At 39.0% G+C, this 280,474-nt stretch overlaps 1 protein-coding gene across 2 annotated transcripts; it reads left to right on the forward strand.

Annotated features, from left to right (window-relative positions):
• Window positions 1–10,722: 10,722 nt before the first annotated feature.
• On the forward strand, window positions 10,723–230,304 carry SLC24A2 (solute carrier family 24 member 2). Of its 2 annotated transcripts, XM_058672557.1 has the most exons (10): window positions 10,723–11,790; window positions 135,195–135,233; window positions 138,568–138,676; window positions 172,043–172,093; window positions 190,884–190,982; window positions 194,835–194,953; window positions 209,019–209,150; window positions 218,445–218,534; window positions 225,347–225,513; window positions 229,882–230,304. In XM_058672557.1, exons 1-10 carry the CDS (start codon window positions 10,861–10,863, stop codon window positions 230,129–230,131), a joined length of 1,986 nt encoding a protein of 661 aa, XP_058528540.1. In that variant the 5' UTR covers window positions 10,723–10,860; the 3' UTR covers window positions 230,132–230,304. The 2 variants fall into 2 exon arrangements, with proteins under 2 accessions (XP_058528540.1, XP_058528541.1); XM_058672558.1 differs by lacking the exon at window positions 172,043–172,093.
• Window positions 230,305–280,474: the final 50,170 nt, after the last annotated feature.

Consider the following 280,474-nt stretch of genomic DNA (forward strand, 5'->3'; position numbering starts at 1 on the left):
CCACAAATATTGGGAAATACATGCAGTCATTGCCAGAGGTGGACCAATCCACGGAGTTTATCAGAAAAGAAGATTTTCCTCCCCATACATACCTATGGATTCTCAGACCAAGGGTCAGTAACAGGAAACATTCTGAAGCAAACAAAATGTCTTTCAATTTGAGTTCCATGTGTAATGCTGTCCTGTGCAGTATAATACATCCCTGGAAAGCAACATCAGGGTAACAGAGGAAATGTTACATGTATTACAGCTCACTCATCACACAGAATATTATGCATCCTTTTAGAACATAATATTTCAGTAAAGATACAAATGTGTGCTTCCTTCACCACTTCAGCAAAATACCTCCAAATCAACAATAAAACAAAGTACATAGTAGGTAATTCCAGTTCTACAGCAACAACGGAACACATCGAGGAAAGAAGTAGTTTGAAACATTTCAAGGGAATATGACATTTAACTTAGAAAATTGCACAGGACCATAATTTAAAAGGAATACAGGTACAAGATAAAGGCATAAAAGATGCACAATATTTTTTAAAATCTCCTCTTATTTCCCCTTCCGAGGAAGATATTTGAGGCTATGCTTCATGCAGCTATCATAAACAAGAGGATTCAGGACACAGAGCTTTTAGCACAAATAAGAGACATAGGATTGCCTAGTGTGAGGACCAAGAAAGCTGTCAGGAGTGATACCTCCTTAGAAGGCAAACAAGAGACAGGGAAATCAACTGATGAATTGGAAAACACTGAGGTGAGATGGACCATTCCGTGAGAGTTTGGGATGAATCAGTCTAACGCTTGGCTGATAATGAGATTCGCATGATCAAACAACATAAACAGTATGCATCAATTTATTCAAAAAGTAATAAAACACTGAATATAGGAAGGGAAGAGGGAAGTGATATGCTGAGATGAAGCTTCAGGCATCATGGAGAGGATTTTGTAAACGTACAGACTCCTCCTCTTGCATAAATAGGAATTTGTAATAGCTAGAATCCAGATTTAAAAAAAAAATCAAGAAGTGACACAACAACCATGTGATTTGGAAATATGGTGATAAGTAACAGACAAAAACTTTAAAATGAAGGAGCTAAAACCTTTGAGTATGTTATTTTAGAAATCAGGAAGTAAGAGTTGTGGGGAGAAAGAACTGTAGTTTTTTTTTTTCAGTGTAAACATTGTAGTAATCATAAGGGCATCATTTGGAGCAGTTAAGGGGTTGATACATGTCAACCTCTCTTCTTATCTTGGTTCTAAAAAATCGAGAAGTAAAAAAGAGTGGCAGGAAAAAGAGAACCTATTGTTTTTATTACCAATTAAGAGAGGAGTTAGCCTGAACATCAGAATCTCATTGTGGGGTCAGGGGAGATCCCTGCACATGGTGCTGGGAGGTTGGGAAAAGCCCAACCACACCCAGCATGTGTACGCCTACAGCGGAAGATGAGGCAGAAAGTTGCCTCACCTCTCCCAGCTGGAGAAATGAGTAGAGACACGTCCATTTCAAGTTTATGTGTTGAACAAAACAAGTATTTTGCTTCAGCCAACGAAGACCAGAGGCATTGCAGCACATTCCTGCCCTACCTTTGAGGCTCCAGGCTCATCTTTTCCAGTGCTTTACCCCTCATTTGATGTTGAAATTCTCAACGAGTGTTAGATAAAGAATGTAGCTTTTAAAAGAAGGCAATATAAGCACAATTTTTGAGTTATTCAAAAAAGTCCTTGCCTGCTTTCCAAACGGGCTGTTTGCACAATACTTTCTTCTGTAACTTGCTCCATTTTTCCAGTGTTATTTATCCTATGCCCTTGCTGAGGTGGCTCTACCAGACAAGAGGGCACCCTGGAGGTCACTCAGGAAGTCTCCGCTGGAACCAGGAACACAGCCAAGGTTTTAGACTCCAAGTCCCTTGATGAAATCAATAGGCCACAATCTGTCCTGCTCTCAGCCTTCACTGGGGCCCTGTGTCTTCCTCTAGCGCTCAGAAGTCAGCAAGATAAACTGGGTGTTGCAAAGAGAAGCTGCATTTTTATGCTTCCTGGGCATTTAAGCACAAAAAATTTCCAGTTCTTAATGTAAAAATAATGGGCATTCATCATTTCTCCCCCCTCCTAAATAGAGAAGAAAGACAAATACTTTGCATGGATGGCTTTAAGGAGCCATGGCAGAGGCCACTATCAAAGCGAAGAACTCTGTGCTTGCATCCTTCTGCCTCACAAGTATTTTTTTTTTTCTGCATTTATGGTTCTTATTAAACTGGAAATGAAAAGCCACTGGCTGAAAATCAACTTCATGCAAAGGACAAAAAAGCCAACTTGGATTTGGAGGCATGTGGAGAACATTTTTAGAGAACATGAGGAATTTATGCTGACATTTACACCTATGGCTTTTAAAAATGCAAAACAGACTGCCTTAGAAAATAACAGTATCAGGAGTGGAGAAACTCTTTCCACCAAGGATCCTTTGGGTAATGTATAACATCATGGGTGAGGCATACAAAATCAATAACTTAAAAATTAGCCTGCTATACATATGTTGAATTTTAAGTAGTGCCTGCAGTTGCCTTGGCAGAACTAAACCAAATTATTTCACAAGATCTTATGTGACCTGTAGGTCAGACATCCCATTTTCTGTTGGATGGATCAGTGGTAGAACAAATGATGTGAACCAGCAAAGTATGAAATCTCAGCAAGAAAATTATAATTTGTAGTGAGGAAGTATCATATATATACTATGAGGAATAACAGAAAAAACTTGATCTTGACAGCTAATATTGGTTTTCAAATGAGAGCGTTTTGATATTAGAAAAGTATTTAACCTCAGGAAGACTCAGTTTCTTCACCTATAAAATGGGAATCACAATAACAGTGATAAAACTCAGGAGATCAAAGATGGTTCATACTAGATGCATGACACATTCCTCCGCTTTTCCTTCTGTGAACTTTTGTTACCCATCGTGGCAGTCATTAGTGATAGCCACAAAATCGGCTCATCCTTCTGCCAAACACATACAGCAACTCCAGGCTCCTGATTCCCTTGAAAATAGATACAGCCATGTGATTTGCTTCAGCCAATGAGATCGGAGCAGTCATGATAGATCATTTCTAGGCTGCAGCTTTAAAAGCAAGGACAAGGGCCCGGCGGCGTGGCCTAGGCGAAAGTCCTCGCCTTGAAAGCCCCGGGATCCCATATGGGCGCCGGTTCTAATCCCGGCAGCTCCACTTCCCATCCAGCTCCCTGCTTGTGGCCTGGGAAAGCAGTCGAGGATGGACCCTGCACCTGTGTGGGAGACCCGGAAGAGGTTCCAGGTTCCTGGCATCGGATCAGCGCGCATCGGCCCATTGCGGCTCACTTGGGGAGTGAATCATCGGACGGAAGATCTTCCTCTCTGTCTCTCCTCCTCTCTGTATATCTGGCTGTAATAAAATGAATAAATCTTTAAAAAAAAAGCAAGGACAAGATATGCCATGCATCTTTCTTCTCTGTGGCAGCAATTGGTGGTGTTCTAAATAGTGACCAGCTTGGGACCAGGAGTAAGACTGATACAGCAAAATTCACAAAGAACAAGGGAGCGAGAGTCAGAAATAAAAAACTTCGTTGCTATAAGCCACTGTGATTCTTAAATTTTTTGGTACTCCAGCATAACATGCACACTCCTGATTAGTTCATTCTCCTTCAAGTCATTGTAACTGACAATAAATTATTAATTCATCCCCTGATGAGCACTGAACAAGTGCCAGTCACTACGCTGAATGCTGAAAAATATGTATACTGATTCTTGCCATAGGAAGCTCATAGTAAGGGAAGGAAAGTAGGGTTGTTCATAGGACTTTTGAAGATAGCTCCAGTTGATTCTCAGGCTTAGCTAGTCAAAGCTGGGAGCCATGGTTTTCATGCACACCAAACCCTTCCTATGCATCCTGATTGACTGGAGGTTTTGGTAACCGAGAATCTAGACGTTATAATAAAAGGCAAAAGGAAAGGTGGTGTCTGTGGGGAGAATGAAGAAAGAGATGGTTACATTGACAAAATATGAACACTTTACCTCGTCCCTAAGTTACCCACAATTTCCTGACTCAACTGTCCTTCTCTTGTATTTATTGGATCTTCTTTTTAGACTGAATATCAAGACCAAAACAATATAACATTGTAGAAACTATAGAGCTAGTTACTTTTGCAGATTTCCTGAACCTTAGAATAAAAAAACAAAAGCAATGGATTTTTAATGATGAAATCATAGGTATAGTGTCAACTGGGTATGTTGTTTTAGATGAGGGTAATAGTATATTCCAGTACAATTTTAAATCATACTATCCTAGATTTCTCTGTAAAAATGATTATGGGTGCTTAGAAAAAAATATTGGCTAATACCCCCTTGGTAGTTTTATATAAAAATCTTATGTTTAAATATGATCCCAGATTTTAATAAAAATGATTATTTTTGAAAGGATCTTCTACAGGATTAGAAAGGAGACTACCATTCTTGGAGCCCATGTTGTGGCATAGTAATACTTCCACCTGTGGCAGGGATCCCAAATGGATGTGGGTTCGTGTCCTGGTTGCTCCACTTCGAACTAAGCACTTTGCTAATGGCCTGGAAGTCAGTGGAACACAGCCCAAGTGCTTGGGCACCTGCTATGCATGTGGAAGACCTAGATATATCTCCTGAATCCTGGCTACAGTCTGCCTAGCCCTGGCCTTTGTGGCTTCTCGAGAAGTGATCAGTAAATACCGAATCTTTCAATCTCTCTCTCTCTCTCTCTCTCTCTCTCTCTCTCTCTCTCTCTCTCTTTCTCTTTCCTCTCTCCATCTCCTCTATCTCTCTCTTTCCCTCTTTTTGTAATTCCACCTTTCAAATAAATAGATAAAGCTCTTTTTTATTTTTTTAGGAAGAAGCCTACCATTCTTCAGTAGTAATTACCAAGGACTTCCACAAACACAAATCTAAAGCAAATAGAAGGATAAATAAATAAATGAATAGATAAATAAATAAATAAAGCAACTGATGTTTCTAGTCAGACGACTAAAAAATAAAGTGATTCTATAACAAATACCTTGAGATTCAGTCATTGGTCATATAAATCTGTTATCAAAGGAATCGATCAATGCCTCTTTTCAATAACTCAACATTTGGTGGAAATGAGCTCCCTTTTCTTCATGAATGGTTAAAAACAAAGTGTAGGCAATATTATGCTGTTCTTCTGCTGCTTTCACATTGTATCACTTTGGCAATGACAGACCATACCTTTCTCGGATACTATTATGATTGTAGTTTCAGCCTTTCCAACTGTGTTGGAAGTAGCTTGCTATGTTTTGATCAACTGACAAATTTTCAGTTCAATGTGGATTTCATTGAGATCCTTTGAAGCTGTGTGTCAAACACTGTTGGTTTATATCCCTCCTCTCCTGCTTATAAAGAAAATTATGATTGTCTAAAAGATGACTGAATTCAGTTAACATACTCTTTAAGGATAGACATTGTGGCATAGTGAGTAAGGGTACTACTGCCTGCAACACCTAGTATCCCATATAGCCGCCAGGAGAAATCCCAGCTGCTCCACTTCCCATCCAGCTCCTTACTAATGGCCTGACCAAAGTGTTTGGGCCCCTGACACCTCATGCAAGACTGAGATGGAGTGCCTGAGTCATGGCTTTGGCCTAGTCCAGAGTTAGCTGTCACGGTCATTTTGTGAGTGAATCTCCTGTAACTCTTGCCTTCAAACAAATAACCAAATCTAAAGGAAAAAAGTGATATTTAATGTTAAACATACACTCTTCATACTGCCTTGCAGCAGGTTATGACCATGTGAACAAGTTGTTGCCAATGAAATATATGGGGGATTTTGAGAATGTCCCTTCCTAAACAAAAAGATAAAATTTAGTAAGGGGCTCTTCTGCCGTTCAACATTTAATCCCTTCCATCACCCTTCCTGAAACATTAAAGTGATACTGAAGTTAGCAATCATTTGTAGCCATGAGGATAAAAACTTTGCCTTAGGGGCTACAGTGGTGACATAGCAAGCTAATCTTCTGTCTGTGGTGTCAGCACACAGGTCCTTGTGGGAGACCTGGAAGAAGCTCCTGGCTCCTGACTTTGGATGGGCTCTGCTCTGATAACCACAGGTATTTGGGGTGTGAACCATCTGTTGAAAGATCTCTCTCTCTCTCTCTCTCTCTCTCTCTCTCTCTCCATCTTTCACTCTGTCCTTTCTGTAAGTCTGCTTTACAAATAAAAACAAATACATTTTTTAAAAAACAAAAGCAGTTAAAACCTTGCCTTACAAAAGACAGAAAGAACAAAGGTCTGGGTTCCTCATAGCATCACTATTGCACAAAACCCAGGCAGGTTGCCTTTCAACACATTCACAGGAGAAAAGAAAAATCACAGAGGATGAATTTCTATTAAGTGACCCAAATGCTTATCTGCGACAGAGCTAAACTGCAGACTCAAGAGAACGTCATTCTCTTTTCCACCACATGGAGACTTGATGTCATCTCTAAGCTGTAGAAATGAGCAGAATAACATTTATAAAATCTTGGTAACAGTGGTAGGAGGCGGTTATGAAAATATGTCTACAGTTCTTTTTTTCCAGGCAGATCTTTGCCACCCTTGCCCCCTCCCACATGAGCTCCCTCACCCACACATCCTACCACCACGTGGCCAGAGACACCCACTGCCTCAGTGAAGATTAGGATTCCTAAATGAGGAAGGCAAAGACAAGGGAGCCATAAGAATGAAGCCTAATTAGCCCGAAGTCCAAATTGTCTATGCTGTTTTCTTTTTTTCTAAAAAGAGTTTTCAAAACTAATGGTTTGCTTCCTTCTCAACCACTCACAAAAACAAATCTGATAGGTTGCTTTTAGTGCCTTTTTTCTGGTTATGCTATCATTATGAATTTATAGCAATATTGGTTTGTTAATGCAATTTGTTATCTTCTTTGGCGATCAGATTGGCCTATTTCAATTGTTCTATGTTTATTTTGACGTGACCCTAGTAGTAAATGGCACCTTCCTTGCTTCCTACCAGTATGTATAGAAAAAACGATGGCATGAGGGAAAGAAGGAAGTACGAGCGATGACTGATCCCGAGTTCAGGATAACTCAAGCCAGTGCCACTCCATGTGGCTTTATGCTATACTCTTATATTTGTATATGTTTGAAGTTTTCCAAAATAAAAGGTAAAGGTTTTTTAAAATTAACCTTTTTATTTTATTATTTTATGAGACAGTTCTATAGGCTCTGGGATTTCCCTTGCCCTCTCCTCAAATCCTCACTCCCACTGATTTTCCCCATATTATTACTCCATTACAGCCAGTAAAGAGAATGAAATTCTACCATTTAAAACCAAATGATCCCAACTAGAGACCATCATTATGCTTAGTGAAATAAGTCAATCCCAAAAGGACAAATATCGTATGTTCTGATATAAGGCATTCTTCACTCAAAAATAAGATCAATACTACTTTTGCCACATCTTCTGGGTTTTTATATTTTTGCTTTATTTTCTTTTCTTCAGCCCATGGCTTTTAAAATACGATTGTGAAGTAACTATCAAGACAACAGTCTTGAAGTCATTGTTGGCAGAGAAGAAGAGATTTTCTTTCTACCTTTCTTTTCTTTGTTTCTTTCTGAGAGATTTCTATGTCCCCAAGTCCACCCTTGATTCAAGAGTGAGCCAAGAGGTCTGAATGATGTAGAGCCAGATTCTGAGCCTCAGGGAGTGAGTTTGGGGGACATTCCAGATGTTATTCCATTTGAGGGGGATGAGGGAATTCTCAGCGTTGGGATGCAACAGAAGAGAAGGGGAGAGAAGGAAACTTGTGCCCAATGGCCTTAACCAAGAGGGCCAGCAGATAGCGTCGGAGATGACCACAGAAGGTTCCACGGCACCCAGTTTGTCTTGTCCTCCCATTCCTTGGTCCAGTTCTTGTCTTTAGTCTAACGTGCCTCACTCCGTTTCCGGTGACCAATAGGCTTTTTCTTTCACTGTAGGAAGGACCACTATGTGGGGAATCCTGAAGCCAGAAACCTGTCAGCGGCTGGAAATGACACTTCCCAGAACCATGAAATCAAACAGTAATCTGCAAGACTAAAGACCCTTTGGTAAACGCCCATTCACACTGAAGAGTCCGGGCACCCTTCACCTGCTTGCTCGCCCTGCAGTCCTCCCGGCCCTTTCATTCACGTCTTTCTCCCCATTACACAAGACATCTCCTGCCAAAGAAGCACCGGTTCCTATCACTTCCAGCAGACTACGGGAGAAGAGGAGGTGCGCAGCATAGGTGACCCCAAAGTTGACAGCACTTTCAGGCTTTAGAAATCTGGCGCATCACGCACCTGTACAATTTTTCCTGTCTGACCTTGCTCGCCTGCAAATCCTGACCCCCATCCCCACTGCGGAGAAATCTCCTAAGAGACCGCTCGCTGCCTGCGTTGCCTCTGCGCCCAAGAGGCGTGGAGCCCAGGACTGGGGAGCGGAGCGCGCTGCGGCCCCGCTCCCCGCGCACAGCCGAGAGGGAGGGGCCGGAGGGGCCGGGCCGCGCCAGACGCGGAGCGCAGGGCTCACAGTCGCTCAGTCTCCTCCAGAGCCCAGCCCCGGCCGGCGAGAGCCGTGACCAGCGCCAGCCCGAGCCCCGGGGCCTCGGAGCTGGGAGGCTGAGGGCCAGAGAGGGCGTCGGGCCGAGGTTCCCAGTCTTGTGCGCGACCTCCTAGCGGATCCCGGTAAGTGCGGGAGGCTGTGCCCTGCCAAGCCTCCAGTGCATGGCCATGATGCTCCTTGTCCCCGGCTCCGGGTGGCGAGCATCCCACTGCTGCACCGTCAGACTCACAGGTGGATCTGCGGTGGATGTAGGTGCCCCAGGCCCCGCCAGGAGTTAACCAACTCTGCTCCGGGGCGAGATTTCCGTCCCCTTGCCTCTCCCACCCTTGCTTGCAGCTAGGGATATGAGATGTGTAGCAGGGCCTGCTGTCCGGGGAGACCCGCGGAGGGGCTCTCCCCTTCCCCAACCTCCCACAAAGGATCCAGCGGCGTAAGGGCCAAGCGCCTCTCCAAAAGCATCCCAGCTGCCAGCTCTCAGGTGCGGCATCTGCCTTCTAGTTTATATTCCTATTAGCCCACCAGGGAAAGTTTGGGACTAAGAAAGGCAAAGTTGGGGTGCTGCTGGGGGCACACTTTGCCTGCAGAGAGAGAGGCGGTTCTCGCGGAGCGGAGCAATGGGCTTGCCAGGAGAGCTGGAGCTGATCTTCCGCCCCGGGGAGTTCGGTCTGTCCCTGCCAGCAGCCGGGCCAGGCATTGTGAGAACCCTGGAGTGCTCAGTCGCTTAATCTTTCTGGTAAGCGCTGACAACTGCAGTGAGCCAGAATGTGTGTTGGGTTTGGGTTATCTCAGGAGGAGCTGCGACTCAACCTGGTTTGACCTGGACCAGCTTGGCGCTGCGCACCACAGCTTGAGCTAATCCTGCTGTTTAGGTAGCGTGGGTTTAATTAGCTTATTTTACACCTGAGATGATCTCAGCGAATGCCTTTGAAACGAATTTGTTGTTGTAGAAGAGGAAAGCAGTGCTTTGAAAGAAAATTTCACAAAGGAACCTATCAGCTGTCCTGGCTCAATTGAAATATTCCCCCCTTCCGTGGGATAGAGAAGGAAAACAGGCAGTGTAAGGGCTTTGGGAAGTAGCTGTAGATGAAGGTACTGCTGCTGCTGACATGTTGTTTATGAAATATGCACTTGGTCGCTAGAAATAGCCTACTTGCTATTTCACTGCATTGGGATTTTGATTTACTAAGCTATTTTAAATATGGACTAAAGGTTTCTTCTCCCAAAAAACCTTTAGCTCAAAACAAGGTGTACTAAACAGATAACTTATTCATGTCACCAGAGAGTCCTTTGGTGAACTTATATTTTCTAAAGACTACTTTTCTGCAACTGATTTAAGAATGCTCTTTCTAGGCAAAGAGGAAAAAGAGATACTAAAGTCTTTATGTGTACAGAAAATAGATATATTTATTTTATGTTTATTTTCAAAATATTCGACCCCTTCCAAATAATAGATTAAATCAGGAAAATGTTCCTACCACTAGGAATTACATAACTGAAGTAAAGGAAAGCACCATGAATAATTAAATAATTGTCATCAATTATCTGGATAGTTCTGGAAGAAGAGGGACTTTTTAAAAACATGTTAAAGGGTTACATATTTTGTTACATAAGATGTGATAAATTCATAAGCTTTCACTTATAAAATGTTCATACTTAGGCACATCTGTTTGATTTACTCCTAATGTTGCACCTTTCAAAATGTTTATTTGGCTTTATGCAGCCATGGTTGTAAGTGCCTACTATAGGGCATGTTTTTTTTTTTTAAAGATTTATTTTATTTTTATTACAAAGTCAGATATACTGAGAGGAGGAGAGATAGAGAGGAAGTGGAGCTGCCGGGATTAGAACCAGCGGCCACATGGGATCAAGGTGAGGACCTTAGCCACTAGGCCACGCTGCTGAACCCTATGGGGTATGTTTTAACTCATCTTAAAGCAATCCCAGGTGGTAGATGCAATAATTGTTCTGATTTTTTTAAATGGGGAAACTGAGCGAGAGAGGTAACTTACCAATACAGCGGCAGGTTAGGGCTTGATCTTACCTGCAAAACTCCTTGTGTAAAAATAGTAGGAATTTATAATTAAATATTCTTGTTTTTCATTTTTATTTAGGCATAAATGATAAAAATTTCCCACGAAGACTAAGAAGTCCTGATTGCAAAGTGGCCCACAAGCACCATTAACTGTAAAGTAAGGAGAAGTATGAAAGGACCATCTATCTGAATCTCAAGTCTGAGAACTGCCACACCACCAGAAGATCCAGGATGGATTTCCACCGAAGCCCCACCATCACGGCCCTTGAGAAATGGGTTTCCGATGAATCACCATCTGACTGCAGGAGACGTTATAATGTCAGGAAAAAACTGAAGTGGATTCGAATCTTAGGCCTCTTTCTGGGCCTGGTAGCCATTAGCACTGTCCCATTTTCAATCAGTGCCTTTTCTGAGACAGACACACAGAGTATAGGAGAAGCAAATATTATCAATGGCCCCAGGGTAGCACATGGTTACCATCACAGAACTCTCCTAGATCTAAATGACAAGATTCGGGATTACACTCCACAGCCAGCTCTTTCTCAGGAAGGCAAATCTGAGAACAGCACAGATCATGCCCAAGGAGACTACCCAAAAGACATCTTTTCCCTTGAGGACCGGAGGAAAGGCGCCATCATTCTTCATGTCTTGGGGATGATTTACATGTTTGTAGCCTTAGCCATTGTCTGCGATGAATTCTTTGTTCCTTCTTTGACTGTCATCACTGAAAAACTGGGCATCTCTGATGATGTGGCAGGCGCCACCTTTATGGCTGCAGGGGGGTCGGCCCCAGAACTCTTCACATCTCTCATTGGGGTGTTTATTGCTCACAGCAACGTTGGCATAGGCACAATTGTAGGTTCAGCAGTGTTCAATATCCTCTTTGTTATTGGCATGTGTGCTCTGTTTTCTAGAGAAATCTTGAACCTGACGTGGTGGCCACTCTTTCGCGATGTGTCCTTCTACATTGTTGACTTGATCATGCTGATTATATTCTTCCTGGATAACGTTATCATGTGGTGGGAAAGCTTGCTTCTCTTAACTGCTTACGTTGGCTATGTGATTTTCATGAAATTCAACGTCCAAGTAGAAAGATGGGTGAAACAGATGCTAAATCGCAATAAAGTCGTCAAGGTGGCAGCACCAGAGGCCCAAGCAAAGGTTGGTGATGGAAGTTTTTCTATTGAATACTTCTACTGATTATAGTACTGAATGTTTATGTTTTTAAGAACAGCCTTTTTTTTTAATGTGGTGGTGTTTGGAGCTGGACTGGATAGCATATTGAATTCTGCAGTTCTGTGAGAGCTAGACCAACATGACAGTGGGCACAAAGATTCTTGTAGGAAATTCTTGTAGGAAATTCTTGTAAATGTCTACTTAGTTCCCAAGCTATTTGATTCAGAGTAAACCATTGGTAAATATAGGTTACATAAGCATCCCAAAACATATTTGGCAGCTGCCTTTTGTTTTCCAAAACCAGGCACAATGAGTTTGTGAAAAATGCTGTCTTGATGGGAAAGAGTATATACGTGGCTCTTAAACTGCAGCACTTTTTCTTTTGCTATAAACCCATGATAGTAAGCACCATCTTCTAAGGATGTTTATGGAAGAAAAGTTTGCTTGCGTCACCCAAACTGCACCTTCAGGTCTGCAGCCGAATCCCAGCAGGTCTGGTCATTAGAGTGGGCATAGTCATTTTCCTTGATTCACATATCAGGTTTAATATCACCTAAGAGGCAATGTAAAGAGCCTTTGGCCAACCCTACCATTGGCATTTGTGTTGTAATGGTCCACTCACTTTGCATACCTTGATAAACATGACCCAAAACATATTGTGATGGAACTTGAGGGAGGCATTTTTAAAAACAACAATGGCCCTTAAGATGAGAAGCAGATTGATGAAGAGCTTAAAGAAGAAATTGATCTGTAAAAATGTCAAGTATATTTTAAATAATGAATAAGCAATGCCAATAAAAATTTTATCGTGCCATAATGCAGTTCTCATTCATAGCTTGCAGTGGAATATCACCTTTGAATATGATTTTAAACAGAAAACCAAAATGCACAAACTTTTCATCTAGCAAAATTCTCATGTGAGCAAGAAACAGATACTTGAGTAGGGGGTGCGATTTTTAAACAGAAAATAGGGGAAAATAACATTTACTTAGCCATATTTACAAATACCTTTTGTAGTCGAGTTATGACCATTATCTTTGTAGTTGCCATGAAATGGAAACAAATTGTAGGGGGGAAAAAAGCCCATTGGTTACATTTCTGTGTATTGCATGCAAATGTTCTGTGTCACAGTTTTTCTAACATTTATCTCAGTGTATGGCTGGTTGTTAAAAAGTATGATTTAAAAATTCACTTAGCAAAATATATAGCAAAGCAATGCGATATAACAACTGAGTGTTTGTCCTTCGGGGATTATGAGGCCTCTCTCTGCTCTTGGAAGCCAAAAAGTTGATACCTCAGAGCCTCCTGTCAAGCCTGGGTGGTTTGCATTATAATCTGTGTGATTGTTCCAATTAGTATCTGGAATGATTTTTCAAGGAAAGGTATATATGATTTCTCATAAACATCTTGGGCACATCAATGGTAAAAAATGGTTTTGAAGGTGAGTATCTTTGGCTTTGGAACACTGCAGGGACAATTCATTAACCTGGAGATTTGGCTGATAAATACATTGGCAACACAGTAATCCAGTGGTGTATGTGAGATTGCAGCAAGATTTTGCATTCTAATTTTAGTGGAGAAAGAATTGGTTTCCTGCATTGGGAAATAACTTTAAATGTGGATTATTAAAGTTGTATTTAGTCATTTTTCCATAATTTATACCAGTAGTTCAACCTGAATGCCTCGATATTTGTTATTCAGGGTCAAAACACTGTGCTATACTTAATATTGTGTGGTTTTTAATTTGGAAATTCTGGGTTAAACCTAACTAAAATAGAAGAAAGTTTATAAACATAACTGTTTTTTCTGTTTCTGATTCCCCCACACAAATGTGTTGATTATATTAATTTCCTTTCAATACCAAAGAGCTCTAATTCAATGTGTTTAGTAATTATTATTTTGTTTTTGATACCCAATGGGAGTAAAGGGTTTTTTTAAACTTGTTTGGCAACCACAATATTAAAATACAGTCATGTTAGATGAAACAGGATGATCATAACATGTTTTCCTCCAGGAGGCTTCACCTTACCAATTTCACTTTTGAATTGTTGCTGGAAGATATTTTTCCAGCGGTTACAGCCTGTGTGCTATGCCCAATTCAAGAATCCTATGGTGGTTTGCTCTCCAAGTTCTGAACAGTTAGGTGTTTCAAACAAGGATGCATCCTGAATGTGACCATCAACTCTCTGGACAGAGAGTTGATTTCTAGCTTTGGAGCCCACATTTTCTACGGAAATCAGTGCCCCTGATATAATCAAAGCATGTACAAAAACAGACCCTTGGCTGATTGTGACCCTCAATTGGATCTTCATAGAGAGGAACGTGCTGCAAGCATGTTTTTAGATACAGTCACCTTGGAGTCTTACTTGCATTCACTTTTTTTGGCATGAGAGTTTGAAAAAAATTGAAAAATACATTTTAGATATTCTTTTACATTCATCAGATGGTCCTTGTTACAAAAGCATCAGTTCTGCCAGACTGAAGGCAATGAAATATCTTTGAAATTACTTGTTTCATAACAAGTTGAAAATTGTAATTTGGTTCAATTATTGATGCTGCATGTCGTGGGGTAGATGTGAAACATGGGGAAATTTAAACTGGTATTTTCCTTCCTCATTAAAATAGCATTGTTGTATCATTTTTATTTTATTGTTATTACTACTATTTCTTTTAGTGATACTATAACATTTTTTTAATGGTTGTGACAGGGGAGACACTGGTGCTTTGATTTGAGAAAAAGGGGCATGAAGCTGTGTAATAAGCCCAGAAATCTCAGATAATTTATTTAAACTCTCTTGAGTCTCAGTTTCCTAATTTGGAAAATTAGAATAATACCTACTTTATAGGGTTGGGAAAATATTGAGGGAAGACATTTATGTTAAACATGAGCAATCTTCTTGGTAAATGTAGACTATGCCATAAATGTTAACTTCTTTCCTTTTATTCTGTTCTTAAATGAAAAGTGAATCATTACAAATTATTTTAGATGTAAGAATTACAAAACATTTTTCACAATTGAATTTATTCCAATGGATCATTGATTTTAGCAGGCATTGTGTCTTTCAGAGGCATATAGTATCTGTCATATTATAAATATAAATCTTAGTTCATATATAGTGGTTATATGGAGTTCAAATAGACTCCAAAGAAACTTCCAAATGACTTCTTGAATTTTTTGGTGTAGAATATTACTGAAAATAAATAGGCCATTTGCTGGGGTTTAGAAGTGACTATGCTAAGCAGAGCCTTTTTTTTTTTTTTAGAATGTTTTTATTTATTAATGACTGGGACTCTCTCTGAAAACTTCATCCATAACTGGTTGGGAATAAATCTGAATCCTGTGGGAGTTGGATTTCAGGACACTGAATTCATCTTACTGTGTACCTAGCTGGACTCCTGGGATCTGCTGATCTGCTGTGCTAAGGCTGCCATTGGCCTAGAAAGCAGCTGTCCATGGTATTTAACTTCTTAGTCTTGACACTATAATCTGACAGCAAGTCGACCTGGTTCTAATAAAGGCAATGATCTAAATAAAGATTGGTAAAGCTGGGTAGTTGTAAAACTAAACTCCTTAATAAGTTAGGTGTGTCTTCCTTTATTCAATTTGTATATTCCTGAAAAGTTGTAAACAGACTTTTGCAGTTCAAATTGTTATTAATATTCTTGGAAAAGTCCAAATTAGAATAATATTATAAGTATTTTTATACAATAAAGTATTTCTTGTAAGATGTTAAGCCATAAATAATTTTATAAGTACACATGTATATCCCTAAGCCTGCATAAGATACAGAATCTTCTTTTCAAAGATTTATTTGTTTTTATTTGAAAGGCACATTTACTGGTTCACTCTCCAAATGGCTACAAGGCTGGATCTGGATTAGTATGAAGCCAGAATCCTGGAAATTCTTTTCAATCTCCCATGTAAATGCAGGGGCCCAAGAATTTGGGCCATCTATCACTGCTTTCTCTGGCACATTAACAGACAGCATATCAGAAATGGAGTAGCTGGAATTTGAACTAACATCCATTTGAGATGCCAACCCTGCAGGTGGAAGCTTAATCCGCTTTGGCACAGTGCCAACCCCAATACAGAATCTTATAAAACCCAAGCTTCAAGCCTTTGCATGTCTGGTAAATAAATTAGTAAAATTGCTGTCCAATGTTTATGGAAGATAATATTACCATGCAATACACAAAAAGATGTAGTTTTTTGAAAGATGTGAAAACTGTAATTATTCTCAGAGAAACAAGTTTAGGTGTTAAAAATTTTTACCTAATGAGATGCTTACAATGTTCTGTGCTTATTTGGTGACACCAAATGATGCAATTTTCCTTGTTTTGTTTCCCTCTACTAACTTACTACACAAGATTAAGAGAGAGAACAAGGCATTGTAGAGAGGCTGGTGGAGTTTAATATACACAGTGAAAATCATCCTTGAGGTCTTCTCCTGGGTACTCTGAGTTTCCTGGCAGGAGACCTACACATCGCAACTCTTTCTGATAACCCAGAGAACCATACCTTCCCCCATTCACTACCATCCCCCTTCGGTTTTCCTCTCCCCTCTCTACCTGTTCTCTCACTTCCTTTAATATTTTGTGGAGGGTGGAACCTACTTATTTGTATTTTTTAGCAAAGAATGAGATTATTGTGTTAAGCTGCTCTCTGGCCATTGAGAACACACTACCTACAGTGTAGATTTAACAGGTTTAGTTATTATTTTCACAGTTTTGATATTTATTTCCAATCTTCCTTTGTTTTATATTAGTTTCTAATAAATGGAATATAACAGCATTTTTAAAATTCAATTTGAAAATCATTATCCTTTACAGGAAAGTTCAGTTTGTATTGATTATGGTTATATTTGGATTCTTTTTTATTTGTTCTGGTCTGTTTCCTTTATACTTTTTCCTGAGTTTTTTTATTAAATTGTTTCCTCAATCTGTTTTCCCCTTAGATGCTTTGGAATTTACACACTTCTTAGTGTTTGCCTTAACATTTTAACATGTATTTGTATTTTAACTCACCATAGTACAAAGTAAATTAACACCTTTACATTTAGCTGAATAACATAAAACAAATCTTGGAATGCTTTAATTCAGTTACCTCTTCCCCACTGAATTATCTTCGAAGGTTGAACCTTTATGCTTTGTAACAGCTTTATTGAGCTTTCATATTTTGAACAATACAAAGCAGACAATTCCATCCTTCCACCAATCTTTACCTTTTTACTTACATTTTTGCCAGTTTCTTCTGCTTATTTCTTTTTGTATGTCAGATCTTCTTTCTGTGATTGTTTTCTCCACCCCTGTTGTTCATCTGTCAGTTTCCGTAACAATAATATGTTACGAGGAAATACTCCCAGTTTTTATTTGCTTACTTCTGTTTTGCTGTGTTCCTGCAAGATTGTTTCAGTGGGTAAAAGATTATTTTCTCATTGTTAAAACCCTAGCAATAGTAGTCTGCTGTCTCTGAATTCCATTTTTACTGCTGTGAAGACTGCTGTCAGGGTTAATTCTATTTCTTTGAAAGAAATCTGTCTTGTGTATATGTCTGCCTTCATGGTTCTCTTTGGGTTTGGTGTTCAGCAGTTTCTGTGAGGTATGTCACTGTGATTATATCATTTGTGGAACCTTGTTTGTAATTCATTAGGTTTTCTGTATTTGAAGATCAGTGCGTTCTATTTTGTGTCTATTTTATGCTTCTTGTGGAATTCCAATAAGATAGATCTATAGAATCTCACCCTATCTTCCCTGTATTTTAACTTCTCAACTTTTCTGAGATCGTCACCCTGATCATTTCTTTGCTCCTACTTTTTAGTTTCCCTTTTCTCTTTAATTGTGTCTATTCTTCTCTATTGTTCATTCACTGAGTCTCAGTTCTAATGACTATCTTTTTCATTTCTACAAGTTATAGGTTGCCTTTGCCAAAGCTATCCAGTTGATATTCATTGTTTCTTGTTCCTTCATAACACTCTTAGTGCATTATTTAGTTCTTTTAAACATGTTAAATTAATTTGTTTTATATAACACTCTGACCATTTTAATGTCAGTATCCTTCAGGATATAGTTCATTGTTCTATTGATTCTTGACATTGTGAGATTATTCCCTTGTGTATAGTAGATTATTTTTAAGGATTTTGAAAATATGTTTCTTGGAACTTTACATATGGGGAGTCATTGAGGTTTGAAACTTTCCAGAGAAGTTTTCTGTTATTGCATGACAGAAGATCACTACCACCCTGGAATCATATCTGACATAAAAGTTTGAACTTTCCTTACTCAGGTGCTGTGAGTTCAGACTCCAAACCCACACAGAGGAGTCTGTAGTCAGAAACTCTGAAGGAAGATTCTTCTTTTGTCTCTCCTTCTTTCTTCTTATCCCTCCATAGTCCTAAAATCAATACCAAATAGGCCTAGTTTACCTTCTTCCTTCTCTACATAGTTTTTTCCTCTGTTCACTCTAGGCTCCAACCCTGCCTCCCCCTATCAGAACTCACATCTGTAGCTTCTACAAAGCTAGTCCCTTTATTACCGGGAAAGGCAAATATCATAAACAATACAGACACCTCTGGATCTATGCTTACTTGATGTTCTATGTTCAAATAAGTCTTTTATTTCTCACTAACATAATTGGATGTTTAAAAAATATATCTAAAACCACAATATTCCATATTTTGGGAAGTAATGTATTGAAAGGTTTTTCTCTGAATGTTTGACCCATCATATTGCCAGAAACATATATTTTAGCCTGTGTACTTGTCAAAAGATTTTGCATATAGTAAATGACACTGAAACGGAATTTTAGTGACATACTCTCTGAACGCTTAATAGAGCATGACAGTTGTAGTAATACTCCTCATCAGTAAGTAACCTATCAAGAGTAAAATTTTCAGTCAAAACAAATCCAAGAGGTGATTCTAAGAAGTTACATGGGGCCTCTTTAAATTTTAGATTTTTCTTTTGAGTAATATTTTTAATAGACACTGGAATAATATATTCATTTTATCAGGTTGTAAAAATACATAAATATAAAATTTTATATAGCTTACAATCTTTCCATTATACCATCTAAAGATAATTATGTAGATTTTTTCATACATTCTTCCAAACTCCCTCTACACACACACATACACATTTATATATCTGTATATCTAAATAAATTAGATATGCACATCTTAAATTTAAATTTATCATGTTAGATTATACAATTTTAACTCATCCTAATTAATCTTGGCCTGTTATGAGCATTTCCTCATGTCATTAGTTGTTCTAACATGTCATCCACTGTTCAGTATTGTCAAAATATAAAAAAGCACTTTCATTGTAAAATTTATTGCAATATTTTTCTAGTATTCTAAAAAAATGCTACACCAGACAGCCTCACACATGAATCTCTTATTTTGTAGAAGTAGAAATTCAATATCAAAGTAATGAGCTTCTTTGTTTCTGCCACATTGCCACATACTTGGTAATGTTATATGTCATAATTTTTAATGCTTTCAATTTCATACATAACCTATACCATTTAATTTACATGTCTTTGACTAGGAAGTGGCACTTTGAAACATATGTTTATGAAGGATTAAATTTTTCTTTGGTAAACTTCCTACTTCCTATGTGTCCTTTATGTCAATTTCAAAACTCACTAAGATGACTCATTCAAAATCTACAAATATAGTCCAGATTCACTAACAGGAGCTCTCATCCATCTCCCCAATTTCCCATCTAAATAAAGCCAGAAAGTGTTTAAATTTTTGCTTTGTGCTTTAGTGGTTGAATTTTTTGAGGAGGAAGCCTCATGACCAAGGAATTTGAAGATGAAATTCCCAGAGACAAGAATATATCCCCTGAACATATGACCTTGAGGGATTATGCACTTCCCCAAATTCCTATCTCTTCATCTGGGAACTAGGAGATGTGACCAGAATTACTGAGCAGATGGATTTGAACTTGTCACTGCTGCCCTCGGGAGTTCTACTATTTACTGTGTGAAGTATTCTAACCAGGCAAAGTGGCAATCCACTGCATGTACATAAACAGAGGACCAGAGCCTAACATACCCAGCTCACCTAACTGTTTTCTTGAACTTGTTTACCTGTAGTACTTTCGTGAAAATCATTTAATTGACTTGACCCAGCAATGATTTTAGTTTAAGCACAACATGAGATACGGCCCTTGTAGACAGATGGCAAAGTACTGCGTGGGAGAAAGTCATTTAAAGTTTATTGCAGGATGCTAGAGCTCCTCAGCATTTGAAGCTGTGGCAGTGAAAACTCCTTGGCAGGTGTAGCCCTGCACTGCTAGTCTATCCAAAGCAAAACAAGAGAGGGATCTGACAAGTACATTGTGTTTAATACTAGGCCCTCACTATAGCAACTTTCTCAGATATCGTCTCCATCCACAGATCTGTAATGTGAGGATCAGGAAACACAAATGATTGCCTAAGGTCAAACTTTAAAGGTATTAAAACTGCATTTGAATGTGCATCTGTCAGATTTCAAAGTGCATGTGAGCTTGATTTCACCTGTGAAACATGGGGAAAATTTGAACTGTTTTTTCCTTCCTCATTAAAATAGTGTTTTCAGTGTTTCTCATTCAAAATTTAGTAATAAACACAAGGTAGGCCTCCAGGACTTTTTGCACTATTCTCTTTACATTGGTGACTTTTACACATTTTTTAAACTATGACTCACACTAAAAATTATGGTTTTTATCTCCACCAAATACATCTGTGTACATACTCATATAAGTAAATATGTAAAACATATAAATGTTGACATGTACATATAAAAATAAAATCTAGGTATGAGACTCTTATATATTTCTCCTATTTTTTATTCAATTAAGGAATGTGGATTTCAGCCTTCTAAAATAATTTCATGGTCCTCCTCCTCAGAAGGTTGTGACCTGAATTTTTAAAAATACCATGCCAATAAATCTTGTTTGTTTTTTTTTTTCATTCTTCCTCTGAGCAGGGCTGCCCTGCAAATAGTGTTGGCTATGTATTGTACAAGGGCATCTGTCCCATCAAGAGGATGGATAAGAGCAAAAATCCAGACATCACTCTACTGAACAAGCTATTTCCTAGTGTTGAGACCATGGCTCCCCAAAGGAAGTAGTGTCCTTTCTGAATTCAAAAAAGCATGCCCTTTTGGCTGGAGTTAACTTTGCTTCTTTTCTTTCAAATTCATTTTTTATTTATTTGGAAGGCAGAGTTACAGAATGAGAGAGAGAAACCTTACATTTGCTGGTTCACTCCCCAGATGGCTGCAACAGCTAGGGCTGGGTTAGACTGAAGCCAAGAGCCAGGAGCTACATCAGGGTTTCCCACAAGGGCTTGGGCCGTCTTTTCCACTGACCTCCCAGTGGATCAGAAACAGAGCAGCAGGATCTCAAACATGTGCCCACATGGAATGTGGATGTTGCAGGCAACAGCTTCAATAGCTACACCATAAACCAGTGCCTTATCTTTGCTTCTTACTCTCAATTTCTTGTTTTACATATATTTATATACATATAATTTCAGAACCATGTATACAAAGGGACCAATGAATTCATGTAAACCTGTGCTGATTTTCATGGTTGAACTCTATTATTTAGAGCTGAATCTAAATATCTTTGCAGTTTTTCTTCCCCAAGCAAACACATTAGCGATGTCCAACTGGGTAGAAGTGGCTCTCCAGCCAATGCAGATTCCTGAGGAGGCCAGCACCCATCAAACCATGTGTTGCTCTCAGATTCTGACATAGATCGACTGCAGGATGAGGAATGCATAGATCACAGCATGAGCTTGCTGAGCCTCAGTTCATCGTTGGTTCCAGTGTACTTTTCATCAGGTAAAAAAGAAACATGGGTGAAGTAGAGAGATTATGAAATCAAAGAGAAGCAGAAGCTTGACAAGAAGGTTAAAGCTGCATTTCAATTAGGTTGGTTTTCTTTTTATGAAGTGCTGGAACAGTAAACTGAAAGATACAGCCATGGTTCTTATACTGGTACAAATGTGTAGATTTGGGAGGGTCTGGGCACCAGGCCATATTAAATGCAGAATACACAATTTTAAGGAATGCACCCTGAATTGTGCATTGGCAGGTACCAAGCTGGAGAGATGAAGTTTTTTCATCCACACACACAGGCTACATTACCCTGGAAGAGGCAGCTCCTCTGTGAAAATAAAGGAGGTGGTTTGTATCCAAGATCTCCACCCCCCACCCTTGCTCTGATAGCTGTTTCTGTGTAAATGAGAGAGAAATGACCATACCTGTAATTATGGATTTACCAGTAGAAGAGACAGTCAGATAATGAAGCCCCAAACTTTTCTTTTTGGTGGTTTTCCAATTAAGATATCCAATTAAAGTTGATTAGTTCTTTTGGTAGGAAATAAAGACTTCTTTAACCAACCATTGGTCCTTTCTAGAAAGAGTCAAATGAATTTTTGGTGCTGCGTAACTTTCTGTTTGACTGAATGATGGTCATTGAGTTGAGCAGGCAGGACGCAAGAAGGAATACAAGTTTGATCTTCAGCTGTCCTGTCTTTGTTGCACTACACTAGGCATAACCAGGTTTTGTTTATTGTTTGTTTGTTTGTTTGTTTGTTTTTGCCCCTACTCGCTGCTAACAATCGAATTTATGTTGAACTTCTCTTATTTTAGGTCTGTGGTGGGCACAGCTTATAGGAGTAGTCCTTGAACCTGTTCTTTTGTTTTCTAAGGGAGAATATGATATCAGTAGCAACAGTGGAATTGTTTGTTTCCTCCAGATTTGGGAGGTGGTATGCTTTGCTAGTTGTGTAATCTTGAACTGTACTTGACCTCTCTGGGTTTATGTCATTTACCCATAAACTGAAACTTCCCTTATGGGAAGTGATACATTTTAAGTGATACTGAACAGTAGACATACTCAGCCGAGTTTCATCTATGCACTGAATTCCTTTCCTGCTCTCCTGGCCCTCAGATCTACCTCTCTATAATGTTTTCCTCCTGGATTATCTGGGCCTTGCCTCAAGTCCTACATGCCCGCCCTATGCCTTCTTCATCACCATATGAATGTACAGTTCCTGATGAATTCCTAACTGATAGTCAATTCCTCAGTGTCTGAACTTGAACCCATTTTTGCTTAAGTGGGTTCAAGAAATTAATAAAGGATGATTTTCCTCCTTCATTATATACATTATCATTATTTAATATTGACATTAATTTTTCACTTCTATACCTCAACCTAGCTATACATTATGTGGATTTGGCAGCATCAGTGTTTTCTATCCTGGACTGAGTCATTCTCCTTGATTCAGTAAACCAGTCAGTCCCATCTGCAGTCACTGGCATCTTGTTTGGTGTCATGGGATAGAAGGGCAAAGGGCACTTAATGCTTCAAGAAATCAATAGTGTTGACAATAAGTCAACATAATAGCAAAAAGTCTGGGCCTGAATCAGTCACACAATCTAATGGCTTCTATGTTAAAGTCAAGCAGAAACTGACAAATATCCTACTTAAGAAGCAGGAGTCATTAGAAATCCTCCAGTCTTTCAAACTCACAAATGTCAAATGTCAGGGTAGATAAGCACCCTCAGTTGTAAAAGCCAGATTGTTGCAGCTGTGAACATAGAATGTCCTCCTTGTCTTCTGGCATCAAAATTTCTGTGTTTAACTTATCACAAACTTTTTAAAGATACAATTTATTTACTATGGAATTCACCTTAAGGATTTAACTCAGTGGTTTTTAATATGGTCAGGGATGAATAACATATGCACTATTGAATTTTAGAACATTTTAATCATATCAGAAAGAAACCTGTACTCAGTAGTAGTACCTCTCCATTCCTCCCTGCTCCTAGCCAACAGTTTACTTAGTCACCATAGATGTCCCCATCTTTTTACATCTGCCTCTTCTTATTTAGTGTATTTTCAAGATTCAACCATGTTGTTCCCTTTTGTTGTTGTTGTTGTTCCCTTTTTATGAGCAAATAGTATCCCAGTATACAGAATGTTATTTTGTGTATCTATTCATCAGTTGATGTACAGTTAGGCTGTTTAAACTTTGGGCAGATATGGATAGTACTGGAATCAATATTTGCTTATAAGAGGATTTAAGTTCTCTTGGCAGTAGAATTGCTGGGTCACATGATAATTCAATGTTTAAGATTTTGATGAACTGTCATACTGCTTTCCAAAATCTCTGTACCATTTTGCATTTCTGCCAACAGTATATTAAGGCTCTAGTTTCTCCTCAACTTTGCCAACTTTTACTGCTCACATTTTGACATAATGTCAAAATTTTTGTCAGACATCTTTTCGTGATTTCATTGGCCATTTGTATCTTCTTTAACGAAGCTTCTCTTTAAAAAGTCTGTCTTGAAGCTAGGCTATTTGTCTTATTGTTGATGCTAAGCGTTCTTTATGTATTCTGGTTACCAGTCCCCAGTCAGTTGTATGACTTGATTTTCTCACACTTCCTGAGATTTTGGAGATAGTGTTCCCTAAGTAGGGAAACTCCTAGAATATGGTACCCAAGGGTTCCATAGTATTTTGTAGGCATTTTATATCTTAAGTGAATTAGGAATCCTGGGTCCACCCTAAATCCTTTTTTCTCCCCTTGAGTTGGTTTTAAAGAAAAGACTGATTGAAGCTATGAATTGTAGTAAGATTCAAGATTGTTAGAGTCCAGGACTTCCTAATTATGCAGAACATAGGAATGTGAATCCACTTGAACGTTAGACAAAGGATGTTGGTATTTGATTGCTGCTTCACCCTTTGTCAACCTATGGTTCTTCCCTATCTTAGCTAAGAATGTTTCTTGTCATCACATTCACTTATTTCTTTCCCAGGAGCTCAATCACAAAAGAAGTTGGGTCACAATTCCCTAATATGAATTTTTCTTAATTTCGTATCTGTACTTTGGTATGTCAGTTTATATATCTTGGTTGTGGAGTAGTCCTGCCCACATCACATGCAATATATACAAGGCCTCAAGATCATTTGCATGCAGCTTGAGCAAAGCCTTGTGTCTACAGTTACATATCATAAATAATAACAATAACAACAATGACTTTACTCCATCATTGTTTAAAGGAAACTATAATTATACATGCCTGGTTAATGTACAAGTTCTATGGGTAAAGAGAGTTTAGCCATATAATCATATTTTATACAAAAATTCAAAATTGATTGAAAGCTCTAGTAATTTCCAAGGAGCACAGGAAACACCCTCTCTCTCCGCTTCCATAGTGATGCACTGGTGGCATGGTAGATGGAGTTCATGCTCCTGAATAAGAGGCTGATTTATTTTCATGGCATTCAGGAGTGCCGGGCTGCTTTGGGCACTTAACTATGGAACGCCATTATAAATCTACTATTTTTGCTGCCTTTTATTTTAAGTAAAATTAAGTAGATAGCCACAAATAGCTGTGACCTTGAAAGTCTTTGTGAAGGTGAGATGTGAGAACAGACTTAAGAAACATGTTTTGGCTGTTAATGCTCTGCAAATCACACACTTAATGAAAAGAAATAGAACAAGACAAAATAGTGCTGTGCTTTAGGAGGAAAAATGTTAATGCCGGGGAAATTACACCACATGTTTCACTGGTGGATAATCATAAACTGGGCTAACAATGAATCCAACTGCATCCCTATTCATAGGGTAGCTCTGGAAGAAAGAGGCTTCCAGTAGGCGCCTGTGACGTTCATTTCACAATTACTTTGGACTGGCACCTCTGCCACCTGCCACTATTAGCCATCTTCTCTCCTCTCAGTAACCCCAATATATGTATTTTGTTGCCTATTTTTAGTAAAACAGTGCTTAGAGGAACCTGCTATCATTTCAGGTCAGTTTCTTGACAATGTGGATTGCAAGACAAACCTTCAGGAGTTGATAAGTTGTTTAAAACATACTGTCAGCATGGTACTTTTTATTAAATTCTTACAAAGTTACCCATTTAAAAAATACAATATTAAGTAATTTTGGTATGCTGTGAGCTGCACTTCTCTCTTTTAACCTGATCAGTCCTTGGAAATAAATGCTTGCCCAAGACATTTGTTGTGGACAGTGTTAAGTTTTAATTTTTATAAATCTATTTAAAAATACTTTTATGTTTCTATTGTCTCATTAATTGTTACAGCATTGCATGAGCTGCATACACATTTATATGTTCTAAGTTTTCTACATCCTGTAATGGAAGGAGGTGGCCTTTTCCAGACTACGCAGGAAAGCATGGTAATTAGTGAGGTAATGGGATCATTCACTTTCTGAGCCCATGTTAGAACAAAAGTGCAGACACAAGGAGGCAGTGAAAAATGCTGAGTGAGGATATCGGTAAATGGGAGGATGGTTTCAGGCACCTTATTTGTGCAGAGTTAGGCAATAAAAAGAATTGCTTTAATGCAAATATCCTGAAAAGGCATCATGTAGTAGTAGTCTTGAGATTAAAATCTTTCAGTATTGTTTAAAACCCATTAAGTTCCATTGACACAGAATACCTTATCCAAAGGTCCAGAAAAGCAGAGACTAAAGCCAAGAAGAAACTCAGTTGGCAAATAGAAGTCAGAAAAATCAATGCCCTGAGTATCAGTCACTTAACCACCAAATACCTTCCTAAAATTATCAGTTTGTTTATTTTTATGATATACAAAATTCAAATAAGCTGGGCTTCCTGGATTCTCAGCCCATAAAGAAATTAGAAGCAACAAATGTGGTTTTTGTTTGTTTGTTTGCTTGCTTGTTTTGTGGTGATGAGTAAGTTATTGAGTTAAAGTGGATTCCTTAGGGCACAGGGACAGCTAGTCCTGTTACTGGTCAATTCAGTGTATTTAAGCAGATTTTATAAGACTCCCTCCTCTAAAAGATCAACTATAACATTTTCTCTCTCTCTCTCTCTCTCTCTCTCTCTCTTTACCAGCTCCACAGATGTAGATCATACAGAACTGAGGCTACCCTGGTAGGCAGGTACAGTACAGAGGCAGGACCCACAGACTAGAGCATGGAACACAGGCTGTGCTCCATCCTTAGCCATGAGCCTCTTGGCAAGTGCACAAATGCACAGTATATGCTATGGCCCTTTTGATTACATCAACAAAATGGATAAATACAAGACTCAGAAGAACTCTAAGTACAATACTCAAAAAAATACAAGTGTGTTTTCCATCAAAAAGTGAAGGGTTAAATAATATCTCATCTTCTCATAGCACCTGTGGTCATGAAAGGAATAAGTAATCAATGTTGTTAGTACCCACAGAAACACTGAGAAAGTCTCTATTGTCATCATGACTTGCGATAAAAGCAATAGAATGGTTGAGATAAGCTATAGCATAAAGCAGGGGAGTATTATGATCCAGGTGGAGATTGGTGGACTACCTGGGACAGTAGCAGTGGCATCAGAGAGGTGATCAAATTATGGACATGTCTTCAAAGTAGAGTTACTAACACTTGCTACTAGATAAATGCAGCATATGATAAGAAGATAATAATCAAAGGCGATACCTAGATTTTTGGCCTGTTTCCCTGGAAGAATGGAATTATCATTAATGGAAATGGGGAAGACTTCATACGGAGTATCTTGCCAGTAGAGGAGTAGGCAGAGGAGTTTGAGCTTGTATTTAACTTAGATGTCTCACAGGTCAAGTTGAACTTTTAAGTGAGGATGTTGAGTAAATACTTGGATACGAATCTAGAATTCCAAATAGAAATAACAGTTCATTAGAAAAATGGCTGCTCAAGTTCTTCATATAAAAAAAATTCTCAGGCTCCATTGCTATCAGAGAAATAAAATTTAAAAAAAAATTTTGAGGTTCCACCAAACGGCAGTGACAATGCCCTGCATGCTAAAATAAACTAACAACAACTACTGGCAAAGATGTGAAAAAAAAGGTACTCTGATCCACTCAACGTTGGTGGGAGTGTAGACTAGTGTAGCCACTATAGAGGTCAGACAACTAAAAATTAATCTATCATTTGTCCCAGCTACCCAATTCCTGAGAATATATTCAAGGGAAGTGAAATTTGTATATGAGAAAGTGACCTGCAACACTATTCAAAATAGCAGACATGGAAACAACCCAGATACCTATCAAAAGAGAAACAGATAAAGAAAATGGTAGAGCTACTCTATGGAACACTACAAAGCCATTTTAAAAAATGAAATCTAACATTTGCAATCAAATGGTCCCAACTGGAGACCATTATGTTCAATGAAATAAGCCCTCCCAAAAATAACAAATATTAAATGTTCTGTCTGATATAATACAATATTTATGCAAAGTACAAAATAAATATAGATAACCAAGTATATACATGTATTCTCATAAATGAACTGTATAATGGAGACTGGCATACCTGGAAGTAAAGATATGTTACAGTACATGTCTCTACTCATGAATAAAAGTAGCATGCCCAATTAAACATGTATATATACTTTTACATTATGATACTAGATTCTATACCTTTGCCTATAACTACCAGGCCATGATATTCTGAAATAGCAGTAAATTAAACTTGTAATATTACCAAAGGACTATACTACTGTGATAATATGGGAGAAAATGGAGGGAGGGGAAACAGGGAGTTTAAATAGGGAGTTGGAGGGAAGAATTCCTGTATCTACAAAACTATACCATGGAAACCAACTTAAACGTTTTTTATATTAAAAAGAAACAAAAATATCAATTCAATAATCATGAGACACTATGCAAATATAGAAACTAACAATAGTCTTGAAGCCATAGGACTGAATAAAATTGTGGGGTGTAAGTGTAGATAGAGAAGAAGTCAAAGGTTTGAATCTTGGGCTTCATAGGATTGATACTTGGGAAAAATGAGGAGACACCAACATAGGAGACTTGGGAAGCAGCACTTTCTGAAAAAGAAAGGAAAATGAGGACTGTGGACGGATTGTGTCAACTAATGGCCAAGTAGGATGAGAACAGACACATGGATACTACATTTAGCAATGAGTTGGAACTGGTGGTTTGGCAAGAGAAATGTTTTGCAGAGTAATTTGGTGAAACCTGGCTAAGTGACCTCAAGAAACGGAATAGAAATTAGAGATTTTCATAAAGGAGAACACACAAGTGGGTAGACACCAGAAGATAATGTTCAGTTGAGATTTTTTTTGAACTAGGCAAATAATAGCACTTTTGGCAATAAAAAAATACACAGCATAAAAAAGATTTGAAGGTACAAGAGAATTATTAGAGCTATGCCCAAGAGTGAGTATGGATGGGCAGGAGATCTTACCTGCAAATGGTTAGGTGGAGCTTGGTGTGCACCTGCCTAGCAAGGGAGAGGCTTGCTAGCTGCAGAGCTATAGCAATGGATGAATGTGCTTGTGCAACTTGTGGGAAATTTCTTTTTGTTTCTGCCTTTTCAATGAAATAGAAGGCAGCATTTTCCCAAATTTGATTGAAAATGCTTTGATGAATAATAAAAGTCTTCTGTCAATCACGTCAAATTGAATTACAAAAACCTGTACCACTTGAAAAGTCAACAAACACAGCAATAAATATTAACTTGCCTTGTTTTAAAAGACCTTATTACTATTATTAACAACAAGACATTTTTATGCAGCTTGGTGGGTCTAGAAGGTAACTTTCTCACTACCTTGGGAATCCCAGTTATGGCAATACAAAGTTTCCGGGAGGGTCAGAGAAAAGAAGTGAATATTTTAAGTTTCATTAGGCAAAGATTTTTTCACACGTGAGTCTCTAATGACAAATATAGTGCCTGTCAAATGCTATGTGCTAAGTAAATAATTTTTTAAAATCCTCTTTCTTATGTTTTATTTAAAATGCAAAGAGACAGAAAAGGAAATAGAGACATACAGAAGGGAATCTCCCATGTGCTGATTCACTTCCCAGATTCTCACACTAGTCAACACTGGACAAGAATGAAGCCAGAAGCCCAGAATCACTCAGTCACCCTCACGATTCAAAGGGACCCAAATACTTGAGCCATCAGCTGCTGCTTCCATGGTGTTCATTAAATAGCTAAAATTGGAGGCAGGACCAACACTTGAATCTAGACACTCCAATATGGGATGTGGGTGCCCCAAGTTGTACCTTAGCCATGATGCCAAATACCCACTTCACAGTAAATAATTACTGAATGAATAATTGATGTCAAAATCAAGGGCAATCAGAATGTTCTTCACTTAAAAGGCTACAGCAGTTATTTTAAGTAATCTGTTTCTACAATTTCTGCTTTTCATTATTCATGTGAAAGCATTCGTATGGCAACAGTACTGCCATTTTCCTCCAAACACTTAGTTCTTATGAACTGATTAAAGTATGTTGCTTATAGCTCTGCTTTTTTGGGATTATTTCAGGGGCTTCAATGAATAAACTCACTTTATGGTTGAAAAGCTGGAATCTCTGTATAAAATGTTAATCTGTTCCCTGGTCTTATCTGGTCCAATCTCTTTATTAAATGGTTATGGAGATCATAATGTTTAATGGGTAAGATGCCGGACACCATCTGTTGGTGAATTGGACACCAACACTAAAAAATCAGATATGGTTGTGGAAATTCAAAACAGGGTCCTCTTGTATTTAAGTTATGCCAACTTGGTGCCATATGGCAGGCATAGTAAAAATCAAAAGCTAAACAGAAGCATTATGTTTTGTGTTACACGTCTAGGGACCTGTCTGAAGTTGTCTTTTGTTTGATCATTTTTGTGAACAATAGGATCACACTAATTTTGATTTTTCCCCTTTGCTTGGCAAGATGAGTTTATTCATGTGAATCAATAGACTGCTTACTGATTGCTGTGCCATCTCAACACAGCAGAGCTTTGTGAGCACTTTGCAGTATATTCTAGGAGCCTCAGAGAAAAGGCACGTTGCAGTATGATGTAAGGTCTCGAGTCAAAGAGACAAATAATACTTTGGCATTGTAGAACAAGAGAATATATTTTAACCCCAGTTCACCTGTATAGCAGTTATTGTTGACTGCACCAGTGTTAAGTGGGGGAGTAAAATAACTTTCTTATTTCAGGTATTGGATTTAGTACTGATGAAAGGAATCACCTTTCTTATTGAAAGCAAACCATACCTGACAAGTTTCTCCCTTCCTCTGCATCCCCCTCACTCATATAATCCAAAACTACTGAATGACTTTAAGCTGTACACTGCTTTCATGGGCTTCATGATTGCATAGGCCACCAGAAAAAAAAAAAAATGTTCCCTTTTGCCTTTTGAGAAAGATGAATTCATTTTCTAATCAACGTCGTAGCATCTTCCATATTAAAAAAAAAGGAAGAAAAAAGAACTCATTAGAACAGATACAGAAATGTCAGAATTCTGTATGGAATAGTTCCGTTACAAAGTGTGTACGGCTTTCTGTCTCTACAAATAAAATTTATGTTTGTTCCCCTCCCTGGGAGCATAGGAGGGCTGAGGAGCTGTTCATGTGAGCAAACACAAAGTGGTAAGATGGGGAAATGAAACTGAAGGTCTTTCCTTTGTTTATCTTCTTCACTGGATTCACCAGGTGAAAGGACACACTTAACATTTACTTGAAACTCTAGGATGATCTTGAGTGTCCCACAAAGGTAGATCAGTTGTCCTACCATAAAACGTGATCATCTAAGCTGAGAGTTTCACTGTTACTATGCTGTGTCTAAATGTATGTTCTACAAAAACTGAAACATGAATGGATATGACTGTAGGCTTCAAAGTTAATGCATACTAGTCATAGCAGCTAATGCCTCCATGATAAGAATATCACATAAAAATTGGTCTGAAAGTGTTGGATTATCAATAGCTAAGTGTTGACTGTTTTTAACAAATCACCATACAATGTTTATGTGTCATGATTCTCCTTTGCTTGCAGTTTGTTGGGAATTGCTTTCTTTATCTTTTGACTTCTACAGTTTTTAAAAACTTCTCTGTAGAAGAACACTTTTACTTGTTTATGAATTCATTCACCAAACATTTAATATTTATCACATATGCATATGCCTAGCACTCAGTTGGGCATTTGAAGGTAAAAGCTGATGCATGATCACTCTCCATCAGGAACTCACAGATATGGAAGCAGATCACTGTACATTGTTGGAAGTTTATAACTTATCACAGAGGATTCTTAAAGCAGGTAGTGAGTAACTTTGCTAATTTCCCATGATTAAAGTCTGGCTGTCAGTGCAGGGAAATCATAGGCCTTATTGTTAGTGTTTATTCCAAAGAGATTGTCTCTCAGAGGTAGCTTTGTACTAAGCAGGTTTATTATGGCTGATATGCATTAATATAAATCTAATTCGAGCCCATTAAAATATAATACAAGCTATATCTCTAAAACCAAATGGGAAATACAAATAAGTGTCTTATTCACTTTTAGGCAAGTACATGAAAAGCAAAATTATTATAATCAGCATGACCATCTATTAATTTAAAATAAAGAATTGAACTGTCAATTTGACTGGTCTCATAGGCAAATTCGCTCTGTATAGATAACAAAAGGGGGAGTCAGATTATGGCATAATGATGGATTTGAAAAAGCGTTGCTTTGCTAAAATAACTTAACTGACTTTCACGCAGCAGGAACCACTTTCCTGGGAGAAAGAGCCCTCGTTCAGTCAACATTTCCACTTCTTTTGAGCAATGCTAGACGGGCTTATACAACTCTCTTTGCTATACTTCTACATCCCATCACCTGTTTCCCACAAAGTTCTGTGGAAGGGTAGGCTCTGGCCTAGCAGTCAAGATGTTGCTTAAGACAGCTACATCACAAATTGCAGTATCTGGATTTGATTTCTGGCTCTGACACCTGACTCCAGCTGCTTCCATTAATGGGAGGCAGTGGTTGGTTTCCTGGCACCCACACAGGAGATCTGCATTGCATTTTTGGCACCTGGTTTCAGTCGTGGCCACAGTGGGCAGTAAGAGGGGGAAACAGCAAATGGATCTCTTTCTTCTTCTCCCATCTTACCACTTCTTGTTTGTTCAAGGGAGGAATCCATCCCTTCCTCCCTCTCAAATAAACAAATATATTGAATTGAAAGATAAGTTTATCTCAGTGCAAAAATTTTGACATACACACATTCTTTTCCATAACTCACATTTTTCCACAAGTTTTTGAAGTCCTCTCATATTTTTATGAGAGTAAAATAGAGGCATTTAGGCTTTACTTCATAAATTAATAACCATTTTTAGTTCTTTAAGATTACTTCTGATTCACTCTGGTTGAAATTTTGGATAGTCTTACCTTTTTTACTTGCACAATACAGGCAAGTCTTATGAGAGCTTTTCTCACAGAGGACTAATCAACACACATGGTAACTGCTGTAACAGAAATATATAGATAAATTGCTGGGATTCGGGGTGAGAAGAAACCAGCAGCTAGCAAATTCCCACCTGGTACCAAGTACTGATGATGAAGATTCTGTATGCATTATGTCATGTAATCCTATAATAACTACATCACACAAGTACTGGAGATTAGGAAAGTTGTCCAGGATTACACACACACACACAGAGGAAAAAGATAGAACCAGGATTTAAGCCCCAGTCCCCTGAGACCAGAACTTATGCTCTTAGCTGCTAGGCCTTGCTGCCACTCCTAAATATTTTAATCCTTAAACCTACTCAGAAGGATGGGAGAGTGTATCATTCATGGCTCAATTGCAGAAAATAGAAACTAACCTGTTCTTTTAAAGAAAGAGGTTTAATGCAGGAACTTAGTGCTTACCAAGTCCTTGGGAAGGATGGAAAGGCAGGCCTCCAGAAGTGATTCTCAGACCTCACCCAAGAGCTCCCGCTTTTGCTTCTGCTTAGTCAGGCAGGTGGGAAATCAGCAAACTGCCTCTGAGACTGTTGCATCCTGGAAAGTCCATTAAGACTTCCCAGGCTTTAGCCTCCTTACTAAACATCTCAAGCTAACAATTTAAACTTTTTTCTTCTCAATGATTGACAGAGGAAAGAGCAGAAGTACAAGCCCCACTTTGACTTTTATCTTCTAAATCAAGCTTCAGAGTATTTGATTGGTAAATCTAGCTTAGGAGTATTTGATTGGATAAACCTAAATTATGCCTTGTACCATACCTGCAAGGAAGTCTGCATAGTTATTGTTAGATATCCCAAACTCTGCAGTTTCAGAAGACATATTAGAAGAAAAATTGAACCGACAATAGATGCTATTGAGGAGTTCCCAGCTCACACATTGATAGGACTAGCCCAGCCATCATCAAATTTGTCACACTCCAAGCTTCCTATTTCTCAAAGTCCTCTCCATTGCTTAAGTCAGCATCAAATGCAAATCTGGTTTACTAAAAGGATGGCTTCATAAAGAAAGTGACTCTAAAGCGATGAACTGTAGTCCTCGAAGACAGACAGTGAATCAAGTAGAGCCTGTGGCTGCAGGTGGATCCTCTTACTCTCCTACTCTATGTGGTTCCTTTTTCAGAACCTCTTGGGGAATCAATTCACTCTGACCTAGATGAGAACTAAGTAGTGAGTTTTTTGACTCCCATATTACAATGTAAGCTGTTACTGTTGTATAAAGGGTTGAGATCTCAAGCTTTTTCCTCATTTCATTTTTCCAAGTGTGTCATTCTTGCATGTACATTGAAATAGTATGTGGTTTAATTTGCTGCTTTCTTTCTTATGCTGCTAGGAATACTTGGTTCTTTCAGAGAAACTCTGGGGTTGCAAAAAGTAAAAGCAAATACTAGCAGATGCTGACTATTGGAGCCAGAAGGTGCACAGGGGTACCACCTCCTGCCACTTCATATGATAGAGAAACATCTGCAGAAACTGATTTACTCACCTCATCTGATACTCATCCAGATGACAAAGGGACATTCTCTGATCCTTGGTTTGGTTTTTCTCCCTAGTGGACCTTTGGTAGAACAGTAGTTTAAAGGAAACAACTTCTTCAAAAGAAGTGGCTGAGCAAGCACACTGCACTTGGTAGGAAAAAAATGAGAAAATGCAAAGGCAAGAAAGTACTAAATGAGCTGTGAAACTTCGGTTAGTGTTCACAGCAATGTAATTTAATTCATTCTTTAAAAAGCTAGAGGTAGACACAATATAAAAAGATGAAGTTGGCTCAGAAGTTATGATTGGTTTGTGCCAGTCTAAATGATCAACACCCAACTGTATGGAAACGGACAAACCATTTGAAGATGTTAATAGGTGGGGCCATTATTATTTTTTCTGCATTGTTGACTCTGCTCACCAGCATTTAGAACTCTTCAGAAAAGAGCTGTATTTATTCTAGGAAGCTTCATTGATTGCCAATATAGATAAAATTCTGAGTTTTAAAAATGTTAGGACTTGGGAATCTGAGATATCAGAAGAGCTGCCCTTGTGGAAACAGTTCAGTTGAGAGATACAGTTAGACGAAAAGTGAGTCAATGGCAGGCTGCTGCCCTCATTGCTTGCTGCATCATGGGAGCCACTAGTGGATGTGATGACTTCAAGAAGGGCCTTTTCTGCCCTCCTACAGGCTCTTCTCCATCCTGCCAGGATATGCAAAGCTAAAAAGTGAGTAACATCCTAGTTCTACTCTTGGCAGCTGAAGGATCGAGGACCTGCTTTGAAAACTCAAAAATTCCGACATTCCCTCTCCTTTTTTTGTCTGCTAATCCATGTAGAAAATTTTGAGAATAATATGAGGGTATTTCAAAAAGTTCATGGAAAAATTATTTTATTTAACTTTTTATTAATATGACAAGAACAGATTTTGTCGATTCCATAGGTACAGTTTCAACAAGACAGACACCTTTCCCTCACATTCTGGTCCCCGTTCCTCCTTCTCTTCTTCCATTCCTCCCCTCTCTTTATCAGTTTCTACAAAGACATAATTCTAATCCGCTCTATATTCACAGATTTAATGTGCTACTAGTTTCCATATTCAACAAGTAAAAAGTAGGAAGACCATAGTTCCACTGGATTATAAATATGAACTAAAATGACACTCATATCCCAAAGTTTTCATTTCATTCCTACCCACTTTTGTAGTCTATATTAACTACTTCATATCAGGTAAAGCATATGATATTTGTCTTTTAGAAACTGGCTTATTTCACCAAGCATGATTTTTTTAGTCACATCCATCTTGTTGCAAAAGATAGGATTTCATTCTTTTTTATGGATAAATAGTATTTCATATATTTCATGTTATATATAGATATATATTCCATATTTTCTTTATCAAGTCATCATTTGATGGCCATCTTGGTTGATTCCTTATCTTATCTATTGTGAACTAAGCTCCAATAAACATGGGGTACGAATAAGTCTCATGTGCCAATTTCATTTCCTTTGAATAAATTCTGATGAGTGGGATGGGATCATATGGCAGATCTATTTTCAAACATCTGAGGACTATCTATATTCTCTTCCATGAATATTGTACTAGTTTACATCCCTACCAACAGTAAATCAGCTCACCAACACTTAAAACTCTCCAGGACCCGGCACAGTGGCCTAGTGGGTAGGTCCTTGCCTTGACCGAGCCAGGATTCCATATGGGTGCCGGTTCTAATCCTGGCTGCCACATTTCCCTCCAACTCCCTGCTTGTGGCCTGAGAAGGCAGTTGAAGATGGCCCAAGGACTTCGGACCCTGCACCCCTGTGGGAGACCCAGAGGAAGTTTCTGGCTCCTGGCTTAGGATTGGCTCAGCTCCAGCCATTATGGTCACTTGGGGAGTGAATCATCAGATGGAACATCTTCCTCTCTGTCTCTCCTCTTTGTATATCTGACTTCGCAACAAAAATAAGTAAAAACTCTCTAGAATAAAAGCCATCTCTATTCCTGAGAGCGTTATTGATTGCCAATATAGATAGTACACCTTTCACCCACATTATAACTAGCATTTTTGGTTTTCTAGTGCATTCAAAGAATTCATGAAAAATGCATATTATCAAAAATTCCTGCATTTCCATTTTTTTACATCAAAATAGACTTAACTTCTAATTTTATTTTTCCAGGAATTTTCTGATTATTACTTAGCATAGTTAGGAGCCTAGACTCTAATTCCAGATTACCTTGGGTAAAAATATGTCATTCCCACTAATATCTGTATTACCATAGGGCAGTTCCTAACTTTTATGTTCTCTCATGTTCTCAAATATAAAATGGATGTGGCAGAATGAGCATTCGGCTTAATAGTTAAATGTTGCCATCACATATTGGAGGCTCTGGGTTTTATATCCACCTCTACTTCTGACTCTAGATTCCTGCTAATGTTGCACACCCTCTTAAGCTTCAGTGATGGCTCAAGTAACTGAGTTCCTGCCACACAAGTGGAAAATCTGGATTAAGTTCTTGGTTTCCAGCTCCAGTCCAGCTAGTGTGGACATTTGAGAAATGAACAGAGATGGTAGTTCTTTGTTCCTCTGTTTCCCCTAATTAAGGTACTCACTGCTAAGGGGGAATAAAACAGGCTCAGTAATAGAATCTACTACCCTGGGTCATGTGAAAATTAACTGATCATTCACACACATGTCCCAAGTGTTTCTTCCTGTGCTATTGATGTGAACTATTCATTTCTTCTTCCCCACAACTGCATGATGAAGTTATTTATTTTCTTCATTTATACATGAAGAAAATTGAGATTCAGTGAGTTTGAGAAGTTTTCCCTAAGTTCTAAAGTTTGTAAGGGGCTAAGCATGGTCCAGTTTCCTAGGATTGCATGACTGCACAGCCCTACTAAAGGGTATTTTCATTCACCAGGATGATCCTTTGACATATCTAACCCTCCTCACCCCCACCACCAATCACTGCCCCACACTTGACACCTGCTAATACTTACCCAATACTTCATCTTTCCTACGCCATTTATATCCACCAAGGAAAATCACCTTCATTTCCCCCAAGTCCTGGATCAAGAGTTCATGTTTCTGCTGCACTTGTTGCTCTAGTATCTGTTGGTTCTTACTTCTTCCCTGGAAGACACCTAGCACAGATGCCTCATAACCAAATATCTGTCAGGCACTCATCAAATGAACATTTTTAAGGTCAAATAGCTCCAATTGACTGCACTGTACATTCTAATTTGGGGAAAGAAGTGATTTCTTTGCAGAGAGGCAGCTGGTGCACAGAGGAGCAGGACCAGTTCCGTTGTTGAAGACTGTGTGGAACTAGAGTGCTTTCTCCTCTGCCTCCTGGTAAAGGACTTTTTGAACCACCCCCAATCTCCTTTCCACTTCTGACCCTCAAGGCACGCATGTGCTAGAGAAATAACCATGATCCTATCTGCAATGTACAGGAAGGAGCAGAGTGACAGGTCGGAAAGAAAAGAGATGGAGAGAGAGATCTTCCATCTGCTGGTTCACTCCCCAAATGGCATCAATGGCTGAAGCTAAGCCAATCCAAAGCCAGGATCCTGGAGCCTATTCTGGGTCTCCTACATGAGTGTAGAGGCCCGAAGATGTGGGCCATCCTCCATTGCTTTCGCAGATCACAAGGAGGGAGCTAGATGGGAAGTGGAATAGCCAGGACTAGAACCAGACCCTCTATGGGATGCTGCCTCCTGCTGATGGAGGATTAGCTAGACATGGTGCTAGCCCCAAAGACACTTACATTTTTAGGAAATGGAGAAACATCCTCAAAATTGTGGTTTAGAAAGACATCTATACAGCAAGGAAAAGGGTAGGTTAAAGGAAATGATTAGATAAAAAGACTTCTGGTCAAACCATCTGGCTGCTTTTGACCTCAGAGAGGATAATACTTTGAGCTAAGAAATAAAAAAAACTTGGAAGAAATTGACATTTGCTGATAGTCATGCACTATCATGGTAGTGGGGCTGACCAGGTAGCTCCCAGCCTGGAACTGTTAGAGTTTTGCTTTGTTTGTAATCAAGACAGAAATCACAGAAGCACAGTAGGCTTAGAGAAAAAAATGCTTGAATTAAGTGTCAGACATGCTGAATTTGAAGGTTTTGGGGTTGTGCAAATGAAGGACGCTCAGAAAAAGTGGTTTCTTGGATGGCAAGGACACAGTGAGATTGCCATGCACCTGTCTTTCTGGTCTTCCCAGTAAATCTTCTGTATTCTGAATTTGATATAAACAGTATCTTTCAACCAACTTTCACAAGCTGGAAGTCAAAGGTAAAAGAAATAAAAAGAATAGTATTTGAGATAGAGAAATCATTTCCACTACTGGTTTATTCCCCAGATGCTGATAACAGCTGGGAATAGTAAGAGGTTAGTCAGGAAATAAGGATTTAGTCTAGATTTCTTATTTGAGTAGAAAAAAATTTACTTGAACCATCACCATTTCCTCCCAAGCCTGCAGTAGGATGAACCTGGCGTCAGGAACAGCCATGGCATCGAACTCAAGCTCTCCAACTAGGAACACAAGTGTCTTATCACCATGCTAACTAAACACTTGCCCCCATGATAGCCTTTAAAGCTTCCCTTTCCTCAAACTCTCTTCCAGCTGCAGTCTCTATAGCAGCATCCAAGAACTGATTATTCTGATCTAATGGACATGGACAACTTGGATTCTTGGATTCTTCTTAACTCTACTTGAGTTATTGGTAGGTTCACAGTCACAAGAGTTGTTCCCTGGCTTGGTATATACCACTGGATTTTATTACAAAAGGTGACCCAGGTGGGAAAACTTACTCCTTTGCACAGAATGCAATGTACCTTACTCTGTTATTAAAATATGTACCTTACTCTGTTATTTAAAAAATGCCACCAAGTTCCATTCAGGGGCCTATGGACTAGCCGCTGTTGCATGACAATGAATCTCACAGAGCTTCACCCAAGTAGGATTGCTAGATGCCTAGAAAAGTCTGAACTTTTGATAAACACTGAGTCATTTTTAGCATAAGTATGTCTCAAATATTGCACACAACAAACTTATACTGAAAACATGAATCACTGTTTATCTACAATGCAGATTTCACTGAGCATCATGAAGTTTTATTTGCTAAATCTGGCTATTTTCAACCTAATCTTCCTCAGACATTTCTTGTAATGCCTGGAATCTTCTCTATTTAGAAATAAATGGCACCTTTTTCTCTGAGCACAGAGAGACCAGCTGAATTCATTTCGTGGGTGACATGACTCTAGTTCTTCATTATTACAAAAGCAATAAACTCTGCTTTGTTGACTGTGTGTGTGTGTGTGTGTGTGTGTGTGTTGATTTTTTTCAATCACTAGTGTTATTTGTTTTGTTCTTTGAAGATACACAGTTTTCAAAAGGAAGATATGAAAATACAGCTGAAAAAGATTCTGATTAATTTTGTAGAATTCAGAAGAAAGGATTGAGCAATTAAACACGGGTATATAATTTTTCTTTACCTATTTTGAAAAGAACTAGTGAGAGGCAAATGTTTGGCCTTTAAAAGTTAAGCCAATGGTTAGTACGCCATGTCTCGGATCAAAGGGCCTGGTTTTGCTGCCTGGTTTGGTTCTTAAATCCAATCTTCTTCTACTGTGGACCGCATAGGGCAGTGATGATGACTGAAGTTGTTGGGTCCTTACCACTCACGGAGGAAACTTTGAGTGGGTTTCCAGCTAGCTCCCAGCTCCAGTCTAGCCCAGTCTCAGTCACTGCGGGCTTTGGGGGCAGGTAAACCAGTAGATGTGAGTAGCCTTGCTCTCATTCTCATTGTTCAAAAAAAAAAAAAGTTACTTTAAAAAAAAGAGACAGTGAATAGCTGTGTTCTGGCAAGGATTCAGACGCTCTGAATTGTGTTTATTTTAATCTTTGCCATCTAATAAACTTTTGCAAAGATCAAAGAAGAGAGGTGGTTGGTGTCAGAACCTGGAATGTACACATCAATCTTGCTGACGCGTGGGAATCTCAGGGCTTATCCATGGCACTTGGAAATAATTCCAGAAGTCAGTTGTGCTGAACAAATGTGTCTCCTGTTGCACGCCCAGGTCTGTAGAGTGAGGAAGATTACACAATCTGGCAAAGCAACCTGTTCCAGAGAAGAGAAGGTTCTTGTTTTTGATTTAACACAAATGTATTTCTTCCTGTGTCTCTAAATTTGAAATGAGGAGCTTACTTATCTTGCTTCCAATCTGTGGGTGAACTGGACCTTTTGAGTTGCTCTTCTAGCTCTATTTCAAAGTATTTTATCCCTTCAGGATGGCAGGCCAGCGCTATCCAGAAGCCAGGAGAATGTCTCAAACTGTTTTGTAAGATTAAAAAAAGAAAAACAAAAAGCATATAATAAGCATATAAAATGATCTATAATACCTAAATAAAGGGTTGATCCATATTATAGAATATTATGATCAGGCTAAATTAAATGACAAGATCATATTTTCAACACATTTGGCATGTAAAATCTTTGGTTCTCAGTAGTAAATACACAGAATTTTTATTAAATATGCTCACGAAAGCACCTCCACAGCTTGCTTGCATCACTCCATCAATGGAAAGTTAGCATTAATGTTTTTGTGTCATCCCTTGGTTCAGTTTTAAAGGGAAAGAATTTGTACTTTGTTATTTTTGAGTGTAAAGAACCCAGACCTGTGTGGAGAAGGGAATGTGACCACTTGCTCAGAAGTGCTGGTGGGACTTGGGCAGCTGTGCTCAGAGATCTGCTCTCCTGCTCCGCACCTTTCCAGCAGCTTCTGCTGAGCTGAGTGCAAGCCACAGAGCAATGTAAAAGCCCTTGGGGTTCTTAATTATTTTTTTAAGATTTATTTATTTTACTTGAAAGAATTAAACAGAGAGATAGAGCTAGAGAAAGATCTCCTACGTGCTAGTTCACTTCCCAAATGGCTGCAGCCAGCAGAAGCCAGCAGCCAGGTGCTTTCTCCAGTTGTTCCAAGTGAATGCAAAGGTCCAAGGATTTGGGCCATCCTTCGCTGCCTTCCTAGGCCATTAACATGGGACCAGATTGGCAGTGGAGCAGCCAGGACTCCAACAGACATCCATATAGGATGCAGGCATCACACGCAGAGGATTAGTCCTTTATGCAACCACACCAGCCAGGGTAGGCTGCTTTATTTTTAGTGAATTGCTTTTTCTAGGAACACACATGATACTTACTGGTTTTTTTTATCTCTTCTGTGAATTTGCAATTCTTGCAAAACCTGAAGGTGGAGAAATCTGTACAGGTAAAGGATCGAGTAGCACTCAAATGTCATGAGATCAGGAGAAGACAGCTTGCTTGCAGCAATCCTGCTGTATCAACTCAGGAAGTGTGTGAGACTAGAGAATTTATTAATCTTTCTGTGCCTCAGTCTCCTCCTCTGTAAACTGCTTGTAATTAAAATGTCTACTTCACTGAGCTGTATAAGTGAAATGGGTTAATACCAGGTGGCTTCTATCTGTCCTTAGTACCTGATTAGCTTTTGGGCGTACGCCGTGTGCCTGTGTGTCTGTGCCATCACATGTACGTCCTGGCAGTATCTAGTGCGACACTCCATTTCATCTGTGCTGGTGGCATATGGATCGGGTCAAAATACCCGGTTTCATGGAACAGTCATAGTTCGTGAAAGTTCATTTCAACATTAGATAAATTTCTGTGGCTAGTCTCCCAAAATCAGGATGCTGTGTAATACAATAAACATCTCTGAGATACCTATTAACATGTTCGACACTGTGTCAGGGGTTTTGTTAGTATTATTTATTCCTCTTTTAGGTAAGATTATTATCCCTGTTTGACTTACGAGTAAATTGAAGCATAAAGAAATTAAGTCAAAAAGTCCTTCAAGAAAATGGAATTAAGTTTATTTGGTGAAAAAAAATTAAGTTTTTTTTAAATTAGAAATTCAGATACAAAAAGAGAGGGAGAGACAGAGAGGAAGACCTTCTGTCCAATGATTTAGTCCCCAAGCAGCTGCAACAACTGGAGCAGCACCTATCTGAAGCCAGGAGCCCAGAATCTCCTCTGGGTCTCCCACATAGGTGCAGGGTCCCAAGTCTTTGGGCCATCCTCAACTGCTTTCCCAGGCCACAAGCAGGGAGCTGTATGTGGAGTGGGAATGCCAGGATTAGAATCGGTACCCGTACAGGATCCCAGTGTGTGCAAGACGAAGACTTTAGAAACTAGGCTACTGCTCTGGGTCCTGGTGAAAAATTTTTGAAATCCACGCATAACTTTCTCATAATACACATTTTCTTGAACTTGTGTATGTTATCATATATAATGGAGCACAGGTTTAAAAAAAGCCTGAGTGTGTATAGTATGACACCATTTACACAGGTGCTTTAGATGTGTGTATGTACACGTCTTGATATGAACATAATGGGAGAGACAGAAAGCCATAGTATAAAAAGTACATCAGAATGATCAATATCAGGATTCAGGTGAAGAGGGAAACAGGCTGGAGAGGGACTGCAGAGGCTTTTGCCTTTATTTGTAATATTTCATTTCGTTCAAATAGATGTGAATATGAATAATATTAACTCTCTTGAATGTCAGACAATGGATTTTCAAATGTTCATTATATAATGCTTTCAATCTTTTTGAATGTTTAAAATATTTGATAATTTTGGGAAAATGCTATAGCCCCGTGATTTGGAGCATACAGTTCCAGCCCACGATGGACATTTAACTCAGGAGATGATTCTCATTAGTAGACTTTCTTCCTCTCAACACTGAAGTGAAGGCCAGCAGGTCGGGATATCTTACAAGAAACCCCCAAAGGAATTAAATTTTTTTTTTTCATTTAAAAATATTTTATTTTGGGCCCAGCGGCGTGGCCTAGCGGCTAAAGTCCTCGCCTCGAACGCCCCGGGATCCCATGTGAGCGCCGGTTCTAATCCCGGCAGCTCCACTTCCCATCCAGCTCCCTGCTTGTGGCCTGGGAAAAGCAGTCGAGGACGGCCCAATGCATTGGGACACTGCACCCGCGTTGGAGACCTGGAAGAGGTTCCTGGTTCCTGGCATCGGATTGGCGCGCATCGGCCCGTTGCGGCTCACTTGGGGAGTGAATCATTGGACGGAAGATCTTCCTCTCTGTCTCTCCTCCTCTCTCTGTATATCTGACTTTGTAATAAAAATAAAAAATCTTTAAAAATATATATATTTTTTATTTTGTTTTATGATATAGTTCCATAAGCTTTGAGGTTGCCTGTGCCCTTCCCCAAGGCTCCCCCATGATTGATTTCCCTTCTAGTTTTACAAAAATATTATTCTGTGTTCCTTGCTAGTGATCTCAACAAGTGGTTATAAATAAATATCTGTAAATAAATATAATTTGTTGAAACAGCACTTAGTCTTCCCATGAATTTGTAATTTGGACTTAGCTCTTTATTTTTTTACTTACACTTCATTTTTACGCTAATGTAACATTAATGCAAAAGCAACAGATTCAATGTATTTCATAGATATAATTCTAAATATATAATAATATTGCTTTCTTTCCTCCCACCTTCCCTTCTTCCTCTTTTTCCCTCTGTCTCCCACTCTTACTTGCTCACTTTGCTTCTTTCCTTCCTTTCATCCTTCTTTCTTGAGAGTTAAACAAGTGAGGAAGAAAATACTAAATTTTAGAGTAATGCCAGAATCAGGAAAAAATAATTCTCTGGGTCAATAAATAAAAATTAAAAGGTTCCTACTGCATGCCTGTGGGTATATTTTGTTATTTTTGTTTTTTCAGAAGCAATAACAGTTTTGTTGACACACTAGACTCTTAGAGTAATAGAGATTCTATTATTATTAATGAATTTCATTACAGTTAATCACAATGAGTTTATATACACTACCTGCAGTTGGAATTGTCTAACAGCACAGAGATATTGAACATTTTCATAACAGGATTAGCAATTCCGCTGGATGTTGTGATTACTAGAAAAATCACCATTACTTCATTTCATTTAGACTTTGCATCTGCTTCTGGAGTTACTTACTGTTTTGATTAACAGAAGTAAAATAAAATAATTGTTACATTTCTCATCTATTTATTCCAAGGGAAAGTTTTCTTAGGCTCTGAGAACAAAGGCATATTTATCTCCTGACAAAGCTACAGACCATAATTGAGGAGAGAATTGCACCTGCACACACTTGTACATTAAGAAGGATTTAAAGGAATTATAAGTGAGTTTTTACTTTCTTCCGCAACCTGATCTGTATTTTTCAGATCTGTTACAACCCATGCATTTGACACTTAGTATAGAAAAGAAAAGAATTCTATTTCTAAAAAAAAAAAGAAAATCAGAAAGGAAAAGAAAAGCTATTTTGTCAAGAAACTACATTGATATTAACTCTGATGCTTTACTAACTACAATCTTAAGAAATCATTTGAACTCTGATTGCTAGACTTCTCACTCGCAATGTAGACAAACGGGGATATTAAACTTGTTTGGCTTGCTTTGATGAGCATATAGATTCCTTGCATGCAGATATTATGTGATAAAATCTGAAAACCCTGTCATAAAAAGCACTGTATCAGTGCAGAACCTTTACCTAGGATACTGAAAAGAGGGACTAAGTTGTGCGGCTAGGTCCTGAGGACTTACTCTTTTCCCCAACCAGCACACTCACAAATAGACTCTTGGGCAACTGTTCTAAAAAATATAGCCATTTTAATTGCCTGAAAAGCCTGTTTACATGTATATTGCTATATCCACCCCCACAGTTTCTGATGTAAAAGGTCTTTGGAGGGGCATGAGACTCTACACATCTAGCATGTTCCTACATGATGCTGCCATCATTGAGTCTGGAATAGTTTTTTGAGAACCATTGTGCACTCTTTAAAAATCTTTTTTAAGGACATTGATTTATTTGGCAGATGGAGTTACAGAGAGAGAGAGAGGAGAAGCAGAGGGAGAGACCTCCCATCCACTGGTTCACTTTCCAGATGTCCTCAATGACTGGAGTTGGGCTAGACCAAAGCCAGGAGCTTCATCCAGTCTCCCACGTGGGTGGCAGGGACCTAAACACTTAGACCATGTTCCATTGCCAAGTCATTAGCAGAGAGCTTGACTGGAATTTGAAGAAACTGAAACATGAACCAACACTCATTTGGGATACTGTATTGTAGGTGTCCGTATTGCCCACTATGCTGCAATGCCAATCCCAAGAATGATAGGTTCCCTTCTCGTTCTGGATTCTTTGAAAAACCTGTAATTCTTTTTTTATACAATCTGGAATCACATTTAAGCTAATATAGGATTTGAAATGAAACTACCAAAAGTATGTTAATTAATAATTTTTCTAAGCCCCAATATCATTTTTTAAATAGAAATCTAGATAGCATGAAATGTAGGGTGACAGGGGCCCAACTGATTAGGCCATCTTCTGCTGCTTTCCTGGGCACAGTAACAGGGAGCTGGATCTGAAGTGGAGCAGTTGGGACTCCATCTGGCAGCAATGATGGATGCCAACACAGCAGGTGGCTGCTTTTCCCACTATATTACAGTGTCAGCCTCAAGAGTAGGTGTTTTAAGGATGTATGAATTTTTTTTACATGCACAGGATTATGTAAGGATATTCAATAAAGATTTTCCAGGTAATTTCAAGAATATATTTTCAAAAGAAAATAAAATCTCTTTAGATTGGCTAAAATGTGGAAAATAAGTTAATAGAGTCCAGTGCTTGGGAAGTTTAAGAATGAAATTACATGGCATATATTTGAATAGGAAGCACAGTCAAATGAATATTTAGACAAGAAATGAATCTTATGGTTGGGATCCAGGAAACATCTATCTCTCCAAGACACGGTGTTATTTTACTTTTTAAGGTTGTGACCGACATCTGAAACTTAACAGATTTGTTATGGAAATCCAAATTTCTGTCTACTTTTGAAAACACAATTGTGGCTTGAGGTCGACCTTCCCCTGTGACAACTGAATGGAGCCAAATAGCAGCTGCTTCCCTTACCTGGGCCTGATACTTTTGGGTTAGTCCCTGTCTAGATCTTCTCACCTTTACATGACTTGGAAAACCTCTGTGAGCATGTGAATTTGCAACTGGAAAACCCAATAAGATGGAAGTAAACATTTCTTATCTGGAGACAGAGAACTGAAAGTGCTGGAGAATGGCAATCACCGATAAGCAAGCATCAATAGGAGGAAGGAGAGGAACTTAAGGACACTGTGTGAGGATTGGATTGTAGAGGAGTGAGAACCTCTGTAGCTCAGTGTGTAAGCAAGAAAAAAGATTGAAGAAAAGAAAAAGTGCTGGTTTGAATTAAAGACGGATTTGTTTTAAAGGATGATTTCATCCTTTCTGTAAGTAACAAAGATCAAAGTCTTTTCACCCTGAGGGTTTAAGACCTGAGGCAAACAAGAGAAAGTCTGGCCTGACTGTTGCAAAATGTGCTGAGGAACTGACGCATCAGATGGAAGCATCGTAAAGCTGTGCTGCGAGCCTATTACGAATGATGTTCCTGAGGTTCCCCCTCCAGCAGCAGTGAACAGCATAGGACTGAGGGTTTCTTCCTTAAGAAGTAAGAACCAGTTTTCACCTAAACCACTAAATAATCAAATAGAAACACAACCCTACATTTTAGATACATGTTAGTAAAATGAGAAAATACCTTCCTTATCTGAAATGTCACCAAAACAAAGTACCTGTTCTTCATGCTCTTCATCCAGCCACCTGAAGAATTTCAATAGCACCAAGAACTCTATCTGAATGCACTCCTTTTGTAAATATAAGACCAGGATAAACATAATCCAAAGGGCCGAGTTTAGTTTTACTGGTAAATATTCTAAAGGAGGGCAGCAGTTAAAGAAATTACCTACCAAATAATTCAGAACATTTTTATATTATGCAAATAAGAACATATTATGGAGCACAGAATTTCTTTGTGTTTGTTAAATAGATTTACAGTATCAATTTCAAAGAAATTGTGCTTCAGAGCAACTTCCTTGTGTTATACATCTCTGCCCATACCACAGGGTCTAGCCCCATCTTTTTCTCTATCCTAGAACAATACAAAGTTTGATAAATGTCACTTCATATTTCAAAGTCAAATTGTTAGACAATAAATGATTGTTACCTTAAAAGTGCAAAAATAAATCAATAACATTGTGTTTCAGTTTCCCTAAAAAAACCTATTAAAATTCTGTATAATTTGTAAGATGAATTACAAATCAGTGTATGATCAAGTTTGCTACAATGAGAAGTGATAAACTGATTGACCCTATAATATAACCTCAGCAGTGATTGTTGCAACTCAATTGTAATCACTTAGTTGGCCTAATCTTTAATGCTGAGGCAGAGAAATTGGAGCTAATTTTGACTTTTTCCATGCTGTCATTTTTAAGAGTTGTTAAGCACAGACCAGGTTTTGGATTCTTTCATGTATTTCCAGATTTAGAAGTGGGGAAAAAATCAAAGATGGTAATATTTTTTAAAGTGTTTCATTGAAAAGGTAATGTAAGAGTTCTATGATTTCAATTCACAATTCCCATTTCTCTTTGGAATTTCTGTCTGTTGATAAGTAATATCTTGCTTTCCCTTCAACCACAGGAGGATTCCATGAAGCTTTCAGTCATTCTAAGGATCACACAGCTTTGTCTCCATTAGAAACCAGTAGATTCAGTTGGGTGTGTGTGTGTGTGTGTGTGTGTGTGTGTGTGTAGTTCATTGATGTCCTTCACAGGTCACATTTCAGTTAACCTTGGTTCTGAAATAGACACGTTCTAGTGCTAGCCAAAGAGGAAGTAAGGCTGTGAATCAGAAAACCAAGAACCAGTCCTTGTTTTGCCTTCTATTACACATTTGAACTGAAAGAAATTTCCACTATTTGTGAACTTAAAAAAAAAAAAAATGGGAAGTAGAAAAAAAAATGGAGAAGGACAACAGTAAAATAAATTCTGCTCTACGACAATAAATGAGAATTCAGCAAGGTCACATCAGTGAAAATGTTCCTCGGGGAGAGATATTAGAGTATGAAAATATTATCTGTCATTAGACTACAAAATATGGCTATGTTTAGAATTCTATTCAGAAGGAATTGCTTTGTCTAAAAACATTGATTGGTTACAACTAATCCATGATCTAATGGGGGTAAAAATCTTTTTCCCCCTTTAACGCATTAGAAAACTTTAAGGTACCGCAATGTAAAATTGCAGAAAGCTGCTGTCATTCCTAGGGCTGAGGAAACAACAAGAACATATTGCAGTTGTTACAGACTTAGAATGGAGTTGCTCAGCTGGTGTTTGACGCAGAAAGTGACAAGTCTTGCTGTGGAAGAAGCTATGCATGAGGTTCAACTTCCATGGAAAAAGAAGGAACTGACCCTTAAGGACGTGAAACTCAAAGACTCAGAAAACAGGACATTGACAGGAAGTGAAAAGAAAGACAAATTCCTTTTGTCACCCCTCTGTACACTTCCCACCTCCCTCCAGCTCCCTGTTAGGCAGAACTAGATGGCCAGCTGCCAAATCATAAACGGGTTTGAAGAGCTTCCACTGAAGTTTTACGAAGCCAGGGTATAGAAGGGCAAGTCTGGAGCTCAGAAGCAATGGTTTAATGACAGGTTAGTTCTCAGTCAGGGTTAGCTGAGGCAACAAGAGAAAACAACCTGTGAGCACCATGAAGGGTGAGACAGCATTCTAGGTGCCAGGAAAGGTGCACTGACAGCCTCATTCTTATCCTCAAATGACATTCAATATTTATAGTGTTTATTTGCCTTCAAGTAAAGCCAATAAAACTGTGATTCAGTGAGGTACAGAGCAATAAAAACTGTCAAAGCTATGCTAGATTTCTATAAATTATTTTTTTTGTTCCTCTTTATAAATGGAAATGTTCAAATTTTTTTAAAAAAGGAAAGAATAGTTCAGTAAAGATCCATGTACATGTAAGCCAGTTACACTAGTCATAAGCATTTGTTTCCTCCTGTTTCATTTTTCCTACACCCCTCCCGAGCACTCAAACTTCTCATTGAGCTATACAATCTCTTTCATTAAAAACTCGATATGTTTAATTACAGCCCCATAAATTATGTGAGTAGGTCCCACATAAGCTCTGCTTATACTAAAACATAGATTACGTCAAATAGTCAGAGTCCTTGTATGTGTGTAGTGCTTTCTTCAGTTCTTTCCTTACTTTTTGCCTAAGGAGTGCTCACTCTCACTTATTTTCAACATTGTAAACACATTGTAAATGGAATGTGTGTGTGTGTTTACTGTATCATCATTTGCTCAACACTAATGATGAGATATATCCATGTTGCTGCACGTAACCACAGCTCATTTGTTTTCATTGTTGTAGAGTTCCTCATTGTATGAAAATACTACAATTCACTTAATTTATTCTACAAGTGATATATACTCCAGCTCTCCCTGCTTGGGATTATTACAAATAATCCTACATGGGTTTTTGGTACAGAATTATATGAAACTCTGTTGTATATATATGAAGAAAGGAATTATTGAGTCTTATAATACATGTATGTTAAATTTTATAAAAAGATTAATTTATTCATTTGAAAGACAGAGTAACAAAGAGGGGGAGACACAGACAGATAGGCAAGGATGGAGAGGGAGGGAGAATAAGGGAGAGAGTTTTCTATCAGTTTATTCACTCCCCAAATGGCTGCAGTGACTGCAGCTTGGCTGTTCTGAAGCCTGAAGCCAGGAGCTTCACCCAGGTCTTCCATGTGGCTGCAAGGGCTCAAGAACTTGGGGCATCTTCTGCTTTCCCAGACACATTAGTAGGGAGCTGGTTTGGAAATGTAGCAGCCAGTACTCAAACTACTGCTCATATGGGATGTCAGTGCTAGGTATAGCTTTACCCATATGCCACAGCACTGTCGCCTATGTTAAATTTTAATATACAATAGTTTCCCAAGTGATTATACTAGCTTACTTTCCACCCATTTCAGCTGGTCCATCTCCTTGCAAACACTTGACATTGTCTGTATTTCTTCATTTTCATCACTCTGACAGATGTGTTACTTTATTTTGTATTTCCTTGTTGAGTGCACTTTCTGATACTTAACTCATTATTTGGATATATTTTATACAGTGCCTAATCAAACTTTAGCATATTTTTGTGTTGTCTCTTTATTACTGATTTGCAAGAGTTCTTCATATATTCCAAATATGAATTCTTGTTGGACACAAATATTGTAGATATCTTCTCTCATTCTAATTTGCCTTTCATTCCTTAATAATGATTTAAATAGTTTTTAAAAAGTTCTTTATTTAATGTGGTCCAGGATAGTTTTATAAGTATAGGGATTCCTCTCTTTCTCTCCTCTTTCTTCCTTATCATTTTCCCCTCCCACCATTTTCCTGCATGCTATTACACTAGTACAGTCCTTCAGTAACAGTTACAAGGTAAACATTCTGTTATTTAAGTGCATCACAGCATTGTAGGTAGGTGGAAAATCTAGTATCATATTGCCAAGGTACATTTAACTGTTTCCCTGGGATTCCTCCTTGTATTCAGGAGTAAAGATGCATACTGCAATGTATCTGCAATTGCTGATAAGCTAATTTTCATGAAACAGTTAATCTATGAGCATATATGCATATGCTTGTTCATCTATGTATCTATTTGTTTTATATTTTGCAAGAATGTTGCCTTACAACAGAGAAAACATATGATATCTGTCCTTTTGAGATTCTTATTTCACTAAGCATAATGGTCTTAAGTTCAGATCATTTGGTTGCAGATGATAGAATTTCATTTTTTTTATAGCTGAGTAGTATTCCATGGAGTAGATATATCATGGTTTTTGTTTATCAGTTCCTCTTTTGACTGGCATCTAAGTTGTTTCGATATCTTTTCTATTATGGATTGTGCTGCTATAAATAGAGGGTTGCAGGTCACTTCCTCATGCAGATTTCACTTCCTTTGGATATATTCCCAGGAATTTGATAACTTAGTCAAACAGTAGATCCATTTTCAGCTGTCTAAGCACTCTCCACACTGACTTCCATAGTAGCTACACTCCCATGAAAGGAGGAGCAGGGTACTCTTTTCCCCACATTCACACCAGCAGGTGTTGTTAGTAGATTTTTTAATATAAGCCAATTTCCCTGGAGTTGGGTGGGACGTCAATGTGGTTGCATTTGTATTTGTCTAATAGCTAGGGAGTTTGAACATTTTTCATGTGTCTGCTAGCCAATTGAATTTATTCATGAAAAATGCCTGCTCATTTTCTTCAACCATTTCTTCATTGGATTATTTATTTTGCTGTCACTGAATTTCTGAAGCTCTTTGTAAATCCTGGATATGCGTATCCTGTGTGTAGCTGGCAAAGATTTTCTCCCATTCTTTTGGTTGCTTCTTCACTTTGGTGACTGCTTTGTTGCACAGAAGCTTCTTGGTTTGATATAGTCTCATTTGTTTATTTTGGCTTTGATTGCCTGTGTTTTTAATAACTTTTCTAAAAGGAGTCTTTACTAATGCCTATATCTTATAGAATGTTTCCTTACATTTTCTACTGACAGTTTGAAGGTTTCTGGGTACAGATTTAGTTCCTTGATCCATTTCGAGCTGATTTTTTAAATAAGGTGAAAGTTAAGGGGTTTTTGTTGTTGTTGTTTGTTTTGTTTGTTTTTGTTTTCTTTATTTCTGCAAGCTTATATCCAATTGTCCCAACAGCATTTATTGAAGAGATCAAGCTTTTCCCTGGGCTATTTGAAGTTCTCTTGTCAAAGATTAGTTGGCTGTGTATGTGTGAGCTCACTTCTGGGGTTTCTATTCTGTTCCTTTGAACTTCTGTGTTTGTGCACTAGTTCCAGACTGCTTTGGTTATCACTGCCCTGTAATATGTCTTGAGATCTGGAATTGTGATTCCTCCAGATGTACCTTTATTCTTCAAGATAGTTTTGACTGTTTTCGGACTCTAGTGTTTCAAGATGAATTTTTGCATATCTTTTCTAACTCTGAGAAGAATGTTATTGGATTTTGGTTGGGATTGCATTGAATCTGTATGTTACTTTAGGTAGTATGGGTTTTTCAATGGTGTTATTGATTCTTGTTTAAAAATCTTTTGCCTATTCTATTGTCATAAAAGTATTCCAAGTTCTAAAAGTTTGTTTTTCTTACATTTTTAATCTTTCACATCTGCAATACAGCTTTGCTTATAGTGTCAAACAAGGGTTAACAATCTTTTTCTTCCTCTAAGACTATCCAACTGGCATTCTACTCTTTACTGAAAAGACTATTATTTTCTTACTGCACTGCATATTAACCTTCAGCATAAATCAAGTGAAGATCTGTTGTTGGTTTCTGTATTTGTAGATCCTTATACAAATGTCATATTAATGAGATCTAATGTGCATTCTTGAATGTTGTTTTTCTTTCAGAATTTTTTTCTTCTCTTGATCTATTTTATTTTTCTTGGGAATTTTAAACTAATACATCAATATTAGAATTACCATATATTTAATTTAATCTGTTATTAAATGTATTTCTCTTCCATATGGAATTTTATTGACAATATATGTTTTGTATCTTTTCGTTGGCTTAGATGTCTTTACTGTCCTTGAATAATGCAGTTATTAATTCTTGGGTGTAGCAAATTATTAATAAATTAGCAATATTTTCAGTGGTTGTTCATACCAGTTGCGGACTATTACACAATAAAACAATTTATATTACTCTTAAATTGGCTTGTTTTGGGGTCAGGTCATAATATACGTGATTCTTTATTCTCTTTTTGATTGGTGCTTAGAAACATTACTTGCTAGAAGTTTTAAATTTTCATTTTTATAAATATATTTTAAGAACATTGGTTGCATTTCCAAGAATAAAAGCAAAAGTATGAAGTTTACCTAGACAATTCTGATTAAAACATTTGACATTCATTAATTTATTTGTACATTCATTTTAATTTCAATATGTGCCTTTGAATATTTTAGAAGTAATATTTTAAACCAAAAAATTATTTGAAATGTTATGTTTTCTTAATTTTTCACAAAAATATCTCCAAAAGCATATCTCTGGAATTAAATTGCACTTTATTTTTTAATCCTTTAATTCATTATCAATTATATAAATTTTTACTAAAATAAATGACAAATTTATTTTAATAATTGGTAGATTATTCAGAATTTCATTATGAATTTCAAGGCATAGTTAACCCAACAACAAAATGCCCAAATATGGGTCCGGCGGCGTGGCCTAGCAGCTAAAGTCCTCGCCTTGAATGCCCCAGGATCCCATATGGTCGCCGGTTCTAATCCTGGCAGCTCCACTTCCCATCCAGCTCCCTGCTTGTGTGGCCTGGGAAAGCAGTCGAGGACGGTCCAAGGCTTTGGGACCCTGCACCCGCGTGAGAGAACCAGAAGAGGCTCTTGGTTCCAGGTTCCCGGCTTCAGATCAGCGCAGCACCACCCGTTGCGGCTCACTTGGGTAGTGAATCATTGGACGGAAGATCTTCCTCTCTGTCTTTCCTCTTCTCTGTACATCTGACTTTGTAATAAAAATAAATAAATCTTTTAAAAATGCCCAAATATGTACCATAATACTTTATATAATTGTCATTGATACTTTGCCAATTTTCAGTCATATACAAATAATTTTATACTTCTTTATTTAGCCATAATGAAGTCTATTTTTCAAGGTAGACACCTAGAACATATTTTGACAGTTTCTCAGCTTGATTTATTATGTTAACATATTTAGATATGTAGGATGTTGGCCTCCATTTGTCTTTCCCCGTCCCTACAAATGAACCTGGGTGAGCCTGACAAAGACATTGGCATAATATTACAGGGAGAAAAAGATATCACACAGCCTTATTCATCATATTGTTCAAATCTCAATTGTTTCAAAGCTGATTTTTTTTAATCTGTTCTTTGTACTAATTTCTGGTAGAAGCATATTAAAATCTCAACATATTTGCAAATTTGAATATTTCTCCATTTAATTCTGTCAGTTTTTGCTTTGTGTATTTTAAGATATGTTACTCAACATATTCAAACCAAAAGTTGTCACTTAGTGGGGTAACCTTTGCAACATGAGTCATTTATTTCTTTTATTAAGATAGTTTTAATGCCTGTTCTGTCTAATTTCAACATTGCTATTCAGTCATCTTTTCATTAGTGTTTGGAGTTTTCTCATCCTTTTACTTCAACCAGTCCCTGCCCTTATATTCAACCTCTCTCATAAGCTTATGTGTAATCTTTACATGCAGTATCTTGTTTATAATTGTATTCTTGAATATTTATTCAATTTATATTTGATGTAACTATGGCTGTATTTGTGTTGAAAGTCCATAATTTTACTTCTTTTCTGTATCTCTTACTGAGTTTATGCTTCTCTCTTTTTTGAAGGGCTACTTTTTGTATAATCAGCTATTACTATTACATTTTATTACCCTTCTCTATTTTATTCTTCTACAAGAGCACTACAAAAGTTCATGAAGAAAGTGAGTTAAAATACAAGTTTATTTTAGTGTAAAAATTTTTGAAATACATATACAATTTTTTCATTTTATTATTTTTTCTTAAATTCTATGAAGAAACCTCAGACTATTGAGAATATGTAATTCATGCTTGCATTAGCATAGTCCCATCAAAATTAGTGCATTCGATGACAAGTACTAAGAACCTAAAAATATATGAATTCCATTTACTCCATTTCCATTAGTGTGTGTATTACTGCTAGTGTGTTGCTTTTTCACATGTGTTTTTTATGTTTGTTTTTCAATTTCAGAGAGCTTCCATTTGCTGGTTCATTTCCCAAAGGTCCATAGTAGCCAGGGCTAGGACAAGTTGAATATGAGAGTTAAAATTTCAAGCTAGGTCTTCAACTGGATGGCAGAGGCCCAGCTACTTAAGTCTTACCTGGCATTCCTCAGGTGCACTTTAGCAAGAAGGTGGAAATGGGAGTGGACCAACACAGGTACTCCAATATTAGATTTAGGAATCTCAATGGGCGGCTTACATTCACCACCACCATCCACCTAGAATTCTTCTGTGTTTTGCATCTAATTACATTTTTGTGTGGCTCAAATGTTTCATTCCCCGTCTTCTCCAATGGTACTACTTTCCTCAGAGCATCTTGACTGAATTAATTAAAATAACCTCACCTCATCCCTTTCCATTCCCTTACTCAGCTTTTTTCTTCATGGACTTACCATCTTAAATAAGAGTATTTATTTGCTCTTCCTTCCCCCTCCCTCTCTCACATTAGGATAAAGCTTACCTACTCTGTTCTCAGAAGAACAGCCCTAAGTAGGTGCTTAGTAAATACATGCTGAATCACACATACAGGTCAGAGGTAGCCCAATGAGGCACATAACTGCTAGTTCTCAAAATGAGGAAATCGGACCCATGTGGCTTTGGAGAAACTACAAGTGAGATGGTCTTCAGATCAACAAAGTTGAAATGGGTACTAGGATCTCTCCCGAAATAGCTCACTGGGCTTATTGCCCCTTCCTTCATTCAACACTTCCCAAATACCTGTGCAGATCTGAGTGCTGGGTGCTGTGCTGGACTTCATGCTGTGTGCACAAAGCAACATTTTGTATAAGGTTCCTCGTTAGGAACCTGCAAATATTATTAAGTCAAGGGTGGGAGGGAGCAATGGACTAGATGACCCAAGAGAAATGCTGCAACAAGAAACAAATGGAAAGCAACCTGCTGGCAACAAGTTGTAGGACTGAAGGAAATCACAAGCTTTATCCCAGTGTCCTTAGGTTAATAATGTTGAGACAATGTTGAAATGATTGGAAAGAGGGCTTACAGGTAAAGATAATAAGAAATAATGCAAGAAAATTCCATATTCAGAGCCCTAGATTTACTGGGCTCTGTTTTCTCCATTGCAGAAGCTCAAGAACCACCTGGTACAGTCCAGAGAGCAGGTCAGGTGTTCAGTGTTCCCTCTGATCCATGTTACCCTTTAAAAACATGGACCAATCACACCTAAAGACGTCCAGCCTTATGGAGATTCCTACTCACTAGTTTCTTCCCTTGTTACCAATGGGCCTCAGATGGTGTGACACATGGTTCCCTCTGGCTTTTGCCCCTTTCTGAAATAAGAAAATAAAAAGGCCATAGGTTAATTCTTAGGTTCTACTCCCAAAACTGCAACTGAAAATTTGAGATTTTTTGTTCACATTGGGGCTGAATTATTTTCACATTTTCTACAATCAGCCCTTGCTGCAGCCTGACAGCCAGATGGGAGGGCAGCTGGCCCTCAATAAAAGGTGACCCTGCAGCCAGTGCCATTGTTTCATGGTCTGCCGTGAGAGAGCCGGACCTGGCTTCTGCATCTGAAATGTGACTGGCAGAGCAACTGCAGAGGAAGGACCAGCAGCACTATGAGCAGAGCCAGCTCCCAGGATGTCATTGCTGTTTAGATCCTAACATACATCTGACGCCATAGACCCTCATTAAGAGACTGCCTGGCCTGATGGAGCCGCAGGGATGGATGCACATAGGCTGTCAAAGAGCCAGTATTTCTGGAGTTTCTGCAGAATGGTCACAAAGTGCTATGCTGGTTTCCAGTGAAAGCTAATTGGTCTGTGTGAGTGTTAATCCCACCACCTCTGCCTCTTCAATGACAGCCAGTCAGGCTGAGCCACATGAAATGTTTGGGCAACAGACTTAACTGGGTGTCCAAAAAGGATCAGATATGGGGCACCACAAACCTAAACAAGTACCTGCACCAGCCCTTTTCCAGATAGATCCAAATTTCCACTAGGATGAGGTTTTGTTAACTCAACAATCTCCTCTTCAAAGTTTGAAATTAAACACACATAGAAATGCAGCAATAGGCATCATTCTTGAGTACCTACAATGTACCAACACTCTCTCAATGCTTTCATCCTCCAATTTCTTGAATTCTCACAACTCTAGTAGCTATTGTTCTAACCCGTTTCACAGATCAGAAATATGATTCCTACTCAAGTAGTTGAATAGCTGACTTGCAATGTGATTTTTTTTTATTTCTTTCTTTTTTAAAAACTAGTATCAAGATCCAGCTTATTAAGGTACCTATAAAATCTCTGTGAGTCAGTGGACAATTTACATCAGAATTTATTGCCCTTACTAATATATTTTTTAACTTCACTTTCTCTGTGTAAGAAATTTCACAGTTTCCAACTCTCTAACCAGCTTAGGATGTAAGTTGACCAAAATTATCACACCCAAGTCAGAACTTTCTTAGCTGTCTTCATAAACTATCATTCATGCAATGTCGAACTGAAAATCGGCTTTTGTTCAGTAATACCTCCTTCCTCATCCAGGCAAAACATCAAAATGCCAAGGCAATCATTTCAACTAAAAGGTGAATTCAGTCCTTTATTGCCTCACGGTGAATACTCACTTGAGCCAGAGATTCGGGTGTCCAGTTATATCAACAATCATGCCTCTCTTTGATGAGTTATTCATATCATTATTGGTGTTTTTTATACCATTTTTATTGTTACTAATAAGTTGACTACATTTATTTAAATATATTTTGAATTCACTAATAAACATAACTATAATTCATTAATATAAGTATTAATTCTAAGGACATAGGCACTGATAATTTTGCATATTTCTGAAGTATCTGCTAAACAAATAGAAGATGCTGTTTCTTCAGGTTACTGGTCACAGGGTGGGCTCCCTACAGTTCTCTTTTATTTAGTGTCAGCTATTGATTTGATATGTGTTTTTGATACTCATGGGTTTGATATTGATTTGATTTGCCTGGATATTTCATTCATGCAATGTGTATAGGTCATCTTGTGCTGCCATAACAAAACACCACAGACTGAGTGACTTAAAGAATGATTGATTTTTTATAGATCTGAAGGCTAAAAGTAGCTGTTTCTTCCTGAGTTTAAAATGACTTTCTTCTTATGGCTTCATATGTCAGAGAGAGGTGGAAACAGAGACAGACACACACACACACACACACACACATCTGGTGTCTGTTTTCACCCTTCTGTGGATGAGGATGCCAATCCTACTGGATTAGTGACTCACCCTTATGACTTCATTTAGCCTTCATTACTTTCTAATGGTTCCTGACTAAACACAGTCACGCTGAGGAGTGGAACTTCAGCCTTTGAATGGGAGAGGAGACTCAGACATTTAGCACATAATATGTTATACAGTCCTCAAAAGAAACATTTCACAGCTGGAGAAGCTGAAGCTCAGGAAGGCTGAATCATACTGGTGGCTCGTAACAGAGAGAGATTTTAAACCGAGACCTGATTTCAAACTTCATGCATTTTCCAGAAGATAGAATGCTCCTAAAATTTATTCAGTGACTTGATACAAAGACAATATGTAAATGAGAATAGTTCAACTCGGTTTATCACTTGCCTTATGTGCTGTGCTGCCCTGTTTTGAAGCTGTTTGCTAAATAAATCACTATCACTTAGCATTTGAACAAATATTCTGTAAGCAAAAATGAGCTAAAAAGCTTGTATTGTAAGATGGTCAAGTGCTTGAAAGATTAACATTTTGTTTCTATTGTCAGAAATTTTCATTACCAAAGGTAAAAAATAACCTAGGAACTGCAAGACTTAACTATAGAAAGAAGTAGGAAGGGAGGTTTAAAATAAGACAAAATGTAAATTTAAATACAGTTATGCATCAAATAATATTGTAAGTGTATTTAAAACTTCTCATGTAGAGGGAAAACTTGTATATTTGTATTTTAGGCAATTCAAGCAATGGAAAAATGACGAAACCAGTATCAATATGTATGTTTTAAATAAAATAATTTGGATTAGACATCAAATACCTAAGCTTGCTTTTTTCATTTAAGATATAATTTGAATGTATTTCTTGATGCCTAATATTCCAAAGTAAGGCTGGTACTTGATTTTCTTGACTGCAGGCCTATTGGCGGACATGGAGTTCCTTTGCATAGTCACAAGTGTGTGATGTTTAAATTCTTGTATGTCCATCCTCATACGTGTTGACAAAGTATATTCCATAGAAGATATTTAATTGCAACATTTATCTGTATAATCAATATAATTGCTGCATCAAAAGTATGCAATGTTGATTGATTGGTGTTGCTAAGTTGCCATCAGCATACACTTTCCCATTTAATATTTTCTGAACACGTCATCTATGTAAAATGTGGGGGAACATTATCATCATGCTCACTGAATTCGATACTTTTTCTCTTGTGTCTCTTGATCAGAGGCCTAAAGAAAGTGAAGGAGGCAACCATACTGCTATGGAATATGTTAGCAAAAATAGCAGATTGATTGGTTTAATAGAAATGCTATTCTATTTCTCACTTGCTATTCCAGTCAGCAAATGCTTACTGGGTCTTTAATGCGTGGAAGGTGCAGTGATGGACATTTAAGTTTGTCTCGATGAGTAAGTCATATGTGGCCAACCAGACTCACTGCCCTGCCTTTCTTTTTTTTAGGGAGGCAATTAGTTTATTTTTAATTTACGCACATTGTGATTCAGTCTTTATGGCACACTGCTTTGCTTTTTAGTGCAAGCCTCAAATCAAACTCATGCAACTGAATAAAATCAGCTGTCGCAGTGAGCATAAGGTCTATGACTATACAAAGACTAAGGAGTCTTTCAATACCTGGACTATAGCAAATCAACCATCTATACAAATTAAATCTATTTTTAAATGGTAGAAACAGTTGATAACAGCTGCTTCCAATTTTTTAAAGCAAAAAGTATATGATCTTTAAAAATTACACATGCCTGTTTTACTCTTTCTCCTCTCAGAGCAACAAACCTTCTGTATCATTACAGTCGTGACAACTTAAGACTTTTTTATTATAGCAAAGCATAAAGAATAAAAGGGTTTAATGAAAGGTATAATCTCCTTAGCTGAAAACGCATTACTTACCTGTAAGCCCTGGAAAATGCTAATGTTCAGTATATGGAAAGGATAAACAGCCTAGACCCCATAATGCCCATTTGCCTGAATTTATGAGACATCATTCTTTTCAGGTTAGCATTTTTTAAATCATCCAGCTGGGTATGAGTCAAATGTTTTTTCTGTCAGTAATTCATTTAAAATGCCAGTCATACAAAGCAACTCAAGTGAGACCATCTGCTTTTCTAAAAGCCTTAAATGCCCAAAAAGCAAGAGTGACTATGCTGTTGGGATCCAGGATAGAACGATGTGTTTAGAAAGGGTATGCCCTCCAAGGTCTGATACACCTAGCACTGTTTCCTTCTTCCCACTTTATTCTCTGGCAAGCAGTTGCACTGCCTGAACCTCAGCTATTTCGCTTGAAAGGGCTGGTAATACCAGCCTCCCAGGGTTAGGCCAGGGCTAGCCTATTTGTTTCCCTTTCATGAACCCTTGGAAGTGTGCCAGGAAGAATAGAGTAGCCCCATTACCTACCGATAAAGACGTAGAGAAGTCCTGTTTTATGATTTCTGATTGTTGATAGTAAACGACTAAGCTTTTAAAACAAATACAGAATGGATCGGAGCTTTGCTTAGAAGAAGGTAAGCTACATTCTTATAGGTTATTTTTTTTCAGATTGAGGCTTCTTTAAATGCTTAAAATAAACGAATTTGGGGGGCCAATATCATGGGTGCAACAGACTAAGCTACCACATGTGATGCTGACATTCTGCACTGGGGCACAGGTCTAAGTCCCAGCTGCTCCTTTTCTGATCCAATTTCCTGCTAAAGCACCTTGGAAAGCAGTGGACAATGGTCCAAGTATTTGGGCCCCTGCTACCCATGTGGGATATTAGGAAGGAGTTCCTGTTCCAAACTTCAGCCTAGTCTAGCTTGGCTGTTGCAGTCATCTGGGGAATGAACCATAAAATGAAAGATCTATCTCCTTATCACTGTCTCTGTTTTTCAAATGAATAATTTTTAATAAATTAAAAAATATTTTATGGAAAATGATTTACCAAAGAATTGTTTGGACACCAAAAAAATTAGATGAACAGAGTAAAAGATACATAATCCATTCATCCAGCAAATGCATGTTAAATATCTGCTATGTTAATCATTGCTCTAAGTGCTTCAGTTAGTGCAGGACCAAAGGAGGCCCAAACGCCTGCTCTGTTGGAGCATCCCTTCTTGTAAAAGAGGTGGAAAGTGTAAAATGAGTGAGTAAGTGTTATGGTGTGGGAGAAGAAGCAAAATGCTGTAGAGAATAAAAGCAGAGAAAGAGGGTGGGGCATTAAAAAGTCTAAATCAAAACAAACACATGCACAGTGTGATGTGAGTTATACAAAGCTGTTTTCAAAATTTGTGTTGGGGGTCCAGTGCAATAGCCTAGTGGCTAAAGTCCTTGCCTTGCATGTGCCAGGATCCCCTATGGAGACCTGTTTGTGTCCCAGTTGCCCCACTTTCCATCCCCTCCCTGTTTGTGGCCTGGGAAAGCAGTCAAGGATGCCCCAAAGCCTTGGGACCCAGCACCCGTGTGGGAGCCCTGGAATTAGCTCCTGGCTCCTGGCTCCTGGCTTCAGTTTGTCTCAGCTCTGGCTGTAGTGGCCACTTGAGGAGTGACCCAGTGGATGGAAGATCTTCCTCTCTGTCTCTCCTTCTCTCTGTATATCTGCCTTTCCGATAGAACTAAACATTTTTTTAAAAAATTGGATAAAAATTGATTGGATCTAAAGTGTTCACTTTTTTCCTGGGGATGATAAAAAATGTCACTGATGGAAAATCCCCTTCTTTGACTCTAGCCACACACAGAAAAAAAAGTCTAATATTTATGTCAACTTAAGCTGAGACTGTAACACTACATTTCAGCAGATTCACTTGATAAGAATTCAGGAGAAGTAAAACCTAAGACACAGAATTGCTATTTTACTTTCCTTATAAATTAGGTGACACAGTCTTTGCTTCTTAGGGGTGACAAATTTTCATCCCAAATTACTTAAGCACCTGAGCAAGATGGGGACAAAAATAAATCTAGAATTGATCTACCAGGTACTATCAAGCCTTGGATAAAATGCCACCTCTCAGATACTAAGGAAACACATAATGCACCCAGGAACATTTATTATAACTTTAAAGCTGGTCTGAAAGTCTTTGTTAGGTTCAGCAAAAAGAAAGACTACATATCACAATGAATTTGCCTTGGGGTAAACAGATCAATTCTATAGGGTGCAAAAATGTTCCATGGAACAGTTGGTAAACTGTAAGCGAACTTAGCTATGCTAACCATATGTGAATAACATCATCCTTTCATGATGTTAAATGAGTCATTTGCATGACAAGTAAATGACATTTAGTGCCAAATGATTCTATTAGCCAACAGGATTTCGGTAATCATTATGAAAAGGCCAAAATCACATTCCCAGACTGTTCAGTTTGGAAAAGGCCTTGAGGTTTCTAAGCAGGCATCACCACCTTCTCTTCTGTCTCCTCCTGTTTCAGGGACAGGGCTGTGTCTTCTGATTGTAAAATAAACCAAGATGAACACATACAAGCTACACAAGGGAGAACAAAATTATACCAGTAAAAAGGAAGAACATACTGTTGTTTGTGGAACCTGATTCTGTCTTCTCATTTTTCCTGCTGGGTTAGACACGGGATTTTTCTGAAGCTGTATTCTCTTCAAGGCAATTGGAATATTTCACTGCAACAAGGAGCTTGCCTGTGAAAGGTCTCGCTAAGTAGTGGGTGACTGCTGGGAGATGAATTTCGAAGGTGCTGTGAAACTGGAAGCAAGCATCTCCCCAAGGGCCTTAACTCTTGCTCCTGCTTGAGGATGTGGCCTCTCCAGAGCTGAATTTGCTTCAAGAAACAGGAATATTTGTACACCTTAAAGCATTGTGTGATACATGATGAATGCATTTATTGTCTGTCCATTTTAAAGAAATCAGTCAATCAAGAGGAGTAAATAGGAGATCACAATGTTTTTAAGTTGTTCTCATTAAAAAGCATGTGCACTGTGGGAAGCATGCAGGTTTTTCTACCCAATGCCATGTAATTGTGAACGCAATAAGAAGGCTACTGCACAAAAAGGATTGGACTTTGTCAGGTCTGACATAATCACTACTACAGATGAAAAGGTGTATCCCAAAAGTAAAGAAAAACTGCCTTAAAGGCATCCTACAACAAATGCTGATCTGTGGGTCCACACTACTGTCATTGCATTATACACTTGGAACATGGAGAAGGAGTCCATGTAATCTATTCCCCTCAGACTGTCATCCTTGAAATCTGTAGTCACAGAGATCTTCGTGTGTGATTTTAATGCTCTAATTTTTATTGTTACATCATTTCATCTTATCATTGTGTACATGTTCTTTAAAAGAGCAAGAATAAATGTGCACTTAAAATGTTGCAAAAGAAAGTAAAATAAAATGATCCAGAATATATAAATGAAGTCTCAGGAAGAGAGCTTATTTTACGGACAATTTACCTCCAAATCTGAGAGTTTTTATCATAACATTCAACAGACTTTGTACGAATTCCATGCTAAGTCAAAGCAGAGCAAAAATAAAATGCAGAGCCAAATTTGATTACCTAAACTATTTACTCCTGAAGAAGGCACATTTGGATTGGCATTAATTCTTGTAGTTACTAAAGGGGAAAAAAAAGATTGAGCTGTTCTTGGTTGCAGTGTGCAATATGAAATCAGACCCTTAGCAGATGTACAGCATGCTGATGTGCATCAGGACTCCTCAGCCCAAGCACCACTTCTCTTTGATGTGGGCTACTAACTTGAACATGCCAGTATACAGCTGCATCCCTGGCCTTTACCCACCAAATGCCTAAAGCACATCTATCTTCAATTGAGGCAATCAATAATATCTCCAGGCATTTAAAAAATAATTCCTGAAGAGGCACAGGCCCATGCCTACTCCATAAACATAGCTATAGTGTGAAAAAGAGGTTTTGCATGGTGAAGAACAGATCTGCAAGATTTGTGAGGAGCATCTGTTTATGATAAAAGAATGTTGCATGGAATACAAGGAAATAATGAAATGTAGCTAGTTTTAGGTGATTGTGTAGGATTTTGGATTAGATTATGGTTTGCTTACTGGTTTCCCCTTACATTGCCTAATGCAGTTGTTCGTGTTTGAAACAAATCCAGTTGATTTTAAAGTAGTTTAAAATTTTAAGTATTCCAACATTATAATTTGTGCATGAATCAGAAATTCAGAAAATTTAAATGATTTTTATTTCCCCCCTTTTAAGCTAGGACTACATTTTTTCTGAACTTAATGTAGGTCTTTTGGAATCAAAAGCATGTGGATATAATTGGATTCACATAAGCTTGTTGTTCTCCACTTATAAATGCCAGAGACATTTGGTATATTTTAATCAGACATTGTTTTCATAATGTTAACGCTTTGGCAGGGCCTCTTACTGACCTCTACGTCTCCCCAAAACATAAAATACATATCTCATTGTTTATCCGTCTTGTTCTGTCCTCCTCTCATCTTTTATGGATCAAAAATTGCACAGTTGACTTTCAAAGACGCGTAGAATGTTCTATTTATTCTTACCTTTGAAGAGAACTCCCTTCTAAAGAAAATGACTTGTTCAAACAGTGTCAGGTTTAGAAAACAGATGTTGTCACATGCTGCTGTGTAGGAATGTCATTTCTTTCTCTTTCCATCCCTCATTAATTCTAGTGAAACAACTATTAGCTATGTAGATAGTGAAGTACATGAGATTAATCATAATTTCGTGTGCATTCAAGTTCTGACTCACTACCATTAAAAAATTCCTAGGATGAATTACTCTTAAATTCTTCTTCATATAAACTATTGATTCGCTCCCAAGTGCAATTTTTCAGTACCAAAATCATTATGTAGCAAATCAAATTTTAAGACTGTGGCAAAAGTTGTTTTGGGATATTAACCTTACTATAGATGTATTATAAATTGAATTATATAAGTGCTTCAAAAAGTTTATAGAAAATTAAAATTAAAGTAGGTTTATTTCAGTTCAAAACAATTTTGAAATCCATGCAGCAGTTTTTTGAAATGTGCATTTTTCCATAGATATTTTGAAGATCTCAGGCTACCTCATAAATTAGACATCTAAATAATTAAGTGCATTCAACTAAGTGTAAATTTGTGAATCAGAAATAATTACCATAGGGGGTTGGCATTTTGCCTAGCAATGAAGAGATGAGTTAGCATTTCCATGTCCAACAGTCGTGCTTGGGTTCAATTCCCAACTTTGATTCCTGATTTCAGCTTCCTGCTAATGCAGACCCTGGGAGGCAGCTGTGATTGAATTTCTGCCTCTCCTGAAGAAGGCTTGAACTGGGCTGGCAACTTCTGACTCTGGCCCCCCATTGTTTCAAGCATGTGGAGAATAGTGAATGAGAGACCAAGTGCACTCTCTCTCAGTATCCCAGCTCCCTCCCCAAACACTCTTTTTCTTTGCATCTCAAACAGATACTTTTTTTAAATACTTAATATCAAAATGTTAACATCATCAGAGACATACATTGTACAGGATCCACTATCTTATTTGTTGAATCAATCCAGCATTCAATAATTGCTGAATGAAGTTCTTTATTATAATTTCTGTTGTGGGTTTTTTTTTTAATTATGAACTCTGCTATAATAGTTTGTTATCTCTCTCATTATAGCCCGGGACTTTTATTTTTTAATTATTAACAGAAGTTTTCTTGAAGTTTGGTTTCAAGGAGAATTTCACTGGTAGAAGAAATGCTTGGTCACTGACTAGTTACACTAGGAAACAAATTAATAATATTAATAATTTCTTGGGGTCCCTTTAGTGTTAAAATTGATCCTAATGTCATATGCTAAAAATTGCTTATTTCAGAGGGTATATGCTAAATTTACTATGTGATGAAGGCAGATGGTTTTAAAGAGTTCAAAAAGCAGGGAGACTTTTACTACAAGTTAAAAAGAAAGTGATAGAATTTTGGAGTGGAAATACCTGTATTAAATAATTTTTTTTAGGTGAGAGAAACACCAGGTCTTCTGTGGGCTCGTTCTTTTTGGTGTATCTCATTTTTCTTTGTTGTTAAGGGAAATGTGTAACAAATTGAAATAAATTAAACCTCTCTCACATCTATGCAACAGAAATAGATAAGAGAACAAATGACTTGCGTGCTAGATAAAGCACTACCTAAAATAATTGCCTTAAGTTATTTGAGGATTTATTGTGAATTAGATTGCAGGAATGTACGTGGTAAAAATGTCATCTGTCATTTAAAAACAGTACAATTTATTTTAAAAGCAGATCCATGCTCACTGCTTAGATTGACAGGTCCTTAAATTTTGATGATAATTTTACCAATTCCACCCTCAAACCCCAGTATTTTATGCTCTGTTTGCTTTGGGATTTTTCTTGAATTAAAAATTGAACAATCTTATTGCAGAGCAGAAAGGATTTCATTACTTTCAGAGGTGACCTTCCAATTCTATTAGGACAAAAAATAGCCTTTAACGATGTCACTCAAAATCTATCTTCCCATCCTGGCTTCACCTGATTCTAGCACCTCCAAATACTCCACAGATGTTTGACATTTCTCCTTCCTCTGCCCTTCCCAGCCAGCCAGTTACAGATGCATGTTAAGCTTGTTTATTTTGCCTGTTTGCATGTGCGTGATGGTGATGTGTTTTTATTAATGAGGCTCTTCAACTTGAGAATTAATGTCTTGAAGATAGGAACCTAATGCATATCTCTGTACCTAATGGGCATCTGGTAATATTATCAGCTAGTTCTTTCTTAACAAAATACTTCATGATTCCCTTAAAATTTATCATGACTTAGCATACAGCTTTTAAGTAATCAGATTAAAAACCAAAGATTAATAAATATTAGTTAATAAATTACTGGAATCTTTCTTGGCAGTGATGAGATAGTGCCAAAGGAGGAAGTACTTTTGTTTATGTTGTCATATGCTGTTCTAATGTAGTTCTTTACATTTTAAAGTGATACCAAAATATGTGTCAAGCTCAGCGTTATCAGGCCAATCAACTCCTGTAACAGTTTTTTTTTTTATTAATACTGCTTCAGTAGAATTTCTCATCTCATGAACTCCCAAAGGAACATTTTTGAAGATGGGGTCTGATTCCCTCTGCTCCAGGACTCTTTAACCCATTGATATTTTCACCTAAAGGAATCCATTTGCACTTACCGCCTTATACACCTAAAACTATTTAAATTATGTTTTCTGAATTTCCACTTAAGTGAGATTATGAAAACAATATATATGAAAATATAATAGCAGCTGACAGGCAGTTTCTGAACTGTTTTTTTCCTTTTAGAAGGGATTGCATAACCAATGGGTTATGAGAAATCTGAAACAGTATCATGGAAAATAACCTATAAGAAAATGGAGAGTAAAAGGCTTACAAAGTGATACTGAAGAAAGAGTATCTATTTATCTGAAAAAGACAACAAGCTTCAATAATTCAGTAACCGTTTTCAATATTATGTATCATGGCTAGTGTTTTCTCTCTAAGTATGCAAAGGAGACTCAGAAAAAAAGTAAATAGCTTTAGATAAAGAGTAAGTTTCGATAGGATGAAAATGTTCTCAAAAGGATATCTGTTATCTGTCTGAATGATTAATTCAGCACTGTAGTTATTTCATTAGAAAAAAGTAGGAATAAGGAAAATCTGTAACTTCATGTGATGGTGGGAATTAAGTGACATTTTTAAGAAATTTCTGTTTCAATAGTTTGTAAGATTTCTTTCCATTTACTTAGTTTCTTTATTAACTTCATTGACTTTGTCATATTTATCCTGTTCCATGGTTAAAGCTTTTTAAACTTAATTATAATAAAAGGAGGAAGATGTTCATGTTTGGCTATTTGACTTAGAGACATGTTTTGTCCCTTTTTTCACGTTTTCTTCTTACTTACTGGTGCTCTTATCAAATTACAATACCAGTTCCAAAATAAAAAGATAATTTCAGAGGCACACAAAAATGTCTCTGTTTATATCAACAAGATTTAAGAACATCTATAATTGAAAGGGAGACTGTTCATTAAAATCCAAATGAGATAATTTTACTATTGTGTCTTCCTGTACATATAGAAGCAATGTTTTATTACAAAATAAACCAGGTGAACTACTTTTTAAGTGGGTTTTTTAGAGCAGAATATTTTTAGAATTAAATACTCTTATTCAACCTGCTTTTTAATTTGCTTTTTTTTCTTCAACTTGTTGTCAGACATTTGAAATTTCTATCACTTTGGGATGGCTGTGATTTCTCTTAAATTTATACAAGGGAATTATTTCCATGGCATGCAATTTACAGAAATCGATATCTCTAGAGGAACTCTGACCAGAATTGTTGGCACCTAGACAGTCACTTGTGTTGAATACTGTTCTTTGGAAATGCAGACAAATCATGAACATGTTAGTATCAAAAATGTGGGTCCAACAGAAGCTTTCAGACCTAAAACACACACACACACACACACACACACACACACACACCACTGTAAGTATTTCAACACACACATTATTCTAGAACCACAGAAAAGACATCAAGAACGAGAGTTTTTATATATTTAAGTGTTTTGCTACTGAGTTGAATTATAAATTCATCAGATCCTGTTGAGTCACATCCAACGTGATCTGTTGGATTCTTTGTTGGATTTTAAAAGCTCTGTTGTTTTTGATGCACAATGTGTTCATTGTAAAATCTCACAAACTCATCTCACAAACTCAGAAGAGGCTCTAGCTTTAAGGAAAATTCTCAAGCACTGTGAATAGCGGCAGATTTCTTACTGCAGATCTGAAATTTAATGCTCAGGGGTCAGTTAAGGATGTGTTCAGGGTTCCTAATTTGTGCCTCCACTGTGGCATTCAACCTTGGATTTTCAGACAAGGCTGTCTCAAGGCAACACTTCTGGTTTCATCTCTTTGTCAGACCACTTGTGCACCATGTGGATACTTAGGCAGCACCTGGAATAAGTCACATTGTAGTCCCAAAGCCCCAGATCAGCCTGGCTGGGCTTTGTTTGACATGTCCAGAGATTTTTAAGGTGCAATGCAGCAAAGCAAGAATTGCTTGTGTTTCTTGATCACAGTACCAGCAGCATAGCACCTGCAGGTTTATCTTCAGTTTTCATCCATGTGTGCTACCCCCCCTAGTCTCTACAGGAGGTTTTGGAAGAACTCCAGATTTGTCTAAGATGAAAACTGAGACCCCAAGAGCTGATGAGATTTTCTTGAAGTCATATAACTTACAAGCATATTTCATGCATTTATGACTAAACACAGTTTCAAAGTATGCTCAACTCTATTAATGCACTAATAGGAACACCAAGACAGCATAATCCAGGAAGATAAATAAGATGAGATAAAATCTTCGGAGTCATTGAGGCAATTATATGTCTGGGTTTGAAATACATTTTTACTGAATCAGTAAACTTGTGACTGTTCCTGTACATAATTAAGATGAGAATTTCCACAAATCCCCAAATTCAACACAGGCTGGCCCCTTCTTTCTCTGCTCCAATTTTCATTCTCTGGACCCTGTCTCTGCTGCCACTGGTGAGGGTTTGAAATGCAAACCCTCAGCTTCAGCTCACATTCTGCACAGCAGTGTGGTAAAAAAAAAAAAAAAAAAAAAAAAAAAAGGAAGAAATCTTCTCATCTGACAGAGTTGTAAAGAGCTCAGCTAAAACAAAATATGATTGAGAACGGTGTAAGTCAGACACGAACCAGACACTAATAAAGAAATTAGTTCTAGATAGCAAACTGGAAATGTTAACTGTGCTTCTTCATCCACAAATATGGTGACACCAGAGTTGTGCTAAGTTCTTAGAAGACTATCGAGATTCTCCTTTCTAATGCTAGAAACCATGAATATGTATGAGCACCAGGATCGCAAACTATGCCTTAGAATGCTCATTGGAACACTGACATCTCGGCAGTTCATGGCAGGAGGAGAGTTCATTAGGAACCTTGGCATTTGGGTACTAGATGAACTGGAGGTGGAAGAGAGCTGGGGGAGACTCACTGCATGGATAACTTGACTGCTTTTTGCCACTATTCAGGTTGACAGCTTTGTGTAGATGGATTCCTCTTTCTCATATAGCTTGAAATATGCCAAGGAAAATGTGTCCCACTTTCTCACACTAACTCTAAATTCAAAAAGGACAGAATCCAGCATAAATTCAGGGTGTCACGAGGTAAATAATTTGACATCACACAAAAGTTGAAGAGGAGTAAAAATGGGCCATCTTTTAATGAACCTAGTAGAAGGGCATTCCCATGGTAGGAACTATTGATTCCAGAAACTGAACTTGCATTAAATTCATCTCCATGTCTTGTTATTCAGTGACACAACTACATAATCCTGCCTGGCTGCAGGGCTACAGGTGTCAGTTCAAGTAAAACAGCAATGATGTAACAATGTGAAGTCATCCAGCTGTCATAATTGTCTTCATCCCAGTCTGAGTAATTGTTAACCAAAGCATGTATTTTCTAGAATTTTCACTTAGATGAGTTGTTGAAAAGCTAATTCTTTTATGACCCTTTTACGGAAAAGCTTACTGCAATTAATTAAAAGTGATTTAATTATACAAAAATGGGAAGCTATGCAGAATGATCAAGAAAATAACTTAAAGGTCAGATGTTAAAAATCTCAAATTTTGAGCAATATTCGTAGCCTAGATAAGGTGAATTCTATAGTAGATAAATGTATCATTGCACAGTTCAACATTCAGATGTAAATGGATTTGTACAGACTTCAATTTTTATAGAATCCTTACCCAAAATGATTAAATTGTTGCAACATTCTTGAGAAATTTTGAGGCAGACATATGGCACCAACATTTTTGTTGATGTATGCATTTTATACTGGTTATTTAAACACTAGAAATTTATATATACTACATATGATAATTCTTGATGTTAGGAATAAGTAAGTTTACCTAATCATTTCATTCTACCACCATTTCAAAATAAACTAGAGGCTTTTGGATACTAGTGAGGAATCCTTCTCCCTTGGTATCTTAACATTTGTTGTGACCCAATATTCTCATCTTCTTTTCTGAAAACTTGAGGACCAGTGTATCAGCAGTATTCGTTCTTTGCTGAGAAATATACTGCAGTGTTTGGAGCCTTTGGCCTGTTTTCCAGGGTGCTGGTCATTAGCTCACGCCTTTTAATTCTCCTTCTACATTTTATCAAATGATCTGAATGCACCAGATTTCTCAGACAAAACTCTCGTTGTCTTTGGCAACATGAGCTGCAGTGGTTCATCCATTACCCAGAACTCAGATGACAGATTACAAGCAACTTTAAGTGCCTGGAACAGCATCAAACCAGGCTTGATGGGGGATAAGGGAGCAAGGGAGAACTGATGCATGTATGTCTTAATTATTTGCCAAATCTTTGAGCAGGCATAAGTAACAATAATTAGCAAGAGCTGGAAATTTGGAGATTATTGTAGCACCACACACTGACCACATTGGAAGCCCGAAAACAAAAGCATGAAAGCACTACCAAGGCTAAAGAATGAAGATAATGGAAGGAAAGAGTATGTGGCAAACAACAGAGGGCTAGGACAAGAAAGTAGGCTGTGTGGATGAGATGATAATGGCCCTAAGCTATAAACACTGAAAGCCTGCAGGAATGAAAATCCAACAGAAGTGGTAGGCAGCAGAGCTTGTGCAGAAGCTCCTCCAAACCCAAGCAGTCTCTCATGATGTGATCAAGCTACCAGAGGTGGGGAGCTTTATTTTCTTTCAAGAGTCAATTGAATATTTATAACATAATCCATGTCCTATTTGGGGAAAATAATTCAAGAACAGTGAAGTCTAGCATCAAGCATCTGGAAGTGATCATTTGTTGATGATGATGGTAGGGATGGAGCTGGTGGTGGTGCTGGTAAAGAGGATAGAGTGAGAGGAGACTGAGGAAGCTTAAAAGTAGATGTTCCCGACATTTTCTCAGAGAAATTCTTGAACTATCTTGTATTCTTTCATCTACATCTCCCCATTCCACCCTCCATCCTCCCCTTTTTACTGATCCTAACCACAACCAAGCCCTACCCTCGTCCTTGGTTAGCCTTATGCACAGCTTCCCAAAAGAATGACTCTGTGTTATTAACACACTTACTGTACATATGCATACAGACACACACACATAAACATACACACACATACACACTGAGTTTCAGATAGTCTAGTATTAGGAAAGAAATGAGGGAAAGGCATTGTGTTAGTGTAGAAAGACTTTCATCAGTGAAAACATGGAAAATGTGAAAGTGAAATACTTCATTTTTTTAAGTTTTTTTTTAATCCTGTTCAGAGGTTTTTATCCCCTGGAAATCCTCAGGAACTGAAATACTATGAGTTTACTTTAATAGATAGCTGAAGCCAGGTTTTATGGGAGTGCTGATCAGTCACCAGACTCATTCTTACCTTTTTCTCTAAATGTTATTAACAAGGCCCTTGTAATTTCTCTTGAATAGTTGGCAACAACTTCCTAAAGAAAGCATCTTAAAATTTTATGCATGCCTAGTACTGTCTTCAGAAATTCATAAAGAAATTAACAGATATTTATGGGAAAAATTAAATAAGAACTTCAGTACAGAGTAAATGTACTGGAACTGGAGTCAGAGTAATATTCCCAGAATTGATAGACCTATACAGAAAGACCAACACAAAACTCTCAACACCATATTTTCATCTTGTAACTATGAAGAGAAAATATAGCCCTTTAATTAAGCTCTCTTCTCATTCTCAAATTTTATAAAAATTTTATTTATTAAATTTTTTGGTCAGTGGCAGGCAGAACTCAATGGTAATATTGGGTGAGAACATAATTTCTTGATGTTGCAATGACTGCAATTTTTGGCCTCCGAAGTACATGCTACTCATAAAAACAATTGAAATATATATATATAATTACAACTTATTTCTTCATTCACAACATCATGCCAGAGATCGTCACCAACAGTATGCCCAGTATTAGAATATTCCATACAACTTTGTAATTGCTAAATTTAACAGTCAATATGGATTTTAGCAGCCAAATGGAGCTGAAGCCTCCTATTGGCATGTCTCCATTCTCCCAAAATAAGAGCTTCTGTTTTTTGGCGTTTTGCCTTTTATCCGTTTTTTTTTACCTTTTTCACCTTTACAGTTTTACCTTTTATCCGTTTACCTTTTCCTTCCTCCCTTCTTACCTTCTTCCTTTCCCCATCCTTTTCTTCTTTACTTCTTTCAAAAAGTATTTAGAAAGCAATTATTTAGGTGCTAAACACTAGGATTACAACAAGGAAGAAAACAGTTGAGGATACTGTAAGCATAGTTAGTGATTAATACCATAAAAAATAATAAAACAGGGAAAGGGGACACAGAGATACAAGACTTGTGTTTTTTACTGTCTTTAAAAAAACTTCCCTTAGGGGTGACATTGGAGTCCAGACTTCAATTAAGTGAGAGCGTGGATCTTGTAGATATCTAGGGCAGTGATTCTCAACTCGGAGTGGCTTTGCCTCTCGAGGGATGTTTGACATCTGGAGACATTTTTCATCATCAACACTGAGGGTGAGAGGTGCTGCTGACTCTGGTAGGAGAGATGCTATGAAACACCCTACAATGTACAAGACAGGATCCTGCAGCAGGAAACAATGCAACACAAAATGTCAATGGCACTGAAGTTATGAACCCAGGCCCAGGGCAAAAGCATCTCAGACTAGGAAGACTATAAATACAAGACAACTCTTGAGATAGAAACTTATTTGGCATATTTCATGGAGAGCTGGGACGCTTGTGTAGCTGAGGCAGTCACAAAGGCTGTATATCAGGAAAAGAACGTGCGAGACAGCTCAGGGCCAATTCACAGCAGGTAGCGACTCTCCATTTTCCTAAACTCCTATCCCATAACTCTCCCTGGAGAACTAGCTGAATTGACTAGCACAAGTCCTAGTAAGCTAACTCTGGTTATTTGCAAGAGATAGAGCTAACTCTGGTTGTTTACAAGAATGGGTTTGCATCACTTTGCCCAGCCATGGGGAATCTGAAATTTGGCACTTGAAAGATTAGGAATACCATTTTATTGAAGTTCTAAAATAGAGCTCACTAGTACAGCAGTTTCCAGTCTCAAGGCTATTAGAATTTGGTACTGAAAATAAAATAATATCAAATAAAATAAAATGCAGTCCTCAAATGGACTAGCCACTTTTCTTTCCTAAACCCTGTGGAGTCATAGTTTTCATCTTGAATCTGCAATACCCTTAGTGTCCTGGATGGTTCTCTTCAGGTACTGGATGGCCAACTGTTGGGCTTGTGTTGATCAATTGCCCATTGTCCTTGGGCTTGTGTGTTGGTTTGGACTGAGTGTGGGGTTTGTTTGTGTGTGTTTTGCCCCTGTTTGTTGTTTCATTTGTTTGTTTTTCTGAAGAATTGTTCGTGGATAATCCTGGAGTCCTATGACGTTGGAACTTGATATTGGAACTCCTAGTTCTGAGTGGAGTTTGCATCATTTCTCCTTGCTGTTATTTTCCACTAGCCTACATTGCAGCTTCTATTTTGTTCTCCTGCCCACACAACACAGATCTTATCCTAAGCTATGAGTATTACTCAGGGGCTCTGTTTTCTAACTATAAAAATGCGTTTAAAGAACAAAGTAGATACAGTATCACAGATTTCATATTTCTACTTAGTATATGGTATGGTGGGTGCTCAGAGTTCTAGAAATGAAAAAATAGACATTATGCTTTTTTTTGTACATGCAGCAGCTCTGATTTAAAAGGATAAACTTAAGATAAGAATTAGACTCTGGGGACCAGTACAATGCCATAGCAGGCTAATCTTCTGCCTGTGACACCAGCATTCCATGTGAGTGCTGGTTTTCCTAACTACTCCACTTCTGGTACAGTTTTGTGCTACTGGCCTGGGGACATAATGGATCAATGCCTTGGGCCCCTGCACCCACATGAAAAATCTGGAAGAAGCTTCTGCTTCCCAGCTTTGGACCAACCCAGATTTAGCTGTTCATGGAGAATGAACTAGCAGATTCTCTCTCTCTTTCTTTCTCTTGCTCTTCCTCTGTGCGTGTAGAGGGGGGTGGTATGGGTGTGTGGGTATGACAACAGCTTTCAAATAGATAATAAATTTTTTTCATAACAAAAACAAAAAGACAAGTGAGGTCCTATTATTATGAATTTTTTTTGCTATTTTATTTGAGGGGCACAATTACAGAGAGTGGGAGGGAAGATGAAGAGAGAGAGAGAGCTCTTCCATCCATTGCTTGATGCCCCCAAATGGCCACAAGGACCCAGGCTTGGCCAGTTCACAGTCAGGAGCTAGAAGTCACATCCATCTCTCTCACATGTGTGCAGCAGCACAAGCACCTGGACCATTTTCTGCAATCTGGCTTGACAGGATTTGCCCCGAGTCCCAGCACTTGCCAGCTGATGCTACCGCCAAGCCCAAGCAGCCTGCACTTAACTCTAGCTCATGCATGCACCGGTGGATACAGATGGTTAGTCCAGCCTGGCTCGCCCCCTAACCCAGTTCACATGCAGGTCAACAGGTGTTGTAGCCCTCCCTAGCCTGGTCTGCCTCCACCCCATCAACTTCCCACGTCGAGTTAATCACCAATTACCCTCCATTTCCAGTTGTTCATTTCCATAGAGCTAAGAACAGGATCATTGTTCACCTGCATCCTCTTCTCTTGCTCGCAGTGCCTTCTCCACCATGTTGCCAAAGCAACATTCCTTAACTCCCAAGTCAACCATATTTGACCCTGAGCCTTGTCATTGCCGTTTGGGTGAAGTTAAACATGCTCTGTGTAACTTAAAATCACGACTGTGCTTAACTGATGCCTTAATTTTGTTTTCCATTATTTTATTGGCACAACCCCAAACTTCTGTCCTTCAATTCATCTAATTTTACTCATCCTTCAACACACTAACTTTAGTCTCATGTCCCCCAGAACTCTTCAATAGTCCAATGTACAGTGAGTTCATCTGCTAAATATTTTCTGTAAATACACTTATCTACATCTCTTGGTTGCATTTGAATGTATTCCTAACTATCCAGCCACTATTTGGTTGATAAATGCCTGAAGGAGTGGGTCTTCAGAGCATATCATCTAGGGCCTTTGGAAGCCTTTCACTGTGAGGAACTTTGAGCAGCCAGAGAACACTAGACTGCCTTTGAGGTTCGCTGTGGCATGGACTCTGATCCCAAGGCAAGTTACCTACACTCTCTGAGCCCATTTGGTCTTTTGGTACAAAGGAAACAGTATTTGTACTGCTTGCTTAACAAATCATTTTAAAAGGTTGTTGTGCAAAGATTAAAATCTATTCTGTCATCTCCAAAACTCTAAATAATTCACCAAAAAGTTTTGGTTTGTAACTTCTCTCTAAATTCTATCTAATATATGCAAGTTCTTATTTCTCACACAGAAACAAAAAAGGTCGTATTTCAGGTTCAGAAACCTTTGCCTGATGGCAATAATTGACAGGATTTAAATAAAATTGTTTTGTTTTTGCTGTGTTTGTTTTATTACATAGACTCTTTTTTAAAGTATTATTTATTTTTAATTAACAAAATGTGCACAAACATGATGTTTTGAAATGTGTATATTGCATGAAATGGCTAAATCAATGTATTCATTTACTTTCTATTTGTAGCAAGCAATATTGGTTTTCTAGTTGTAGAAGTGATATAAAGATCATTTTTACATAAATTATTTGGATTTTTTAAAGTAAGCTAATTTAATGTAGAAGATTTGGTAATAGTAGAACAGAAACTGTGAAAATATGGTTAAATATCATACTGATGTTATAAAAATGACTGAAACTAGAGTAGCATCCAACTAGAAAGTTACCTGTGATCTATGGGCAATATACATAAGTCAGTTGTTATTTCAGGTCCTATTATGTAAGCAACTGAAATACCAGTTCTGTTGGTTGTTCTCCAACAGATCTTTGGCATAACAGATTCTCAATGAAAGCTACCTAAATGTAATTAAAAATAGACTAAAACCTCAAGTATTCTTTTATTTAACACATCATTATTTATTGCTGCATCTTCCATAAATATCCGAAATGCACAGAGAAGACAGTTTGCTTGACCTAACAAAGTCAGATATAAAGAGGGAGGGATTATTTAAGTGACTGGGTCGTTCAACATATACTAGTTCAAATACAGGAAAATGGTGAATAAATGTATTTGGCAGCAGGGATTCTCTTCATTACCAAAACAACAAATAGTTGAGTAGTACCAATTGTACAATGAATACTTTGCTAGGAAAACAATTTGACCAAAATCTTCATTCATGCGTACAACAAAAGATTTACTGTTCTCTGAGTCGATTGCTGCTATTGTATTAGAACTCAAACCAAGTTCACGTAGAGTTTTCCATTTCACCCTATGAAAACTCTCAAAAAGGAGTCTGGTTTGATTAATTCTACCTCCATATGAAGTAACAAAATCCAAGAGAATTTAAGTCATCAGTCTGAAATAATGAGATTATTATTTAGCCAGATTGAGAGAACCAGAGATTATGGCTGTGCACCTTGTAATCTAATCACTGATTTTCATTCAGAGTGGGCTTCTGAGACTTCAAATCTTCCTACATGGCTGCCAGTACTAGATGACTTGAATCAAGAGTTTCAGATTTACATTGTTGAAAAGCAGGATAAATATAGATGGATTAGATTAAATAGTGAGATTAGATTAGATTAAGTGGGACGGTTTAGGATCTATCCTGATGTGATTGTTTTGAGCACAGTACAGAATGACCCTTCACTTTCAAGGATGCTGATCTTGCTTCTGTGACAAGTATCTTAAGTTATAGAACTGTTTCTTTTCATGAGCACTAAAGGAGACTTCTTGAATTCCTCTTTATAATCCAAACCAAAACAGGAGAATGTGGTGGTTGAAATCTTATATTTAGGATTTGGCTTGAATTGTTTCCATATCCTGTTTCTACCACTGAGTATAAGATCTTGTACAAGTTACTTAACCTCTCTAATCATTCATTATGTTACAACTTGGGAAAATAATATTACTTACTGTATCTACTTGTAATAAGGATTTCATGTGGTATATATTACCTGTCATGTTACAGAAAAGTGCTGACTGGGAAAATGAAAACGATTTCCAAGAGAGAAAGTATGAGTAAATATTTTAGATATTTCAGGCTCTGTTGGAGCTTACAGTTCTAGCTGTGGGGTGTATAATACTCTCCTTACCTCAGGTGATGGCAATGTACTTTATATCACTTGTTTGATTAATTATCAAATTGCTGTCGTCTAATGAAAAAAAAAGAGTTCAATATACAACTTTCCATCACGTCTTAAAGCTCTCCATTCTACCCCTTTAACCAGCATTTCTAATCTGTTTTCCTAATAGTATCTCAGCTAAGATAGACTCAATCTTACGCCTTCCAATTTCCCAAGTTTCTATTCTCCCATAGGGACCCAGATCTCTTTTCCTGATTCCTTTATCTACCACTGTTCTGTTGCTCACAATGCTTATCTTAGTTTGGAGTTTCCCAGTAGACACTTTTAGTGCAAGTAGTTCACTTGAGTCCAGAAAACACCAATAGGAGAGCAATGAAGTTAAAAATGGAAGAGAAATGGCCCACTGAAGTAATTTAGTGGCTAAAGTCCTGGTCTTGCATACCCTGGGATCCCAGTTCACATCCCAGTGGCCCTGCTTCCCATCCAGATCCCTGCTTGTGGCCTGGGAAAGCAGTCGAGGATGGCCCAAAGCCTTGGGAGTCCACACCCATGTGGGAGACCCAGAAGAAAGTCCTGGTGTCTGGTTTCAGATCGACTCAGCAACAGCCATTGCAATCACTTGGGGAATGAATCATCAAATGGAATATCTTCCTCTCTGTCTCTCTTCCTCTCTGTGTATCTGACTTTTCAACAAAAATTAAATAAATCTTTTTTTAAAAAAATGGAAATGAAAGCTAGGAGATAAAAATGGGTATTATAAAGCTTCCACCACTGATTAGATCATATTTCTTGGGAGGAAACTGGGAAATAACATCTAATACCCATGAGGTAGTGTGGCAATGAATACCTCCCAAAATGATTGCATCTCCATCCACAGAACCTGTACCTATGTTACCTTATGTGACAAAAGACAGCTTTCAGATGTAGTTAGATTAAGGAACTTAAATTGGGCAGATTTTCTGTTTCATCTGTGTAGATTCAAAGCATTCTCAAGGATTTTATTAGGAAAGAAGCAAATCTGAATCACAGAGATTCCAAGGTACTGTGCTGCTGCCTTTGAAGATACAGGAAGAGTCCAACAGCGAAAGATTATGGCTGGAATTTGGAAGGGCAGAGAAATAAGAGTCTCTTCCTACATTCTCTGAAAACAGTGTAGTTCTACCAGCATCTTGATTTCAGCCCATTGAGGCTTATTTCAAGCTTAAAACTACAGAGATGTTAGATATGTGGTTTTTGATCTCTAAATTTTTGGTAAATTTTTATAGCCACAGTAAGAATCCAAAGTAATGGACCTCAGTATATTATCACTGAAATGGCAATGGAGGAGAGTATTTATGTTGCAAACCCTGTGAGTCAGTTGTTGAAGTCGGCTGTGCATGGTGTATTCATTCCATAGCAGTCAACCAAAGAGAGGTAGAAACTGGCAGAAGGCAGTGAGCCAGGATACCCTCAGGGTACAGGACTCAGAGAGAATGAGTTGGGCTTCACCAAGTCAGCTCCAAGGAAAAATACATCCTTTACCTGCCTCTTCCTTTTTAACGTAATGCAAGTCATCCCTTCCAATGCACTCACCAGCATCTGTCAAGTTCATCTCACCAGAATATGGAAGACCTTACATAGGCTGCTCCCTTTCTCACAACTATCCAATCCTTACAAAAGAACGCCTGCATTTCTCGCAAGAAAAAGTAAGCTGAATTGTCTGATACTTTATCTTTGTCCTTGAATTTTAAGTCTACAGAAGGGAAAGCAGATATGTTTGGTTATGTATATAGGTACAAATTTCCAGGCTTGGTTTACAAGGCTTTGGAGTCTTGAAATGTTGATCCCTTAGGTCTGCATTCCTTAGAATAGCAGTAACACCAGGAGGAAGTGAGAAAATTGATTTGAAAATGAAGAAGGTTAATTAAAGGAAACATCCAAGATGTGTGATTGTCAATTGACACTGGAAAATGGAGCCTGAGAAATTCTGAGTTCTGCACATTTACAGAATGTCACACATATATTTACATAAACCTAGAGTCTAAGGAGACCTAATAGCTGAAATAATGCCAGTTCATCAAAGCAAGGACATTCAGTCTGCCTATTGTGCCTGCCCTAATGAGAGTGCTTGGTTTCAAAGCCTTTCAGTGAAAGACTTCAGGCTCCAATCACCCCTCCAAATTTGTTCAGGTTTTGCATTGATTTTTCCCAAGCTGTGCCGATTTTGTGCTTGCTATTGGTCCCAACCATGAAAGGGCAAAGAAATATAAAGAAATCTGTACATTTTTTATAATGTCAACAAATCAAAATAAATGTGCTTTAGATTACAATGCTGATGACAAGTCTCTTTAAAAAACAAATCCATGCTTTTGAGTCTGGTAGGGTGTTGAAAGGTGGAGTTTAAGAAAGGAGGAAAACTGGCGATGACTCTACAGTTAGTCCTCTGTGTCTGCCCCTGGCAAGTGATAGGACTACGTTCAAACAGGTTATGTAATGTCCCGATGTCATAAATCTAAGAAGTTTGTCATTTGAAATTTGAGCCTAAAATCTGTTTCAAGAGTTTGTATTCTGTTCTCTTTCTCTCGTTTACGCACTCTCTCTGTTTTTCATAATTTGCACTTTTAGGGCTTTTCAACTCATTTTTCAGAAATTGTTTAAACTTCATCCATAGGGAAATATCAACTGCCACTTTTTAAAAATACTTGTATTTCATTTATTTGAAAGACAGTTACAGAGAATCAGAAGGAGAGACAGAAAGGGTATCTTCTGTCTACTGCTCCACTCCCACCCCTCAAGACCACAGTGGCCGGAGGTGGGCCGGCCCAAAGCCAGGAGCCAGGACCTTGTTCTTCCCAATGTCCCACAAGCGTGCCAAGGCCCAGGCACTTGGGTCATTTTCTGCTGCTTCCCCAGACGTGTTAGCTGAGAGCTGGATGAGAAGCAGACCAGCCAGGACTTGGATTGGCACCCATACAGAATGTCTTCTCTGTATGCAGCCGTTTTACCTGCTTTGCCACAGTGTCGGCCTCTTTTCTGCTGCATTTCGTGGATACAATTACAAAAGCTCAGGACTGTTCTGCCTAAAAGACTCTGCCAGTGAGTCCCAGAGGGTCTAAGCCATGAGACAAGCCTGAGTACTGAGCTCAGCGCCAATAGCCTTTCCTGTCCTTCCCAGTATTCCAACTCAAAGTGGCTAAGTTTTTGGCAACCTGAAATCAATTGTTAGAAAGAAATTCATTGAAGAGAATCAATTTAGAGAAAAAAAGTTAACTGAAATTGAATGGGTTCCCCAACGTCCCATATCTCCTTACTCTCCTCACTCCCACCTGCCACCTATTATCAAGTTAACAGAGCCCTAGTAGACAGTGTGGGAAAAAATGCAAAGAGAAAAATAATAGTCACCTATAATATCACCTCTTAGAAATAATTACAAGTGTGATTTGATAAACTTCTTTCCAGTGCTTATGAAGCAACTATATATGTAAATTGTATTGTTAGAAAAATTAAAATTTTTATATATAGTTTAATATGCTGGTTTTCTAATAACATTGGGGGGGGGGCATTTTACCAGATCATTAAATAATCTTAACAAACTACCTAATATACCATAATATTGCATAAACATAGCCTTAAAGTTATTGAAACACCCACTTACTATTGAATATAATCACTCCTAGTTGTAAGCTATTACACGTGATGCTGTCATTTTGGTAGTTAAACATAAAATTTGTATTTCCAACAGCAACAGATGAGCAAGCCAATTTCTCCCCTTTGAATGTTGTTATTTTAAAACCTTTGCAGAATTGATAGGTGAAAACAAATTTTTCTGTGAATTTGCATTTTACAGATTACAGCTGAACTGAATTTGCTTTCCTATGTTTAGTTTACCAGGTGTTGCAGTCCCCACACAGTCTCAGTCTTGTTTGTGCTGTGCTGCAGTCCTCAGGGACCAGCAGTAGGCATCAGATGATCACATGTCAGAATAATTCCCCCAACACCCAAGTTAAGCCACTGCCAACACCAGAGCTTAAGCACCTCTGGGCAAGAATGGGGTCTTATTCATTGCTTTGTCTCCATTTCTGGCTCTGAGCCAGACACCTGGCAATCTCACAATACATTTGTTGAAAATATTATAATAGATCATAAGTTCTGATTCTGTTGTAACTTGCTCTGTGACTTGCAGCAAGTTAGATCATTTCTTTGTGCCTCCATGTCCTCAACTATAAATCAAAGATGATGTGACATACTTCGCTCACAAATGCTAGAGATGTGGCACAACTCCCAAATGAAGTCTTCATGTGTGGGTTCGTCACCAGGCAGAATTCCTTTCCTTCTACAAACTAGGGTGCAATATTCTGTGTGCTTTATTGATTCAGGGCTGTCTGTCCTTCTGACCTCTCATACAGACTCTGGCTGCAGCACATTTCCTTTTGTTTCCTTTTCTGTCCTCAGAATCTAGCATGAACAGTGGCACATACCAATCTATAAAGAATGAATGAGTGATTGACATCATTAATCATTAAACATGGAGAAGTGAACTTTAAGAGCTAAAGGAGATCTTAAGAACTCATTTTAAGAATCATCTTCTTGGTAGGCATTTTATTTTTGTAACCTAAGCTAATTTTAGCATCTTTACTGTGTATGCCATGTTTATTTTAACCTGCTAAATATGTACATTTTAAAAGATTTCACTACTTGCAATAATAACACAAAACTTCCAAAGTGACAATTTTAGCTAAGCAAGTGTAAGGAAATTAAAATATTTGTTTAAATAGTTTATAACTTTTCTTATATCATTTTTGGGCCATTAAAAATGAGGTGGTTTTTTTGTTTGTTTTTTGCTCTCCTCTTAACATACAGACAAACACATTGTTTTAAAGTTTCTCACAGTGGTATTCTAGGCCGTAATACCAAAATGCCTCAAAAATGATATTTCTCCTTTTTTAGCGATTAATAATTTACCCCCAGCACTTAGCTGGAATTTTAAAAAAGTAGCTGAGTATGGTATATAACCTGTTGGAAACCATCCACAAAGCTTTCCAAATAGGTGTTTGACCCAATTATTAGGTACATACTCAGTAACAAGAAAAGAAAAATTCTATGGCTGTCTGTGTCCCAGGCACTCTGCTTCTGATCTGGCTTCTGGCAAATGCACCTGGAAAAGCAGCAAGAGGGTGATGGTCCAAATACTTGGGTCCTGCTACTCATTTTCATTTTTTTTTATTTTATTACAAAGTCAGATATACATAGAGGAGGAGAGACAGAGAGGAAGATCTTCCATCCAATGATTCACTCCCCAAGTGAGCCGCAACGGCCAGTACGCGCCGATCCGAAGCCAGGAACTTGGAACCTCTTCCAGGTCTCCGACACGGGTGCAGTGTCCCAAAGCTTTGGGCCGTCCTCAACTGCTTTCCCAGGCCACAAGCAGGGAGCTGGATGGGAAGTGGAGCTTCCGGGATTAGAACCAGCGACCATATGGGATCCCGGGGCGTTCAAGGCGAGGACTTTAGCCGCTAGACCACGCCGCCGGGCCCGTTCGGTTGTTTTTGTAATTATATTAATGTTTTTGATGTCTGATTTTTATCGTGAGGACTTAAAATACTGGTAAAAAGCAGGAAGGGAGGGACAAAGGTATGATTATCTTCTTAGAATTTAATCTATGAATACATGAAACTTTATATGGATAAAAAATTAATTTAAAATATTGGTGAAAGCCAGCAGTTTGTATTTAAGGCAGAAGGCACAGACAGCCCTTTGAGTCCTATATGCAAAATGAGGACATACTCTATTATCTGTAGACTCTGTTCCCCTTCACTCTAACACTGGTGCTGTTGGCCTTTGGGACTGGATTATTAGTTATTCGGTGTATGGTAGATGTTTAGTAGCTTCCTTGGCTTTAACCACATGGTTCTTTGGAAAAGGTATTACAGTGGAGAGGGAACTCTCCAGTGATAGAGTAAACACTCATACCAATGTCATCTGTAAAACTCTTGTCATATATCTTATCTCATGTAATAGATATCTTACTGAGATGCTTACTCTGAGTGAAAGTACCTGAGTCAATTGCTACAGTAGTAGTCCATAGAACACCTTTAACCTATGCACTGGGATTTCATCCATAACTGTTTTCTTATGCAAAAATACCATTATTTTCATAATGTTTCTTTATTTTTACACTGTACCCATTGGCTTAATGCTCCACTAAATAGAGTTCAACAAATTTAGAATATACACTGAAGTGATTCAGATCCTTTTTTTAATTTTTATTTTGAATTTTTGAATTTTATGGTACCATTTCAAAGAGACTGGGATTTTCCCCCCCCAAATTCCCACTCTCGACTGATTTTCCCCACATTGCTACAATAATACAGTCCTTCATAAGGAGTCATGATTTCATCAGTCTATTATTTAAGTGTGCCCTGACATTGCTGATACAGACAATGTCTGACAATTCAGCAGCCCATTGTCTAGATATGTCCAACAGTTTCACTGGGAGTCCATCTTTGATTTGAAAGCAGGGATGCATATTGCATTATATCTTCACATCTGGATAAGGTAGTCTCTACTACTAACCATTACTATACATTCCCTTAAATGAGAAGCCATGAAACAAAGTCAACAACAAGTATGAAGTGAAAAACAAAAACAAACCAAAAAAAAATATATATATATATATGTAGCATCATGGAGTCTAAAAACTGTGCCACTGAATAGCTAACACATGGGCAGCAAAAAGAAAACACGAAAGCCTCATGGGTAAAATGATGCCACCATGCGATCCATGAGCTAGCAAAGACATGTAAACAATCCAGATCCCCATACAAAGAGAAGTAGTTAAAGAAACTGTAGTACGGCTACTCCATGGAACATTACTCAGCCATTAAAAAGAATGAAATTGTACCATTTGCAACTAGATGATCCCAGTTAGAAACCATTATGCTCAGTGAAATAAGTTAATCCCAAAAGGACAAATATCGTATGTTCTCTCTAATACAAGGAAACTATCATGCAAATTTTAAGTTCAATAACCCATTCCATACTGTTTTTTCTGGCTGCATCCCATGTGTTTTGATGTTTATTATTTCATTTTCATTTCTTCCAAATGTCTTCTTCTCTCTTGTTGAATTCATCACAGATTCCTTTTTTAAAGAAAAGAACCTTGGGTAACTATTTTTTAACAGGCCATTTTGCTCATGCTTCTGTGATTTGCTTTGCCTTAGTAATGGGATTTTAAAATTCTAAATTAAAAATAATTTAGCATATCCCCATCTTCTAATAAAGCTTATATTGACTACTTTTAATCCCCTAATGTATTTTAAGACAACTATTTATTTATTTGAAAGGTAAATGACAGAGAGAGAGATATTTTCCATTCACTGCCCACAATAGCCAAAGCTCAGTCATTTTGGAACCAGGATTTGGGAGCTTTCTCCGAGAATCTGATCAGGCCCAAAATTTGGGTTGTCCTCCCGGGCAATTTACAGGGAGCTGGATCAGAAGTGGAACAACTGGCACTGAAACTGGTGACCATATGGAATGCCAACATTTTAAGTGGTAATATCACCCACTACACTTCAGTGCCAGTCCCCAAAACTTCCTGCTAGTTCATGAACAAAAGAGAGAGGAGAAGGGGAAAGGGAAAATCCCAGTGCTTGTAGAATTGTATCATAAAAGTAAAAATAAAATCAGGGGAAAAAACACATTTACAAAATTAGAAACAAGTCATCAACCAATGAACTATCAATATTAAAGGTGATATCATACTGGCTAGGGTCCTCGTCTTTCATGTGCTAGGATCCCATATCGGCTCTGGTTTGTATTCTAGTCTGCTCTGCTTCCCATCCAGCTCCCTGCATGTGGCCTAGGAAAGCAGTAGAGGACAGCCCAAAACCTTGGGACCCTGTACCCGCAAGGGAAACCCAAAGGAGGCTCGAGATTCCTGGCTCCTGGCTTCTGATCGGCTTAACTCTGGCAGTTGCAGTCACTTGGGGAGTGAGTCAGTGGACAGAAGATGTTTTTCTCTATATCTTCTTCTCTCTGTGTGTCTGCCTTTCCAATAAAAATAAACAAATCTTTTAAAAAGACTATGAAATGATTGGTACTATTCATTTCAGAACAGAGTTAATTCTACCTCCAAGAAACTATAACCAAGAAAGAACTTTTCCACAAGGATACAAACATACACACACACACACAATTTCTGTAAAGCATGCTGTTTTGTATTACATATAATATGTTGTATGTACAATAATGTACATGTAATACACATATAAGTTCATTTTAAGATTAAATAATAACCTCTATTTTGTTGATGACATAGAAGAACAGATTTAGGATTTCTAACCTGGTGATTGTTATCTGTTTATGCTTCAACATGATTTGAATGTTTAAAAACCATGTAAACACATTACTAGTTGCTGCAATATGGTCACTATACTGCAAAATACACTGATGAGTTTTGGCATGGAAGAACTGCATAGATGAGATAAATGTTCCTTCACCCTACAATTCTCTTCTCACTTTCAATTTAGACTGTATACAACCTTAATGAAAATCTTCAGATTTGAAAAAAAAAATGTTCTAACTTAGAGCAAATAGGCTGATCAAGTGTACATTTTTTGCTTATAATCTTGATTAAGCCTGAAATAATAAAACATGTTAAAAACCCATCTCTCTCCCCCCTCTCTCTATCTTTTTAGCTTAAAGCTAAAAAGATAGAGAGAGGGGGGAGAGAGATGTGGGATGGAGACATCAAAAAGTGGGCCTCAACACTTTTATAAATATCAAATTCCTTCTTTCTTTTACACTGTTTTCTGACATTCAACACATATCAAAAATAAAAGTGACCTTTTACAGAAAAGATGCTTAGCACTTATCCATCTTCTCAATGTCCTATTCTTATTTTTGTCCTCTACATGTACTTCACTGAGAACATTTGTCCACTGACGAGCATGAGAACTAGGACCAAGGGCAAACCAGGCTAGGGAGGACTACAACACCTGTTGACCTGCATGTGAACTGGGTTAGGGGGCGAGCCAGGCTGGACTAACCATCTGTATCCACCGGTGCATGCATGAGCTAGAGTTAAGTGCAGGCTGCTTGGTTTTGGCCACAGCATCAGCTGGCAAGTGCTGGGACTGGGGACAAATCCTGTCAAGCTAGACTGCAGAACCACCTGGAGAATGCGAGCTCCGGGACTGGGAGTGGTAACAGTAAGGAATTGATGGGCACCTCTCCTTTGGGTTGCAGCTCTCATTTGGTAAGCATGAGAATCAGGACTGGGCTGAGGACAGGCTGGAAAGGCGGTGGCATCTGCCAGCATGAGTGTGGGATGAATAGTGGGGTCGGTTGGGTTGAGCTGACTTCCACAGCCACTGATGTGTATGTGAGCTGAATGGGATATGGGACAGGCTGTGCCAGTCTTGTGTACATACTGGCAAGCACATGAGCCGCAGCTGGTGGTGGGCCTAGTTGGGGTTATTGGGGGTGGCTCTGGCTAGGCTGCAGTTTCCACTGGTACACATGAGGGCCAAGTGTGTGGTGGGCAGAGTTGGGCTGGGCAGCAGCATTCATTGGTTACATAAGAGACAGAGCTGGAGACAGAACCAACCCAGAAATTGCAACTACCAGTGTGTGTGTATGCTAAAGTGAATGATGGACAGAATCATACTCTATATTGACAAGCAAATACAAGAGTCAGGTCTGGGATCACCTCAGACAAGGTTTCTTTTGTGATCACCTTGTCCCACACGACAGCTGAACCACTGGACTCAGAGCTCAACCATAGGGGGAATCACAGGAGCTGTGTGTGCTGCATTGTACATGTGTCAGAATTGGGTCTCCTCAATGGCTTAGATGGAGCAATGGATGGCATGCGCAGATGCACATGGAGGATGTGGCAGTCCATTGGGGTCTGCAGAGGACATCTGGTACCATAGCACAGGATGGAGAGCAGAGCAGATTATCAACAACCCCAGCCACGTGTTAACAGTAAATATCTAGGCAAAGGGATCCTTTATGATGTACTATGTTAGCCAGTATACCTTGGAAGAATTTCCCTAGACAGGAAGAAGAAAAGAAAATTTGGAAATAATGGTCTCACCCAGTTTCCCCTAATCCTTGATCCTTCTCACCCTAATCAACTACGTAAACATCATCAAAAACAAAATTTTTAAGTGTATTGGAAAGATAGGGTTTCAGTGAAAGGCCAAATGAGACAGACACAGAAAGACAGAGGCTTAGAGATCTTCCATCTGCCAGTTCACTCCCCAATGGCTAAAGGAGCCGGGGCTAGGCTAAGTTGAATTAGGAGGCAGGAGCTTGCTTCAGGTCTCTCATGTGTTTACAGGGGCCCAAGTACTTGGGCCATCTTCCTCTGATTTCCTAGGCTTATAAGCAGGAAAGTAGATCAGAAATGAAGCAGATGGAACACAAGCCGGTGTCCTTACCTGCCTAACCTGATACAACGCAATGAGAGCCCCAAAGCACTTTTTTTGAATCTCTTCATGTATTACATCCCTACAGCATAAGGATGTGTGTGTGTGTGCGCATTAAGGCTTTCATTCATACATAATAGAAAGATAAAAGGACATCTAGTTGCTGAAGGAGAGTGTCCATACGTTAATGAATTTTACATCATTTTTTTAATTTTGAATTTTCTGGTACAATTCCATAGGGCCTGGGATTATCCACCCTCCCCCCAAATTCCCACTCTCGACTGATTTTCCCCACATTGCTACAATAATACAGTCCTTCATAAGGAGTCATGATTTCATCAGTCTATTATTTAAGTGTGCCCTGACATTGCTGATACAGACAATGTCTGACAATTCAGCAGCCCATTGTCTAGATATGTCCAACAGTTTCACTGGGAGTCCATCTTTGATTTGAAAGCAGGGATGCATATTGCATTATATCTTCACATCTGGATAAGGTAGTCTCTACTACTAACCATTACTATACATTCCCTTAAATGAGAAGCCATGAAACAAAGTCAACAACAAGTATGAAGTGAAAAACAAAAACAAACCAAAAAAAAATTACAGCACCATGGAGTCTAAAAACTGCCTCTGAATAGCTAATACATGGGCAGCAAAAAGGAAACACGAAAGCCTCGTGGGTAAAATGATGCCACCATGCGATCCATGAGCCAGCAAAGACATGTAAACAATCCAGATCCCCATACAAGAGAAAAAAACATTTGGAAGAAAAGAAAATGAAATTAAAAAACATGAAAACACATGGGATGCAGCAAATACAGTATGGAATGGGTTACTGAACTTACAATTTGTTTGATGGTTTCCTTATATTAGAGAGAACATATGATATTTGTCCTTTTGGGATTGACTTTTTTCACCAAACATAATGGTCTCTAGTTGGGACCATCTAGTTGCAAATGACATAACAAATCCCTTACAAGTTAATGAGGTCCACACTTTCTAGACAGAAGTACCAACTGTTAGAGGTAGTTCCTACTCTAACAGTTCACTTTCCAAAGGTCCTAAGTGCATGTTTTTCAGATCTGATAACTGGGTGGGGGTAGTACTAATTGTAAGTGGTCATTAATCAACATTCATTCAGCCAACAAATTTTTATTGAACACCTTTTATATATGTAGGGCGTTTTGCTAAGTGCCAGGAACTATGGCTTACCTTCTAGTGAAGGAAAAAAAAAAACACAGCAAATGATACAGTGATACAGAATGACAGTGCTAGGAGGAAAATCAAGCAAGTTGAGTAGATAAAGAATGATTATACAGAGTGTAAAAAGCCATTATTTCCTCTGAAGTCATAAAACTCTAGAAATTACCTTTTCTTTCAAAAGAAAAACCATGTTTCATGCTTCACTGCTGGCATATTTTATCCACAGAGAAGCTAAAGCATGTAACACAAAGAATAAAAAGGAAAATCTTCAATAACATAGCTTCAGTTTTGTCTTGTAGTTACTCAAGTCCATCATCAAACAACGTCTAAATTATAGTCCAATTCTTATGAGCATGACTCAGAAGAAAAATCTAGTGAGGCCATCATTAGTGGCTATAAAATCCAGATGGAAAAGAACATGTTGAAATTTGTCTTTGAAAGTCTATTGCAAGAAATCGAATGACAACTCTCTTTGTGACTTTGTGATAAATTTCATGTTTTTAAGGATAAATGGCTTGTTTATGTTTAATACAGCTTCCTATTTTGCCTTGAAATTTTTAAAATTACACTTTAATAACATGAGCATAATCGCCATTCACTTATGACAGATGGTGAAAACTAGTGTTGACTGCTATGAAAGATGGAAAAATCAGAGCTCCTTGGTCACCACCACTTTCTGTGGACAAAAAATAAGAATAATGTTCTTCCCTTCTGCACATGGTCCCACACTCAACTGGTTTATTCATAATTTTCATGCTGTAATGTGCCTGTAGATTCATCTTCCCTTGTAGTGGAAAACCCAATAAGAGGGGAAGGAATAAGGCTTTCATGAAAACAGGCTGAGACTCAAAGACTCCCTGGACCATATTCAGCACCTCAACGGAAGAGCTCTTGTCCTCACACTTGCTATTTCTGATTGGAAACCTAGGACTTCTACATACTAGACTTTTCCAATGAATGGATAATTATTGTTATAATACTTTAAAAGATTGTTTTGAAGATTTTTTTTATTTTCATTGGAAAGTCAGATATAAAGAGAGGAGGAGAGACAGAGAGGAAGTTTGCCCTACTCTAAACCCAGGGCTCTTTCCATATATTGTTAGTAGCATCCATCAACATCTAAATGCAGGGGTTTTTTTTTACACATTTAATATCACCTTTTTTACACCAAGATTTCTACAAGCTGAACACATTGCTTTGAAAGTTATTTTTAGAAATTATTTCACTTGTCACTAAAAGAAGCCTTCAAAGAGCTTTTCAAAAGCATATAAAAATATTGTCTAACAATTTAATAAAATAAAAAGCAGAGACGCAGAAATCATTGGAAACCACAGAGTGTTTATGCAGAGAGATGACTGAATTGTCTTGGCTGAATTAACGTCTAAGTGACACCAGCTTTCTTAGCCATTGCCTGAGTCCTCCCAAGGGATCAGAATACTTGACTAGCATACTTGAAATTACCACTCAACTTAACAAGTCAAATCAATCCTGTAACTTGCAGTGCTAATCAGGAAAGTTGAAAATACTGATAGGCGCTTGAATAACACTTAAGATGGTGGAGAAGATGGAACTGAAGTGCAAATGAGGGGTTCACATCCTACCACCAACAGTTTTTTTAAACATATTTTATTTTGTTTCATGATATACTTCCATAGGTTCTGGAGTTGCCCGTGCCCTTCCCCAAGGTCCCTCCCCTGCCTTCACTGATTTCCCCTTTAGTTTTACAATGAACAGGCTCCATCAACAGTCACAAGTCCGTCATTGTTGTTGAAGCGTTTCCCAAAAATGTAGGCATGGACATCATCAGAGAGTCCATCATCTTACTGTTAACGATAGTTTTAATTCTTTCACTAGGAGTCCATTTCTGGTCTGTATGCATAGAGATATAAAGCACTTTGTCTTTATATCTGAACATATCAGCTCCATTACAGTTCCATTATAGTTCCCCTAACTTACAGAATCAGCGAGCACAGTCCACATGGGGTGAAAATGATAAGTTTTCATCAATGTGAAGTTAACAACCATGCTACTAATATAAAAATGCATCACTAGAGTGGTGAAAACAGGAATCAAAAACCTTAAAAGCGACCAGTAGGAATAGATGCTTTTCTTTTTGCACTTCCTATTTATCTGTAATTTTCCCAATAAGTTCCTGTGATTCATTAATTGATCGCCCATAAGAGATGGATTGCTTATAAATACTTGAGATTTTAAATGTCCATTTCAACACAGTCTTGCTATATATCATGAATGATAAAGATCCAGTTATTAGTTGCAATTCCTCCGGCACCACAAGAGCCACACACTGGTATCTATTCCTATCACCAACAGCTTTTTAAACTGTTGCCACCACTATCACCACCGCACCAAAGTGATTTTTAGTGTTTTAATTTCAGTATAGGAAAGCTGTCCTGGTTGTATAAAAATATTTCGTTCACCTGAACTTCCGTCACCTAGTACGGCAGTCCTTGCATTCAGAAACTCTGGTGGATGCCCTCCAATGGAAATAAGTGGGAAAGTTAGTTCAGCATTGTTAAACTAAACCAGTGGTGTGTATTTAGTCACATTTTTTCATGAAAAGTGAAATTATGTTTCCTGGGCAATAAAAAAATGAATACAGCTCAAGTAAAACTTTGCCTGTTGCATGTACCATACAGATCATTTTGTCAGAATGACCACACAAGGCCAGACCAAAATGTCCAATTCGCCCGGACCCTTTCACTTCCAGAAGAAGGAAGACCCTTGCATCCTGGAGATACACTTAACACCCATTCCATCTCCATGGCATTCTATGAGTGATGATCGGCTTTTGCTACTCAAATTTGGAATTGTTGATTTTCTTCACCTCACCTACTAACCTGTAATCTCCCTGCCTTGGGGAGAGCTTAGCTTTTGGTGCCTTTCCACAGCACTTCTAGTAGAATCTGGCAATTCAGTAAACACTCAGTAGTTGGTGTACTATCCTTTGTAAGGACTTCATAGTAAAGTCTCCCTTTGGAAAATGCCCTGCACTAGAATTTTATATATCAACATTATGCTAGTAATGAGACCTGTGAAACTGAATTTCATGATGAACTTGTTTTAGTTCGATTTGTGCTCCTATTGTGGAATATCACACATTGAGTAATTATAAGAAAAATGAACTTGTTCCTATGGTTCAGGAGGCTCAGAAGTCCAATATCCAATTGCGGACACCTGGTGAGGGTCTCCCTGCCACATCACCCCACCACAGAGATCTAAAGGGCAGGACAGCCAGGCGACTTTCTTGCTTTTCTAAGTAGCCTATTCTCACAGTAACTAAAATTCTCCTGAGCTAACGCCAGTACTGAGTTCCTGCAGACAGCCCCCATAACCTGACCACCCCTCATTAGACCCCATTTCTTAACACTGCTACTACCTTGGAGACTGGACTTAGGGGAACACACTCAAACCACAATATAAGTCCTAGTTGTACTACAATCTTTTTTTAAAGATTTATTTATTTTTATTGCAGTCAGATACATAAAGAGAGGAGGAGAGACAGAGAGAAATATCTTCTGTCCGATGATTCACTCCCCAAGTGACCACAACTGCCGGCGCTGCACTGATCTGAAGCCAGGAGCTTCTTCCAGGTCTCTCACAGGGGATCAGGGTCCCATGGCTTTGGGCCATACTAGACTGTTTTCCCAGGCTACAAGCAGGAAGCTGGATGGGAAGTGGGGCTGCCGGACTCAAGCCGGCACCCATGTGGGATCTTGGCACGTTCAAAGTGAGGACTTTAGCCGCTAAGCCACAGTACTGGGCCCCTAGTTTCACTATAATCTTAATGTATTTTTTCTACCATAAGCCTTTTCTGGGAAAAGAAATAAAGCTGCCTTCCATTTTTTCTTAATCATCTTACTCAAAGACATGACAGCCAATCAATAACATAAAATGAAAAAAAGGAGAAAAGGATAAAGTGGATGGAAGCCATGACTGGGGTTTCCCTTTGGTCCTACCTTCTGAAATCTTCCACATCTTCCCTTGGTTGCTCAGAAGATTTACACATCAATCGCAACTATCACATGTGTAAGATTAGCTATAAAAATACAGCCATCTGATCCCACATTTAAGACGCTGTGATAGTTCTTCAGGGCATTTGTGGGTTTGAAGGCCACTCCAATTTTAGCATGTTTCTACAGCTCTGTGTGTTGTTGCTGTGTCACACCATCCACCACGCTGGCTTTCACTTTGCCATGGAAACAACCTTTCCTTCTGGGATTTCTTTACACCACAGTCGCAGGATGGAGGGTGTCCACTCCTGCAGTTTAGTATTCAACTATTTTCCCCTTTGTCTGTTTTCACTCGAACTTATAGGAGGAAAAAAGGATCTAAAAGAGAAAATTACTCTTACAGGAAGCTGACATCTTTATTCTTGCAGATATTCATTAGCAATTTAATGCAAGATAAGGTTTCTCCCAATTGGGTTATGCACTTAGTTATCTCATTCCACATGCAACTCTCAACTATCAGCACCAAAAGGAACATTAAATTTAATTTCATGTGTGCTGCTGCCTTGGACATTGAGGGTCTTCATCTTGGCTCAGTGAACATTTCTGGACATTCATCCCTGCAGGTCAGCACTGTTATAATTGGAATTTCACCTCTGGTAAATGTTCACACAAAGCATGTGCATGACACAGGATAATGAGTTTCAAAGGCTCCTACCTAGGTCCCAGTTCCAATTAACCTGTGACAGAAGAAACTGCACAAGAAATGTCAACTGTAAAATCAAGCTGGTGGATTTGGGTGGAGGAAATGATGATAAATCACCCTAGCGAAACCCATCAATCAGTGCCTATTTCTGTCCCATCAAGAAGTTATTTTGCAAACTAGTGTTTGTCAGCCCTCACAAATACCCTGCAAGCGTAAGTTATTGAGTCTCTAGAGAATAAAAGTAAATGATCTACCCACTCATTAATTTACAAATCCTCAATATGTGGTTGAGATGTTCACTCCAAAGAAAAACAAAGGTATGAGCAACATGTGCTATTGCCGGGTGAGTGGGCTCCGTCATCACCCATTAATCTATTTTTTATGCTTGACCTACATAGAGAGTATACTGCCTTCAAGATTATTTTCATTGAGTAATCTGAAGGTACCGCAAAGGGTTTGTGGAGGTTCTAACTTTTGACAAAGCAGTAAAGACACCTGAAATGTGGAAATTACATTCCATATTAGAATATCTGAGTTTGAATTCCAGTTCTGCTTCTAATCTGGCTTCCTGCTAGTTCAGAACCTGGGATGCAGAAAGGGATGTCTCAAATACTTGGTTTCCTTTCTGTTTAGTTCTGGATCCCAGGCTTCAGCCTGGCTCAGCTCCAGATATTGATCACATTTGGGTAGTGAACCAGAGGATTGAAAGACACTCTTCTCTGTTTCTAACTTATTGCCTTTCAAATAAATGAGAACAAATAATATTTTGCAAATTGTGGGAAAATGGAATCAAAAGATATATTTATTTGTTGCAAAATATTTTGAAACCTATGTGTTTTCATAATAAGCATTTTTCAAGAATTCTTGGGGGGTCCCTTCATATGAATCAGCAGAAAAGAGAAATGGAAACACCAAAACTGCAGTAAGACCCAGTTGCTCTTCAGTAAGGCAATACAAAAAGTAAAGCAGGTAATTAATAGGATGTTGGAAGGTGAGAAGTGCTATAAGGAAGTATAAAGCAGAGGAAGAGCAAGGGGGCATTAAAAAAAAGATGGGACAGGAAAATGAAATATGTTGGAAGGATGTAAAATGGTAAGACAGTATTTTGAAAAGGAATAATGGTAGCCTGTTGGCAATGAACTGAGGTCACAATTCACTATAATAGTTCATGGGTATCCAATATGTCCATAAATAATGTTAGGACCTGGGGAAACAAAGATGAATTAGAAACAGTCTCTACATCCAAGTAACATCCAGTGTGACAGAGGAGATAAACATAGAAGTTAAAATGTTGAAAATAAAGTTGAAATATATATGAATAGAAATAAGCTCAGGATGTAAAGAGGGTAGCATGGAAGTAGAAGTTAAGAAGGAAAGGTTACAAAAGGCTTCCTAGAAGAAGTAGTGTCAGAAAAAATGGGAAGTTTAGATATCATTTTCTAGGGGTACAAATTAAAGACACTATAGGCAGAGGTAACCCCTTGATAAAATGTAGGCAGCATAGAACGCTGGATTACCAAGTCCAGGTTGGTACATTGGAGCAAATATGGGGCTACACACCAAGAAAAGATCATGTCATAGATCCCTCATGGCCTTCCAAAAAGGAAAGGTACAGGACGTGGGTCCAGGGATTAACTCAGGGAAAAGATGGCAATCTAGAAAGCTCCTCTGAGGGCCCAGCACAGTGATTCAGTGTCTAAATCTTTGCCTGGCATGTGCCAGGATCCCATGTGGGCACTGGTTCTGGTCCCAGCTGCTCCATGTCCCATCCAGCTCCCAGCTTGTAGCCTGGGAGATCAGTGCAGTATGGCCCAGAGCCTCAGGACCCTGCAGCAGTGTGGGAAACCTGGAAGAAGCACCTGGCTCCTGGCTTCAGATTGGCTAAACCCTGGCCATTGTGGCCACTTGGGGAGTGAACCAACAGACAGAATATCTTTCTCTGTATCTCCTTCTCTTTGTAAATCTCTTTCCAGTAGAAACAAATTAATCTTTTAAAAAACGAAAAGAAAAAGAAAGCTTTGTTGGGCTACAGAGGAAAAATGAATAAATTATTTTTTAAAAAGGCCTCTAAGTGACTATGATTGAAGTTCATGGACACTTGGGTTAGGGAGTAAACATGAGGCTGGAGAGCAGGAAGAAGGTGAGCAATGATAGGGAACAGTGACCCGTCAGACTGGGGAGTGCAAAACTGTTCATCACATCAGCAAATCTCTTGTTCAATAATGAAATCAGTAACGCTGATAGGAAATGGGCAAAGAAGACCAGAGATAGATGGGAAGGTAAAAAGGATAAATTCCAGTGTGTTCACATTTGAATATTTTTATTTTGAGATATCTGAGGAAGATATCAGAGGGAAAATAGCAGATTGAAGAAAGAATAGCTTTGGTAGGATCTCTATCCTTAATACTTCAGCAACTTCTTCCTTTCATTATGATTCTTCAACTCAAGATTTGATTGTCCTTTTTTTTTACAATAAATCATTTAGGTTATCTTGTTAAATGGCAAACAAATAAAATGCCTCTCATGACTAGTAGCATCTAAAATTATTAGCATTTTGTAAGAAAGAGCAGATCCCAATTATACAACTATAAAAGTATGTGCTGTTTATTAATTTGTACAGGGTGTTTTATTTTAAATGCTTCAAGAAAAGAGTGAGAATTATTGTTTGTGTAGCTCTGAGAATGTGCACATAAATAGTACCTGCCATCATGGACATGCTGTGCTTTAGAAAAGATAAAATATCCTGGACAAAGGACAGAGTCCCACTTAGAGAGCAGTTTACTGTCTAAAACCATAAAAGGTACCAAGCATTATAACCTCAGGCAAAAGGACAAGATGTCCTGCATTCAACAAAACCTAATGGTTTTAGTAGGCCTGAAGAGGCAAAAAAAAAAAAAAAAAAAAAAAAAATCTGTTGGGTAAGAGAAAGTGCTATTTTATGTTTGGTACATGCTGTTCTCATGAACTGTTGGAAATAAAAAGAATGTATGCATTCCACACAGCTAGGTGATACTCCATTTACACTCCCTTTTCAATTAAAAAAAAATTAAAATTCTGCACAAAAAAGTGCTGGGCACTTTATAGATGCAAAGAGCTAGAAAATAATTCTTATTTTCTTTAGATGTGAGACATAACTTGGACTGCTTATGAGCCACTGTGTACCACACTGTTTTCTCACGCATCTCACATGTAATTGAGGAATTATAAATAAGGTTTTCTCTCCTTATTTGTAAATGGTGATAAATAACGTGATGTAATTTGAACATTTCTAGGTAGAAAGAATTAGGTTAGTTGTGAAGCATTTTGTTAAAGCTAATAACTGATTACTTGGTGATTATGAGTTCTTTACATATAATAACTTATATCATCATCTTCACTTTTTGCAGATAAGTGAACAAAAGCCCTGTGAGAAGTCACACAGCTATAATGTGTTGCAATACCAGGGTTAATACCTACTTTGAATGAGAGGCCCTTTCCTTAAATGAAAAAATAACAAATACTGGCAAGGATGTGAGAGAAAGGGGAACCCAATACACTGCTGGCGTTGATGTAAACTACTACGACCATTAAGGAAGGTTATGGAGACTCCTCAGAAACATAAAAATAGATATACAATATGACCCAGCTAGCCACTCGTGGAAATTTATCCAAGGAAAGTGAAATGTGTGTATTAAATATTTATTTGTGCCCCCATGTTTATAATACTTTCTTCTCATTAAATTCTTCATTGACTCATAGACCATGCAGTAGCATCATTTCTTCAAGAAGGTTCTTGATTTTCTTTTTCATTTCTTCAGCGACACATTAGTCATTCAGTAGCATGTTATTTAACTACATGGTGTTGTAAATTTCTTCTTTTTCTTCCTGTTGTGAATATTGTTTTGTGGGTTGTCATTTAATGCTATGTATAGTAACAGTGTAATTGGAGACTATAATATCTAGCAGCATCTTATTTAACTTCAGGGCATTGTAAATTTCTACTTTTCTTCCTGTTGTTGATTTCGTATGGTAGCTTTTCATTTAAGGTAATATATAGTAACTGTGTAATGGAGACGATCATATCCAGATGTGAGGACACAATGCAGTATGCATCTCTACTTCCAGACAAAGATGGACTCCCAATGAAACTGTTTACTATGTCTTGACAATAGAAATCTTAATTAAATATATTCAGAAAAAAAGACCTTAAGTTACATTGGGAAAATGCAAAGATAGCATGCGTTTGGAGAACAGTGTTGTGTTGAGAAGTGGAACATTCCAGGAGGAGAAAATAACACATATCAAGACAAGAATGTCAGGAATAGAATTCCAGGTTTAGGGATTATAAATATCTAAGCATTCCTTACTGTCTGCCCAACATTTGTAATGAGTTGAGGAGAATGCCTTGGAAGATGACTATCAGAGAGCATTATGATCACTGATTAAGTGGAAAAGAGATCATTGCAATGCAAAGAAAGAGAACCTTAAGCAACAAATGTAGACATATTGCTTAGCTTCAGATTATAATTATATAGAAATGTCCAGCAGCAACGGTGGAAAATTACAAAAAGAAGCTCCATACTGTTTTCATTTCTGACGATTCTGTACTCAAGATTGCCTTGGAGATCATCAACATGCTATCTGAAGATTAAACTTTTTGAAAAGTTTTGAAAACTTTTGAAAAGTTTTGAAAACTTTTGAAAAGTTTTGAAACAATGAAAGAATCAGTAGCACTTGTCACACCCTTCATTTGGACTTCGTTAACCCAGTGACTTTTTGGAACTATGAATACACAGGTATTCAAGCAGATGTGGATGGAGGCATAGGTGACAGAAACATAAATGGGTCTCTGATCATGAAAATTAAGAAATTCTCTCTTTCACAGTGCCTTCCTGTGAGATAAGTACTAGATATGCTACAGGTTGGCCCTCTACAACAAGAACTGCTGAGCTGGACTGATTTGATATAGTATTTTTAATTTTCATTTAATTAGGAAAGAGAAATTTGTGAACAGCATGATTTCACAGCAAATTTTTGACATTTCTGGAGCCATCCAAAAGGTAAAAGAAGGTCATGCCAGATATTTTTCTCAAATAGTTTATATGGAAGTAACAATGATATAACTGCTTATGCATTTATACCTTACAAAAGACAATAGCAAAAACTGATCATTAGGGAGAATATCCATTGAACAAAAAACACACAAAAATATATTGATATCAAAACAGATAAGTCATAGGTACATTAACTTGTTGCATTGCCCTGGGGAGAAATCACAAGAAAGGATATTTAAAAACTGGTGATTGTAAGGTTTTTGCCATAGTTCTCTTTCCTAGAAAATCAACAGATCACAAAGACAGCTTTCCACAACAGAGACAATAAATCACACATGGAAAGGTCTGCAAAATGTTTACAAACTAGGGCTTGCAGCAGTATCTCTAGCTGGTAGGCATTGGTGTACCACTCACACCTCTCTAGGAGCAGAATTACTGCATGCTTGTGTTCAGGCAGACCTGAAGTCCAAACCTGGCTTTGCCATTTATTTGTATGTCACACTGAGAAAAGTAAAAAAAACCCTCTGATCCTCTACTTTGTGAAGTATAAGATAAGGTAATAGCACTAACTGTGTCATAGAGTGTCATAAGGGTGATACTGGGCAATCTAGAAAGCACTATGTCTGGTGCTAACCATGGCTTAGAAGCTTTGTTAGGGTTAGTAATGCATGAATCCTAACAGAAGCTTTCCTTTGTCGAGAAAGTGAAAGTAGGCTCAGAATCCAGAAGTGGCCTCTTCAGAATCAAATGTTTTCACCCCAGGGCTTCTAAATCCTCCAAATCTGGTCAGTGGTTCCACTGTTCCTCCACAGCAAGGCATGAAGGCGAGAGAGATAGAAGAGTCTCTTCAAACTTTTTTCCCAGTTCTTGGCTGCTCCCTCACCTGTCCCCCTTCTCACAGTGCTGCAGAGCCACTATCCTTCCTCATTTCTCCTTTTCTGCCCTCACTCCCACCTCTATTTTGGAATTTTCTGATTTCTCAGATACTGGGGTGGAGAAGATTCTACAGTTTTAAGAGGGCACTGAAGTGCTTTCATGAGAGCCCTGAATCAAAAGAATCCTGTGCTGATCATTACAAAATTGCCCAGGAATGAGGACAACACAAAGGCAGGGAGACAGGGGTGAATTGCCACTCAGCTTCCCCACCCCTGGCCGTAGTGTCTACTTACATGAATGAGTCACTTCTACTAAATGTTGGCATTGTCAAGAAATGGTAGGACAGTAATTAGCAGTTTCCCCGACCTGCTTTCTAGAGTAGGATCTGTGACCTATCCAGAGGAACAGAGATGGTCCTGAAGATGGATGGGACAGTCGAAAGATCCTTGATGGCTCAGGAGACTGTTCCAATCTATACGTCCCATCTGAAAGAAGTGCAGCTGGCTAATGTGCCAGCTTATTTGGTCCCCTCACAATTCCCTGCCTGTTCACCTTAAAAATTTAGATTCTGACAGTCTTTGTTGGTAATAAAGGCTGGGACCTGAGCTGCTGATAGGCTATTCCTGATGGTTTTTGGGAGAAGCTCATAAGTGTCATTGAAAGTCCTAACCCCCAGGACTCTGGCTTCCACTTGTACCATTCTGAGTGTATTAGTGCCTCTTAAGGAAATTACTCTTCTGAAGTGTTTACTATCAGTCACAGCTCTAACAGCATAAAAACTAGGCATGCCATAAATACTGAAAATACACCTACAACTCTAGTATCCAGGCCCGATGACAATAAGGTAGCTTATTTAAGTTCTATAGAGGTTTTACCTGTAACTGTTACTAGTGTTTTTATTAAAAGCAAACCCTTGGCTTTTATCATCACAGCTCTGGATTCAATTCCTGGCCTTTCCATCCCAGGCAAGTTGGGAACCCAGCAAAAAACATGTATGATAACCAAAAAGAAGTAATCTAAAAGGATTTTATCAAGGTGATAATGCCAAAGATATAGGTAGGAGCATTAACTTTCTGGCTCTACAATAACAGAGTATCTCAAACTGAATGGCTTAAGACGGCAGTTCTAGAAACAAGTCTGAGATCTGATGGAAGAGGGACTAGGCTCTGCAGGAGAATCCCTCACCTTTTAGTTTCCAGGCATAGCTACCAATCTTTGGATTTCTTGGCCTGTAGCTGCATAACTCAAACCTCTGCCTTCATTCTCCTTGTGTGCCTCTGCATCTTTAAATAGCCATATATATTTAATTTTTATTTTTATTGACATTTAGTAGTTGTATATGTTTACATGATATATTGTACACAATGTAAAGTGATAAAATCAAAGCAATTAGCATATCCTCACAAATGTACAGTTTCCTAGTGGTGAGAACATTCCAAACCCTCTCTTCCAGTTATTTTGACATACATAATTTGTTGTTAACTGTAGTCACCTTATTATTCAGTAGAACACCAGAGAGTATTCCTCTTATATAACTGCATCATGTACCTGTGGCCAAACTCTCCCCTTCCACACTTCCCCCTACACATGGCCATCTTCCTATACATTGGTTATTTTGGATTAGGACCAACTACTCCATATCATAACTAATTATGCCTGCAATAATCCTACTTCTAGAAAAGGTCATATTCTGAGATGTTGGGGTTAGGACTTCTACATACTTTTTGGAAGGGACACAATTCAATCCATAACACTCAGGTTCAGGAAAGTCCTCAAGGATCAGTGAAGCACTTTAGTACCTCCATTGCCTGAAAGTGAAGGAGTTCAGTGGTTTGGAATCTTCTGATAGTTGTGCCTATAGAGAAGGGCTCCCAGATAGGAACTATGGCCTTGAGGAGATAAATGCATTCCTTGGCAACTCATAGCCAGACAGAGAAGAATCTAGGAAATTCAGCGCTCTAACCTTTCCTTTTTTCGAATCTCCAATATCCTATATTGCCTATGATCCCACTAAGTCTAACAGGAATCCCGAGGGTGGGATTCCATTGGTGGTGCATGTGAAGGTTATTCTCCTGGAGCATAAAGCAGGATCAAGAGGGTGACGACTAGATGTGGAGAGGTACATCGAGGACATTTAGCATATCAGCGAGTCTTCCTGATGTCTGGGAGCCCAAAGAACAAAAAGCCCCCCAAATCTTGTGTGAGAGAGCACTTGGAGAAGATGGGAGAAGGATGGCAGACACCAAGGAAAAGACTCAGTTCTACTGGTGAATAAGAAATCACAGAAATCAGTTCTGTGTGGATGTGAACACACAGAAGCTGGGGATAGACAGCAAATACCAAAAGAAGAGAAAATAAATGGGTGTTTCAATACTAACAATTGAAAAGAAAATGGGGAGAAGAGGGTAGCAGGGACAGGAAAACAATAGGAACACATTAAAGTCCAAAAGAGGCAAACAAACAAAAAAAAAAAAACAGGAAAGAAAATGCAGATAGATAAGGAAAAGGGACACATGGGTGGTATGAGTCTGGTCTGTGGGCTCTAATAGTGAAGAATTTTTTGAAAAATGAGAATTCCCATATGGGAAAGTAGAACTCTGGAAAAGAACATAAGGAAAGTCAATTCATGTAAAGGAGTGATAGGAAAATGATTTCTGAGAAGAAATTTGCAATCAAATCGTAATATGAGAGTTGAATAAAAACACAAGAGAGAAATTTGAGATGCAAAGTGAAACATTAGAACAATTTTTAATTGCCCAAATATGGAAAAAGATAACTTTAGAGTTCTGAAGGTTAAAATAAATTACAGGTTGCAGAAGCTGCAAAGAAGTGATAAAATGACACTGGTATTACTTAAACAGAATTAACCACACATAGCAATCCAGACTTCCCAGGTATAAGTTTCCAGTATTTCTTTTTTCTCCTTTTTATATCCATTGCAGTCCTGGCAACCATGAAGACTTTGTATTCTGTTCATTGTGGTGTCTTACATAGCAATTTGCCTTAAATGAAAGCTCTCTCTATGGAAATGATCTATCCTCTGGTTTCAGAGAGAAACACAATTTGGTTCACAGAATTGAAGCTGACAGTCTGAGGTCTTGCACAAACAATTTTGAAAGGGCCCACTTGTCATAATTGCAGGCAAGCTTCAGCAACCCCACCAGGAGAAAGCGATTTGGGCTCCACATGGTGCAGTTAGAACTTGTGGCCACCTGTTATTCTTTTTCACAATCGTTGGCACTTTCGGATTGGGATATTAAACCTGTCGTTTTCAAGCCATTGTGCCCTCCTCCCAGGCCGATGGAAGACATCACTCATCAATCTCAGTAGCCTCTCCCTCTGAGCCCAGCCAGTGGGAACTCAAAATTGTTCTCAGCACAGCACTTCAGGCAACCTCCACCCACTTACTGTAATTGGCAGGGGAGTTGAAATCCATTTGCCACCAACCTTTCATATCCTATCTTAGAGGAAATTTATGGACTGGAATTCATACCACTAGAAAACTATAAATCTGTAGTGAAGAAAATTCTTTACTCATTAATGCACAAATATTTTACTTATCCAGCTTCATTATACAAGAAGTCTAAATCAGTGCATTTTCCAGATAATTAAAATATGTTCATGCTAAGTGCCATTTCTCATGGAAGTCTTCTTAAGAAGTATTCACTGCACACATCCCTGCCTGGAAAACAAAGTATATTAGGCATAATTTAAATGTTTCACTTTCCATATACTATTAAAACAGTACATAGATGGGCTTAGTAAAGAATATCTTCCCCCTGCACTGACAGATACTCCCTTTACATACTTCAATTTGAAACCATGTTATAGATGTGTAAGTCTTTGGAATTATAGTTTTAAGATTGATGGATTATATGTCCATTATCTAAAAATTTTATTCTTTCATCTATTGTTGCATCTAAAGCAAACTAATATGGATCACAGGTTTTAACTAGGTTATAGACTGTAAGGAATGAGTATCCATAAGAGTGGGTTTTCCAAATTTGGGCCTGGAATGTTGAGAAAATGGCTCATCTCTCCTCTGCATGGTGTAGAGATGAGCTGTGAGAGTCTGTCGTCCCTATGAGAATGGAGAGTCTGTGCTCATCATTAAGAATGTCAGTGAAAACAAGTCTGAATTGAGCAAGGCAGTCAGACATCAGTGAAATCGTACAAGTAGGATGACACACTGGGTGAGGCCAGCTGGCCAAGATGGAAACGGCATTCATAGGCAAATGAGAATGGACGTCTGTCCTGAAGAAGCTCAGAAAGAATTACCAGCTGCCATGCAGACATTGTAGGCACACTTTATTTCATATTTTTGCCATGTCTTTCCTTGGCTCCTGCACTGAAACCTGCGGATAATGTGCCTAAGGGAGAGGGAAGATGGAAGACAGCCTCCAAGTTCCCCACTGGGCAGCTAAGAAGGCAGAGCAGTGATATCATCAGTCATGCAAGAAGAAAGGCCTATCGTCGAGGCAGTCAGAAGTCATGTCTCACACAGGAAGGAGGGCAATAATCTAGGGACCATCACCTTTGTGGGAACACACAGGGACTAAAGGACAAGGCAACTAGGTCAACTAGGTCAACTAGGACAGGAACACACCAAAGCCAAAGGCCAAGAAAAGACAGAGGATACAAGAGAATAAATTCATACATCTAGAAACAGGGAAAGGATACAACTCAGATAGGGAAAGAGCCTGCTAGAAAAGATTATTCTGTGTTATTTCACTGATAATGGGGACCCCTTGGATGAACAAGTGAGGGGGAGAAATAATGCTTGGAAGGAGAAAAATGTTCAGTTTCTTGAGTATGGTGGTAGTTGCAAGACTTTGCCATTTGCCAAAAATCATCAAATTATACACATGGATGATTCTATATAAATTATGCTTCAGTAAATCTATTTTTAAAAATCAGCCCTATAGTCTGGCAGGCCTGGAATCACTCACAAAACACCTTGACTGTGAAGTTATAATGCCAACAGCAGGTGAGACTGTATACAGGACGTTAGAAAGATCCCAGCACAGATGTAATGTGGGTAGAGCACTGTTAGATTGGCATATTTATTCCACACACTATAGACATATGCAACATATCTGCTCCATGTCAGGCATCATGCTATGCCCCAGACATATAAATCATGATAGAGGAATAAAAAGCCAGGACTTGGGATTAGTACTGTAAACTCAACCCTAAACTAGAGAAGACTCTACTTTTACTTTCTATCGGGTTATCAGCATGCCCATGTGGGTAACCTTAGAGCATTAGCTGGGAAGGAAGCTTTCAGAATGAAAATTACTGTTATTCAAGGTTGGTGAGTGATGAGGACACACTGCAGGGATATTTATCCAGAGACTGCTGCTTTGTAGTCTTCATTCAGCACACCTTGTGATCGCCTTATAAATTAGGTGAAGAGAGGAGACAATATTCCTACTCTAATCATAATGAAAGATGACACATGATTGAGTGTCTCAAGAGATGCCAGTGGCTACAGTGCTCAAAAGAGTGTGAGCTCACTTCTTGTCAGGCTCTTGAAGGAGATTTCAATGATAAGCCGTATTTATTCTGGGCCCTTTGCTATCTGAGGCTGGGTCCCAAAAATCAAAAGACTCTTCCTTCAAGGGAAACAGGTTCATGAAAACAGCTTCATGTGTCCAAGACTTAGGAGTGGGCAGTGAGGCAGGCTGAGAGAGTTTATGATTATTAGGACCAAGCTCTGGAATCACAACTGTCAAGATGAACAAATGCCACTAGAGAGCACATGAGATGAGTTGCCTTTTACCTGGAAGATGGTGGGAAAGTGCAAAAAAGGTGGGAAGAATGGCTTGAACACGAGCAGGAAACGGCCACTTGCTCTGGCCAGGAGAGCCAATAACATGGACATGGAGAGGGTCTGGGGATGAAGAAGCACCGACAGGAGACCAGTGATGGTGGAAGTCTCTAAAAAGTTTCACTTTATTGCTCCTTCACCTCTCCTTATATACTCTTCCCCCCACATCCTCATTTAGCAGGATATTGGAATATTGGACAGATGAGTCCAATTAGTCTAGGTGTTTTTAGCCACAAGCCCAGTTCCTGTTCCTGTTCCTGTTCCTGTTCCTGCCCAGCTCAATGAGAGCTAATCAACTCCTTAGCCCATAACAGCCACTCACATCATTATCCCTACAGAATCACAATGCCTGGTGCATGCATAGTAGGGGCTTAATTAATAATATTTAAATGGATGAAGTGGATGGATGATCAATGAATCTGGTGAAATAAATTACGAAGAGGAATAACTGAAATCAAGGACATTAGTTTTGAGCAGACATGAACGTCCAAGCAAGGTTAACTTTACTGGATTCCTATTGCTACTGAAACAAATTATCACACGTTCTATGACTTTAACAGCATATGTTTGTATCTTAAAGTTCTAGTGGTTGTGAATCTAAAATGGTGACGCATCTTTAAGGAACACTATTCAGCCCATCACAATAATAACAAGTTATAAACCTTTTCCTTCACCAACTAAAATAATTAAAAACAGTAACTAGAGGGAATATTCTATATCCTGAGGGCTCTGTGTTTTTGTTTCTGTTTTGTTTTGCTTAATAGTGATCAAAAAGTAACACTTTGGAAGAAAAAGAGGGAAATGGGACAGAGGAGCCTAAAGATGGTGGTGGGGGCTGGTTTTCCAGCAGCAAACTGCATGTTCCTTAGTGCCTTATGTCAGTTGGAGCCCTCATTGTCTGTGAATGGCTAATGAATGAGACTCTCTGTGCCTAAATCCTCACTCTACTTCCCATATGACCTTGAACAAGTTGTCTAATTTATCACTGCATTGTGTTTTTGTCTATAAAACTGGAATAATAAAGTCACCATATTTGTGAGGTGCTAAGTACCATTCTATGTGTTTGTATCATTATAACTAGGTGTTGTTTTGTTGAATTGGCTCCCATTTTGGGTGCTGTAACTTTATAAGAGGGCTTGTTTCATTTCCTATCATAAAACCAAATGGGGTAGTCAGGGCTTCAGACTGTGCTCACACTATCAGGGTCACACCAAGCTTGTTTTCGACAAGGTACTAATTTTTCAGTTTTCAACATTTCTAAAGTCATGCATCATGTATGTGTAAGGGATATACCTGTCTACCAATGCCAACTTGAACACTCAGCAAGATTTCTTTGCATTTTAGCTGTAGCAAGTCACTCACTTTAGAAGCACTTCAACTCTACCAATAGAATTGACTTCATAAAAAGCCATTTTTAGAAGCTGATTTGTAAAGCTAACTATGAATTAATTTTTATTTAGTTGAAAATTTTGGTTGTTTTTGCATTGATATTTGTGTTTGTATGTATGTGTGTGTACAATGCTTTGCTTTCTCTACAGATGGCTTGGCTGTCTGAAAAACTGACCTAGTGAAGGACATTTCTAACTGCTTTTAATGAAGCCAAGGTCATAGCTTCGGTTTCCATTTGGTCAGTTAGCTTTGCTTTCTGCTCCCTTCCATAGCCACAGGCTGCTCTCTAATCATCACATCCATGCTGTCTCCATGGAATGGGAGGATAGCAGGGAAGGCACATCACTGGGGTTGATCACATTTGCAGGTCAAGTATATGATAAGCCAGAGCTTTGGATAAACAGTGGTATGCCTACTGTCTTTTTTCTTTTTTTAAAGGTTTATTTATTTTCCACCTGCTGGTTCACTCCTCAGGTGGCCTCAACAGCTAAGGCTGGTCTAGGCCAAAGCCAGGAACACATCATTCAGGTCTCCCACATGATTAGCAAAAGTTCAAAACACTTGGACCATCATCTGCTGCTTTTCTCAAGCACCTTAGCAGGAAGCTGGATCAAAAGTGGATGAGATAGAAAGAGATCTAACACTCACATGGGATACTGCTGTCACAGGGTGTGCCTTTACCCATTACACCACAATACCAGTCCCAAGACTATCTTTTTTCATTTTCATGTGATTATTACTTCTTACATTTCCTTGTACTGAGTCCCAGCAGAAATACATGGGACTGGATCCGTTAGACCAGATCATTTCAGTATCCATTCTCTTTACTGCCAGGACAAACTTGTAATGCTCACTTAGTATCTTTTTTTATTATTTTTTTATCTTTTGAAGAAATTACATCTTCGGAATATTATGCTTTCAATTCTTGAAACTATTGCCAAAGAATATGTTAATGAGTTATCATTTATTGAGCACTTACCAATGTCAAGGCCTTCTATACCAAATATGTTCTTTAATCTTCAAAACAGCCTCTGAAGCAGAACCCAATATTCCTTTTTATCCTATGAGAATGGAGGCTTACAGCAGTTATCTTTCTATTCATACCCAGAGTTGGGACTCTATCCTGAAATCGGCTTCCAGATCCAGTGCCCTTTAGCCATTGTGTTGTGAGACTTGCCTGTAGAACAACTGGCCAGAATAGCTAGCTAATGGATCATTATCACACATTCACACTGCTTAGAATTTGTACCTAATTTGAAGGAATGCTCTTATATTGTTCAACTCTCACAACAACATCCTGGCAAACCTTAATAAGTTGACAAGCTCTTTCAATACTGGGAGTTAGATCTTATTCCTTGACACTGCCCATAATTCCTTGTTAAATCACATGCTGCTGGGAACAAGTGAACTACTGTCTGCACTGAAGAAATATTTGGATGTACAGAAAAGTTTGAACACACCAGTACTGGTGACCAAATGAAATGTGTTTGAAGAAGCTTTTGATACAGTTTGTACTCTGTCTAATTGTCTTTGTGTACTAGGCCATAATTTTTGGAACTGATTTTCAAAAGCTGGAAGAAAACCCTGAAGTTTCAAACAGTGTTCCCTCACCACTTGCCTGTGGTTTAAAAGCAGTAATGTTATAACAGCAGTGCTTTATTCTAAAAGTAAACTAGTATTTTTGTATCTTCTGATCAATTTTTAAATATTCAGCACCTATTTGTACACAACTCATGCAGCAGATAAACATATATTGTTTAGAAAAGGAACACTTACATACCTCAATGTTTAACAACAAAGTAAATACAATCAATGAATTATCTCATCTCGGTTAACAAAGTTTTCTATGCCTGCATTATGAAAGCTATTTAGCTATAACTAAATTTAGCTATAGTGACAAAGGTCTAAATCCTTGTGATACTGGTAAGTTGAGCCCTGAGACTTTAAAATGATTGTGGAAAATGCAATTAAAAAATAAATTTGATTTTGATTTTGATTTTGAAATCCATGCAGATAGGAATCTTGCAAAAGTTCATGAAACATGTACAAATGAGAAAACTAGGCACAGATTACAAATATATTTGGCACCTCTCAAAGTTAACACTGACTCCTAATAGATTTTTACTTGATTTTTGAATTGCATATAATAATGGCACATATATACGGGGCATAATGTGATGTTTTGACACAAGTATTTATTCTGTAACAATCAAATCTGGGTATTTTGTGTGTCCTCACCTCATATGTGAATTTTTTTCTTTGTGTTTGGAATACTTACAATACTCTCTTCTAGCATTTATTATAGGCTCTGTCTTTGTGAAACCAAGTATTCCCCAATCTAATGAGAGCTAATAATTCTTACCATGGAGAGAACATACATGCATTTAAAGAACTGATTAATCATTCTTTCCTGCTAGGCATAATGAGATCATGGGATATCTAACTTGAATTGATCACTATCTGTTTTAGATATATTCAAATAAGTTCTATAACATTGAGTTTGAGCCTCTTTTATCCTAATTGTTGTAGTGACAGTGTGTGTGTGTGTGTGTGTGTGTGTGTGTGTGTGTGTGTGTGAGATCATGAATAGAGAAGTCTTCCAGTAAAAAGGAAAGGAAAATTAGAAATTAATCTTATCTGAGCAAATCATATAAGGCTCCATGGAAGAGGCAAGAGTTAAAAGATGGATAAAAATTTAACAGATTTCTATGGGGGAATTGGTCAAGGATAGTATTCCAGGCAATGGATTGACTATAGAGTTAACAACTCCCTTCCTTGCATGTGTGTGTGTGTGTGTGTGTGTGTGTGTAGAGATATATGTGTTTAAGGATAAGAGAAGGAATTTTATTGGAAATGCATGCCTAGGAAAATAGGTTGTATTCATACTTTAATGCTATAAAAAAATCACAAAGACTTTTTACCCTAAATGTGTCAAAGAAACAATATTGTGGAAAGAGGGAGAATGGGTTTGGGAAATTGTGTGTTTATGTCTTGCTCCTGTCTGATTAAGCACAGCCTTGAAAGAGGGAGGCTTGTAATTATCTACCAACATCTTTCTGGTGAAACAGCATGTGTGTCAATCATATTCCACTGATTTGAGGCCCAAGCACAAATCTGTCCCTCAAAGCAATGACCTTTCTTTAAAAGGTAAACCTGGCCTGACATCACTGACGTTTTGAATTTAACATTCGGAGCTTTAGAGGAATTTCTTTCTGAAGGTAGAAAAGTTGTGTCAGCCATAAAATGACAGCTCCTTGCTTGCTGCTGAGAAAGGTACAGGGTTTTGTGATCATCTGTGACAAGGACAATTGCATAGAACAGAAATGATCTGTTGGGTGAAAGCATAATTTCTCATTAGATCTTCTTTAAGGGAAGTCTAAGAACAAGCAAGAAACTAAAATGGTTTCTATTTCGCTTTGTGACAAAAAGAAATCTGCCAGATAGTATAAAGGTGCCAGAACACACCTGTTTAACTATTATGCAAAATTACCAGGATCCCTTGCATTCTGGTTAGCACTCAGATCCTGCTCAACTGTAAGTTACTTGATAGCAGTGGTTGTACTTCTCAAATGACTTGCTATCCACCACTCCCTGTAACCTCCCCGATACCTGCAGGAAGGACTATCATAATGTCACTTGGTGAAGTTGTGGGCAGCAGCTGTCGGGTTTCCCAAGGTCACGCAGCAGTGGACACCGGCACCAGGCTCCAGTGGGACCGTCTGACCCAGGTCCAGTGCCCTTTGCATTTCACACTCACTTCTCAGGGACCATTTTCTTCCTCCTTGAAAAGAGCAGACTGGACAAGGATAATTCCCTCAGAGGTTCCTGACAGAGCAAAAAGGTTTATAATTCACAGTGAACAAAAAATAGTTTGAAGTCTTCTTTCTTGTAGAATCCTAAGACAGAGGTGCAGGGCATGTCCAGAATCCTGGGATATAATGGCCACTGGAGATGCCCCCACTGTCACCTATCCCCTTGTTGCTCTCTGGTTGATCTCAGAATCTTTGTCATGAGACCGGAGACAATGTCCATTGTTTCCACTTTTTTCCAGAGCCTCCACCTCTTCCCAAAAACATTTTGAAACTACCTTTGTTTTCTGAAACTAGATTTAAATGCCACATCATATTTATTTTATTATAAACTGAAAATTTACTCTGCATTATAAAATATATCTGTATTTTCTCTTACTTAAGCTCACAAACTTGAATCACAGTCATGAAAAATCAATTGTAACTCTGAAGCATACTACTATAAGCAAAGAAATTTTTAATTTAAAAAAGTAATAATATCACAAGCAACCATTAGTGAAGATATTCCTTTCTTTATAGATGTGTATGAATAGAAATTATATTAATATTGTAGCTAAGGTAATCTGTAAATGTTGGATGTATAAAATGTGCACATACTTTTATGTTCTTGGTAAATTGTCCGTTCTGACTGTATCTTTCCAATATGTAGCTTGAATATCCAAATTATTCTTTTCATCACTAGGAGTGAGGAACATGTAAAGAAACCATATCAAACAGAATGTCTTAAAAGAGTATATTTCCCACCCAACTATTTTCCATTTCTTATTCTTGTGGTTTAGTTTCATGTCTGTTTAAAATTTGTCCAGAAAATTCTAACCCATGGTTGGCACATAAGAAGACACTATTTAGGTAAATGTACCTTTATACTAAATATATCAGAGAATTGGAGAACACTAATGTAGCCATTCACCCAGATCATGACAAATCTTACATATAAAGAATCCTATTTTTAGGTATTACAAGTGATCATTAGGCAAAATATTAATATGTCATGGCTTTTATAAAGGCACAAGCATGAACTTTTTATGCTTTGAGTATATTACTTGCATAAAAATATACAGAAAATGCATGCAAACTAAAATCAAGTGACTAAAAACAACCAATACTGTCATCTAAAATTAAACATTCTAGAATTGAAAACAGAAATAGACTTTGACTTTCAAAATAGACTTTGAATCTTGATTGTCTGGGTTCAAATATGTTTCACTATGTATTGAGCAGGTGAGATCATCTTTTTCCCCACAATTTCTTCAGTTTCCCCAGCTATAATATGGGAATAGAAACATAAGTTAACTCACGGGCATATCAAAGACTCAGTAGTAGACCTATTCACTACATAAACTCTTCTTGACACTAGTCAAGTAAGCCAGCAAAATGCTGCTTTAATAATTATAAATATACCACGTTAGGTCACATGTCCTTATCCCTCATGCCTATATATCTACTGCACTCATTTAAATCTGGCTATTGTAATTACCTCTCCTGATCTATAGGAGAAAGCAGAAATTAAAAAAAAAAATCTAAGCAGTAACTCTTCACCACCACCTCACAAGTAATCAGCATTCCAGGCACTATATCATCCTTACTTAACTTAGATATGCCATCTTTAGTTGAGAGACGTCATTACTCATAAGCTCCAAGCTCACAACTGCAATATTGAGAGGAACTAGTGGGAAGTTGGAAGATTTGTCATGTCAGATCGTTGTTATTCACAATGACTCAAGTGCCCAATTCCATCAATTTAGTTTGACCAGTTAGAGTCATTTCAAGGCTATTTCAATAAATTCAGCCCTACTCATTTCAGTTCTAACAAACTTTCTCAAATAGGCAGGAAGCAAGTATGTAAAGTTCTGACAAATCATGCACTCTGAAGATTAAGCACACCACTGAGTACATTAACATACAAGTGAAATACAGGTCTAGGATATCCTTAAGTGTTGCAGAAAAAATATTGAAGTTGAGAACTTCTGGCCTTAGCAACATGTTGACGGGAATGTACAGCCAATGATTTGCAATCTAGAAAGGTGTACACAGATGTTCATAGTTATTTCTGACAAACATGTTACATAAAAGAGACTCAAATATATCAAATGTGCACTTCAAAAGGATAGAGTACAACCTGGGCCCCAGTAGTTATGGCAATGAGCCCCTCTTTCATACCCTCTGAAGCATATCTGCATAAGACTCACACTCTGTGAAATCTGCATAAGAGAAATATACCTCCAAGATTCAATGTTCAATTTGTTTGCATTTCAGGGACATTTCCTCTAATGATTCAAAATTAATGGTGGTGACAACATCTGAAATACAGACTTGTCAAAAAATAAACTAGAAAACGGCATTGTGGAGTAGTAAATCCACCAACTGGCATGTCCATATTCCATGTCACAATGCCTGGGATAAAGTCCTGCCTCCTATTTGATCCAGTTTCCTGTTAAAGCAGCTGGGAGGCAGCGAATGATGGCCCAAGTACTTTGGTTCTGCCACCAATGTGGGAGATTCAGGTGGAGTTCTTAGGCCCCTGTCTTCAACCTGGTCTAGAGCCCTATCTCTTGAAAGAATGGGTGAAAAATAAAAAAGAAGAAAGAAAAATGGGTGGAGGTGGGAGTGGAAGGATAAACCAACAGATGAGGGATCTCTCTATGTATCTTTCTTTCTCATTTTCCACCCTTCCTCTCACCCTCGAACATTCTGTACTTCCCAAAAAATGAGAATTTTTAAAACTAAGTTAGATTCTTCATACAAGCAAGAGTCATGAAGAACATGACAACATTTGATCCAATAATGTGTTCTTTGATCTCTGCAGTCAATGGGAGAGATTCAAGGTAACATTTTTATTGCAGATAGAGCTCACTGATTTGAGTTAAATGCAGACACAAGGAAAGCAAGTATTCATAATTTTTAAATCACAAATTTTAGATGAAAAATTATTCATCTTAATAGGGTCATGACGGCTTATATTTGGTATGCAAAGAACATTCAAAATCAGTAGCTTCTAAATCAAATTTACTGATTTTATAAATAGGCAGATGACTGATGGTTTCACAGATACCTTTAAAAAAATAAAATGAATACCATCCCTGTAAGAAGCATCTGGAAATTCCAAAGCATGAAAAGTCATAAAATCACAACCCTGTTGAAGCTTCTTCAAAGCTAAAACAATCGATCCAACAAACTCCATTTGGTCTACATAAGCAGGATGTACAGGAGTAACTGCTAACTGGCCTCTGCATTTGTGAAGTTGACTCTTAGAGGAGTGTTCTGTTAGCCTGGAAAATTGGCCTTGTGGTTTTAATACAGATCATGGCTGTGTCAGCCCTGCCAAGCCACAGATAAAGAGCTGTGTGTGATGGGCAACAGCTGCTCTTTTTGTCATCAAGCCCTCTTCGCTCAGACTTCTGCCAGAAAGACGAGGGACACATCCTTACTGAGCTCACCCTTCCCTCCAAGGTCATTTCCCTGAAACTATCAAGGTCTGCTTGGGTATTCCTACCTCTGGTGCTAGGTCTGAATATGTGGATTCAGCTGTCAGGATGTGAGTGATAATGTGGTATGACTAATGCTTAGACATACATGACCTGTCCTCCTGAGGAAACCGCAGCACATAAATCAATTCTCTCTGCTACACAGTTCTTATCACCCGAAAGTCAATCCAGTCCCGTATAACTGTGTAGCAAATTTAACATTCCAATTTACACAATCTACACCCTCCCTGGATCCCTGAGTCTTGACTCTGGGACTAACTATATGGAAGCTAGGCCCTTTCTTGGTCTCCTGAGGTTGATGCTGTTTTTTTAAATAAGATTTATTTTATTTATCTGAAAGACCAGTTTACTCCCAAAAGGCTCAGCCTGTCTGCAGAAATAAAAATTCCTAATGAACATGCGATGTTTTATAATCTAAGCACAGATTTGTATATATTTTGTCTAAAATTGCTAGACAATCTAAAATACATCAAAGAAATATGAAAATATTTTATAACATCAATATTTGTGATTGAACTAATTACAGCAATACAAAGACATTTACCTCTAAAAAGATATGAAAGTAAACTTTTTGTTAATTGTGTTATGTCCACTAACAGTTATACAGAGATGACACATTGCAGTTGGAAGTGGTAGAGTCAGGATTAAAGATGCCTGTTGGTTGTATGTAAGGCCAAGAAATTGTTTAAGAACAGGCAAAAACTGATTTTGCCAAATGACAATAACTCAATAGAGAGACGCCATGTGTAAATTATAGAAACAAGACAAATGATGAGATATCACATGAGATATGAATATAGGGAAGTGGCTACCATCTTCACATCAAAACTGTCTTTGATAATTTGAACCACAGCAGAATCATTAGCTTTGTTCCTTAGGCTCTTACCCACACACACAGTTCCTTCATTTGACCATCCTTCAGTCTCTACAGCAACTAAAGCCATCTTTGTAAAATATACATCAGCCACTTGCACTCACTGGCTTACCATTTGAACTTAGAATAAAATATAAGCTACCAAAGCTGGAGCAAAGGTGAGGTGAGTAAAGCATTTAAGCAGATCATTTATGAGGCCACCCCAAGCCTCAGTAATGAAGATAAGTAACATTTTAATGTAATGTTTTTTAAAAAATCAAATTAGCAAACTACAATCCATGAAGCAATTTGTTTATTTTAGTAATTTAAAAAATGCGCGGCAATGACCATGATGGGAGAGAGGGAGTTAGGAAACACAGAGTGCAAATCTGTAATAAAAATCTTCCAATTTTGCTCATAGTGGATGTTTTACATTAATTTTGAATTTTTAGATAGTATGCTATACCATTGATCTGCATTACAAAATTTTTGGTGTCCCCTTAAATTTTATGCAGAAGAAAAATGAGGCTTTTCACCACATTCTTGAGTTGGCCTTCCCACCCCCATAGAAAGGCCTATGCTTTTTAGTGAACATGTGTTAATTAGTGTCAAAAAAACATAAATATTGCTTTTAAGTTTTCAAAAGTGTTTAAGCAACCTAAAATAATCCAAAAATATATGAGGATGATTTGCCCAGAGAAAAAGGCATCCAACTTTAACATCTAAAAATGTGAGGATTCAACTTCTTATTTTCCAAATGGAGCCAATCTTACTTAGAAAGTAAGTATAATGAGGTACGGGGATTAATAACAGCAGGCAAGCCATTTTTAGATGAAACTGATGATGATTCCGTGAAAAGTTTCCAAGCATATCACAGTTGTATAAAACACAACGCTTTTTGGCTGCATAAACATGATAAAATCATAATTTTATTTTATGGGTTCTTCAACAGAGAGAAAAGGCTTATCTGATTTATTAGTTTATCAGCTGAAAGAAATAAGCAAGTTTAATTTCTTCATTTGTCTAATAAACACAAGTGACTCTGCAGAACATAGCATGAAAGTCCTTGGAAATTCTTTAACACATTTTTGAGGAGGCATATGGTTTGGGGTTTGGTTAATAGCATAAATATTTATAGGATTTCCAAGTTAACAAGAACTGTTTTCTTTCTCTTAGTCTTTCTTCTTTCTCCTCAACACTATGCCTTACATTTAAAAGGTTGACATTCTTCCTTTGTAAATAACTTGGTATAGATGTCAACTCAATAAAGACTATGCACTACTGATTCTCATTTTAGTTGAGTTATCCTATTAGATGCATGTCTGTCTCATTTTCTCTATTTGAGATTTGAGAATTGCTCATGCAATATGTTCTTAATGTCACAAATTGAAATGGTTTTCCAGATATTGCCAATATGACCCAAATGCCCATACAAAAGCTTGGTAAGAAAAATACCTGGGTATTTCCACGCACATGCCCACAGTATTTGCCTTATGCTGTTCCATTGTATTGCTCTCATGACAGTTGACATGACCAGGGACAGCTAGAAAGGTAGTCTGTGCTGGTTCCCATGGCAACTGGGCAGCGTTCTAAGGGACCATGTGAATGCATGAAAGGCCCTTGAATCATAGGTCGGAACAGGCATATGGCTCTTCCACTGCATTCTATTGGCCAAAGCAAAGCCGCAAGATGACCCTCCATGAACAAGGAAAGCAAACTTCACCTGCTGATGGGGAGACCTGCAAAGTTACTGTTGTAGAGGGACCATTTTACCAGCAAACTACCACAACTAAATAAGTTTGAAAACATACACAATTACCCATGATACAGTAGTATGTTTTAACTACATTAGTGTTGGAGAGGGGAGAAGCTGAAAAACTCAGGAAGATAACATTTATTGGTAAAAATCTCTTACAAATTGCAAATTGGTGATCTTTTGAAGAGTAAATGGAGAAACTGAAACATATTACATTCCCATCTGTCTGTGGTGATAATGACTGACACTTGCCCTATCCTCTGTGGTTATATGAGACAAATTCTTGGCCAAAGCTTCCAAGAAATTCAGGATATATTCAGATGTAGAAATTCCAACTTGGTTATCTGCCAGCTCTGATTTTACATAGCTGATCGCTCCAGTTGTAGACTCTTGTCACTTAATATATATGTATTAAGTGACTGCAGAAATCCAGGAATTTCACATGTCATTTTTATTTAATTGGATGATTAAACAAGCCTCAGAAATGGCTGTCAATCCATATTTCATGTATGTAGGTTCTGAGGCTCAGAACCCTCCAAGAACCTAGCTAGGGGCCATGGAACTAGTCAGTGACAGACATAGGATTCTTTTTCTTTTATTAAGATCTTTTTTAAAATATTTGAAAGTCAGAGTTACAAAACTGAGAAAAGACAAAAATAGAGGGAATCTTTCATCTGCTGATTCACTTCCCAAATGGCTGCAATGGCCAGGGCTGAGCCACAACAAAGCAAGGGAACCAAGATCCTTCCAGGTCTCCAGCATGGGTACAGGGGCCCCAAGCACTTGGGATATCTTCCACTGCTTTCCTAAGCACATTTAGCAGGAAGCTGGATCAGAAGTGGAGCAGCCAGGATGCAAACAGACACTCAAATGAGATGCTGGCATTGCAGGCAGCTGCTTACCCTTTTATTCCACGACACCTGTCCAAAAGTAGAATTCTTTAAAATACTCTTTCAAATTATACTATGTTTTTGTAATGTTGAATGTTAAATGTCAAACTTAGCAGAAAATAATTATTGTATTACCAGAAAGCAAGCAAAATAGACATTGTTAGATCCTCCATTGTGTTTACAGGAATAGATGAGGATATGTGTCCAATTCAGTAGATAAAGAAGGTTAAAAACTAGTATGATAATCATCTGCCAAATGAGTACCCACTGGCAATAAAGAGAAATTCAATTTATTGAAATTTGACTTCCCATGTAACTTTTCAAGAATGTATGTACTGGATAAAGGATGGACTCAGAGAAAACAACCCTTTCTCCTACAACTAAGTGCTCTCCAATAGTCTGAGAACCTGTGCCCTCCCACCTGGTCTCACATATGCAGGAATTGAGGAACCAGCATCCCAGGCAGACAGTACTGTATGAAAACTGACTTTACCAGATATCATAATCAGTAACCTTGATCTATTCACTCAGCTTGCTGAACCTCTCTTTCTCTAACAGTAAAATGGGATTGATAGTACTATGGAGCTATAAATATTAAATGAGACAATGCAGAGAAAGCCAGTCACTCAAATACTAAGTATTATTGATTGGACTCACACTGGACATTTATATCGGAAGCTTGGACCAAATAAAGCATAACAAGCGAAGCCCACAGTACAAACATTCTGCACTGGTTTATTGTGTTCTTTGTGTTTGTGTATTCTATGCCTATCCTATGTTGCTGATTTATAAAACAGCAAAATGCAGTGGGAAACAGCATACAGATACAGATTCTAATCTCACCCCCTGTCCCTAAGTAATTGACTGCCCTTATTCTATGTGGTTGCTTCCTCCCTCAATGCTTCACTTCTTCCCAGCTATGAAACAATGATGCTAAGGCTATGAGACAGTCACTTGAGAACACAGAACCCAATGCCTGGTATTTGTGTGTCCTTGTTTCCTTTCCTTTCACATTTACAAGGAGTATAGCCATACCCAGGGTGACCAGGAAGGTAAGGGGAGCTGTTTTCCTTTTGCTCACCTGTTTATCTTTTTTTCTGCTTCCACCTGGGCATTTTGTCTAGGTGAATGTGGTCACAGATATAAACCACCCTCAAAACTACCTTCTATAGAGAAGGCAACATGGAGAACAAACATAATCCAATGAGAGGGGCACCTGATGCCCAGAGCAGAATTTTGGCACCCTGCCCAGTCTCTGCCCATTGAATAGAGTTGAGCCATCTGCAGTGACACTTAGAGCTTTTTCCTGAAGAGTTTAAACTGAGAACTTGTCAGTGTGTATAAATTGCCCTATGCTGCCTTCTGCTCTCATTTGCCTCTGCCAAAGCCCATTTCAATGGCACCAGGATGTCCTTCAGATGGACATGATGGACCCTTTTGGAATTACCCCTTTCTGTCAATTAGCAGGTGATAACATGTGTCCTTTGGAATAATAACTTCCACCTTCCAAAGAGTAGGTATTTCTAATTAGCTCAGTGATTTTCAACCCTCTCACGGTCATGGACACTTTTAACACTTCATGGAAGCTGTAGACACTCTTCCTGTAGTCTCCCTGAAAATCCATACACATGCAAAACTTGATACATTGCTCCAAAAATTCCATAACCCCTCTCCCCAACATACATACACATATACACATACATACACACACACACACACACACATCCAGACTACAGACACTAAATTCAGGCCCTATTATTAAACAGCATTTGTGTTTATAAATTTCTGTGTGATTAGTTCTGTCCATCATTAACCTAAAACCAAACAGCAGGCAGAAAATGAGTATATCTGTGTAGAGGAACTTTCTTTTTAAAATGAATTAAATGGTTTTTGTTGATCTCTTATGGATTGCTGGCAAAGAATGGGAGGAAATCTGAGTGAGATAGATAATTAGTTTCATATAAAACACACATATCTAATAACTAACCTAGGGGACAAAGTATAAATGCAAACAAAATTTATGATAATGTCAAAAAGTCAACACTATTGTGAGATGATAGCCTAATAAGGCAACGTATTACCTACTGCACACACAATGCACACATATGGCAGCTTTCATTATTTTATAGCAGAATCCCTGTTGCCTTAGAACAAAACTATGTGAAAACTTCAGAGTAAAGATGCTTTACATGCCAAATACCATAAATTTATTCAGAAAACAACATGCATTCATGTTGATAAAGAAAATAATATCAATAATTGAATCTACAAGGTAGAAATGTTGCTACTCTGAATTTTTCCAAAGTTTGAAATACTTCATTATAAAAATTTGGGAAATAAATGCACTCATGATTTTGAGAGAAGTATGACTGGATTTTCTTGAAGCGATTGGCAAGCATCATTTTCCATAAGTCCAATTTCTTTTACTGTAACTTGAAATTCTGTCCAAAGATGTCCAGTGTTATTACAATTTAAGAAATCATGAATTTTCAGGGATGAAAATGTATGCACAATATAATGACTATTATCAGTAGTTAAAATGTTCTCTAAACAATAAGCTTGTACTCTGGGACCTGCTGGAAAATGAGGTGTCCAGAAATATCCCTAGACAGTTACAATGAATGAAGTCAAGGTTTCAGAGCCAGCAGCAATTAGAAACAAAGCTTTGTGCGCAGAATATTTCTTGTGTCATTTTCCCCTAATTCTGAAACATATTTTTAATTCTGACAATGAAAATAATGTGGAATATTTAGTCAGAAAGATGGTACCGATGATAATATTGGTACCTCCTGTCTCCGTTTGACAGTAATGTAGTTAGGATTTCCAGAGCACATCTTTTCCATTTCTGCTTACTGTGAGGCTACATCTGTTTTCAATAGCACACAATTTCCGTTGTGTTATTGACAGATAACAGATAAGATATAATCTAGGAGACCACAGCTACTGCCTAGAAGGAGAATTTTTATTTTAAGGCTGAACTTTCAACATTATCAGTCAATTGCTATTCATCAGTAGAAATGAAACGCCATCCTTATGTCGTATCTCTATTTTTCTGCTTTACACACTTATTTTAGAGATTATTAAGATTAGCTAATTCTCATCTTTCTGACTAACTAGAAGGATGTATGCACTGAGAATCACTGAAAATAATAATTTATTTTTTAAATAATACAGTTTTGTCCAAAACAAAACTGATGATTATAGAGTACCTTACATTATTCTCTGGATGGCTCCCATATTCTGAATTACTTCCATTCTGTCCTGTAGAGAAAGCAAATTCAGTGGGTTTTTTATGCTTAGTTTGTTTCGGCCTGCTGGGTCAGTAATGTGGACACGAAGAAGGATCTGGGGATGAGGCACCGACACGGAGACCTGGGATGGTGGAACTGTCTCTCCCCGGCCTCTCTCGAGGCCTGCTTTTATTGCCTCCACTCTTGACCTCTCACCTAGTTCTTTTTAACGCTTTAGCCCACACTCTCATTACCAGAATATTGGATACAGCTGAGTTCCATTAGACCAGGTGCTTTCAGCCCCAAGCCCATTGCCTGTAGTGCTCAGTTTAGCCAGTGCTAACCAACTCCTTAGCCCACAACATTAGTTGAGGAATGCAAAGACAGTAATACCTTGAATTAGGCAAGTGTGATGATTAAAAGTTTATTATTTTAAATTATACTGCCTGCATTTCAATGTCAGCCCTCCCATGCTCTCAGTATGACTTTGGGCAAGTTAGTTAAACTTACTCAGTCTTCCACCCTTTATCTTTTTTTTTTATTATTCATTGATTACATTGTATTGTGTGATACAAAATGGATACAATAGCAATTGAACATCCATAGGCCAAAAATGAACCACCATCAATAGATGCATTGCTTATATAAAAATATACTCAGGCACGAACATTTAGCCCAGTGTTTAAAATACCTTGATTCCATGTAGAAGTGTTCCATCAGGTCCAATTCCTGATTCTAGCTCCTGCCTTTACCGAGCAATGTAGACCCTAGAAAGCAGTGGTGATAAACCAAGTGGCTGAGTTACTGCCACCCACAGGGGAAACATGAACGGAATTCCCAACTCCTAATTCCAATTTCACCCTACACTCAATTTTATAGACAAAGGGGAACTCTCTTTCTCTCCCTTTGCCTTTTAAATAAAAACAAACAAAATGCTTTTAAAATAAACTAAAAATGACTCATAGGTTTTTGAAAGATGTTTATTAAATATTATTTAAAAGGTAGATTTACAGAAAGGAGAGACACATAGAGAGGGTTCTTCCATCCACTGGTTCATTCCTGAAATGGCTACAATGGCAAGAGCTGGGCCTGTTCAAATCCAGGATCCTGAAGCCTCCTCTGGGTATCCCACATAGGTATAAGAGCCCAGGGATTTGGGTCATCCTCTGCAGTTTTCCCAGGTACATTAGCAGGGAGTTGGATTGGAAGCAGAGCAGACGAACTGTTGCCCACATGAGCTGCCTATGCCTGCAGGCAGATGTTTAACTCACTATACCAAGTGCAACCCTGACTCATAGTTTTAGATGAGATAAACGTATGTAAGTTTAAGAAAAGGAGGGAGAAAAAACTTTAAGACCCATAATTATATGAAATATTCTTTGGCTTACTCTCAATTGCTGACACAAAGACACAAAATGCAGATTAGACCTCATCAAAATTCAGAACTTTTATAATGAGAAAAGCCATGATTAGAGAATGAAAGGACAAATTACAGATGGAGATAAAATATATGCACACCACAAAGGAATGAAGCTATGCAAGGAATTTCCAAAACCCAACATTAGAAAGAAGGCAATACAATTAATTAGCAAATGAGTCAAAGACATCCACAAACATCACAGTGAAGAGGATGTACTAGCAACCTGTAGGCTTTTGGCAGGATGTTCACCATCCTAAACTATGAGAGAAATGTAGATGAACACCACAGTGAGAAGTCACCACACTTATTAGGATCATGAAAAAATAATGCTAATACTAAATACTGCAAAGAGTGCAGTAAAACTTGATCATTGCAAATTTGCTGGTTGGAACGGCAATAAAAATAGTACAGAAACTCTGGAAAAATCATTTGGACACTTTGAAACTAAAAATGGTCTCATTTAATGCAGCAACTGTACTCTTTTTTTATATATTTTTTTAATTCATTGATTACATTGTATTATGTGATACAGTTTCGTTGGAACTGGGAATCACCCCGCCCTCCCCCCATGTGGAATATTCCACCTTGTTGCATATAGCAACTGTACTCTTGATCTTATATCTCAAAAAAACTAAAATATGTTTAGGCAGAAACACATACACAACTGTTAACAGCAGCTTCATCAACAATAGCCCCAAACTGGAAACTATCCAGTGGCCTCCTATGGGTTGATGACTAAACAAACTAGCATGCAGCCATACCATGTAATACTACTAAACAATAAAAAATAGCAAACTGTTTATGTACATAAAATGAATAAATATTAAGAAAAAGAAGTATACTAAGTGAAAAGCACAAACCTCAGAAATAGTAATACTATATAACACATTAAGTCTATTACGTAACACTCATCAACTCAATTATAGAAGTATGTTACAGATTAGTGGTTACAGGGATTATGGATAAGGGAAGGAGATGGGTGTAGACATGAAATGGTAACACCAGAGTTTTATGGTGATGATTCAGTTTAATAGCATGATAGAAGTGGTTACATGAAGCTACATTCAGGGCTACATTGCATAGAATTATACACATGCCACACAAACACGAAGAGTCCAGATGATTAGTAAAATCTGCATTACTTCCATAGATTGTACCAATGTCAAGTCAAATGCCTCATTTCAATATTGTACTATTACCACTGTGTTACCATTGTAGGAGACTGAACAAACAGTGCATAGGACTTCCTTGTACATTTTTTGACAACTACCTTTGACTCAATAATTATTTCAAAATGTGAAGTCTTCCTTAGTATTTCCTAATTATACCTACCACCTAGGATATTGAGTCAACATGTGTCACATTATCTCAATTGTAGCTAGAGCACAGGACAGGTCAGCAGGATTTTCTATATAGACTGCTATGGTCACTATAGAATTGAAAATATATGTCTGTGGAAGAGAGATTTAAACTAGAATACTAATTCCACGAGAGCAAGTTTCTGAGATGTTTAGTTCACTGTTGTATTCTCATACTTCGAACAATACCACACATATCAGTTATTCATTAAATATATGAAGAATGCACCAGCATACTAGTGTGTCAGACTTATTCTCTGCCTGTGGTGCCAACATCCTATTTAGGTTCCAGTTTGAGTCCCGGCTGCTCAACTTCCAATTCAGCTCCCTGCTAATAACCTGGGAAAGCAGCAGAGGGTAATCCAAGGCCTTGGGCCCTTATACCCATGTAAGAGACCTTGAAGAAGCTCCTGTTTCCAGGATTTGGATCAGCCTAAATTCTGGCAATCATGATTGTTTGAGGTGGAAAATTTCTACTTGTCTCTCCCCTCCTGCTCGCTCTCTCTCTCTCTCTCTCTCTCTCTGCATAACTCTTAGAAGTAAAACAAATAACTCTTTCTAAAAATATATGAAGAATGAATGATATTGAAGATGTCATTTTTAAAAAGGGATATTTGGCGAATGTAGCAATAGAGAATGTAGTGGTATCAACCAGGGTAGAATACAGATAGACTAGAATGACAATTTGCCTGGGCTGCTTATGTGAAAGTCAGTAGTAGAGGCAGGGGAAGTGAACTCTCAAGTTGTTAAAGACAAGTTTGAACCTTAATTTGACGGCATGTCCTAAATCGCATCAGTCTTAGGATACTTGGCAATGTAACTGTCTTCATGTCATGCCCCATTGGTGGGCTTTCTAATTCTCACCATGCATTCTACCTTTCAAGGGTGGCCAGATGGGTCATGGTCAACATCTAGTATCACCATTCCTTAACGACATTTCTTTCCTTCTCTACATGGTGACCCTACTCCATTCAATCCTTCCACCTGCCAAGAGACAATCAGCACTGCCCTTGCTCCTGCTATTTATATTGCACATCCAGTTGCGCCTCTAAAAGGAAGACTTGTTCCCACATGTAAAAGGAACTGTGCAATAGTGACTAGGCACAGGGTCCCAGGGGTTAAGCTAGGTAATTTTTATGTAAGTACTTCCACTGATCATGACCTAGTCTCCAATGTGCCTCAATGTTGTTGTTGTTTTAATGCCAGTGCCTCAACATTTTTTATATCTCATGATGACTTTCCTGCTTTCAGCAGCCTCTCTCCCTTGTCCTGTCACTTGGAACTAGTGATAAAAAGAAGTCAATTCTTGCTGCATTTCTGTGAGATACTAACACACTGGTAGGCAAAATATGAAATATAAAGATGAAAGATATATTGGACAGTCTTACTTAAGCTCAGAATTCTAACAAGGAAAGCAAAATAGAAAATATGAAAAGTCAGGAATATTGCAAAATGCTAATTCTAACTAAAATAATGTTCAAAGAATGGGAGTTTGAAAGTTTACATTTTCATAAGCATGCAAAAAATACTGACCCAGTGGGAATGCACTTCCCAGATTCCTGGAGCAGAAGGGTTCAAGAAGCAGAGCATCAGCTGCCAAGAAGAAAATGACGTAGTTCCATGTTGGACTAAAAGAAGCCATTTGCCTCTAGCCTCACTGGATGAGCATATGGACTCATTAAAAAATAATAAGATCTGAGTTTACTTATTTTTATCATGCATTCAGTGAGCTTCTAGCACCATTATGCTGCTAACTGTGGAATATTATAGAAGACAATTGCCATTGTTCCATCAGAAGGGTTACTCCAAATGGAAAAGAAAGAAATGGGACAAATATACAGGTGAACTGTGGAGGAAATGAAAGAATACACAGCCTGATTGTGATCTGGATGTAGCCAAGTAGTCTTCCAAATTAGTGTGGCTGGGATCCACTGTCATAGATCATCTCTGTGACAGGAATGATTTTAGTTTCTTCTTGGTCTCTTGGGAAGAGAAAAACAGAGAGTGAAAAGTGGAACTGTTTTTCTCCATACTTTTCATTCTTTTTAAATTTATAGTGAGGTCTCTTAATATTTACTCACTTTCTAATTTGAAAGAGTTACAGAACAAGAGTGAGAGCAAGAGAGAAAGGAGGAAGAGAAAAAGACAGAGATACAGAAAGATCATCTGTGATTCACTCCCCTCGATTCCCCTGAAACAGCCGGTGGTCAACTAGAAGCCAGGATCTCCATTCAGGTTTCCCACCTGGATGGCATAGATTTAACTACTTGAACCATCACATAATCAGGAAGACAGATCAGAAGCAGAGGTAGGACTTGATCCAACATGCGCCAGTATAGGATCCAAGTATCCCAAGTGGCTTAACAGGTGGCATAACAGTTATCAGGACATTTTTGATAGAAAATCTTATTTATAAGATAACTATGGGCGTATTATTTTACCCAAGTACACTTCACATTTGAATTTATATTATTAAATATTAAGTTTATATGATGCTCATTAGCTGGGAGTTTCAAAATTGCATTCAGCTAGCCTGATATCCATATTTTTCTGCATGTAGGATAGCAAATTGTCTCAAGTTCCTGTGGGAATCAGGTAGTGAGTGATATGTTGTCAATGAAGTTCCTAGGATCAGAAATTAAAATATGGTTAAGAGTCAGTTTGTTATTTTAATGAGGTTATACTATTTTGTGTGTAGTAGAGCATAGGTATGAAGTTATCAGAATCACTATGCTACTTACGTTTGTATTATGGTACCTAGTTATCCTTAAAGTTTAGAGATTCTTATTTTAAAAGAAGTATTAAGCCTATAATGATTCACTTAGAAAAATGGTAGAGTATGAGTATTTGGCCTAACGGTTGAGAAGCCCAGGTTTCCCATTAGAGCGTGTGGAATCAAGTCCTGGGTTCAGCTTCTTATTCCAGCTTCCTACTAATGCGAACCCTGAGAGGCAGCAAACAATGGCACCAATAGTTGGAGTCTAACCAACCACATGAGAGACCTGGAGCCCCAGCTTTGGAGTGTTCATGCCATGTCCATTGTAGACATTTGGGGAGTCAGCTGCTGTGAACTCTGTGTTTGCATGTGTCTGCACCTTAAATCAAAACAAATTAAATTAAAACCATTAGCTGCACCTAGGAAGGTAGTGGAAATGGCTCAAGTATTTAGGTACCCAACACCCAATTTAATTTAAAATGCTTTTATTTCTTCATAACTTGCTATTCAGAATCTCTCATGCTTTAGACATTGAGGGATTATTTTTCATCATTGCATCTTATTCTTTCCTTGAAATAAAGAGCACTTGTCCTTCAAGTGTCAGAAATAAATTACAGACTGGACACCCCAGTGCTTCTAAATAAACAAAATATAGCCTTGAATCTTAGAGTCTCAATGATAAACAGATCCACCAAAGGGTCCCTATCATACCCAGCCCACCCCCACTGCTGAATTATCAGCTCTTTAATGCTAGAGCAAGTCAACTTGATATATTGAGAAGCTAATTTATGCTGCTACTTGCACTTAAGCCATTGTGAAGGTCAGAAAAAGTACCTCCACAACCTTCAAGAGACAGAAATAATAATGAAAAATCACTGTTGTGGGTGAATCTACATAATGAGGGCAGAAGAGACAAAAAAAACTAGAAAATAACCCCTATCATTTCTCTCCTTGTGGTACTAGCTTTTTGTAAGAGAAAAGCACAAATAAAGCCTGTCATTCTAAATTCGTAACAATCACTAAGCAATTTTCTGGCCTCTATTTGAAATCAGAACTCATAAGTAGTTCTTAATGTATATAAATTATCTTTACTAAGTTTGGAGTTTATGGCCTGCAACGTTTCCCCCTACATAACATTGCATAGGGAATTGTACTTTCTTGTCTCAGGGAGTCTTTCAAGCCCAGTTTTCTGAGTTAAAGTCCCATCTCTGCCTCTTACTCTTCACATACAATTTATCCAAACTCCATCAACCTCAGGGCTGACCTAATATATAAGTGTACCTCAAAAAATTCATGGAAAGTAGAAATTAAAAATAATTTTATTTTGATGCAAGAAGTTTTGAAATCCATGCAAATAAGGAATCTCCCAATTTAATAAAAATGCATACTATAAAAAATTTAAAATTATCTTATCCCAAAATAAACATGCCTTAATTCCATAATTTTATGGCCTTTTTGAAATCCTTCATACTTGAAACACCTAGCACATATTCTTTCAATCAATATTATCCTTTATTACTGGAATCAACTGCATCACTTCAACTTTAAAAAAGGAAGTTTTTATACGATTTATGTTATTTTTATTGAAAATGCAGATATACAGAGAGAAGGAGATACAGGGAGACAAAGATCTTCCATCTACTGATTCACTCCTAAAGTGACACAGCGGCAGAGCTGAGCTGATCTGAAGCCAGGAACAAGAAGTCAGGAGCGTCTTCTGGGTCTCCCAAGCAGATGCAGGGTCCGAAGGTCTTGGGCCATCCTCTACTGCTCTCCAAGGCCAAAAGCAGTGAGCTGGATGGGAAGTGAATCAGCCAAAACATCAACCAGCACCCATATGGATCCTAGCAAATGCAAGGCAAGGATTTAGCCACTAGGCTACCACACTGGACACTAACACATCCTTTTATATACGTTTTTCTTTTTTTTTTTCTTTTTTCTTTTAGTAAATGTCGCATTCATTTATTCACTCATTATACATTTATTTTTATTGTTTTTTGTTTTTATTTATTTATTTTTAAGTAATTTATTTATTTTTACAATCTTGACATAATTAGGGTAAAAAGGTTCAAGCACTACAGGAAGATGGGCAAAACAATTAGTTCTGTATTGTTCCCTTAATATATCTGATGTAAAAGGGGATTTTGAGGGTCTCCCACCCACCCCAGGTCCCTGATGTGGGGAATGCTCCGAGTGTCTTGCTCAAGTGGTTTTGATAGTTCAACAGTTATGAATCGCTGCCACTCTCACCACTCCAAGCACGATGAGGTCGTTGGAGAATCCACTGATTGACATAGTCCATCATAGAGTCTCCGTTTGCCCAGTATTTTTATTGCCAACATATAGCTGAGGTGGTTGATTGACTTGTTCTGTCTTCTGTCTTTTCTTGGTTAGGGTTCTGAGTCCGGAAGCTCTATTGGGGAGACCCCCAAAGAAACTTTGTCTGAGGTGTTCCCAGATCAGATTCTCGTATGTACTAGCAAGTACAGGGCCAGGACAGTCCATTGCCCCGATCAGCTGGTGGTTGCAATTGCTGGGTTGGTTCTGTTTTCAGCCCCGACTTCCCAAAGGGAGCAGCCCCCGGAGCCCAGGCAGGCCTAGGGATAGCTCACCATGTGCACGCGGTGGCTCGACACACATACTCTTGTCCTGGCTTGTCTCATGCACATATACCTCTGGGTTGCATTTTAAGTAAACACAATTAGGGACCCTGGGAGGTAAAGAAAGCGAATCCTATCCTTAAGGAATTTAAAACTTCCAGTCTTAGGTAAATTGCCTGGAGAGTTGGGTGCAGGCTACACACAATGCAGATTACAAATTCTGTGGCAGGCATGTTAAGACATCCTTTTAAAGGAATATGCTTATACTCCAGTGGGATGCACCAAATAATTATTTGGAGTGCAAGGAAAATATATTAGGACCTTTATTTTTTATCTTTCAAAAAAAAGAGAAATTAGTTCATGTTTACATAGTGATCAACAGCAGCATATAAATTAGAAAATTAGAAATAGCTAACTATTCACTTTATGTGTTACTTAATATGTAATGATGGTTTATGATCAATAAAAGGTGTAAAAACTGATGATACACAATCGAGAGGAGTTAACCCGTTCATCACAGTTCCAGGCTGAATCCTAAAGATACCTTTGCCTGTTTCCCTGAGTATTCCCAAATCGTATTTCCTGACAGTCTTGAAGTGGATCAAAGCAGATGTTCCCTGTCATCTGCTGTAAGCATCTGCCCTCTCCTGGGGCATATGTTTGTCCAAACTGTAAGGGGATCTTATTTCCCTGTTTATCCAAATCATGACCTTCAACAGATACCCATGATCCCAGGTGCAAACACTGAGCATGTTCACAAATCACCTCTGACCAGCGTCCCTTCTTGGATGCCGGGAGCACCTGGCCCATAATGTCATCCAGGTAGAGAGAACGATGCAGCAGACTGAGCTCTTGGCTACACCTGTGATCATTCTGACCCAGATGGTCTCTTCTTTCACTCACAAGTCTTCTTACCAAGACCAAGAAACAGTGTTGGCTAGAGACACCTTCACCCACCATGAGAGTTTCAGAAGTGGGAGAAAGGCACCCATGTGGCCCAGGCCTGGATTCTACTTCCTTTGAATTTTCTGTCTTCCAGAGAATCTCCTGAGCATGCCAGGCCCACTAGGGTACATGAGATATGAATGTTGACCCAGCCTCCCCAGCTCTGGGCCCCTCAGTTGGTACTGATTGTTGGAAAACAGACACAGTTAGATGCCAGATCCAGGAACTACACACTGCCCTGTCATCTCCTCCTCCCCTAGCTATCAACCTGGGGCTTGTTTGAGTTATCAGCCTCTGGGTTTCTACACAAATCCCCTCACATTCTTGTCAGGAGAGTCATACCATCTCCCACAGAAGCTATCATGTTCCTAAATTCAGTTCCTAACTCTGAACTTACTTTTCTCTTATAACCTATGGTTATTCTCCCTTGTGACTCTAACATTAACCATCTTTATAATACAGCTAACACACAGGATTTAGTATATGCTACAAGCTGGTCTGAGCACATAAAGATTAAGTAACTTGCTCAAAGTCACACAGCCAAGTTAAAGAAAACAGAAAAATGAACTTGAGCTTTCTACACCTAAGTTCCATATGCATAAATCACTGTGTGGTATCATTTCTCATATTATATTTGCCTCTTCCCTTGCCCAGTTATTTAAAAGGGCAAAACATTGTTCTGAATTATCCCTACATAATTTCCCTTCAGCTACTCTCATTTGAGGGGATATCTATTTTTCTCAACTATTCTACTATTCCAAGTTTTTCGTGATCATAGGATTTATTTAAATTATCAGAATACCTAAGCATCATCAGGATGTACTTTATGAAGTTGTTTTAAATAACCAGCAAAAATTGCCTTGCATACTATAAACTGACTTAACAGCTCTTTCCTTGTATTTTAAAAAAAGCTCAGCGCATAATAAGAAGGTCAATATTAATCCTTAAAATCATGCCATTCTTCTTGGAAGAGGTTGTCTTCTGCCACATTTGATAGATTGAAATAAAACTGTCAAATGTTCAGTGGTCCAGAAAATGGATTCATAACACCAAGGCCAACCCAAAGCCCATTGACTGTACACATTAGGACCATTTCTTCATCACCTTTGCTAGTTACTTCCAGTATAATTAAAGCTCCTTTTCAAAAAAAAATTGAATTTCTAACAAAATCAGCAGCACAGTGCCAGGATTCTAAACCTGCTTCAGGATGCAATTAGAGCAAGCCAAAGTCAGGACACATTAGGAATTATCAATAGACGTATGTGAGCCCCTGAAAATAAGCAATTACCACCATATGTCACATTCCTCATCTGTTTTGCATTGGGGCTACAGAAAAAGGAAATGAAGGAGCATGTTAATGGCCTCAGCTGCCATTTGCGTTTATACCTAAATTTACTTGTTGTAAGCTGATGTATATTCATGTCTGCAAATCACACCAGAAAGAAAACGAATGATGTCAACGTCTGCTCACATTAAACAGTAGGAAATTCTGTAAGGGGTTTCAGACTTTGTACTCAGTTTTTTCTTTATGAAATCTAAGTACAATGCATTTTTTCCTTCCACTTATTGTGCTTATGATCCTGCTTACTTGTCAGAGAAAAGGGAAGTTATTGAGGTGGATGCTTTTTCTACACAGATCAAAATACAAGTTTAGGGGTTTTTAATTCCTTCATCAAATTATTTAAATATATTTTAAAATTCAAAGTTGCAGCTGGTGATATTTTTGTTCATCGGAAGCCCACCCTCTTCCTTCTTCAGTTTCATACTGTTCTTTCATGTTCTATGACATAAGTGCCATATCAGTGCTGGCTCATAATTATTTGTCTCCCATTTAGTGACAAGGTGTAAATTTGCTGACTCAAGAGGCATACTCTGAAGTTACTCTCAATGTATGTGCAAAGGCTGGGCTTGTTGCACCGGAAAAAGTCCCTGAAGGATTATTTTGTAGAGTGTGGAGTCATTTGCTGAGCTGTCTGATACAAATAGGGAAAATATGAAAGGACCTGCCAGGGAAAAACAGCAGCGTGCAGGTCCCTTCTGAGCAAAAGAGGAAATCAAAGGACAGTTTCAGGTCCATTCCAGTTTCGAAGCATGTTCTTGAGAATGAGGCATCTGAGGTATTTTCTTATTTGTGTTTTTATAGAAATTGCAGAGCTAGAGCTCCACGAAAGAGGGCGAAGGCAAATTCAGTGATGTCCTCAGGCTGTGCTTGGAAATTACCACCAACACAGAACTCTTTCTGTGCTTGTCTGAGGCAAACAAGTTCTTCAAGGGTCTGTGAAAATGTTTGGAACCAGAGGGGAGAAATAAATATCGTGGTAGTGACTCCAAAATCCAAAAACATATCTCCCATAAAAAGATCAAGATTATAAAATGTTTACTTTACTATCCAGATCTTTAATATCAACCTGATCAAGTATACGAATACTTTTTTAAAAACTGAATTTTTAAAAAGCAAATTATGGATTTTATTTTATCACATTTCAAGATTTTGAGCATGCTAAACATAAATGAGGTGTACATAGTTGGTATTTAAATTTCTAAGGTATAAGAATTGTAAATTATAAGAATCTCGTTCAGTTTTTACCCCAAAAAAGTATATTTTCTGTGATATGTGGAAGCATCTTAACATTTTTTGCATGACATATGAGACAGGACCTAAAAAGGAGAGTCTAGAATCTGCCTTTTTTAACATATCGGTTACTCAATTCCATAATGTTGTTAATTGTTGTTGATGTTATTTTGGGGTTTTTAATTGGTCAGGATGATATTCTGCCAGCTCTGCCTTCAGACCAGAGATGGTCTCCCCAAGAAACCATTGAATTTATCTGGACAATAAGATGCTGGACTCTATGCTTGGTATATGCCTGCAATGAAAGAATCTTGACTGGATTTGAACTATAATACTGCAACAAGTTGGAGGAATCCACCATGGCGGGGGGCGGGTTTGGGGAGAGTTGGGGGAATCCAGAGCCTATGAAACTGTCACAATATGAAATGTAATTAATTTTTTAAAAAAAGAGCTCTGCCATTGTACCATCGTCTCCAGGTGTGTGACTATTCCTAAAGTTGCAAGTCAGCTAGGAATCTAATGGAGAATGCCAAAAGGCAAGATAGGAGAAAGATGAAGGTGCCTTGCTGCTGAATGCATCTGTATGTGAAGCAGTGTGACAAAGGCAGTGTTCTGTACACAAGGGAATTTTAACGGTACCTGCACATCTTTGGAAGGATCGCAGAGGGATATCCCGCCTATGTAACAGAAAGAGTTCATTCTGAGTTGAGGAAACAAAGCCATCCAGTTACATTTTGATGGAATTCCAACTACCTCCTTCTCTGAGTTGTATTTTCTCCCAGCAGATGACCAGACCCTTACACATGCATGTGTTCCAATCAACCTTGCCCAACTGGGGAGAGGTTTCCATTTTCAGAATGCAAAATTTAAAGTGGTACGGGCAGGAGAAAAAGTGGATTGTCTTAACGCCATGTATAATGATTCTGGTCTTTAATTCAGTAACCTGTTTTAGGTTTTATTTGATTCACAAATACATAGGGTAATGAATGCTGACTCCCTCCAAAGCATATGGGAAATAATACTTCCTTGTAATACTACCACCACCATCACCACTAATAACACTAATTACATATGCCTAAATACTATTGTCTTCTCTTATTACAGAATAAAATACATAAAATTTTACAAATTTTTTTCACTTAACAATGAATCTTGGATATTTTCCATGTCAGGAAATGTTCATTTGTCTTATTCACTTTAATTATCTCATGATATCAACTGTATAGCTAGATCATAATTGATTTCATTTCCTTCTATTCCTGGGCATTTCAGCAGGCCATTCAACTTTGACCTTTCATGAAAATGAATCAATGGCTTCAATAAGCCATTGAATGCTGGTTAGAAATATGTACTCTGAGCATTCTGCTTTAGTATAACTCATCCTTACAGGCAGCAAAAATGAAATCTTTAGATTTATGCATGATAGTAAATGGAAATCTTAACTGTAATTTGTCAGTTATTTATTTCCTTGTCTTCTGTGTTTTTTTGCCTTTTCTTCTTATGCAGTCATCTACAGCCAGGGACAAGGATGAACCAACTCTACCGGTAGGAAGCAATGGCCCTGTCTGCACCTGTTCATGTGTGGAGTCAGGGTTGGGAGGAAGAGGGGCATGTGTGCTCGATAAATCATCCTCTCCCTTGGAATATTTAAGTGATTTAATCCACTAATGTGTTTGTATACTTTATCCTATGATTAGTGACAATGAACACTGACATGTGCTGAAAAATTATTTCTGGCTCTAGATTTCTAACGTTCGAATTCTGTTTTTCATTTGGTGAATTGTGATAGTCCTTAAAAGGGTGAAATATTTCTAAGTTATATTCCAAGGGATTTTAGCTGATATTTGAGGATAGTATTGGATCTAATACTTGATATCTGTTTTCTTTGTGTATTCGCATGCATATATTTTTATAAGAAATTTCTTTTGGCCCCATCAAAAGAAATTCTGCATGAGACCAATATTGTTAATATAAATATAATGCTCAAAAAAGTGCTATAAGTTCTTCTGTAGGTATAATTTTATTCTAATAAATATATCCACAACAGTGTTTTCCAGTTTCTCAGAATAAGGACCACAGTAACAGTGGTTAACACATTTTTCAGTTCCTGTCCAATTAACACAACACATTTCATATTGCACAGCATGGCAAAGAAATGACCTTAAGAGTTTTGCATTCAGCCAACAAATAGTGATTGCATTTCAACTTTAAACAAATCTCCTAACCTTGCCTCTAAAATATTTTGAACCATAAACATTTGAACCCTCTATTAATTAATACAATGCATTTTCAAATGTAGCAGACCTCTAAAGCTGAGCTGATGATACAAATTACCTCATCCTCCCTTCTGTAATGCTCACAGCAAAGATATAACATTAATTGAGAATCTGTAGGCTATGCCAATTGCTGTACCGGGCTAAGAATACAAACACAGTCTTTCTTGGAGGAGCTCATGATCTTCTATACCATCAAAGCATGAGTTAATCCCCTCTTGATCGTTTCCAAACCCTGATAAATGGGGAATACTATTTTTAATATATACTAGAATAAATCACTAATTATAATAAAATTATACTAAGAAATTCTGGTTCATCTGTGTCTCCCACAGTGACTTTGTACACATATTTCAAGTACACTATAGTTTTTATGTTTAGCACCAAATGTGTGGACCATGATTATTAAATGTTTTACAGAATAAGAGACCTATGGGAAACTAATTGGAAACCTGTCCAGGATTTCTTTTTAGTGTTAGATTCAAGTCTTATGTGTATCCTGAAGCTCTAAAAATGAGTAGGTCTAGGGTGTAACATTTTCTAAAAGTATCTTACTGTGTCATCTCATGTGCTTTTCTTAGGAAATCCCCTTGCATATCTAAAATATTTTGGAAAATTCTATGATATAAGATTGGAAGACTTAACAAAAAAAATTATATTATTTATATCTACCTTAAAATTTCTTCTAATCATTTTCTTCTTCCTGTATCTGGGGGAAGAGGAATGATAGAAGGAGAAGCCGCACGAAAAAGGAACTTTTGAAATAATGGTCTCACCAACTTTCCCCTAATCCTCGACCCTTCCCACCTTAATCAACTATGTAAACATCATCAAAAATAAAATTTATCTATATAGACAGAAATACTCCATTAAAGGAGGAAATGCTTCATGAAAAAAAATTCTAATCAAGCTTTTGGACCGAAAGTGCAATAAAAAAATAATTTTCCTGTATTACAATAACTTCCTCTCCCTTAAGCCTGTCTATCTATTAAGTTTGGTTGCTTCTGAACATCTTCTGCTGAAATAATCAGCACAGAATTAATGAGGGGGAGAAATCAGTTTCTGTTCAGATTTTTTTTTAAAACTGTCATAATACAGAGGGTTTGGGTTTTATTTTAAGATTGCTTTTAAAAATAAAAGAAAGTGTGCTGGTAACCTCATCTCTAGGAGCTCATTGTTCTTCTCTCACCTACAAAACATCACAGCTAGCAGGAGTTGTACAAAAGAGCTCACCCCTCCACGTACACATGCGTGTGTGTGCGCGCACACACACACACACACACACACAAATCAGGACGGTTCATGATAGGAGCTTCATCTCTTCCAATGTCTGCTGACATAGACCACACTACTTTCTGAATTAGAACCGCAGTTCCCATGGTAGAGCTAAGACACTCCAAAAGAAGTACAAGATGAGCCTTTGGGGAACAAGGAGAAGACATTAGTACCTCTATCACTTATTTTGTATGTCACTTTATTATATCATTTTGTATAACACTTAAATTGTATAAACAATTTCTTGTTTTTTCAAAATGTTCTTACATGCTCAATTTTTAGTATGTCTATTTACACAGACATGGACATAGATAGGTATAGAAATAAGTATGAGAATACTGCAAAAAGTTTGTGCCTATGAAATTAAAAGATTAAGTATGATACAAAACATGTTCAAGTCATAGATAAATTTTTAAAGATTTATTTCATCTTCATTTGAAAGGCAGAGTTGTAGAAAGAAGGAGAGAAGGAGAGAGAAAGAGATCTTTCATCTGCTGATTCGCTCTCCAAATGGCCCACAGCTCTCACAGCTGGGCCCATCTGAAACCAGGCACTTAGTGTTTGTTCTGGCTCTCTCACATGGGTGCTGGGGCCCAAGGACTTGAGCTATCTTCTGCTGCTTTCCCAAATCACAAGCAGGGAGTTGGATCCAAAATTGCGCTTCTGGGACTCGAACCAGCACCAATGTGGGATGTCGGCACCAGAGGCATAAGCTAAGCCTGCTATACCATGGTGCCAGCCCTACACTTTTTAAAATTTGAAGCTTCTATGACCTTTTGAAAGATTCCACCAAGTACCTGGATTTCAAAATTTTTATTAAAAAAATCTAAACTCTATATTCCCAACAAATGTTTTGAAATCCTTTCATAAAAAGACACTGAAAATTTTGTCCAAAAGAATCTACAATCCAAAGGTTTTAGGGATCATATAGCAGACCTGGGGTCTATTTTATCCTCAATATTTCTGTCCGTGTGACTTGGACACCATATTTAGCTTCTCTGAGATTAAATGTTCTTGTTAACCTAAAGGGGGTAACGGCAGTGTCTGTTTTGTGGGGTTCATGTTGAGATAAATAAATGGATGTGAAGCATAAATCATGTTGCCTGGCACTTTCTAGTGTCTGCAACAATGGAAACAATTCATTTAGTAGAAAAGGATGTGAGAAAGTCAAGCCCCCAGGGAAGGTTGCAAAGTATTTTAACATCTTCAATTCAATAATGTGTGGTCTTGTGACAAAAACAAATGACCACCAGACAAGGTAAGAATCTTATCTACAACACACTTGCTTTTTTCTTCTGAGAACTAACAGCCTCTTTGGTTTCTCTGCTCAGGCTAAGCCACGACTGCAGCGAGGTGGAAGTTCTGCCTCCCTCCACAACAGCCTCATGAGGAATAGCATCTTTCAGCTGATGATACACACACTTGACCCACTCGCCGAAGGTAAACACACTGGGCTTTGGTTTGGGAGTTTTGGGGAAACAGACAATGTTAAGACACTTTTCACCATAATATATTTGTGTTGTTACCACACAAGCCTGCTAACATCCTCTTGTTTAGCATCTGCCAGAGGAAGCCTTGATCCTTGAACGTGCTTTATCTACAACAGCTCAGTTCATAATTGGTGGTTTGTATACCAGGAATAGAAATGTGAGGTCCGTGTGCTGATTCTGTCTTTTTATGTCTCTGGAATAAATGCAGTTGTTGTTATAAGGAAGAGAGAATAAAAAGGTTTCCCTCCCTTTCAGCTACAGTAATAAGCCTCTTTACCATCCTTTCTAAGTTTCAAAACAAAGTCGTATGTGAAGATAAATTATACAACTTAAAATGGGAGAGCGCGAAAAGAATTCCGTGACTTGAGAAGGTGGTGAGTAGTTTGGATAATGATGCTCACAGTAGTACAATAAAATTGTATTGAGTCTTGGGTAATGGGGAGGGAGGTAATGTACACCCCAGCAGCCAAATAGCCCACTCTAAGAGAACTGTTGAGCACTCTTTACTGGAGACCCAGAGAACTGGGTCACCTCACACAGGGTGAGCCCATGAACCATCCTAGAGCATCTATCACTGTGTTCCTGTTTCACACATAATATTCATTGTGTACATCTCCTAAAGAGTTAATTTTTCTGGTAAATAGACATCTGCTATGTCAAATAAATGTCAGAGTTTTGCCTATAGCAATGAACTCAGATATGACCAAATCTGTTCCCTCTCTACTCTTGGGCCTGATTGTCCAAGGAATCATAAGAGTACAGCCTGGGAAATAGGAATATGCCACTGATTGAACACACAGAATCTGATTGTCAATCATACAGGAAAATGAGAGCTCTCGCTTAATATCAGCATTTCTAAGACATTTCAAGATACCAGCAATCAAGATATTCAGACAATGTAGAGATAACAATGGCTCCACAGCTCTGATCTTCCCTCCCTGGATAAACACTTCCACCCTGAATGAGAGAGCAGGATAACAGGGTCAAACCTTAGAGCCAAGCAAGGAGCATTTAAATTATGACATGTCTGTCTCCCTTATGTCCCAGAGAGTTGTCTCTTGGATATTTTCTAAGGATCTTTGCTTTATAGATCCTGGGCTACATTTACAAAAGGTGATCTTTAGCCAGGGCCATCCTAAATATCATTACTCCATTTACCCAGAGGTCCATTTGATTAGAGGATTAGACTATCACCAGGCATACCTTTCCCCTGGAATTCACCTCCAGAAAAGGAGTGAAAGGATCACCAATCAGTTACTTTATTTCCTTCCTTGCCACTAAACAGTTGTGTGACCTTGGGCAAGTTAAAATCTCTGCAATACTGGATTTTGTCATCTGTGATAATACTTACCTTTGTTTGGAAGTTTACAGTTGACAAAGCATTTTAACACCCATAAATTAGTCTTACACTAACACTTCATAGCTAATAAGATTCTCCTCTGACAAAATATTGTACCACCAATGTAGATCTCAAATTTATCTACTGCTTTCCTTCTGCCAGTACTTTATTTCAAGTTATTTTTGTTGCTTGCCTAGATTTCCACAGTAGCTTCCTAGCTGTCCTTTCATTTCTCCATTGCCTCTATCTATACAGTAGGCCAAGAATTCTCACAAACAGCAAATCAGGTCACATCACTCCTATTAAAATTTTCGGTGGTTTCTAAGTCTCTTCAGAAAACCATTACTATGGTCTACATGATCTTTCTCCTGCTCCAAAAATTTGGCTTACCTTGTTTTAGGCCCTCAGGCCTATATGTTCTCAGAAATTTCTTTTCCACCCCAGAATCTTTGCGTTACTGTTTCATCTACAAAAACACTTCCTCTTCCCTTTACCCTATTCTGTATTTATCTGCTTGATTCCTGGCCATTTTATCACTCTGTCCAAATGTTTATCCTGACAATCCAGTATAAACAAGGTCCCAAATCCTCTTCTCTCAATTTATCCTTTATTTTTTCTTAACTGTTCACATCATATTTGTGTATTTTATTACCTGTCTCCACCAGAACATAGGCTTCTTAACAGCATTAACTCTGTTTTATCACTTGTCCCTAAAGCTTACTAGAGTATTTAGCAAATATCTTCCTGCTAAGGCTGAAAAAGATTAATCAATTTGACCAGAGTTATAATATTAACATAACCTTCACAATTTCAAAACCCTCTAAAGTGACACAAGTTCAAGTTTAAAGGTGGAATCCTTTTGTTTGTTTTTATCCACCATCTTCTCTACCTTATTACCCTAGAGGATCATGAGAGAAGGAAAATTTTATCTGTTCCAGTTCCAGCAAGTGCTGCATATGTTTATTTTCGGCAAGGCAGTTCCATGTAGCAATGGAAAAGATTCTAGACCCCAACTTTCAAGGTCCAAATTCCAGTTCTGCATGTATCAGTTCTGTGACCTTCAACAAGTCACTTAACCTCTTTATTTCTGTTTCCTCATGTTTAAAATCAAGAGGGTATTTAACAATGTCTGTCTCATATTGTCATGACAATAATTAAAGGAATAAATACACATAAAGCATTTAACACACTGCCTAGCAAATCAATAGTGTTACATGTAAATCTTGAATTATTCTGTTTTATTATTTTGAAAAATAAAACATGCAATTTTTATAAATTCAAAATATTCATAGGGTTATGGTCAAAAATGTCTTTCTCATTCAGCAACTGACAGTTTTCTCCAGTTTCCCACTTATTCCCATAAAGAAGTAATTCTTATTGATTTCTTGGGATTCCTTCAAGGGATGTTTAATGTTCAATAGCTGTGTGTGTGTGTGTACATGTGTTTACATGGTCTTACCCATAGGCCTCTAACATCTAACTTTCTGCACATTTGGTTTGAAAGAATTCAGGTTTTTTTGTAAGATACACTTTTGTTTTCCTTTTTGAAGGGGAGATTGTATTTTATTTCTGTGTGATTACAACAAGTGAACCTGGCTGTCATGGAGTTGGGTCACCAGTGATTTTCCAAAACACCCAGCCCTTGTGGAATGGTGCTGCAATTAAATTGTTTGTTCCCACTGTAGCAAGATGTGCCTTCTAAATCCGGGCACCTGCTTTCAAGGTGAAACCTCTCCCTGAAAGACATGGAAGGCTCCTGTGGTATGAATCTAAGAGATGCTGAGCAGCATAATCAGTTCTGGACTTGAGTGATTAGAAAATATGGAAAGCACTTCAATGCTTTAAAATTGCTGCATAACACACAGCCAAGAAAACAGATTGCTCTGGTATTTTTCCCCCAAAAAATTCACAATCATTTTCCATTCCAAGAACAGCCCAAAAAATAAAATTAAATTAACCCATGGTTCTCAGAAATAGTCCTCTCACTTTTGGTTTGCATCTAATCACTTTAATTCACATGCCCTCACGCCAAATTGCCACCTTTTAACAATGCAGAGTATGCAGTTACATCACCAAGTTGATGGCACAAACATTGCAGTAGTTTCGCTTTTGCCCTAAAGAACATTGTTGATGTATCTGGCCCTAGTCTTGCTGAATAGTACATTTGCACCATTGATATACGGTCAATGTTCATTGAAGGAAATTTTCAGCTTCACCCAAAAGCATCACTTAGAGCAGATGGTCTGTGGAACTACACTTCCTTTTGCCTAATCTTGGCCACTCAAGTGCTTTTGTCTTCCAAAATTTAGTAAGAGAGCCCTTGTCCAAATTCCTCATTAGTGTTTGGCTTAGCCTCTGAGCCTGAATCTGAGGATACAGCACTGCCTATGCTTCAGTTATTTATTGATACACAACAAAGCACCCCAAGCTTTAGTGGCTCCATCACCACATTTTTGTTAGATATGATTTGATGGATCTGGAACGGGACAGGGACCAGTTGGATTATTCCTCTGTCCCATGTGGTACCAAGGAAAGTCATTTGGTGTTATTCAGCTGGTGAAAGGAGTAGGGGAGAAGATCTTAAACGGCCTCATCACATGCCTGGCACCTTTGAATGCACAGTTAGAAGGCCATGCTCCACCAGATTGCTCCAACTCTGTATGTTGTCACAGGTCTTTCTCCTGTGGTCAAATCCTCTATCTGCTGGCCAAGACTGCCAAGGGCAAACCTCCCAGGAGGCCCAGTAAGAAACTATAAGACATCAAGACCTATCCTGGGAAGACCCCGGTGTTACTTCTACATGCTATCTGTCAAGCAGTCACTAAGACCAACCCAGACCCAAGGTGGGGATAATGAGACTCTGCTTTTCCAGGGGAAGTATGACAAAGATCTAAGCTACCTTTAATCTAACCCTGGCATTTCAGGGACAAAGATCCCTGAGTGCTTCATCTGTTTATTGTTCATTGGCATGTTCTGGGCAGAGTACACTGTTGCAATGCACAAAACCCAGTGAGCCTAATTAAGTAGATGTTCAGTTTAAACAAAGCTGAGCAGGGCCCTTCCAAGAAAAGAAAGAATCTGTCTAAGATCTGATCAATGGTTGGAATAAAAAAATTTTGTATCATTTATAAATTATGATTTTTATAAAAATAGTACCTTATATTCATTTAAACATTTTCTATAAACAAGTTATTATATTTCCACAAGTGTACACCAACCTAAAACAAGAGCATTAGATGTAGCACTTTCAGAATGAGAAGCAGCTTCTGCCCATTTGTCTGATAATGATATCCAAGTTAATATCTACATGATGTCTACTGTCAGGCCAGGCGCTATGGTAAGGATGCCACATAAACTATCACACATCATCTTTATGTGAGCTATGCCTCATTATTCAGAGGATGGCATTAACATATAAAGAGTTCATGTCTGGTCTCACTGAGATACACAGGATATGAAATGAGCCTCCTTTCCATTTGACTCAAAATTCATAGTTCTCCTACTATATGTGCTACTCTATCTCCTTGTGTACCAACCTGGCATCCCATGTTCTACCATAAACACCAACATGTATTGCAAGAGTTCAGACCTATGCCTGGACACATTCAGTTCATTATGTGCGGATTTCCCATGCATAAGCCTTCGCAGTCAGGCCTCCTTCTCTACCAGGTTCCTCCATCACAGCCCTGACTCCTTGAGTTGTAGCCATCCTGGACAGTGCCAGGTATTCAGTTTTGCTGAAGCTTTTAATTTTTTTTTTCTTCTCTTTGGCCTAAAAATCTTACTGATTTATCTGTTCAGAGGACATTTCCTTCACAGGAAAAGGAATCCCATTGACAGTTCTTCAAAACTGGTTAATGTTTAGGTAATGATAATAAAAAGAATGATTGGGGAAGACAGAGTGATATTACAATTTGACCATACTGTATACCTGATCAGCATGGGGTTCAACAGTCTTGTGGATTCAAACACTACCTCAGCCTCTTGCTGTGAGAAGCTGAGCAAGCTACTTAACTTTGTCCACTGGCAGAATAAGATAATGATATTATGACCAGCATAAATATAAGATTACTATTATCCAACCATTGGGGTCTTAGTTTCTTAAACTATAAAACAAGGTAATGATAATTTTATTATCAGAAATGTATGTGAATATTCAATGCAATAACACCAAAAAAGCATATAAGGAGAACTTGGGGACTATTATCAATTTTATTTATTTATTTATTTATTTACTTATGAGACAGAAAGATCAGCAGAAAGATTTCCCAACTTCTGATATACTTCCCAAAGGTTGAGAGCAACAAAGATGAACCAGGTCAAAGTTGGGAGCCCAATCAGCATCCCCACATGTGTGTCAGGGACCCAAACCCTTGAGCCACCCACTACCTCCAAGTGTGTATATTAGCTGGAAACTAAAATCATAAACAGAACTGGAGCTTGAACCCAGGCATTCCATTATGCACTATAGGCATCTCTCTTTTTTGTTTTTATTTAACATATTTTATTGTTATACCTCAAATACCAAAAATGATAGAAGCAACATACAAAGTAAAATTATAAAGCAGCTTAACACATAAATAAAGATAGAAAGATTCTTGACAAAATATTGTTAAGTCTTGCCTGGCAAAACTTAAAATGATAATACATCAAGACAATATATTTTATATCCCTTAAATGGAAGGTTAGTTCATCTTCTAATACCTATCTAATCAACAAAAATATTATCATAACAAATTGGCAAATAAAAACTATGACCATCATCATCAAAGAAAGGGCATTTCATACAATTTGAACTATAGGCATCTCTATTGGCAGCCGAATTGCTAGGCCGAATGCCAGCCTCAACATTTATATTTCAGTTATTATTGTACTCAGTGTCATGAAATACAATCCAACTGTTTCAACTAATGGTTAATTTTTAGAATTACATTCTTATGTACCAAAAAAGTCCAATAGCAGCAGCAAAAGTTTCTAACATTAAGGCTGCACTTTTTAATTTCTCCATCCACAACACGTGTCCCTCATCTTCATCCTTTTCCAAGCCCCCTCACATCTGTTTTCTACACAGAAAGAAGTGGGGTGGAGGACAAAGCAGAGTTATCTTTTTAAAATAATTATAATAATTATAATAATAATAATATAATAATATAGAGGGCTGTGCAAATCTTCCAAAGGAACTCATATCAGGCTCTCTATCTTCCTAATATCAGGGTATTCTTGGTAAATAAGGAGCAGTAACAGGAAATTAGCAAATAATATCTATAACATTATTATTCTTACATCTGCTGGATCATTGCTGCTATTATTAGGCAGATATGAAGTGACTCCTTTGCCAAGAGGAATTTTCTGTAATGCTCTTAATGAGCGAGAAAATGCAGTGCTAGGGATAAAGAATAAAAATGACATCTTCCCTCTCCCCCATCCTTCAGTCTCTGCTGGTCTTGTACTCCTTTCTCTGTAGTTTAAGCAAGTAAGACTGGCACAATGTTTGGTCTTGAACTATTTCCACAAGCTCGTGCAATGTAGGTTTGCAACTCCAGAAAGGAAAAGGAAGCTCAGACAAGGAAAGGGGCACCACAACCTTTCTGGTGACCAATCCCGGTCACCACAAGGCAAATGACAATTAAAATATAAATTGCCACTTTGACCAAAGAAGTAGTAAAATATTTTTTAAAAAAAGAGGTAATCTACTATGTCATAGTATTTTTATTGAACAAAATATCTTTATTATTAATGGTAGAATTTTCAACTTATTGAACACTTGTCTGTGATCTCCGATAGACATCGTGTCTAATTCAGAGATGAATATCAAGGCCCAGAGAAGTCTGGTGGCCGACCCAGGTGGATGTCATTTCTACACACATGCTGAGCTATCCCAAAGTCATTCTCCTAGAAGCTTATCCATCTAGGAGACAGGAATTGTTTCCTACTGGTGATACAGAAGTGTGAACACTGAGTCATTAGAAATGAATGCTAGCACAGTATGGGATAACAGTGTGGATTACCTGTGGAATCTATCCCAGGATTTACAATCCCAGCTCCATCCTTGACCAGCTGTGTAACTTTGAATGATTTATGTACCCTCTCTGTGTCTCATAATTCCCTGAGAGGGTTGTTTTAAGAATCTATGAGCCAAAAATTTTAAAAAGAAGTTTATGAGCTACTGTATGAGAAGCATTAAGACCAAGCCTGACAGAGAATAAAGACTGGTGAAAAGGTAACTGTTGTTATTAAGACAGGATGTGTCACATAATGCAATGTAATTAATACAAAAATAAATTTAAAAAGATAGGATGGGAAATAACCTCAAGATAGAAGCTTTTTCACTCCACATGGTATTGATACGTGAAAATAGCTTTTTAGATTATTATATTGGGACACTTATCAAGTACTGTGCTGTACATACAAACATTATCTCACTCCAATCTCTAAAAAAGCTGGTGAGAGAAGATCTGTTGTCCCCATTTTACAGATAAGGAAATAGCAGCCCCAAAGGGAATTTCTAACTTGCTGCAGGTCATAGTTCTAAGATGATGGTGATAGGTATCTAACCCAGATTGCTTTAGCCAGCCCCATAACTTGGCCTACTCTGTCTATGCCTCTCATGTGTGGTTCTTTGCCAACACCTTGCTTCTCAAATAAAACAAATATGGGCGAGATACTTTCCCACAACCATACGGTGTAACTCTGGCAGATCCCAGTGAAGGTCAGTTCACCTTCTTCCTTTCATGATGTCTTCTCAAGTCCCACTAAGGCCCCTTCTGACTCACCTGTTTGCCCCAACCTGTTCTTCTTTTAGACTACAGACAATTCCTTTCTCCCCTCTTTCCTCTCTGCTAGTCTCTCTCCTGCTGCTCATGTGCCATTCCCTTGCTTCTACTTCTCTGGATGCCTAGAAGTTTCCTCTCACAAACTGGACACACACACCTACCTCAAGGATTCCGTGCATGGTCCCTCTTACTCCAGAGAGCCACATGGTTCCAGATCTCCTTTATTTCAATCAACCTTCAGATGTCACCACATCAGAAAGACTTTATTCAGTCAACCTTGGAAGAACATCAGAATCAAAATGACGAGAATGAATCAGCACACTCAGTCTGCCCTGCTCTACTTTCCCGTAACATTTCCCACCCTGTGATCTCCGATAGACATCATGTCTGCTTCAGAGATGAATATTAAGGTCCAGAGAAATCTGGTGGCCGACCCAGGTGGATGTCATTTCTACACACATGCTGAGCTGTCCCAAAGTCATTCTCCTAGAAGTTTATCCATCTGCTGAGTAGTCATTTTCTGCCTGTCTCAATGCTTTTATCCCCAACAGGGAAGGACCTGGGGTAGGCTCTGCTCTATCCCTTGTGCCTGCAGCATTTCATGATATATGCTCATACTTACTGAGTGAATTGAGTGGGTCCTTACCTTTCTAATATTTCTGCCAGAGGACTGTATGTCTTTAGCCATGTGGTATTCTTAATCTGTGTCCTGACAAAGAACTCCTTATTTGTGACCGAAAATATCCCAAATAATTGGTTATCTTGCAGTGGTGAATGGCAGTCACATCTAGTCTGGTCACCACTGTATCATCAGCTTCCTGCACAGTGCTGACATTAAATAGGTACTTGATCTATATTTGTTGGATGAATAAATAAATCTCCCTTGAGTGAAGGAGTCACTGCTGCAATGGGAAATGTTTGCTGTCTGCCTCTCTTCCTTATTAATGATTTTCTTGTTCCTTTATTTCTCTTTTGCTTCCAAACATTTTCTTTTTCTTTCATTTCCTTTCCTTCTGTGTATTGTTGGCTTTCATCTATTGCATTCCCTAGATGTAATTTCACATATTCAAAGAATTATCATCATGAGAGGAGTCTGCTTATTGTTTTAACTAATTGTTTGTTGTACAAATTCAAACACTTACAAACAGCATCTAGCACATAATTTGGTGTTAAAATCAGTTTGAGAAAGAAACAGAAGCAGCTATTCCTCATTTAACCTCTATAAACCTGGATACTCTCTCTTGAGAAGAATCAAATTTTAGCTTATTTTTTTATTCTTTTTATTTTTCATCTTGTAATTTTTTTCACATCTATCGGTATTTATTAAGTGCATTATACACCTTAAGAAACACAGAAGTAAGAGTACTAAGACTACTATTTTGCCTGCTGGGCCTATTATTAAACTAACAAATAATTTACCTACACTGCTGAGGCAGGTTAGGGCAACAGTGTGTCCCCCTGCCTGATGCGCAATTCTCTTGAGTTGGTTTTTCATGACAAAACCTGCAGACTGCTGGAATGAGGTGTCTGAAAATGACACCATACTCATAATATAGCATCTACCCTATTTGCCGTAAGAAAGACAGGCACATTTTTCCCATCATAAGCTTACTTCGCACCATCAGAGCTGGTCTCCGTGGTGGTTATTTTCCAGAGAACTCATTTATGTTATCTTTGCTCAGATTGGCTGAGAGAATCTCCTGGACAGCTCTCCTGTCTCTCTGCAAGACAGTTAGCTCCCTAGTTTCCTTCTGTGACAGTAATTGCAACAACCTGATGCCCTCTCTACCCATGTCTTGTCAGCTTGGCTCAGGCAACAGAAAGCTAACGTCTGCCTTTGCTGACCTGAATTCCAAAACATCTTGATTGTAAAAGCCTCACAAATGAGCAGCAACTCTCTCTCTCTCTCTCTCTCTCTCAACGTCTTCCCTACACCTGAAATTGTGGGCTTTAAAACTGTTTTCTATAGCAGAGGTCTTTATTCAAAGGAGTTCCCACAAAGAGAAGAGTAAATAAATTTTCAAATCATGAGAATTGCTAAGAATTCATTCATGTCAGGTCCTTGTCAATGTACCTAGAGCAAGCTGCTTCTCGTAAATCAGCAATAACATTTTAAAGAAACAAAGACCCATTCACAAATGCAGCAAAACTGCAAAATACCAAGGACTTATCCAAAAGAAATATTAAGAGCTTTATGGAAATAATATAATAATGGTTATAATCATTTCTAAAGAACATTTTTAAATCAAAATAAATATCAATATATTATGAAGAGATCCATTCTCCCACATTAAATTAAGTTCTAACTGAAATCTGAAAGAGATGTGTCACGGTACTTCGAGCTTGATTTGCACATTTACGTAGATTAAACAAGAAGAATGAAGACCCTTCTGACAAATAAGAGTCAAAAAAGAAGCATCAGCTTTTAGATGTTCTGGATACAGTAGTAGGAGTGAGAAAAGACTGGATCGAAGGACTTTGGGGGCCCCTTGAGGGGATCCCTGCAATAGGATGTGAGAACCACTGCTGCATGGAATCCTTTAATTGCTCTTATGAATAACTCTGAGGGATATAATAGGGACTTCCAGAGAATAAGAATCACCTGTTTAAAGAAACAAGGCCCTTCTTGCTAATGTTACAAAAGCACACATGCAACATCACATCCTAAGCTCCCTGGTGTGAGTACAGCCTAAGTACACAGGTGGCATACCATGGGCACCCAGTGCTGGGTAAGTTCAATTTACCAGATCTTGAGGAAATCCATATCCTTGTGTGAATCCCGTACAAGAGGTGTCAGGGAAATTATCTTTTTAAAAAATTGAGTTTTGAGAGAAGGTTCTCAAGGGAGGTGAGGAACCTGGACAAGCAGAAGAATTGACTGTCTCAAGAGAACCCAAAATTAGCTACTGTTGGTGAGCTGAAATGCGGACTCCTTTGAGGTGCGCAGGCATGTAGCAAAAGCAGCTAGGGATATACAAGAAGATGAAGGAAAGCAAGAACGTGGGATTCTTTTTTTCTTTCTTCCTTTTAAAAATTTTATTTAGAATGTCTACTAGAGTTAGCATAATTTGACAGATCATTAGAAAAAGTTTGGGGGCTTTTTCTCTCTACATTTTTAACAGGATAAGAATAATAGGTAAGAAACACAGTACATTACAAAAGAGTTGTCTATGACTACATATACATTTATTATGCATCTTAAGGAAAAAGCATTAGACAGATGACAGACTTTTATTAATGATACAAAACTGGTCAGTGGTAGTGCTTGAATTTTTAAAGGGCTATTAAACAAAATTTAAACTTAGATCCATCTTTATCATGCTAAAAGAAAAAAAATAACCGAAGTTCTGTGGCTCATCAGTTTATGTTTTGTTTATCTTCAATTTATTTGCTTAGATTTATTTTGTTTTGTTTTGTTTTCATAGCCTTCATCATTATTATTATCAGTATTATCATTTTATGATACAGTTCCATAGGCCTTGGGATTTCCCACGCTCCCTCCCCAATTCCCTCCCCCCTACTGAGTTCCCCTATATTATTACTATAGTATAGTTCTTTATAAACAGTCATATGTCCATCATTGCGGGCATGGACAATGGCAGAGTCCAGCATCCTACTGTCAAGTTTCATTGAGAGTTCATTTTTTTATCTGAAAGTAGAGATGCATACTGCATTGTATCCTCACATCTGGATATGACAATTTCCATTACACAGTTACTATACATCTCCTTAAATGAAAAATCACAATACAAAATCAGCAACAGGAAGAAAAATAGAAATTTACAATGCCATGAAATTAAATAACATGCTCCTGAATGATTAATGTGTCACTGAAGAAATGAAAAAGAAAATCAAGAACCTTCTTGAAGAAAATGATGCTACTGTATGATCTATTTGAAGAGATTAAACTTAAAAAAAAATCAAAATCCATGAGATACCGTTTCCGCTAATCTTTGTTGGTGAGATATGTCTCCTGTAGGCAATAAATAGATGGATTTTGGTTTTTTTTTTTTTAAATCCAGTTCACATTGTGGGTCGCTCCAACTAGGCTGCAACTCCCACTGGTTTATGTGAGGGCCAAGTGTGCGATGGGCAAAATCAGGCTGGACTGCAACACCCATTAGTGGAAGACAGGGCTGGAAACAGAACCAACCCAGCAATTGCAAGCACCAGCTGATTGGGGTGATGGACTGTACCAGGCCCCATACTTGCAAGTACACACAAGAACCTGGACTGGGTTCGCCTCAATCAAACTGCCAGACTCAGATCCCTAACCATGAAAAGACAGAGGACAAAACAAATCAATCAACTACCCCAGCCATATGTTGGCAGTGAAAAACAGGGCAAACAGAGACTCCAAGATGGACTATGTCAACCAGTGGATTCTGCAGCAATTTCTTTGTGCTTGGAATGGCGAGATTGGCAGCGATTCATAACTGTTGAACCATCAAAACCGCTTGAGCAAGTCCCTTGGAGCATGCCCCACATTGGGGACCTGGGATGGGTGGAAGACTGGGTGGGGCTTCTCTCTTTACCTCCTCCTTTACACCAGATACAGGAAAAAATATATGGGAATGACAGTCTTACCCACTTTCCTGTAGCCCCTGAACCCCTGTGCCCTAATTAACTGTGTAAAGATTGTCAACCCACCTTGCTGCTGGTGCAGTTCCAGCTGCCAGTGGAGTTTAGATCAAGTTTAGATCATGGCTTGCTGAATGCCGCTGGGGTATCAGTCACTGCAACACCACACGGTTGTGTCTGCTGCTTTCCTGTGTCTTTCAGTTAATGAATGTGTTCAAAGATATAGGATCATAAGGACATGGTTATGGTCATCCTAGGATGCTGCTCAAAGTTAGCCAGGAGCTTTCATGAGCCAAAAACACCAGATGCAAGGAGGTATCTTAGGAGGTTTTTTCCCAATGGCACAGGTACGGGATGGAGGTGGTGGGAGATCAGTGGGTAAAAAAGGGAAGGTTGAGATAGCGGGGAATTCGGAAGAAGAGAGAGAGAGATCAGTTTATGTTTCATGACATTTTCCTTTAAATGAAAAATTTTAACATAATGTGGAACAATCTTCGCATGATAAATGCATAAAGAGTGTTTTCGAAACAGTTTAAAAATGTATTCACATTTATTTTGTCATAGGTATCTTGTGGCTCTTCTAAGTATATTCATCGCACTAATAAAATATTGCTCTTACACAATTTAACAGTCTAGCTTCAATTAAAAACTAACCAAGCCAGACAGCAGTTAAGGTATACAAAAAGTAAATTAGATATACATAATCCATGTATCTGATAGCCAGGGGACGCAATTCACTCAGCATTGCTTATGGGGATTCTTTTTTGTTTTTTGTTTTATGACACAGTTTCATAGGCTCTGGGATTCCCCCAAATCCTCCCCCCATGTTGGATTTCTCCACATTGTTGCAGTGGAACAGTTCATATCCAGTCATGATTCCTTCATTGCTAGCATGTACCATGCATAGAGTCCAGCATCCTATTGCCCACATAAATTCAACAGTTTCATTGGGAGACCATCCCCAATCTGAAAGTATAGCTGGCAGAATATCATCCCCTCTAATGTAAAGGCACAACACAACATCAGTGACAATTTATAACATCATGAAGTTAACTGACATGGTATTGAGTGACCAACATGTTAGAAAATGCAAGTTCTTAACCACATCCTGTGATTACTTCATTGACATTTCAATTTTAGTTTATACACAATCGGTGCTATACACCTTAAAATGGTTATAGAGTACTATTCAGATGTCTTGTGTCTATTTTCGTTTTTATATTTAGCAGCTTATAGTACTGAAGCGTGATTTTCACTGAACTTGGCGAATTTTAGAATCATCTTCGACGTACCTTACCCCTGAGGAAGTAAGTTTAGAGACGCGGCATGAGTAGTAACTCATAACCATGCAGCCCTGGAGCCTGACTTACTGAAATACTTTGTACCTGCACATGACTCGCACGGACAGCCACATATGCCCATCTCTGTTCACAGAGCCAAATGTCTCTCTTTTCCCTAGTCATTCCAAATCTGTAACATGCAGAAAGTGAGCTTGGAGCTGACAATAAGATTCAACTTTCACTTGCTTTCTTGGTAGGCTTCTTTTTTTTTTTTTCTCACCAAACACTAGAGCTTGTTATTTTTCTCCCAACTTCTATTTAAATTTTTTAAAAAGGCTTCAAAATGAGCTTTCATAAATTTTTCATTTGATCCCAAAATAAAGTCATTTTCTCTCTTTTTCACTCAAAATGTGAAGAGTCTCCCTCAAAAGCAGTATTATAACCTTCCTGTCTATCCCAAGTTGTACATCAGTTGAAATTGGCAAGGAAGATGTTTGCATGCAAACTTGGCCTGATAAGTGAATAGGCAACAAGAGTGAAAATCTTCACAGGAGAAAAATAAAATCCAATCTGCTGGCCACAGTTTAATAAGATGATGGTAGTATAAATCCCTGGATAGAGAGAGTGCAAGCCATTAACACCTCACATGGCACAAACACAGAGCAGGTGACATAGTTCGTCTCTAGGGAAGCGTAAAACATTATTTCCATATCTGAGCATCAAAGATAATTTAAGCTGAATCTCTCTTTGTGCTGTCCAATAAATATCATTGGGGACATAAGGACATGTGGATGATCCTACTGAAACAAATGCTTTTGAGTATTGGAATGATTTCCTCTCTGCTCTCCTTTCCTCTCTCATTCCTCCTTGCTCTCCAGAAGATTAGCTTTGAAGTAAAAATCATAAAAGTATCCAAATTGATTTTGATGACATTGGAGTTTAAATTTAGTATAAAGATGGAAAAAAGACAAAAAAGCATCCAAAAAAGTTACAGGTTTATTTTTGTTCTCTGAAACTTAGGCTCTAAAGAAAGTTTCTTCAGAAGGGAGGACTCAAAGGTCCCAGAGATAAAAAGCAGTTGTCCTAGATATGATTACATGGGGGACTAGAGAACGAGGGCAGCCACGGAAGGTGAAAAAGCACTTTCATCCTATCAGAGACGGTCCATGCAAAACATATATTGCTATATAAATATCATCCATAATATGCAAACATTCAAAGGGACTTTCTCCCCAACAAAAGGCATTTAAGCCATAGATGTTCTGCTTAAAAGCAGGGTCTCCCATACTGGAGTGTGTGCCAAATGACTTGCATTCAATAATGAGACTATTTGCTCTGATAATGTCTTATATCACACAAAAATAAATTTCACATGAACAGGACAGTGAGCAAAGCAAGATTTATTTGAGTCAGAGCCTGCTACTGCATCAGCCAAGAGGAGGCTCCAAGACAAGGAGATCTGGGAAACTAGTATTGTGACCACTTCTCAGGGTGGCAGTTTATAATCCCAAATAATCAATTGTAAATGCAGCTTTCTTAGCTCATGGGCCTTTAGCTCTCATTGATGGAATTTAAAATTATCACTGACAGTATAGGTCCATGATGAATTGTCTCATTTTAGAAAACTACTTAGAGTGAATAGTTTTCCCTACCATTTCTGTAACAACTTGTATCCAGTTATTTTTGTGTATTTCCTTAAGTAGTACAATAGTTCGAGAGGTTTATATCCAGAAAAAGTTGCATTTTTTTTCCTAGACCTTGAGATTACATCCCAGTTGCTCAAAGCCAGTGAAACTTAAAACATGAAAAGATGATCCTTGCATCTCTTGGGGAACAATTAGCTAACAGTGGTCCAATTACATAAACCCTCTTTCTCACTCTTGTTTTGTGTAATTATGGTGGCCTCTTTCTGTTCTATTCTTGGAGAAATGGAGATGGGAAGTTGACTGATTCCTCGTTGAGTAAGCATACTACAAAACGAGTCACCTTGGTTTAGCTCTTCCATGTATTAGGTATGTGACCTTGGACAAGTTAATTCTAAGCAATTCCCCTTCCCTTAAAATAATGAAGATAGTAGTCTCTACTACCTAGGGCAGCTGCAGGTATCAATGGAACTCAATAGAGTACCTAAAACATTTAAGTTATATTTTATATTTATATTTGCTGTTATTCTCTCGTAGCCATCAAATTTTACATAGCTTTCCGTGGCTCACTGAATTACCTTTTCCAAATTTTCTCTTAAAAAGAAGTTTGTTTATCATATGTCAATTGTTGGGGGGTGCTGGTGTACATATCTATTAAGTAACATGGAAACTAATTTTCTACCAGATTCTAGTTGAGCAAAAATTATCTTGGAGCACTATAGTTGTTATTCACGTCTTTATGAGGTTGCCCCATCCTTTGGACAATAGGAAAGGAATCACATAACATCCTACTTTCCTCATTTCCCTCCAAAGGATCAGACTTCCCGTGGGATCTGTAGCTTTAAAATGTTCAACAAATGAAAAGAATTTCACTTCTACCAACATATAACTAGAAATCTTTATAGATTTCTTAGCAATTTTCTAAGCAATTAAAGTGTCCTTTTTACAATCCTGCTGAAATATCCTTAGGCCACAATTTGAATACTTGGGGGTTAGAAAGTAATGGTCTGTCCTACCTCCCTGCATCATCAGCATTCACTGTTCACTGGCCTTTAAGGTGGATTTTTTATTTAACTGAAGGTATATAACTGACTATTTGTGAAACATACTCTAAATTTCAATATTTTCATTAAATATTTTCATGGATTTTAAACTCATGTAGTCCTGCTTACAGAGTATAGTAAGTCTAATAGAAGTATTAGTAAAAGGATTTACACATAAAACACATGAAATTTAGAGGATTACAGGAACACTTTACTTTAAATTCAATCCTAACTCTTCATCATTTGGGGGTGATTATTTCCATTTTGGTAAGTATTAAAATTATTATCAAAATTGTATCCTGGCCAATTCTAGCATATAAAATATATAATAACAACTGTACATTTTTAAACTCCAATTATTCTCACCTAAGTGGCATTAATTTTCTTTCTGTCTTTCAGTCTTTTTCCATTAATTTTACTATATTTTCAAGTTCTCTTTTCTTCTTCATCTTGTTTTGCTCTTTTACTTTCATATTTCCCTTGGATAGTTGGAGTTTTACTTTTTTCTTTCATGTTATAGTTTCTCCTCACCTCCCCTAGGACATTTTCCTTGCATCTCTTTCTAATACTGTTTGCTACCTCATGCACCTGAGTGTAAAAACGTGGCTGTGCTGATTCATGGGCTGGATACAATTTAGTATCTGCCTGGCAGAAGCCATTGAATCCAGCCAAGCCACTAGATGGGTTCCAGAAGTACTCCAAGTTGTTCTCTAGCCAGCATTCAGCATCTGTTCTTTGTGCAAATCTCCATTCCAAGATAGGACAGCCCTTTTCCTCTTTGAATGCTGAGAACTCTTCCTGGTGGCTCCTTCGCGTGATGCAAATCCTCCTACTTTACAGAAGCAAAGAAGAAAATTTGGCAGGGGAGATCACTTCAATGTCCATCATAGGCTTTCTCCCTACAGAAATACTGAAAACAAAGTAGTTGAACCTGTGGAGTAAGAAAACTAAAATGGTTAGTCAGAGATGATAGTACCCAAGGCAGCAAAGTGGAAAAATATGAACAGGACACTCCAGAGGTTTAATTCAACTCAGCAGTTTTTGTTGAATACCTACAGAGTGCTGAAATAGACAAAATGAGTGCTATGATTCCTTGCCCTAAAAGTTAGGGAACAAATAGATTATGGCACGTTTCTGAGTCCCGCAGTAGAAATGGATGCTTGGAACACACATAGAGGAGGGGTGTGACTTACGCTAAGCATGGAGATACTCAGGAACATTCCTTAAAGATGGAAACTAAAACTGGATTCTGGTGAAGTGAAATATTAAACATATAAAATCCCAATACTGAAAGACTGCTCATGCAGGATGTAGAAGTATTACATTTTCATTTTAAGTTTTGAAAAGATGAGCCTGATAACAATGTGCAAGATGAACAAAAGGTGATAGAAACAGATTTGAAGAAAAATTTAAAATCAGAGTTCAAATAAATTTGTTGCAGTAAGATAAGCAAGCCATTGGGCTAAGGGGAGGAATGGAGCAAAGCACACAGAATTGAGACCATTTAGAGTTCGAATTAAGAAGTCTTTGTGACTGGTAGAGTTTTGGATGTGGCTTATGGTGTTAACCTTAGCATTATCTTAACCTACCTCCCCCAACCCACAACTCAGGTAACTGTTAATCTTTCTACAATGAGTGATTTTTAGCTTGTTTGTCCAAATTTAGTTGGTTGTGGTTGTGTGGGTTAATTTCTGGGATCTCTAATCTGTACCATTGGTCCAATGACTATCCTTGTGTTAGTGTTAAGCTGTTTTGACATTGCGAAGCCTCCAGATTTATTTTTATTGTTTAGGATTACCTTAGCTATTTGGGGTCTTTTGTGATTCCATATGAATTTTAGGGTCACTTTTTCTAGATCTGAGAAGAATTTATTTGATATTTTGATTGAGATCACATTGAATGAGTAAATTGCTTTGCATAAAATGAACAATTTCATAAAATTAATTCTGGCAGTAAATAAATGTGCAAGTTTTTCCTTTTTTGTATTATGTGTATGTCTTTCTTGATGTTTTATAATTTTAATTGTAGAGATCGTTCATATCCTTGATTAAATGTATCTCGAGGTATTCAGGTTTTTGTGGCTATTTTTAATGGAATTTTTCTTACAAAGTTCTTTCTCTGCTATGGTATTTTTATGTATGCAAATTCTGTTGATTTTTGTGTGTTGATTTTATATCTTGCAACTTTGCCAGACCCTCTTATGAGTTGCAATATAATCTCTTATTGGAGTCTTTTGATTTTCCTACGCATAGAATCATGTCATCTGCAAACAGGGATAGTTTTATAAGAGATTGGCTATTAGAGAAGCTCTTTAGAAACACTTCTAATCCTGAATGGTCCCTTAATTGTAATTTATTACATTTGTAACTACTAACTGGGTTTTGATTCAGTCAGTACTAGATAAGCCACTACTAACTGGGTTTTGATTCAGTCATAGAATAATGGATCCCACATACATGGGTACTTCCAAAGCTTCAGGCAACAAAGGCCCTTCCAACAACATAATAAAAAAGGTGCTAAAGTTAGTATCATTTTACAGAAAAGAAAATGAAGGCTTGAACAGCTGGGTGTTACACTGAAAACAAGACATAAAGTAGATCAGAATCCACACTTATGGACTTCAAAACTTAGGCTGTGTTACAAGGATCCCTTGTTCTGACTCATAATGATAAGTTTTCTTGATGCCAAGTTCACTGACTGAATGTAGATCAGAATAATGTTATCTACAGGAACTTCTGATTAATTTGAGAAAAACCAATTAATACTTGAAAGTGATATTACTGCCATATATTTGGTAACATTAGACATCAGTTTTGTGTTAAATACTTACAATTCTCATCCAAAATCCTTTAAAACAACTATTACTGTTCCAAAAAACTTAAGTGTGGGGACTAAATATCAAAGAGATTAGATAACTTGATCAAGATCTCATGGCTAGTAAGTGACAAAACCCACAGCCAAGTTAAGATCTGCAGGGCACCAAATCATACATATAACCATCATGCTAATTCATCACTTGTTTTTCTTCTTAACTTGGTGGTGGTAGTGGAGGAAACCAAGTATCACTGTTTAAGATTGCTGTCTCTTAAAAGAAAAGATTGTATTTGTTTGAAGGGTAGAGTCACAGAAGGTGAAAAGAGAGATAGACATCTTCCTTCTATTGCAATACCAGGGATGCTCAGCCTGAAGCTGAGACAGGAGCTTCTTCCAGGTCTCCCAGGTCCAATATGGGCCATCTTCCACTGCTTTCCCAGGTGCATTTCCATTAGCTGAATCAGAAGTATAGTAGCTGGGACTGGAACTGGTGCCTATATGGGATGACAGCATTTCAGGAGGCCAGCCTTACCCACTGTGCCACAGTGCTGGACCCAAGGTTTCTATTTACACAATTCAAGGTTCCTTTTAAAAACTAGAAAATTTTTGACACATAGTTATTATACATATTTATGGGATACAGTGTGGCATATATATGTATTAATTTCATGACTTCTCATTTAATGGAATGTATAGTGATGGAGTACTAGAGACTATCATATCCAGATGTAAAGATACAACACAATATGCAGCCAAATCAAAGATGGACTCCCAATGAAATTATTGGACATATCTAGACAATGGAATGTTGGACTGTCTGACATTGTCTGTACCAGCAATGTCAGTGCACACTTAAATAACATACTGATAGAATTATAACTCCTTATGAAGGACTATACTATTGTAACAATATGGGGAAAATCAGTCGGGAGTGGGAATTTGCGGGAGAACCCCAGACTCTACAGAATTGTACCATAAAAATCAAAATTCAAAATAAAAATTCAAATAAATAAATAAGATGCAAAATTTAAAAATATGTAATGAACACATAACTGATATATGTATCACTTCAGACATATCACTTCTTTGTATTGGGAATATTCAAAATCCAATATGCTGCTTGGAAACATCAATTAATAGTCATGCTATTATATCATAAAACATTAGAAACTATTTATTCCTTCAGCAGTATTCCTATATCCATTAACCATCCACTTTTCATCTCTCCCTTCACCCTCCCAGACCCTTCACCCTCCCAGACTCTGCTAATCACTGTTGTACTCCTTTGAGAACAATTTTTGGCCTTCCATATGTGAGAACTTGAAACATTTGTATTTTCTGTAACAACAGAAATTTTACAACCAAGCAGTTTTGAGTTGGTTCTATTCTCTTCCTTGGTTTCTCACTGCCTTTTTTTTTTTAATCCTGTCCAGAATTCTGCTTTTCCATCCCTTACTCTTTTCCCTCACCAAACAAACTCTAAAGAAAAGCAGCAGAATAGCACATTGAGGTCCCATTTTTTCAGGTTGATCATTCAGGTAATGTAAAATAAGGTGAAATATGGCCTGAATCATCTCCCCACAGGATAGAAATCAGTAACCACTGATATTGCTAAGCAACACCACAGAGGAGCGAGGCTGCAAATTAGGTGACAAATTTGTAAGTCATAGTATCTGGGGACTCGCTTGGACATTTTATTATGAGCCATCTGGATAATCCACAATAATGACCACACATTATTGTTCACTGTTCAAGGATGATAATTCCTACATAATTATATTGGCAGTTCCTTCTGTGATCCTAATTTTACTTTCAGAACCTGGTTTTTTTTTCCTTCCACTGTGTTTTACATAACTCAGATATTTTTGTTTAATTGGAAAGTTACACCTAATGGAAAACTTCCATTCCTCTTCTAAATAAAATTGAAAACAACTCCCTCCCCCAGAGAAAAATCAGTCTCTTGGCTTGTGTCTTGGCAAATAGGCTGGGCAGGAGTTTACACAAAAGCAGTTATTCATGGTACCATCATCATTTATTCAGCTTGCTATTACCTACATCATGCCTCACAAGAACCCCTTTTCAGTAGTAGCAGCTTGGCCGGTCCCATTCATTCATTAGACTAATATTTGTAAAACAAATTGAACTAAGCAATCTGACTTTAAATCAAAGGTTCCAAGTTTATAAGCCAAATATAGTCCATTGTTATCACTGATTTAATTTGGAATATGTTGGCAGCATTTAAGAATCAAATTTCAAATACAAATCTAGATAAACAACCAGAAAAATTTTTAGCATCATCCTTTCCTGCATTCCCCCCTTAAGGTAATAGCCGAAACTAACTGGCTGTTACCCCCTTTATGGCATGCACTAATTCTCCATGATCCTCATAACCTATTATATTTCGCAGCTCACCTGTCACTTCCAGGTCTGATTTCCTAAGTTCATTGTACTTTGTTAGAATACGTGCCAAGGTCCAAACACTGCTGGAAATCTGGATGACTTGACTTGGCCAAAAATGTGCCATCAGTATTTCTCAGCTATGGCAACCTCAGAACAGTATCGGCAGCCATACACAAACATCAAGATAACAATACTGTTTGGGTTTATAGTAAACTTAAAAATGGAGAATGAGAACTTCAAAAAGGGAATGAATTCAGAGACTATGAAAGTCAGGTTTGGGGTGGGGATGGGGTGAAATCCCGTACTCTACAAAATTGTACCATAAAATTCAAAATTTTAAATTAAAAATTTTTTTAAAAACTCAGGTAGTAAATTTTTAAAGAAAGTGTGTGTGTGTGCATTTATGCATCTATGTGTTCATAAATCCTACTTGAAATTCAATAGCTAATGGAGGATTAATCATCTTAGTTCATCTTGTGATGCTACAATAGAATACTAACACTGGTAACTTATAAAGCACAGTAATTTATTTCTCACAGCTCTAGAGCCTGGGGAGTCCAAGATTAAGGGACCAGCAGGTTTGGGTATTTGCAATGAACCTGGTTTCCACTTGGCATCTTGAATGCTGCACTCACAAGGCAGAGGAGGATAAGAGAGTTCTCCCCCACAAGCTCCTTTCATAATGGCAAAGATCCGTACATGAAGGCTGAGCCTTCATGACACAAGAGCCTCCCCAAAAAGCTCATCTCCCAACACCCTTCCACTGGGAATTAAGTTGCCAACACAGGAATTTGGAAATCACTCAATTCACAGCAGTTACCTACATATTCAGCTTGTTATTTTCATTTGTGAAGTTCTTGCCTTACTTTCAAAAGCCCAAGAGATTGAAATTACGTCGATGAGAAAAAGAAGTACTCATTAGCATAGCCTAAGAAGATTTGGATTCAAAAGAATCCTTAGGGAAAAATCATCTCTGTTAACATTTCGTGTATGACATATATGCGTACCACATGTTGAGTACAGCAGTCCCCAAGTAGACATGTACACATTTAAGATCCTCTTAGGAAAGTTTAACATGCAAGTATCAATCCCTCGCAGAATGCTAAGCAGAGTTTCTGCAATGAGTCAGTACACTGAAGCTTTTCTGAGTGAAATTTAGAATTTGAAGGTTAAAATATTCCTTTCTTTATGACTTGACTAAGGAGTGAGAATTCATGGTTGTTTCCTCATTTAACCTCTATCTGTTTTTATTGTAAGTTATAAAAATCTACTTGCATTGGCATGAACATTTTAAATGCAAGAATACTGACCAAAGAAAACCTTTTACTAGAAAGTTCTTAATTTTGGTAAAAAGTACAGCCTTTTCTTAAATGAAATCTAATGGAAAACTTAAAATTGGACTGCATTTGGAGACATCTTTTAGCTCAGAATTCATGTCTATTTTGAGGAATATTTTTTTATACAAGGAAGCAAGAAAAAAGATAGTGATACCATTTTAATCCAGATACCCTGCAAGAAACAACAAACATGTATACAACTACAAATTAAGTGTAGTGTTAAGGGAATGGGGTGGAAAATTACAAACTCTCAACCCTCATACTATCCATTTATAAATTTCAAAATAAAAACTTTCTCCAATAATAATAATCACAGATTACTTAAGTAACACCTTCATCTTCAGGCTAAAAGGGGAACACTGCAAAATATGATCAAGACAGCCTCCATCAAACTGGAAGTTTTTCTGCAGATAGTCTTTTTTGTTTGGGGAAAGTTGTGTAGGGGGTTTTGTTGACTTGTCCATGTCAAGCATAGATTGATATGCACCTACCAAGATAGGATTTAAATAGGGTCTAACTGTCTTATGCTATGCTGTTAAATGTTTATGATAACACTTTGGCAGACACTGAAGAGGGGTACCACTTCATAATGATGTTTGTACCAACTTAAAGAAAAGTGCTTCACAGACACACTCATTGGCTAGTCTCTCTAGAGAACATTTCTATTGCTCTTGTCTTCATCTTATAGGAGAGACTAAGACTCAAACGAAGTCACAAGCTCATAACATAGTCAAGCTCAGCTTTCTTTTTTACTGTCTCAGATTTCTGACACAGAAGCACTCTTTTTTAAAGATTTATTTTTTTGTGTTGGAAAGACAGATATACAGAGTGGAGAAGAGACGGAGAGGAAGATCTTCTCTCTCTGTAGATTCACTCCCCCAGTGACAGCAATGGGCAGAGCTGTGCCAAACTGAAGCTAAGAGCAAGGAGCTTCTTCCAGGTCTCCCACACTGGTGCAGGGTCCCAAGGCTTTGGGCCATCCTCGACTGCTTTCCTGGGCCACAAGCAGGGAGCTGGATGGGAAACAGGGCCACGGGGATTAGAAACGGTACCCATATGGGATCCTGGTGTGTGCAAAGCAAGGACTTTAACCACTAGGCTACCACACCAGGCCCACAGGAGCACTCTTAATCTGGCTAGCAACATTATGGTACTAACACCTGGGAAGCTCTGATGTTGGTGCCAGCTTTCTCACTTCAGAAATCCCAGAGTGCAACAAACCAAAGCATCCTGAACTCAATGTCATTTTAAAGCTGTGTATTTGGATACTTAAGAAATGTGGAAAGCCTGATATTAGAAGAATACAATTCTGGGTTCTGCTGAGAGAAATCTAAAGAGGAGTAGTATCTCCACTCCATACAGATAGGCAGCCTAGTCAGACAGACTGAAAATATTACAAGGGACGGTGTTCTAGGTTCCATGCAAGAATGAAAGGTCCATTTTTCACATCCTCCTCTCATGGTTTTTCAATGTTATCATTGCCTATAGAGCTAAGAGTAAAGCAACAGGATTGCTGTGGAGATCTTTTTAAAATACTGACCTCAGAATATAAGGCAGAATGGTGGAATCAAGATAGTGGAATCGGGTCAGAACACATTTAAACAGACAAACAAACATTAGCCTGAATGAAGCAGAGAGGGCACATTCAGGAAACAGGAGACCAATTAATGACAGCAGAGGACACCTAGAGACTGACAGACACAGGATAGCATCAGACGCTATAGTGTGGTGTTGCAGTGACCAGTACTGGAATGCCACCAACAACAAGGTGAGAACAGATGTTCACCAGGAGCTCAGAGGTGAACCCAGACAAAGAACTGCCCTTCCTGCTGGTCTGTTTGATTTGAACAGAAGCAGAGACAGAACAGCAGGTCCCAGATGGGTGGTGCAAGTACAGGGTGGGTTTCATAGCCCAGTCCACCCTCTAAAGTCAAATCAGGTGCCTTTTACTATCGGGAGGCAAAGGCTATGCACTCATTTCTGGCTCAGTGAACTGTAACAACATGGCAACCTACAGGTTCCACCCAAGATAGGTCCAGGTAGCCCTCAAACCTGATAGCCAGCAGATCAAGAACTCTAGTAGTGGCACATCAGGTGCCATGTGGTACAGTGTGGAAAACTTTAAGACTCCAGAAACAAGAGTGAGCTGAGAGTGTGCTGAGCAAGGAGCAAACTCACTGAGCTCAGTGCATTGCAATGGTCCCACAGGGAAAATAATACCAACTTTGGCATCACACAGGTCAAAATAGGTCCATGTGGCTCTCCGACCTAACAGATAACAGGTACTGGCAAGATCAGCGCCACCAACAATCTAGTTATATGTCACCTGGTGTCTCCCTAATTCTGGAACCTGCTCCAACCGTAAGTAGGAGAAAGGTTGTACAGACCATGGTGCAGCTTCAGCACGATATCACAGGAGGTGGAGTGTAGTAAGCTAGGAGCGGGGGCTACGAGGCCATGGTGAAAGTCTAACATAACAACGCAGACCTAGAACTTGCTGGAAGGAGTGGCACAAATGACTGCAAACAAAGAGCCATGTATGAACCACAATAAGTAAAATTCAATTGTAGACTTATGGGTGAAAGAGCTTAGAAACCTGCCTCAAGGAGCAGAATCTGATAACCAGAAGTACAATGGCCAAGAGCAAAAGAAGAGACAAAGGCACAATGAATATTACTGAAGACTCCCCTGCAAAAATGCGAAAGCCTTTGCCAAGCTCAGAGTTCACTGAGGAAGACATCAAGAAAACAGGGGATACAGAACTCAAAACACTTGTTATAAAGCTTCTTATCAACAACAAGAAGCATGTAATTAATGAGTTCAAGGAATTTAAGGAACATATCCCACAGGAAATGACTCAAGAAATTAAGAATACAGTGGAGCAAATTGAAAGTACAGTGGAAAGTCTTCAAAATAGAATGAAGGAGGCAGAAGAAAGAATCTCAAAATTAGAAGATATTTCCTGTCACCAGGGGGAAGCAAACAAAAAGATGGAAGCAGAGCTGGGTCAAGCTAAAAAAATTATTCAAGAACTGAAAGACACTATTAAAAGGCCAAATATAAGAGTTATGGGAGTCCCAGAAGGTGCAGAAAGAGAAGCTGGGTTTTAAAATGTATTTAATGAAATAAAAGGTATTTAATGAAATAATAAGGGAAAATTCTGCTAATCTAGAGAAAGAATTGGGAAACAAAATCCAAGAAGGGCACAGAACTCCCAACAGAGTTTCAAAAGCGATCTTCACCACAACACATGGTAATCAAGCTTTCTTCAATCAAACATAAGGAAAAGATTCTTGCATGTGTACGGTAAAAAAAAAAATCAACTGATATATAAAGCAATGCCAATTAAACTCACAGGAGACCTCTCATAGGAAACTCTACAGGCCAGAAGAGAATGGAGCAGCATATTCCAGAATCTAAAAGAAAAAAAAAAAAAACTGTCAGCCCAGGATAACATACCCAGCAAAGTTTTCTTTTGTCTTTGAAAATGAAACAAAATTCTTCCACAGTAAAGCACAGTTAAAAGAATATCCCAGTACCTATGAAACTGTGTCACATAATACAATGTAATTAATGAATAAAAAAAAAGAATATGCCTCTTCCAAATCTGCCCTACAAGAGATATTTAAAAATGTTCTCTTGACAGAAAAGAGGAATGGCACCCACCAAAACCAAAGGCAAATGTGAAGAACATCCCAGTAAAATAACAGTAGAAGACTAAATCAATGAACAACCCATTGCTAAAATGACAGGACCAAATTACCACCCATTCATATTAACCCTGAATGTAAATGGCTAAAACTCATCAATCAAATACCACAGATTAGTAGACTGGATTTAAAAAAACACATCTATTTATTGCCTTCATAAGACATATCTCACCAACAAAGATCAGCAGAAACTATTTCTCATGGATTTTGGCAAGTTTTTTTTTTTTAGTTTAGTTTCATCTCTTCAAAACACTTTCTTCTGATTAAATTATTCAATGACTGCTAGATCATACAGTAGCATCATTTTCTTCAAGAAGGTTCTTGATTTACTTTTTCATTTCTTCAGTGACACATTAGTCATTCAGGAGCATGTTATTTAACTTCATGGCATTGTTAATTCCTTTTTTCCAACTGTTGTTGATTTTGTTTTGTGGCTTTTTATTTAAGGGGATGTAGAGTAACTGTGTAATGAAGACTATCATATCCAGTAGCATGTTATTTAACTTCATGGCATTGTAAATTTCTGTTTTTGTTCCTGTTGTTGATTTTATATTGTGGCTTTTCATTTAAGGGGATGTATAGTAACTGTGTAATGGAGACTATCAAATCCAGATGTGAGGACACAATGCAGTATGCATCTCTACTTCCAGATCAAAGATGGACTCCCAATGAAACTGTTAACTATATTCTTGACAATAGGATTCTAGACTCTTTGCCATTCTCCAGACCTGCCATGATGGACATATGAATGCTTATGAGGAACTATATTACAGTTACAATGTAGGGTAACTCAGGGGAGAGGAATTTAGGGGAGGGGTAAGGGAAATCCAAAGGCCTATGGAAGTGGATCATAAAATGATAATAACTTAAAAAGTAAAGAAAAAAAACAGAATAAGGCAGAATGTTTCCTGGTGTTTGACAATAGATACTTACTTAAAATCTCTATGAGGAATGTTCAATGTAATGAGCATATCTATTTTTTAATTTTTTAAATTGATTACATTGCATTATGTGACACAGTTTTATAGGCACTGGGATTCCCCGCACCCCTCCCCAAACTAACCCCCCATGGTGGATTCCTCCACCTTGTTGCATTACCACAGTTCAAATTCAGTTGAGATTCTTTCATTGTGAGCATCTACCAAACATAAAGTCCAGCATCTTATTGTCCAGATAAATTGAGCGATTTCTTGGGGAAACCATCTCTGGTCTGAAGGTAGAGCCAGCAGAGTATCATCCTGATCAATTAATAAGCCCCGACATTACATCAGTAACAATTTATAACGTTATGGAATTAATTCACATGGTATTGAGTAACCAATATGTTAAAAGAGAAAGAAAAAAAGAAAGCAAGTTCTGAACCACATCCTGTGACTGACTTCTACATTGACATTTCAATTATTAGTTTATATACAACCGGGTTCTATACACCTTAAAATGGCTATAGATTATTATTCAACTGTCTTGTGTCTATTTTAATTTTAGTATTTAGCAGTTTCTGGCGTTGAAGCATGATTTTGCTGAACCTGGCTGTTTTTCGGGTAGTCTAACTCTATAACTCTAACAAGACATATGTCAACAGTTTAAGTGAACAGTTTTAGGAGGGGTGTGCAGAGAAATCTTCAATACCCCAGTGAGGAGTAACTAATCTTTGTGTCCCACCCAGTGAGTTATAAGTGCATCCCCGCTGACCATTTCCTGTCTGTTTCTAAGCTTTCCTTGTTGTTCTCTATCTATTCTAGTTTTTTTGTTTGTGTGTTTGTTTGTTTTGAGGGGTTCTGGAGCGATCCTAATGGTCATTACGAGAGAGGGTGGGGACCCAAAGTCGGAACCAGGCAAGGACCAGAGAAAACTCCTCTCCCTAGTCCCAAAGGAAGTTTATTGTTCTTCTGTTTCTGCGGACCACTCAGTGCTCCTGGTTGTCGTTCCAATGACCTTGGATCCTGCAAGGCAGGATTTGGGCTTCTTCCATCCCATGTGGTAGATCCAAATGGGGGTGGGTGACCTCAGAGTTCTCGGCCTCCGAAGGCACTCCTCCAATTCCCCGTGGTCTCCTGGGCAGTTGGGATGTAGTCCTCGGTGCTCGTACTGGTAGTCCTTGGTGAGGATCTGGGAGTCTTTAGGGTTGGGATACAAGCCTCCTTCTGTCTGCCTGCTCCACTCTGAGGTCCCCGCCTGCGTAATGAGCATATATCAATTTAAAGTTCTCTACATACTCTGCTCCACACCTTGTGGGTTCCCCTTCAAACTTGTTTGTGATGTTTGCAATAATGATAATTTCTTATTGTTGATTCCTTAAGAGGCATCATTATCTCACCTAACCTTCATTAATAGCTTATGGGTAGACACGATTAACCTGCCCTCTCAAAAAGGAGAATACCTGGCTCACAGACGTGAAGCAACTTGCTCAAAGTCACACAGTTAGTAAGTGGCAAATATTAGACTCAAATCTATGCCCCTGACTTCAAAGCCAATATCCTTAACTCTCATGCACTCTTGGAAATAACCTTTCTGTAGATAGAGTGCAATCAAATATTTACACACACACCACCTTTATAAGTACTAAACAACTTTACCAAGAAATAACTTTCTGTATTGAGAAAATCTTAATTTTTAGGCATTCTTACAATTTAAAACAATACCAAAAATAAAACTGGCTCTTTGAAAAAATAGCCAGTATTTTCCCCAATTAAATAACAAATGCTTGTTTTCACTGATCTCTGTTTCCATTCCTTCATTTCATTCATAAAATGAAATCAGCATAGATGCTTCTAATAACTTTCTGATTTACACATCAAAAGTTGGAGGCTTCACCTCTGAAGTCATTTTTGTGCTGTTCATGTCTCAGGGATTTGTGGGCAAAGGGTTGAGAATGTCAATGACTTGAAAAATAAAGCTGAGAAAAGCAATCTTGGAAATAGAACTCTTAGTATAGGGGAGAATTAGGAGCTCAAACACTAATTGTTATTCACAGATTCTCTGAGATGGAAGAGAAGACCCTTGCCTTACTTTTTCCAATTCTGAAGTATGGATAAGAACACAGAGGTATCCTAAAACTGGATAGTAAGATTACTGCAAGGACGAGAACAGAGAAATAATGAAAGACGCAATCCCCCTAGAAAACTAAAGGCTTGGGTGCTGCGGTCACCATGTTGGGAGATGCTCATGACTAGATTACAGGTTCATCTCTAAGGCCAGCATTAGGTTCTTGAATTTGTTTTTGGTCTAAATGGATTTGTTGCAGAGATGTGATACATACAGAAGAGACACCACGTGGCACCCAGAGTGTTATTTTTTCCATGTGATGCATCGGTTTTCCAACTCTGGCTGCCTCTTTGCACAGGTGACAGAGTGAACACTGCTGGATGATATTTAACACCACCTATAGAATTTCTTTCTATCCCAAAGAAATATAGCTTAGATTAGGCCCAGTGTGAATCTTAACCCAGTTATGTTAAAGGTGCCTTGGTTATTCACAATGGGGGAATGTGCTGGTTGGAAGCCATGTTCCCTGCAGGTGAGTTTTTATTTAAACCTCCAAGGCCTTTTCAGCCAATCTGGGCTTTGTCACAAGCTATCAACATTCAGTGGCAGAGATCATCTTCCATTAGGCGACCATGGGATGCATACACCAGCTAGGTGTGCAATGAGCTCTGGCTTATGCATGCAATGTTGTGTTTGCCCTAGTCGCATGTCACATTTCTCTTCCTAACACCCTAGTTTAGGGAAGAGCACTGCCTGGCTCTTCGGAGATGCTGCTACACTTCCCTTGGGATGCTACTGTTGAGCTCACCATCTCAGCATGCCACTGCATCCATTGTAAACATCATGTTCTAAAAGGCTGCGTTCCTTCTCCATTCTTTTCTGACTTCTTTAGTAAGCTGCAAATATGGTTCCCTTTGCTTGGGAAGACATTGTTTCCTTCTGCTGCCTCCTCACTGTTTTTTCAAGTTGCCACAATACCTATTGTCATTCAGTTCTAATTCAATCATTGTTAACCTCATTTCTGGGTGTGTCCTGTCCAGCTCCTTCCATCTGTCTCATTTATTGCACAAGGAAGCAACCTAGACACTACCACAATGGAATGAATGTGTGAACTTTGTGGAATATGAATTGAAATTTAAACCATACGATTGTATTTATTTATACCTGCATTTTCAAGAGATGAGGTTAAAAATAATATTGTCTTCCCTAAACAGATGATTGATAGCTTGGGATTTATACATGAAACTAGTGTTTACATATGAAAAAGTTTGCATCTAAAAATACAAGTCCATAAAAATGCAATTAAGTATCTTCACAATGTGAAATGTGGCTTATACCCAACTTTGTAAACACAGAGCCATTCATATTTTGTTTTCTGAATAAATACTAGAGACTGCCAGATGTTTATTCCACTGACTTACCTTAGGAAAGGAAAAAAGCTAAGAAAAATCTTTGCTGGCTGATGCAATTCATTTACATGCTGCAAAATTATACACGTACATACACACAAGCAAGTGCTAACATATATTACGTGTGAAGTCATAATGAACATGCTTAATGTCTATGAAGGTGTTTCGATCATTTAAAATTTCAAAGTTGTACATTATCTTATATATAATACACTTCAACTCCTAAAATAGCAGAAAAATACATCACACTGAAAGAAATCCCAAGAAGTCATGAAAAAATTTCCTATTACTTACACAAAATTCAATTTGTTATTGAAGCACATTTTTTGTAATATGTCTAACAAAAGCCTTGATAGGTTTTCACAGAAACATAATTAGATAATTTTTCTCCACAAGGCATAATTTTGTATTGATGTATTAATGTATCTTTAGAAAAAAATTTAGACATGCAAAAAGAATATATAAGGATTGTGTAATATAAATATAAAATACAAGAATATTTAATATTGGGCCCGGCGGCGTGGCCTAGCGGCTAAAGTCCTTGCCTTGAAAGCCCCGGGATCCCATATGGGCGCCGGTTCTAATCCCGGCAGCTCCACTTCCCATCCAGCTCCCTGCTTGTGGCCTGGGAAAGCAGTTGAGGACGGCCCAAAGCTTTGGAACCCTGCACCCGCGTGGGAGACCTGGAGGAGGTTCCTGGTTCCCGGCTTTGGATCGGCACAGCACCGGCCCGTTGCAGCTCACTTGGGGAGTGAAACATCGGATGGAAGATCTTCCTCTCTGTCTCTCCTCCTCTCTGTATATCAGGCTTTCCAATAATAATAAAATCTTTAAACAAAAAAAAAGAATATTTAATATTGTATCTAAGCTAAATTCCTCAACTGTACACAAGCTCATCAACTATAAGCTGATTCATTCATGGGTTCCCAGAAGCTGCCCAAGTTAATGGGCCAAGGAAACATTCTACAGAAACACAGGAATATCCCTTGAGTCTAATTAATTTCTTGAAATTTATTGGGAGAGTGTTGTTTTGATCAAGAAAAATATTTTTAACTTGCTCACAATTTTGATTAAAACAATCTTGAATTTTCAGATGAACAAGAATAAAAGTTTCTATTTAAAAAAATGAAGAAAACGGGTACATCCCCCACCTTCTCCCTCCCCCAATCCCAGCTGCCACTCCATCGACTGACTCAGAAGAGCTCACTTTGTGCCAGCACTTTTCGGTTTCTCTTACCACAAAGTCCCTGGTGATCTGCTCTCAGAGGAAGGGCTGTCCATCATCCCTGTATCCCTGCCGTGTTCACAGCAGCAGCCAATGCCTTGACTGGGAAACCAAGGCTGTTTTGTCACCTTTCTGAACGTGGTGGTCTTTCCTGAGAAGATGCCTCCATCTTGATCCCAGCACATGCTCCATCATTAGCAGCTCTCCTTAGGATGCTGAACACATGGTATTCAGTGGTTTCTCTCTAAAATGTAAGATGAGTGAAAGGGAAGTTTCAAACCTGGTTTTTCATTCTGAATTTTCTGAAGTAGCCTTCTTTACTCTCTAAAAAGTAGTTCTATCGGAAAAAAGCTGTGAAGTGAACTTACAGGACTGCTCTTCCATGGCAAAGATCCCATGTTTGCAAGGCAAGAGCATTGTCCTTGCTCAGACCTGCTCTCTTGGAATGACATCTCTACAAAAGTGATATAGCTGGGCTGGACCTGGGGTGAATTTCACAAACCAAATACTCTATCTCATCAGATGTTAAGATAACTGTCCTATTCTGCAGTGCAGGGCACATCCTACCCCCAGCAGAATAATATATTTTAAGTGATTTCTGAAAATGGGCTGTGAAAGCTGTCTGCCACATGGCCCATGTTTGCACATCTCCATATAGTTAGGAATGCAAAATTTGACAGTATAACTCTGAATCTGATTAATTAAGAATGTGTAAAAACAAAGTTCTTGCATTATAGCTCGTTCCTTATCTTTGTGTCTTTTACTGTGATGTTGTAGAACTTGGATCATATGGAAAACTAAAATATTATGACACAATGACTGAAGAAGGTAAGAATGATTTTAGAATTGTATGCATTGGCTTTTTTTTTTCATTTCTGGTGTCTATTGCTTGCCCATTTTTTTAATCTTTTTTTCTCATTGCATGACTTCAGTGACATCGTGTGATTTGTTTCTTTTTTCTGCATTTTCATCTAGTTTTTGCCACTATGTTTATTTGGAATTGGAGAAGTGCAATACCATGGGTAATCATGTGATTCCATGCAAACAATCCAAGCCATCTCAATTGTGCAATGCTCTCAGAGAAATGGTGTCGACAATATAAACATAAATGATCCACTGTATCAGCAATATTTTCCTCCACATGTTCTCAACATATAGAAATACATCCACCCAACTATTTTCTATCAGGCCCTTTTTTCAGAGTGATGTATACATTCTGATTTTTTTATTTTTGCAAATAAATGAGAGATGGAAAGTAAACCCTGCACCTAAAAGGAGGCTGATTTTGCTGCAAGAGGGCTTATAGGTTCATGTTCTCAGGTCCCCATAATCCTGGTAGATACATATCTAACATTATTCTGACAGCTGGATCCACAATTTCTGCAAATAGTTGCCTGTTTTGAGATTCCCACTCAGAACTGATTGGCGTTTACTAACTACAGATTTGATTTTTAAATGGATTAGTGAATCCCAAGCACTATTCCAGAGCACAGCCCTGAAACAGGCAGAATCATTCTTCTGAATTATGTTCACCTTGGAACAGCAATTTAAAAACATTTGAATCATTTTAAAGTAGTCATCTTATTGCCCTAGCTTCTATCTTACTATACACATGGCTCCACCTCTTGAAAGACAAGTAATATTTGAAAATCTTGAAAACATTTCAGGGTTTTTAAATGATTTTTACAATGACAAGAAATCAAAAGGTATCCTAGTGGAGGAATTAATTTATTTTGTCCATCAGCATGAATGAGAAAGTCCCAAATGTGTTGCATATCTTGCTTTCAGCTTTCATTATTCCTAAATTGCCTTAGCTTGACAACAGTCTCCTAGTTGCTTTGCTTGCAGGAAGTAGATCCCCTGAAGACCCTAAGTAAGAGAAAGCCCCTTCTCTGCCCCTCCCTACTTCAGCTCCCATAAAGCCCCTATGCCCTCTGCTACGGCTATCCCCGTGCTTCAATTTAACCTTTGCAATGTTTTCTAGAGCATCAAGCCATTGATAAGATCTCAACCTGGGCCTTAACAGCAACAAAAGGGAAAGTTACCCTTGGGCATCAAGAGAACCAGGAGCAAAATGCTACCCTGAGAAACAGGTGTCCCAAATAGGCAGTGGATAGAAAGCCTGACCCGTAGTTAAAGGAGGGCTCCTCTTCCAGCTGGGTTGGGAAGGTGGCCTTTAAAGCTTCTGCCTAACCTGTCACAATCCTTCACTTTCTTTGCTCACATTATCCTGTCCTTTGCCTTCCAAACTTCACTTCTCATTAACCTTTTTGTCTGTCATCTCAGTTGTCTCCCTTTCTCCCATTGCTTCCTCTTTCAGTGCCCATCTGAGAGAAGTTTCTGTCCATGTGCTCTCTCTCTCCTCTCTCTTTTTTTACCTCTCCACACCAGACAATTTAAGGTCATACAAAGAAGCAAAACTGTTACTCTTCATGTGAAATATCCCTTGATAACCACTAGACTTTCAAAGTAAGAGAGCAAAGTCAAAATGATGCCTGGTGTGAGAAGCACAGACGACCCTTTATCAACAATGTCAAGTGGCATTTGGGTCGCCTTTAACATTCTTTATCCATGTCTTGATTATTCTGCCTCCTCATGCATAGACCTTTTTTTTTATCCTATTCTTAGATGATAATTCATCCCCTTTATTATGACAGCTAATAGCAGCTCAGGCAGAATTTTAAGTGTTCTGTGAAACACTAGTTTCTTATCTTGTCACTAGACATTTTCCAACAACCAGAAAAGGATAGAAGGGAAAGAAAGAAGGAAGGAAAGCAAAAAGGAAAAAAGATGGAATCCATAGTTAAACAAAAGGAAAAAATTCTGTTAAACAGCTTTATCACATGACATCTAGAACCTTCAAATATGCTCTGCATCAAATAATAAATCATAAAGAGGAGATGAGGATGACATCTCTTCTAGATACATGACAATATCTCTTGGTTATAGTTTAGAAGACAGTTTTCCTCACTTAGCTGCTTCAAGTCACATACTTTGGCAGCTACCTCTATAACAAGCAAGATCCTACCTAAACCTAATTCTGAGATTCTATCAGAATGACTTAAAGCCATCTCAGTAGCCTCAGAATCAGCAACAATCATACATGACTTCTTCCTGATTCTCAAGGGCCTCTCTTCTCCCACTAAAAAATAATAGTAACTGATCTCTGCCACTCTATGCTGTACAGTTCTAGGAAGCAAAGTAATATGAAGACACGTTGGCAATAACCAAGAACAGCTGGCCTTTGCAAAATACCCTCTTTGATTTAAAAATTCTTCACAATTTTTGAATTGTATGACTAGCCCCTGAGCAAGAATTTACTGTGGCTACCCATATGACTCATTATTTATAACTTTCCAGAAAACTTTCAGATATCATGTGAGATCACCTGCCAACAATGAAGCCTTTTGTCTCCCAATTCCTATAAGTGGACTACTTGGAAATATGCATCACTTATGTCACCCCACATGCAAAAAGGAATTCAGTAATGATTCCTAAATATAGAAAATTGTCCTGCGCACATTCAGTATAGTTATTTTTATGCACCTATTTCGTGTGAGTTATTCCGATAGGTGCTTTGAGGAAACAAAGTGAAAAGGTGAGCAATTTGCTTCCATAGAACTTACAAAACAGAGAGCTCAATAACACGTATCAATCACTGAAGCATCAGAAAGAAAGTGGTAAGTCCCACAGGTATTAAGAAGAAGATGAGAAATCACAGAGCGGGAGGGATTTCTTTCCATAAAGGAAAGTTTGTAGAGAAAGTGATGTTTGGACTGAGCCCTAAAAAATCAATAAATACAGATAAATCAGGGAAGAAACATAGCAAAGACTGACCTGTCAGGCTGGAAGAAAGATGAAAGGGTGGGGGCACATCCACATTTTCTGGGTGCCCTGATGTACCAGGTGTAGGGTCATAGGCTTTAGTCTAATCTATGAGTATATTGTCATGATCACGCAAGGTAGATTTTACTGAAGATAAAAAAGCCCAAGGCTTAATGAAGTAATTTTGTTCGATGAGGAAACTAAGACTCAGAAACACAAAAAGATTTACTCTGGGACTCTAAGGTAGCAGGGAACGATGCAGGATCTGAACCCAGCCCTTTATCTCATCACCCTGCCTCTCTGAACTCACTGCAGCTCTCTCCAAGGTAAGCATGAGGAACAAAGCAGTTAAAAACATACTTAGTGTAGCAGGCAGGAATACTTCAGCCCTATCTGAGCACTTCAGTCATAGAAAAAAATCTTTTAATAAAACAAGGTGCTTACTTTCAAATATTGGACAAAATCGTCAAACTTGCCAAGTCTCTCCTTGTCTCAAAAGCCCTGTCCCTGCCCCCTCAGCATTTTGGCACCCTAGAGTCTGAGCTGAAGCAACTCTGGGTAACATTCAATCTCCTCTCCCACCTTACACCAATGAGACATGTATCCCCTTATCCATTTATTCATTGTTCTATTATGTGTATTCTTCAATATCCAGTGTTCACCAAGCACTGAGGGCAGAACCCATACAAAGTAAGGACAATCCTCCTAGGAAATTCTTAACCCTTTGAGAGACGCAGGCAGAGAGATGAGGGGTATAATAGGTAAACCCTGGGTGCTGAGGGAGCCCAGAGGAAGTCACTTCCCCCAGTCCTGGAAAACAGCAGCAGGCAAAATCTATAAATCTCATAGCATGGCACTCAGCAGGTGATGGCTCCACTGCCTTAGTCCTGCATTCCAAGATGACAAACTGCCTTACCAACCTCCGGGCTAGTGTGTTCACTGAAAACCTGCTCTGTACAAGACATTTTTCTTGACATTAAAGATTAGTGAGCTTCACTCCTCCAGGGGAATCCATTTGCTTCTGTAACAAGATGTCCTGGGGACCAAAACGAATGACTCATAGTGGTCTGTTCATACCCTTAGTTCCCCATACATGGCTGAGTGACAATGTGCATTCTTGGTTGGAACAGCAATCTCAAATAATACACAGCTCATATTCTCATCTAAAGATACCCAAATTTCATATCATTCTCATATTGGGAAATTCTCAATAAATTTAACTTGGCTTCCTTTCCTAAAATTACTTTAAAAGAAAATACAGAAAGCTCAAAATCAAACAAGTTTATGTGATGAGAAATGAGTTAAAGAAGAAGCTCTTCTGTTCTTCAGAGACTTGTAGGTGGGTAGGGAGGCAGGCAGACAGATACCTTGAATATTCTGCAAAAAATAGTGATGCTTGGGGGAAAGCTGACCCACTGGACTGTCTTAAGTTCACTTATACTTAACAGAATTCACTTCCAAAAAATTATTTTGGCCCTTTTAAAAATCAATATTTATTCAACTGTATAAAGAAAAAAAAGAAAGTTTTTATGTCAAAGGTAAAAATTATAATGAACTTTTCCTTAATGAAATTAAGCACACTGTTTCATGGCAGCCAATAGCCCTTTTATTGAGCTGGAAGACTAATAATACCATTTATGAATCATGGGGTCCCAAATTAAGCATTTTGCTGAGTTTTAAAAACCCTCATTATTTCAAAGAAACAAAAGTACCTTAACGTCATATAGTCTAGCCAGATATTGCATGTACTTTTCCTTTTCAAAGAGAAATTGAATTTGGGGTACCACTGAGCACCATTTTCTGTTGTCCAAATATGTCCTCTAAAAATGTTCTAAGATGTTATCTGTGACATTCACATTACACTTTACTCTGCTTAAACAGATGAGATTATGTTATAAGCACTGTATTATACATTTATAGATTCTCTGATTTATAGATTCAATTATCTATAGCAGAAAGTTGAGATTAATGGTGGTCTAAATGAGATGGACATTAATATTCTCTCAAGGAGAAGAAACCCAAAGGCAGGTAGGATATCTAGAAGTTCAGCAACTAGGTCTTTCCATTTTCCTACTCTCTGACAATGTTAGATGATTTTCAACTTCAGATACCTCATAGTCCAAGATGGCTGCTGTTGGAGCTCCATTCATCACATTTGTATTACAGGAAGAGAGAAGTCTCAAAATTATTTTCTCCAGACATTTGATCCTCTGTTCTTGGATTCCTCCCTAGAGACCTTCTTAGTAAAATTTGTCCAAAATTCAGTCATTTAACTATTCATAGTATCAGGGCAGCTTAGAAGCATAGCTTCTTTTTTAACATTTATTTTAATTGGGAAGGCAGATTTACAGAGAGAGGCAGAGGTAGAGAGAAAAGCTTCCCATCCACCGGTTGACTCCCCAAGTGGCTGCAATGGCTGAAGTTGAGCCAATCCAAAGCCAGGAGCTAGGAGCTTCTTCCAGGTCTCCCATATGGATGTAGTGTCCCAAGGCTTTGGGCCATCCTCCACTGCTTTCCCAGGCCATAAACAGATAGCTGGGTAAGAAGTGAAGCATCTGTGATATAAGCTGGTGCCCACATAGAACAGTAGCACCTGCGAAGGGAGGATCAGCCAATATTGTGCTGAACCTGAAATATAGCTTCTTAAGCTGAGTACAGCACTATGCCAAATAATTTTGGTAACATGTCATTAGGAAATGAAAAGAAAAATCAATATTGCCATAACTTGCAGTTAACCCAAAGTATGGAAATGAAAATTTAGTGTAACTCCATGTTGATGGAGAAAAAACAAAAATTGAGTAAGCTACTTCAGAGAGACTGAGATTTCAGGCAGAGATGTCTAAAACAAAGGTGTCAAGGAACTGGTATAACTAGATGGGAGTCTAGAACTTTAGTGATGGTTAAAAACAGCTATCAATGTAAGTTTGGGAGTCAAAAAATAAAGGAGTCCCTCAAAACTGTACAACTAGAGGACAACATCTTGCTAATCAGTAGAGAAAGAAAGAGCAAGAATTGAGCCCTAGGAACTCCAAAGTATAGAGTCTAGGAAGAATATGAAGGCTCAGCACAGGCAACTTGCTAGATAATTCTGTCCCAGAAGCCAAGAGAAGATGTATTCCTAAGGAGGACAGAGAAGAGGTGAGAGCTTCAGTGAATTAGCCAAGGAGATCAAAGAACTGGAACAGTAGAAGAATTTTTTTTTTGAAGAGTGAGTAACAGAAATTAAAATGCTTCAAACCAGAATCTTGGAAATGGTACAGTTACTGCTAACGACAAAGTCTACAGACCAACCACAGGCGTGGAAGTTAAGGTGAGCAGCAGGAAAGAGTAGCAAGTGAGTGGCGCAAGGCTGTAAGGAGCCAAATGTAGGGTTCACCTGTGCAAAGTTGCCATGGATAATAATTATAGTAATATTACAGAGATAAAACAGTGAGCTTGGTTCAAAACACTTCAGCAATGAAATGAGAGGGGGAAAAAATCAATTGAGGAAAAGGTGGCAGAGAAGTGGTCTAGAAAGAGTGAAGACGGAAAGTGGAATATGAGGCATTTGGAAGGACAAACAGGTGGCCACTTTCAACGGCTACAGAAGAAAATAGGTTTTCAGAAAACAGCCAAGTTTCAGTTGGAAAAAGAGGACAAGAGAATATTCAGATTAAGGAAATATGAGATTTAAGGAAGGCAAAGGTGGAAGATTGAGCTGGGTCAGGATTGTTCAGAGCCATCTGCAGCTGAGGGTCTAGATAGTGATAGATGACCTGACGCTTCTGTCAAAGTGGACGAGGAAGCAAAGACATAGTATGTAACTCAAGAAAAATTGAACAATGTCTTAGATGTTCCTCTGATGGCCTCTCTGACGGAATTGGTCCTGGGGACAGTTTGCAGCAGCAAAATAGGGTGTGACTTCACCGGGAGATGAAAGCTTTGCAGACACTCATAAGTTCAGTTGGGAATGGTGTTGTATTTAGAGAAAGCCAACAAACATGATGAATTCAAGGACAGGGAGTTCAGGCCAGCATAGGATGATCTTTCCTACAGAAAAATCCAAAGAAAGAAATGACCTGCCCTGAAGGGACTGAGTACCTCTTATCTGGAGAAGCCAGGGAAGCCTACGCCAGAAGTATTCAGCTAGTGGATACTGTGATGTCCCTCCCAGCCTTATGTCCAAGATTCTAGCTTAATTTCTCTTTTAATATGTAATGACAGATAGCAGTTTGCCATTCACTCATATATTCTGAAAACCTGAATTTTCATTTTGCTTAAGCTCCTGGGCATAGCATTTTAAATAAAAAGTTTATGTGTTATTAGATCCAATTCATACTAAAATTGTTTGTTATAGTGGTTAAATAGAGAAAGGGGAACATTAGATAGTTCTTTTGAAATAAACCTTTCAAATGGTGAAATAATATATGCCCCTTTAGTTACAGACCTGAAGTTTTATCCAAGTAGGAATTTTAAATTATAGAGTAACTTTAGCTTTTTTTTATAACAAAAACGTTGCAGATACAGAATGTAAACAATAGAAGTAGAATGTAAACAATACCTTAAGAAAAATAGTCCTCAGAGGAATAAAGCCATTTCTTCCCATATCATCTTCTTCCTATACTGCTCTAACTTGGCTTTTTTCTTAATTATATCTTAGCGATTTTTTTCAAATCAGTGCTTTTAGCTTGCCCTCATTCTTTTTAACAACTGCATAGTATGCCACCCATGACTGTTCTGGGGTGGAACCATCATTGCCCTATTAAACATTTAGTATGTTTCCATTTTTGCCTTGTTAGCTGATTATCACAACAATGCTATGTGAAATTCCCCTTTCCCACACAATGACTATCCTCAGTAGAAAATCTGTACATATAAAACGAGATACCCAATCAGAGTACACATTTCAGACTGTGAAAAATGTGGCCAAAATGCATTCCAAAAAGGATTGCACCAATTTACACTGCTGCCAAAGGTGACTGAGTTTGAAACAGCAAATCTAAACCCTCTGAAGGGAACTTACAAGGCAGATAAGCTTTTGCAATGCGACTGCCTTCAGACTGATTTGCTTTTTAGAAGGCTGAGTTTTCACCAAAGTTAAGGCTGGAGTACAGTTATGATGGAAGTATTTTTCCTCTCTAAATTAAATGTAAAGGATGTTTCTCCTACATAGAATATCCAATTTCCACCACAGCATGTGCCCTTTCTACCTCAAGACCATTGATAACCCTGCAGAAAATCTGAGAAGCGTACTGTAAGTTAACTTTCTACTTCCCAATTACCAATGCAGGAAGCCCCTATTGTGCACAGACACCATTTCTAAAATCATATTATGTTTCATTCATTCCAAGTTTATGGTTTAACTCATTTAGTCCAGCCTTCCACAAACAGAGAATTTTTCTGGGCTCTCAAACAGATTCTCTCTGTTAGGCTGGCCTTTATCAAAAGAATAATAGCATTATACCCACCAGTTATGAATCGCATTACTTCTTCAGAGATGTATTCTTGCAAGCATCTCCCTGGGGCTGGATCTTAGGAAGACAACAGACTAGTTGGTATGCATAACCACACTAATCAGCTACTAACTGGCATTAGGTCTGTTAGACCAAACCAGCTGTGTGGGTAAATCCACAGTCTTCCTGAAAGCCGGGACTAAGGAATTGTTCCAATGAGAATACATCCAGCTTTTCGAACGTCATTGCATCTTATTTTCATATCAAACTGCCAGCAGTAAAAGCCGAAAGATTGGACTTGGCAAGTACAAGCAGATTATGCCATGTTGCATATGCAGAAGATGTTAAATGGCAGCAGGAGGCAAATTGTGGGTGCTTCTTTTTGTCTGTTCCTGACATCTTAGAGCTGAAAATCTTGAGTTGCCTTCATCAGTCAAATTTGAACTCTATTATTACAAATTAATAATACAATTCTCACACACACACACGAAGCTTTCTCTTACTATGCTATGAGATCAGCATGTTCAATTAATCATGTTAAGTTGTTTTTTATTAAACTGAAACAAATCAAATCATCTTATTTTAATCACAGGCCTCTCAGCACATGATAGCCCTTATATGGTAAATCCATGTTTACATGAGATTTAGATTACAAGGTAAAGTTGAGGATTAAAATAGGAATTAGCAGCTGAAGATAAGTGCCATTTTGAAAATAAAAAACATCTAGGTGGCGGGAGAGAATCTATCTATACAAACAAGTGACTGCTACTGAATAACTGAAACTAAAATCTTTCACTTTTCCTCAAAATAATTGGGCAATATGTAGACTGTTCATAAAAATGAGCTGTTTTGTTAGGCTCTGATTTATACATACATATATAGGTCACAGTAATCAATCCATGCATATTTATGGAGCACCCTCCACTTTCTACATGCTGTGACCAAATTAAAGCTGTCTCCCGAAGAGCAGAATAATGTTACAACCCACTTTCACAAAGATATTCCCAAAGTACAGTCTTTGGCAAACTTGAGTCTGAAGAGATTTTCTCTGTGTGTGTGTGTGTGTGTGTGTGTGTGTGTGTGTGTGTGTGTATTAGGAGAGTGGACGTAATGTTAGCAAGATTTTGGATATAAAGTCTGCCTTGGTGATAAAATTATTTTTTAGCCATTTATGTTTTAAATAGCTACAAGTTTCAAAGGAAATGAACAAAAAGAAGATATTTAAAACTTTTTCTGTGATAGACTCTCAAACATCTCTGAAAATTTCCTTTATCAGTGAATATGAGACAAAAATGTTTAGAAAATTAGGCCTCTAAAATAATAAAACAGGTGGCCTAAAATGATTTTTAAAAAATCAGCTCTCAAACAGTGTCAACCTTGGCCAAAGGCAATAGTTTGACCCATTTCCTTTGAATTCTGCAATCTAATACCTACTATTAGTTTCTTGGTTTACAAAATTCTGCTTGGCCTAAGCTTGACTGAATTGACTTTGCAAAGGTGGGTGGGCAAATTTCAAAATAGATAAGCATTAACTATAAATGATATTAGATTTTGGAAACCACATTAACTAAACAGAGAATCTGACATATTTCCCATAACATGCTTCTGGGCTTTGCCCCTTTATCTATACCCAAAATTCTCAGGATAAGGGTGTCCTACAATAAATAATCCAAACACCCCCTACACACACATATACACACACACATTAACATCTCTTTCTCGTTGTTTGCATTAATGTTGCTGTGTTTACAAACATTTAATGATGACCAGAAGACACAGGGGAACAGATGAAAAGACAGCAGCCTTGTCTGGGAGGACCTGACAGACTTGTTGTGGATGAGATCAGTACAACAGATCTGCAGCTCTTCATAACTGCTCTTATAGGAAAGTTATCTGGGTGTCTTGAAAGAGGCACATGAAATTGAGGAAAATATTCTTGAAGGATTAGATGTCTAAGGAAGTCTTATAAAGGAATCAGACAAGCAAGTGAGAAGTGTGGAGCTTTCCAAGCCATGGGAAGAAAAAACCGGGGGATGTAGGAAATGCCATTCAAAACTGGAAAAGTCAACTAAGGTACCATAGCCTATGTCCATGCTGGAGATGCTGAAGCATAGAGAATGCAAACATGGAGTCAAAATGAGTTGGCAACTAACTGGATACTGGGGAGAATGAGACTTCTAGAATGCTTGAGGAAAACTGGGAATGTGGAAACTACCAACAGAAAATTAAAATAGAAGAGCAGATTCCTGGAAAGGAAGATCATGTGTGAAATTTGGAGCATGCTGAGTATCTATCAGAACGACTTCTAAAAAAGATGATGAGAAATCTATTGAATCCTCTGATATGGTTATAGAAATCATTCACGTCTAGACAGTGGTGAACTGTATTATTTGATGAGAATGTAAACCTTGGGGAAGAGACAGCCAAGAGGAAAGCCTGAAGAATATTGACAACGAAAGGGAGATTTTAGGAGTCGTTAAAATAAAACAGGATTTTAGGAGGGTGTAAGGAATGCCAGGTGCTGGGTGCAGAATTAAGATGTCAGTAAAAGAGCTCTAAGGACAGACAGGCAACAACAAGGAAAGGTCTTTTGAAAGGTTGATTGGTGGTGATGGCAAGATGAGAGGTTACAGACACCTGAAGTCACAAGAAAGTTTTTTTTTTAAATTGGGGGAGACTTGAATAATGCTCCTATTCTGAAGGGAAACAGAAAAACTTAAAATGAAAAAAAGATGATTAATTAGGCAAAGAGTATGGGAACACAAGAAATTCAAAACATAAAAACAAAATACATTTCTCTAATGTCAACTTCTGAAAATATTTGAATATGTTCGCAAAATACTAACAAAAACATGCTAATATTTCCAATTGTAAGATGACCTACAAGTATAGTCATTCTTTACAAGTAGCCCAAGGCTTATTCTTACAGAACTTATTAACAAAAGCCTTAATAAGATCCTTCCGCCTCATCTCATTGTATGATGGCTTGGCCACCACTTGAGATTCAATTACATATACAGTTTCATTCATATCAGAAACTTGTCCTGTGATTACATCTACAAATACAATGTAATGACAATTAAATAACTTTAATCATCTCTATTCTGTGGTTCATTCACAAATACTTACCAATGACTCTTTACAAAATACTTTATTTCAACAGCAATTTCATTTCTATTACTGTCATTCTAGAATAATAAATAATTTATGGATGACTCACAGAAGTTAGAAAAATAATAGAGTGAATTTTAAGAACATATTTAGAGATAAATAAAATTCTATGTTACTAATTTTTTAACATAAAATTGCTGCTTTCAGTATTTTGTTTTGCTAATAAAAATCAAGCCAGCTCTTATAAGACAAATAAACTGCTCAACAAAGAATTTATAGAATGGAAGATGACCCATTCATTCTGGATGCTAGTAACATCCTGTGCTGAGGAACTTTCACCTACTGTCTGAGCTTCTAGGATTGCCTGAGAAGTCCTCCATTAGAGAATAAATGAGTAATCCTTGTTATTACTCTTTTTCTTCTCTATAAGGAAACCAGCTGAATACCTTATTCACCAAACCCTGTCCAGGCCACAGGTTTGGTTAATATTTGCAGAATGAAAGATTGACTTATACTGGCTTGAAAGTATTTAGACTTCCTGGGGTAACTAATGATAGCAAGAGCTTTCACAGAATTCCACTGAATGTGTATGATATGCTTCTACTAAAAGATACTACCATGGCACAGAAAAGACCTCTTCCCCAAAAAAAGTCTTCCTTCTTGTGAAAAAAGTAGACTTGTGGGCAGCAAGCTTAAATAAGAGCTATAATTGGGGTTTGACCAAAGTGTCACAAAGTCTGTATTCCTACTTGAGAAAAAGTGTGTGGCTATCAGTATGGAAACCATCAGGTCAGGTACTGACAAATGAGAAGCAGCCTACTAAGGAGGAGGCAAGATCCAGATTTTACTGCCTGTACCTTGTGATGCTCAGTGGACCTCTTCTATTTATTACAGACTTTTTCCAACACTTACCCATTAGGCCCAGTTATGTGCCAAAGGGAGACAACTGATCTTCCCTCTGGCATACACCTGGAGAGTGTAAATAACTAGTGCACTGGTTTTAACCTGTTTATCTCTAGAAAGTTCCTTCCCTGTTAGTCTCACTGGAACTGTGGACTTGGCAAGTCATGAAAGGATTTACTGTGGGTCACTGGCCAACAGAAAACATATTAAATAAAAAGTTACAACATGATTTAGTTGCCTAGAAATCATAAACACAAGAATCATAAACATAAACTAATTCTCCACTAGGTGCTAAAGCTGGAGTAAACAAAACTGGTTGAAGTCATCATCCTCAGGAAGCTAATCTGTTGGTGGAAAACAACAGATAATCCTAATAATCATATGATATTAGACAGTGATAACTTTTTTCGAGAAAGTAAGGTAGGGGACAGGAATTTCTGGAGAGAGAAGCTACAATGTTTTTAAAAGATTTATTTATTTTTATTGGAAAAGCGTATTTACAGAGAGGAGAGACAAAGATCTTCATCCACTGGTTCACTCCCCACCCAAGTAACTGCAACAGCTAGACCTGAGCCAATCCAAAGCCAGGAGCCAGGAACATCTTCTGGGGCTCCTATGCAGATGCAGGGTCTCAAGGCTTTGGGCCATCCTCTACTGCAGTCCCAGGCCACATACAGGAAGCTGGAAGGGAAATGGAGCAGCCAGAATACGAACAAGCATCCATATGGGATCTCGGCACACACAAGGCAAGGAACTTAACTTCTAGGCTACCATGCTGGGCCGAAGAAGCTACATGTTTAAATTGGTTGCTTGGAGAAAACGTTTGAAGCAGTAGTTGAAGGATATTACAGAATGAACTCCGTACATCTCTGGGGAATAATAATCCACCTGCAAAAACAAGCTAGCGCCATGGCCCAGGGGTCAGATGGTGCTTTCCAGAAATTCAGGGGACCCAGCATGGCTGGAGTAGCAGAGTGAGAAGCAAGGAATGAAAAACAAGGTCAAGGTAGTCAGGGTTAGCCTCAACTGACAGAATCTTAGGGGGTGTTGTAAACAATTTGGCTTTTCCTTTGATGTGGGGAGCCATAGCAGGAATTTGTAGCAGAATAAGTGCTCATTAAGAACACTTGGGGTAAGACTAGCCTAGGTGATGAAGAGGTAAGGGCAGAAGTAAGGAGATTTAGACCAGAATTGCTCCTGTGAGACTTGACACTGACTGAGGGTAGGAGAAATCAAAGGAAAGGGTTGTGGAAGGACAGATGGTGGGATTCTTAAGCAGTTTTAAAATGGATATACCAGGTTTGCTGGTGGAAAGTGAAGAAAACAAGAACTCCCGGAATGACCCACAATGTCATCCTTCTAAGAGTTGATGATGGCTTGTCTGCTTGAGCTTTCGCTTCCAAGACTGAAAAAAAGCAATAAATAAAAGGGAAAAAAATTCAGGTGCACTTTTTTTACAGCTACCTGCCAAGTCATCCACTTAAAAAAAAAGGAACTGAAAACACAAAAATAGATTTTCAAAGGGTTATTTTCAAGTTTTCCCTTCTGCTTCTTTTTTCTCTCTTTTCTTCTCACATCACAGTGTGTGCCTCCTCCCTGTCATCTACCTCTTTGGGCTGTGTTTGCTGTGTGACCTATGTCCTGGGCTTCCTGTGGCAGCCACAAGGGCTGAGCACTAGCCAAAAGGGTTCCCTTTACAACCCTGACTATTACAGACTTAGTGGGAAAGATAAGGAATTTCCAAGGGACAATTTTAATTAATTAGCAGCAGAATGGGGGTGAAATTCATTTCCTTCTAATGAGCAGACTCTCCAAAGTCATTTTGCAGTACAGTGTAGTGTGGGGGCTCTGTTTTATGTCAGGATGATATGATCAAGAATTTCCATTGCAGATTGATTTTTCAAAGTTCATTTTTATTCACATTAAGCCTTTATATTTTGATCTTTCCTTTCACACTTTCATACCACCCCCTGAACACATACTTCTCTAAGAACACTTAGCTTGCACTCTTGCAAATTTCAGTCCAAACCAAACTATATTAAAATTGTGTACTAGGTTTTGATGTAGGTGCCTCACGATTTGAGCAGAGTTTGCTATTTCTGAGATTTCTAAGTATACAAATATCTGTAGCTACCTAAAAGCTTAACACCTTAAGGATTTATAACAAACCAGTATACTTTTTTAAAATTGCCTTAAAATATGTGAAAGATCACTCCTTTGCTCACCTTGAAAAGTATTCAAAGATATCTTGGTTCTTTATCCCCAACAACAGAGACATATGATTTTTCTTAGATCAGTACCACCCCCTGTGACAACGTGAAATCTGCCTGAAACATAAGCAATCCCTTTACCACTGAAGTCTGCATATGCAGCTGCTAAGCATCAGTTCTAACCTAAATATCAGCCTTATTTTCAGCAGCTTACATCATTTGCTTCCATAATAACAATCCTTTCTTATAGGTGAGCAATTACTTACAAAGTACTTCAAAGAGTTCATGGCAAAGTGGAATCAGAAGTTGGGTTTGCTTTGGTGCAAAAAAAATAATTTGGAAATGCATGCATAATTTTTCTATAATATGAGTTTTATGAAGTTTCTGAAGACCTCTTCTGTATCAGAAGGCATCAAGACACTTCCAGTGACTGTGTGAACTGAGTGTTCTTATCCCCATCTTATTAAGATAAATGCTGAACCTGAACACTCAGAGGTAAAGAGCAATGAGTACCCAAAGCACATTACAGTCAATCCAAATCCATTATACAGAAGCAGTAGCTCTTGGTTTCCTTTGTGTCTGTATATGTGGTGGAAGAAAGCAGATCACCATCTTTAAGAATGTAAAGTGTTGATGTTTAAAACAAGAGGCCAGCTCCATCACCTTGACCTTCTCAACTGCAGAAAGATATAAAGTGATATTCTCTTAATTGGTTTTGAGGTGAGTTTTGGAGAATTCCCAGAAACCTGAGCATCAATCCAACAAGGTCCTAGATGCCCAAACTACTGGGGCTGAGGGCAGCAGGTGGATTCTCCACTCCTACATCTGTGGATAAAGAGAAAATGACAACTATCTTCCTAAAGCAACTAAGGGCATTGTCACCCCTGCCCCCTGCACTTTAGTTGGCTTATTTCTCTTTTTCCCCTTATTTATAGCATTCTTCCAATGCCATGCACTGTGAAAAGCCCTTTACACAGATTTCTTAATTTAAGTCTAACATTTACTTCACAATCCCTATTTAACAAGGAAAAACTAAAGAACACCTTACCAAACATCACCATTGAAGTAGCTAGAGCTTGAACTCACATTGGCCTGCCTCTAAATCACACCCATCTAAGTATAGTACTATACTGCCCCAAAACACACAGTCTGCTCCATTCTCCCCCAGTGTATGGCTCGAGGAGGAATATGTCCTAAAGGTGCTAAACCTTCTTACCCTGTCCTACCCCAAGGCACAGAAGTTCAATTTAAGAATCAGATTCTGTGCAGACTTCCACACCAGGGACCTTCTTGATCATGGTATCTCCCTTGCCAGGTAAGTATCCCAGCGACCTTCTAATCACTCTTATCCTGAGTCTCAATCTTCACAGCATTTCTCAATGTCATGGCTCCAGGGCTGCCCAGTGTATTGGAATGAGCATGCTTTGTTTTGTCAGACTCTGCAACTCATCTGGAAACTAATGTCTAAGGACAAATCATTTTATGCTATGGATTAGCCATGGTCAACACTTACAACCAAATAGTGGCTCGCTCCCAATGATAATTAGGATAAGTATGGTGAGGGAAAAAGGCAAAACCAGAAAAAATTGAAAAGGTTCATAGAAAAGATAGCTCTCCAACTTGCCTAAATTACTTTGCCTGTTTTTCCTAGAAAAAAAATAAATAGAGCTAATTCCGTCTACTTTTCAGTGGTGTAGAACGTGTGAAGAGCTGCTACAATATTTTTATTATTAACATATAATAATACATGGTCTAGAAAACTCTCACTGGCATGTAAAATATTTGAGAACCTACAAAATCTTGATTCAACAATCATCTGCTACTCTTTCTCCCTGCCCTCCCAGGAGGATTTGGGGAAAAATAGTCCTTGAGTAATGTGGCCAACACTATTCTGAAAATCACTTCCTAACAGAGGGAGGGGTTGTGCACTGACATGCTTTTGGGTCCCTCTTAATATTGTTTCTTTATGGTATAAGTCTAAGTTCTGAAAGTATTCTTGAACTACAAACAAAATACAATTAGTTTCTATCAAGTATTTTCTCTGCCATCATTCATGATTTTAGGGCACTATCTGCCAGGTTTTATTTCCATAGGTTTATTTATTCTCTCTTCAGAATAATTTCCTGCTTAATTAATTTTTATGCAATTGAAAAATGGGAAATATTGATCATCTTATTTCAAAGAACTATAGAATGCTCTATGTTCAAAGAATGACTCTAAGACTACAGTAAAATCATTTTGTTGATAGAAGGATTATCTCCAATATTGTCAAGACCTCCTTTTTCCCTCTTCTGGGCTAAAAATCACATGATTTGAGGATTTCTGAGCATTGTCTTCCACAAGAAGTAAACCTCTATTCAGGCTTAAGTTTGAAGAAGGTCATTCATTATTTGTTCATCTAGTCCTCACAAGATACAAATTTGGCAGCCAGATAAGCTACTTGCATCTACACCGCCATGCAACCAGGGCCCCTGCAGACCACCTCCTTATTTTTAATCCTTCCTTTTCTCTTTTGTTAATCCTTTCTTGTTCTCTTTTACTAACTCCTTTCTCTAGCCCTTTGGTTCTCTTTCCTTTCCTGTTTTCTTCTTATAGTTTCCCTTGGAGATTAGATACAAATGACCAAATTCAAAATGCCTTCCGGGATGATGAACTTCATGGTAATCTTCAACATTGCTCAGGGAGGATTGCCACACCTATCACCTCAGACTGCTTTCTCATTCCTTATGCAGCCCAAGTCACATACCAAACTCCATTTCTTTGTATATGGTTTCCCTTTCTGCCTTCTTCGAGAGTATGCACCTGTGGTGTGCATTCATTGCCTATACTAAACGAGAAATACCCTGGGGTTTGCTTTTGTGGTAGCAAGGTGTCAAGGTTTATGTCTAATGGAACTGTGAGGCAAAATGGCTGTATATTGTGACACCTCACCACTAAGATCAACCTGACTCAAACTTGTAGGTTCTGTCATTCCCAATCCATCACACTAATCACCACTAGGACTACCAACCAAAATTCCTATCCACGAGAAGGGAAGGATAGTGAGTGTCCAGCTGTCATGTCTACTCCTGGGAGGAAAAACTCCAAGAAAAACACTTCAGTTTGATTTGCTTCTAATTAGAAAAGTAGACTAAGATCCCTATTAATATACTGATAGGGTAAATAGCCAACAACAACAACAAAAGTCTAAAAGAAAAATTCTAAGGGCTGTGATGTTTTAGGAACTCATCATATCTGACTGGAGGGAGCAGTCACCTTAGAATGAAAATCTTTTGACCTTCATTGTTCTCCAGGAAGAACCAAAGAAGACAAATGTGCTACTAATCTCTACACTTTTGCATGCTGTTTTTCTGTGCTTGTTGCATGTATTTATCTATTAATTATGTCAATAACAGAATAAATGAAGCATTTACACTTGTGACATAGCTGTTCAAAGTGGTTAATTTGAGAGTGGTATTTTTCCAGCACCTTCCCCAAAGCGTCTCATCAACAATATTACCTGCTGTGCTCAAGTCATCATTCTTTGCCCTACAACCCCAGATGGAATCAGTTGCCTCCTCGATGCTTTAAGTTCAGCTAATCAGCTGATGTGGATAGCTGAGATGCTTGTGCCTGACTTATTTATAAACTGCAATGTTGATTATGACAAATGCCTAAAACCTAAAGTAAAATCAAAGAACTTCCCAAGTTTGGCTTTCCTCCCCAGTCTCCTGTCAAAAGCCAATCTGGGATGAGCATTTAATTCCAGAGAAATGACTGTTCCTCCAGAGCAGCTCTGGTTTTTTTTAGACAGGATAATACGTTTTGGATCTCAGCAGTAGGGAAGTTTTAGTGACACTTGGTGCTTTTGTTTCTTTTATAAGCAATTGGAAGAGGAGGGAAAGGGTTTAAGTCACATCTTTCATCAAGCAGCTTGAGGCTTTCAAAGAGAGAATTGGGCTGAAGGATCCACAAAGGTAAGAAAATGCCTTTCATGCAGGTCATGGGACATTCCAGTTCACAGAATGGAGTGGCCGCTGCTGTAGTAAAACATAGCTGAGGAAGCCACCTGCCTGCTTGCCAATGCTTGCCCTTGGCCACAAGACCTTTTGTCTTCCTGATCATCTGTCTACTTCCTGCCACTTTCTCTTGCTTCAGGAAGGTTCAGAGAAAAGGCTTCCATTCTCCACAAGATCGCCAAGAAGAAATGCCAGGTGGATGAGAACGAGAGGCAGAATGGGGCTGCCAATCATGTGGGTGAGTACAGAGAAACCTTCATCCCCACTCCATTCCTGGGGGTTAAAGTGGGTAGTAGAGAGGCAGGACCCAGTGTTGACTCGTCTCACTCACAGCAGACACACAACTCTGCAGCTCCACTTTGTCGTAGGTGGCAGAAATGGGTCCCTCTTCCTTCAGTGGATACAGATCAAGAGTAAATGCCATATGTCATCATTCTCTCCAGGACAAGTCCAAGGAAAGTAAAAGGATCTATAAGGAACCTGAAGTTAAACCAGCCCCCAGAAAACTGCTTTACTTTTAGGCATTTCACATGAAAAGGACACACACGTGCATGCATTCTATTTAATATTTGACCAAATGTGTGAGTCACACTTTTGAAATTCTTATTTGATAAACAGATTTCATATCGATGACATTTCTTTCAGCACACCCACTAAGTTACCATTTAGTCCCAAAACTGAGTGACAGAATTCCTTTGCGACAATACTGCCTTTCCTTTCCTACAATTTAAACAAGATCAATCCAGGTCTCTTTTGGCTGACTTTTTCAGAACTCCTATGTGACCAGATTGTGACATTCAGGCATCTTATTTTAACTTAGAACATGATGTTCCTCCTCTCCTGTCTGTAACTATAATACAGTTCTCTAATTCTAAATTCAAACTAAATTTAACCTAATCTGGATCTATGCTATAAACGAGGCTATTGCCCAAGTAACTAAAATTATCTCAGACAAAATTCAACATTATTGCACTCAAAATGTGTGACACTTGCAGAAGAGTTTCTGCCTCTCCTGTTATCCTAACTCAGCACAGAGGAAATTTTTGGCCAAGGAACAGTCAAGATTCAAATGGGATTTGAAAGGAAATATGAAAGGAAATCAACTAGATTGGCCACAATAGTTACTTCTTGAAGTTGGGATTATAGATGTAATTTTTTTAGCTGCTTCTGTTTCTGTAAATTTGTGCAAATTTTTCAATGATCATACTTTTATTCTTGTTTTATAAACGTAAAACCATAGCAGAAAGGTTTTTGCAAAGGTGAAGTTTTGCATGTGGTATTTAGGTCAAATTACATAAGCCATTTTTTTTCTACTCCACCTGATTTCTCTCTTATAGGATTAGAAAGCTTAGAGTAAAAGAGTTAAATGGCTGCGTTTGGTTCCAGTCCTCCTCCAAGATTGGCTAACCTTAGACTTAGGTTTAATCCTCTGTGAAGAGATAGAATCAGTAACTCTAAAGAGCCTTCCATTGTTGACTTGACCTCTGGGTGATTTTGTAACTAAAAAATGGTGTATGCATAAAATTCGTGCTTTTCAAAGTAAATCTAAGACTTATTTTCATATTTTGCTTGGTGATGAGTAATAACAGCATTTCTTTTTTTTAATTATTTATTATTTAACTTCATTAATTACATTGTATTATGTGACACAGTTACATAGATACTTGGGTTCTCCCCCCCCTCCCCATACCCTCCCACCATGGTGGATTCCTCCACCTTGTTGCATAACCACAGCTCAAGTTCAGTTGAGATTCCCCCATTGCAAGCGTATACCAAACATAGAGTCCAGCATCTTATTGTCCAGTCAAGAATAACAGCATTTCACACACTAGGACCTACATTCAGGTTAGTGATGTCTAGTAGATGAATTTGTTTATGCCTATTCTTGGACTTCTCGGAAACTTGAATACCTGCATCCTGATTTGCTGGAGTCAAGTGTGACCATTGCTGATTGATCCTAAGATATTATTTCAGCCAACAGACTCACCCAAAGTTTTAATATTCTCATGGCAGTAAGTATCATTTGGCTCAAATAAATGAATCAAGCATCCTAAGATAAACTGGCATAGCTATAAACAGTAGGCCATCACCTTCATCTCATTATCACTACTGATAATGTGAATTTGAATTTATATGGTTTCCCAAGTTTATAGTTATGACTGTATTCCACAATTAAATATATAAAAGTAAACATTTTTTATGGCTTTCAAACTTTGGCCACTCAAACCCAACAATTTTTATGTTACTCAAATTATTTTCTTAACCACCATCCATAGAAATATTGATACTCCTTCTAAATTTGCTAAAACAAGACATATTCTCACACTCCATGAATAACCTGCTGTTGCTCTTAACTAATACTGCTGCACCTTCTGATACTCCCAGCAACCTTAGCACTACACTGCATATCTTTCTTCATTCCTAAAGATCAAAATCTGACTCAGCACAACCAGAGTATTTGGTTCCCCTGGGGATATTTTTTACTTCCCTCACTTGAAGTCCTAGAACACTTCAGTGGTACCTGAACAAAAATCACTGGATGGTGTTTCTGTCAGCTTGAACAAAAACTGTGCTAGTGAAATCCAGGTGCTATTAGGTTGTATTGATTGCTTGTGCTATACAAGGAACTCTGCCAGGTGCTTTATATTTACTTTCTGGGTCTTTTTTTAAGTTCCTTTTGATTGTATTGTCATTCTTGTTAGGAGGAGAAGGAAGATAAGTAGCCATATTGTTTTTATCACACTACTGAAATTGAATCTCAGAGAATTCAAGTCAGTTGATAAGGCTCACATAATATAAGCACTAGAGCCAAAATATGAACCCAGGGCCACCTGATTCCTACTGCCACATAATCCCAGTGTTTCATTATGAGTCTTGAGTCACTTTCATCTCTCAAAGAGAACCTGGATCTGCATGTGCAGACTCATGTCTTCTAACTAGACATTTTCTCTTATTCAAGAGTGAGCTGACCTTGATCTTTGTTCTACATTCAGAAATTCCTTGCCTGCTTGTAGTAAGGATGCCCCATGTATGGATTGTAATTAAGGTGTATTCTTCAGGTATTTTAGGTAAAACAGTTTTCCAAAACCTGCCCTCCCTCAGGGAAACTGGACACACAAGACTTTCCCTCTTACACAGCCTGAAAGAATTAAGAGTGGAAAGCAATGGGCAGTGGAAGTCAACCAGTTTAATTTCCTCACTTCACAAATAAGGCTCCAGAAATCCCTGGGAAGAGATGAAATGCCCAAGATGACAACCTGCATTGACAAGCCTGGACCTCTCATGTTCTAACCAAGAACTTTTCTACTATAATATTGGAGGGTGGTGATCCTGGGTTTAAACAATAGTATATTGACTAAGGATGGTTTGAGATTTTAGATACTATCTGTGTTCGTGTTGTTGAAACTGGTAACTTTGCCTAGAGTCAAAAAACATACTGTGGGAGCTGAGAGACTCAGGTTAAGACACCATGCAGTATGGGAATCAGAACACTGTTACATGGAGAGCAGGAGGACAGTGTGCTAGAAGGCAAAGATTAGAAAGGTAAAAACCCTTCTTCTTTTGACTCAGCACAAGCCCTACCCTTGCTACACACTGAACACCACCACCACCTTCTCCTTTGCCCTTCATATTTTGGGTGTTTTCCTTCTTTCTTTTTCTCTTTCTTTATTTCTTTAGAGAAGTAGACTTAGAGAGAAAGAAAGATCTTCTATCTACTGGTTCACTCCCCAAATGATCACAATGACCAGAGCTGAGCCAATCCATAGCCAGGTGCTAGGAGCTTCTTTCTGGTCTCCCACATGGGTGCAGAGTCCCAAGGCTCTAGGCCATCCTTCACTGCTTCTCCAGGCCATGATCAGATAGCTGGATAGGAAATGGAGCAGCCAGGAAACAAACCAGCATCCACACCATGTGGGATGCCTGGGCTTGCAGGCAGAGGATTAACCAGTTAAGCCATCATGCCAGCCCTCGATGTTGTTCTTTGTCAACACTGATTCCATTTGCTTTTTCTCTCTTTCTGTGTGTGTGTGCATGCGCACGCATGTGTGTGTGTGTGTGTGTGTGTGTGTGTGTTTTAATTACCTCACAGAAAAAATCGAGCTCCCGAACAGCACCAGCACAGAAGTGGAAATGACACCAACCAGTGATTCATCAGAACCTGTGCAAAATGGAAATCTCTCCCACAGCATTGAGGTCACAGAAGCCCAGGTATGGCTTTTTCTTTATTACTCCTCTGTCACAGCAGAGGCACAGACCCCATGGTCTTCTTGAAAACCCCAGTTCCAGCAAAGTAAATACCAGCTCGGTTCATGTTCTTCCTCTGTGAATTTTCCTGTATCCATTCCAAGGTCTCGCCTGAGCTGCAGAACTCCTGCATCACAATTTCCTGGGGATGAAAATGCAGATACATAGCTTTGCCCTGGATTTGATGACACATTTCTGGGATGCAACACCCTCCAAAAAATGCGTGTTTTAATTAGCATCCAAGTGATCCTTACCCTATGATAAATTTCTATAGCTGCCATGCTGTGACCTGTTCTCAGCATCTTTAAAGTCAAGGTCAAATGACAGAAAAATCGCAAACCTCATACCTTGATTCACTCCTTTGGCTTCTGTGTCCTTGTGGCTGCAGTTAACACCCCCAGGCCTGAGACACTGTTCAGTGGCCTAATAACTAAGCCATTCCACCAAGTAGTTATCATGTCGAACATTTATCAAGCACCTGCTTTGTGCCAAAGATTTTATAGAAGACACTTTATGCATGTTACCACTTCTAAACCTCACAGCTTAAGGTGTAAGCATTCAGCTTTCCATTTTATAGTTGCAGAAAATGTAGCTCAGTGAGTTGCATTAGTTAATAGAGATGGCCCAGTTTGGAGGTAGTAGAGCTGTGATTTGAGCTCCAAACTATCTACCTCTAGTACCTGTATGACTTCTACCATGCAACACTTACCTCAGAACACAGTTTTTCAAAAAGTAGGCAGAGCCATGGTGGTGCCTGTTAAGATTTCTGGACTTCACCCTGATCAAGCACACCTGATGTCTAAGCTGTGGCACCCTAAACTTGTGTTTTGTCAAGCACCCTACATCAGGCTTCTAAAATTTTAATGTCTTACCAGTTCCCTGGGAAAGAGAAGACATGTTAAAATTCAAAATTTTGTTTTGTCAGACCTAGAATGGGGCCCCAGTGTTGGAAGTTCTTTTAAACAGCTCCACAGGGGTGTTGATGATGCAATTTTAGCGCATCACATTTTGAGTATCACTGCCCTAAAGTCCCTTTTAATTGTCGATTTTTTTTTCTTCATATACTTAAAAAGAGGGGGAGAAGTAAGAAAGAGAGGGAAAAAAGACAGACAAAAAGAGAGATATCTTTATGAGCTGGCTCACTCCTCTATGCCTACCTGGCCAGACCAGCCTAAAGCCAGGAATTCCATCCATCTCTCATACTGGTGGCAGAGACCCAAGTACTTGAGCCAACATCTGTTGCTTCCCAGGTACACAAGCAAGAAGCTGGATCAGAAGTGGAGGAATTAGGATTTGAAGTGGTACTTGGGTATGGATGCAAGTGTCTCAAATGATAGCTGAACCTGCTTTGGCACAATGCCTGGTGCCCACTCTCTTGAAAGGATTTTCCCAAAGAACTAGAAAGTTACATGAGTAAAGTACCCCACCTTTGTAATAAAAATGAGTAAATCTTTAAAAGAAAAAGAAGCCAAATTCCAATCAAAATATTCCAGCACTCTCTTTTCCTTTAAACCAGAAAACTTCTGTAATAGAAGTACTACATTCTTCTTAGGGGAAAAAAAAAAAAGAAATATATATATATATATATATGTGTGTGTGTTAGTTGTTATATAAATATATATATTTGTATGTTAGTTGTTACCTGTTGCCCTTATTTTCTGATAGGAGTATCAGGGAAAATCTTCAGTTAAAAGGAAAGTTAGCTATGCTGCAGCTCTTTCTGCCCTTGTCTTTCTCTGCTCTCTAGGTTCCTCATCCTCCTGCCTTGAACGTAGTAGTCCCTTCCCGTTAGCTTAAGAGTGAGCTGGCAAAACTTCCTGTGTCCACATGGCTGATCAGCATGGGGCAACAGCATCAGGTCCCAAGGACATCTGGCTGCCCTTGGGGACGGCAGTCACCTGTGTGCAGAGAGCAGTCTCATCTCTATGCCTCTCCATCTGGCTGCCCTTGGGGATGGCAGTCACCTGTGTGCAGAGGGCAGTCTCCTCTCTATGCCTCTCCATCTGGCTGCCCAGGAGACATCTGTGTCCCTTCAGTGGAGGACCGCCACAGGGGAGGCAAGAGAGTCCCAGCTGACCATCTCTCAGCAGAATTGTGTCCCCAGGCTACAAGGGAAGGAAACAGGACAAATATGCCCAGAGCTCAAGAGTTAACAGAGCTTTTAAGAGCCACCCCTCATGGCTGGCTGCAGGGCACCTAAAGATACACTCCAGACTTTCAGAGACAAGTTACCTCGCCCCATGGAGTTTTAGTCTCCTCATCTATAAAGAACAGATCATAAAAGCACCTGCTTTGCTAGAGTTATCCTGAATGTTACATGATATCATGTCCACAAATCACTTCACCACAGAAGGATATTATTATGTGTGTGTACTTGCCATTTGGATACCATTCAAGGTGTCCCCATCCTGAAAGTGCTCACTGAAAGTAAATGAGGTTTTATGTATATGTTTGAGCAGAAAATAAGAAAGGACGATAGTAGCAATATTGTTAGAGAGCAGGACCAATGCACAGCGGGCAAGAAGTTGGCTTCCTTCTAGAATGATAACAAGCCATTGGATGCTCAGATGTGATTTCCGCCCACAAAAGATCTCTGTGACTTCAGTGTAAGGATTAGATATGGAGATGAGGGTTCATAGTACTAGTGGGACAAGAAGGTTGCAGCAGAAACTTAGGGAAGTATTCATGGTGGCATGGATCAGTGCAATAGATATGGAGGTAAGAACTGCGTGGATAGTGAGGGACACCACATACGCTGCAAAGCAGCCTGAACTTTACCTTGCTGAGAGAGGGAAGCCTAACAGACAGACAGACAGACTTGTTTTGGATTTTTTTATTTTATTTTTAACTAATAGATAAAAACTGTACATATTTATGTGTTACCAAGTAATGTTTCAATGAGGTAAAGATATCCAACTTCTCAAACCTTTATTATTTCTTCCAGTGAAAGCATTGACAATCCTTTCTTCTGGCTTTCTTTCTTAGAAAAATATATGCTTCAGAATTATTCTGTATAGCCACCCTACTGTGCAATAGAACACCAGAACTTACTCCTATCTGTATCATAGTATCCAGTAAATAACCTTCCCCCATTCTTCACAGATTTCTTTTACGGTTGGCTTATAATTTCTGTAGGAAGCTCAAGAAGGGCTACACAATAGGAAAGGACTGAAAGGACACAGGGAGGTGAGGTGAAAACCTGTTAGTCGGGCCCAGTGCTAGAACCAAGTGACTAAATCCTTGCCTTGCATGTGCCAGGATCCTGTCTGGGCACCGGTTCCTGTCCTAGCTGCCTCACACCCCATCCAGGTCCCTGTCTGTGACCTGGGAAAGCAGTTGAGGATGGCCCAAAGCCTTGGGATTCTTCATCCACATGGGAGACCCAGAAGAAGCTCCTGGTTTCAGATCCGCTTAGCTCTGGTCATTGTGGCCACCTGAGGGGGTGAACCAGCAGACAGATCTTTCTCTGTCTCTCCTCCTCTCTATAGATCTGCCTTTCCAATATAAATTTAAAAATAAATCTTTTTAAAAAAAACTGTTGGTTTAGGGAAAGGCACATGACGATCCGTGGGCCAAATCTGGCTTGCAGTCTAATCTGGCACCATCCACAAGACAGTGTTATTTTCATTTTTAAAGCCTTTTAAAACAGCAAAAAGAAACAACAGCAGCATTTATGATAGACCCAGAAACCTCAAAGCCTAAAGTATTGACTGTCTGCTACTGTACAGGAAAACTGCCCATCCCTGAGTTAAACCAGCAGCAGTCCTTAGAGAAAAAACAGAAAAATAAGGAAGCCTTTGAGACTGATAGGGGACGATCAATACCTGATGTTTAGTGGGAAAGGCAGCATGCCAAATTGCATCCATTAGACTATATTTATGTATTGACAGAAAGAGGGACATAGTGTCTGAGCATTTATTAGGGATATAGTAGAAGAAACTGGCCATCCCCTAGCTTTCAGAACAGAGTCTTGGCAGTATGGATGTACATCAGAAGGGAAGTTTTTTCTATATGTATTCTTCTGTAGCATTTGAATTCTGAATCGGGTAGCATATTACCTATTCCAAAAAATGTGGAATAAAAATAATGCATTCAGGCACAACAGAAGCAGAATGCTTTATTGTCAGAGCATGACTGTTAAAGCAGAGACCTCCCCAACTCAGATTCCACTCCACTAAGGCAAGTTACCTAACCTCTCTGTTCTCCATTTTTTTTTCCTGCTCTGTAATAGGGATAATAGAAGTGCTTAGCTCATAGTAATATAGTGAGGATTAAATGCTCTTAGAAAGGTTTTGGGCACATAGTAAGCTTGGGTGTTTGCTATTATTAGCAATATTTAGTTAAGAAAAGATTACAGCTACTTAGTAGCTTGGATGACAAGTATTGACTGTGCTGTGATTGACAATGGCTGGAGTTGAGAGCTATTTCTGAGAGATTTAGTAAGAAACTGGTTCATAGAGAGTAAGAAAATAAAATATCTAGAAATGAGATGCAAAAGGGATGGATAGTGTGTAAATAGGTAGGTAGATAGATAAATGGATGGGAGGATAGATGAATAAATGAATGAATGAGTTGATAAAAAGAGACAAGGAATCCATGAAATTCAAGGTTATTTTTCTTACTATATCACTACATGATTCAAATACCACCTTATCAGAAGAAGTCTTCCTTTTTCCCTTTTGTAATTCAACCCTCATTAGCTTCTCTTCACTCAAACTCAATAGGGCTTTAAGATCATTTTTTCATAAAGCTTCTTGGTGCTAATAAATGTGTCTGTTTTATGATCAGGTAAAAGCTAAATAGGAGTTTAAGTTCACTTTCTTTAAAAAAAAAAAGTTAAATGACTGAAACTATCTCCCCACTACTAAATTTAGATCTTCTAGCATAGTTTTATCATCATTATTAAGGTTAGCAGTTAGTAACCAATTGTTATTCAAACCTATAGCTGGAAAACATGGAAAATAAACATTTTTGGAAAACTTCATAATACATGGTAGTCAAGGAATACTAGCTTTGATAGTAGTTTCCAAGGTTATCCAAACGGATGATTACTGAGATCCACAAATCTTTCCTCCATAAAATATGACCTGATGTTAGCGAATACATGCTTTGCAATGGTGAGGTTCCCACCTGAGGTTTGAGAACTTCCAAACTTCCTATTATTGCAGAGAAGTAGTTTTTCTAAATGAGTAAGGTGTAGCAACCAGGCCCACCATTTTCAAAGCTTAAAAATAGATGAAGACTGTTAACTAGATTATTCAATCTCTTGGAACATCAAGGAAACATAACAAGAGGACTCTGGCACCAAGTCAATAGAAGCATGAGTGAGAGGGAGGTAAAGAAGTGTGTTCTCTCTGTTAATCCTGAGGGGTACAAGGCGAAAGATGATTCTCCATTAGACCCAAACCAGATTAGGACTATGACTGCCTTTGAAAAGAAACTCAGTAGAGTCAGGGAAAACTCAATACAAAAGAGGCAAAAACTAAGGTGTTCAACCAACCAGGCCATAGCTCCAGGGTTCCAAATTCTAGTGGAAATAACATTTTTTCTGCCAAGTGGTGCATGTGTGTGTGATGCGTGTCGGTTTATTTGAGGAAAAGCTAAAGTCCAGACACTGTATCTGATGACGTCAACAATATTTCCTAGCTGCTAAGATGGACACAAAAGCTTTACCACACTTTCTTAAAAATGAAAGGTGCACATCTGACCCTTTAGTTTCTGCCTGAATTGTAAGACTGACATAGAATTGTATATTCACTGAGAACCTTTCTTTAGTGATACCATTTGTCATTGTCTGTCCAACATTCACATAAGACTCTTTAAGGACTATTAATGGAAAGAAAAAATTTCATTGCCATCCTTAAAAAAATAAACGCTAGCATTAGTAAGTCTGGTCCTATGAGAAATTCTAATACAGCTGATAACCAGATGATGGAAATTACTTCTGATCTTCTTTCTATAATTCTTTGGTTAGCTTTAATGTCGACAACGCTTTTTTATGAATTGTATCAGCAACATTTGAAAAGCCCAGGATAGCTATGCAGAACTCATTTATAATAGCAATACAGAAAGAAATCTATCTTATTCACAGGTACCACTTCAGAATCATTTGGGCAAAATACAAAGTGAAGGAAAGAAATTGCATTTCACCAGACTTTCCAAATGACATTTCACATGATTATAAAATGGTTTCTTGGCTTCGTGGGAAATGCAGGTTCAGGCGGCTTATCACTCACAGCAAACTATCTTGAAATCTTCGGTTCAACCCAGAGTCCTGGACAAGATGAAGATTAAATTGTTTTCAGTTGCATTGTCCTAGCTTCATGCTTAATGTTTAATGTACTAAGTTTTCAGTATTAGATTTTCATTTTTCCATATGAGTGTATTAACAAACCACATTGTGGTATTTCAAAGGAGGTAAACTATTTTCTATCACCTAGAAAAAGATTTATCAGTTTTTAAAAATTGTTTTATATTTAAATGATGGCCACATGGAAAGCAAGACAAATATCTCAGATCATACTCCCTTCCCAAAGAGATATTTTTGCTTATCTCTTTTTCTACTATGTCATAGATAATAGATGCATGAGAAGTGCACAGGGGATAATAACACAGTGCAAGAAATGAGAATGTTGGTTTTTAAAAATACAAATAAAAAGACATTGGTGAACAAAAAGAGAAATTTTTCTTAAACTCAAAAAAAGTAGGGAAAAAGTCAATTTAAAACTAAATCACATTAAAAAAAAAAACACTAAGTTACACTGTAATGAGTCAAAATGCCTTTTTTAAAATGAGATCTTTTAAAAAGATAAACATCTGGGCCCAGCATTGTTACACTGCAGTTTAAGTGTGATGCTGGCATCTCATATGGGTACTAGTTCAATTCCTGGCTGCCCTATTTCCAATACAGCTCCCTTTTAATGTGCCTGGGGCAAAAGCAATAAAAGATGAAAGATGCCTAAGCACTTGAATTCCTGCATCCTTATGGGCTATCCAAAAGAAGTTCCTGGCCCAGCATAGCTGTTGTAGCCATTAAGGGAATGAAGCAGTGGATGGAAAGATCTCTGTCTCTCCCTTTCTGTAATTCTGCCTTTCAAGAATATTTACAAAAAGAAACATGCCCATATTGCATGACTGTTCAGTAAGCCAACTCTGGCTGCCATAGTAAAATAGCACAGGTTGAGTGGCTTAAAAAGCAGAAACTTAATTTCGTCATAGTTATGGGTTTTGTAAGTTCAAGATCGAAAGTCTGGCAGCTTGGATCTTTATTAAGGGCTCTCTTCCTGGACTGAGTGAGGAAAGCAGCTCTTTTTAAAGCTTTTTAAAGATCTTTATAAAGAGCTGCTTTCCTCACTAAGTCTTCACGTGGAGATTCCTTGCTGCATGCACACACTGGAGAGAGAGAGGAGACTGGCAAGGAGGAGACTGGCAAGGAGGTGTGAAGACACAGAGAGAAAGAGTGAGCTATTTCTTACGAGAATACTACTCGCATCACTTCAGGAACCCACTCTTATAATCTCATTTAACCTTCGTTTCCTTAAAGATTGCATCTTTAAATACAGTCATACTGGGGCAGGGGGTAAGTTGGGAGAAGATGAACACATGAAATCGGATAGGCAAAGATTTTCATCTGTACCAGTCAGTAAGGATCAACTCTTGGAGATGAGTCACTGAAATTGTCCAAATACAGCTCTCTTGTTTTCTGTTGTGTGGCCTCGCATTTTTTTCCCTCCAATCTTTTCTGCTTTCATCCTCTTTTCAATGAGGGCAAATAAAGCATTATACTTAGCCTTCAAGCCTTCAGGAGAATTATCCCAGAGTTCAGGTTTGCTCCATAAGGGATTCAAGGCACAACTTGTTTGGCAAGCATGGAACTTTTAGGAATCCCAAAAGTTCATTTTCTTTGTGTCACTCAGAAATCTTGAGCTCAAGTCTTTGGGTAAATGAGACCAAAATGATCAGCAATCCAGCAATAAGTATTTTTATGGTTTGATCTTTTCTATATTTCAATTTCAAGCACAATGTTCCGTTCTATGAATAGGTGACACCTTAAAGGTCTTTAAGATGTGACACCACTAAGTGACCAATCCATGTAAAACAAAATGCAGAAAAGGATAACTTATTTTCCCTGAACCAGTATTTATGGGTGGGAGTTGAGCTGACATTTCATTTGCAAGCTTACAAAGTGCTGAACAGTCTATGGGAAGTTTCTTGGGACACACCATTTGCTTTCTAGGTGGTTGTTGATTTCAGAGACTTTCGATGTTTTAACAAGTGATATGACTTTTATTTTGAGAGTTCTAATTCTGCTATTGTTAGTAACTGCACAAAACACAGACTCAGGGTGTCACAATGTTATGGGTCTTGCTTTCTAAAGTTTTAGAAAATCTACTTAAAGTCTTGACTGAAAGAAAAGACAGTTTATCCTTAGGGCTATGGAATTTTCCCTTGATATTTACCATAGGCCTCCTACTTACTCATATTGCCAAAGAGAAAAAGAAATTAGATTGTAGACATCCCTATAGTCAATGAATGCTCAATAAATATCATGTGAGCAGACAAATGGAAGAACAAAATTATTGCAGTTTGTACTTTCGTATCAAAAAGGTTCATTGAATTTTGTTGCTGGAAATGTTATTATATTTCATACAGTCAAACTTTGTTCCTGATCTCTAAACAGGTATTTTTTAAAAATAATAATGGCCAACATTTTGGAATGGATGAGTCTTTTCTCATCTAAGAGCTTTTCATGGGTCATAACATAATTCATATTTAACACAGTCTTGGATGTCACTGCCTATTTAACAAGAAGCCATATGAAACATGGATGTTTGTATCTTGATTTCTTTTCCAGCCATACCTTCATTATAGGTAAGGAACTTTGAAGATTTCTTCTCTCCTTAAGAGTCTCCCACATGTATAGACAGACACTCTTTCCCCCACATTTGCAAGGAAACCTAATTTTAAAAATGAACAAGCCGGGACCTTCCAAGGATTCTGAAGAACTTATTCTCCATGATGGCAGAGGTCTATGACTACAGGTTGACTTGTGATTGTCTGTATGATGAGGAATGACAATGTTGTTGTTCAGAAAGTTAGTTTCACATTAAAAGATTCTGTAGGCCAGAGGCTCTGCCTCATGGGCTTTTGAAGAAGTGCCCAGGCCTGAAGGCAATGAAGTGCACCAGCATCTCTAAGTTAAGGAGATATACCTTTGTATCAGTCTTCAAGTGTCGGTGTTTTATTTTTTACCCAGCAACACACCACACTGAAGGGGTTCCACAGTGAGAAGAGGCAGCATTCCTAAGTTCTAAAGAGGGCGGAGATGAGGGAAGTGAGAACTTCATTTCCAACTTGAATCGAACCCCAACTGAGCTGAGACACAGGCAGGTACAAGTGATCATCTCAGACGGCCCCTTATGAGGAGATGAGGTGTTATTTCTAATCAATAAAACTGAACTTGAAGATGGTCTATTTTCAGATGCCTCTCAGGTTTTCATCTTAATTCTCTAGCAGAGATTATGTTAAAGTGGACTCATCTTCACACTGGATTCTTGCATAGTGCCCTTCACAGATAAAAATAAGAAATGGGACTGCTTCCAAGAAGCAGTTTCCTATCTTCAGAAGCAGCTTCTGAACTAGCCAATCTAGCACAGCCCCTTGGCTTGGAGACCTGATGATTATTCTGAAACAAACTATCAATACAAGTGAAAGAGGCATAAGATGCAATGAAACTGAACAGTGCTCATGCTCCTAGGCCACAAGTGGACAGGCTGCTGCAACACTTCCCATGCATGAAATAAATACAAATAAAACCTTTAAAATGCTCTAAAAACACCCTACTAGTTGCTAAATGACCCCTGTGACTCCTATCCTCTGTCCTCCACTTCCAATATGGACAAGTGATTTCTTAAAGTTGGTTGTCCATTTGTCAGAATTGTTACTTCAAATAATAATTCTCTTTCTCCCTCTCTCCTTCTCTCTCTTTCTCTCTTGCTCCCTCTCTTGAAGTCTGACTTTCAAAATAAATAAATCCTTAAAAACAAAACAAAAAGACCTGGAAGGAAGGGGAGGGGGAGGGATGAACCCCTGTATTTACAAAACTATGTTTTGAAAATAACTTAAAATAAATAAACAAAAAATTACAACATAAGAAAAGCAATAAATACATGTGTAGACACATCACAGGGTACTCCATAATATGCATAATTTTAACATGTTAACTAAAGCATTTAAAAAAAACCCAGTCCCAAATTTTTCTTCCATATTCTGGAGCTAGAGGCTAGGGAGTCAACATATGGATTTGGAGGGGACACAGTTCAGTCCACAATAAGACTAGATACTACAGAACAGCTCATGTCTCTTGCCACGTATTCTGCCAATATTCCTGTACCTGCATAAATAATGAATTTGGAAGCATCTGTTCTGTTTTCCCTTTTAAATTCAAGATAGCTTCAAAGTAAAAGTCAGCATTTAGTTCACTGCTTGTTATATAATGGCACTTAGTGAATGCTAACAGATCATAGTAGTGACTGCCTAGAAACCACAGCCTGAACAGACTGGAACCCCGATCTCTTGCTTCTTTACAAACCTACTCTCCCACTGTGCTGCACTGACTCCTGGAAGGCAACCAGTGCACCACTTGTAAAGAGGGGTCTCAAAGTGCTTTCATTCCAGAGTTTCTGTAGTAGAGATTACAAAGCTCTAAAGTCAGTCATTGCCAGCCTTTGCTTTTGTACAATTCTTGGGCTTCTACAGAGACTCCAGCAGATACCAAGCTGCTTTAAACCCTTCTATCAGAAGTCATTTGATTCTTTTTGCTCCTTTTGTTTTTATTGACATTTCACAGAAGTTTTGGGAGTTCAGCTTGGGTTGTTGCAAGGTCAAAGTCAGCATGCCACAACTTAAGGAAAAAATTGAAAATTCATTGCCCTAGTGAACTGCAGGGCTGAGAATAATGGATAGGCTAACATCCCCAACTTGGGTAGAGGCAAACTGGCACCAGAGATGGAACAGTACTCTTTTTCTTCCACTTCTCTAACCAGTTTGTAAGCTGTCACCCATTGAGCCAGAGGAAGATTTCACTTGGCAAGAAGACAAAAATAATTTTGCCTGAAGTATGCAGACAGCCTTGCTCCTTGGGTACCTTTAAGCCCACCCCATGGGCTCTTATACTTCCCTAAGCAGGACTTGACCCTCAAGTGGCTATGAAGTTTCCAGAGAGAGCTCTGTTTGCATAGCCTGGGTCACAGTCTCATTCGTCTTTTAGTCCATTTCTGCCCTAGCAACTGCCACTTAAATACAGCTTTTGGAAGTCATACAATACAGCTAATTGTTTGCATTGGACAGTGGTATGTTTAGAGCTTATGCATCTAAACAGACAATTATTTTCTGCTATTTGTTGGTGGCACTGCCTGCCTGGTGACTTTGGCAGATGGAGAAAGAAGCTAATCCGTAAGTTAGAAGCAGAAGGGTTATTGATGAAATGTCACCATCTGTTGGTGTCATTAAAATGACATGAGTCAAAGAGTTGCTTTTGTTTTTCTTCAGAAAAGGTTAGCTTAGAGTTTAGAGGTAACTTGCTACTTTGTGAATGGCAGTGGGATATTGGAGTTGGAGTGGGGAGGTCAACCCTGAAATCAAAAGGAGCCTTGATCAAATCATCACAGCAATTTGATGGGTCTACCAGCAACTCAGGCCTCTACTGAACTAACTACCTCTACCATCTGAGATGGGGTATTTACAAGCAACTATGTAATGTCTCAACTCTCCCATGCCCTTTTCTGGGGCATGTATCAGGTGGGGGAAAGGGTATTCACTTGCATTAAATAAAAAGATTGTGTCTAGGAGGATATTGTTAAAATTGCACCCATCTCCTTTCTCTTCATTGGCTTCCTGACACAGAGATTATTCTTATAACCAACTGACTCCTTGGGAAGCTGGTAATCCCATGGGGAATGACATTCTCTACATCTGCTGCATCTCCTTGGAGGAGGTAGAGATGGAGATGGCTCACAAAAGGTGCCAGAGGCAGCACACCCAAGATTTCATCAGGAGTGGGAGTGAGCAGAGTCAGATTAGCAGATGACATGCACAGCAAATGGTTTGGGAGCATGAAGTATATATTTAATGAAGATTTGGGGAAAATAAACTGTGCCAAGTTCCTATTTCTGCCTTAATACCTACATAATGCCCTTAATTTCCCTAATATTTATTGTTTCTAAACTCTTTTATCCACTGTTAATGGATACACATCCAAAGCAGAATAACTTTTTAGCAACTTGTTTCAGTATGGCTTAACGTTTCTTTTTTATTTGTATGATCTTTAATTTTAATTACAGGAAAGAACTTAAATGTGGGTGCCTGTATACGAACCACTACAAATCCATCTGGTAGTCCCTAAGGGTTGCCAAATCAACAAACTAATACAACTGTGAGTCAGGTCTCACACTCAACCCTGCCCTCTAACTGAGTCCTTTCCCTCCCTGGCCCGGTGACCTGAGCCTGTCTCTCAAGGACAGAGGTGCTGAAGGGTTTGTGCTCCTGCTTAGAAGATGTCCAACACTAAAAGCAAAAGCCAACGGGACAGGAGCATACTAAAACTTGCGCAGGTTATTTCTATGGCCTCAAGAGGAAGCCTTGGTGGAAACGTCCCTGTTAATATTTTTAGATGTGATACTTGGTCCTGCTGTTGCACTTTCATTTTTAAGCTAGCAGAAGAAGTGATTGATGGTGTCTGCAGTGCTTTGGAAGCTCCAAGGGCCCATCTGACAGGCTAATGGTCATCCCGCTGGGCCCAGATCTGCCTGCAGTCTCTTCTAGCTCTGGAACTTGGGACAGCTGCTGACCTCCGCTGCTGGCGAGTAAAACCCCTGACTGTGTGCTGCAGAGTTAGGAATTCAAGAGTTTACGCCCCAGGTCCTGTGCAGAGCCAGTGTCTTGCTTGACCTCTGCCTTCTGTTTCCCTGAGAATTGGAGACATCTACTTGCAGAGTAACCCTTCAGCTGTAAGTTAAATGGCTTAGAATTCAATGATGTGATTAAGAAGGTTTGCCTCACCACCACCACCACCAACCCCTGCAAAAAAAAAAAAAAAACATGAGCTTCTCTTGTCCAGGGTTAGCAGGAGGGAGTGAAGCTGTTGGGATTATTACTGAATAGTTGCTGTGGTGCCTTTTCATTTGCCTCCTAAAAAATCTGTGCTCAAAGAGAAAAAAGCAGTTTTCATTTTGTCAGTGTTCTCCTGAGATAGAATGTTGCCCTCTGGAAGAAAGGGAGGGGAGATGAAAGACAACAGTGTTTTGTTTTGTGGCTGCAGATTCTCACAGAAGCTCATGAACAGTAGCAGCAGCCCACTGCAGTACAATGAGCTTCTGGTGGAAGTGAGAAGCTGAAGTATAACCAAGGAGAGAAAAGAGGGCTGGGTGCTATAGAGCAGAGGTGAAGTCCAGTGCCTGGTTGGTGTCTTGGCTACTTTGTTTCCACTGCAGCTTTCACTAATTCACATCCTGGGAGAGAGCAGATATTGGCTCAAGTGGTTGAGTCCCTGCTCCTCACAGGAGAGACCAAGATTCAGATCTAAGCTCATAACTTTGGCTTTGCACAAGCATTTGGGAAGTAAATCACACATGGAAAATCTCTCTCTCCACACATATCTCTGCCTTTCAAATAAAATATGAGTAAGTAAACAAATGGTTCATAAAAAAATAAAGCTCTCAGATTCCAGCACTTATCCCTTTTATTCAGCTTGGTGGCCAGTGATTTATTACAGAGGGAGCGCCGTGAGAAGCTGCCAGGATGACAGGCAGACAGTGATCTTAGTTACAGAGGGAGTCGTGAGAAGCCGCCAGGATGACAGGCAGGTGGTGGTCTGCTACAGAAGGAACCGTGAGAGGCCGCCAGGGTGCTTGGAAGACTCCTGATGAGGCCTGCAGCTTCCCTCCCTGGCATGGTGTCTGCTGCTGCATCCTGCCCACATCATCCTCCCGTGTGTTTACTTCTGCTGTCTCTCCCCATGCAGGCCACAGAGACTGCTGACGAGGAGGAGGACCAGCCTCTCAGCCTGGCCTGGCCTCCCAATGCTCGCAAGCAGGTCACGTTCCTGATTGTGCTCCCCATCGTGTTTCCTCTCTGGATCACCTTGCCTGATGTTCGCAAAGCTGTGAGTAAAGAATTTTGAAATAGGTTCCTTGTAAAAAAGAAAAAAAAGCAGGGTGCATTAAATAGTATGCATAGCCTGTTCCATTGTGCTTGAAGGAAATATGGAGGGGGCATAAATGCATATGTAGTCTTTTATTTGCCTAAAAGTTTCTCTGGGCACACAGTCGTAGTGATTATCTGGGTTATCAAGTCTGCATAACAAGCTGGCATAAAATATCCACCATTTCATTCATTTATGGTTGTGTTGTGGATCAAAAACTGGAATCCTACACATTGAGAATGGTTTTTCTCGCTCCACTGTATCTTGGGCCTCCACTGGGAAGACGACAGTGATTGGGAAGTAGAAACATTTGGATGTTTTTTCACTGATCTGTGTGGCACCTGAGCAAGAATGACTTGAAGGTTGGGCTCAGCTGGGATCAGATACTGGAGTGGCCAAATGCAGCCTGTTCACATGCCTGGGCTTCCCTCAGCATGGTGGTCTCAGGATAAATAAATGTCTTACATCAGAGGTCAGAACTCAAGAGAGATGCTGTAGGGCCTTCGATATCTTCATATAAAAAGTAAATGTCATTTTTACTATAGAAGCCAAAGTAGTCACCAGCCTGACTTGATTAAAGAGGAGACAAATTTTACCAAGACTACATCAGTGTCATATGGTATCTACTCTCTTCATGGTAAGAATTTTCAACCCTATTTTAAAGCCACCGCAGTGATTGCTTCTGCAAGGGCAACCGGAGGACAAAGGCAGGAAGGTGACTTGCTGTTTTTTGAATTTTCTTGTGGCTGTGTACATAAGGTATTCATTTACTTCAAAAAGTCGGGAATCACATTTTGGTGGTTTAAACGCCATCTGCTTGATCTTTTCCCTCATGTATAATTATCCCTACTATAAACAATATTTTAACTACTATTGTTAGTGATTATCTACTATCAAAGCATGTGAATGAAATATTGTCCTAATATCAGCAAAGTACAGACTGAATGTAAACATGAAAGCATCCACTCCAAGACAAACCAGGTTCTTCGCCGATTGCCCCACAGTGAAAGAAGTAATGGGACAGAAGAAATAATTGATATGGCACTGCACACACATATGCCTTCTACAAAAGCATGTACATGTTTATTATGAATCAGAACAGTTATTTTGAATAACTTATACTGTGACATTTCAGAAAGCATTTGGGGAAGGAACATATGTATCTATTATTAACGCAAATAAAAACTTAGGCATAAACAGCAACTTATACCTGGCCCTTTTCTGGAGGACAGAGGTTGCTTCAGCCTCAGGTCTGTGTGACACATGGCTTGGGCTTCTCCTCACATTTCATAATGCCTCAAGGTGAAATCCAAGGGGGAAATGTCATTTATAAAAGCCTTTGGGATAGAATATTTTGGGTACATCCAGCATAAATCTGCAAGGACTCCCCTTGATGATACCATTTTCCTCAATCAAAAAGAATAAAAATCCTATCCCATTTAACAAAGCTGTCATATTAATGCATCCTGGAGGAGGACTGAGGCTGATCAAGTGGACAGCAGGAAAGGATCTCCTGGTGTAAGGATTTACAACATCGGAGGTTTCCTGGAAAGGGAGGCATGTAACAGATGTGGCTCACTTAAAGCGATAGAGATTATTTTATTCCAGATGCAATTACACAGCATCTGCTTTACACAAAGTTCTGGCCTCCTGAAAACCCACAATCAAATAGCGAAGTGTGTTTGATTTTGTTCCTGGTTCACCTCACAGATAACTCCCAAAATGGTGTGTATGTCTGCCTGCCTGCATTGCTCGGCTGTTTAGACTATTGCTTTTGTCACATACAGTAAGAAAGTAGAAAGAGGAAAATATGCTTTTTCTGAATTCCTGCAGAAGGCCTAGAGTGGCATGGCCCAAAGCAGGCATGCTGCCAGGGTGACAAGGTGAGGTTGACACACAGATGGTAAAGCAGTCAGGAAAATGTGCAAGAGGGAAAGGAAGACGCCAGTAGCTCAAGACCCTGGGCTCTTGCAGGTGGACAGGACTCTTAACAGCAAGGGATGGCAAAGTGCTTATCCTTTCTTGAAATTAAAAGGTCAACAAAAATGTTAGACAAAAAATCAAAGGTCCTTCCCACCCAGCAACTCCTGAAACACAGACACCAATCACCCAAGGCAGCAGCTCCCTGAATCATGACAACATCTCTAACTGATGCTGTAATCCGAGGAGCACAGTCTTGACAGCGAGGCACAGTACTCTGGTATACTACTATCAACTTCTCACTGACTGGGCAGCCCACCATTGTGGGACAACCCCTGCAGCATTGGTTAAGTTCTTCTGTTTTTATGCTTTACTACAGGGAGATTTGAGTATATTTAGTAATTACTTGCAGAATTTTTAGATAAATACATTAAGTTTTTTTCCTAAGTATGCTGTGTGTTGTTCCAAGCATGAAGAACTCTGTTTTCAGCTTCCTTGGCAAATATTTACTATACATGCATTTGATGACTATACATACTCAGTTTGTGTCCTTAATGATATATAAAGAGACATAATCAACCGCTTACATCTTTAATGAGCCTTAAATTTAGTTAAAGAAACAGGAATGCCCACATTCAGCCACACAGAAAATTGTGCAGTTGTATAGTGAGAAAAGCTGGACTTGAACCTGAGCCTCCCAGGCTCCAGATCATTTTCATTCTACTATACTGACAAGAGTGTGTTTTTCCCAAAACCTTACAACTGAGAAGCCTTGGAAATGGCACTTCTCAACTCTGGGCCCCCAATTTCCTCTACTGTAGATAAAGGATTGGAAAGTTTCTAGACTTTCTGCAAGTCATGACATTCTGTGATTCAGGACAACACATACCATGATATTGAAAATTTGAAGTGGTCATAAATCCCATTTTTCCCAAGATAATTCCTGTTTGCTTTCAAAGCATATTGAGTTGGGAAATAAATTGTATTGGTACCCTCTGCATAATCATGTCAAGTGAAAAAAGCCATCCCAGTTGATAAGAAAACCATTAAGACACTCCTTGATCACGCTTGGTATAGAAAGACTTCACTGTATTTTATTTTGCGTCAATTATCTTTTATATGTAAAATGCCACTCCAACCTTAGAGTATTTTTAAAAAGCAGTGTTAGCCAGCAATTCTATGAAATGGCATTTTGGACTTTGCTCAAGTGAGTAGTTCTTTTGCTGGTCTCAGTGAGCATCAGTTATGGAACTAAAAACTGGTTGGAATAGGAATATCTAGGCTGGAATACCTTGTCTCTGCTCCACATCATCTCTTATACATGCTAACTGCAACTTTTCACATGATGGCTAACTGCAAAGACCAATGAAAATGAAAGCTAATAAGCCTTCTTGAAATTTGCATGCTGTCACTTCTGCCCCATTCTACTGGTCAAAGAAACTCATAAGGTCAGCCTAAAATCAAAGAAATGGGAAATAAACTTGTTGATGGAAGGACCAATAAAGTACTATGGACATTTTTGCAGCCTTATCATACACACTACAGGCCTCCACAAAAGCTTCTTGAGAAAATATTGAGGGAGATCAGAGAGGAGAAAATGGTGAACCAATAGATACTTGCTACTCCTTAATGCCTGGTAGCTCTGCCTCTTCAGTAGGTTTTGAATTGCCCATGAAGTGAGCACTCCAAATTTCAATACCTAGAGGTAAATATCATTTTTTTACTGTATAATACTGGTTTCAGAGTAAATTGTGATTTTTAACAGTATACTACTAGTTTCAGACTATATGGCACTTGCATTTTTTTTGCTTCCACTTCATTTGCACATAAATTATATGACAGTGTTCATGCATGCATTCAGCTCTGATCAATATCGTGAGCTTCACATTTATAACTTTCTTAAAATACCAGCCTTTTTTTTAAAGAGGCAAAATGTAAACTTCGGTGACAATCATGTATTTGATGTGATTTAAAATAATAAATGAAATAAAGATCCAGAACTTTTTTCTCTCATGATGCAAGATAAGCATTTTTATCAAATAGGAATACATCTAATGAGATATTAAAACATAACCATTAGAAATAACCATTGAAATATTCTGAGAACTCAGGTAGGTACTTTCAATTTCTGTCATTCACAAAGTTGTAACTATTTAGCAAGTGTCTACAATATGGTATGCACAATTCTAGCAAGGACAAAATAGTAATCAAGTAAATAGATGTTGACATTTTCCCCATTTTGATATTAATAAGTTAGAGATCAAGTAATTCATTCAGGGTAAAACTATTGACCATTTTTTAAATGTCTCTCTTTTTTTAAAGACTTATTTTTATTTTTATTGCAAAGTCAGATATACAGAGAGGATGAGTGACAGAGAGGAAGATCTTCCATCCATGATTCATTCCCCAAGTGATCGAAATGGCCAGTACTACACTGATCAAAAGCCAAGAGCCAGGAGCTTCCTCCAGCTCTCCCACACTGGTGCAGGGTTCCAAGCCAGGGGCCAGGAACTTCCTCCAGGTCTCCCTCGCGGGTAGAGGGTTCCAAGGCTTTGGGCCATCCTCAACTGCTTTCCCAGGCCACAAGCAGGGAGCTGGATAGGAAGCGGGGCCTCTGAGATTAGAACTGGCGCCCGTATGGGATCCTAGGGCATGGAAGGTGAGGACTTTAGCCGCTAGGCCACTGTGCCGGGCCCAAATGTTGATCATTTGTAATCAGACTCAAATGGTAGTCATGTTAACAGAGTTCACATTTATATTTAACGGGTTTGTTTCTGGAAACTTTGATAACTATGTATATCCCAAAAAACTTTCACAATGTAAGTAATGTGTAAACTATATTTTAATTTGTGCAACTAGATAACATCTACTAATTTTTCTCAAACCTTGTCAGCATCACTCTGATGTTCTAAAAGCTTCTAATGAAAACATTAGCTGTCAGTTAATTTCACTGAGAACAAAATAGCCAGCACATGGACACAATTCAGCTTATTTTCTAATAAACATGAAGCATGTCCCAACAGATGTCAGGATGAGACACCATTGTTAGCTATAAATTGACATATTAGACTTTGGTTTAAGCTATTTTCTTCCTTCCAAAGAGAATGACAACTAAATAATTGCACAGAAACAACAGGACAGTGATATTTAGAATGAGTCTATAGCATCCAAATAAGGGAACAATCCAGAAAATAAGATAAGAAGGGATTGCCCAGGTGATGAGATTGGAAATGGTAAGGCATTTTGACAAAGAAACACTTCACTGAATGACTGATACATGACGAGACGACACTCCTAAAGCAGAAACAATATGGGAGATTGGATGAGGCAGATGGCCATACAGCTGGGAATCCTAGTCTCTATTTCCCTGATGCTTTTTTTATTTTCTGACATTCAGAACAGAGCTTAGTATTATGATGTTGATGATCATTATGTCCATGGTTGCACATATTTTGAGCATTACTGGCCCTGTTTTTCTTCAGAGTCATATAACTTCAATGTTAGGAATATGTGCCATATAGACAGGCAAACCTAGGTTTGAATTTTATCGCTAGTTAAAGATCTAAGCACAAAATAGTGGCCAGGTTTTATCTATCCCCAGTTTATGATGAAGACTGAAAGTTCACAAAGAAAAAATATTTTTAGCAAATTTTTTCAGTAACATCCCAATGTAATATTAGGTACATCTTGATGACCATGAATTTGTAATTAGCTTCTTGATTAAGAATCATGAACCTCAAATATTGAATTATAGAGCTTTTTTCATTAATATTTTCATTCAGTTTAGTTTGTTTCAATTCTTCATCTGAGATCCTGCTTCGTACCTTTTGACTGGGAACATTCTATAGCTCAATGATGATACAGTTCAGAAGAGAAACACATTAAGGTTGTTTTATTGTGACATGTGAAGTCATTTCAAAAACACATGCAAAGATATAAAAGTAAATACAATTACACATTTAGTGGATGAGCTAGAAATATATGAAATGAGGATGCTCCTAGGACGTCCAGCACACATACTACGCACAAAGTTTAGAATCAAGAACTGGTTGCTGTCCATATTCCATATGGCCCCACATGGCAAGAGAAGCACTGCTCTTCCCTATACCAGAACATGTCTATGAGGCATGAAACCATCTTCATACTTAGGATCCTCAAACAGTGACATGTCTGGAGGGAAAAAAGTGGGAACTTTAATCAGTCAAACGTCTTGCCTGAGAAAACTTGATCTGCTAGAACTGGCTTGGGAAATTTGACCTCCAGAATTCAGCTGAACTCCTAGCTTCAAAGAAATTTGCTTTCAGAAGGTTTCAGTCTCCACTTTGGAACGCAATTCCTTTTCTTGCTATTACCTATTAAAATGCTGAAGGATCTCAGTCCTTGTTCAAAGCATTTTCCTTGTTAAAAAGAAGAAGGAGGAGGAGTGTGGAAATATTTGAGAATATGGTTTTGGCTATGAACTGTGTCCTGATGCCCTCTTCCAATCTAATATGCCTGCTTGTACTTCCAGACATTCCAATGAATGATTGGTCCCAAAACCAGCCATCATTTAACGAGAAGAATGGTTAGGTTTTTGTGATGTTTAAGAATCACATGAACTATAACAAAAATATTTATAGAAAACAGCAAAAAGGAAAATAGACTATTTCATAGCAATAGAGACTATGTTCACTTAACAATAGATATTCAAAATATTACTGTGAATAACTTTATCTTCTCCTTTTAATGAAGCCCTCAAAAGCACGGCACAAACTGTTCTACATGACTGCCCAAGGTCAACCTTTCAAACAATAGAGCTTGCTTTCATCCAAATCAACTCTAGGATTAATTTATCCAGACAAAATTGGATGCCATTATCAAAGAAAAAGAGAGAATCTTCCTCAATATGGAAGGCTTTTGAAATAAAATGTGTTTGGCAATTATAGGTAAGAAGCTCTCTGCCAGCATTTTTCCATATGAGCCTGTTTTAAAGGACTTCCAATTTTCCACAAAAGCTGTCCACAGAACACCACTCCAGTGCAACCCTGGAGTTCCCTGTAGTGGACTCAAGCAAAAAAACATTGCATTTAGAAGGTCTGGTTTTTGACTGATATTTCCAGGAAACTGAAAGTGTACACACTATAAGCATAGTACTGTATAAAGTCCAGTACCTGGAGGGGCACTGGACATAACATAGTTTGAGGTGGAGAACAGGATGAAAAAAAAATCACAAAGAACACTGTGTGGCTTTCCCTCTCAGTGGTAAAGAGCATATTTGGTATCTCTGCCTAAGTCAACTCCAGTTGTATAAAAGGTTCAAATGTCCTGGAGATTGCCCATCATCAGGAATCTCTAGAAGCCTCCATGGTGGCTTTCCTGATAAACCAGTCTTTTTAAAAATAATCCTTCCCACCCCAACCATGAAGAGACTATATCAGCCAGTGGATTCTGAATAGGTTTCTTCGCAATTGGAATGACGAGATTGGCAGCAATTCAGATCTGTTGAACTATCAAAACTGCTTGAGCAGGACCCTCAGAGCGTGCCTCACATCGGGGACCTGGGATGAGTGGGAGGCTGGGTGGGGCTTTTCCCTTTGTTTCTCCCCTGACCCCACATACAGGAGAAAAAATTATATTAGTGTGGAAACAATGGCATTACCCACTTTCCTGTAGCCCTTGACCCTTTGTACCCTAATCAACTAAGTAAGATTATTAATAGTAATAATAATAATCCTTCCCATTTCTGTTCAATGTAATTACTAGCATAGGTTTTCTGGCATATGATTATGATGATACATGGCTTGCAAGCAGCAGAAACTGGTTCTGATGAACTTGTAAGCAAAAGGAAGTGAGGGTGGAGGAAGGAAGGAAGAGAGGGGGAAGAAGGAAAAAGAATATAAAGTGGTTAATAGATCGTAAGATAGATAGAAATCCAGGTAGCCTAGCATGGTAGCCTAATGGCTAAAGTCTTTGCCTTGCTTGTGCCAGAATCCCATATGGGTGCTGGTTCATGTCTCAGCTGCTATACTTCCCATCTAGCTCCCTGCTTGTAGCTGGGAAAGCAGTGGAGGATGGCCCAAAACCATGGAACCCTACACTCACATGGGAGACCCAGAAGAAGCTCCTGGCTCCTGAGTTCAGATCAGCTCAGCTCCAGCTGTTGTGGCCGCTTTGGGAATGAACCAGTAGATAGAAGATCTTCCTCTCTGTAAAATCTAACTTTCCAATAGAAACAAATGTTTAGAAGGAGGAGGAGGATGGGAAGGAGGGGAAGAAGGAGGAGGAGGAGGAGAAAGAGAAAAAAAGAAAGAAAGAAAGAAAGAAAGAAAGAAAGAAAGAAAGAAAGAAAGAAAGAAAGAAAGAAAGAAAGAAAGAGAGAGAGAAAGAAAGAGAGAGAGAAAGAAAGAAAGAAAAACAGAAGAAGGAGGTGAAGAAGGAAGAAAAGAAAAGAAAGCAGAGAAATGAAAAGATCTCTGTAAGAAATTCCATTCCAGGAGTTGGCATAGTGGCATAGCTGGTAAAGCTTCCACCTGCAACACCAGCAAACCCATGTGAATATCAGTTCATTTCCAACCCAACTCCTTGCTACTGCACCTAGGAAGACCAAGTCCTGAGGCCCTAGCCCCAATGTGGGAAATCTGGAAAAAGCCTCTGGCTCCTGCATTTCGTTTTGCCCAGCCCTGACTGTTGAGGCCATTTGGGAGATGAACAAATAGATAAAACATCTCTATGTCTCTCCCTCAATATATGTAATTCTGCCTTTTAAATCAATGGATTTTTATGAAAAAGTTTCATCCCTGGAATTGGCCATGTAAATATTCAGCTCCAACTAAATTCACATTTCCAAAAGAGAATTTTATTGTCCTAGTTTACCAGGGGTAGGTATGACCTGTTGCTTGTTAATCCTATGAAGATTTAAGAAATGGGGAGAGAGAGACCAGCACAGTAGCCTAGTGGTAGGAGTCCTCAGCTTGAACATGCCAGGATCCCATATGGGCACTGGTTCTAATCCCAGCAGCTCCACTTCCCATCCAGCTCTTTCTTGTGGCCTGGGAAAGCAGTCGAGGATGGCCCAAAGCCTTGGGTCCCTGCACCTGTATGGGAGACCCAGAAGAGACTCTGGGCTCCTGGCTTAGGATCGGTGCAGCTCCGGTCATTGAGGCCATTTGGGGAGTGAATCAATGGATGAAAGATCTTTCTCTCTGCATCTCCTCCTCTCTATATCTGACTTTCCCATTAAAAATTAGAAAGAAAGAAATGACAAGAGAGGGCTGCATTTGGCAGTGTTAGTTTTGAACTGTCAGACCTATGTCAATTAATGACATTGACACTTGCCTCTTCCTTCTTGTTTTTCAGTCATCAAGGAAGTTTTTTCCCATCACCTTCTTTGGCTCCATCACCTGGATTGCAGTATTTTCTTATTTAATGGTCTGGTGGGCACACCAGGTAAGATTTCCATAGTGACTGTTTGATTTTACCTGGTCCTATTTTTTATCAGCTGGTTAATCAATATGTTTGCTTTCTGAAACTGTCCCAACAATATTGGATGAGACACAGGCAAGTTACACTTTGTGAGAATAAAGGAACTTAATTAATTTAACATTTTGTGGTCTCCTAGCCTTGCCAAATAAGGATAGCCCTTGGACAGCTGTATGGAAGAAAGGGAAACTAGTGGCTGCTTGCCCTCAGCCAGCCCAGCACTGGGAGGAGTTTCTGGCTCTTGATGTTTGGTGGAAGTTATTTTTCTCATGAACAAGTCATTCACCTCATGCTCTCCCCAGTGTTTCAAAGCTGGCTCTTAGGAAAGGGTCTGAAGATACAATCACCTCTTTCATGAGTTCTAGCTTATAAAAATGATGTTTCATTTTTACCACTCCTCACTGAATAGCAGTCATAATGCTTGTCACAAGTATGCATGCTCATTAATCTTTATTGGAAAAACATGAGTGACAAAATTCAGTAGAAAGGCTTCTTTTTCTCTAACACTGGTAACCATTCTCAGGTTAGTGCTGTACTGCATTCTGGTCAATTCATGTTGTCTTGTCTTTATAATCTCAACAGTGGTCCTTGCAGACAGGTTCCAATTCAATGAAAGGGGTGCCATTCTTATCAACACTTGACAGGTAAAGGAGTTAAACTGATAAAAAAAAAAAATTACTCAAGATCACATAGGTAGTGAACGGCAGAAGTAAGATTCTTACTCAGAACTCTACAACCCCAAAACAACGCTTTTAATCTCCATTCTAGACTACATTAATTCCAAGCTATCTACTTGTATCCTTTATTTAATATGGACCTCAAATTATTATACTTTTAACATAAATAAAACATAGAAAAGTAAATAACATAAAAAGCATATGTGGGTAGACTTTTAATAAACTGTGCTAGAAAAAAATTGGATTTGCACCTGCCAAAATAAATTTATTTAGATACTTCATACTGTACTCAAATTAACTCAAAGCAAATAACAGTTTGAAATGTAATAGGCAAAGCTAACAACATTATAGAGGAAAACATAGAAAAAAATCTATATTACTACGAGCCAGGATGAGTTTTTCTTTTGTTTATTAGCAAAGGACAAGCCATAACAAAATTCTGTACATTATACTTCATCAACATTAAAATACTTGCCCTTATAAATGAAAAGGAAAGCCACAGCCTGGGAGAAAACATTTTCAAATAATATTTATCTGGTAAGGCACTAATATCCAGAATATAAGTTCTTGAAGTTCTTTAGTAGAAGTATAACATCCTTGAATATCCTAGTATTCATTATCAGAATAGATTTTCCCAAAGAATATATGAAAATAGATGATAAACAAAACAAAGTATGCTCAATATTATAATTAACTAAAAAGTTTATAAAATAAAAGCAAAAGAAGATACCACTTCATCCACTAAAATTAGTGTAATCGAAAAGTAAGAAACTAAGAAATGTTGCTGACAATGTATAGAAATCATAACCCTAGTATATACTACTGGTAGGAAGATAAAATAGTGAAGCAATTTCAGGAAAGAGTTTGGGAATTCTGCAAATCTTACACACAAAGTTGCCTTTTGATCCAGCAGTTCAGCTCCTAAGAATGCACGTAAGAGAAATGAAACTTATGTTCAAAGGAGCCTATACTAACACATTCATAGTAGCAAAATTTGCTGAAGTCTAAACAATCGAAATGTCCATCAGGTGATCAATGGATAAGCAAAATGGGATATATTCACACAATAGATTATCCCACAATCAAAAAAATGAAATATTACCATATTCTACCATGAATGAAACTCTAAAATATTATGTTTAGCAAAAAGCCAATCAAAAAGGCCATATTCCACAGGATTCCATTCTAGGAAATGTCCAGAACAGGACAATTAGTGGAAACATAAAATGGATTTACAGTTGTCTAGCATCAGTAAGGTTGGATGAAAATGGGCAAAGATAACTAATTGGTTTGGGTTTCTTCTGTTGAATGATTAGTAAGTTCAAAACCTAAATTATGATGATAGCTGAACAGCTCTGTTAATATTAAAACCCATTAAATCAGGTCTGGTGTTTCAGTGCAGTGGATTGAACTACCACCTGTGATGCTGACTTCTTATACTGAGGTGCCAGTTTGGGTCTCAGCTGCTCTGTTTCAAATCTAGCTATTTGCTATTTGCTATTATGCCTGGAAAAGCAACAGATCATGGCCCAAGTGCTTGAGACACCACCTCCCATTGAGAGTTCCAGAAAGAGATCTGTGTTCTGAATTTCAGCCTGAACCAGTCCCAGCTATTGTGGCAATTGAGGGGATAAACCAGAAAATGGGGGGTCTCTCTGTCTCTCCCTTTCTGTCACTCTGCCTTTCAAATAAATATTTTTAAAATACCATCTCATTATACAAATGTATATCACATAGGTTAAATTTCATGATACTTGAATTGTATCTCAATGGGCTTATTTTAAAATAACCATGGGGCTGGCATGATGATGTAGCTGACTAATCCTCCACCTAGGGTGCTGGCATCCCATATGGGCACCAGTTCATATCCCAGCTGCTGTTTGTTTATGGCCTGGGAAAACAGTCTAGGACGGGCCAAGTCCTTGGGTCTTTGCAACCACATGAGAGATCCCTGGGTCCTAGCTTCAGATCAACTCTGTGATAGCCATAGCAGCTATTTGGAAAATAAATCAGCAGATATATTTTCTTTCTCTATTTTCTCTCTCTCTCTCTGTAAATCTGCCTTTCAAATAAAAATAAATATATCTTTTAAAAACTTAATAATCACAATACTACTTCACAATCACAAGGTTCACTAAAAAGAAAGTAACAAAAATATCATCTGTGGAAGAGGATAAACAAAAACATGACTGCTTACAATGATGAAAATTACAGAACTGTGCACATTTTTAAAGTGTGGGTAATTATTTCTACATGTAAATTAAACTTAGCTTTTTGCCAAAGAGAGTGAGACTATATGCTTAAGCACAGTTGAGGAAGGTTGACTGATACACCCAGAATCCTTCCTACAAGATATTTCATACTATTTCTGTGTTACATATTTTACTGACATTGGACTTCAGATAAGCCTTCCTGGATGTTTCCAAAAATTGTCGGGCCCCTGAGGAAGTTCTCATTGCCTTGGGATCATGATTTTCTACATTTATCCAGAGGAATTTGCTGCCAACACCTGGCAGAAATCACAGCAGGGAGCAGGCTACTTTGGAACCTCCAGATCTGCATGCAGACTGAAAGGATTGTTTATGATATAATGGCTTTTCAAATAATCAACTTTTATTCATTCACATACTGATGAAAACAAAAGTGATTTTTCTCAGTTACTGGGGTGTGTTTTCTAGATGTTCTCTTCAACTGTATGAGAAAAAATCCTTCATAGGAGTTTGTCTTTTGCTTTTTTTTTCTTTGTTTTCATTTTTTACTTTTATTTATCTTATTTGATTTATTTGAAAGGCAAATCATGGAGCCCTCTCATCCACTAATTCTTTCTCCAAATGCCCACAACAGCAAGAGCCAGAGCTGAACCAAACCAAAACCAATAATCAGGAGCCTCCACTCAACCTGGGTTTTCTTGTGAGTGGCAGAAATTCCCTGAGACATCTCCTGCTCACTGCCACGTGCTACATATCCAATAAGGAACTTCTTAATGCCTCAAAGCACAACAGAGGGCATTATACAACAGAACAGGCATGCTACAAAGCAGCAAATGCCATCGTGCGGGCCCTACTAATCCTAATGACCTTCCAAAGCCCCGTTTCCAAATATCATGAACATTCAAATTGGGGAATTAAGGCTCTAACATGTGAACTTTTGCAGGGCACATTCACCCCATGACAGTATTCAAATGAGCATGTAGAGATGGATTTTCCTCTAGTGAAAGTCTCCCCAGAGCCATGCAGATTCATCAGGGATTTGACACATATTGAAAAATCTTCATTATTACTGTTTTTCCCCACATTGTAAACCAGGCCCAGGAAGCCAACTTCTGTCTCTGCTGCCAGACCACTGAGAGCTATGGTTTCAAAGCCTGAAGAATGAAGGGAGTAATGGCTGATATTTAGTTACCATTTACTTTCCTGATGACCCAAAGGCATTTAGTTCATATGCATGATCACATATGAACACCAAGAAAACCTTTGAGTGGTTTATCATCACCCTAGTTCTACAGATGGGAGAAAAAAAGAAAAAGAACATTCTAGGGAGTAGGCCACCTTGAACTTAGAACTGTGGGCTAGGATCTTCATCTGAGACTGCCTATGTCCCAAGTCAATGCTTTTAACCTCACTATTACAGCTCTCAACTTCTGCAGTTTTCTGTATATATCATCATTCAAACTCCAAATAGTCATGCTTTTTTAAAAAATTCACTGCTATACTATTATAATAATAATATGGGGGAAAGGGGATACTGAGGGAAAAGGGGGGATGGGGAGGGATGGAAGGAGAAATCCCCAATCCTATGGAACTATATCAGATAAAAATTTAAAATATAATTTAGAAAATTAAAAATAGTCACTGATGTAGAATCATTAAGAATGTATTAAAAGTAGACTGGAACTTATACAAGCTGACAGCACCTGCACAGTCTTTGAAAATGTTTTGGCTTAACAAAAAGGTAAACCATCAAGGAACATAGTTTACTCAAATAGTGTATTCCTGTGCAAAACCCTCATTTACCTTTTTTTATGAAAGTAAGTAGAAAAACAAGCTGCTGGAGTGATCTGTTTATTTGATAAATAGGTTTTCTAAGATTTATTTATTTTTATTGGAAAGACAAATTAACAGAGGAGATACAGAAAGAGAAAGATCCTCCAGCCTCTGGTTCACTCCCTAAATGACCACAATGGCCAGAGTGAGGCCAAGCCAATCATCTTCTGGGTCTGCCATGCAGGTGCAGGGTCCCAAGGCTTTTAGCCAGTCTCTACTGCTTCCCCAGGTCACAAGCAGCGAGCTGGATGTAAAGTGGAACAACTCTGACATGAACCGGCACCCATGTGGGATGCCAGCACTTGCAGAGTATTAGCCAGTTGTGTGTGCTTCAGCAAATAGATTTGGAGGGACCACTAGGTACCAGGGTATGTTCCACAAATGAGGGACACCATACTGATCAGAGCAAGGGTCATTCTGGTACCAAGCTTACTTTCAAATGGGAGCAATGGATTTGCGTGCTAAGGAAGGCAAAAAAATGAATCAGTCCACCAAGTTCTGAAACAGGCATGAGGAAAAACTGCCCCCAACCATACTTTAAAATTAGTAGGAATCAAGCCGTCTCCCATCAGTCTCAGTCCCACCTCCACTTCCAGTCTGCCTTCCTGATGATACATCTGGGAGGCAGCAGATGATCGCTTAAGTGCTTGGGACCCTGCCACCCAAATAGGGTTCCTGAAAGGAGTTCCTAGCTCCTGGACTCAGGCCCAGCTTCGGCCATGGCAAACATTTGGGGAGTGAAGCAGAAAATAGCAGATTCTCTCTGCACTCTACTTCTATCTCCCTTCAAAGTTTTTTTTTAATCTTAGTTTAATTAAATTTATTCTGTTTCCTTGAATTCCTCATTCTTCATACTATTGTGGACCTTTAACTTTTTTTGTTGAGGGGGAAGAGAGGGTAGGAAATACTGGACATATTTGGGCATCCTGTTGGAAATTAGATGGAAAGCATCACCTCAAAAGTTTTCACAACTTTGGATTTACACCTCCAGAAAATACTTCTAAAAAAATAAAACTTCTAAAAATCCCAAGAAAGCAAAAAGATAAAGGATAAATCTTCCCTAGGACTTAATGCCACTTATCAGGCGCTCATCCCTCTGCAGCTTCCCTGGCTCAGTCATAGAAAACAATCATATAGAGCCTTCCCTCTATCCCCATTTAGCCCTTTTGTACTTAAGATTATCTGCTTGATCCTCATGTAAATGTTAGTAACCTCTCATGTCTGAATATCATTTTTTTAAAAGATTTTTTTTTATTACAAAGTCAGATATACAGAGAGGAGGAGAGACAGAGAGGAAGATCTTCCATCCGATGATTCACTCCCCAAGTGAGCCACAACGAGTCGGTGCGCGCCGATCCGCCGATCCGAAGCCGGGAACCTGGAACCTCCTCCAGGTCTCCCAAGCGGGTGCAGGGTCCCAATGCATTGGGCCGTCCTCGACTGCTTTCCCAGGCCACAAGCAGGGAGCTGGATGGGAAGTGGAGCTGCTGGGATTAGAACCGGCGCCCATATGGGATCCCGGTGCGTTCAAGGCTGAGTATCGTTAAAGTTTACCTTCATCCATAGCAATGACTGTAGCTTATCCATCTTTGTGCTGTCACCGCTCTCTGTAGCAAAGACCAGAAGCTCTGAGAGAAGGTTGAATTCAAATATTTGTGGTTTTTGGACCTGGCGGTGTGGCCTAGCAGCTAAAGTCCTCGCCTTGAACGCACCGGGATCCCATATGGGCGCCGGTTCTAATCCCGGCAGCTCCACTTCCCATCCAGCTCCCTGCTTGTGGCCTGGGAAAGCAGTCGAGGACGGCCCAATGCATTGGGACCCTGCACCCGCTTGGGAGACCTGGAAGAGGTTCCGGGTTCCCGGCATCGGATCGGCGCGCACCGGCCCATTGCGGCTCACTTGGGGAGTGAATCATCGGACGGAAGATCTTCCTCTCTGTCTCTCCTCCTCTGAGTATATCTGGCTGTAATAAAATGAATAAAATCTTTAAAAAAAAAAATTGTGGTTTAAGTGGTTTTAGATTTCCGATACTCACGCTGGTCTCTGTGATGACGTTTAGGTTGGTGAAACCATTGGCATCAGTGAAGAGATCATGGGTTTGACGATCTTGGCCGCTGGGACTTCCATCCCTGATCTCATTACCAGTGTTATTGTGGCCCGGAAGGGGCTCGGGGACATGGCCGTTTCCAGTTCTGTTGGAAGCAACATTTTTGACATCACTGTAGGGTGAGTAGAGATTTTTGGGAAGGTGTGCATATCCTCCATTCCTGTATTCTTTGCAGAAGCTGTAAAGACACTACAATAAGATCCTGAACCCCAAACTGACCAATGCCAGCAAAAAGTCAGGACCGGGTTACCACTCAGTCTCACCAGCTCCATTTTGCATTTTCAGAGAAGCTAATGAAAGGAAAAATCATCCCTACATAGGCAGAAACATCCCTACATACAGAATGAAAGATTGAAGAAATATTCTAAGAGAACTGAATTTACATATATCTGCATTTACTGCTTGTTATGGATATTCAGTATTCAGGCAAGACTGAAACTCTCTGGTAATTTCAGTTTCTCTCTCTCTTTCTCTCTCTCACTTTATTTCTAGATATAATTAATGTCCTGACAAGTCTCAGGTGAGATTTGGATTTTAAGGCAAATTGGGACAAAGATAGACTGAGCATAAATATTCTGCCTCCCTTCTTGGAAAATGCCAGCTATCTTGGCATTATCATTTGTTTATCTGTGCTAGTAAAGTCATGCTTGGTCTGAAGAGATTTGTTCTTATAGTTAAGTAAATTGGAGTTCACAATGGGAATAAACGCTGAAGTCAGTCAAATTAGGGAGTGGCACCTTTCTTTCTATCTTCTCATCTAAGTGTTAAGCAGCCCCAAAGGACAGTTCTCTGAGAACATCAAACAAAAGACAGAATCATTCTGTTCCCATGAGAAAGGGCCTTTGCAAAGGGTTTTTCCACCAACATGATGCCCTAACAGTGTTTTCTCTATGTGTGTTGCTGATGTTTATTTGTTTGCCTTTATAGTAAAGCTTCCATTAAATTCAAAAAGTTTTTATTCTGTGTGAGTTCTTGATGAGATGATGTATATATAACATATAATAAAAAGTTTGCCTGCACACACATATGCATCATGACCCAACAGCTCTTTGAATTTTACTGAAGACTGATATCTGCCAACAAGATTTTTTATACTCATTATATTGGGAAGGTTGGGGTTTTTTGTTTGTTTTTGCTGAATCTTTAATATATGTTGGTATAACTTCTGGAAGGATTCACATCAAGGACCAATCTTATGATAGTAATGAATGTGTAAAAACCATTTGAGAAACAGTCTTTGACACTTGAATTTGAGAATTTACTACAATGAATTTGCTTTCTCATTAAGCATTTACAATATTGTTCTTTGTTATACTTCCAGTAAAAATCTGTTTCCCTACAATGTCTACATGTTCACTGTACACACATTTATATCCATGTAAGACACATAGCAATCTTTTCACTGCCATTTTTTAAGCTAAAAAAAAATCTTCAGGATACAGAATTCACACAAAGTAATGAGATAAGTTGGGAGCCTCAAAGAATCCACACCATCAGTGCCAATGCTGAGATGCTACCATCCAACCTCTTGAGTCCCAGAGGTGTCCCCTCACACTGCACATCCTTGTTCTCCTTGCTCCTTTGCCTGGAAAACTTTCGCTGCTCTTCCAATGTCAACTCCAGTCCTGACCTCTCATTCCCACGGGCCTGGTTGGGGAGTTTGTGCTCCCCTCTGTGCACATCACACTACATTGTGTTCACCCACTAGACTGCAAACTCTTCCACAGCAAGAACTAGCAAATGCCTAGCACATTGCCTCAGGTACAGCAGTATCTTGACAACTGTTTGAGGGATTCATGGATGGAGATGAATAAATGCCTTCAAAGGTGTAAATTTCAAAGGAAACTATTCCAGTGAAAACAGTAAATTTTTTTTAGTTCTTCTGATTACACTTGGAGTCATTTTATTGATCAGGCTTTGTAAAAAGGCTGGTGATGATGTTTACAATATGAAAAGACAAAAATCCTATAAGCTGAAAAAAATTGTATAAGAATTCATTCAGACATGTTTGTTTTGTTTTTAGAAGCCATTCTAGATAATTGTGTACATTGTCTTTAAGTTGTATATATTTATTTTAACAAAAAATTAAGGTTAAAAAATCTTCCCTATGGGCCTGGCGGTATGGCCTAGCAGCTAAAGTCCTCGCCTTGAAAGCCCCGGGATCCCATATGGGCGCCGGTTCTAATCCCGGCAGCTCCACTTCCCATCCAGCTCCCTGCTTGTGGCCTGGGAAAGCAGTCGAGGACGGCCCAATGCATTGGGACCCTGCACCCGCGTGGGAGACCTGGAGGAGGTTCCAGGTTCCCGGCTTCGAATCGGCACGCACTGGCCCGTTGTGGCTCACTTGGGGAGTGAATCATCGGATGGAAGATCTTCCTCTCCGTCTCTCCTCCTCTGTGTATATCTGGCTGTAATAAAATGAATAAATCTTTAAAAAAAAATCTTCCCTAATAGTACTACTCAGAAATATTCCATTTTTAAGTTCTCTTCCAAATAATTTACAAAGTTTTCTTAATGAGCTTCCGTTTGTCCTTCTGGAAGGCTCTCATTTTTTCCATTCTAAAGCTATGTATGTCTGGCACAAATAAGCGTGTATTGGTAAATTATTAGTAAATCATATCATCATTCTTATAAGTGCTTGGATAGTTCTCATATTTAACATTTTATGGCTGGTACATTCCATTCTGTTGCTTTTGAGTTTAACCATTATCCTTTACTAGAATCTTTCCATTTTTTTTTCAAATTTCTGCTACTGTGAGTTTTGATACATACTTTCTGTTATAAAAACTCCTTTTTAAGTTATTCCATTAAAATGAATTACTTCAAGCAGTATTAATAGATATAACATTTTGAACATTTTAATAGCAGTTGATACATTTTGTACATTTCTGTCCCAAAAGCTTCTGTTCCAATTATTTATACCAGTTTACAATGTCATTGACAATGTATTAAATAATGTCATTAGCGACATGAGTGCTTAAATTTCTCTATAATTTGCAAACATTTTCCTTTTTGCTCATAAGATCAGTATGTAGTCATAGCAAAAGACTTAGAAAATACATATAAGGAGTAAATAAAGATCAATAATGATCCAATAACATTTTAATCCATATCCATTTTCCATGATTGAAATTGTATTGCTATTTGATGTGTGTCTTTAATTTTTAAAATTTAGATTTTAATTTCCCTGTATCATTAACAGCTTGTGATCTTAACTACCTCAATTACATTACATTGATTTGCTCATTATTTGTCTAGTTCTCTACTAGAAATTATAGGAGACTTCCAATATTTTATCACACAAAAGAACACAGAAATGGTTTTGTGAAAAAAGTTCTATCTGCATTTTAAAATATTACTCATGCTTCATCACTGACAATAGAAGTGAAAGATCATAGGTATGAAAATATTATCTCCTTTTATAATTGCTTAAGTTGTTCAAAGTACTATCAGCCTCAATTTTACAAGTGTGTGGGGGGGGAGTATAGTTGGGAATTTTGAAAGAATAAAATAAATGAGTTTGGGGTCATTCTTATATTATATTATTATTATATAAAGCATGGGAAGTGTAGAAAAAGAGTTCCCCAGGCCAAGTCCCTAAAAATTATTTTTATTTTTATATCATCAGTACTCTCAGATCCTCTACTGCCCTTTCTGACTTCCCACTGCTTACCCCCTCTAGATGAGAACTGAAATTAAGCCTCATTCCACAAGTTGCCCTGTGGAACACTGTCCCAACAATGTCTACTGAAATAAAACTTGCCAGTCACATTTTAGTGGGCAAAACTCTACAGTAATCACCACAAAGCAGGCCCATCAATCACTCTAGCTGGATCCAGGTTAACATGCACTCTGATGGAGGGCAGTATGTGCCAGGCCCTGGGAATTCCAAGACGCAAAATGTGCAGGCTCTGCCTGCACAAGTACTGTTTCCAGCAGAGGAGACATGGTATTTCTGACTGTCAGTATCTTTGCCGGAATGAAATTCAGAGTTCTGTATTGTGTCACACTTCCCATTTTCATCATTTAATTTCACCTGCTTTGAGACCATGAAGTCATTACTATCTGTTTCTGTTTAAAATAACTTTTTCCATTTCCAACACATTTTCATCCTTTTCTTGATTGGCTTTCCTCTCCCTCTGCCATATACAAACCCTCCAGTTTGCTTTTACAGGGCTGATGGTAATATTTAGTCCCAACTGAAAAGGAAGTGAAAAATAACTTCAGATCAAATTTAGAAGTCACCCCTTAGAAATCATGTCTTCACTGTTGTTCGAAGAAGAGATTCTCCCAGGAACAGATAATAGTTTGTAAAATTTGTCCAACTTTCTTAGGTGATTTCCTGGCACAACTGAGCCGCAATCATAGTACACCTAATAAAACATTTTGAAGGATAGATTCTAAGCTGCAATTGCATTGTACACCTTCTTCAATATGTCTGCCCAGTCAACCCACCTCACCTTTGCCCCTGAATTTCTCCCCCACAGGCTCCCACTGCCCTGGCTCCTGTACACCATCATTCACAGATTCAAACCAGTAGCGGTCAGCAGCAATGGCCTCTTCTGTGCCATTGTCCTCCTCTTCATCATGCTTCTCTTCGTCATCCTGTCCATCGCCCTCTGCAAATGGAGGATGAACAAAGTGCTGGGTTTCATCATGTTTGGCCTCTACTTTGTGTTCCTTGTGGTCAGCGTCCTCCTCGAAGACAGAATTCTTATGTGTCCTGTCTCCATCTAGCAGAAAAAGCCATATCTAGAACCAAGAGCATGGATTGTCCCTTGCCGCGCTGGGCTCTAGGCTCCTTGACCTCTTGAGAAGAGGAAGTTGGCACAAATACCTGAGTGCCAAGGATCCCTCCTAGGAAGATTTGAGGAGGGAAGGATTTGCACTGGACCCATTCACTTCACAGGCTGCTTCAACCCTTGCCTACTGAAATGACTTCATCTAATGGACAAAGACAACTGTCAATATGGGGCTAATCTCCATTCACCACTGACAGGTACTCCTCGCTGGTCGGAGGTACATGTATTCTAATGATGCAAACAAGGACAGAGGCTATATATATACATATATACATATGAAATATACATATTATAAATATACACATGAACACATAAATCCTGCCTGTTACTGTACTATAACTCTCCTGCCATACCTATAGATTAATACATACCTGTATACAGAGAAAGAAAAATTTATTTATATATATAAAACGTATATATATAAGTACAAATGCATCTTTTCAGGGATAGCTCTAGTATATTTATAGTACCTATTTGCAGAGGGGCATCTACTTTCAGTCTGGGATTTACTTCTTAAAAGGTAAACTGGATCAAGCAACAGAAATAGCATTGCTATGGCCTTCAACCTATCTTGGACTTTCTAGGATCCTGAGTAGTAAAGTGGACAGTTTGAGAAATTGTTTTCAGGAAAGAGGGTTTTGTAGAAAGAGTCCATAGGAGCTCTGAATTGAGCCTTCCAAAACATTCCCACACAGAGAAGACTTATCTTCCTAACCCTCTGGGTAAATTGTCTGAAACCTACAGGGTTGGTTACTTAGGACAGACAGAGAGAAAACCCAGATTTAGTCAGACATTGGTTTGGGGGGTGGGTATCTGGGGTTGGGGTTTTGTTTTATTTTGTTTTTTCTTATATTGCCCCAGCATGCAAGTAGAAAATATGACTGCAACCAGATTAGTGCTTTTCTAGAACAGCAAGACTATATAACTGAACCTGTATCATTCCAATGCATGTCCCATCATCATCCAAGAAGGGGAGCAAGTTTTGCTGTGATTGTCATTTAGACACATTTTGACGCTAAGGGCTCACATGCAGATGTCTGCCAAGAGAGCCTGGATGTATGATTAAAATATATTTATATCATCCAGCAGAGGTGCTCAGTGGGACCTACCACCTAACAGGAATGTAAGGGCATAGTTCCTTAAAGCATTTTCTAATGTGGTCATAAAGGGCTTAAATGTCTGAAAAAAAAAATCATTATCACCAATACTACTAGATTAACTCTGACCCATACTGCTTGGGTTGAGCCAGGTAGAGAGGTCTAGGAAGGCTTCTGCGCACTCAGTGCACCCCCAGGAAGGTTTTCGAGTCCCATTTCTACCTGGGCCAGGACCAGAATTTGATTATGGCCCATGCAACATCCACATCTCTCTTGCCTTCAGGATTGCATCTGTGACCTTTTTTACGTTTTGGAGTATGCTAAACACTATATTTTGCAGCATCTTTATACCAGCTTTAAGGCAGTCACTCCAACATTTTGATATCCTGATTTTACATGGGATAGTTTCATTTCTTTCATTCAATACCACCAAGTTCTGTTTTGCACCTTATATGATTTCTCAGACCTATGTCAGTAGAAAATAAAACCAGCCCAGGAAAAGAAGGTAGGGGGTTAGAGGCAAAAATAATGTGATTCTAAAAAGTAGAGAGCTTTTCATTTTTACCAAGTCATGCTTTCCTTAAAATCTATTGAAAAGGTAAATCAAAAACATTCCATCCTATGAAAAAAATTAATACATGTATGAGGAACTTCACCGTATATGTTCTGGTATCCAGTTTATTTCATCACTGGTGCTGCCATGATTTTGCTGTGAGCACATATCTTTCGACATTGGGAACCAGCATGCAGAACTCACAGCAGTATAAAAAAGGAAAGATGAATCAACAGCCTCAAGTCAGCTCAGTATTTCCCTCCACAAAATCTCAGCTCACTCCACAGAACATGGTGACAATAGGTAACTGCCCATCATTGGTCCTAGAAAAGCAAGAAATTGAGAGTGCTGCCACCTGGGAGGCTGCCTTTTAAAGCTCCCCAACTTCACAAGTCGGGCCTTTCAGATGTGGGGAGATGTTGTCATCTTATTCAATAAGCAGGCACGAATGTGTTCTGATTCCCTAAAATGTAAGAAAATAAGGACATGAACTTTCAGTTTTAAAACTCTGGTTGTTTTTTCTATATGTTATTTGAAAGGCAAAAAGCTGGTCATGACATGAATTCCATATGGACAGATTGCTGTTCAAAAGAGAGTTTAAGTAGATGACCTTTACTCAATTGCAGAGAGAGTGCGTAGAATCAAAACAGTGTGAGGGACATGCTACCCTGTCGTTAGTCCAGCATTTTCCACTTCTCCCCCTGCCTCCTTACTCCTTCCCGTGCGTTCTTTGCTCACACTGAAGACTGATCCCAATAATCAGGGAGTAGTTTGCTTGTCTAGGAACCAGGAGCTCCACTTCAAAGAGAGTGATGTAGTCTATAATGCAGAGCTGCATTGGAGAAGACAGCTCTTCTCAGCGCATTTCCATCTCATTGATGCACTGAGTCCACAACAGCAGTACAGACTCACTGAATGGCACACAGACACCTTGCATTCCTTGCCCTTGCTTTCCCTTCAGTTATCCACCTGCAAGCAACTGGTTATGTGTTGGGTGAGGGTGAAATCAAATAAAAGCATGCAGAATGCAACAGTGCATCTCTAAAAGCATTCAGATCATTCATATAATTGTAAGAAAACTTTTCAAGTGATTTTCACAATGTCATCTCTAACACCTTTCCTGCATGCCAGTGTAGATACATATATAAATTAATATAATATAATAAGTCTTTATATCAGATCTGTAAGTACACGTACTATATCACTTCCATCATCACTCTCTGACCCAGTCACATCCAAAAGCAGTGAGCATCAAGTTTGCCAAGTCTAGGAAAGAAAAATCACACACGAACCAGAAGAAACATTTCTTCATGAGCTCACGCAGTTGTTTTGTTCTGTGTACCTTTATATGCAAACATATACATATGTACCATATTCTTCCTATCCCCCAAAAATATATATACTTACAGCCTTAAGGAAATGGCCAGCCATATCCCTAATGCCCATGTAAAGGCAAAGAATACACAACAGAAAGGAAAATTTTTAGCTGAGAATAACTTCATTTGCTTTCCTGGAACAGTGCATAAAATACCAAAAATTCGAAACTCAAAACTCAACAATTCACCCCCCAATCTAAAATAAATAATCTAAAGGGATTCCTTTCACTGAGAGCCATCCAAGCAAATCGTGATTACTGTCACCATTCCTGTAGCCCTAAGCAGCTCCAGGATACAAGAGACACTTGGGTTAAATGGAGCATTTCCAAATGTCTTTATTCCAAAATTTCATCTGAGAATGCCCACACCATGTCCAGTTGCTCTCCAAACTTGACCAGTTCCTAATGAACTGAAGCTTGAGGTTAGATGTTTAAGCATCTGGCAGGACTTAAACTGAGTCAGAACAGAAAACCAGAAAGCATGCAGGGACTAAGGGGTAAGGTTGTTTATCAACTTGGCAGATGCGGCAGGATGCCTGATAGCCTTGTCCAGAGATTAGAAAAAGAGGCAGGAACTGTTTCATATTTAAAGAAAATGCTTTGCAAGACTTGTAGCAGGTGTCACCTGACAGGGACCATTATAATTTATTTTCTAAGGAAGAAATAAATCAGGTGGCTTGGAGCCCTTTCAGCAAAACACAGCTGTGTCACTGATTAGACATTTGATCACGTTCCTGCACATCCATTCCTGGGCAGGAAAGAACTGGCAAACCCCACACCATTGCTCACAGCCTTTAAATGCTTCTAACAGGGAATAGAAGATAAGCTATAAAGAGAAGACCCCTGATTCCAAGGCCACCTTAATGGAAAGTCAACCAAGGGGATGACAACTAGTAGAGTTGCTGATTACATAGAGTTGAAGAGGATGGGACTTGTACTAACTGCTCTGCTGAAATTATTGCCCTAGATTTTCTGATATGGGTCAGATGGGCTTTCAAAATATAAGTTCAAATATATAGAATGTGCTTCTTCCCCCTCACCTATGCACACAGATACATGCATAATACTGTGAAGACTTCCTTGAATTGGGAAGCTTATTACTCCAGTAAGTAACTGACCATATTATAGGTGTTAGGTCTATTCAGGAAGAAATAACAGGACATTTTCTCAGGGTGATTTCTGAGAAACGAATTGTCCCCTGATAAGCACTAGATAGATGTTCACGCCTGCTAAGCAGCTCTTACATGAACTCCTGATTTAAAATGTTTAAAAACCACCTCCACAGCACCTAAGCCACCCTCCTCCACAACAATATGGTCAATTAGTAGATAAGGTCTTATCATTAAGAAAGAGTTAGTAGGGGAAAAAATAAAAGAAAAGGAAATAAAAGCAAGGAAAAATTCATCTGCTTTTACTAGAATTCCCAACAAAGCAAGTACCCCATTGAAACATTCCCCTGGGTCATTTAAAGTTAGTACAATCACAAAACTTTTATAAAACAATTACAGGAGTCCACAGAGGGTCCTAGATTGATAAAAATGAAGGAAATCCTTTCTTGAGGTGGCCTTGGGAAATAGAAGTAACGTCCCCCTCCTTCACTGTCTAAATCTAGCTTCTTGCCTCTGTATCTTTGGGTTTCTTTTTTGATTTAGCAGTCATACATGCTTTGAAATAATAGCACAAAAGAAAACTAATAAAGGATATACAGCCAGCTCAACTCTACTACTTATTATTACACAATCATAATTTTTTTCCTTCACTTCGAGTTTTAGAACTGCACAGGCCATGTTAAGTCATTTCCAAAGGATGTGGACGTCTATAGAGATCACAGGTACCAGCATGTTTGCTTTACATAGAGTTCACAGGTTTTCCACCTCAATACCCCAAGCAGCTTGTGTGCCTGTCATTTCACATTTGCCTCCCCCACTTGGAAACCTGCTTTGCACAGAACCCCCTGAACTACACAGTGGTCTCTAATCTGACTAGAGACCATTTGTTAAGAAAGAGTAAGAAAGACACAAAAGACAAATGAATTCACCAGTCTGTTTGGGAGAGACAAAAATGACCCTGCAATTATGGCAGGATAGGCAACCAAATTTGAATGAGCTTAAAAATAGTGAGAGACTTTCTGGAAAACCCTGTTACCTGGACCAAAGCACTTTTACTAAATCATTGATGGACAAACTGGAAAATCCAAAAGGATTTTTTAAAAAACAGATAAATACTTAGGTGTGAAGAGTGTCACAGGTCTGCATGGCTTCCACCAGACTGAATTTTATTAAGGCAGTTGCCCATCCTGGCACCCTGATCCTAAAGCTAGCCCTCAAACAGGAAAGGCATCCCAGTTGAGATGACACTGGGGTGACTTCTCTCAGTGTTTAACCAGCATACATCAGAGAAACCTCCATCCAGATTCATCCAAGCCCCTCCAGTGGGTGAAAATATTTGTTTTTTGTTGTTGTTGTTTTTCTTGCAGAAAACAACTGCACTTGAACACTCTTGGAGGTTACCACTATGTAACTATTTACCTATTTTCATCAAAATTAGCTTTAGTTTCTGGGTTTTTTTTTAATCCTCTTAGTTTTTACGGGTTTCCTTGACCATGCTTCCTATTGATCTTAAATTGCAGAAACTTGTGACTAATAATGATACAAGAATCAGAGCACTGCTGCAGTACAATTCCAAAACTAATGGTTCCTTCCTATTTTATAAAACTTTGTCATTCTTACCTTATAAGCCATACATGTTACTGTTAATTCACATTCATTTCGTGTTCCACATGTCCCCTGTTTCTTTCCTCCAAGACATTTCGATGAAGCGAGTACATTTCTCAGATGGCCCAATGCATTTGCATGGGGGGGAGCGGTGTCTACCTACCATGAGCCACTCTGGCCTTTGACTCTTTGAGATTTATTTCTAACCCACTTCCAGTTTTCAATTCCAGGTTGGACGTGGTTCTTACCCATCACAAGGTTCTCACCCCCAACCTCTTACTTGTACTAGGCAAGTTTCAGTGTTTTCTCCAACTCCTCATTAATTTGTATATTCACAAATGTTAAAACTCCCTGACCCCAACAGCTTCTGTTTGTGTAACTGACTACTTCTTAGGGGGAATTACTTCTGTCACAGAAATATGCATAGAATTCACAACCATAACAGAGTAGAGTAGTATAAACACCTGAAGAACACCCAGGAGCCTCAAATCAGCCAATAGGCACTTATCCTCCAATGAGAGTATGACCTGTGAGCACATCATTATCATGAAGCAATGATGAGGTCAAATGCACAAACCCTGTTTTCAAGGTCTTAATCCTACACTCATAAAAGACTCAAAATGGAGAAGATGCCTCTTTAAATAATCCCAATACTCTGGGATTGCACTTGCCTGTATGAATTTACCAAGAGGATTAATACTTTCTTTTTTAGTAGAAAGGGAAATGGTTGGACCTGCTCTTATCAGCAAATATTACGACAGTGCTCACCTCCCTGGGTAATAGGCTGCATTAGAATCTTAGTGCTGCCAAACAGGGTCCTGGCCTAGGAAAATGGTGCACTGATAGGATGAGGATATGTTCCTGCATTCTTACACACTGGGTTGCCTATTTCTTCATAATGGATCCGTAAGTAACTAAGGCCTTGGGGACTAATGGTTCTCTAAAACACTCAGCTGCCCAAAAGCGAATACTGATTTTTTACAATAACTTCTCCAAAAACAAGCAAAAAAAGTGAAAGAAATCTGAGTCCCTATAAAATCATTGTAAGAAAGAAGTTACATGGATGAATTAAGGGTAAATAATTTTTTTGCCATTTAATTAAATGAATCTCCAATTCTCATCAGGATAAAACCGAAGGATAATGGATGCCTTTTGGGTTTTTAATTTTTTAATATTGCACTTTATAGTACTTCATAAGAGACAACTGTCTTAATCAAAGCCATAAAATACCAATAATACATATATTCAGGGCTTCTGAATATAGTCAGTCAGTAAGCAGTCCATGAGTCATTCCTGTTTTGTATTGTTTGGTGTAAATTGGAGTTTATCTGTTCTATTTTTTATTATCTACAATTATTGTTCTAGACAATCCTAATCTACTTACCAATTTTAGATGTATACTTTAATAAAACTGTTTGAAAAGCAAAGAAATTATTCATTTAGCAAAAGCATTCTTTATTTTCTAAATAGCTTATTACATGGTTCTTTTAAATCACAGTTTCAAAACTACACTGAAAATATTTCCTTTTTTGTAGTTGCAGATTAACTGTTTTTCAGGAACACATCTGTTATATAAAGCAAAGTTCACCCACATGAGGAATGAAATGGTTAATTAGCAAACATACACTTAGGAAACTGAAGATACGTTTGAGTTTTTATATAAATATATATGAGTCTAAGAAGTTCCCTTATAAAAATGGCAAATTGAGGTGAACAGTTTATCAATAATTTCTTATATCTACATTATTAACATTCCTTGGGAAAATATGTAAAGCAGAGATTTCATAATTCGCCCTTTCTGCTGAAACACATGATTTCTGATCTCATATGGTCGACTGTTGGCACATATGTACATATACAAATGTATCAACAACTAAAAACTCCATTACAACCTTGTATATAATTTGACTGAATGATGACTAAATCATGCTTAATAAAATACCACCATAACTGAGACCTAAATTATCTATCACATTAAACTTGTATATCAGAGTGCACAATTCTATCGCTTTTATGCTTAAATGGCCAGTTTGTCCTACAGAAGAGGCAGAGACTCTGCACCCGACAGAGGAGCTCTATGGTTATGCCCTATTGAACCCTACTCACAAAGTCGATATATGTGATTTGCATCTAATCTTGGTGTTTCTTCTGCTTCAATGTGGAGGGAAAAAATACTACAGAAGAAATAGCTTCCATCTTCAAGCAATCTGCAGATTCAAAGAGCTCTCAGAAATTAGAGCAGGTAAAGCGACTTTGTCGGTTTAAAGAAACTGCAAAAAGTAGCACCAGACTCAAATATCCCTATCATTAGCTCATGATAAACTGCTAGCACAAAAGGAAAAGTAAATCATACCTTTGTTCTTTGTATATTTTTAAAACAGAGAAATTGCTGTCAATATTGACCCCAACATAGATATTAACCCTAAAACATGCAAACTATTTTTTAGCTAGATTCTGTTAAAAATTTCAGAATGCCATTTTTGTAAAGGATCTTTTTGGGGAAAGACTTGATCTCATGCTTCCTTTGCTCACCTCCACTTTAAAAAACGTCTTAATCCCTCTCTTCATCTCCACATGAATCCAGTGGATACACTTTCAAATTGTTCCTGCCATTTTCTTCTGCTGTGTTTATTAGCAGTAGTTTTCACTGGATGACGGGATCCATGAGCGTGTTTATACTGTGTCCATTTATTCTCTGTGAATATGTCTGTATATAAACTGAAGGCTGTATTTATTTGTACATAGGCTGTTTGCGATAATGTATTTATGTCACATGGACTTCACTCTGATAGAGGGTATTTCTTCATGTTCCACTGTTCACATTTTTGTGCTTATATTACCGGTAATCAACTCAGAATATCACTTTATGTACTAAGTCTTCTTGATGTGAAAAATAATAATAATAAAATTATTGACTCCAGAAAAGTATTGATTTTGTTTGTTTGTTTGGGAGGGGGCTTTTTGTTGTTTTTTGTTTGTTTTTGAGCAAGCCCCACCTCCAGCTAAGTGGGCTCCTCAAGAAACACACATAGAGTTGTGGATATTTTATTGCAACAAGTCAAGAGAACAGAATGTAAGCAGGGGTTGCTGTTACAACCATCACCTGTTGAGTCCTACTAAAGTCATCTGAGCTTTCAAATGTCTATTGGAAACTTATACACTAAAAAGACTATTCCAAGGTAATTAGATTTTAATTAAATGTTGGAAAATGTAAGTTCAAATAGACCTACAAACCTAAAAAAAAAAAACAAAATCTCCCTATGTTGCTAAGCATTTCTAAACAGATCAAATTTAAATAAACTAGGTTACCCTAAATATTCCGTTACCATTTACGAACCTAACACAAGTCTACTACACTTTGAATTTAATATGAGTCAGTTATTTAACTTAGCTGTAGAGATGTGGCGATGGCTGAGGTAAGTCGGCTCCTGCCACCCATGGGGGAAGCTGGATTGCATTCCCAGATCTCAGCTTCCACCTGGCCCAGACCCAGCCGCTGACGACATTTGAGGAGTGAACTAATGAATGGCAACTCTCTATTCACTCTTTGGATCTCTGTTTCCCTGCCTTTCAAGGTAAATAAAATTTAAAATAACAACAAAATGAATGAGATCAACATCAATCACCTTTCAAAGTACAACCAGATTAATACTCCAGATTTATTTCAAACACTTTAAAATAAAAAATGTACATAAAATATTTGAACCAATATGAAATCTACTCCTAAATCACACACTCTGTGTGTGCCTTTCACATAAACATTTTTAAGAGGATCAAAACTGAAATAAAGACATTCTACTATATCAGTAAGGTAATGGCAACATCAAATCCTCAAGCTTTGAGACACTTCATAATAATTTTAAGATCAGGGACTCAAGGAAAAGGCCAAGGAAACAAAATACTAAAAATATAAAATAATAAAATAAAATAAAAAGGTACAATCTGGTTTTCCTGACTTTAGAATTCATTCCCAACAGCTTCTGGCTATGAATTCTACAGCCTGCACTCTTCTTTCATTTCCACACTATTTCTTTTCAATAATCTAACCAACAGAAAAACAGGTTACTGCCCTAGACCCTTAAGGTCACCCAACTTTACAGCTGGCCTCAGAGCTCTGACGAGCTTTCTGGAGAAATTTAGCTATTGCAGAAGGCTTTTGCCAGATATAATCATAGATCCTATATTTAGAGAATGACTCCTAACTAAGAATTCTAGAAGACATGTGTCCTGACTGCACTAATTTCTGTGCACAGGCCCTCCTCTTCAGTGCTGTGTTGAAATAAAACAACATTCTCATTTACATCAACCCATATGGCAAGAACACAAAGCTGATTACATGAGGTGTGGGCTAACCTCTTCACCAATACGTGTGAAGTGTGTCATGGCTCTTTATTCATGCAATGATCTAGCCCTTGAATTCTGCACTAAAAGCTGTACTCAGGATGATAAATTCAAAAGAGAAAAGAAGTCAAGATCTGTTTTTGAGGGAAAGAGAAAACTAGCTTATTGTTTCCCCATATATGGAGACAGTTCTCAAGATCAATAGTCTGCCAATTAGCAATTCATGTAGATGCACAGTAGCTAAGAAATAATCAGCTGTTCATAACCTATTCTAGGTTTCAAAGCACAACAAGATCTCTGCATCTTCCAACATTGATTTTTTTCACAGGCTTCCACCAGATTTATCCACCTGGAGTTCACCAAGAAAGTCTGACATCTGAGATAGATACAGTCACCGCCTGCTGGGTACTAGACACGGTACAGAAATCTAGAGTGAAGGGGAAAATCATTGTTTCTTACAAATTGTCCCTCTTTTTCCTTTTCCTTATGTTCCCATCACAGATAAGAACTAAGAGATTTTCCTTCTGCCTAGCAATAACAAAATGAAAAAAGTCTTCCCTACAGTCTTATCTATGTAAACAATTTCTATGTAAGGAACACTTCCTTATCACAGCTCTGCTGGGGCATGGCAGAAACACAATATAGCCGTTTCAGCTCTCCTTGCTTTACCATTCTATTCAAGTGTTGCATGTCACATGTAAAAAGACATATATGTTATGCCATGAAATCTCATAATTCATAACAAAAAAATTTCTGCATTAGTGAATTTCCTGGATTATAGTCTCCAAAAGCCTCAGACTTCGAAGGATCCTAAAGGAATTTTCTTTATTCATATTTCCAGCTTAACTTCCTCAGCCAGATGCTGATCATGTGGCTCTGGTTATTGTTGGACTTTTTTCTTGCCTCATATGACAGATTCTGAACATCTCTGGATAACAGAAAGTTCTTTCATCTGTAAAACCAGACCTTACCTTCCTAAAGCATTTACTCACTGGGCCTGTTTTAAAGTACTATGCGTAAGAGCTCAAGCTTCAGAGTTGCTCTTCAGTGGACATGTATCCGTAGCTGATTCCTTCTTCAGTCCCTGGATCAGTAGCCGATTTTTCTGCAACCTCTAAGGCAAACTAATAAAGCCAGTCTAACAGAATTGTGAGAATGATTAAAGTAAATGCTTAGTGCTGTGGCTAGCTTAACACTTGTTTGACGATGGGATCAGTCTAGGGACTTGACACCCCTTTCTGTCCTGAACAATAACAATTATTCTGATTGTTTCTCACCGGTGTCTTTTCAAATGCCTTTTCAACCTTAGATTAAAATAATTTTCCACAACTAGCATTAGAAACGATCCTAAGGGGATTTTCTTAGTTATTCTACAAATATAAGCATTTGGCTTACAATTCAGATGCCCATATGCCATGTTAAAGCGCACAAGTTTGAGTCCCAGGTTTGCTTCTAATTCCAGTTTCCTGCTAATTCACACATTGATAGGTAATGGCTTAGAGTTCAGTCCTTGCTAGCTCTGTGAAGGACCTGGATTAGGTTCCCAGATCCTGGATTTGATCCAGCAGTTTCAAGCATCTGGAAGTTTCTTCCTTTCACTCTTGCTCTCATTCTGTGTGCAGGTAATGAAATAATTTCTAATAAACTATTTTTACTTACTTATTTGAAAGACAATGACAAACACAAAAAGATGAAGATAGGACCCTTCATCAATTGGTCCACTCCTCAAATGCCTCTAACAACTGCAGCTGGACCAGATCAAAGCCAAAAACAAGAATCTCCATTCAGGGCTTACACATAAGTTGCAGGCTCCCCAGTTACCTGGACCAACTTCTGCTTCCTTTACAGGTGCATTAGCAGAAAACAAAGGAGCTGAGACTTGAATCAGCACTCTGAAGTGCAGTGCAGGCTCCCAAGTATCAGTCAACCCATTGTGTCAGTGACTGCCATAAAAGAAGTAATTCTTAATAAAATATTCCAAACTGCTTTTAAAAACCTTAATATGAAGTGTTCAAAATAATCACAATATTCCTGATATGTTGAGAGCAGGCTAAGACTGGGATAGGACTAATCCTAAAAAAGAGGTTAGCACTGAGTCATGTTTTAATATCTATGACATTATCAACACACAATGATGTCATAAGCAGCTAAACCCTAGGCCTGGTCCACCATCCTAACAAGGATCAAGCGTAAGACCTAGCAGTGAGCTTCACAAACTTCATAATTTTATTTTCTTGGTTTACTAGTTTCTCAAAAAAATTTTATTCTGATTTTAGCATATATATGAAACTCTGAAGAACATTATTTTGTAAAGGTCATCTAGATGTAAGAAAACTAACTAAATAAAAGCATTGAGAGGCTGGCATGATAGCTCAACTAGCTAATCCTCAGCCTGCAAGCACTGGCATCCCGTATGGGTACTGGTTCATGTCCTGGATGCTCTGCTTTCATCCAGCTCCCTGTTATGGCCTGGGAAAGCAGTGGAGAATGGCCAAAGTGCTTGGGCTCCTGCACCTGTGTAGGAGACCCAGAAGAATCTCCTGGTTCCTGCCTTCAGATCGTCTTAGCTCTGGTCACTGCAGTCATTTGGGAATGAACCAGTTGATGAAAAGAGCTTTCTGTCTCTCCTTCTCTCTGTAAATCTGCCTTTCAATTAAAAGTAAATAAATCTTCAGAAAAATTAACTAAATAAATGAAAACAGTAAGCAAGAATAATCAGATAATAGGAAAATCAGTGCCTTTCCCCATCTATCAAATGGAATAATAGGATCTACCCCAAATATGGCTAATGTCAGAGATAAAGGCAGTGAAATAAAATGCTTCAAGTCTAGACCATAGTAAACATTCAATAATAACAAATGTTCAATAAGTACTTATTACTGAGTAAATCCACTACTGGGGTCAGTGTTATAACATAGCTGATAAAGCTGCCACCTGTAAGACTAGCATCCTTTTCGGGTACCAGTTCAAGTCCCAGCTGCTCCACTTCAATCCAGCTCCCTACACATGGGAGTAGTATCCAGCACATGGGAAAGCAGTGAAGGACACTCTAAGTACTTGGGGTCCTTGCACCCATGTAGAAGTCCTGGATGAAACCCCAAGTTCCTTGTTTTGGCCTGGCCTGTCCCTAGCAGCTGCATTTGGGAGTGAACCATCAAATGGAAAAAATCTCCACCTCTCCCTCTCTGCATAATTCTGACTTCAAATAAATACTTTTTAAATGGATAAATAAAATTAAATCTGCTGAATTCAAAGTGTAATTACCAAAAGACAAGTTGTACTGTGTCAGGAAAGAGTATGAGCCTGATTTTGTTCTTAGACAACCAAAAGTTGTCCATGGTAATCAGCATTCCTTTTCTGGTAAGAAACTCTTCGGTAACAGTCTCGCTATTTTTGCCTGAACCAATCCAATAGCTAGTCTTCAGGGTACTGTACACATTCCTTTTCTCCACTTTTCCATATTTGTTTACTTCCTCCATTTATTGAGGAGATTATAATGGGGTACAGCTCTCAGAAAATTCTCAGCAAATTGAGATATCTTTTATCTGAAATCTTGAAACTTCGCAGTCACTAAAGTTAATTTAGTGTAACTTTATCACTTGTTTCTGACCCTGGACTTGTTTGTTGTTACTAACATTGGTTGTAATTTCTTTAAGACAAAACTCTTCTCTAAAAAAAGATTCAAAATGTAAACTGAGCATGTCTAATTGGTTCCTGTTATGCACCAACTCATTCCCAAGTACCAGATTCACCCCCCCACACACACACACACTTACTTTTTCCTTAGCTGGGTAGCTAAATTAGCTCCTTGTAAAGTCCTTAGCTTTTTAAAAGAAATTAATTTTTACAGCTTGTAACTACTTTTTGAACTTCATTAGCAATAGATGATTTACAGAAGTACTTGGGAAATCTGATATTAATTGTTAGGATAATTGTGTCGATTTTCGATTGTACATTAAGAAGTACTTCTTGGGGCCAGCACAATAGCATAGCGGCTTAAGTCCTCGCCTTGAACGCGCCGGGATCCCATATGGGCACCGGTTCTAATCCCGGCAGCCCTGCTTCCTATCCAGCTTCCTGCCTGCGGCCTGGGAAAGCAGTCGAGGACAGCCCAAGACATTGGGACCCTGCACCTGTGTGGGAGACCTGGAAGAGCTCCTGGCTCCTGGCTCCTGGCTTCAGATTGGCTCAGCTCCAGCCATTGCGGCCGCTTGGGGAGTGAACCATCAGACAAAAGATCTTCCTCTCTGTCTCTCCTCTCTGTATATCTGCCTTTCCAACAAAAAATAAATAAATCTTTAAAAAAAGAAGAAGAGGAAGAAGTACTGCTTATTAGCTTAGAAACCATTTCTAATTTTAGTATTGTCATATTCCCATAGAAACTATTTATATCAACAGTTGGCTTACAAACATCTATATCATTAACGATCTTTAACTATCCACTCCCTAATTGTCAAAAATACCAAGTTACTAGGATCCAGATATGTTGACAATTACCAAATTTGCAGAAATCTGGATATAAAAAGAGCTATGATCAGAGTCCAGAATGTTGAGAAAACTTTCTTTGCCCCCTTCTGTGCAAATGGCATGACTTTCTCAACGACTGCAACAACAGTTCCTCACAGAGAACATTACCATATTACCACCCACGTGAGTCTCTTAAAAAGAGTGAGTTATAACTCCATAACATGCCTGGCTCACACTAGGCTCACTAAGAGCCATATGTTGGTTCCCTCCTCTCCACATCATGTGATTTTGAGCAAGTCATATAATTATGTGACTTTGAGCAAGTTATATAACTTAGAAAACTTCTCAAATGAGTTATTGAATGAAATATCTGAACACTTTTTAAGCTTAAACACTACAGTAACCCTCATTGTTTTAGTACTCTACTACACACACACTAGAAAACCTATCGCTTTCTGGGATATTACCAATACCCATACTACCCACTCTCATCCAGCAATACAGCAAGTAAGCTGGGTAGCTAGACTCCTAATCAGGTTAACAATAAAATACCAAGAATTGCATTTTGATACAAGTATCAGGCTCATCCAGGACTTTAAAAATTCTGAGGAGCACCGAAGCCCCAATAATTTCCGAGTTTTCTTTTTGCTCCAGTGACCTATAGCTGCTAATAACATGCTGAAATATGAAGCTATTGCTTGGTCAGTCTTACCCTTGAGATCAGCTTGAACATTAAGCAAGTGCTGCACGTCCCTACACAGACCTATGACTTTGCAAACCAAGAGTTGGCAAACATTTGGAAAATCCTGCTAATTATGTTCCTCCATCCACACCAGGCATTAACAATCACAGCACCAATTCCCTCTATCCTTTGCAATACAGCATCCCAAGTACCCACACCAGTCACACTGGCAACTCCCTAATTGACACATTCTAACCCAACTTATAAATGAAGATGAAAGAGGCAGTTTTGCTTCCCTGAGGTCACACAGCTAGTCAGGAGAATTGGCTATTTGTGAAGTCTTTGCTACAAAAGCCAAAATGCAGCTGAGGAACATGTGTGTTGCTATGATGCACACAGATTTGAGGATAAATATTCACAAGCTACAGTAGCCACAGAATCGTGATAAGAATTCTTTTTGTTTAAAAGACTGAAGTTGGGTCATTAGTTAGGTTACAGCCAGGCAGTGAGTAATAAACAGCAGCTTCTAATTACCAAAGATCGCGTCAAAAGAAAAGTTTTTGCTGCTGGGATTTAATCGTGGAGTTTCCAGTACATAACAACAGTTAACCCAGGACAAAAAAAAAATTGTGCTCAAATTTGGTCTCAAAACAGTTGGAAGGTATGCATATAGCTCTGACTGCAACCAGCAGCTACTGTCCATGTCCTTGAAATAGAATAAGGTCAGGGAGGTTGTAAACATCGTATCTTCTAACTTCTGCTTCTTTTTGGAAGTTCACTCAAATGTGCTATCAATTGCAGCAGCAGCTGTTACATTGAACTTCAGGGCTAAAAAAGAAGCAATTTTTTCAACATTGGAAATAATGCTATTCATTCCCACTGGGCTGATTCAAAGGTGGTCTTCAGCAAAGCACGGAAAATGGAAAGAAGACCTGACTGACCCCAGAATCCTCAAATTCCCTTTTCATCTCTGAGCTGTTGCCTAGAACTTTATTTTTAGTGTCTTCTCTCACCAGCACAACGACTCTTAATCACAACACTGGCCTTAAGAAACCTCTAGAGGCATTTTCAAATGACATATGTAAAACCCAGCTCCACCCACTTCCAGTGGCCCTTCAAACCACACAAGTATATTCTCCCAGGTAAGAGTAACAATGAGCTTTCTGTTGAGGAAGAAGGCCATTACTCACAGGCACAAAGACCGAGGCCCCTTTAACCAAAGACTTTTATTACCTGGCAACTGTACACAGCACTAGGGAGAATCTGTGTCTTCAATTTCTCCAAGATCCTAGGTAGAGTGGCCCAATATTTATTCATGACTTCACCCAGGACCGCAGTGCACCAGATAAAGGGGTTAGCACTGGGAAATTCAGTGGAAGAAATCCAGTTCTTGGTCTCAAGATTTTACAGTCTGCAGAAGAAGACAAATAATTAATACAAGACCCATACTAGAAAAAGCAGCCAGCCTCCTTGAATTTGAATCTCACAGCTGCCACTCACTACTGGTGACCTACACTCCTCTGTGCCTCATTTTTCCTTGTATAATCGCAAGACAATGGTTCTGTACTAGCTAAATCAATCATTGATTTGAAATATCTCTAGAACAGGGCCTCACTTACAGTAAGCAATCTATTCCTATTTAATAATTGCTATAAACAGAAGTCGCCATGCCCTCAGACCCAGAAAAGGGTGATGCTGACTTCATTTTGGAATTCAGAGATGGCTTCTGAGCCATGGTCAGAGGATAAGAAATCCAACAACAAAAAGCAAAGTGCTATACCAAGTAAGAGACGAAAAAATGTGACATCTGAAGGAACCACTCAGTGTGGCTAAAGGTAGGGCCTGCTGGGAAGTAGAGATACAAACTGAAAAAGATGTCCAATGCCAGATGGCCCATGGTCGAAGGTCTTCTCTGACCCAGTGGATGGCCTCAGCATACCAAGGCATTTGGTCATCCTATTCTGCTTTCCAAAGTCATAAGTTGGATAGTAAGTGAAGCAGCCAAAACTTGAACCAGCACCCGTATGGAATACGATGCTTGGAGGATTGGCCAGTTGAGCCAATGCACCAGCCTAACAGGTTCTTTTCTTTTTTTTTTTTAAGATTTACTTATTTTAAATATTTTTATTAAAGATTTTTTATTGGAGAGTCAGACATGCAGAGAGGAAGAGAAACAGAAAGGAAGATCCCCTGTCTGCTGATTCACTCCCCAAGTGGCCGCGTTGGCCAGAGCTGAACTGATCTGAAGTCAGGAGCCAGGTACATCCTCCAGGTCTCCCACATGGGTGAAGGGTCCCAAAGTCTTGGGCCATCCTGAACTGCTTTCCCAAACCACCAACAGGGAGCTGGATAGGAAGCAGGGCTGCGGAGCTTAAAACCAGCTCCCAAATGGGATCCCAATGTGTGCAAAGCAAGGACTTTAGCTGCTAGGTTATCATGCCAGGCCCAAGATTTATTTTTTTTTTTTTATTGGAAAGGCAGATTTACAAAGAGACACAGAGAAAGATCTTCCAAATACTGGTTCACTCCCCAAGTAGCCACAACAGCCAGAGCTGAGCTGTTCTGAAGCCAGGTGAGGATTTTAGCCACTAGGCTATCACGCCGGGCTCATGGGTTATTTTCTGAAGTGAGCTATCCTGTCTGGGTCTTGAGCTGAAGATATACCACATCTTGTGTCACCTGTCAAAGACAGCAGAGTTGAGTCAAGGACTGTGAGTCGTGGACAACCCTTGGAGTTACGACAGAAGGATCCCAGACCAAGTAGACTCCTGGGACCACTGCAAAGGGACCTTCGTGAGGTTCCGAAAGTAGTCTAGCTCCTATGAGCACCAGGAGCGGGGATTATCAGCAGTCCCTAACCACATGACAGGTGCTGCCTGCCTGACAGAAAGAAGATAAATTGAAACACACATGAGTGAGCCAGAATCGCCGAGCACACACAGGGCAGGAAGCACTAGAGCAAGAAAAATCTTCCTCGGAAAACCTGTGACTTCCACAGACAGGCAGGCCAAGCCAAAGGGTGTTTATCAAAAGAAAAAAATGTTCTCATTCTATGATAACACTGAATCCAAAACTCCTGAGCTATTCAAACTGGGACTTACATGGACCTCCTGTCTGCAGCTTCCTACTTAGGGAGGTGGGAGAGAGACAGAACTTTCCGACAACCTTCTCCCCTGTGAAGCCTTATTCCCCCTTTACCTGCTGGAGTATGGGCAAGGAGAATTATGATCTTCCCATCAACAGCTTTGACATTTGTCATAATTTGGCAAGAACTAATCTCTTGATGAGAGACTGATCCAGATTCATTTTGGGAAAGGGCATATTGGGACAAGCAAGCGAGAGAGGATACGTGTGAGAAAAACTCTAGAAGTGGGCAGCAGACACAGGCTTCCCAGACAGCCACCTCCCGCAGTCTCTGAGCATTAGCAGATGCTCAGGCAGTGGGGACAGGGACAGCCGCCCCCAAGATACCGTAAGAGCAGGGAGGCCTACAGCCAACAGCCTGCTGCTCTCCAGGCCACCTTCCCGGCCATCAGTTGCTGAAGCAGCAGGAGCGCTTTGAAAATATCTCTAGATGTTGACTGCCAAAAAAAAAAGGGGGGGGTAAAAGAGAGAGGAGGGCTGGAGACAACAGAGACCAATCTATTACCCACCTTACAAAGCACTTACAGCTTAAAATGCAATTAGGAAATTGTTGATGCTGCTGCCCTCTGCCGGTACAGTGATAGACTATGAAGATTGCCCATCAAAAGAGGTAGTCTGGGAGTAACTGCAAACAGGAACAGGATTGGGGACACCCAAGGGGTCAGCGGCAATCATAGTATCAGCAGAGAGGACAGAGGCCAACCTGTCTTAAAGAAAACCTGTTTTCTCTGGATTCACAATGGCTCTGACCCCAAAGAAAGCAGTACTGCTCCCTGCAGGGAGATCTGTGTTGACAGTTTTGGGAATTATTTGATAATAATGAGATGATAAATACAAATACAACAGGCACTAAAATTATATGCTGCAGTCAATCTTGAGATGGATTTTCAATTCATAATAGCTATTAGTCTTTTTTGCTTTTGAGAATAAAATCCCAATTATTATTATGTTAACAAGAGAACTGTCATACCCATATCCTCAAAAGTGTGCCTGTGTACCTTTCTAGCATAACTAAGGGATACAGACAATTTAATCTCTGCCAAGAAAGGAGTTCCAGCTTCCAGAACTCTAGTGCAGCTACAAACCACCACCTGGGAATTCAAATGCAAACACAAGTTTCATGCAAATACAAGAAACTCTACAGGTGGAACCCAGCAATGTGTTTTAACAAGCCATCCAGGTGGCTGTGATGCCCATTAAAATTTTGGAACCACTGATCTACATAGCATAATCATTCATCTAAAACTTAAATGGCTTATGTACGTAGCAAATAATACTGATTTTGGCATACCCGTTCATTTCAGGCAATAACTGAGAACAGAGGAGTGAGATGTAAGCATGTGTGGAAGAAGCAAAACGCACCCTCCCCCTGCCTCGACAGTTATCACAATCACAGAATCTCCAGATAGCACAAGTCATCTATTCTCGTCGTGAAGGAAAGATGATTCTTTTCCCTCCAGCCAAATCTAGAATCAGACAACGCTTCCAATGAACCATGACATATTGGTTAGGGAGCAGGTTGCTTGGCTGGAGAAGTGGGAGTAAGGCAGTCAACAATAATTCAAAACTTATGCACAATGCTCTCGAAAGGACCATTTTATTCAATCTTCACAGCCACCTTATCATGCAAGTAGAATTACTTCATTAACTGATTCAGAAATTGAGTCCCAAAGGACATCAAATGGCTTGCACAAAGTCATTCAGCAGCTTACTAGGAGACATGAGATTTTGGTCCACATCTGTGATACTCAAATGACCACGTCAAAGCACGGGGGCACCATCTAGATGAACCTTTTGGTGACTATGTCAATATCCTTTGTCTTTTGCCACTAGCCAACAGTGGCTGTTGAACACTTGAAAGACTGATGATGTGCAGCTGAGGAGCCAAATATCTTATTTATTTTTAATTTAAATAGAAATAGCCACATGCAGTTTGTGAGTGATCTATTGCACAATAGAGGTTCCTATCATTTTAAGTTTTTTATGAAAGTGCTATAATAATAATATTCATCCAAAATAATCCTCAGGGAAAAAAAATAAAAACACACATATACAGAGTAGAGACCTGGTACAATTAATAATTTAGAAGATTATCCGCTAAAACTTTTAATGGAAATATTGAAATTGTTATAACAGTGTATGAGGGAACTTGGGAAGATGGATTAAAGGACATGTGCATTCTCTATGAACTTTTTGATGCTTCTTCATATAATTAATCCACCGATTTTGTTGTTTAAGGAGTTCTTCCAGGATAGATACTGTGGTGCAGCACAGTAAGCCATCACTTGGGACACCAGCATTCCACATCAGCCCATCAGTTTATGTCTTTGTGCCTCTACTTCCCACCCAGCTTCCTGCTCATGCCCCTGAGCAGGAAGCAAGTGATGGCCCAAGTATCTGGGCCCCTGACACTCGTGTATGAAACCCAGATGTGTTTCCTGGCTCCTGGAGCTAGCATGGCCCAGCATTTCAGTGATGAATGGGATAGATGATTCTCATTCTCTCTCTCACTCTCTGTCTTGCACCTTTCAAACAAATATATGATTTTTTTTCATTATTCATTTTTTGCTTTCAAGTTTTTATATTAATTTATGTAAGCAGATCATGTTTTGTGCACTTTATATACACAGTTTTTAAGGATTTCTTTATTTGAAAGGCAGAATCAGAAAGATAAGGAGGAGCAACAGAGAGAGATCTTTACTCCCCAAATGGTCACCATGGTCAGTCTGGGCCAGGCTGAACCTAGGAGCAGGAATTTCTTCTAGGTATCCCACATGGGTGCGGGGGCCCAAGGACTTTGGTCACCCTCTGTTGCTTTTCCAAGTGCATTAGAGGGAGCCGGATCAGAAGTGGAATTATAGTCATTAAGGCAATACTATTATAAAAGCCATTACATAGGGCCTGACGTGATAGCATAGTGGTTAAGGTCCTCATCTTGAATGCGCCGGGATCCCATAAGGGCACAGGTTCTAATTCCAGTGGCCCCGCTTCCCATCCAGCTCCCTGCCTGTGGCCTGGGAAAGCAGTCGAGGATGGCCCAAGACTTTGGGGACCTGCACCCACGGGGTAGACCCAGAGGAGACTCCTGGCTTTGGATTGGCAGCTTGGGGAGTGACCCATCAGACGGAAGATCTTCCTCTCTCTCTCTCCTATCTGTATATCTGCCTTTCCAATAAAAAATAAATTTTTAAAAATCTTTTTAAAAAAAAGAAAGAAACATTTAAAAAAACAGTAAATAAATCCATGGGGCAGAATAGAGCCCAGAAATTATCCACATTCATGCGCACACACACAGCTGATTTTTGACTAAAGTGCTCAGAACATAGAGTGGCGTGAGAATAATCTCTTCAACAAATGGTGCTAACAAAACTGAATTACATATGTAGAAGAATGAAATTAGATCTGTATCTTTCACCACATACAAAAATCAACTCAAGATGGATTAAATACCTAAATTTAAGACCAGAGACCATGACATTGTTAGAAGAAAATGTCAAGGAAACATTCCAAGACATTGATGTAAGGTATACAACTTCTTGGATAAGACCCCCCCAAATCACTACAACAAAAGTAAAACTGAACAAGTCGAACTATTTCAAACTCAGAAGCTTTTGCACAGCAAAAGTAATGATCAATAAAATAAAGAGATACCCAACAGATTGGGAAAATATATTTGCAAAACACATACCAAAGAATAACAGCAACTTTAAAAACTCAACAACAACAACAAAAAAATAGCCAAATCAGTTTAAAAATGGGCAAAGGATCCCAACAGACAGCTCTCAAAAGATAAATACAAATGGCCAACAAATATACCCAAAAATGCTCTACATCACTAGTCATCAGGAAAATTGTAATCAAAACTACAATGAAATATCACCTCACCCCTGTCAAAGCAGCTAGAATCCCAAGTAGGGAGAGTAACCATTGCTGGCAAGAATGTGGGGAAAGAGGAACACTTACACACTGTTGGTGGGAATAGACAGCCTCTGCGGAAAACTGTGGAAATTTCTTTAAAAACTAGAAATAGACTTGCCATATGATCCAGCAATCCCAGTACTAGACCTACATCCAAAGGACTTAAGCACAATGAATCATAGAGATACCTGAATTATCATGCTTATAGAAGCACTGTTCACAACAGCCAAAATTTGGAACAAACCAAAGTATCTGTCATCTAATGAATGGATAAAGAAAATATGGTATATGTACACAATGGGATACTATTTAGCTATTAAAAACAATGCAGTTCTACCATTTGCAGCAGAATAGACTCAACTGGAAAAAATATTATTGGGTGAAATGAGCCAGATCCAGAAAGACAAATATTGCATGTTTTCCCTTATATTGTTGCATCCACTCGACTGCTAAAATAGAATGTTACATTCACCAGTGACAGCCACAACAAAGTTTTGTTATAAACGAGAGGCAAGGCAACCGACTGACCAGGCAACTGGATGACCGGCCAGCCGGGACCAGCACTCCTTACCAGAGTGTGGCCCTGAACAGCACATTCATGGAGTTTTTATAGGGACAGTCCACAATAGCTTGAAAAGGGGCAATCCACAATAGCCTGCAAGGTGAGAGGAGATATACCACACATCCCCTACCTATCTTGGCTGGGCAGCCAACAATTAAAGTAACCAACCACTTGATTACTTGGAGCCACCTGTGAGATAAACAGACTTGGGCCTTAATTCATGAGAACTGGAGCCCATCAGTGCTACAGGTCACATAGGACGTTTGGCCTGCAAGCTCACACAGTTTCTTAATAGCAATGAGTCATGTTTATTCCATTTTTTTTTTCAATTCTTCAATATGTAGGAACTAAAAATTTTTTAAACAAACCAAAAATTAAACAAGAAAGAAATGTCTGTATGTATTAGTATCTCTGCAAATAGAGTTTTGTAAAACATTTCTTACACCTTGTCAAACCAATGGTTAACAAAGTTCTGCTACTACAGTTTTAATGACATCTGATTACTTCATAATGTACTATATATGGGTTAAGTCATCATCTTTATTCAATTATTATTTATAGCCATTACCTGTGTTCCGATTAATTAAACTAAGATCTTTTTGCTTTTTACTTGTAGAATATCCTATTTGGTGAAGTATTAACTCTTTTATTGTGATGTAGAACTACAGTATGTTATCTCAAAAGTTAACATTACAAAAAAGAAGACAGGCTTGGGAGAGTGGGAGAGATTGGGAGGGAGGAAGAAGGAAGGAAGGAAAAGAATTTCATTGTATTCTCAGGATTGTATGTGATCTGCTAAACATAGATACAGAGAGAGAGAGTAATAAAGATAAGTAAGTAAATAGGTAGATAGATGCATCGAAGAAATGTTGTGCAGGAAAAAAGAAGTGAAGCACCTGGAATTCAAACTGGCATCCATATGTCAGTGGCAGCTTTACCTACTATGCCACAACACCAGCCCTCATAGAAATTCTAAGAACTAAAAATCAACACTAATAATAAATAAGTTAAACAGTAATACTTTCCTTAATGTTGGTTGCCAGGGAAGCAAGGACAGTTGCCACGAGGGTTACTATGCCAGCAGCTAATGGACTGAACATGGGTGGTGAAGGCAGATAGAACCATCTCAACAGATCATCTTGCCATCATTTGACCCACCGTAAAGATTCGGAGTCATATTACTTCGAATCATTGTTCTTCTAAGTGTCCAGAAGATGTAGTCAAATGAATTACCATTGAGCTTGAGCCATAATAATAAACTTCACACGGATAAGTTAGCCAACACTACTCAGTGCTGAGTGGAGCAATATTTCCAAGCCTTCTGTAGCAGAAAGAGTATACGGTATATCTTCTGGTTAGCATAATTGACACCTGCCACTTGCCCATTCATTTCTTGCTTGCATGACAATCCCAGTCCAATGGTACTGTAGAATAGAGCCCAGAACAGGCTAAGAACCCTTAAACATGTGACCAAGTGAATAAGACTTTGTCTCTTCCTATCAGCAACAGGATTCACTAAGTAATCTTACCTGAAGCCTTATTATTTGCCCCTTGACTTGCCCAAGATTCCCTTATTTTTCTGCTGGTCACAAGCTAGCTAATTTTGTTGAGAACCCCCCCAGAAAAGTCAAGGACACCAGTTCTATATCCATTAGTGAAATAACTTCTTCGGTGATTGCTAGCACTAACTGAAATACAGCTCCATTTAGTTACCTTGGATTTTACACACACACACACACACACACACACACACACACATTGAGAGAGGAAATAAAGTGGGGGAGAAAATTACCATGTCCATCTGAAAGCTGCAGGATAACCCAACCCTGAGTGACAGCCATGTTAATCAGCAATTCTACAATTTTGCCAAGAGTCTGTGCCATTTTATTCACCATTTTCTTGTTAGCTCAGTTCTCTGGATGTTGACTTTATAATTGGTCTTGGACAAATTTATTCAGAAACAGGATTACTAACAAGTATCCTTTTTTACACTAACCATATGATCCAAAGTAACTACCTCCAGAGCTGTCTTGAGGATGCCGAGGCCAGGTTTTACCTGTACTGGAATAATTCAGAATAGACTAGTGATGCCCACAGCGGGGGGAGTGGCCGCCTTCTCAGCACATGGAGCATGCTCGAAAGCAGATGAGCAGATCTTACAGGAAGGCTTGTCTTCTTCCTGTCTGATCTCTTGGTGAGGGCTAGCTGACAGGTATTTGCAAGATCATCCCACAGCACACTGTGAGGTTTCTCTGAGCTTTGTTCTTCTGCACACTGTTCTGTACTAAAGAATCTTATTTCAGGTCTTCCAATTCCAGTCCACTGTAGCTGTGTCAGGAACAGGCACTTGGAAGGTTCCAAGAATGTTCCTTCTTTTTTTTCTTCTTAATCTATTTATTTATTTTATGATACAGTTCCATAGACTCTGGGATTTTCCCCTCCCCAGGTACCATCCCCTGACTGCCTTCCCCTATATTTTCATAACTGTATAGTCCTTCAGAAATAGTCATAAATCCATCATTCTTCTATTTAAGTGTATCCTGACATTGTAGGTATAGACTATCACAGAGTCCAGCATCCTATTGTCAAGACTATCAAGCTGGCTGCCTCACAAGAGAATGTGCACCTATACAGAAATCTGAACTGAGCAACATGACACACTCCACACTTTCTTAAAGGTGAAATTTTATTAAATATTCATTTTTTATTTAAAAGGCAGAGTTTTAGCCAGAGAAGGAGAGAGAAAGAGACAGAGAGAGAGACAGAGACAGAGAGAGAGAAAGAGAGAGAGAGAGAGAGAGAGATCTTCCATCCTCTGGTTCTTTCCCCAAATGGCAGCAACAGCCACAGCTGGGAACTCCCACATGGGTACAAGGATTCAAGGACTTTAGTCATCTTCCATTGCTTTCCCAGGCAATCAGCAGGAAACTTGATCAGAAGTGGAGCAGCCAGAACACAAACTGGTGCTCATACGGAATCCTGATTCTGCAGGCACAGGCTTAACCTGCTATTCCTAAGCGGATAGTAGGTTGATTGGGTTGAACTAGGCTTCAATGCCCATTGACATGTGTGAGAACTGAATGGGATGTGGGACAGATTAAATCAATCTGCCGTACATACTGGAAAACACAGGAACCAGGGCAGGAGGTGGGCCTGGTGGGGGTTATTGCAAGTCACTCTGACTAGGCTACAGCTCCCACTGGTTTGTGTAAGAGCCAAGTGTGTTCTGGGCAGAAGAAGTAGACTGAACTGCAACACCCAAGGGTTCATGTGGAAGACAGGACTGGAAACAGAACTGACCCAGCAATTACAACCACCAACATCTTCATAAGCTGATTGGGGTGCCAGACTGTGCCGGACCCTGTACTGGCAAGCACACACAGGCATCAGGTCTGGGATCACGTCAGATCAATTTTCTTTGGGGATCCCTCCAACTGAACTGCTGATCTCAGCACCCCAACCATGAAGAAAAGCGCAGGTTCCATGGTTTGACCATGGAGTGCAAATGTCAATGCTGAGCCTCCTGAGAGGTTCAGATGGAGCAGTGGACAACATATCCAGGTGCACATGAAGGATATGGCAGTCATTCAGGACCTGCAGAGGACACCTGGTACCACAACAGAGGACAGAACAAATCATTCAACTATCCCAGCCATGTGTTGGCAGTGAAAATCTGGGCAAATGGAGACGCTAAGGTGGACTATGTCAGCCAGTGAACTCTGGAGAAATTTCATTAGGCTTGGAATGGCAAGATTGGCAGCAAGTCAGAACTGTTGAACCATCAAAACCACTGGAGCAGGACCCTCGGAGCATGCCCCACGTCGGGGACCTAGGATGGATAGGAGGCTTGGGTGGGGCTTCTCGCTTTTTCTTTCCCCTTACCCCAGATAGAGAAATACACACACACACACACACACACATATAACAGTAATAATAATGTAGAAACAGTGGTCTTACACACTTTCCTATAGCCCTTGACCCTTTGTGCCCTAATCAACTATGTAAAGATATTCAAGATAAAATAATTTCAAAAAAACCCTACAAATGTGTGACATCAGTATCACATTAGTCATTTGACTCATTTAAGTGTTTTAAAAGGATTTACTGGATTTCCACACTATTCGATATGAAAATGTCACTAAGGAATCAAGATAAATACAGGAAAAGAGAGAGAAAAGGGATTGTGAGTGGGAGAGAGGGAGGGACAGAGACTTTCTTAAGAACAAGTCACAGTGCTTTTTCTCTCTGACCAACCTTGAGCTCCTCAAGGGCAGTAATCTAAACCATTTGCAAGAATTAGCCATTATCCCCTTCTGGTTTCCAAGTTTCTTGGCAATGACATTCAGAAGTGGTCACCCCTCCTTGCAGTCTGAGCTGTCCTTGTGACTTGACTCTCTAGCAGAATATCCTAGGTGACGCTATGAGTCCAGAGCCCCTCAGGAGACCAGGCATGCTTTCACACCCTCTTGGAGGCTGTCTAGGTACCACAAGGATGGGTCCAGACTAGTATTCTAGAGCACTCCCTAGACCAGCCGACTGCCTGCTGACCCAGCTACTGGCTGTAGCCCCTGAGTCAGCTCAGCCAAGACCAGAAAACTGACTTGTTGAATCCAGTCCAAATTATTGACCAAGAATTTAAAATAAATAGCTTCTGGGTTTTATTTGTTTGTTTGTTTTTCTTGGATATTCAGATTTACAGAGAGAATCTTCCATGATTCACTCCCCAAGCAGACGGAATAGCTGGAGCTGAGCCAAGCCAAAGGCAGGAGCCAGGGGCTTCTTCCAGGTCTCCCACATGGATGCAGGATCCCAAGGCTTTGGGCCATCCTTGACTGCTTTCCCAGGCCACAAGCTGGATAGGAAGCAGGACTGCTGGGATTAAAATTGGCACCCATACAGGATTCCAGTGTGTGCAAACTTTAGCCACTAGGCTATCACACTGGACCCAATAGCTTTTGTTTTAAATCATTAAGTCTTGGAGTATTTGTTAAGCAGCTAATTTGACATAGGCAGAGGTTGTGCTTTGTTTATCTTTGTGTCTCCAACACTTAACACAGTGCTTGCATATTGAGACTCAATAAATACATATTGAATTAGTAACTTGATAAATGAAGAAATTAATGTGCCTGGTCAATGACTAGAATTAAGTTTCATCATTGTTCAGCGTTTCATAGAATAATCATTCTTTTTTGAGCAACAAAAATCAGAATGTTTCAGAACTCTGCCTTTGTGACAGTCACAATGTCTATGTTATTAAGTAGCAGATGGGAGATTGGGTACCTCTTGTTCTGAAAGCTGAGGCACAGGCCTATAGTTCTCTGAAGAACTCAAATCATTTAGTAATTACTTTTTTCAACTGCCTTCACTACAAGTGCACTTCTTTAACTTGTCTGTGGAACAGCCCAGAAAGGCAGGCTTCCCACATCAAGAAAATGAACCCCCTGTGGCTTGTTCCTTCTGAAGAATTATTAGCTACATCTATTCATGGCTGTAATTGGGGGCTATGCAACGTGGAATGAAGTATTTGAATGTGCTGGCATGCCACCTCCAGATTCTAATGGTCACCAACCTGCTGCTCATAATAGAACTAAGTCTATATCCACCTGGTAAAAATTCAGAGTTCCAGCTTGCAACTAGGCCAGCAACATATAGCATTGAACTCATGAAGGAACATAAAGCTAATTGTTTAAACAATGAAAAAAATTAAAAATGAAAATATATGACTTTGGAAAAATTTCTTCACTACATATTTGGCACTGTACTTAATGTTCAACAACTATTCAAAGTTGCTGTGCACAGCGTAGAATTCGTTTAATACAGCTGCTCAATATACCAAGAAACCTATACAGTTGTTTTGTGTGTAGTGATTCATATAATTCTTCTACCACTTATCTCTATTTTCACTGCCTTCAAATCTTCACTTCTCTATACACTATTCATTCTGGTGGGTGAAATTGTTTACTTACATGTTAACATTTGTAATCAGAATTATTTTCTCATTCACTAGTAACAAACATCCATTTCTCCATAAATATTCAGAAAGGAAGCCTCAAAACAAACAACTCATTTGGATCTTCTTGAAAGACTATATTAATGTATAGCTCAGGACTTCTGAAACCTACCCAAGAAGAAAAGGATTTAAAAAGCCATAGCATTTGTCACATACGTGCATATGTCACGGTGATCCATGTTTCCTCAGACAGCCTCCAATAATAGAAAAGGTTAGAGGAATGCTTAGTAGAGACCAGTGTAGGAAAGAGAATGTGCTTTGGTAATAGATCAAAACTTGAATATTTATGGGGCCTAGAAATTCCACTTTTACCATTTTAATCTGTGAAGTACACAAAGAATATTCAAGAATGTTCATTGGGGCCTGGCACAGTAGCCTAGTGGCTCAAGTTCTCACCTTGCATGCACCAGGATCTCATATGGGAACCAGTTTTTAATCCGTCTTTGTTTCACTCCCATCCAGCTCTCTGACTGTGGCCTGGGAAAACAGTAGCGGATGGCCCAACCACGGGACCCTGAACCCACTCACAAGGGAGACTTAAGAGACGCTCCTGGCTCCTGGCTTCAGATCAGCTCAGCTCCAGCTGTTGTGGCCACTTGGGAAGTGAACCAGTGGATGAAAGATCTTTCTCTGTCTCTCCTTCTCCCTATAAATCTGCCTTTCCAATTAAAAAAAGTTCATTAAAACTATTTGCAACCATAAAAACTAGGAACAATCTATAGGTGCACCAGTAGGGGGATGTAGTTGAATAAATCGTGGTACATTTATTCAGTTGACTACTTCTGTAGATACTAAAAGGAATGGAGCGATTCTGGTTGAGCTATCATAACAAGAGTTCTTGGCTATACAAGTTTTACTAAGTGAAAAGAGTAAAGTACAGCAAGCAGTGCATGAGATCCTCATTTGTATGCAGGCACAAAAAAAATGTACCAATGTTGGGTGCATGCAAGGTGAGAACATACTGGAGTTCAGTTGTGACAATGAAGAAACCAGAAGATCCCTATCAGAAGTCTGACCTTGAGCAGAAGTTGCCACAGCTGTAGCAGCTGTAACAGCTCCTCACAATTAGGCAGCTATGGTGCAGAGCTACTAATAGGCTCTTTCCTCCCGAGGTATTTAGAACGGTCTTCAGGGATTGTACATGGCCATGAAGTCTTGTTACTCCCCCAGGACTGCCAACCTCATGGGAACCCATGCAGTGGCCCCAGGAGATCCAGCCTCCTGCTTTTCAGACTGTTCCAAGTAGTAGCTTTGAGCTGCCCTGCTCCCATGATTCCTGAGGAAGAGTTCACTCCCTTTGAGGATCCCTGAGGAAAAGGCCTAAAACATTAGAGCCAGTTAAGTAAGGCTGAGGAAGGGCAGCCTACCTACATCTGAACAGTCTTCTGCCAGAGCAGGGCGTAAGGGGAAACAGAGACAGATAGTTGTCCCGCCCTTCTACAGAAATAAGGTCTTGAGAACTAATCATTTCACCCATTGCAGGGTGCTCAAGGAGACTTGGGACTGACAAGACATCAGCCAGCTCATCTGTCAGAGAGATGGGTGGCACTGCCAGCCAGTGCTGGGCACCCATCTGTTCTTCAGGTTCTGTATCAAGGAGTCTACCCCATGAGGTAGACCAGGTGGAAAAGCAGAGGGAGCTAGAGAAGGACATCCGAGGCCAAAGGCAGACTATGGAAGGGCACAGTGATACCGGAGGACCTGATGTGACTCCAGATGGTGGAGGATGGCTGGAGCTTACCAGCATGGGGGCGGTGGTATTGGCAGTCAGTGGGGCATGGAGATGTGCAGAGGCCAGATCGTCCTAAAGAACCTGAATTGCTTCTTAACGGCAATATTCTTACTTTTAAGTGAAGAGGGGAAACTTAACACACAGTGTAGCACTGAAAGCCCAGTCATTACTGGATGGATGAATTCAAGAAGAAATTGCAGCATCTATTAAATTGGAGAGATTCTGACTCAATTTTTAATTGTATTTTTAAAAGTAGCTGTTCTCCATGGAGTGCTTATTATCAGTACTATCTCCCCATTACTCACTCTTAGCTGAACATTAGAATTACCTAGCAGAAGTCTTTAATATAAATGACTGCCTACCATATCTAGGAGATTTTACTTTATTAACTTACATGCTTCCTGACACATTGAGACACTGAAGTTCCTCTAGCAAGCCTAATACCTGGCTAGAATTGAGACCCTCTGTGCCACCTCATCTTCACAACGTCCCCGTAACATCGACATCATCTTTATCCCAGTTGTGTGAATGAGGGAAGGGAATGTTTTACTTTTTATTTGTTTCATTTTTATTCTATTTGAAAGGCCAAGAGATGTCCCATCCACTGGTTCCCTCCCCAGATTCCTACAGCAGTCAGAGCTGAGTCAGGCCAAAGCCAGGGACCTGAACCCAATCCAAGTCTCCTGCATGGCTAGTGGGGACATAGTTACCTAAGCTATCATCCATTGCCTGCAGAGTACACATCACCAGGAAGCTGGAATCAGCAACAGAGTGAAGACCTGGACATATCTCTCTCTCTCTCTCTCTCTCTCTCTCTCTCTTTCTCTTTCTCTCTCTCTCAAAGGAAAATGCAGAGTGACAGTGAGAGGAAGATGCAGAGAAAAGATCTTTCATCCGCTAATTCACTCTCCAGCTGGTCACAACAACCAGAGCAAGGCAAGGCCAAAACAAGCAGCCCGGAGCTTCCTCCAGGCCTACCACACAGGTGGCAGTGATCAGAGGACCTGGCCTGTCTTCTGCCTGTTTTTCAAAAGCCATTACCGATCCCAGAACCTTTCCCAGCTCGTCGGACACGCTCTTCAACTCTCCCAAGTCGCTCTTCCTCGGAAAAGTTATCGAAGGTGGAATTGTGAAGCTACAAAACCAGTGCGGACCTTCGCCAGACCCTCGGACCTTCGCCCGACCCCCGGACCTTCGCCGTGCCCACGTTGCCGGCTCTGCTGCCCGCGACAGAAGCTCATGCCACCCTTATCTTATTTGTGGGTTGCTACAACAAAACATCTTAGACTGATAACATAAAGAATGGAATTTTAAGACTCGGACTCCCTGCGCTGGGCGGTGGTAGCAGGCGAACACCTGGCTTTCCTGGCACAAAGAGCTCTCGTGACTGACCTTGTGGCTGGCTGGGGAGTCGCCAGCCTTCGGGGCCGTGGGCTCCGGTGGTCCGGACTCCAGCGATTCATTTCCAGTGCCGGCTGGACATCCGCCGGTGGCCTCCGCATGGACGTTGTGACTGCCAGGTTGGAGCCTGGGTCTGTGTGGGGGGTTGGGAGGGCGAGTGTGGTCCGGGACCTGACAGTTTGAGCTTGGTGATTGGGAACAGCTGCACGCAGAGGGAGTCGGGGACTCGGGGGCTGCCTTGTGTGGAGAGGCGCAGGGCGGAGTTGACAGAACGGCACACGGGCCCCTTTCTGACTGTTTGTGCGGATCTGGTCTGGGGGTGGAGGGGAGCACTGGCTCTGTTCCCTGTGGGGTCGGTGTGGTACCTGGAGCTGAAAGCTAGCAGCTGCGGTTCTCCACCTGGAGCCATATCGGGTGGCAGGATAGCAGGTGTGAACCCTGAGTGGAGATCCAGAGTGGGTGTGTTGTTGGTTGATTGCACAGAGCTGAGCCCACGGCAATAGTCTTGCAGCCTGGGGGGGTCTGTGTAGTCCCTGGAGCTGACTGCGACAGCCCCCTGATCTTTCTGGCCACCAAGTTTGCCCAGGACGACCGCAGGAGGTACTTAGACGTGTTGGCTAGCAGGGGGTAATAAGCTCAGTCCTGCCTATAAAATCAGTGCCATGTAAAGCAATTATTTAGGACAGTTGTGTTTCCTAAACCCAGGGTACTGATTGAGCATTAAAGTTAATTTATACACCTGAGGTAACAGACCAGAGAGATGTCGTCAAACAGATTGACAATTTCAAAAGGAAAAAGACAAGAAAAAAACACTATGAATGTTACTAAAGTCTCTCCAACAAAGGAGCAAAAGCTTCGCCCATTCTCAGAGTTAACTGAGGAAGACATTGAGAAAATGGAGGACAGGGAACTCAGAAAACTCATTGCAAAGCTCCTGGTCAACAATGAGAAGTACAAACAAGAGTTCAAAGAAGAAATAGCAGTAATACATCAAATTAAGGCTGATATATCAGAAATGAAGAACACAGTAGAGCAAATTAAAACTACAGTGGAGAGTCTCAAAAACAGAATGAATGAGGCAGAAGAAAGAATTTCAGAATTAGAAGATATTTTCTGCCATCACGAAGAAACAAACAAAAAGCTGGAAGCAGAACTAGGTCAAGCTAAAAATAATATCCAAAAATTAAAAGATATGATTAAAAGGTCTAACATAAGAGTTATGGGTGTTCCAGAAGGTGCAGAAAGAGAAGCTGGGATTAGAGGTGTATTCAACGAAATAATACAGGAAAACTTCCCTAAACTGAGCAAAGAATTAGAAAATAATATACAGGAGGGCTACAGAATTCCCAACAGAGTTGATCAAAAATGAACTTCATCACGACACATGATAATCAAGCTCTCCTCAGTTGAACAAAAAGAAAAAATCCTTAAATGTGCACAAGAAAAAAATCAAGTGTCATATAGGAGAACCCCAATTAAACTTACAGCTGACTTTTCAGAGGAAACGTTACAGGCCAGAAGAGACTGGAGTGACATATTCTAGATTCTAAAAGAGAAAAATTTTCAGCCCAGAATAACTTACCCTGCAAAGCTCTCTTTTGTCTTTGAAAATGAAATAAAATTCTTCCACAATAAAGAAAAACTTCAAGATTTTGTCTCATCTAAACCTGCCCTACAAATGATATTCAAGGAAGTTCCTATGAAAGAAAAAAGAAATAGTAACCATCAGAAACAAAGGCAAATGTGGAGAACATCCAACTAAAATGCTAACACAAGACCTAATTTAGAACAACACATCGCCAAAATGACAGGACCAAATTGTCCTTTATCTATAATAACGCTGAATGTAAATGGCTTAAACTCATCAATTAAACGCCATAAATTGGAGGATTGGCTCAAAAAACAAAATCCATCTATCTGCTGCTTACAGGAGACGCATCTCACCAATAAAGATCAGAAAAAATTGAGAGTAAAAGGGTGGAAAAAGATATTTCAAGCAAATGGTAAGGTAAGACAAGCAGGAGTAGCCATTCTTATATCAGATGACATAGACTTTGATGTGAAAAGCATCAAAAGAGATAAAGAAGGATACCATATAATGATCAAAGGATGCATCCAGCAAGAAGAGATCAGCATAATAAATGTTTGTGCTCCAAATGCCAAAGCATCTAGTTACGTGAAACAAATATTAACGGGATTAAAGGGAGAAATAGACTCCAATACGATCATAGTGGGGGACCTTAATACCCCATTAACACAAATGGACAGATCAAAAAACCAGAAACTCAGCAAAGAAACAATAGAACTCATTCAAACTCTAGAGCAAATGGACTTAGTTGACATCTATCGAACCTTTCATCCTACTGACAGAGAATACACGTTTTTCATCAGCACATGGAACTTTCTCCAGAATTGATCATATCATAGGCCATAAATCAAGCCTTAGCAAATTTAAAAAAGTGGAAATCATATCATGCACGTTCTCAGACCACCAAGGAGTGAAGCTTGAGACCAAGAATTCGAAACACCAAGGAAGGCCTACAAACATATGGAGGCTCAACAATATATTACTAAATGAGCAATGGGTTAGAGAGGAAATCAAAGGGGAAACTAAAAAATTGCTTGAAACAAATGAAGGCATCAGCACAACTTATCAGAACTTATGGGATACAATCAAGGCGGTGCTGAGAGGAAAGTTTATTTCAATTAATGCTTATCTCAAGAAACAAGAAAAGCACCAAGTAAATCAGCTAATCTTACAGTTGAAGGAACTAGAAAAACAACAACAAAGCAGCCCTAAGACTAGTAGGAAAAAAGAAATCATCAAAATAAGGGAGGAAATAAACCAAATAGAGACCAAGAGGACTATACACAAGATTAATCAATCAAAGAGTTGGTTTCTTTGAGAAAATCAATAAAATAGACTCCCCACTAGCTCGACTAGTTAAAAAAAGGAGAGAGAAAATACACATTAATAATATCAGAAATGAGAATGGAGATGTAACAACAGATACCTTAGAAATACAAAGAATCATCAGGAACTACTATAAGCAACTATATGCGAACAAATTAGAAAACCTAGAGGAAATGGACAGATTTTTGAACTTATACAATCCACCAAAATTGAATCAAGAAGCAATTAACAATCTAAATAGCCCAATAACATGCACTGAGATTGAATCAACAATTAAAGCCCTCCCAACCAAGAAAAGCCCGGGACCAGATGGCTTCACTGCTGAATTCTACCAAACGTTTAAGGAAGAACTAACCCCAATCTTACACAAGCTTTTTCAAACAATAGAAAAAGAGGCAATTCTTCCAAACTCATTCTATGAAGCTAATATCACTTTAATACCAAAGCCAGAGAGAGAAACAACAGAAAAAGAGAACTACAGACCGATATCCTTGATGAACATAGATGCAAAGATCTTCAATAAAATATTAGCCAACAGGATCCAACAATACATTAGGCAAATTATTCACCCAGACCAGGTGGGATTCATCCCAGGTATGCAAGGATGGTTCAACATTCGCAAAACAATAAATGTGATACATCACATCAACAGTTGACTCATAAAAACCATATGATCCTCTCAATAGATGCAGAGAAGGCATTTGATAAAATCCAACACCACTTCATGTTAAAAACCCTAAATAAGATAGGCATAGAAGGAACATTCTACAACATAATCAAAGCAATTTATGATAAACCCAATGCCAATATCATACTAAATGGGGAAAGACTAGAAGCCTTCCCGTTAAAATCTGGAACTAGACAGGGATGTCCACTCTCACCGCTACTCTTCAATATAGTTTTGGAAGTTCTTGCCAGAGCTATTAGCCAAGAAAAAGCAATTAAAGGAATACAAATTGGAAATGAAGAATTAAAATTATCGCTATTCGCAGATGACATGATTCTCTATATAGGAGAACCAAAAGACTCAGTCAAAAGACTATTGGAACTCATAAGAGACTTTGGCAAAGTAGCAGGATACAAAATTAATGAACACAAATCAATGGCATTCGTGTATACAAATAATTCCGCCACTGAGGAAGAAATTGTAAGTACAGTTCCCTTTAAAATAGAGGAAAGGAATCTTAAATATCTAGGAATTAAGTTAACTAAAGATGTGAAAGACCTCTACGATGAAAACTATAAATCATTTTAAAAAGAAATAGAAGAAGATCTTGAAAAATGGAGAACCTTACCATGTTCTTGGATTGGCAGGACCAACATCATCAAAATGGCCATATTACCAAAAGCAATATATAGATTCGACGCAATCCCAATCAAACTCCCAGCAATATTCTTCTCAGAAATAGAAAAGATGATACAGAAGTTCATCTGGAACCACAAAAGACCACGAATAGCTAAAGCTATACTGAAAAACAGAAATCAAGCAGGAGGAATCACAATTCCAGACCTCAAGACATACTATAGAGCAGTGGTTATCAAAACAGTCTGGTACTGGTACAGAAACAGAGAAGAAGATCAGTGGAACAGAATAGAAACACCAGAAGGGGATCCACACATGTATAGTCAACTAATCTTTGACAAGAAAACAGAAAACAATTCAGGTAAAAAACCTGGTCTATTCAATAAAAGCTGCTGGGACAACTGGATAACAGCTTGCAGAATAAAGAAGCAGGACCCGTACTTGTTGCACTATACAAAAATCAGCTCTAATTGGCTCAAGGACTTAAATCTACACCCAGAAACCATTAAACTACTAAAGGAAAACATAGGAAGCACACTCCAAGATATAGGAACAGGGAAAGACTTTTTAGAAAAGACGCCTAAAGCAACGGCGATCAAATCCAAAATGAACAAATGGGACTATATCAAACTAAAAAGTTTCTGTACAGCAAAAGAAACAATTAAAAAAGTGAAGAAACAACCTACAGAATGGGAAAAAATTTTTGCCTTCTACACAAGTGACAGGGGACTAATATCTAGGATCTACAAAGAGCTTCAGAAACCCAAGGATAGTGAAAAAATAAACCCTGTAGCAAAATGGGCAAAGGAAATGAACAGACGTTTCTCAACAGAACAGATACAAATAGCTAATAAATATATGAAAAGATGCTCAGGCTCTCTAGCCATCAGAGAGATACAAATGAAAACCACCTTGAGGTACCACCTAACTCCTGTGAGACTGGCCTACATTCAGAATTCGAAACACAACACATGCTGGCGTGGATGTGGGGAAAAAGGTACCCTCCTTCACTGCTGGTGGGAGTGTAGGCTAGTACAATCCTTGTGGAAATTCATATGGAGAGTGCTTGGAAAATTGCAAATAAACCTGCCATATGACCCAGCAATCCCGCTCTTAGGAATATACCCAACAGAAGTGAAATCTGCATACGAGAAGGGGATCTGTAATCCTATATTCACAGCAGCACAATCCACAATAGCAATGTCATGGAAACAAACCAGATGTGATTCTAAGGAAGAATGGTTAAAAAAATTGTGGTACATCTATTCAATGGAATATTATTCAGCTGTCAAGAAGAACGATATTATTCTATTCAAAACCAGGTGGTCCCAACTAGAAACTATTATGCTCAGTGAAATGAGTCAATCACAAAAGTATAAATACCATATATTCTCTCTCATATAAGAAAGCCAACATGGAAAGGTAGAGTTCATCAAGTGCCCATGGAGTTCTGATCTAAATATAGATTGCTGCAAGTCAGGTCCCACGGCAAGAGATGGTGAAAATTCTCTGTTCTAGGCATGTTGGCATTTCATGGATGAAGTAACAATAGAGTATATTTAGCATGTTGTGAACATGAATATGGCCAATTGGCAGTTTCCGTCAGTTGCTGGCAATAGTTTAGAGTGATGACAAATATTATTTTGATTTTTTTGTGTGTTATTTAGTTATGAGGAAAGTGTATGGTAAGCAGTCCATTTGATGGTTTACTAATTTCCTTGTTGTTGAGAAGTCCGAGTTGATTATGTATTTAATATGATAACCATTTGTGTGCTGTGAATTGCATTAAGAGTTATGTAGGGCAGGGATGATGCTTACTAAATGTACAAAATGGATTGATGAGATTAGCCAGTTAAATCTTTTCACCAGTAAGGCACTCAACAGCCCATGAGATATTTATTAAAAATGTCAAGTAAATCCTCTTATTTTTGTATCATAGTGTCAAATAGCAGTAAAATAAACATGTTAAGATCCTTAATCTACTGCTATGTTTCACTGTAAAATTTACCTTTGTTAAAATTTGCTTCTGTTCAAATTTGTTGAGATCGCACGTGGAAGTGTCCTAATATTACTTTGGCTGATATTTTCTAATTACTGTATAATATTTTGGGAATGCAAATTTCATTTGAATGTCAACTACAGTTAAGCATGTGCCGTTTGTTTTTCTTGCTCAGGTTTTGTAATTTGATGGAATGTTTTTATTATAGTTTAATAAATGTTTGCTTTATTAAAAAAAAAAAAAGACATTTGTCAACAATTAAAAAAAAAAAAAGCCATTACCAAGGAGATGAATCAGAAGTGAAGTAGGCAGGACTCAACACACCTACAGGATGCTGGTATCACAGGCAGCAGCTTTATCTGCTATGCCACAATACCGCTGAATATGCATCTTAACCACTGAATAAAACACCAGCCTGGGATTTTTTTTTTAAATAATTATTTTTCTAGAAGTAGAAAAAGATAGAGCGAGGTCTCATCCATTGGGTCATCCCTCAAATGCCAACAATGAGTGGGGCTGGGCTGGGCTAGGCTGAAGCTTAACATGAAAACAGCCAGATTTCCCACATGGGTGGCAAGAACTCAACTTTTTGAGCCACCATCTCTGCCCCTGAGAGTCCACATTAGCAGGAGCTTGCAGCCAAGAGCCAGAGCCAGAGATCAAATCCAGATCCTCCAATGTGAGACATGGGCATCTTCACTCTTAAGGCAAATGCCTATCGAAGGGAAACGAATCCTAAAGGGAGTAAATGACTTGTTCAAGATCACTTGGTTTGGTAACAAATTCAGATTACAGGAGTTAGGGCTGTGGCATAGTGGGTAAAGTCACTTTGTGCCCACCATGCTGGCATCCCATTGAGGAACCAGTTTAAATATCAACTCTTCCATTTCCAGTTCAGCTCCCCACTGAAAGCAGCAAAAGATGGCCTAAGTGCTTGGGGTTCTGCACCCATGTGAGAGTTCAGGAAGGAGCTCCTAGCACCTGGCTTTGAACCTGCCAAACCCTGACCAATGTGGCGATGTGGGGAGTGAACCAGCAGATAAAAGATACCTCTCTTTGTCTCTCCCTCTCTTCCTCTGTAACTCTATCTTTCTAATTTAAAAAAAATATGTATTTTTTAATGCAGCACACAAATCTGGTGTACACCTGCTCAGAGATACAGTAAAATAAGAGCAAACTTTGATTTTCACTGCTTTTGCTTTGTCTTAAGAATGCAGTTTATTCACCAGCAAAATAAAAATCCCCCTCTGCATGTTTCTTTCTAGAGAGCATATCATGCATTTGTCAGCAAAGCCTCAGAGAAGGCTTAACCTAGTCTTCAGCCTCTGCTCCACCAGGTGGCTGCACCTAACAAGGAGACTTCCCACCTCTCTTTTACCAGAAGTTCTCAGGGCTTACTCAAAAGCATCCCTTACGAACGAAAGGCGCATGGAGAGATCTGCATGTTTGCGAGAGACGGAGTTTGAGGGGATATCTAGCAGTCCAGGCAGAGCTTATGATCTTTCAGAGATCAAGAGTTAGAGCTGAGACTAACGCAGGTTGAATGCAGAGGAGGAGGGACAAGGTTGTTCTGCCTTCCCAGAGTTTAAGGTGCGGGCCCCCCCATTCCTGATCCAGAAAGAATGAACGTGGATTAGAGGAAGACAGAGGTGATCTCTGAGGAAGGGTAGAAAAGTGAATGCTGACAAGTTCTTCCCATTCTCCCTCCAGCACATGCAGCTGACTGCTCTTCGGTAATTCTTTGTCTTCCCTGAAAGGACAAAACACGCTCTACATCAAGGCACTTCTGTAAGCAGCTGCAGTGCTGGTTTCAAAGGCAGGGAAGAAAGCAGCAAAAACAAAATCTTCATGTGCTTTTCCTCAAATGTGTACAGCTACCGTGGTAAGGAAGGAAATGTGTTATCTCTCTACAGATGGACAAGCTATTGACTAGCATACCAAGTCACCACCGTGGGCACAGGGCATCAGGGTACGAGAGCTCTTCGTGCAGCTCCAGTCTTGCATGGTGATAATTGCAATTTCTTGAGTGCATGAAACATGTTTTAGTCTTAAGTAACAGAATGCATCTTTATCCAGAGTCAGCAAATACTGATAAAAGTGGTGCAAAGGGCAGGTGGTTTGTTCAGTGGTTAGGACATTGGTTAAGATGTTCAGGTGCCCATCGCAATGCCTGAGTTTGCTTCCTAGCTCCAGCCCCTAATTCCAGTTTCCTGCCAATGCAGGTGCTAGGAGACACCAGTGATGACTCAAGTAATTGGCTACCTGTCTCGCACAGAGGAGTCCTCGATTGAATTCTAGGTTCCCAGCCTCCACCCAGATCAGTCCCAGGTTTTTCCTGCATTTGAGGGATGAAGCAATAGATGGGAGAACTTGTTTGCCTTCTCTTTCTTCTCAAATAAACATATACTTTTTTAGAAACAAACTTTTCTCAAAAAACGTGTTTTTATTTGAAAGGTAGATTTTTTTACAGACAAAGAAGGAGAGAGAAACGGAGAACAGAGAATTTCACCCCCAAATGGCTGCAATGGCCAGAGCTGAGCCAATCCAAAGCTGGAAGTCGGAAGCCTCCTTTGGGTCTACTACGTGGGTGCAAGGACCCAAGATTTGAGCCATCCCCTGCCGCTTTCCCATAAGCAGAGAGCTGGATTGGATGTGGAGCAAGCAGTCAGACCTCAAACTGCTCCTCTAATGTGGAACGCCAGCATCCAAGCAGCAGATCAGCCTGCTGTGGCACAATGCCAGGCCCTCGTGTTTATTTTTATGTCACCTGTAACATCAGTACCACATGCTTTTAAATGAACCAAAACTTCAAAAAAAAATCTACAGAGAACCTTCCTGCATGAGAAAGTGACAAGAATGGGTTTGCCCACTGAGCCTAGAGCAGAAACACAGGGGAGAGAGGACCTGCGAGGAATTCCCCAAACTGGAGAAAAGAGGTATCTAAAATCCCCCGATTTTAATGGCTTTCTGTTCTGGGATGAAATCTACCTACCCACCATTATTCACAAACCCTAAAAAGTGCTCTTGCACCTGCCCTTGTCATGCATGTGTCCACTCGAGGGAGATGTAAGAGGAAGAATCCTACCCCCATGTCCGGGGTCATGTGCAGTCAGAGTGGGAGACTACGGACAATGACCGCCAGTGAGCTGCAAGCGTAGGGAGGCAGAATTTCAAGCAGTGGGTTTGGCCCCACCCAGACACCCTTGGTAAGCAGAATCCATTTTTTCTTGCATCCTCAGCATGTTTGGAATAAAGCATGATGCCATTATTTGGGGTATTGAATGACTCAGTTTCATTCACTGTCAACCTTCAGTTTAGCATTCCCAAGCCTCCTTCCCTCATCCTCAGACAGGCAACATCTCTCATCTGGAGGCACATGTGTCTGCTCTTCACATCCTCACCCCTTCCTTGGGCTCCTTAAAACACTATGGAGAAAAGGGCTGCATTTGGCACACTAGTTAATGCTAGTACTGGGATGCTGGCCTCCAATAACAGAATGCCTGGGTTTGAATTCTGGCTCCACTCTAGATTCCAGTTTCCTGCTAATGTGCACCCAGCGAGGCAAAAGGTGATTGTTGATGTAATTGGGTCCCTTGTTGTGCTAAGTCTTACTCTAGGAAGTCACTCAACTAAATGTCATAAACTGATGAGGTGGTTGCAATTCTCTCCATTTGAGATGTAAAAACTGAGATATATGGGTATAAATGATATAAGATGTATTGAGAACTGCTGTTAGTCTTGAAGGATGAAGGTGCTAGAGAAACACTAGGAGAGCATTACAGAGCAGTGGAACTAGCATGTAAAGGTAGAATGGACAACTACAGTGGCCAGTGGAAATTTGTGGCAGCATATGACTACAGGATGAAGAGACTCCAGAGACACCTAAGATATCTATAGCTCTGACCTCAGCCTGGGGAAGGAAGGCAGCATGTACACATGGCAACCATGTAGCAACTGCCAACCTCGAAGAAAAAGGTTGTGCTGTTTTTGACCAAAGCTATAATAGAAGAATTTAGATCAGTAGGACCCTAGCACTATCACCTATCTCAGATGGCAAAACCAACACCCTCTCCTGTAAAGAATAATTCTGGGAAACTTTCCAGGGCAAGGATTAACAGACTTGGGTCACCTCAGTCCTTCTAAGTTACAAATTTACTCTTGGGCTCCATCTCCTGCAAAGGTCTAGAAAACACGAACAAACCAGGGGTAAGGAACTTCCCAAGAGCCCAGGTTGTGGTCTTCAAATATAATTTCTCACCACAATTAAAAGTAAATAAATAAACATACAAACAGGGCTTCTCAGAGAAATGGTACTGTCCAGAAGGAAATGTACAAGGTCAATCCAAAAGGTATCATTTTATGGAAATAGCAATAAAGCGATTAAAGGTGCCTATGACAAAGGTAAATATTTTGTGCAGAGGTTAAACCGCCCACTGGGTTGCCTGCAGTGCATATTAGAGTTCTTGGGCTTGGTGTGAGCTCCACATTCCAGTTCCCTACTAATGCACGTCCTAGAAGGCAAAAGGTTATGATGGCTCAAGAATTTGTGACCTTGCCACCCACCTCATGTGGTAGACCTGGATTGTGGTCCCAGCTTCTGACCCAGGCTAAGAGCAGCCCCAGTTATCATAAGCATTCGGAGAGAAAGTCAACATATGGGGCTGTTTGCTACCTGTCTCTCTGTCTCCCCACCTCTCAAATGAACAGATATATTTTTAAAAGATTACATCAGACAAACTCAGGACCACCAAAAACTTGAAGAGAATTATAAGGTGCCATCTGTTGTGGGTTATACTGTGTCTCCCTAAATTCACACGCTGAAGTCCAATCTCCAATGCTTCAGAATGTGACCTGATTTGGAAGTCAGAGCACTGCAGAGGTAACTGATTAGCTTAAGGTCATCCTGGTGCAGGGTTGCTCTTCATCTAACATGACTGTGTCCTTACAAGAAGGGAATAAGTGGACTCAGATACTCATCTTGGGAAGTCAGAGTATGCTTCTGCGCTCCCAAAGGAGACCAGAGATCACCCGCAAGCCACCAGAGGGGCATGGAGCAGGTTCTTACAGCCATCTGTGGGAAACAGCCCTGCTGACTCCTTCATCTCGGCCTTCTGTCCTCACTGCAGAGCAATCCACTCATAATTAAGCCTTCTGGTTTGTAGTATTGGTGTGACAGCACTAAAATACTAAAACTCAAGAAGCTCCAGGATTTCTGCTCCTGGCTGTCCACACATTGTCTAATCCCTTGTCTTTAACTGTCAGCCAGGTTTGTGAGTAAGGTGGATGTTGCTTTTGTTATTGTTGTTAAAGGAATTTTTACAGATATTATCTAGGTCCCCAAATGGTGAACTTTATTATGTTAATCAAAAGGATATTGTCCTGAATGGCCCTGACTTAGGGATCTAGGGATTGAGCTATTCCGTAAGATAGATATTTGAAGAATGAGGTTATGAGGACTCACACAAAGCACCATGGGGCCAAGATCTGAGGGGGCCTCCAGGAATTCAAAGCAGCACCTGCTGGCTCCCAGTGTATTCATCAGCTTTCATCCCCGTGTCTAAAACACCAAACCGGAGTTGCATGTGAAAGAAAAAGGTTTATTTCAACTCCTGGTTTTGGAGGTTCACAGCCCAAAATTAGGTGAGCCTATTGGTCTACCATTTGATTATGGTGGTAGCTCATGGAACAAGGGCAGACACAATACTCCAGGGTGACCTAGGAAACAGAGGTCCAGGAAGCATATTCACGCGTCCATCTTTACAAAAATGACCATTTTAGGGCCCGGCGCGCTAGCCTAGCAGCTAAAGTCCTCACCTTGCACATGCTGGCAGGGATCCCACATGGGTGCTGGTTCATGTCCTGGCTGCCATGCTTCCCATCCAGCTCCCTGCTGGATTAGTAGTGGAGCAGCTGGCACTAAAACTGAACTGGTACTTCAAAGTGGAAGGCTCCAGGGCTTGGCGCAGTAGTCTAGATGCTAAATCCTTGCCTTGCATGCACTGGGATCCCATATGGGCCCTGCTCTACTTCCAGCTGCTTAATTTCCCATCCAGCTCCCTGCCTGTGGCCTGGGAAAGCAGTCGAAGATGGCCCAACACCCACAGGGGAGACTCAGAAGAGTCTCCAGGCTCTTGGCTTTGGATCATCTTAGTTCCAGCCACCAAGGCCTCTTGAGGAGTGAATCAACGGACAGAAGATCTTTCTCTCTGTCTTTCCTCCTCTCTGTATATCTGACTTTTCAATAAAAATAAAATAAATCCTTAAAAAAATAAATTAAATGAAATGACCATTTTATAATCATGGAGGCTCCACATCAGCAACTTAATTCACTCTAGCCTCTTCCAAAAGGCCTTACCTTCAGATACCACAATTGAATAAATCTTGAACCCTTAATCTATCAAGTATTAAGATTAAATGATGGGATGCCAGCACCATGGCATGGTAAGCTAAGCCTCCCCTTGTAGCACTGGCATCCTATATGGGCCCAGTTCATGATTCAGTGGCTCCAATTTCAATCCAGTTATTTGCTTTAGGCCTGGGAAAGGAGAGAAGGATAGCTCAAGTCCTTGGGCCCCTGATCCAAGAGGAAGACCCAGAAGAGGCTCTTGCCTCTTGGCTTCAGACTGGCTCAGCTTCAGTCATTGTGGCCAACTGAGAGTGAACCAGCAGATGAAAGACCCCTCTGTGTGTGTGTGTGTGTGTGTGTGTGTGTGTGTCCTTCTTTCTGTAAATGTGCCTTTCAAATAAATGAAAATTAAATCTTAAAAAAAAAAACCACCATGAGCCATTAACATAAAACCTTGGGGACCAATCCTCTCACACATGGGTCTTCAAGGGAGACCCAGATAAAGCACCCAGCAGGAAAACAGGATGTTCTGTCTGACAGCTACAAAGAATTAAATCATAACCTGAACAATCCTGAACAATCCGGGAAAGCAAGTTTCCAAACGAGACAACAGCTTGACTAACATCTCCATTTAATCTTGTGTGGCCTAGACAGAGAGACTAGCTGTGTTTTGTGTAAACTTCTGATCTAAACGACTGGGAGATACAGTGGAAATGCAAATCAGTGCCACCCTTAATGAAAACAAGATGAAGTCCTCACAAAACTAAAAATGACAAACCATCCTACTCCTGGGAATATGTCAAAAGAAAGTAAAATCAGTGTATAAAAGAGCTGTCTGCGACCGCTGACCACCACCATCTTGGTAAGTCTGAGCATTGGAGCCGGTACCTTACTCTCCCGGCCACGTGGCTGTGGCTGGGAAAACCCGTGCCACACCAGGCTGCCTGCTGGGGACCCTAGCTTCCCATCTACCACTGCTGGCTGAAGGAAGAGTCCTGGGCTTGTGGGTGACCAGAGCACCAACTGGCACCAAGCTCTGCCTGCTGGCTGCCCAGTGGTTAGCTCTGGGGTCTTGGGTCTATCAATTACTGTCTAGGAACATCCATGGATAAGACCACTGTACATGTAGGTGAAGAATGAATGCTGAGGGACACTCAACAACAAAGCCACTGTACTTGCAGATAAACAAGAGGACTGAGACCTGGTGGTTTGGAGGGGAGAGACCTGGAGATCTTTATGGGTCAGACTGATACACCACCCTGCATGGAGTCCTGGGTTGGGCTTGGTAGCATGGAACATGGCTGACCACCACACACCAGCACACACAAGCTATGGATGGGGGCTTGTCTAGCAGGGCTGAATCCCTTTACCTGACAGTGTCGGATCAGGGAATGGATCATATCAGACTGGGCCATGACACCAACAAACAAGCAAGAGAACCAGGTCTTGGGGTGGATTCTGTGGGGGACAAGTGGGCCCAACCCTATGGAACTACAAGTCCCTCTGGTTAGCTTGAGAGTTGGGGTGGTGATGGGCTGAGCTAGTTATGACAATGGAATTCACAGGTGCGCACTGGTACTGGGGCTGGGAACAAGTGGAGCAGTTCCAGTTTGCAGCACCCACATGAGCACCCTAAAACGGGGTGTGGGACGGGCCAGGCTGCACCAACTCATACAAAGGCTGGGACAGATGGGGCAGGCTATGCTGTGTAAGGGTTAAGCACCTGCTGACATGCCTGAGATCTGGGTCTGACAGTGGCCTGAATGGGGGAACCTAGGAAACTCCCCTAGTGGGTCATAGCCATGGTCCAGGTCTGGGTGTTGGGCAAACTGGGCAAAGTAGCTCCATCAGTCAGCAAGTGTGTGAGTTGGTTTTAGAAGGGGACAGACCAGGAGCACTGAGCAAAACATAGCCCACACAGGGCCCGGCATGATAGCATAGTGGTTAAGGTCCTCACCTTGAATGCACTGGGATCCCATAAGGGCACAGGTTCTAATCCCGGTGGCCCCGCTTCCTATCCAGCTCCCTGCCTGTGGCTTGGGAATGCAGTCAAGTTCAGCCCAAGACTTTGGGACCCTGCACCCGTGTGGGAGACCCAGAGGAGGCTCCTGGCTTCAGATTGTCTCAGCTCCAGCCGTTGCGGCTGCTTGGGGAGTGAACCATCAGACCGAAGAGCTTCCTCTCTGTCTCTCCTCTCTGTATATCTGCCTTTCCAATAAAAATATAAATAAATCTTAAAAAAAAAAAAAACAGCCCACTGGCAAGTGCAGAAACCAGGTTGGAATGCAGGTCATGCTGGGCTAGGCTGCCATATCTACTGGTTTGCATGAGTCAGGGATGAGAGCAAACTGAGCAGAGCCAAGTTGCAGCACCCAGCAGCAGGAGCTGTGCTGGGGGCCGGCTGAGCTAGGCCAGGCTGCAGCTTACAAAGGCAAGGACCAAGATGAGGGAGGGGCTGTGCCAAGCCGAGTCAGAGCAACCACTGGAAAGTGCATGATCTGTGGCTGGGATCAGACTTGACTGAGGAGCTAAAGGGATGTCCTGGCTGGGTTGTGGGTCCCACTGGTGAACACAGGGGCCAGAGTGGGGGCTGCAGTCTGGTCTGGATATAGCTGCAGTCTCCCTTGGCACAAGTGTGGACTGTGTCTGGGGTGTGCCAGCCTGGGCTAGACTCTAGCACCAACTGGTGATCAAGAGAACCAGGGTGGGTGTAGGATGGACTAGGCTATGTGTGTCCCCCGTGCTACGCCACGCGTTAGCTATGTCTGGCTGTGGACTAGGCTTGGCTGGGCTATAACACTCAATAGTAAGATCCAGAATAGGTGAGGGCCAGTCAGGAAAGGCTACTGATCCAGCTAGGACAGGAGGTAGACTGAGTAGGGCTGGCCCATGGATTCACCAGTATGCATGAGATCTCACATTGGGAATAGTTCTGATGGAGAAGCTTGGGAAACTCCTCTGGCAGGGCACAGTCCCTGCAGGTGAGTATGAGAACCAAGAAAGGGATCAGCCCAAACCAGGCCAGGTTACGATACCCTCAGGCTTACCTTTGGCTCAGGTTGGGCTCGGCAGCGTGGCCTAGTGGCTAAGGTCCTCGCCTTGATCCCATATGGCTGCTGGTTCTAATCCCGGCAGCTCCACTTCCTCTCTCTCTCTCTCCTCCTCTCAGTATATCTGACTTTGTAATAAAAACAAAATAAATCTTAAAAAAAAAAAAAAAAAAAAAAAAACCTTTGGCTCAGGTTGGAGGCAAGATGGGCTAGGCCAGTTTATATCACCCACTGGCAAATCTGAGAGCCAGAACGGTGTGAGTCATGCCAGGTCGGGCCTTAATACCAGCCAGTTCACATTAGGGCCAGGACTGGGGGCTGGCTGGGCTGACTAGGCTGAAGCCCTGAACAGTGTGAGCTGAAACCGGAGATGGGGCCAGGCTGCAGTACTCACTGGCAAATGCTGAGGCAAGGCAGGCCATGCCAGACTGGGCCACAGTGCCCAACCAGCACATGTCAATCCCAGGGGAGAGCAAGAGAACCCAGTAGGGGGGCTACAGGGAGTTCCCCTCTGGGCCACTATTCCCACTGGTGAGCATGAGAGCTGGGATGGGAGAAGACCAGACTGGGCAGGGCTACAACACTTGTTGGCCTACATGGAAGCTGGATAAAGGACAAGCCAGGCTAAGCAGATTTACCTACATGCATATGCCAGAGTGGGTGTGGGTTGATTGGGCTTTGCCGCAGCATCACCTGACAGATGCTGGTACAGGGGGCAAACTTTGCCAAGCTCAAATGCAGTGCCACCTGGAGAGTGCAAGATCCAGGAGTGGGAATGAGCCCATTAGGGAAACCATGGGCACCTCTCTCTTGGGTTGCCACTTCCACTGGTGAACATGAGAACCAAGACTGGGACTGGCATGGTTAGATAGAGAGTGGCACCTGCCAGCACATGTGTGGTTGGGTTGAACTAGGCTTCAATGCCCATTGACACGTATGAGAACTGAATTGGATATGGGACAAACTGGAATAGTCTGCTGTACATACTGGCAAGTACAGGAACCAGCTCAGGAGGTGGGCCTGATGGGGGTTATTGTGAGTCACTCCTACTAAGCTACAACTTCCACTGGTTTGCATGGGGGCCAAGTGTGCAGGTGGCAGGATCAGACTGAACTGTAACACCCACTAGTTTGCATAGAAGACAGGGCTGGAGACAACTGACCCAGCAATTGCAACTAATAGTGTGTGCAGAAGCCAATTTAGGCAACAGACTGTGCCAGACCCTGCACTGGCAAGCACAAGCAAGAAGCAGGTCAGGAATCACCTCAAATGAAGTTTCTTTGGGAATCCCCCCAACTGAGCCGCTGGACTCAAAACTCCACCCATGGAGAAAATTGCGGGTTCCACAGTCTGACCGTGGAGTACAAGTGTCAGAGCTGGGCCTCCTCTGTCTTAGAGCAGTGGACAGCATATCCAGATGCACATGGAGGACATGGCAGTACACTGGAGCCTGCAAAGGATACTTGGTGCCATAACAGATGATGGAGGACAGAACAAATCAATCAACTACCCCGGCCAAGTGTTGACAGTGAATACCTGGGCAAGCGGAGTCTCTAAGGTGGACTATGTCAGCCAGTGGAGTCTAGAGAGATTTCATCGTATTGGAGTGGCAAAATCGGCAACAATACAGAACTGTTGAACTATCAAAACCACTTGAGCCGTGCTCTAGGAGCATGCCCCACATCAGGGACCCTGGGGCAGCTGGGAGATGGGAGTGGCTTCTCCCCTTATCTCTCCCCTCCCCCAGATATAGGAAGCAAAGAAGAGAATGTAAAAACAATGGTCTCACTCACTTTCCTCTAGCCCTTGACCCTTCGCATGTTAATCAAATATGCAAAAATTATCAAAAATAGAATTTATACAAGAAAAAAAGAGCTGTCTGCACTCCCATATTTATAGCAGCCCAATTCACAATGCCAAAGACATATAACCAACCTAGATGCCCATGAACTGTTTATTGGATAAAGAATACACATGTTAACCCACAGAAAAGAATGAAATCACAACATACACAACAAAATGGATGTGTCTGGAGAAAATTATGCAAAATGAAATAGCCCAAGTCTAGAAAAATAAATAGCATGTTTCCTCTTGTTTGTACAGATTAATAAATTAAGAAACAAATATCATGTTTCCTCTAACTTGTAGGCAATAATAAATTATGAGAATCGTGTGACTATTATTCAGTATAGTTATAAATATTGTTTCTCATTTCAATTAATTATACCATGTACATGACAATAAACACTTCTTTCCCCATTATGATCATTATCATGAATATCTCATTTTGTAATATTAACGTCTTTCAGAAAATAACAGTATAGATGTGCATACATATATTATCTACATGCTAACTGAAACGTTAAAGATCATTAAATCTTAAAAACTGAAAGAATTATTTTTTAAAAACTTGAAGATAATAAATAAGTTTTGCCCTAAACTGCTAAGCTTGTGGTATTTTATTGTGCTGCAGTGAAAAACTAATACATAAGCCAAGCTCTAAGCTGTGAGAACAATCAGGGATTTTAAAATTACATGAATGCAATAATAGGAGTTTTTATTATAATGTTAATCATCAATAGGAAAAAAAGTTAACAGTAGCAAAGTACTGTAAGTTTCCAAAGCGCACCAGGAATAAAAAAATGTTCAAATATGCCAAAAATAATTCCA

The sequence above is a fragment of the Ochotona princeps genome, chromosome 14, assembly GCF_030435755.1.
Source record: "Ochotona princeps isolate mOchPri1 chromosome 14, mOchPri1.hap1, whole genome shotgun sequence".
Classification (NCBI taxonomy): Eukaryota; Metazoa; Chordata; class Mammalia; order Lagomorpha; family Ochotonidae; genus Ochotona; species Ochotona princeps.

What these genes read in the sequence shown, in the direction of transcription:
- SLC24A2 (XM_058672557.1), top strand. Translation starts at nt 10,861, where the DNA reads ATGGATTTCCACCGAAGCCCCACCATCACGGCCCTTGAGAAATGGGTT. An exon ending in AGGATGAACCAACTCTACCG is followed by an intron (nt 135,234 to 138,567) that starts GTAGGAAGCAAT and finishes TTCTCTGCTCAG; the next exon opens with GCTAAGCCACGACTGCAGCG. An exon ending in TTGAGGTCACAGAAGCCCAG is followed by an intron (nt 194,954 to 209,018) that starts GTATGGCTTTTT and finishes CAGGCCACAGAG; the next exon opens with ACTGCTGACGAGGAGGAGGA.